At 52.9% G+C, this 280,565-nt stretch overlaps 9 protein-coding genes and 1 long non-coding RNA gene across 17 annotated transcripts; 4 read left to right on the top strand and 6 right to left on the bottom strand.

Moving 5' to 3' along the window:
* Positions 1 to 50,551: 50,551 nt before the first annotated feature.
* SRL (sarcalumenin) lies at positions 50,552 to 58,371 on the bottom strand. The gene is given in 6 exon segments (XM_060078973.1): positions 50,552 to 50,625; positions 50,628 to 51,416; positions 53,300 to 53,533; positions 54,523 to 54,639; positions 57,060 to 57,155; positions 58,275 to 58,371. Coding segments are annotated over 6 exon segments (1,347 nt in total). The 5' UTR covers positions 58,312 to 58,371.
* Positions 58,372 to 93,380: 35,009 nt separating this feature from the next.
* Positions 93,381 to 127,417, bottom strand: TFAP4 (transcription factor AP-4). Of its 2 annotated transcripts, none has more exons than XM_060120619.1 (7): positions 127,329 to 127,417; positions 97,567 to 97,732; positions 97,358 to 97,456; positions 96,791 to 96,961; positions 96,047 to 96,187; positions 95,257 to 95,412; positions 93,381 to 94,440 (listed from the first exon to the last, which is right to left on the bottom strand). In XM_060120619.1, exons 2-7 carry the CDS (start codon positions 97,639 to 97,641, stop codon positions 94,246 to 94,248), a joined length of 837 nt encoding a protein of 278 aa, XP_059976602.1. In that variant the 5' UTR covers positions 97,642 to 97,732; positions 127,329 to 127,417; the 3' UTR covers positions 93,381 to 94,245. The 2 variants fall into 2 exon arrangements, with proteins under 2 accessions (XP_059976602.1, XP_059976601.1); XM_060120618.1 differs by lacking the exon at positions 127,329 to 127,417 and adding an exon at positions 105,261 to 105,422.
* A 5,932-nt stretch (positions 127,418 to 133,349) lies between these two features.
* GLIS2 (GLIS family zinc finger 2) lies at positions 133,350 to 154,373 on the top strand. The gene is made up of 7 exons (XM_060119842.1): positions 133,350 to 133,570; positions 147,718 to 147,960; positions 148,834 to 149,006; positions 149,549 to 149,725; positions 149,809 to 149,942; positions 150,027 to 150,145; positions 151,418 to 154,373. Exons 2-7 carry the CDS (start codon positions 147,789 to 147,791, stop codon positions 152,215 to 152,217), a joined length of 1,575 nt encoding a protein of 524 aa, XP_059975825.1. The 5' UTR covers positions 133,350 to 133,570; positions 147,718 to 147,788; the 3' UTR covers positions 152,218 to 154,373.
* Positions 154,374 to 155,102: 729 nt separating this feature from the next.
* Positions 155,103 to 162,657, bottom strand: PAM16 (presequence translocase associated motor 16). Its single transcript, XM_060119850.1, has 5 exons — positions 162,572 to 162,657; positions 157,088 to 157,172; positions 156,126 to 156,262; positions 155,704 to 155,769; positions 155,103 to 155,279 (listed from the first exon to the last, which is right to left on the bottom strand). The coding sequence occupies exons 1-5, from the start codon at positions 162,572 to 162,574 to the stop codon at positions 155,193 to 155,195; spliced, it is 378 nt and encodes a 125-aa protein (XP_059975833.1). The 5' UTR covers positions 162,575 to 162,657; the 3' UTR covers positions 155,103 to 155,192.
* Positions 162,658 to 164,483: 1,826 nt separating this feature from the next.
* On the bottom strand, positions 164,484 to 222,465 carry CORO7 (coronin 7). 2 transcript variants are annotated; one of them, XM_060119837.1, is made up of 28 exons: positions 222,322 to 222,465; positions 219,862 to 219,958; positions 218,993 to 219,067; positions 214,692 to 214,762; positions 214,133 to 214,316; positions 211,303 to 211,379; positions 199,677 to 199,727; positions 193,874 to 193,960; positions 193,354 to 193,436; positions 173,106 to 173,160; positions 172,534 to 172,591; positions 172,312 to 172,457; positions 172,132 to 172,224; positions 171,846 to 171,977; positions 170,926 to 171,052; positions 170,372 to 170,547; positions 169,798 to 169,906; positions 169,607 to 169,693; positions 169,384 to 169,526; positions 169,206 to 169,310; positions 169,043 to 169,128; positions 168,121 to 168,262; positions 167,934 to 168,023; positions 166,890 to 167,006; positions 166,487 to 166,622; positions 165,999 to 166,090; positions 165,408 to 165,474; positions 164,484 to 165,265 (listed from the first exon to the last, which is right to left on the bottom strand). In XM_060119837.1, the coding sequence occupies exons 1-28, from the start codon at positions 222,379 to 222,381 to the stop codon at positions 165,093 to 165,095; spliced, it is 2,919 nt and encodes a 972-aa protein (XP_059975820.1). In that variant the 5' UTR covers positions 222,382 to 222,465; the 3' UTR covers positions 164,484 to 165,092. The 2 variants fall into 2 exon arrangements, with proteins under 2 accessions (XP_059975820.1, XP_059975821.1); XM_060119838.1 differs by having other exon boundaries at positions 165,177 to 165,265; positions 165,388 to 165,474.
* On the top strand, positions 178,122 to 189,075 carry VASN (vasorin). The gene is made up of 2 exons (XM_060119839.1): positions 178,122 to 178,265; positions 186,402 to 189,075. Exon 2 carries the CDS (start codon positions 186,412 to 186,414, stop codon positions 188,440 to 188,442), a length of 2,031 nt encoding a protein of 676 aa, XP_059975822.1. The 5' UTR covers positions 178,122 to 178,265; positions 186,402 to 186,411; the 3' UTR covers positions 188,443 to 189,075.
* A 2,299-nt stretch (positions 222,466 to 224,764) lies between the features above and the next one.
* On the top strand, positions 224,765 to 225,499 carry LOC132476785 (small ribosomal subunit protein eS19-like). Its single transcript, XM_060078947.1, has 2 exons — positions 224,765 to 224,890; positions 225,097 to 225,499. Exons 1-2 carry the CDS (start codon positions 224,792 to 224,794, stop codon positions 225,451 to 225,453), a joined length of 456 nt encoding a protein of 151 aa, XP_059934930.1. The 5' UTR covers positions 224,765 to 224,791; the 3' UTR covers positions 225,454 to 225,499.
* A 6,021-nt stretch (positions 225,500 to 231,520) lies between these two features.
* On the bottom strand, positions 231,521 to 234,617 carry LOC132503446 (uncharacterized). The gene is made up of 3 exons (XR_009534614.1): positions 234,550 to 234,617; positions 233,394 to 233,508; positions 231,521 to 231,678 (listed from the first exon to the last, which is right to left on the bottom strand). It is a non-coding gene; the product is annotated as an uncharacterized LOC132503446 (long non-coding RNA).
* Positions 234,618 to 234,782: 165 nt separating this feature from the next.
* DNAJA3 (DnaJ heat shock protein family (Hsp40) member A3) lies at positions 234,783 to 265,604 on the top strand. 2 transcript variants are annotated; one of them, XM_060078209.1, is made up of 12 exons: positions 234,783 to 234,997; positions 240,620 to 240,753; positions 246,713 to 246,796; positions 247,599 to 247,799; positions 248,791 to 248,943; positions 254,489 to 254,636; positions 255,676 to 255,740; positions 257,460 to 257,588; positions 258,100 to 258,215; positions 258,974 to 259,071; positions 264,514 to 264,630; positions 265,238 to 265,604. In XM_060078209.1, exons 1-11 carry the CDS (start codon positions 234,787 to 234,789, stop codon positions 264,615 to 264,617), a joined length of 1,443 nt encoding a protein of 480 aa, XP_059934192.1. In that variant the 5' UTR covers positions 234,783 to 234,786; the 3' UTR covers positions 264,618 to 264,630; positions 265,238 to 265,604. The 2 variants fall into 2 exon arrangements, with proteins under 2 accessions (XP_059934192.1, XP_059934194.1); XM_060078211.1 differs by lacking the exon at positions 264,514 to 264,630.
* Positions 265,605 to 268,980: 3,376 nt separating this feature from the next.
* On the bottom strand, positions 268,981 to 279,178 carry NMRAL1 (NmrA like redox sensor 1). Of its 5 annotated transcripts, none has more exons than XM_060077801.1 (6): positions 279,101 to 279,178; positions 278,588 to 278,661; positions 274,902 to 275,140; positions 271,766 to 272,015; positions 270,304 to 270,494; positions 268,981 to 269,251 (listed from the first exon to the last, which is right to left on the bottom strand). In XM_060077801.1, exons 2-6 carry the CDS (start codon positions 278,625 to 278,627, stop codon positions 269,072 to 269,074), a joined length of 900 nt encoding a protein of 299 aa, XP_059933784.1. In that variant the 5' UTR covers positions 278,628 to 278,661; positions 279,101 to 279,178; the 3' UTR covers positions 268,981 to 269,071. The 5 variants fall into 5 exon arrangements, 4 of the variants coding, with proteins under 4 accessions (XP_059933784.1, XP_059933783.1, XP_059933785.1 ...); XM_060077800.1 differs by lacking the exon at positions 279,101 to 279,178 and adding an exon at positions 278,866 to 279,094; XM_060077802.1 differs by lacking the exon at positions 279,101 to 279,178 and adding an exon at positions 278,829 to 278,988.
* Positions 279,179 to 280,565: the final 1,387 nt, after the last annotated feature.

Below are 280,565 nucleotides of genomic sequence, written 5' to 3'. Positions count from 1 at the left end.
CCAGGGCACAGGTCGGCTGAACAGACCTCACGGCCAGTTCATGAGAGAAAATAGCCCGGTGGCAAAGTGGAGTCATTCAGTTCCAGAGACTTCTCTCTTCTTCTTTTTTTTTTTTTTTTTTTGTGGTACATAGTCCTCTCACTGTTGTGGCCTCTCCCGTTGCGGAGCACAGGCTCCGGACGCACAGGCTCAGCAGCCATGGCTCACGGGCCCAGCCGCTCCACGGCATGTGGGATTCTCCTGGACCGGGGCACGAACCCGTGTCCCCTGCATCGGCAGGCGGACTCTCAACCACTGTGCCACCAGGGAAGCCCATTCTCTCTTCTTTATTAACAGGCTTCCCACTGGGAATGGATGCTATGCTTGCCTTTCCTAATGGCTGACTGCTATAATATCATACATTTGCACCCATTCTTTCTTCCAACTGTATAAATGCCAAGATAGAACAAGGACAGAGAGGAAGTCACAAAGCTCAAGTCTAGAACATCAGGGCCAGCGTTCCATTTCTACATGGAGGCCTAGTTATACTGCAAAAAATCCTCATGTTCCGAAACACCTAAAAAGAAATATATATTTTTTTATTCCGGTAACAGAAACATAAAATTTACCATTTTAACCACTTTTAAGTGTACCGTTCGGTGACATTAAGCACATTCATATTATTGTGCAACCATCACCTCCATCCGTCTCCAGAACTTGCTCATCTTCCCAGACTGAAACTCTGTCCCCATTAAACACTAAGTCTCAATTTCCTCCCTGTTCCCAGGCCTTGGTAACCTCTATTCTACTTTCTGTCTCAATGAGTGTGACTATTCTAGGAACCTCATCTAAGAAAAATCATACAATATTTTTCCCTTTGTGTCTGACTTATTTTACTTAGTATAATGTCTTCAAGGTATATCCATGTTGTAGTGTGTGTCAGAATTTCATTCCTGGGGACTTCCCTGGTGGTCCAGTGGGTAAGACTCCGTGCTCCCAATGCAGGTGGGCCAGGGTTCAATCCCTGGTCGGGGAACTAGATCCCGCATGTATGCCGCAACTAAGAGCAGGTGCAGCCAAAATAGATTAAAAGAATTTCATTCCTTTTTAGGGCTGAATAACATTCCATTGTATGCATGTAGCACATTAATTCAATGTACATTTGGACTGTTTTCACCTTTTCACTACCTCGGATAATGCTGCTATGAATGCTGGTGTACAAGTATCTATTTCGAGTCTGCTTTTTCTTGACTTAGTGATTTTTTTTCTGAGTGTGAAAATTATTGATATTAAGTTTTTCATTATTATTTATCTTATTATCTTTATAATCTCTGTTGCATTTATGGTTATGTCCCCTTTCTAAATCTTTACACTATGTAATTGAGACTTCTTTTTTTCTGGATCATCTTGTCAGAGATTTACCAACTGCATTACTCTTTCAAATAGCTAATCATATTAGTTAGAACTGGATTTGGCTCTGGGTTACAGAAAACCTCCAAAGAGCAGTGACTTAACATGTTGTCACTGTGAAATGTAACCAGGCTCCCCCGATCTGTTGCTCTTTCATTTCCAAGGAAGGAAAAGTCGCTGCCCAATATCCAAAGGTCACACTGTTGTCCAAGACAGTTTCTGGAGCTCCAGGCAGGAAGAAGGAGAAGGGAGAGAAGAAAGGCACGCCTTCTTTCTTCCATCTCCTAAGAACTGCACACACCACCTCTGCTCACATTTCATTGGCCAGAACACAGTCATATGGCCAATCAACTTGCAAAAAAGTCAAAGAAACGTTTTGTTGTTTTCTCCTCTCCATATTTTGCTTTCAACAGTCAAGTATCTTTCAAAGAAATTTTTTTAATGAGAAAAACTCTTCTATTTCCCCCCTCCAGTGGTCTGTGTTCCTATGTGTACATCTAAGTTTCCATCTGCTTTCATTTCTTTCTACCTGAAGAATACTCTCTAATATTTCTTACAGTGCCTATCTGCAGGGAACAGATTCTCTCACCTTTTGTGTATTTGAAAATGTTTTCTCAAAGACTATTTTCACTAGATATAGATTTCTAGATTGATAGGTTTTTTTTCTTTTAGTGCTTTAAAGATGTTGTTCCAGTGTCTTCTGGCTTGCACTGTTTCTGACAAGAAAACTGCAGTAAAATTCTAACCTTTGTTCTTTTTTTTTTTTTGGTCACGCTGTGCAGCTTGTGGGATCTTAGTTCCCAACCAGGGATCGAACCCGGGCCCTTGGCGGTGAAAGCATGGAGTCCTAACCACTGGACCACCAGGGAATTCCCTTTGTTCTTCTATTTTTAATGTATCTTTTTTTTCTTTCAAATTTTAAAAGCTTTTTCTCATTATCACTGTTTTCAGCAATTTGATTATGATGTGTCTTGGTTTGGTTTCATTTTTATTCTTCTTGGGATCTTTGAGTGCCTTGGATCTGTGGATTTATAATTTTCATCACATATGAAAAACTCTGGCCATTTTCTCTTCAAATACATTTCTTTCCTGACCTTCCTTTTTCTGGGACTTTAATTACATACAAGCACACATACACATACTGCTTCATATTGTCCCACAGGTCAGAGAGGATCTGGTGGAGTTTTTTTCCTTTTTCTTTCTGTGCTTTACTGTGGATTGTATCCATTACTATGTTAAAAAGTTCACTGATCTGTTCTTCTGTAGAGTCATATCTGCTATTAATTCCATCTGGTGAAATTTATGTTTCACATGCTGAATTTTTCAGCTCTATAAGATCTATTTAGTTATATTTTTATATCTTACACTTCTCTCGTAATTTCCTTTAAGTCCTTGAGCATATTTACAGTAGGTGCTTTAAAGGTCTTGTCTTTTAAGCATATCATCTCTGTCATTTCTGTTTCTATTGACTGATTTTGCTCTAGATTATGGGTCACATTTTACACCACCACCCCCACCGCCCCATTTTCATGTCCATGTCCATGTCATCAGATGCTGGACATTGTAAATTCTACATCACTGAGTGTTAGGTTTTGTTCTAACAGGTAGTTGGGTTACTTGCAGATTAAGTTAGTTCTCTCAAGGTATGTTTTTAAGCTTTGTTTGGACAAGTCTTTAATATCCTTTACTCTAGAAATAGTTTAGCTCAATTAGACCCTTCTAGAATCTCTATGAATGTCCTGTGTATTCAGTGAGGACTCTCCACCCTAGCTGGTTGAAACTCGAATATTATGCAGACCTATGGGAACTCCAGGAATTGTTGACTTTACAGTTCTCCAGTTGTCCTTTTTTTTTTTTTTTTTAATTTTACAAATTTAATCAGTTATACATATACATTTGTTCCCATATCCCCTCCCTTTTGCGTCTCCCTCCCACCCTCCCTATCCCACCCCTCCAGGCGGTCACAAAGAACCGAGCTGATCTCCCTGTGCTATGCGGCTGCTTCCCACTAGCTATCTACCTTACGTTTGGTAGTGTATATATGTCCATGCCGCTCTTTCACTTTGTCACAGCTTACCCTTCCCCCTCCCCATATCCTCAAGTCCATGCTCTAGTAGGTCTGTGTCTTTATCCCTGTCTTACCCCTATGTTCTTGATGACATTTTTTTCTTAAATTCCATATATATGTGTCAGCATACAGTATTTGTCTTTCTCTTTCTGACTTACTTCACTCTGTATGACAGACTCTAGGTCCATCCACCTCATTACAAATAGCTCAATTTCATTTCTTTTTATGGCTGAGTAATATTCCATTGTATATATGTGCCACATCTTCTTTATCCATTCATCCGATGATGGACACTTAGGTTGTTTCCATCTCCGGGCTATTGTAAATAGGGTTGCTATGAACATTTTGGTACATGTCTCTTTCTGAATTATGGTTTTCTCAGGGTATATGCCCAGTAGTGGGATTGCTGGGTCATATGGTAGTTCTATTTGTAGTTTTTTAAGGAACCTCCATACCGTTCTCCATAGTGGCTGTACCAATTCACATTCCCACCAGCAGTGCAAGAGTGTTCCCTTTTTTCCACACCCTCTCCAGCATTTATTGTTTCTAGATTTTTTGATGATGGCCATTCTGACTGGTGTGAGATGATATCTCATTGTAGTTTTGATTTGCATTTCTCTAATGAGTAAAGATGTTGAGCATCCTTTCATGTGTTTGTTGGCTGTCTGTATATCTTCTGTGGAGAAATGTCTATTTAGGTCTTCTGCCCATTTTTGGATTGGGTTGTTTGTTTTTTTGCTATTGAGCTGCATGAGCTGCTTATAAATTTTGGAGATTAATCCTTTGTCAGTTGCTTCATTTGCAAATATTTTCTCCCATTCTGAGGGTTGTCTTTTCGTCTTGTTTATGGTTTCCTTTGCTGTGCAAAAGCTTTGAAGTTTCATTAGGTCCCATGTGTTTATTTTTGTTTTTATTTCCATTTCTCTAGGAGGTGGGTCAAAAAGGATCTTGCTGTGATTTATGTCATAGAGTGTTCTGCCTATGTTTTCCGCTAGGAGTTTGATAGTGTCTGGCCTTACATTTAGGTCTTTTTTTTTTTTTTTTTTTTTTTTGTGGTATGCGGGCCTCTCACTGTTGTGGCCTCCCCCGTTGCGGAGCACAGGCTCCGGACGCGCAGGCTCCGGACGCGCAGGCTCAGCGGCCATGGCTCACGGGCCCAGCCGCTCCGTGGCATATGGGATCCTCCCAGACCGGGGCACGAACCCGTATCCCCTGCATCGGCAGGCAGACTCTCAACCACTTGCGCCACCAGGGAGGCCCTACATTTAGGTCTTTAATCCATTTTGAGCTAATTTTTGTGTATGGTGTTAGGGAGTGATCTAATCTCATACTTTTACATGTCCCTGTCCAGTTTTCCCAGCACCACTTATTGAAGAGACTGTCCTTTCTCTACTGTACATTCCTGCCTCCTTTATCAAAGATAAGGTGACCATATGTCCATGGGTTTATCTCTGGGCTTTCTATCCTGTTCCATTGATCTATCTTTCTGTTTTTGTGCCAGTACCATACTGTCTTGATTACTGTAGCTTTGTAGTATAGTCTGAAGTCAGGGAGCCTGATTCCTCCAGCTCCGTTTTTCGTTCTCAAGATTGCTTTGGCTATTCGGGGTCTTTTGTGTTTCCATACAAATTGTGAAATTTTTTGTTCTAGTTCTGTGAAAAATGCCATTGGTAGTTTGATAGGGATTGCATTGAATCTGTAGATTGCTTTGGGTAGTAGAGTCATTTTCACAATGTTGATTCTTCCAATCCAAGAACATGGTACATCTCTCCATCTATTTGTATCATCTTTAATTTCTTTCCTCAGTGTCTTATAATTTTCTGCATACAGGTCTTTTGTCTCCTTAGGTAGGTTTATTCCTAGATATTTTATTCTTTTTGTTGCAATGGTAAATGGGAGTGTTTCCTTGATTTCACTTTCAGATTTTTCATCATTAGTATATAGGAATGCCAGAGATTTCTGTGCATTAATTTTGTATCCTGCAACTTTACCAAATTCATTGATTAACTCTAGTAGTTTTCTGGTAGCATCTTTAGGATTCTCTATGTATAGTATCATGTCATCTGCAAACAGTGACAGCTTTACTTCTTCTTTTCCCATTTGGATTCCTTTTATTTCCTTTTCTTCTCTGATTGCTGTGGCTAAAACTTCCAAAACTATGTTGAATAAGAGTGGTGAGAGTGGGCAACCTTGTCTTGTTCCTGATCTTAGTGGAAATGGTTTCAATTTTTCACCATTGAGGACGATGCTGGCTGTGGGTTTGTCATATATGGCCTTTATTATGTTGAGGAAAGTTCCCTCTATGCCTACTTTCTGCAGGGTTTTTATCATAAATGGGTGTTGAATTTTGTCAAAAGCTTTCTCTGCATCTATTGAGATGATCATATGGTTTTTCTCCTTCAGTTTGTTAATATGGTGTATCACGTTGATTGATTTGCATATATTGAAGAATCCTTGCATTCCTGGAATAAACCCCACTTGATCATGGTGTATGATCCTTTTAATGTGCTGTTGGATTCTGTTTGCTAGTATTTTGTTAAGGATTTTTGCATCTATGTTCATCAGTGATATTGGCCTGTAGTTTTCTTTCTTTGTGACATCCTTGCCTGGTTTTGGTATCAAGGTGATGGTGGCCTCGTAGAATGAGTTTGGGAGTGTTCCTCCCTCTGCTATATTTTGGAAGAGTTTGAGAAGGATAGGTGTTAGCTCTTCTCTAAATGCTTGATAGAATTCGCCTGTGAAGCCATCTGGTCCTGGGCTTTTGTTTGTTGGAAGATTTTTAATCACAGTTTCAATTTCAGTGCTTGTGATTGGTCTGTTCATATTTTCTATTTCTTCCTGATTCAGTCTTGGCAGGTTGTGCATTTCTAAGAATTTGTCCATTTCTTCCAGGTTGTCCATTTTATTGGCATAGAGTTGCTTATAGTAATCTCTCATGATCTTTTGTATTTCTGCAGTGTCAGTTGTTACTTCTCCTTTTTCATTTCTAATTCTATTGATTTGAGTCTCCTCCCTTTTTTTCTTGATGAGTCTGGCTAATGGTTTATCAATTTTGTTTATCTTCTCAAAGAACCAGCTTTTAGTTTTATTGATCTTTGCTATCGTTTCCTTCATTTCTTTTTCATTTATTTCTGATCTGATTTTTATGATTTCTTTCCTTCTGCTAACTTTGGGATGTTTTTGTTCTTCTTTCTCTAATTGCTTTAGGTGCAAGGTTAGGTTGTTTATTCGAGATATTTCCTGTTTCTTAAGGTGGGATTGTATTGCCATAAACTTCCCTCTTAGAACTGCTTTTGCTGCATCCCATAGGTTTTGGGTCGTCGTGTCTCCATTGTCATTTGTTTCTAGGTATTTTTTAATTTCCTCTTTGATTTCTTCAGTGATCACTTCGTTATTAAGTAGTGTATTGTTTAGCCTCCATGTGTTTGTATGTTTTACAGCTCTTTTCCTGTAATTGATATCTAGTCTCATAGCATTGTGGTCGGAAAAGATACTTGATATAATTTCAATTTTCTTAAATTTACCAAGGCTTGATTTGTGACCCAAGGTATGATCTATCCTGGAGAATGTTCCATGAGCACTTGAGAAAAATGTGTATTCTGTTGTTTTTGGATGGAATGTCCTATAAATATCAATTAAGTCCATCTTGTTTAATGTATCATTTAAAGCTTGTGTTTCCTTATTTATTTTCATTTTGGATGACCTGTCCATTGGTGAAAGTGGGGTGTTAAAGTCCCCTACTATGATTGTGTTACTGTCGATTTCTCCTTTTATGGCTGTTAATATTTCCCTTATGTATTGAGGTGCTCCTATGTTTGGTGCATAAATATTTACAATTGTTATATCTTCTTCTTGGATTGATCCCTTGATCATTATGTAGTGTCCTTCTTTGTCTCTTCTAGTAGTCTTTATTTTAAAGTCTATTTTGTCTGATATGAGAATTGCTACTCCAGCTTTCTTTTGGTTTCCATTTGCATGGAATATCTTTTTCCATCCCCTTACTTTCAGTCTGTATGTGTCTCTAGGTCTGAAGTGGGTCTCTTGTAGACAGCATATATATGGGTCTTGTTTTTGTATCCATTCAGCCAGTCTGTGTCTTTTGGTGGGAGCATTTAGTCCATTTACATTTAAGGTAATTATTGATATGTATGTTCCTATTCCCATTTTCTTAATTGTTTTGGGTTCGTTATTGTAGTTCTTTTCCTTCTGTTGTGTTTCTTGCCTAGAGAAGTTCCTTTAGCATTTGTTGTAAAGCTGGTTTGGTGGTGCTGAACTCTCTCAGCTTTTGCTTGTCTGTAAAGGTTTTAATTTCTCCATCAAATCTGAATGAGATCCTTGCTGGGTAGAGTAATCTTGGTTGCAGGTTTTTCTCCTTCATCACTTTAAGTATGTCCTGCCACTCCCTTCTGGCTTGTAGAGTTTCTGCTGAGAGATCAGCTGTTATCCTGATGGGGATTCCCTTGTGTGTTATTTGTTGTTTTTGCCTTGCTGCTTTTAATATGATTTCTTTGTGTTTAATTTTTGACAGTTTGATTAATATGTGTCTTGGTGTATTTCTCCTTGGATTTATTCTGTATGGGACTCTCTGTGCCTCCTGGACTTGATTAACTATTTCCTTTCCCATATTAGGGAAGTTTTCAACTATAATCTCTTCAAATATTTTCTCAGTCCCTTTCTTTTTCTCTTCTTCTTCTGGAACCCCTATAATTAGAATGTTGGTGCGTTTAATGTTGTCCCAGAGGTCTCTGAGACTGTCCTCTGTTCTTTTCATTCTTTTTTATTTTGCTGTGCAGCAGTTATTTCCACTATTTTATCTTCCACCTCACTTATCCGTTCTTCTGCCTCAGTTATTCTGCTATTGATCCCATCTAGAGTATTTTTTATTTCATTTATTGTGTTTTTAATCGATGCTTGATTCGTCTTTAGTTCTTCTAGGTCCTTGTTAACTGTTTCTTGCATTTTGTCTATTCTATTTCCAAGATTTTGGATCATCTTTACCATCATTATTCTGAATTCTTTTTCAGATAGACTGCCTATTACCTCTTCATTTGTTAGGTCTGGTGGGTTTTTATCTTGCTCCTTCTCCTGCTGTGTGTTTTTCTGTCTTCTCATTTTGCTTATGTTACTGTGTTTGGGGTCTCCTTTTTGCAGGCTGCAGGTTCGTAGTTCCCGTTGTTTTTGGTGTCTGTCCCCAGTGGCTAGGGTTGGTTTAGTGGGTTGTGTAGGCTTCTTGGTGGAGGGGACTACTGCCTGTGTTCTGGTGGATGAGGCTGGATCTTGTCTTTCTGGTGGGCAGGTCCACGTCTGGTGGTGTGTTTTGGGGTGTTTGCGGACTTTTTATGATTTGAGGCAGCCTCTCTGCTAATGGGTGGCGTTGTGTTCCTGTCTTGCTAGTTGTTTGGCTTAGGGTGTCCAGCACTGTAGCTTGCTGGTCGTTGAGTGAAGCTGGGTGCTGGTGTTGAGATGGAGATCTCTGGAAGATTTTCGCCGTTTGATGTTATGTGGAGCTGGGAGGTCTCTTGTGGACCAGTGTCCTGAAGTTGGCTCTCCCACCTCAGAGGCACAGGACTGACTCCGGGCTCCTCAATTTGGGATGATGTGTTGTCTATTCATGTATTCCACAGATGCAGGGTACATGAAGTTGATTGTGGAGCTTTAATCCGCTGCTTCTGAGGCTGCTGGGAGAGGTTTCCCTTTCTCTTCTTTGTTCTCACAGCTCCCGGGTCTCAGCTTTGGATTTGGCCCCGCCTCTGCGTGTAGGTCGCCGGAGGGCGTCTGTTCTTCGCTCAGACAGGACAGGGTTAAAGGAGCAGCCTCTTCAGGGACTCTGGCTCACTCAGGCCGGGCGGGAAGGAGGGGCATGGAGTGCGGGGCGAGCCTGCGGCGGCAGAGGTCGGCGTGACGTTGCACCAGCCCGAGGCGCGCCGTGCGTTCTCCCAGGGAAGCCGCCCCTGGATCCCGGGACCCCGGCAGTGGCAGGCTGCACAGGCTCCCGGAAGGGCGGTGTGGACAGTGACCTGCGCTCGCACACAGGCTTCTTGGCGGCGGCAGCAGCAGCTCCAGCGTCCCACGCCCGTCTCTGGGCTCCGCGCTTTCAGCCGCGACTCGCGCCCGTCTCTGGAGGTCCTTTACGTGGCGCTCTTAATCCCCTCTCCTCGCGCACCAGGAAACCAAGAGGGAAGAAAAAGTCTCCTGCCTCTTCGGCAGCTCCAGAGTTTTCCCGGACTCCCTCCCGGCTAGCTGTGGCACATTAGCCCCCTTCAGGCTGAGTTCTCGCCGCCAGCCCCAGTCCTCTCCCTGCGCTCTGACCGAAGCCCGAGCCTCAGCTCCAGCGCCGCCCGCCCCGGCGGGGGAGCAGACAAGCCTCTCGGGCTGGTGAGTGCCGCTCGGCACCGCTCCTCTGTGCGGGAATCTCTCTGCTTTGCCCTACCCAGGTATGTGGGGAGTTTCTTGCCTTAGGGGAGGTCTGGGGTCTTCTGCCAGCGTTCAGTAGGTGTTCTGTAGGAGTTGTTCCACGTGTAGCTGTATTTCTGGTGTATCTGTGGGGAGGAAGGTGATCTCCGCATCTTACTCTTCCGCCATCTTACCCGGAAGTCTCTCCAGTTGTCCTTTGACCAGCCTCATGTAGTTTTACCCTATGTATATGTAGAGATTACAGGATTGATGCAATTTTTAAATAGGGTGATTGGGTAGGTCTCATTGAGAAAGGAACGTTTGGGCAAAGATTTGAAGGATGTGACGGAGTGAATCATGTGGCTATCGGGGAGCAATGTCCCAGGCAGAGGGAAGAATCAGGGTGGTAGGAATGGCTTGCAGATGGGAACCCACCTGGTGGGTTCCAGGAACAGAAAGGAGGCCAGTGTGGCCCCAGTGGAGTAAGCCAGGAGGAGAGTCACAGGATGTGAACTCACAAAGGTCATGGGGATTATAAGCCACCATAAGGACTTGAGGTTGTACTCCAAGCAGGATGGGGATCTGGAGAATTTTGAAAAGAACTGAGGGACTTCCCTGGTGGTACAGTGGGGTGTTGGGGTCATACAGCCAATGCAGGGGACACGGGTTTGAGCCCTGGTCCAGGAAGACCCCACATGCCACGGAGCAACTAAGCCTGTGTGCCACAACTACTGAAGCTGGTGTGCCTAGAGCCCATGCTCTGCAACAAGAGAAGCCATCGCAATACAAGCCCACACACTGCAACAAAGAGTAGCCCCCTCTCGCCGCAACTAGAGGAAGCCCACGCACAGCAACAAAGACCCAATGCAGCCAAAAATAAATTTATTTATTTTAAAAACAGAAAAGAAAAACATTGAGAGGAGTTATGTGATCTGTCCTACATTTTTAAAAAAGAATCCCTCGGGCTTCCCTGGTGGCACAGTGGTTAAGAATCCGCCTGCCAATGCAGGGGACAAGGGTTCAAGCACTGGTCCAGGAAGATCCCACGTGCTGCGGAGCAACTAAGCCCGTGCACCACGGCTGCTGAGCCTGCGCTCTAGAGCCCATGAGCCATGGCTACTGAAGCCTGTGCACCTAGAGCCTGTGCTCTGTAACGAGAGAAGCCCACGCACCGCAGCTAAGAGTAGCCCCAACTCACACAACTAGAGAAAACCCGCACGCAGCAACAAAGACCCAACTGAGCCTAAAATAAAATAAAATAATTTTTTAAAAAAAGAATCCCTTTACTCATAGTACCAGTGGATGGAGTTAAAAGTGGTTAGATTCTACATATATTCTCAAAGTAGAGCCAACAGGATGTGCTCATGGATCTGACAAGGAATGTGAAAGAAAGAGGAGTCAAGATGACTCCAAGGTTATCAGCCTGAGCAAGTGACGGGAGGATAGAGAAGACATTCCTGCAAAGGGGGCTCAACCCTGGTTGCTCCCGCTGTTCTCATGAAAGTGAGTGGCTACGAACACTGAAAAACTCTCCATCTCAATTCACACCCAGTGGTGATCTGCCAGCCACACCCCATCACACATCCATGTAACAAACTCCCCAGGCAGCCCCTTGATTTGCGTTGATCAGAAGCTGACTTGCACCCAGCAGGCAGCCTGCTTGCTTATGTCGGCAGCAAACGCCATTCACATGTCAGACCACTAGTAAGAGTGGAAAAGAAGTGATTACCACATGAGGTTTCCTTGGGGAAAGCAGATGTAAATTTGGGCTTTCCTCCCCTCATCTGCAACACTACTTTGACAGTGGTTTATTTTGAAAGATCATTTTGAGTCGTGGAATAAGCACGGAATACCCAGGACACCTTTAAATCCTTTGTCCTATTGTGGTGTCAAAAGTCCAGTGAGCAACTCATCAGGTCAGCTTGACTCCCAGAGTTTTTCAGGGAAGGTTTTATTGAGCACCTACTATGTGCCTCAATATTTTGAACTGAGTTAAGGTGGGTGATGGAGAATTCATCATGATACCAATCCACTCACTGTGTGATTATCAACATTTTCTTAACACACAGTCAAAATATCATACTTTTATATTTAAATGATTATGTTTATATCCAAACATTGCTGTCCATCGTGCTCATCTACTTGCTGTGGCTGGAGCCTTCATGTCTGCTGTGCTATACATCGCTTAGGGATTTTTCTCAAAGACTCATGATCCAGGCACTGAGGTTGCAGCTCAGAGCCACATTCGTCATGATACACACAGACTGTTAGAAAATGAATGAGCTAGGATTGTTTGTTTAACTTATTTATTTATTTATTTATTTATGGCTGCGTTGGGTCGTTGCTGCGAGCAGGCTTTCTCTAGTTGCAGCGAGCAGGGGCTATTCTTTGTTGCGGTGTGCGGGCTTCTCTTTGTGGTGGCTTCTCGTTGCAGAGCACGGGCTCTAGGTGCGTGGGCTTCAGTAGTTGTGGCACGCGGGCTCAGTAGTTGTGGCTCACGGGCTCTAGAGCGCAGGCTCAGTAGCTGTGGCACACGGGCTTAGCTGCACCGCGGCATGTGGGATCTTCCTGGACCAGGGCTTGAACCCGTGTCCCCTGCACTGTCAGGTGGATTCTTAACTACTGCACCACCAGGGAAGTCCCTGTTTGTTTTAAACTATATGTAATTCTGTCAAGGCCAACAGAAAAGTCACTCAGACTTGGATTCTCTCCGCTTTTACCAGGTAATCAGTCTGGGTTGTCAAAAAAAGCATCCACCCCTGTTGCCTGTGTTCAAGGAGAGGAAGTCTGACTTTTCGGTCTAGAAAACTCCCGTTCAGGCAGCTGGCACCTGTCTGGAATCGAGGCTAGAAGACACACACACAAAAGCAGTGAAACTAGTTGGTACAGAAAAGCCAGGCAGTCCACCTCCATGTGCGCAGTTTATTGCAAGACAAAGTGTTGGCTCATCGCCTGGGAGCCCCAGACACACCCTCCCAGCCCTGTGAGGGAGACAGCAGGAGGACCCCCCAAAGCTGGGCCTCTGCAAAACTGAAGCACATGAAGTCAGTCTGTACCTTTTCTTTCTGTGTTTCTGTCTCCCTCAGCCTTGACCACACCCAGCCAGTGGGCTCCACCAGACCTGAGATGAAACCCCAGCTCTGAAAGCTGCCGAGTGGGCCCTTGAGCAAGTCATTATTTACATCTCTGAATCTCAAATTCCTCTTCTGTAAAATAAGGATAACCCCCACCTTGCCCATCTCACAGAGTTTTGTGAGATCCAAAAGGAAAAAATGAATGAGAAAATGCTTTGCATGCAATGATGAAAATAGGCTGGGAAAATGCACTATGTTATTCTTGTTAGTCTCAGCTCTGGCCCTGACAGTGTGACCATGGGCAAGTTAAATAAGTTCTTTTTTTTAAAATAAATTTTATTGATTGATTGATTGGCTGTGTTGGGTCTTCGTTGCTGCCTGCCAGCTTTCTTTGGTTGCAGCCAGCAGGGGCTACTCTTCATTGCGGTACGCAGGCTTCTCATTGCGGTGGCTTTTCTTGTTGCGGAGCACGTGCTCTAGGTGCGTGGGCTTCAGTAGTTGTGGCACGCGGGCTTCAGTAGTTGTGGCACGCAGGCTCTAGAGCGCAGGCTCAGTAGTTGTGGCTCAGGGGCTTGGATGCTCCACAGCATGTGGGATCTTCCTGGACCAGGGCTCGAACCCGTGTCCCCTGCATTGGCAGGCAGATTCTTAACCACTGCACCACCAGAGAAGCCCTGAGTTACACAAGTCCTTTAAGTCTAAGTCTCCTCATCTTTTAGGCAGAGAAAAGATTACCTACCGCAAACGATTAAAATAGGGATTAAATAAGATAGTTATATAAAGTAAACACTGTTGGTTGGCTTTCCCAAGCGCTGGGGAGGGCTTCTCCTCTTAAATAAGAATGTAAGAATTTGCTAAGGGAAAGCTCTTTAGCCTTTCACTCTTCCTCCCTTCTTCTTCCTGCCTGGAATGTATGTGTGAGGCCCAGACTTGCAGCAGCCATCTTGCAACCATGAGACAAGAGGCTTGAAAATGAAGGTCTATGCCGGGGATAGAGGAACAGAAAAATGGAAAGAACCTGGGTTCCTGATGATCATTGATACCAGCCCTGGAGTGTCTCCCTACGAACTTTTTGCTTCATAGGAAAAAACAGTTCTTTTTTGGCATCAGAATCTGAAGTAGCATTTTCTGCTGCTTGCATCCATATGAATTCCAAAGTAATACACTGTCTTAACTGTCTCCTAGAGCACACAGCTCTGAGGTATGGTGGGCAAGCGGTTTTACTGTGTTGGACAAGATCGCTGAAGTGAAATTAAAGTTTGAGAATTGGATGAAAATGTTAATCATGGGAACTATGATTAATTTGAGAATCCTCATACTTTCATAAGTGAGGAAAATTATAGTGTTATTGTTATAAAACAACGGAGGTTATCAAATCGTTTGTCACTGGAAAAGATCCTTTGGCAAATGCTTCCCTTGAAAGTAAATGAATATAACAAAAGAAGTACAAAGCTTGTAACATGAAAATTATTAAATATTATAAACCAGAAAGTAGATTAGTGGAAAAGAATCTGAAAAGGAATATATGTATATATACACAACACATATATATTATATATAAAACAGAATCACTGCTGTATACCTGAAACTAACACAATATTGTAAATCAACTATACATCAATTTAAAAATTAAAAAAAAAAAAAAAAAGTAGATTAGTGGTTGCCAGGCCGGGGATTGGGATGGGGTGGGGAGTTAATGCTAAGGTGTATTTGGAGTGATGAAAATGTTCTGGAATTAGGTAGTGGAGATGGTTTTACAATTTTGTGAATGTACCAATGAATTATACACTTTACAAGGGTGAATTTCACAGAATGTGAATTATATCTCAATCACCAAAGAGTGAATGAAGAGAAAAAAAGTAAAATAAACCAGAAAGTAAGTGGACTGACTAGTTAATCAAAGCCTTTTTCGAACTTCCGTATAAGTCCAATAAATTGACCTCTTAGCCCAAAGACACACCCATGGAAATTTCCACCGAAGATAACTTGAGAATTGTCATAGCGCCTCCTCTTTGGCAGCATTCTATAATAATACTATAGCCTGCTGTCTATACTCATAATTGAAGGAAATATTACATATGCATTAGGAGTTAATAAAAATAGAGAGGTAGGGCCTCCCTGGTGGCGCAAGTGGTTGAGAGTCCGCCTGCCGATGCAGGGGATACGGGTTCGTGCCCCGGTCTGGGAGGATCCCATATGCCGCGGAGCGGCTGGGCCCGTGAGCCATGGCCACTGAGCCTGCGCGTCCGGAGCCTGCGCGTCCGGAGCCTGTGCTCCGCAACGGGGGAGGCCACAACAGTGAGAGGCCCGCATACCGCAAAAAAAAAAAAAAAAAATAGAGAGGTAATTTTTTCCCATCGGAAACAAAGCCCATAAAGATGGACATAAAATACTTTGTGCAGTTCTTGGCATACAGTAGATGCTCAATAAAGGTTAGCTATTATAATTATTAGCGGACTGCCAGTGAATGTGGATAGAATTCAAAAGCTCTCCATTACTCCTTCTATGTGGACTTCCTCTCCCTCCTTCCAAGGTCCCCACATTTGGCTACCCCTACTCAGCCTTCCCACAGTCCTGACAGACGACTATGCAAGATCTGAGAGGTGGACTCAAGCTGAGTTGTAAATGACTGATGGAGCCCCCTCATGCCCCTTCCTTTCCCTTCTCTTCCCTCCACTGTCTGTTCTCAGGCTCTATCACATCTAAGTCATCCATACTTGCCACCCATGTGGGTGTGCAATACATCTTTCATTGACAAAAATGACCCTATTGCCTCCCAAACTATTTCTCCAGGAAGTAGGAGGGATGGGTCTAGGTTAACACAGTGTGGTCTCCATGGCAACAGAGCTCACCCCAAGGAACTGGACTTCTGACACAGGAAGCAACGAAAGAGTCAGCCTTAGGCTCTCACAGCCTCAGCACCCACTCTCGCCGCAGGCTCCACCCAGATCCTCTACCCTGGGTCCCACACTCCCAGCCATACTCTGACAAAGAGGCTGGGCTGGGGAGACCTAGGGCGCCAGACACACACCCAGGATGTGCTCACCACTCCCCAGAGCCAAAACGCCCTGGCTGAAAAACAGAGGAGTGAAACCTATAAAGAATCAGGGCTTGTTTCCAGGCCTCCAAGTTCTCCCACTCTGACCCATCCATTGCGTATGTGTGTAGACAGAGATGACAGAGACCTGTAGATGACAGAGACACAGATGACACAGGGAGAGCTCAGTTACACATTCGACACACACTCTCTCATTTGATCCTGTCGACCTGGGCAGAAGTATTTTATTGATGAGAAAACTGAGCTTAACAGAGGCCTTTTCAACTTAGCTGAGGTCACCAGCTGACAGGAGACTGAGGAGAGGCTGGCACCAAAGTTGAGGACTTACTGGGCACTGACAGCCCCACCTGAGCTTCCCGGCATCTCCCAGATTCACCAGACAACGTGAGGACCCTGCGTCTGTGTCCAGGGCTGGCCTCCACCAGCACAGCACCCCTGCCCTCCTGAGAGCCTCCTTACTCAACAGGCTCCAGCCAGACCACTGCCTCTAACGCTGGGGGGAACAGGTCAGTTCTTCCTCAGTCTCCTCCACCAGAGCACAAGCTTCACTCATGGAATCAGGGGTTCATGGGCTGGATCTTCACCCTCAGAATCTGGGTCTGGAAGAGTACACCTGGGACTGAACTTTTGACTCCTCAAGCTTAGGTTGGGGGCCTCAGGTAGAGCCGACAGCTGAGGGAGTATTGGTTGAATAAGCGAGCAAATTCCAGGAATATTTTCATCTCCCAAATGTTAATTCACAGTATTAATGATTACACCACAATTTTAAAATTTTAGAACACTAAGTAGATTACGCACACAGATAAAATTTTTATTGTGCTAAAATAAACATAACATGATGTACCATTTTAATTATTTTTAAGTGTACAGCTCAGTGGCATTAAGAACATTCACACTGTTGTGCAACCGTAACCACCATCCATCTCCTCAACATTTTCATCTTCCCCAACTGAAACTGTATTCATTAAACAACTCCCTATATCCCCTCTCCCCAGACCCTGGCAACCACCATTCTACCTTCTGACTCTATAAATTTGACTATTATAGGTACCTCATATAAGTAGAATCATACAATATTTGTCTTTTTGTGCCTGGCTTATTTTACTTAGCATCACCTCAAGGTTCATCCATGTTGTAGCACATGTCAGAATCATATAATGTTTAAAAGACACTCACTGGATCATCAAAACATGTTGATGACCTCTTGTTGCAGTCAGGGCCCATTCTCAATGCTCCAGATCAAAAAAGGTAAATGACAGAGTCTCTCCTCCAAGATGTCAGACAATGAAACTCATGTTTAAAGGGTCCAATGTGCTACTGGAGGAGGGACAGCCAACATACCTGGCCTTCCTCTCCACCTTTGAAAATGGCTTTCTGGGACTTCCCTGGTGGCACAGTGGATAAGAATATGCCTGCCAATGCAGGGGACACGAGTTCCAGCCCTGGTCTGGGAAGATCTCACATGCCGTGGAGCAACTAAACCCGTGAGCCAAAACTACTAAGCCTACGCTCTAGAGCCCGCGAGCCACAACTACTGAAGCCTGCGTGCCTAGAGCCTGTGCTCTGCAACAAGAGAAGCTACTGCAGTGAGAAGCCCTTGCACCGCAAGGAAGAGTAGCCCCTGCTAGCCACAACCAGAGAAAGCTCATGCACAGCAATGGAAGACCCAACGCAGCCAATAAATAACTATAAATAAATAAATAAAATATATTTAAAGGAAAAAAAAAGTGGGCCAGAATAACTGTCTACCCAAAAGGGAAAAAAGAAACGAACCACAACTTATTACATTACACAAAAAAATTACGTTGAAATAAATCCTAGACCTAAATGAAAAACTAAAGCCATACAGCATCTAAGAGAAAACATAAGGAGAATATCTTCATGACCTTGAAGTAGGCAAATATTTCTTAGGCAAAACACAAAAAGCACTAGCCACAAAAAAATTAGTAAACTGGAATTCATAAAAATGTTAAATTTCCAACACACCAACCCAAATTGCTACAATTAAACAGACTGACAGCACCAAATATTAGTGAGGATATGGAGCAACCAAAACTCTAAAATGTTGTTGATGGGAGTGTAAAACGGTAAAACCACTTTGGAAAAAAGTCTTCCAGTTTCTTATAAAATGAAAAATAAAACCATAGACTCAGCAACTCCATTTCTAGGTATTTACCTAAGAAAGAGGTAAACACGTGTCCATGAGAAGACTTTTACAAGAATATCCATAGCAGTTTTATCCATAATGTCCAAACTTGGAAATGTCCCAGATGTCCATCTATAAGAAACTATGGGGACTTCCCTGGTGGTGCAGTGGTTAAGAATCTGCCTGCCAATGCACGGGACACAGGTTCAAGCCCTGATCCAGGAAGATCCCACATGCCACGGAGCAACTAAGCCCATATGCCACAACTACTGAGCCTGTGCTCTAGAGCCCGTGCGCCACAACTACTGAGCCTGAGTGCCACAACTACTAAAGGCCGCGTGCCTAGAGGCCGTGCTCCACAAGAGAAGCCACTGCAATGAGAAGCCTGCACACCACAATGAAGAGTAACCCCCGCTCACCGCAACTAGAGAAAGCCCAGACGCAGCAACGAAGACCCAACACAGCCAAAAATAAATACATAAATATATTTTAAAACAGAAAAGAAAAAAGAAACTATGGTAAAGTTGCACTACTCAGGAAAAAAAAAAGGCATAATGCATAGTCACAACAATATGGGCAAATCTCAGAAACATTATGCTGAGTGAAAGAAATGAGTACCTAATATATGATTCCAACTATATGAAGTTCTAGAACAGACACAATTAATCTATGTTAGAGAAAAACACAACTGTGGTTGCTTCTGGGGGCTAATGTAGGAATTGACCAGGAAGTGGTATGAAGGTACTTTCTGAGGTGATGGGAATGTTCCATATCTTTTTTTTAAATAACAGCTTTATTGAGATATATTTCATATGCTATATAGCTTACCTTTTTAAAGTGTACAATGCTTCAGTATATTCACAGAGTTATGCAACTGTCACTACTAACTCCAGAAGAAATCTGATATCCATTAGCACCCCTCCACCCCTAGCCCACCCCTGAACAATGCATCTACTTTCTGTCTCCATGATTTACCTATTCTAGACATTTCGTATAAATGGAATCATACAATACGTGACCTTTTGATCTTCCTTCCTTCACTCAGCATTACATTTTTAAAGTTCATCCATGTTGCAGCATGAATCAGAATGTCCTTCCTTTTCATGGCTGAGTAATATTCTGTTGTGTGGATGGGCAACATTGTGTTTATCCACTCCTTTATCGTTTCAGGTGATGGACATTTGGGGAAGAGCTTGACTGGAAAAGGCACAAGGGAACTTTCCAGGGTGACATAGTACTTACCTGAGTATATATATTTGTCAAAATTTATTGAACTGCGCACTTAAAATATGTGCATTTTATTGTAAATAAACTATAATTCAAAGAAGAAGGCCCCAGAGAGAAAAGAATAAATAAAGACAGAAAGAAAGAAAACTGGGAAGGAAGGAGGCAGGAAGAGAGGGAGGAAGAAAGGAAAAAGAAAATATATTCTGGGAGGTAATTCCTCCTTGTTTTAGCCACGACCCTCATGGGTTATTTGAAGGGTGGGAAATCACTGACGTCAACCCCCAACCCCTGCCAGCTTCCCTGGTGGGCTGTAGCAAACTGCGTTCAGTGGAGATCAAGCTGTGCTTGGGATCCCCCCAACGACCCTGTGATTATCTGAGCATGCTCACCAATCAACTCTTGTTGCCTTCACGGGGCACATTCTACTGCAGAGAAAACCCGCCTTTTCTGCACCCAATTTGCAGAGTCTGCTTTAGGCTGGCCCACCCCCGCACAGGCCCCCACGCCCCCTCAATCCCTTTTGAGATCATCTGAGTTCTCTGCTCACCGGGCAACTTTGTGAAGCCAAGTCGTCCTCCCAGGGAGATTTTCCTGCTGCAACGGGGAGATGTAACTGGTTAGCCCAGCAGTTCTAGCTCTAATGTAAGTCAATAAATTGACATGAATTTGACATTTTTTAAATATTTTTTTTACACCTGAAAGAAGGCCTGGCAGGCAGGGAAGGTGCCTGAGAACTTAGTCACAAATTGCATCAGGACACCCCGGGCAATGAATACTTTGTCTCCTCGTCAAAGGACACTTAGGATTCCGCAGGTTAAAAACGGTCAAGCAGTGGCATTTTCTTTAGCTCAACCTGTAGAGCATCTAGTGATTGCAATGAGACAGGCTGGGACCTGGGACCCTTTGCTGCAGTGCTTGCACCTGGACAAACATCTCCTGGAGCAACAAAATACAAAGAAACCATAAGACTAAAAATAACTGCGTGCTTGGCAGTTAGGGCAAATTATGGACAAAAAGATACACAGAGAAAAAGCCCAACTGCCACTTCTGAAGAGCCAGGAGCAAAAGCAGGGGGTTGGGAGAAAAAGCAGGGTCCTGCGCATGCCCCCTGCACACATCACCAAAGAGGTGGGCAAATCACCTAGGCCTCCTCTCCAGCGGGACCCCTGGACACACCCCACCTTCACTCCATATAAGGAACCAGCTCACGCCACCTCAGGGAGGGAGGGAGCAAGGAAACCTGTTGTTTGTTCTTGCTCCCCCGCACGCCCCTCCCCAGCCCCCTGCAGCAGGGATCCCAATAAAGCTTTGCCTGAATTTCTTGTCTGGCCTCTGATCAACTTCTGTTGATTAAGGAGCCAAGAACCCTGGTCAGTAATAGCAAGACTCTGCCTGCAGGGCTGGACACCTCTGTTCTAATTGTGTTTGGGGGTGCAGGGGTGGGCAGCAGTGTATATGCAGGAAAAAACAACTAGTAAGATGATGCCAAGTGCTGTACCAGTGCAGCGCCGTGAAGTTCAAGTAGCGGAGAGGCCACTTCACACTGTTCTGTCCACACGTGCCATGCACCCAGGCTTGGGATGCGATGGCTAATCAGTGTAGCCCCACCTCCAAGATACTCCCTCCCGTGTTGTCGAGGGGCGTAGACCGCCTGGCAAACAAAGAGTTGGGATGCTCTGTGGGAGTTGTTACAACAGAGTTATACAATGGAGTTCATCTAGGGCTTCTGCCTGAGGGGGGGTGTACATTAACGGAAGACAGGCTGGGTCCACGGAGGACGTTCCAGAGAAGCAAGGCTCTTGGAGTAAAGGCGCAGAGGTGGAAACACACACAGACTGCAGGATGCATTGCTTCCCCTGCATCAAGAGGCCACAAAATCTCCCCAGGGCTTACCTCCAGGAGTGAAACAGAAAGGAAGAGATTCCCGCCCTGGAAACAGCCTGGCTTCTCACACTGGTTTCTGGCCTGAGCCATTCCCCGATGGTTGGTATCACAAACGACAATGAATGAGCCAACCACACTATCACATCCATATGCAAAAACAGCCACAGCACTGAGACAGCACTACACACCAGTAGTAACTGGATGACGTTTGGTCCCAAGGGTGAGAAAGTCTGGAGATGAAACGACGATGAAGAAGAGAGACAGGGAAGGCGAGAGGGATGAAGGAGGAAAGAGAGGGGAAAGGGAGACAGAGCTGGAGCAGAGGAGGAACGGGCATCCCCCGTTTGCCCAAGGAGTGCAGGCCAGACTTTCCAAGACACGGAGAGCTTCCTAGGACTCCTGACCCTGGAGAACACGATCTGGGCCATGGCAGTGGCACAGGCTGTGAGGGCTAGGGGATGGAATAGCCCTTCCTGGCCTGGGTATCTAACCCCTTTAAGCCACAGACCTTATCCTGGAAACATATCAGAGCAGGAGAGCATGAGGAACTATAATAAACACCAAGGGGAAGATTCTGCAAAGAATTGTTTTCAATTGTCACTACTTAAGGGCTAAGACTCTGAAGTGTGAGAAGCAACATTTTATTCTCCCTAAGCAATCAGAAACAAATAAGAGGAGAACTCTCTGTACTTGGTAAATCCGCGTTGGTGTGGGCCCACAGGCAGCAGAACATGGCAGAGGGGGTGGGCAAAGGTGCGGGGATCCTCATCAGAGCTGCGATTCCAGATGGTCCAGGTGTGGGGACTGAGGGGGCTGCAGCAGAGAGGCAGAAGGCAAACCACGAGAAGATCCCGCTCCAAAGAAAGCCACCGGGGCCACACATGGGAAGGGGCGCACATATGCAGCCCAGGTGGACAGAGGCCCCTGGGAGAGGCTCCTCCTTAGCAATGAACACCCCGGCTGTTGGCTAGGCTACATCAGCCATGTGGCGTGTGAGTGGACTGCACAGGCTGGGGGGCTGGGGGCTCTGGCTCTGCTATGAACTGGCCAGGCAACCCTGGGCCAGGTATTTCCTCTCTCAGGACCTGGTTCCTCATTCTGAACAGAATGGCAGGTGGAGGGGTGACAGGCTTTTCTGCTGATGTCTAAGACCTAGAGAAGCATCACTGTAGGAAGAGAGAGGCTCGACAGCCCTCTACCCCAAACTCTACCAAAATATGTGTCTAGCACTTCCCTCCTTCAACTATTTGCCATTCTCCTCCAGCTTTCTTAGTCCCTTCTCTTTCTTCCTGGGCAAGAAAGTAAGCTTGCAAGGGGGCACCCTCCACATTTACCAGGGAAGACCTGTGGAGTTGGATACATGCAGAGCCATGCCTGGAAAGCTCCTTGTACACATGCAGGTCTGTGACTCATGCCCAAAGGCACTCAGCCTGAGAAAGCCAGGGTCTTGGTGGGCTTTGCTGGCTGCCTAGGGGCCAGCCTCATGCCACGGTGACATGCTCAGGGCTGCCCACCACTTCGGGTGTCTTCTCCTCCAAGGCACCTAAACCTTGACTCTTACCCTCAAAGCCTTGCTCCAGTTAGACTTGCAGGACAAATAGGACGAACCAATGGTGTGACTTCAGGCCTCTGAAGACATGTGGGAATCAGGAAGGTACTTTTCCAGGCCCTGTGTAACACAGCTGAGGCCTCTGCCTACCCCATTCCTAAAGAGACTGTCCCCCCTCAAACCAGGACATTCTCCCGGTGGGGGGGGTGGTGAGACCCAGAGATACCCCAGGCTGGTTGACTCTTCCCTAACTTTCTATTTCTGCCAAACGTGCAGGCCTACTTGCCCCTCCAGATGAAATGAAGACGTTTCCCAGGTCGTTGGGTCTTCCCTGGCGGTCCAGTGGTTAAGACTCTGTGCTTGTACTGCAGGGGGCACAAGTTCGATCCCTGGTTAGGGAACTAAGATCCTGTACCGCGTGGTGCAGCCAAAAAAAAAAAAAAAGGAAGTTTCCTGGGTTAGAAAAACCTAAGGAAGACTCATAAGACAGAATCAGAAGGAAGGAAGAGGAATTGATTTGGGAAAGTGGAGGGAGGGAGAGGGTGACTGAAATTCTGGGTAGGAATGTAAATTCACCCAAAATTTGTAACATTCACTCTCACTCAGTAGAGTGATGAAGTAGTGACATTTGTTATTATCACTATTACTGCTTTTTTTCCTTTTATTAATTGAAGTATAGTTGATTTACAACATTGTGTTAATTTCTGCTGTACAGCAAAGTGATTCAGTTATACATACATTTTTTATATTCTTTTCTATTACGGTTTATCACAGGATATTGAATATAGTTCCCTGTGCTATAGAGTAGGAGCTTGTTGTTTACCCATCCTATATATAATAGTTTGCATCTGCTAACCCCAAACTCCCACTCCATCCCTCCCCCACACACTCCCCTCACTGTTACTGCCTTAGTTCTACTTTCAAAAGGCAACATTTTAAAAACAGCTTTATTGAGATATACTAGTATGCACAAGATTCACCCATTTAAATTGCACAATTCCATGGTTTTTAGTAGGGTCACAGAGTTGTGAAACCATCACCACTATCTAATTTTAGAATATTTCATCACCCCAAAAAGAAAGCCCATACCCATCAGCAGTCACTCCCCATTCTGCCCCTCCCCGCTTCCTAGGCACAGGCAACCACTAATCTACTTTCTGTCTCTGTAGATTTAAAAGATTGCATTTTGCCCCCTTAGGTATTTTTCCTACAGTCAGGATATGGCATACAACAGATGGCAGTGATGTCTTAATCAAGATCTCATGACTCAAAAATGGCCAACAAAGAAAAGATGCTTAAAATCACTGATCATTAGGGAAATGCAAATCAAAACCAGGATGAGATATTACCTCACACCCATTAGGATGGCTACTACCAAAAAACAGAAAATAACAAATGTTGATGAGAATGTGGAAAAATTGGAACTCTTGTGCATTGCTGGTGGGAATGTAAAATGGGGAAGCCACTATGAAAAACAGTATGGCAGTTCCTCAAAAACTTAAAAATAGAATTACCATATTATCCAGAAATTTCACTTCTGGATATATACTCAAAAAACTGAAAGTAGGGTCTTGGAGAGATAACTGCACACCCATGTTCCTAGCAGCATTATTCACAACAGCCAAGAGGTGGAGGCCAACCAAGTGTCCATTGACAGATGAATGGATAAGCAAAGTGTGGTATATACATACAATGGAATATTAGTCAGCCTTAAAAAGGAAGGAAATTTTGACATACACTACAACATGGATGAACCTTGAGGACACAATGCTCAGTGAAATAAGCCACTCACAAAAAGACAAATATATTGTATGATTCCACTTATATGACCTACCTAAAGGAGTCAAATTCATAGAGACAGAAAGAAGAAGGGTGGTTGCCAGGGGCGGAGAGGGGGAATGGGAGTTAATATTTAATGGGGACAGAGTTTCAGTTTGGGAGGATGAAATCATTCTGGGGACGGACAGTGGTGGTGGTTGCACAACAGTATGAATGTACTTGTTAACACTGAACTATATACTTAAAAATGGTTAAGATGGTAAATTTTATGTCATATATATTTTACAATTAAAAACAAAAAGATCTTATGACTATATTACTCAGCCATAAAAAAGAATGAAATAATGCCATTTGCAGCAACATGGATTCACCTAGAGATGAACATAGTAAGTAAGTCAGACAGAAAAAGACAAATACCATATATCACTTATACGTGGGATCTAAAATATGACACAAATGAACTTATTTACAAAACAGAAATAGACTCACAGGGCTTCCCTGGTGACGCAGTGGTTAGGAATCCGCCTGCCAATGCAGGGGACACGGGTTCCAGCCCTGGTCTGGGAAGATCCCACATGCCGCGGAGCAACTAAGCCCATGCGCCCCAACTACTGAGCCTGTGCTCTAGAGCCTGTGGGGCACAACTACTGAGCCCACAGGACACAACTACTGAAGCCCATGCGCCTAGAGCCCATGCTCCACAACAAGAGAGGCCACTGCAATGAGAAGCCCGCACACTGCAACTAGAGAGAGCCCACGTGCAGCAAGAAGACCCAAAACGCAGCCAAAAATAAATAAAACAACAACAAAAAAAAACTCAATACAAAAAAAAAAATAGACTCACAGACAGCGAAAACAAACTTATGGTTACCAAAGGGGAAAGGTTGGGGGAGGGATAAATTGGGAATTTGGGATTAACAGACACACTACTATATATAACATAGATAAACAACAGGGACCTACTGGATAGCACAGGGAACTATATTCAATATCCTGTAACAACCTATAATGGAAAAGAATCTGAAAAAGAATATATATGTATGTATATGTATATATATGTATGCATGTATATAACTGGATCACTTTGCTGTACACTTGAAACATTGTAAATCAATTATACTTCAACAAAAGAAATAAAATTTTAAATAAAATCTCATGACTGATACCAAAAGGCTTAGGCCAGGGATGCCTTTCTTGTGACACTCAAAAGCCTACTTTTCTTCCTTTTAAAAATAAAATATAACGTTTTATTACACCGCTAAACATAGGCAACGTTAGCAAATATTTTTAAAATGTTATTCACAGAGTGTGCTTTTTAAACAACAAACACTCAAGCACAATTTGTTCCTTTCTCATTAATCCTTAACTATTAGCACAGGCTTAATCAATAATTTTGCAAGATTGCATTGACTGAATCCTTATAGACAAAGAAGGATGACGAGCACACACCACGCGTTAACTCATGCACGCTTCCGATACTAAGCAGATCCGACTACTGATCCCATTTCACAGTAGCAAAACTGAGGCTCAGAGATACTAAAGAACTTGCCCAGAGACCCAATCGAGTCTTCTGTATCCAAGACGAGTACTAAGTGTTATTTCTATTAAAGGACAATCGTTCTCAAGAAGCATGAAAACATCTACTCTCATCAGTTAGGAGCCTGTTTAAACAAATCCACCCCAAAAACCTTTTTCTTAGCAATTCTCTACCAATAGCTTACCAATTACCTTCCAAGAATAATTTTTTAAAAGCCTGCGTCCCTTACAATAAAAACCTTCAGCGACTTCCGGGTAAGATGGCGGAAGAGTAAGACGCGGAGATCACCTTCCTCCCCACAGATACACCAGAAATACAGCTACACGTGCAACAACTCCTACAGAACAACTACTGAACGCTGGCAGAAGACCCCAGACCTCCCAAAAGGCAAGAAACTCCCCACATACCTGGGTAGGGCAAAGCAGAGAGATTCCCGCAGAGAGGAGCGGTGCCGAGTGGCACTCACCAGCCCGAGAGGCTTGTCTGCTCCCCCGCCAGGGCGGGCGGCGCTGGAGCTGAGGCTCGGGCTTCGGTCAGAGCGCAGGGAGAGGACTGGGACTGGCGGCGAGAACTCAGCCTGAAGGGGGCTAATGTGCCACAGCTAGCCGGGAGGGAGTCCGGGAAAACTCTGGAGCTGCCGAAGAGGCAGGAGACTTTTTCTTCCCTCTTGGTTTCCTGGTGCGCGAGGAGAGGGGATTAAGAGCGCCGCGTAAAGGAGCTCCAGAGACGGGCGCGAGTCGCGGCTGAAAGCGCGGAGCCCAGAGACGGGCGTGGGACGCTGGGGCTGCTGCTGCCGCCGCCAAGAAGCCTGTGTGCGAGCGCAGGACACTGTCCACACCGCCCTTCCGGGAGCCTGTGCAGCCTGCCACTGCCGGGGTCCCGGGATCCAGGGGCGGCTTCCCTGGGAGAACGCACGGCGCGCCCCGGGCTGGTGCAACATCACGCCGACCTCTGCCGCTGCAGGCACGCCCCGCACTCCGTGCCCCTCCCTCCCGCCCGGCCTGAGTGAGCCAGAGTCCCCGAAGAGGATGCTCCTTTAACCCTGTCCTGTCTGAGCGAAGAACAGACGCCCTCCGGCGACCTACACGCAGAGGCGGGGCCAAATCCAAAGCTGAGACCCAGGAGCTGTGAGAACAAAGAAGAGAAAGGGAAACCTCTCCCAGCAGCCTCAGAAGCAGCGGATTAAAGCTCCACAATCAACTTCATGTACCCTGCATCTGTGGAATACATGAATAGACAACAAATCATCCCAAATTGAGGAGCCAGGAGTCAGTGCTGTGCCTCTGAGGTGGGAGAGCGAACTTCAGGACACTGGTCCACAAGAGACCTCCCAGCTCCACATAATATCAAACGGCGAAAATCTTCCAGAGATCTCCATCTCAACACCAGCACCCAACTTCACTCAACGACCAGCAAGCTACAGTGCTGGACACCCTATGCCAAACAACTAGCAAGACAGGAACACAACACCACCCATTAGCAGAGAGGCTGCCTCAAATCATAAAAAGTCCGCAAACACCCCAAAACACACCACCAGACGTGGACCTGCCCACCAGAAAGACAAGATCCAGCCTCATCCACCAGAACACAGGCAGTAGTCCCCTCCACCAAGAAGCCTACACAACCCACTAAACCAACCTTAGCCACTGGGGACAGACACCAAAAACAACGGGAACTACGAACCTGCAGCCTGCAAAAAGGAGACCCCAAACACAGTAACATAAGCAAAATGAGAAGACAGAAAAACACACAGCAGGAGAAGGAGCAAGATAAAAACCCACCAGACCTAACAAATGAAGAGGTAATAGGCAGTCTATCTGAAAAAGAATTCAGAATAATGATGGTAAAGATGATCCAAAATCTTGGAAATAGAATAGACAAAATGCAAGAAACAGTAAACAAGGACCTAGAAGAACTAAAGACGAATCAAGCATCGATTAAAAACACAATAAATGAAATAAAAAATACTCTAGATGGGATCAATAGCAGAATAACTGAGGCAGAAGAACGGATAAGTGAGGTGGAAGATAAAATAGTGGAAATAACTGCTGCACAGCAAAATAAAGAAAAAAGAATGAAAAGAACAGAGGACAGTCTCAGAGACCTCTGGGACAACATTAAACGCACCAACATTCGAATTATAGGGGTTCCAGAAGAAGAAGAGAAAAAGAAAGGGACTGAGAAAATATTTGAAGAGATTATAGTTGAAAACTTCCCTAATATGGGAAAGGAAATAGTTAATCAAGTCCAGGAGGCACAGAGAGTCCCATACAGAATAAATCCAAGGAGAAATACACCAAGACACATATTAATCAAACTGTCAAAAATTAAACACAAAGAAATCATATTAAAAGCAGCAAGGCAAAAACAACAAATAACACACAAGGGAATCCCCATCAGGATAACAGCTGATCTCTCAGCAGAAACTCTACAAGCCAGAAGGGAGTGGCAGGACATACTTAAAGTGATGAAGGAGAAAAACCTGCAACCAAGATTACTCTACCCAGCAAGGATCTCATTCAGATTTGATGGAGAAATTAAAACCTTTACAGACAAGCAAAAGCTGAGAGAGTTCAGCACCACCAAACCAGCTTTACAACAAATGCTAAAGGAACTTCTCTAGGCAAGAAACACAACAGAAGGAAAAGAACTACAATAACGAACCCAAAACAATTAAGAAAATGGGAATAGGAACATACATATCAATAATTACCTTAGGGCCTCCCTGGTGGCGCAAGTGGTTGAGAGTCCGCCTGCCGATGCAGGGGATACGGGTTCGTGCCCCGGTCTGGGAGGATCCCATATGCCGCGGAGCGGCTGGGCCCGTGAGCCATGGCCGCTGAGCCTGCGCGTCCGGAGCCTGCGCGTCCGGAGCCTGTGCTCCGCAACGGGGGAGGCCACAACAGTGAGAGGCCCGCATACCGCAAAAAAAAAAAAAAAAAAAAAAAATAATAATAATAATTATTATCTTAAATGTAAATGGACTAAATGCTCCCACCAAAAGACACAGACTGGCTGAATGGATACAAAAACAAGACCCATATATATGCTGTCTACAAGAGACCCACTTCAGACCTAGAGATACATACAGACTGAAAGTAAGGGGATGGAAAAAGATATTCCATGCAAATGGAAACCAAAAGAAAGCTGGAGTAGCAATTCTCATATCAGACAAAATAGACTTTAAAATAAAGACTACTAGAAGAGACAAAGAAGGACACTACATAATGATCAAGGGATCAATCCAAGAAGAAGATATAACAATTGTAAATATTTATGCACCAAACATAGGAGCACCTCAATACATAAGGGAAATATTAACAGCCATAAAAGGAGAAATCGACAGTAACACAATCATAGTAGGGGACTTTAACACCCCACTTTCACCAATGGACAGGTCATCCAAAATGAAAATAAATAAGGAAACACAAGCTTTAAATGATACATTAAACAAGATGGACTTAATTGATATTTATAGGACATTCCATCCAAAAACAACAGAATACACATTTTTCTCAAGTGCTCATGGAACATTCTCCAGGATAGATCATATCTTGGGTCACAAATCAAGCCTTGGTAAATTTAAGAAAATTGAAATTGTATCAAGTATCTTTTCCGACCACAATGCTATGAGACTAGATATCAATTACAGGAAAAAAGCTGTAAAACATACAAACACATGGAGGCTAAACAATACACTACTTAATAACGAAGTGATCACTGAAGAAATCAAAGAGGAAATTAAAAAATACCTAGAAACAAATGACAATGGAGACACGACGACCCAAAACCTATGGGATGCAGCAAAAGCAGTTCTAAGAGGGAAGTTTATGGCAATACAATCCCACCTTAAGAAACAGGAAATATCTCGAATAAACAACCTAACCTTGCACCTAAAGCAATTAGAGAAAGAAGAACAAAAACATCCCAAAGTTAGCAGAAGGAAAGAAATCATAAAAATCAGATCAGAAATAAATGAAAAAGAAATGAAGGAAACGATAGCAAAGATCAATAAAACTAAAAGCTGGTTCTTTGAGAAGATAAACAAAATTGATAAACCATTAGCCAGACTCATCAAGAAAAAAAGGGAGAAGACTCAAATCAATAGAATTAGAAATGAAAAAGGAGAAGTAACAACTGACACTGCAGAAATACAAAAGATCATGAGAGATTACTATAAGCAACTCTATGCCAATAAAATGGACAACCTGGAAGAAATGGACAAATTCTTAGAAATGCACAACCTGCCAAGACTGAATCAGGAAGAAATAGAAAATATGAATAGACCAATCACAAGCACTGAAATTGAAACTGTGATTAAAAATCTTCCAACAAACAAAAGCCCAGGACCAGATGGCTTCACAGGCGAATTCTATCAAGCATTTAGAGAAGAGCTAACACCTATCCTTCTCAAACTCTTCCAAAATATAGCAGAGGGAGGAACACTCCCAAACTCATTCTACGAGGCCACCATCACCTTGATACCAAAACCAGACAAGGATGTCACAAAGAAAGAAAACTACAGGCCAATATCACTGATGAACATAGATGCAAAAATCCTCAACAAAATACTAGCAAACAGAATCCAACAGCACATTAAAAGGATCATACACCATGATCAAGTGGGGTTTATTCCAGGAATGCAAGGATTCTTCAATATACGCAAATCAATCAATGTGATACACCATATTAACAAGTTGAAGGAGAAAAACCATATGATCATCTCAATAGATGCAGAGAAAGCTTTTGACAAAATTCAACACCCATTTATGATAAAAACCCTGCAGAAAGTAGGCATAGAGGGAACTTTCCTCAACATAATAAAGGCCATATATGACAAACCCACAGCCAGCATCGTCCTCAATGGTGAAAAACTGAAACCATTTCCACTAAGATCAGGAACAAGACAAGGTTGCCCACTCTCACCACTCTTATTCAACATAGTTTTGGAAGTTTTAGCCACAGCAATCAGAGAAAAAAAGGAAATAAAAGGAATCCAAATCGGAAAAGAAGAAGTAAAGCTGTCACTGTTTGCAGATGACATGATACTATACATAGAGAATCCTAAAGATGCTACCAGAAAACTACTAGAGCTAATCAATGAATTTGGTAAAGTTGCAGGATACAAAATTAATGCACAGAAATCTCTGGCATTCCTATATACTAATGATGAAAAATCTGAAAGTGAAATCAAGGAAACATTCCCATTTACCATTGCAACAAAAAGAATAAAATATCTAGGAATAAACCTACCTAAGGAGACAAAAGACCTGTATGCAGAAAATTATAAGACACTGATGAAAGAAATTAAAGATGATACAAATAGATGGAGAGATGTACCATGTTCTTGGATTGGAAGAATCAACATTGTGAAAATGACTCTACTACCCAAAGCAATCTACAGATTCAATGCAATCCCTATCAAACTACCAATGGCATTTTTCACAGAACTAGAACAAAAAATTTCACAATTTGTATGGAAACACAAAAGACCCCGAATAGCCAAAGCAATCTTGAGAACGAAAAATGGAGCTGGAGGAATCAGGCTCCCTGACTTCAGACTATACTACAAAGCTACAGTAATCAAGACAGTATGGTACTGGCACAAAAACAGAAAGATAGATCAATGGAACAGGATAGAAAGCCCAGAGATAAACCCACGGACATATGGTCACCTTATCTTTGATAAAGGAGGCAGGAATGTACAGTGGAGAAAGGACAGTCTCTTCAATAAGTGGTGCTGGGAAAACTGGACAGGGACATGTAAAAGTATGAGATTAGATCACTCCCTAACACCATACACAAAAATTAGCTCAAAATGGATTAAAGACCTAAATGTAAGGCCAGACACTATCAAACTCCTAGAGGAAAACATAGGCAGAACACTCTATGACATAAATCACAGCAAGATCCTTTTTGACCCATCTCCTAGAGAAATGGAAATAAAGACAAAAATAAACACATGGGACCTAATGAAACTTCAAAGCTTTTGCACAGCAAAGGAAACCATAAACAAGACCAAAAGACAACCCTCAGAATGGGAGAAAATATTTGCAAATGAAGCAACTGACAAAGGATTAATCTCCAAAATTTATAAGCAGCTCATGCAGCTCAATAGCAAAAAAACAAACAACCCAATCCAAAAATGGGCAGAAGACCTAAATAGACATTTCTCCACAGAAGATATACAGACAGCCAACAAACACATGAAAGGATGCTCAACATCTTTACTCATTAGAGAAATGCAAATCAAAACTACAATGAGATATCATCTCACACCAGTCAGAATGGCCATCATCAAAAAATCTAGAAACAATAAATGCTGGAGAGGGTGTGGAAAAAAGGGAACACTCTTGCACTGCTGGTGGGAATGTGAATTGGTACAGCCACTATGGAGAACAGTATGGAGGTTCCTTAAAAAACTACAAATAGAACTACCATATGACCCAGCAATCCCACTACTGGGCATATACCCTGAGAAAACCATAATTCAAAAAGAGACATGTACCAAAATGTTCATAGCAGCCCTATTTACAATAGCCCGGAGATGGAAACAACCTAAGTGTCCATCATCGGATGAATGGATAAAGAAGATGTGGCACATATATACAATGGAATATTACTCAGCCATAAAAAGAAATGAAATTGAGCTATTTGTAATGAGGTGGATGGACCTAGAGTCTGTCATACAGAGTGAAGTAAGTCAGAAAGAGAAAGACAAATACTGTATGCTGACACATATATATGGAATTTAAAAAAAAAATGTCATCAAGAACATAGGGGTAAGACAGGAATAAAGACACAGACCTACTAGAGCATGGACTTGAGGATATGGGGAGGGGGAAGGGTAAGCTGTGACAAAGTGAAAGAGCGGCATGGACATATATACACTACCAAACGTAAGGTAGATAGCTAGTGGGAAGCAGCCGCATAGCACAGGGAGATCAGCTCGGTTCTTTGTGACCGCCTGGAGGGGTGGGATAGGGAGGGTGGGAGGGAGACGCAAAAGGGAGGGGATATGGGAACATATGTATATGTATAACTGATTAAATTTGTAAAATATAAAAAATAAAAAAAATAGTAAAAAAAAAAAAAAAAAAAAAAAAAAAAACCTTCAAAACATTCAGTCAAGCGTTCTTTTTTTTTTTTTTTTTTTAATGGAATGAGGTTTGGGATCAAATGCATATGATGATGTCTTAGCTAAGTCCCACATCTTTCAAGTCCTCTACTGGAAAGTTGGCAGCCCATGAAGAGCTGAGGACCGAAAACAAGCCAGATTCAGGTCTTTTATGTAGTTCCTTCCGTCACTCAATCTCCATCACCTCCACCGTCTCTACACAATGTCTCTAGTTCATTGTGAAACATGAAAAGCATTCCGGTAACAACGAGATGTTGACCATCTGTCTGGTTTGGCAGGAGAGACATTCGGAGGAAGCCCCTTTTGATGAAGCTGGCCCCTTCCATAGGCCAGGCTTCCAACATCCGGGGTTTGTGTTCTGTGAACCCAACTGGTCCCTGTTGTTTGGCCTAAGGGCGGTTCTCCAGAACGTATGTGGAATCAGGAGTAACAGATCCTCATTGAGTCTTGGCCGGCCTCGTGAGTGGAGGGAACTGTATTTGAACAGATCGGGATGGCCCTTTTCTGCCTCACTCATGGGTTGGAGGCAGGGACAGCCAACCTGCCACCTTGCACACCGAGATGCTGCCTCGCTTCTTGGTGGCCAGCCAGCCCCTGGGTCAAGTCCCTTCCTGAGACCCAGTCTGCTCCTGTCCTTCAATCTCATGTTATATCTCTGAATCTTTCAAAGAAATTCTACTCTTTGCTGTAAACTAAGTCCAGCTGATTTCCGTGCATGTGATAACAGAAACCTAATACGATAGTAGACTCATTTCCTCACAATTTGTATCATCACTGGGCTTATTTTTTCCTACATTGTCAGATTCAAAGAAGAGAAAGGCATCTCCAGCCCTGAGTTACTTACCTGCCTGAAGAGGAAAGCTCTGCACACCATGAGAACCAAAAACAGGCCCCCATCTTTTTGTTCAACATCAGGTTTATTTTGGATGCTCACCATGTCTGGGTAAAACAGTGCACCTCGGATTGGGACTTGAATCCACGTGCCAGCACTCGAACCCAGCCAAAATCCTGATTGGGACTTGAACCCACGGTCTTTTAATTAGAATCACTCACTTGGTATCTGGACTTACTGAGGCTCAGGTTCTTTGTGTCTCAGCACAGAGGGAATTCAGCAGAGGCAAAGTGATAGGCAAGAAGTAGATCTATTGATATAGAACGTTTGTAAGAGATGCAAGTGGGGAGGTGAGGGAGCTCTGCCCTGAGGATTAAGTGGGCTACAATTTTATAGTCAAGGGAAAGAGGGTGGGGAAAAGACCGCCTTCCTTCAGGTAGACATGAGGCTTACATCACTAGTTCCTCCTCTGTATCAGGCAGGAGGGTGTCTGACCCTATAAGGTCAAACTAGGATTATCATAGCACTTATTCAAATCAGTAGAAGGGTGGTGACATTTTTCTTCCACTTAATGGCCTAGGACATATCTCATGCTTTTATTTATGGCTTTATAGTTAAGCAAGCCTGCCTGTTCCACGATGTTCCAATAGCTTTCTTGAGTGATCATTAACTTACAGTGGTCTTCCAAAGTTTCCTAGGTTTCCCTCTCTATCTATAGTCCCCTACTGGGACTTCTACCTGTAAACTATGCTATTCTATCCTTATCATGGGCACCAAGCTAAGAAACACCCTGGAGACAGAGAACCAAATCAGAGTGGCCCCAACTTGAACTTGAATCCAAGTCTCCCCTGAACACAGTGGTCACAGCAGAGTCTTTGACAGTTTGGAAACCAGGAAACTGAATTTCTTCACGTCATTAAAACGAGTGGCAGCAGACTCAGGTCTTCTCCAGGCAGGCAGTGGGTGGGGTCCCTGCTGCGTTCTACCCCCACCTGTGACTCTGGGCCCGCCTTCTCTGCCCCACCCTGGACTCCAATCACAGGCCAGTATGATGTCACTGTCTAAACTTACAACTGTCTTGGCAAATTTTATCTAGGGCCCTCAAGCACAGATTAAAAAGTAAATCCACAGCACCTGAACAGACCTTTACAGTTTACAAGGCACTGTCATGTTCACTGTCTCATTTGACCCTCCCAGGAGCCCTAGAAAGTGGGTGGGGTAAAGATTATTATCTCCAATTTACAGGTGAGGAAACTGAGGCTCAGAGAGTTGAAGTGATTTACCCAAGGTCACCTGGCTTAGAAGACAAAAAAACATGTTCTTCCCTCTCTACCACCTTGGATCTAGTCCTTGGGCCTAAATAGGAACTCAAAGGGAGACTACCTAAGCTCTTCCCAGCTGGCCTTAGCGGCTGCTGATTTGAGAATTTTGTTACCCAAAGAATGAAAGAGAAGTAAGGGTCAGGAGTAAGAGGAGAATACAAGGATGCCTGATATTCCAGTAACACTTTATATTTTTCAAAGAACTCACATATTTCTTACCTCATTTGGGTCAAAGAAAAATCCCATAAAGGTTAATAAAGCAAGTATATTGTCACCAGAGATTGGCTCAACTAATCCCTAACACTTCTGATTCCAAGGCTCTTTCCATAACCTAAGGGAGGGCATTCTTGACACTCATACCCTGCTTTTGTCCCTTTGGTCCTGAGGGTCAAGACTGAGAGACAATTGGACACCCTTCTCTTGTGTATCCACACAAGTCCAACCTATAATGACCTTTCTTTCTTTCTTTCTCTCTCCTTTTTTTTTTTTGGCCATGCCCGCGTATTTTGTGGGATCTTAGTTCTCTGACCAGTGATCAAAGCCAGGCCCCCTGCAGTGGAGGCATGGAGTCCTAACCACTGGGAATTCCCTATAATGACCTTTCATCTCGCTGTCCCTCTGCCAGAAGTTGTCCCCGTAAAGCAGGCACCTCCCCATTCTGGTTTAGGATTACTTTTACACAACTGATTTTATATAACTGATACACCAGGGAGAACGTTACCTGTCAAACTGCTGTCCATTCATTGAACAGATGTTTTTGAGCAGGGCACCACTCTGGTCTAGTCCCTGGGAGTTAGAGAAATGAACCAGACATGTTCCCTGCTAATGAGAAGCTCACAATCTAGTGGAAGTGAAGAAAACACAAATATGTGACCAGATACGTGACATTCACGAACATATAAAAAGACGAAGTAAATGTCACAACAGAATTATCAGCAAAGGGCTGTGGAGGATCAGTGACAATTCCAACTGTTAAGAAGGAAAGTGTCTTGGGACTTCCCTGGTGGCACAGTGGATAAGACTCCACGCTCCCAACGCAGGGGGCCCGGGTTCGATCCCTGGGCAGAGAACTAGATCCTACATGCATGCCACAACTAAGAGTTCACATGCTGCCACTAAGGAGCCCAGCTGCTGCAACTAAGGAGCCCGCCTGCTGCAATTAAGACCCGGTGCAACCAAATAAATATTTTTTTTTTTTAAAAAAGGAGAGTGTCGGGCTTCCCTGGTGGCACAGTGGTTGAGAATCTGCCTGCTAATGCAGGGGACATGGGTTCGAGTCCTGGTCTGGGAGGATCCCACATGCCACAGAACAACTAGGCCCGTGAGCCACAACTACTGAGCCTGTGTGTCTGGAGCCTGCGCTCCACAACAAGAGAGGCCGCGATAGTGAGATGCCCGTGCACCGCGATGAAGAGTGGCCCCCGCTCGCTGCAACTAGAGAAAGCCCTTGCACAGAAGCAAAGACCCAACACAGCAAAAATAAATTAATAAACTCCTACCCCCAACATCTTCTTTAAAAAAAAAAAAATCAATACATTCTTATAAAAAAAAAAAAAAAGGAAAGTGTCTTCCTGAAAAAGAAAAAACAAACAGCATTTGGGCTGGGCCTTGAAGGGTCAATGGAGAATGTGGAGAAGCAGACAGGTGCAGACTACAGAAACATTGTAAACATTTGGGAAACAGGGACGATGCCCGTGTAAGAGCACCTTGAAGTCTGCTCGGCCCCCAATCTTACCCTGAGGCTGGTTAGGCCTTCAGCTAGATCTAGGCTGGATCTTGCCCCCAACTTGAGGGAACCCAAGAGACCCAGACCATCCGCTTCTTACTTTCTCAGGTTCTATGGTACCTGCAGCACGTCCCACCCAATCTTAACTGCCCTCTTAACCACTCACCTTTTCTGTTCTCTGTGTCTGTTTTGCTTTCCCAACTAGACTAAAACACCAGATTCCTTGGGAACACAGTCAGGGGGCGTCTGTATCCTATCCCAGCCAGCGTGAGGCTGGGCACACAGTAAGTACCAAAAACCTCTTTGTTGACTGGTTGCTGAAGTCTATAGGCCCAAGAATCATGAGATGACAGTTTCACAGACAAGGCGAACAAGAAAGGGTAGCAATGTGTAACCCTCACCTGGGATAACAGTGAAGCGATTAGGAGAAGACATGTACCTCTGGTTTTAGGGTTACCTTTTATAGAACTGAGCTGAATTTAAATCAAGGGGTTCAGACTTGCTGGGTCCTTCTGTGGGACTGCCCTGCATTTCCTGTATTTCACTTCTGCTGTCTGACCAAGTCCCAAGGTTCCTTTAATCTGTTTTTCTAGTTCCTGCTTGTCAACATCTTCCAATGAGACATGGTGTCTCATCCTTCCTCTTGGAAAGAATAATGGGAAGGACAGCAGAGCTGTCACTGCCAGTCTGGAGACCCACGGTCCAAGGCCGGAGGAGAGAGCACAGTCAGGGCCGGATGGAGGTGGGAGTGGAAAGGACCCCAAGACAGAGTACAGCTTTCTACTGGGTGGACAAAACTGACAGACAGGCACATTGGATAGGATCAAAATCCAAACAGGTCCCCATGGGGGAATGGGGCAGCTCATGCTCCATCTCCCTGGGAGATGGTCCATCAGGGTAACCAAGTAGGAACAGGGTGGGAGGGGCAGGTGCAAAAAGGACCAAAGGCCCAGGTGGTGAGTTTAGGGATTATCTAGTCCAACCCTCTTCTCTAATCCCACAGCTGAGGTCCTCAAACACTCCCTCCTGTGACAGTCTAACCCATTTCCACCCAGTGCCTTTCTTCATCATTGATGCTTCCAATCCATCCTCCAGGCTGCTGCCAGAGTGGTCTTTCTGCAACACAGTCAGTTCAAGTTGTCCCTCTACCTTCAGGATAAGGTCCAAAGTCCGTACGGCCTAAGAAAGCCCTTCTCTGCTAAACACAGATAGACCTTCACGTATAATCTCCTGTCTTTACCCTACTCCTCTCCACCTTCCACTGAGCTCATTCCACTGACAAAATACTGCACGACATTCCCCAAAGATGCAGTAGACTTACTCCCATCTGCCAGGAGAATTCCAATTTCAAGGTCCAGCTCAAGTGTCACCTCTTCAGTTAAATCTCCCTTCATGTCCCCTAGGAAGGATGAGTGAGTTTCTCTTCTGTGCTCCCAAAACACCTCTGTATAGCATTTATTACCGTGATTTGTACTGATTTACAGAGACTGAGAGACCATCCAGGTAGGGATGGGTTTTGACTTCTCACAGCCCTCCTTGCCCTTAGTTAGCATGATGGGAGCAGGTGGTCAAAAAAATGTTGACTTATAAAGAATGAACCCCTAGGGCCTCCCTGGTGGCGCAAGTGGTTGAGAGTCCGCCTGCCGATGCAGGGGATACGGGTTCGTGCCCCGGTCTGGGAGGATCCCATATGCCGCGGAGCGGCTGGGCCCGTGAGCCATGGCCGCTGAGCCTGCGCGTCCGGAGCCTGCGCGTCCGGAGCCTGTGCTCCGCAACGGGGGAGGCCACAACAGTGAGAGGCCCGCATACCGCAAAAAAAAAAAAAAAAAAAAAAAAAAAAAAAGAATGAACCCCTTTCCTTTATAAACACACAGTGAGCTCCTGGCAGAGCCCAATTAAAATCTAGGTTGTTGATGCCCAGATCAGGCCTCTCCTTCCTAGGTGGCCTCTTCTACCTGTTTTCCATGCCTATCCCATTGGATGCTCCTCACTGACCTGGACTCTGAAGCACTGGGGCAGTGACAGACATTGGCAGAAGCAGGAACCCAAGCTGTCATCTGTAAGGAGAGCCTTCTGTGCTCCTCCTAGGGAACAGTTTTGATGCCGAGGGGCTTTGAACCAAGCTGTAGGCGGTGACAGAGAAGGTTAGTCATCCCAGCCCACGCACGTTCTCTGCTCAAAAGGGCCCCAGCACCTGTCACCTGTCTGTCTTGGGTGATACGGGAAATGGTGCTCTGAGCCAACTCTGGTCCCAGGGAGGGAGGGCTGTCACTGTGGCCAAGGTCCCCCCCACCCCTGGTGGTGAAAGCGGGAGTGATGGCCTCTACCTATCGGAGCAAACATAAAGGGACTCAGGGAGTATAGGGAATGGCCTCAGAAAAGCTGCAACCCGTGATAAAGGTCAAGGGACTCAGCTCACCACTCTTTGGGCCCCATCTGGAGAGACAGATGTGTAGGGCTTTCCACCTAAGCAGCTTGTTCTCCACTGCCTGCCCTCATTGGTGTGTCTTCATTTCCCCAAATTCAAGGCTCCCCGAGGAAAACACAAGGCATCCTCCACCACCCATCCCCCAGACTCAACCAGGACATTTATTTTATAGCTGAATCTTGTTTCAAGCAAACTTAGCATGTAAAGTAGTGGGACAAACCTTCACTTAACTCTTTTCACCACAAAAAGCTCCTCAGATGCATTCATTCGCTGGTGGCTTACTGCGTATAAGGATAATCCCTGCCCCCAGCAAAGAAAATAAGTTGCATATCCAAATTAGGGCACATACAGGAGACAATACGATAAATCCTCTAGGGGAGGCTTACCAAGGTGAGTTTGGGAATCTGGAGGTGAATGAGTTTGAAGGAAGTGGCATATGAGCTGGGCTTTAGAGAACAGGTTGGATGTGCCATTCAGAAATAGGTAGAACGGCCCTCCAGACGGAGGAGGCATCATCAGCAAAGGACTGGAGGAGGATCCACGGACTATGGATGGAATCAAATGTGAGGAAGATCCACGCGGAAACCCACAAGGGTGGGCTGAAACAGTGCATTCAACATGCCCAAGCCCCAGGGTCGCAGGCTATGGCACCCAGAGAAGGCTCTGGACAGCCAAGGTGCAAGAGGAACGCAAATACTGCAGCAGCAGGGTTTATCCTGGGTGAGGAGTGGGCCAGGATGAGCCTGGGAATTAGACCACAGTTCAAATGCCAGCTCTACCCTTAAGAGCTGTGTGTTCTTGGACACGTTGCCTCACCAAAGTCTTGCTTTTGTGCAAGGTCCCTCCCTAATACTTCCTATCGAGTAGATCACGATGAAACGAAATGAGATCATGGCTAGGAAGCACCTGGCAGCGTCAGGCACACAGCAGGTGCTCAATATAGGTCAGGTTCCGTCTCCACGCTTGAGGTGTTGGGACGATGAACAGCAAATGAAAGACTCTGGGGGACCCTTGAGGAAGGAAGAGGCCAATAAAAGAGGATTCTGAAGGAAGGGGGTGCTGAAGGAAGAGGAAGCAGGGAGGAAAGAGCCCAGTGCCTCTGAGCTGAGGTTTCTGCTCCATAGCAGGCCACTTTAGGGGTGCTGGTAAAATGCTCCCGGCCACACTGGTCTTTGGTTCATCCCCGAAGAACCCTGTGTTCCAGGAACAGCACAGCGATGCAGTGAGCAGAACGGAACTTGTGGGTGGAGCACAGGAGTTGAGCAGGGAAGAGAGGCAGCACCTGGGCCCCTGCCCAGATGGTGGGGGGACCAGAAATCAGGAGGTGGGGAAGGCTGGCTGCAGAAAGAGAAATGTGTTTAACTCCAAAGATATCCTCTACTAGGAAAGGCAAAATGTCCAAGGTTTTGGGGTTTTTTGTTTTGTTTTGTTTTGTTTTCAGATCTGTATACCTACTCTTTTAACCTGAATAACCTGGCTTGTCACAAAGCGGCAGGAGAGACACCAACAGGCTCGGGACTCACCTCTGCAGACAGCCTCCAGTCCCTCCAGCTGCGCCCCAGCCCCAGAGAGAAGAGGCACAGCTAAGGATCTTCAGGGCGATTCTCCATCGAATCCAGCCTCTATGTGCTCCTCTTTCATTTATTCATCCCACCAACATCCACAGAGGAACTACTATACACAAGATAAGATCCTGGAGAGGCAGATGTCAGCTTAGTTGTCCACACCTCCATCCCTCAAGTTGTTTCTCTAGTCAGTTTCTTTATCTGTCAAATGGAGAAAATGGGTTTATGGCAAGATGCAATGAGATAATGAACATACCTGGCATAGAGTAAGTGCTCAAGAAATGTAAACTATTGTTATACTGGTAGAAGCAAGATTGCATGTTATACTGGTTATCTTTCATTTGTTTCCCCCCACCCCACCCCCGTACATTCTACATCTTTTTCCACCCTGTGCAGTGCCCTAGGATTGCTCTGTATGGACTAATCAAGACTCCCTTGCCCCTGACTTCCCACTGCGTTTGGTGCATGGGGAGCCAGATTAGGGGGAGGGAGAAATTGAAGACAAGGCTTTTATTCCCCCAACTCCCTTCCTGAGCCCCTTGACCCAAAGTCCCAGCTCTAGGAAAATGACCTTCCACACAGCCTCCCTGCCTCCAGGCATACAGGTGGTAAGATCCCACTGTGACTAGCCCCAGAATATTTCACTCTCCATAGTTGTTTCCCTACACTCTGCCTCAAATTACACAATTGAAATATTCTGTCTGTTTTCTACTGGCCCCTGACATACAGGGTGAAGGAGTGTGGGAAAAGGCCTGGGGATCAGGAGACCTGGATTTGAGTCCCATCTCTCCTCCTCACTGGCTCTGTGACCCTAAGCCAGTTTCTCCTTCCCTAGGCCTCAGCTTCCTCATTTGTAAAAAGAATAGCTCTTTTGTCCTACAGTTCCCCGCCACCACTGGGCATTTTGTGAAGTTAAATCCAGGAAAGGGATGCATATAAGGAAGTAGAGCTGCCTTGAGCAGAGGGCAGGTGAGGCAGCTAAGCCACACACCAACGCATTCTTCCCCAGGAATCACCTAACCCCTTTCCAAGGACTTTCCTTTTCCTCTCAGGCCACCAGGGTACCAGATACCCAGATGATCTCCACTCCAAAGCAACAGCCAAGAAAACTCAGGGAATTAAAAGAAATTCCCTTTACTTTCAGTAAGCAGCTGGCCAACCCTGGTTTAGCCACAGAGGTCCCTTCCCAATTTCTAGTGTGCACAGGGGTCCAAGCACAGAAGCCAGTAAACACTTGATGCCTACAGGGCTGCAAAAGAAGGGGCATCTGAGGCAGAGGGACCTAAACCAGCATCCTGTCTGAAGACCCTGGATAGAGATCCCTGTCGCTGGGTATGCATCAAGTAAAGGCTAACGACCACTTTATGAGATATTACAGAATCTCTGAAGTCCTTTTTATCTCCTGAAATTAGTGACTCAGGAAAACCCAGGAGCCACAAGAAAGACAGTCTAATAATATCACCCTCCATGGCCCCCTTATCTGAAGTTTCATTTGCCCTAAGTGCTTTCCCACCTGCGGTCACCCAGAAATACAAGAAAGTGAGCAAGGTAAGGCTAGGTTTCTGTCCTAAAGGACAGGAAGAGAGGGCAATGTGGATTCTAGCTTTACCAGCTTCTCTGAATTTCTGGCGGGGGGAGGGAAGTGGAATAACCTCCTAAAATTATCAGTTCCTGTTTTACCTGAGGTTTGACCGCAGGTGAAAACCACAACATAGTAACTGCCAGCACCAATTTGCCTTTGACGTTCTTCACGTCCCCCAAATGCCTCAGGAAATCTGTGGCTTCACCCCACAACTCTGAGCAAGTTCAAGGCCTTTCCCGACCCCAAATGAAAACTTCCGAGCCCCTCCGGGCTTCCACCGGTCGAACCGCGCACAGAGCCGGCTGGGTGGACGAGCCTGTACCGCAGCCAGGCCCAAGGTCAGCCTCCGTTCAAAAGGCAGTAAAGGCCGACAGAGCGAAGCTCCTGCGCCCCGCGGGGAGGGGACCCCGCTGCCCACCCCGCCCTGCCCCCGGCGCTGAGTCACCGCCCGCCTCAGCTCAGCCGAGCCCGCGTTCCCAGGAAGCGCCGCCAAGCGCCTGCGCATGCGTGATCCCGGGAGCGTTGTCGGGAGCTCGCAGCCCTGGAGGAGGCGGGGCCCGGCCGCGGGCACGAGCGGAGGCGCGTACGCGGAGCGCGCTCCCGCGAGCGAGGGTCAGCCGGAGCGAGGCTCAGCCGGAACCTGGCCCCGTGGCCGGGGCCGGTACCTCCGCAGGGTCGCGGTGAGGAGCCTCTCGGGGATAACAATTTGCGAGTCAAGAGCCGGGCTTGAGGAGGCGAGACCAAGTTCCGGCGCCGGGAACCGGATTCCCCCACCCTCACGACCCTGGTCCAGAAATGCCCTGCTCCGGGCCTCGGTTTCCCCTGGAAGGCGGGGGTGGGGGGTAGGGGTCGTGCACCGACGAAGGTTGAGGCCCTACGGCCGCGGCATTGACCTCGGACTGGACCTGGCCGCGGTGAGGATTCGGACCACAGCGCCCGAGGCCCCCAAACGCGGAGGTCGCTGGTCGGGGAGACCCGTCCCCGCGCAGGAAGCCGCCCCCGACCCCCTCAGGAGCTCGTCTCGCTGGATGATCTGAGACCCGAGGCCGCGGGCCAGGAGCACCCGTGTCCTCGTCTGGCCCGGGTCACACAGACCTGCGTGTCCTCTTGTCTGCTGGCCCTGGTCACCTGGGCTGGAGTGACCGAAACGTCACAGGGGTCCAGAGAAGGAACACAGATTTGCTTCTGCCCCGGGGCTGGTAGGGGCCCAGGGCCCAACAGGGGCTCCTAAGTAGGGCCAGAATGAAGGGGTGGGCTTCTTCCCGCCGCCTCCTTACCAGGCTCCAGCTCCTAGTTCCCAGATCCTAGGAGTGGGTCAGCGTCGAGGGAGGACAGAAACCTGGTGCCCCCCCATCCGTCAGGCCATGGATCGCTGTCAGAGGAGCATTGCCCGTGGACACTATCTGGGTAGCTGAAACAGGCTCCTTGGTGCTAAGCTCTCACCTCTCCAGTCAGCCCCAGTGCGGCTGCCTGCAGAGACTTCCCTGCTTCTTTTGGCCCTCTCTGTTCAGAAATGGAGTGGCCTCGAACCCAGGTTCCTTGGGCTTCCATTTAAGTGCTAGTTTTCCCTAATTCACTTCATCTCACCTTGATTCCTCACTGGCCACACAGATGTCTTCCTTTTTGTGGGTTTGGGCCCTTGATGTTCCCCCAGAATTCACCCCCCTGGCCTCTGACCTTCCAAACCCACCCATCCCTCAAAGTGTAGCTAGAATTCCCATCCGTCAAAGTGTAACTAGCGTTCCACTCCCTTCCCAAGCTCCATAACTCCCTGGCTGTCTCAGTATTCTCAGGAGACGAATTCTCAACAAAGGAAATCTATTAAATGCTTAAGTAAATTACACAGTCTATATGCATTGGTCAGACTTTTCAAATAATTACATTTGCAAATGAGAAAAAAATCCTCTGCCAGACCATGTATGATTTAGAAAGTGTGGTCGCTTCATCCCAGAGGGCTTCCCTGGTCACTCGGGTTCCATGACTGTATCCCTAACTGGATTGTTAGCTCCCCAGGGCAGAGACTATGCCTGAATAAATATGTAAGAATTCCTAGGCTTTTGAAGTTGCGGTGGAAAAAAATCCAGAAGCCTGGAGAAAATGGAAGTAGAACAAACAAATACTTTTTGCACTCCTCACAAAGACAAAATCACTCTTTTTAGCGTGTCAAAAAAACGTACTATCATAACTTGGCCTATGCTCCAGATTAGCACAAGTCAATGTGATAGAATATAGTAGAAAGAATAATGGGATGGACAGAAAACTGGCCTTTTAGTTTGGTTTGTCATGTTTTAACAGGGTGAACTTGGACTTAACTTCTCTGGATATGCAGTTTCCCCATGCTGGATTTGGATTTAAGGATAAAAAATATACCTGCCCCATCTACTTTACAAGATGATGATGGTAGAGATCAAATTGAAATGGAATTAAGGGTTTGGTTTTTTTCTTTTAATATTTTTTTGTTGTTGCTCAGGAAATAATCCTCAATAATCTTTTTAATGCAAATTACTTTTAAATGATAATTTTTTGTTATTAACAAGTTTCAAGGTACTGACCAAACATTAAAAAAAAAAAGCAGACAATGCTCAGTTTTTGCCAGTTTGTAAAGAGGAGGGAAAGGGATCAGAAAGAACAGTGTCACCAAATGTGACCCTGGGCAAGTAACCTAACATGACCTGTAGGGTAAGTCAGACTTCAGATAGAATTCTGGCCCTCCCAAATACACAGGCCATCATCCCAACCGCTCTGACCATCAGTCTCCTCATTAGTAAAGTATGATTAATAATAGTAATAACATTTATGAATGCTTTCTGTGGGCTCTGTACTATTTCAAGCATGTTGCATTAAGTCATTTAATCCCCTCAACAACCCCATGAGAGAGGGACTTTTTTTTTTTTTTTTGCTGTGTTGGGTCTTCGTCTCTATGCGAGGGCTTTCCCCAGTTGCGGGGAGCGGGGGCCACTCTTCATCGCGGTGCGCGGTCCAGAGAGGGACTATTAATATCTCCATTTTGTGGGTGAGGAAACTGAAGCACAGAGAAGTTAAGTCATTTGCCTAGGGCTGCCCAGCTAGTAAGTGGTGGAGCCCAAGACGAATCCCAAGCACTCTGACTCCAGAGCCTGTGCTCATGTCTGTGCTGGATGGCTCCTTCCCTGTGGGGTTATTTTGAGGATTAAATGAAATAAGGCAGGGAGTTCCCTGGCAGTCCAGTGGTTAGGACTCGGCACTGTCACTGCTGTGGCCTAGGTTGGGGAACTAAGATCCCACAAGCCGAGCAGCTGGCCAAAAAAAAAAAAAAGAAAAGAAAAAAAGTACATAAAGCACTCAGTGTGGCCTGGCACACAGCTGTTAGAATTACTGCATTATCTTGAGGTATAAGAGTGGTAATGTCTATAGGTCTATAGACCAGTTCCTGGTGCAAAGGAGTGCTCTAGAAGTTGTTTCCCTTCCCCACTGACTTTATGGGAAAACAGAGAACGGGTTCCAAAGTGCAAGCACACACAGAATATGCTCATTTATGCATGTCATTTTTGTATGCTTTGGATAAGAGGTTGGCGCAGGGGGTACCTCAGAACCTGTTGAATCCACCTTTGCTGCATTGCTCTACTCTCATTTTTTTGTCTTTCTTATGCTTCTTTTTTATTGCCTTTATGGTCTTCTAAGGAAAAATTCAAGCTTCCCTGGATTGGGAAAAGCTTGAGCCGAATGTCACAGAAAGTGGAATTGGCTTGTAATGTTGTCTGAAGGCTCAGACTCTGGGGGACACATGAAAAGCCCAGGGACCATTGGGATGTCCTCCTCGGGTGGAATCTTCCTGGGTCTCCACCCTGGGTTGGGCACCCCCTACACACATCTGCCTGCACACATGCTCCCATGATCTGAAATCCACACACTGTTCATACAGTTACTTCACAGCCACGCCCACCTCCCCACCTCAGACATCCCCATTGCCCATGGACCTTCTGCACACAACACACAATGAACACCCTCTCGACATCTGCATCTGCTGCCCGACACACACCCACACACAGACTTTACACGCATGCATTTGCATGCTCCTTATAGATGCCCCTGTAACCCCCAGATCTTCAAGGGACACATACACATCGCTGTAGACTCTCCATCCACAACATCCCTCATATCATCAGGCTGTTTAGAATGGTCTTTGATTTTGCTTTCTGCATTTTGCCCTTCTGTTTCCCTATCATCCTAACGGCAGTCTTAACCTAAATGTAGTAGGATGAGGCTTGTGAAACAGCACAATTTTGAACATGCCAGCAGGGTCTGATGTGTTTTATTTATCTTCAGAACAGACCTCACCTACCTTGCCTATTCCTGGGAAAAGCTCCATGTTCTTCCATTCGTGGGAAAACGATAGTTGCAGTTACGGGCAGGGCCAGTGACTTTGTGGGGTGGGTGGCAGCAGCCGCCTTAGTTAGAGCAGTTTGCTCAGCTGATCAGTCTGTGGGGTGTGGGCCCCCTAAGCGGGAGGAGGCCAAGGGGAGGAGGGCATTGCCTTAAGATCAGCCCCCATCTCAGGAGAAGCCAGAGCAGACGGCCTCGCGCTGAATTCGCTGAGTCCAGCATCCTCTCCAGTGTGAGCCCATCAGTGCTGGTGTGGGTTAGCTCTCACACTCCCCTTTTGCTTATCCCCAACCTCCCACCAACACCCCAGGGCCCGGTTCTTTTCCTTTTGGGAACGTGCTCACGCCAGGGCAGTAAGGTGTGGCGGGAAGGGCACAGGCTCGGGGAGGCAGGTACCGGCTTGGGTTTCCGTGAAGTCGGGTACCAGCAGGAGTGTGACACGCCGTGGGGGCACCACTCTCTGCAGAAGCCAAGGGGAGGCACCATCCTTACGTTCAGGCCTGACCTCTAGCATCTCCACCTGAGCCTCAGGTGCCAGGTGGGCAGCCGCGTGGTTGAGGGCATGGACCAAATGCTGTGACCGCCTGAGCCAGCTCTGTGGGACAGAAGCTTCAATAACTCCTATTAACGGGCTACTGCCGCAGAGGCCAGGGAAAATGACAAATTCAAGGTGATGAGGAGAGAGTATTACTTCAAGTTTCCAATTGTACAACAGCCTTAGTTTCAGAGCCGGCTGAAGGAACAAGTCACCTTTGACACCGGGAGGCCAGAAGCAGGAGGGAGTTCTAGGGCAGTGAAACTACTCCGTATGATGCTACAGAGATGGACACATATTGTACATTTGTCCAAACCCATAGAAGGCACAACACCAAGAGGGACCCTAATGTCAACTCTGGACTCGGGGTCACTATGATGTGTCAATGTAGGTTCATCAGTTGTAACAAATGTACCGTCTGGTGGGGCGTTGATATTGGGGGAGGCTGTGTGGGGAGGGGGTATGTAGGAAATCTCTGCCTTCCTCTCAATTTTGCCATGAATCTAAAACTGCTCTTCAAAAAACTTAAAGTCAATAAAAATCAGTACACTCCACTAGATAAAAGGAAGAAAAAGAGATTACACTGGTTGGAGGCAACGAGAAAGCACGAGGCGTTAAAGAGAGATTGGAACTTTATTACTGAGACTTTCTCCCTGATGAACTCAGAATGGAAAGAGCACTGGAAAGGTTCTGCTTCGGAGAGAAACAGCAACTGTTCAGGCACAAACGTTCACAGATACTCCTCCTGGGGGAATCTCTGCTTCCGATCCCCCCCAGTTCCCCACTACCCCCCACCCTCACCCAAAGAGTCAGAATTCTGCTCGAAATCCACCTCCACAGAGCGGGGCACAAAACAGCACTTAAAGCCCCAGCTGGTTGACAAGCCTGCGGGAAGTTAGAAAGAAGGGAAGTCAAGGGGTGAACAGAGGAACAGAAGGAGTAAGAAAAGTTGGCTGGATGGAGAAAAGAAAAGGGGGGAAAGATCACTGATGATGTCGCCCCCCCAGAAAATATAAATATTGTATGAATGTGTTCTTCTCATTTCAGCTGCTTCCCCCAAAGCAGTGGTGACCTCTTCTTCACTGGGAAAAACATATGCCAAGAGTAGCTGAGGGCAAGAAGGGGCATTAAGGAGCAAAGTGGGAGGGCAGCCCCTTGAGAGTGCAAAGGATGGGAGATGAAGCCAGGGCTGTCTTTTAATGAGAAGGAAGCAGCTCCCCAGGTGCTGGTCACAAGGCTCCTTGGATGCCCCTGGCAGACTTTGCTTCTCTGGTTGGCTCTATCCTTAGAAACAACGTCCTGGTGGCGGTGGGGCCTCTGGTCTTCTTGTGGGAGGTCCCGGGTCCTCCAAAAAGCCAAAAGAGGCAGCCTCTGATGCAGCACTCGCTGGAGTGCTAATCATTCTGAGAAACAGGAATTCCGGGATTGCAGTTCTCCATGAGGGCCTAATCTGATCACCAATTTGCCAATTTGCCTCCACTGCCTAATCCTCAGGGCACCTCTCCCTCTGCTTCGTCTTCACTGTCCTTCTGGTCCTGGTGACCCCCTGGTGCTGGTGGGTCCTCCTGGTGAAGTCCCCCAAGACAGGTCACTCCCAGGAGGGGCCAGCTCAGTTGTCACTCGGCAGGAGGAGGCCCTCGGGGCAGCCGGGCCAGGCCCGGGTCTCCTGGACTTAGACTCTTCACCCACCCATTTGCCATCAAGAGGCTTGTCCCCTCCAGGCTCTTCCTTCCGTCCCCCATCCCCATTGCCCTCTGCCAGGCAGGCATGACTCTCATAGCTAGCTCCTCCTCTGTGCCCTCAGGCATCTGTTATCTCCCTAATCTCTCTTGGACAATGTAATACACACACATTCACACTCATTGGTATTTGAAGGCCAGGCTCCCCTACCATGTGCGCTCGGTGGGTATAGGCATCAAGTTCAGGTGGGAAACTGAAGGTCAGGCCTAGGTTGCTACCAGCACCAAGTGGCTGGTGCTGGTTCTGACTCCTGGGAAATTGCTCCGAGTTTCGAGTGTCAGCGCATCAGGGAATGGAGAAGAAGGGAAAGGAAAAGCCGCGTGATGAAAACCAGGAAGGAACGAATCTTCTGCCAACTGTCTCCAGGGAGAAGCTGTGGCAACAGCAAGAAGCTCTCCACTGTCCTCTCTGAAACCCAAAGCCTTTGGGGTCTGAGTTTTCCAAGACATGCAATAGACAAAGACACACTGCAAACCAATTAACCCTCTGAGCCCTGCCGGGACTTCCACTGAAGTCACTTCCAACAAGTAAATTACCTGAATGCATGGAACAGTCACCCTCCTCTTGGGGCCAAGGAAGGGACTGAGCTTCCTGGCTGGCTTAGAAAACAATGCCAGAGAAATGGCCTGGGGGAGGCAGATCCTTCTAGCCGGGGACTCTTGTTCTCTCTTAGCATTCTGGTATCCTGAATCGTTCCGCACCCCTTGGGGGAACAGGGGAGAGGCCTGGGGGTAGGCTCAACACCCAGGTTGATTCTGACCCTGAGAGACTGGCTCCTGTTGAAGCCAACCCAAGCTCAAGAGGCAGCCGAGGGCTGGGGACAAACAGAAGACTGTGCGTGGAAGGCAGCCACGTGGACAGAGCAGACAGCCCTACGGAACTCAAATCTCCTCTAGTTTCCCAGCTTACCGGGGAAAAAGGAATTTCAGCTGCTTTTAGCTCATGTGATGCTCGTTAATCCAGTTTACACTAGAATTGGGCTGCTCTCTGTCCCTCCAAGAGGGGATCCAGGAAAAGCAGGTGTGGCCTGACGTGCCTCAGTCAGGTCCCTAATTGAAGCAACAAGACAAGCATGCCACAATTCACAGTTTCCACTCTCCCCCCTCGACCCACCCCTCACCCCACCAACTGGCCTCAATTAACTCCCAAATCTCCAATGCGTAACGGTTCCTGCCAGTGTGGCTCAAAGGGTTAATAAACCAGGACTTCTCAGACAGTTAGGACACAAGCTCATTCACCAACAGGAGCCCGAGAATGGCAACACAGCAACCTAGGGTTTCCTATAGCGATTCTTTGGGGTTTCGCCACACCCTGTTTTGTCACAGTTGAGAGCACCTGGATTCTTCCCCAGCCCAAGGCTTCCCAGGAGGCTGGGGAGCTCCTGGGTGATGGCCCGCTCAATCTTATCCAGAAAGCAACCTCCCATGTAGGAACACTGCTGGGACAGGAGCTTGAAACTGGAGATAGGGTTGATGCCAAAGAAGTCCTTATAGGCCTCGCGGTTGGGAAGGTCAAATTTGCTGACGTTGGTCTTTGCCAGGATGGTCTTGAAGATGTAGAATTTATCAGGGTCTTCCACGATGTCCTTAAAGACCAGTTCCCCATCACTGAAGAAGGTCATTTTGTCCTTGTACGTCTGCAGGTAGCGGTCGACCAGGAGGGCGTGAATGCGGACCCGGACAGCATGCTGGCGGATGAAGGCAATCTTGTTCTCCAGCCTGTTCTCAATCACCTGATTCAGGTCTTCCAGGAGGGAGATCTCTTCCCTGAGAAACAGGTCCCAGTGGGTGTCGGGCTTGTAGACATGTGGCCAGAAGGAGCTGACGTACACCCTTGGGGGCTCCGTGACGTTGATGAGCGGGGCCAAGCTCCAGAAGAGGGCCCCATAGACCCTCATGAGCATCTGCATGGCCAGGTTATCGGCTTTGTTCAGGATGATCCTTATTTGGGACTCACGCCCCTTCAGCTGGCGGAAGAGCATCTCCAGCTCCAGACCCACGTCCAGCTTGGTTGGGTCAAAGACAACAAAGATGAGGTCTGCTCTGTCGATGAACCACTGGCACACATCGTTGAACGGGTAACCTTGGGGAAAGGGAGCGAGAAGTCAGGCTGGGCAGGCGCCACCTCAAGCCCCTCGCCCCTCTTTCCAGAACCAGACCACTCCGTGGCTCGAAGGGAGTAACGGCATCAGGGAGTTTCTGGGTTTGTAAAGACTTTTAAAGAATTAATTACATATCTCCTGTCCCTTGTCAACCCTCAATCAAGAATGGCCTGGTGGGGGGACTTCCCTGGTGGCGCAGTGGTTAAGAATCTGCCTGCCAATGCAGAGGACACGGGTTTGAGCCCTGGTCTAGGAAGATCCCACATGCCACGGAGCAACAAAGCCTGTGCGCCACAACTACTGAGCCTGTGCTCTAGAGCCCACGTGCCACAACTACTGAGCCCACGTGCCACAACTACTGAAGCCCGTGCGCCTAGAGCCTGTGCTCCGCAACAAAAAGAAGCCAACGCAATGAGAAGCCAGTGCACCACAAGGAAGAGTAGCCCCCGCTCACTGCAATTGGAGAAAGCCTGCTGGCAGCAACGAAGACCCAATGCAGCCAAAAATACATAAATAGATACATAAATTTAATTTTATAAAAAAAAAAGGATGGCCTGGGGAATTCACTGGCAGTCCAGTGGTTAGTACTCCGTGCTTTCACTGCTGAGGCTGAAGGTTCAATCCCTGGATGGGGAAATAAGATCCCACAAGCCGCATGGCAAGGCCAGGGGAAAAAAAAAAAACAGCCTGATCCTTGTTTTAATCCACAATGGAATCCAAGGCTCCAGGAAAGCAAAACACTTTTTCCAAATGGAGATTTTCCCACTGTCTGCAAAGATCTGGGCAGTGGCAAAGATGTTGAAGGAAAAATGTCAGGGAATTAGAAGGAATAAAAGAGAAGGTGCCTTACTTAGGGGAAAGAAACATGGACCTGCCATCAAGACCTGGACTAGAACTTGGGCTCTGCCACTGGCCAGCTGAATATTAAATGCTTCTAAGCCTAGCATTTTAGCTGCAAAATGACAAGAAGAACAATAACACCTAAGATGATATAAAGATTACGATGTTGCTATAAATTTAGGAAAGCACCAAACTAAAACTGCCAGCCTGTCACACAGCCAGCTTGATACATTCTAATTCCTTTAATTTATTTCCAAAATGAGAGGACTAGGAATACCTGTCTTGAAATGTTTCTACAGTGATCAATCAGTAATGCATAAAATTATCCTATGCATTATAGGAGTGCAATAAAGATTAATTTATTATTATATTTATTAGTGATAATATTATTACTAGCTATAAAACAGGGTTCTGGTTATAACCATAAACTGAGATCCACCATCTGGTCATATATTCCTACAAATGCCCCATTATGACTCATCTCTGCAGACGGCCCTGCATCGTAGTGACACCAAGTGGCACTCCCCTGCCACCTGAAGGCAAGCAGAGCTCTGGAAAGTCTGAGACAGGCTTCTCTTGAAGCAGGCCTGGTAAAGCAGATACTGGGACTAGGAAAAGTTGAAGGTCAGGTTTAACCCAGATCCAAGTTAGCCAGAGGTCAAGTGCATGTGGACTGGGATCCAATGAGTCCAGGCTCTTGATCACCCGGACACCATGGGCCTCCCAAAGACAGCTAAGCCCCAGCACAGACCTCAGGGAGCTCCTGACAGAGAAGACCAGGCTTCCCCTTGGGAAAATGCTGATGGCCTCCAAACCTGATCAGTCCTTGAGAAGGGAAAAGGATGAGGTACCCCACACCCAAGAGGCACCACAGCGACAACAAGAAGGGGCTGGAAGCAAAGAATGCATCCCCTGGTCTTGGACAACACTAGCCTCTCCCACGTCCGCCTACCATCCACTGTCTAAAATATTAACAGTTTTCTAAGACAGCGCTCATGCTGCTCAGAAACGATTGTTAAATTACCTCTTTCTTGTTGCTTGCGGTTCTCGATGATGCCTGGCGTATCCACAAATGTGACCCGCTCCAAAAGTTTGTGGGGAACCTCAATGCCGATCAGCTTCTCCAGGAAATTCTGGCCAAACTTCTCAAGGGGCGAGAATGACCGGGCACTGTCAGCAGCCATGACGATACCCTCGATGGTCTTCAGCTTGGGCCCGTGCATGAGGACCGTGAACTCGGAGGTGGTGGGCTCGGCGCCTGCACACACAGGCATGGGGTTAAAGGGAACACAGTCATCTCTGGGGAAGCAATCCACCACCAAGGACATGGACAAGCAAGATGTTTCATGGAGGCCTTGCCACAGGCGTTGGATACTATGTTTGCTAACCTAGTGGCTTGTTTTATTTCAATTGTGATAAAATATACATAACAAAGTGTACCATTTTAACCATTTTTAAGTATACAGTTCCGTGGGATTAAGAACATTCACACTGTTGTGTAACCATCACCACCATCCATCTCCAGAATATTTTCATCTTGCCAAACTGAAACTCTGTCCCCATCAAACACTAACTCCCATTCCCCCACCCCCCGCCCCTAGAATCTCTTCTGCACTTTCTGTCTCTATGAATTTGACTACTCTGGGACCTCATATAAGTGAACTCATACAATATTTGTCCTTTTGTGTCTAGCTTATTTCACTTAGCATAATGTCTTCAAGGTTTATCCATGCTGTGGCATGTATTAGAAATTCATTCCTTTTCAAGGCTGAATAATATTCCACTGCATGGATGGAACACATGTTTTTTATCCGTCATCCATGGATGGACGTTTGGGTTGTTTATAGCTCTTGGCCATTGTGAATAATGCTCTGTGAACATGGGCGTAACTGCTGGTTTCTTGCATGTAATCTTCATTATTATATTGAAGATATGTATGAGTATTTTAATTTTTCTTTTTTCTTTTTTTAATCTGTCATATTTTATTTTTTTAATTGAAGCATAATTGACTTACAATATTATGTTAGATTCAGGTGTATGACAGAATGATTCAATAGTTTCATACATTACGAAATTATCTACACAATAAGTATCATTACCATCAGTCACCACACAAAGTTATTACACTGTTGTTGCCTATATTCCCTGTACTGTACATTACATCCCCTGAATGTTTTCATTCTTCAAAATGCTTTTTACATATGACACTAAAATACCAACAATCACACAAGAAAGTCTCACTGTTACCTGTATAGAGCTGGTAGCGAGTGTTTTCCAGCCCAAGGAGATAGTTTATCATGGTGGATTTGCCAACACTCCACGGTCCCAGGAACAGCACCATTGGCTTGGATGCGATTTCCCCATCTGTGGGCAGCAGGGATGAGACATGGAGGTGAACTCACAAAGCTCCTTACTGCGGAGGGACAGGGTTCTTCACTCTGCGTCCCAGACAGTCCATCTTGAGTTGTGGGATTCTACCCTGGACCAGAGAGCGTGTCACCATCAGGGGCACATCTCATGCTATGTTAGTGCAATGACCCAGTTAGAGAACATGGGAAGACAGCATTTGGGCCATGCACAGATCTGCAGCACACCGGCCCCAGAGTGGGAGGGATCAATTGAAGTCAACTCCTCCTGGTTCAGATCTGGAGGCGAAGGGTTCATAAAAGGGGCAGGAGAGAGCAGCCATGCGGGAAGAGGCTGAAATGCCGCTATCTGAATTGGTAACCAAACAAAGGATACAGAAGAGGCTTAATACACCCTTGGATGGTCTGGACTCGGGCGCTGCCTGTCCCCTGCTTGCCTCCCCTTAACTGCAACCCCTGACACCCCTCAGGCTCAGCCCAAGCCAGGCTCCAGGGCCAGTCTCAAATATTAGTCTCCAAAGTCCACGGCACATTTGCTAGTGTCTGAGACCAAGCGTTGACTCGGCAGTTCTCTGGTTCTTGTCCCATGTTGGGGAGGACACCCTGCCTGGGCTTCCCCAGTTGGGGTCCCTGAGCAGGAAAAGCAGAATTCTCCAGGGCTCAGGGAAGGGGCAGTGAGAGGCTCCTTCCCGCTGACTTACAGCCCCTCCTTGAGCCCTGAGACCAAGATGGTGTCTTGTGAGGGGAGAGCATATATTTATTACCTGAAATTGGTACCAGGCCATGCCCCTTCCTCCCTGCTGGTAAAGACACTCAGTGAGTCCTTCGCACTGCTGGGTTCTCAACCCCTGGCTCGGGGACAGGAAGGGACTGGTGGGCTGGGGGTTGGGGGTGGCAGGAGTCCCCAGTTACAGCCACAGAGATCCTACAAGAAGCCTTTTTCCCCAGGCCCAGGCCATGCCAAGGGGAACTGGGCCTTCCAGCTCTCCCGTGAGACCACCCCAGCGGGCTTTGCCAGCTGCTGTTCCCGCTCTCTGCGGCAGGGGGCGGCACTGGCACACGCAGGAGGCTGCAAGTGAGGGACCCAGCAGGGAGGTCACACAGGAGGCTGCCCAGGGGCACAGAGGAGCCCTGGCACTGGTGAGAGATGAGGGGCGAGGAGGGAGACTGGGAAGTGAGATCACGACACTGGGATGCTCTCCCCACAGAGAAACCATCCCCCTGGGCCGCCTGCCGAAGAAGATTGCAAGGGAAGAAGGAAGAAAAAAGGAAGAAGGAGAAAGTTACCGCTCCTAATTCCAGCTGTGTGGGCTGAGTAGCCCAGCATCTCTCAGGGCCTCCGGTCCACCTTCTGTAAAGCAGGAATAACGTAGGCCCTACAACACCCCATCCGCTGTAGAGCCATTGGGAACATCGCGGAGATGATACAGAAACAGCCAACTAACATAGGAAGAGACGTGCAAACCACTAGCCATTAAATGGCAATTAGATGCCATTGTTAACAGGTTTCCAAGACAAGCAGCACTTAAAAATGGCCTTGCTGTGGGGCAACAAGAACACTATCCTGTTGTTGTGGGTACACAGAGGACAACCTAAGGCAACTGAGCAACAACTATCAAAATATTGAATTCCAGCATTTCTTTAAAAAATGTATCCTACAAATATACTTCCATGAAATACATAACACTTATAGCAGTGTTTGTAACGCTTTAAAAACAGAACATGGCAAACACCCCGTGGTCCCTCAGCAGGGTATGTTATTTAGGGTGGTGGGTTCACAAGGACCAGAAAGAGCATCTGTGTGGTGTGATCCCATCTTTGTAAAACAAACGAAAAGACACCCTTGGATATGCTCATGTAAGCAGAGCAATATCTGGAAGTATTCATGAGAAGCCATAGCAGCAGCTGTCTCTGGGAGTGGAATTAGAGAGGCTGGAAATCAAGAAAGAGATTTTTATTTTTCAATCTATACTATTTTGCACAGAACTTTTTTGGCAACAAGTGTATCTTATTTTTATGATTTTGAAAATCAATTTTTGAAAGAATCCAGACCCAAGGGAAGTTGAGTTGAGAAGCCATTAGGAGGAGGGAAGGATTCTAGGCCAATCAGGGGACTGAAGACATGACCTGTATGTGAATGGGGAGCCCTTCGTGGCTCTTGAGCACAGGAGGGATGGAAGTTGGCATCTCCATCCTTGGAAACCAAAACTGCCTGCATGAACATTCACAGATGAAACACTTGTTCTCCCATAAAGCCCTGTGCAAATTAAGGGGCACACCTGCTGGGAAAGGATGGTTCGTGTCACTGAGGTCTCTGCCCCTCCCTGATAACTCAGGAGAACTCCCCTTGAGGGCTCAGGGAAGTGTGGACAGTCAGAGGTATAGGCCCGACCTCCGACCTCCGGACACTAGAGGTACCTGTGATCTCGTGCTGCCGAAGCTCATTGTATTTGTAAGACTGCTCCAGGGGCTTGATGGATGAGTGGTAGATCTTTCGAAGCCGCTGCAGCACCACTGGGGGCAGAGAAGGGCAAGGGTCAGGCAGGGGCTTCACCGGGTGGTTTCACCGCTGTGGATCCGTCTCACTCCCCAGGGCGGCTCTGGCCCCGCCTGGTGGGGAGCAGGGGCCGTGCAGTACATCAGTGTTCCTGGGGGGAGCTGGTGCACATCTCAACCCTCAGAAATCTTTAAACTGAAAGGCATCCTCCCAACCCCTGAAAGCCTCCAGAGCTTTTTTTTTAACCTAACCCTGTTCTCCTTCCCCTCAACAGTGTGTCCAGAAGCACCGCCTCAGCCTGCAGCTACCTGAAGGCCTTTCTATGGCAGATGGCAACCCCATCTCCTTCTCTCTTCCCCCCCAAACTGTACTCATGCTTGCCTTAGGTTTAGAGGGCAAGGAGGCATGGCCGCCCCAGCCCTGCACCCTTCACCGCATCCTTGGTGCCCCTGGGAGGAATCAAACATCCCAAGTATCTTCCTGAGAAGAGCGTGGCTCCAGGGAGAAGGGGCTCATGGGGTGAGGCACAGGGAGGGAAGAACATGGGGCCACCGAGGGTCAGTCTTTCCAAACCCTGCCCGTGAGCTGCCCGTCTCCAGCTGTGTGCCAGAGCAAAGCCCTGCCCTGCTCTGAGCTTTCACCAGCTCATCGATTAAGAGGAGACAGTAAGCCCAGCTGAAAGCCTTGAGTTATTACAAGAATGAAATGAAATACTGGACATCAGAGGGCTTTATCAACTGAAAAAATCAAAGCCAAAGTGATGAACAACCCTCCCTGGCCATGACTTGGAGGCTACACCGTCCCCAGGCAGCAGCACTGGGATTTGCCTTTCACCCTTTCGCTGGCCCCTCTGCTTGGATCGCCTTTCCTCCTTCCCGCCAACCCAGAGCCCCCCAGCCTTGGATGCTGCTCACGGAGCCTTCTCCATGAAGCCCCCCATCTCCAGGGCGCTCCTCCTGCCTGGGGTGCCTGCTGGCCTCAGAGCTGCAGCCATGCCCCACCAGGTGCTGCGTGGCCTCTGGCCACAGGGCTCTCCCAGCCCAGCCCAGGTCCTCACGAACACACCACACAGCCCACCCCCCGCCCCACCCCTACCACCCCAGCCCCTCCACCTCCCAGCTCCTGCCCCTGATTACCAGAGAAATCATCAGTTGGCTTGTCCTCATTCAGCATCAGAGTTTTCTCAATGTGGGAGCGGTCCCTCAGTGGGGCTTCCTCAGTCACATCTTCCGCCTCTTCTGGGAAGAGAAGCAGAGAGCAGGGTTAGGGCAGAACTAGGAGCCAGTGGCTCTAGGTTCCCTCCAGTCGGGCAAGGGCGGGGTTGTGAGCAAGTGCTGACCAAGGCTTACCAGGTTCAACTGCAAGGAGCCCTGTTTCTAGGAGGGAGTTTTAAAATTCAAACTCAACTTGTTAAGCTCCTCAATCCATTTTAGGTATTCAACAACTGCTGATTGAGCACCTACTATATACACCAAGCACGGAGCACGGCGTTGTGAATTCCATGGTGCCCAAAACCGACCCAGCTCTGCCCTTGTGGAGTTTTCTACAGTCTGGTGGAGAGAGGGGGTGAAATAACCTGGAAAGTAATATAATTACAGACAGTGATGTGGGTACGGAAGGAAAGATTCCAGAAGCTAGGAGGGCCTAAGAAGTGTGCCTACGAAGTCTTAGCAGGGGGAGTTAGAAAACTTCCTGAGAGGAGCGGTTTATAGGAGTCTACATTTTGGGTTCTAAGAGAACCACTGGCCTGATCAAGTGAGCATTTTATCAGGAAGAGCTGCTACAGGGAGTCTTGGGGAGCGGGGTGGGGAGGGAGAGGCGGGAGCACTGCTGCTTCTGACCCAGCAGGAGATGTCCCTGACTACCTGAGGCTCCAGGGAGGGGTGCTCACATTCCTGGGCCTCTAACATCACAGCTGTCTCTACGGGGGCTGATGGCACAAAGGATTTTAGGTGATAGAAGGAGGATAGACTTGGCCTGTGGGGCAGAGGGAGACCAGTTCCAGGAGGGAAGGGAGAAGAGAAGAAGCAATGTGCCTCATGCAGCACCTCAAGAGAGTGATTCTTTCTGAGATCAGATCCAGAGCTGGGAGGCCAGGGAAAGGGGAGGGGCTTGCTCCCCCAGTGCGTGTACCTGCCAGGTGTGGAAGCTAAGCTCTGCCAGGAAACCTGTGTTGGAAAGTGAAGATTGACCCCAGTGCCTCCATCCTACAAGCCAGTTCTTGGTCCAGGTCAGTGTACTCGGTGGATGAGGCCACACCTCCCTAGGATGCTACAGCCTCCAATGTTGCCCAGCAGCTTTGGCCCTGCCCACCCCACCCCCTGTTCCCCGGCCCTGAGAGCAAGCAAGGCTGCTGCTGCTCCAGGTGGACGGACATCTGTGGGACATTAGTGTCACAGACAGCCTGAGGTTTCTTATCACCATCCTGACATGGCCTAGTCTTCAAGGGGAGACCCCAGGAGCTAGCCCACCAACATGGTCCCGCAGTGCCCCCTCACACCCACCAGCCTGCCTCTGGGCCTCAAATCCTGCCACTATGCCCCCCACCCCCACCCCGTCTTTTGGGTTAAGGCACTGGTCTGTGTTAAAGTGCACTGAGAGACCTTAACCGGTAAGTTTCTGATGGCCTATAACGAGATCAGGTTCCTCTGGGCTCTCCAGGGTCCCTCCGAAGTGGGTATAAGTGGCTAATGAACAGCCCGAAGGCACCCCGAGGGCCGGGCAACCCCCATGGGGCCTCCACCCCACGAACCCGGGGCTGGCTGGGGGCTCTCCCGCCCTGTGGGTCCTTGCCTGCCCCTACACACAAGACCTCCGGGAAGACCGCAGCCGCCCCAATTCCCCGAGCAGCCGCCACGCCCCCGCCACGCCGCCTCCCCGCGGAGGTGCCCGGAGCAGCCCTGGGATCCCCTACCCTGAGGCCCCTCCTCCTTGGGCTCCTGCGCCTCGGCCCCCTCGGGCCCCGCGTGCGACTCCTCAGCGCTTGGTCGGGCCCCCTCCTCCCCGCTGCTCTTGCTTCCCGCCGCTTCCTGGGCTCCTTCCCTGTCTTCCTCCCCGGCTTCTTCCTCTTCCGAGGAGCCCCCTGCTTCTTCCGAACTAGCCCCGTCGCCGCTGTCCTCTTCAGATTCTTCGCCCCCCTCTTCTTCGTAGGAGGCCGCGTCCTCGTGGTCCTCGGGCATCCCCTCTGCGGGGCGGTCCTCCTGCGCGCCCCCCACCTCTGCGCGCGCGTCCGACGCTGGGCTGGGGCTGGGCTCCCCCTGGTCCTCCGCCCCCTCCGCGGCTTCTGCGTCCAAGTCCGCGATTCCATCTGGCAATTCTGGCTCCTGACCGGGTCCTGGGCTGCCCTTCCCTCCTGTCTCGACCTCCTTGCTGGGAGAGTCCCCTGAGTCTTCAGGCTCTGGGGGCCCTGCTGCTGCTCCCTGCGCGGGGTCGTCCCCTAGCGCCTCCGCGGCTTCCTCGGGGACCTCGCCACTCCCAGCTTGTCCTTCCGTCTCCAGTCCTGGGCCCTCTCCTGAGCTGAGCTCGGGCGCCCCCTCCTCCCCGGGCGCCCCCTCCCCTCCTGGGGGAAGGGCGTTTGCTCCAGGTTGGCCCGTATCTTCCTCCCCAGACCCCGCAGGTTCCCCGGGGGGAGCTGACTCGGAGGCTGAGGCTTTGGAGAGGCTGGCTTCGGGATCAGAGCCCAGGCCGTTGGTGGCGGGGGCCCCGGCGGCTGTCTTCTCCGAGCCCCCAGCCTCCCTGCCATCTGTGGGGTGAAGGAGCAGGTTCGTCTCTCCAGGGGCCGCTTCTGCCTGAAGCGCCCTTTCCTTCTCCTCTAGACTTGCGTCTCCAGCACAGAAATGATTCTCCAACAAACTGCCAACATCTTCTGTGCCACCCGAGGCGGAAACTTGCAGTTCTAGATGATTAGAACACGATTGGTAAATGTCAAGGGGTTGGCACTCGCTTTGCTTCTCAAAAGTCTAACTCAGCCTAGCTCCTGTCTCCAGGAGAGCGGTGTGGACCAGCGGGACTGTGGGGCTCCTCCCTCCCTGGTCTTCATAACCGCCCTGCGTGGCCGGCAGAGCCTCCCTCTTGATGGGAGCCGTGGCTCAGAGCGAGCAGCTGACCCACCCCGAGCCCCGCCCCTGACCCTGCCTCTCCAGCCTCCCCGTGGGGATGGAAGTTGGGCGAGCCCTTCCAGCCCTTCCTCAGCCTTGCGGGCAGGCACGTGCAGCCTGGCTTACCCGGAGATCTTTCCAGGATAGGACAGATGCATGTCCACCCCACCCCTCATCAGTTCCTAGAGTCATTAACCAGCGTGCTTTTTATATTGCTACCAACAAAGTAGTGAAAACAGGTGTGTGCTGGCCAGATCCTCTTAGCTTAAGGGGCGGAGCACTTAGGGGATTACTTGTGGCTCTCAACCTTAAGTCACACATCCAATTCTGTCCCCTTAAGGGCAGGCATTTGCTGGCCTCTCTACCTAAGATTAGTGGGGACATGGCCTGAGGAGGAAGAGATACACAAAACGGGCAGGCCTGGGCTTCCTGGTGGCCTTAGCGAACCCCTCCTGAGGGGATCCCCTTCGAAGGGCCCAGAGCTTTACTGGGAGAGCCAAGGGCACTGGGAGAGCAAAGCAGAGGGCAGGAAGGGGCCCAGTCTGTGTCAGATGCCTCTGTCAAGGGACAAGTGTGATTTATTTGAACAATGGGGTCAAAAGGGAGGGTGGGGCCTAACCCTTCTGCCCCCTCCCACCCAGGTTGGGACCTATTTAAGGAGGAGACCCACAGAGGGGGAACATCGCTGACACATGGGGATGAGGGGACGGGACCGTGGGTGCCCTGCCTCAGGGTAGCTGAGCCATCCCCAGGTCTCCCTTGATTCACAGGACTCTTTCTGAGGAAGCAGCATCCCTCCTCCCTGCTGGGTACAGTGCCTCCTCTCTCAGGCCCAGCTCGGCCTCCCATAAAGAAAAGCCACTTCTTGGGGGTACCTACCCCTTCTACCTCGGGGTACCCACTCCCTTGTTCCCTGAAAGCTGGGGAAGCCTCCAGGGGCCAGGAACAAATATTTTCTCATTAACCCTCACAGATACAACCTGCTATCAAATTCAGAAGGATGGGAAGTTTGGGTGCCTTTTATTATAAAGGAGCCCACATGTTGATATAACACTTCCCCCAACAACCTTCACATTTGTGACCACAGTCACCTCCCTTATTACTGTCAGCCAGGTTTCAGAGGTGAAGGTCTAGAGAAAGTCTTTGATTTGCCCAAGACACCAGGCGGCTAGAGGGCAAGTGGAACCCAGAACTGCCTGCTCCTTGTCCAGGCCTTCCATGCTACGCTGTGTTGAGGGGAGCATAGAGGAACCCCTTCCCGCTGGTACCTCGCCCCTCCCTGCATGCGCCCTCTCTGACTCCTGGATTGCAGGAACCAAGGCTTAATCCTCCCTCTGTTCCCAGAGCTGGGACCCTGCCTGACCCCCAGAAAGTGCTATGAAGAGGTCCATGGGGAGATTTGGGTACCATAGGAATTCCTGGTCCCTTAGTGGGGGACCTGGAGGTTACTCATTAAAATTTTCTTTCATTACCACTGAATACCTGTAAGTCCTGATTCCTTTGCTTGCATCTCTATCTCCCCCCCCCACCCCCGACAACCTCTGGAAAAAAATCTTATGGCAGGAATTTGGTATAACCCAAGGGATTGACAGGCCTCTGAGCAGCAAGATATATGTGAGATACATTTGTACAATTATTCAGTGTGCCAGGCAATGCTTGAGCACTTTATGTATAAAACATGAACTTACTTGATCTTACTCAACTTGCTTACTTCTGTAAAACAAGTCTTACTCATCCCCATTTTACAGATGAGAGGACTGGAATTAGAGGCACTGAATGCCTTGCCCAACATCACACAGCTAGCAACTGGCTGAGGCCATTTAACTCCAGAGCTGCCGAGGAGATTGCCTGACCCTACAGAAGTGTTCTACCCTGCCCCCTACCCCATCCTACTCCCCCCACTCCCCCGTGCTACTCAGCGTGTGGTCCAGGGGCCTGGGAGCCTGGTAGAGATGCAGACTCTCAGGCCCCAGCCTAGAACCACTGAATCAGAATCTGCATTTGAACAATTCATTTGTTGCATATTACAGTTTGAGAAGCACAGTCTACATGAGCTCAGAAAACTGCCTCTGAACCAGTGGTTCTTGACACTGACTGTGTATTGGGATCACCTGGTTCTTGATCCCACTCCTCTCCCCCTCCTCAGAGGTTCTGATTGAATTAGTCCAGGGTGTAGCCCCAGCATCAGAACTTTACCCCCCACAAAAAAAATTGGGGAGCAATTCTAACATGCAGCCAAAGCTGCAAACCTCTGCTCAGCCAAATTATCCTGACCCCAAGGTTTCTGCTCTTGGCCCCTCCCCACTCACGTGCCCACTGGAGGCTCCCAAATTGGATGGGTCAACAGGCTTTTGCATTTGACCTTGAAATAGCAGTGGTCAAGGATTCTCCTCTAGGGAATCCAGCCCTTTCCAACAGGCCCTGTCACCCTCTACTATTAATGTTGTTGATGATGATGGTGATGATGATGGTGATGATGATGGTGGTGATAGTGATTTTGATGGTGTTGATTATGGTGATGATGGTGGTGATGATGATAATGGTGATAGTGATTTTGATGGTGTTGTTGCTGGTGGTGATACCGGGCTGAACAGACTGTGGGTCTGACTGCCTGTGGTATTTCTAATATTGTCAAATACCATCTGTCCTGGTGGGGGTGAGAGAGCTGCATCCATCTCTGAAGGGAGGTAAGGACCCCAGACTTTGGATGTATACGTGACCTTCTCACTGTTGTGTATTTCCACGCCTGGGCCCTGGACAGCAAGTCAAGTGGGTACATGTGTGTATACACATTTACATCCATTACTCTTCCCTGGTTTTTATGACTTAGTGCCAAGCTGCCCTTGCCCTTCATCTAAGCAATTTGGAGTGAAATAAAAACCCAGGGTGATGGTTTCATGCCCTGTGACCTTCCTTCCCAGGCTAAAAATAACTTCTCTGACAGAAAGTCTCTCAATGGAACAAGCCATGCCATTGGGTCCCCAGAGTTCAATCCCCAGGAAGCAGCTGTGCCATTGGGCCCAATCTCTCCTCCAGGAGGCAGTCAGAGGCTTCAAGAGCCTCCAGTTAAACTCAGTTCAATTCTGTGAAATCAAACCCAGTGTCTTACCACCCACTCTGGCCTCCCTAGGGTCTTGCTGAAGCCCCCTAGCGGCCCTGGAGGAGGGGTGGGGGACGCAGAGGACCCAGGACATGCTGGCCAGTGTGAGAGCCTGGTAAGATGAACCTCAGTCTACCCCAGGACACGTAGTACTGCACTGTATGTGCTAATGTCAAGGCAGCCGCCCAGGCCCTGGACAGGGTACGTGAATAGCAAGTCCCCAGCTCAGCCTCGGCGATCATGGGAAGGCCCCTGAGCCTGACAGGCTGGTGCCCCAGGCAAAGCACGGCATACACTGGCTCTGCTTTCTCTCCTGATGCCCCCTCTGCCATCAGCCTTTCTCTGGGGGGTGGGGGGTCAACCATTCAGCTGCTCCCCCACCCTCCCACAGCCTTAGCGGAAACCTCAAGCTCAGTTCCTCTCTCCTCTCTCCACCACCAAACACTGGACTTTTTTCCAGCTCCTAACTCTTCCCAAACACTTTTGTACAGACTCAGGTTACTGCGGAGTTGCCAGGGGACTTGGTGAGTCCACTGCAGAGGAGGAAGCTCTGGCTGGGGAGCTTTAAAGACTTGCCCAAGATCAGGGGTAGAGGTGGGACAGAGCCCAAGTTCATGGCCCTCAGTCTAGAGTTCCTTCTGCTCCCACATGGTTTGCAAACCATGTCCCATGAGATGCTAGGGTTCCATGGAAGGGCCTAGTGGGTGAGGGGAGATGAAGGAGCTGGGTGGGGTTCAGCCACTGCCTTGGTACTTCCTGCCCAGCAGCTCTCCTTGGGTCTGTCTGTCCCACTGCCTAAGTCGGGTGGGGGTGGGGTGGTTGACAACCACTCTCCTGCCTCCCCTGCCTTTTCCCTAAAAATTCCTCCTCTTGATCATTTTCTCCAGAAGCCCAAGAAGCCCCCCATCACAGCATCTTTTCACTTTGCTGATAAACATGCACCTGGCACAGAGCTAGATGACATCTGACCTTCACACAGAACTTCATACTTCCCCAAGTAACTTCATGTTCTTCATCCCCCCCAGCAGTCCTCTGAAGCAGGGAAAGCAAGGATTATCAACTTCTCTTGAAATGAGGAAGCAGACTCAGCAAAGTCAAGCGTTGGCTCAACAGGCCATCCAGGGCTGGGCTAGCACTCAGGCCAAGAAACAAAGCTGAGCTCTCTGGACCACAGCGAGTGGCATCCGAGCCCTGCAGGGCTTTCCCGGCACAGATGCACCATCTCCAGGGTTGGGTCAGTGTGAATCTGGGTGTTTCACAAGGTGATTCTAATGAACACCAAAGTTTGAGAATCCCTGCTCTGGGTCACCCTCAGTACCAAGTGTCAGGGAGTCTGTCTCGAGTTTGGAACTGGACCTCAGGAGAAGAGAGGTCAACACCCAAGATCTTTTGTTTGGTTGACCTGCTTTGGCCGACCTCTTCACGGACCAGAATGTAGACTCAGTTCCAACCTTCCAAGTCTCCTTAGCGCATGTTTCCAAGCATCTGTCGACGTGACTTCTCATCCGTTTGAACTGAAACCATTGAGTCCAAAGTCACACACAGGTAGAATACACCATTACTCATACATGATGATGCAGATGCGTCATCAGTAAAAAAAAAAAAAAAAAGAATCCTGGTGGTACAATCACTTTCCACTTCTACCTCTGGACACATCTGTCCCTGGGAGTCAGGAATAGTGGTCTGGTCGTCCAGGGAGTCCCCCGTCTTTCACCAGGCTGTCCTCTGCCCAGACACTTGGACGTCTCACCTGCGGTGCCTGAGGTGCAGCGGAGGGCACTTCAGAATCAAAGTTCATGAGGCCAGAGCGGCAGCCCAACCCCTCCGTGTTCTAGATCCTGTCCCGGAGCGCTCCTGGACTGAGCCAATGGCAGCGACCCCTCTGGCATCACATTCTTTCTTGGCCTTATTTATAGAGTAAATGTTCACTGCTCAGAGCCCCTTGTTTCTTCACCTCTTGGATGAGTCTTCAGATGGCTTTACAGACACTGATGCTGAAAAGGAACTTAGGAGGGAAGTGCCTACCCCCTTCTGGGACCCTGAGACCCTCTCCCTCACCGTTCTGTGGGCCCCTCTCTCCTCCCCCCAGACAAGGAGACCAGGCAGCCATTCGCAGAAGGTTCTTTGGCTTCCTGGCCAAGCTCCTAAAGTCAAGGCTAATCCCACCAAGACAGCTTGTCCCGGGCTGGACTCTAGCCCCAGAATAATTCACCCAGGGGATAGGACACAATGATGTGGCAGAAGTCAGTGGGAACCATGGGATGGGGGTCAAAAAGGACCTCCTCACAGACGAACTGGTTTAATTTCACTGATCAGGATCCTAAAACTCTGATAAGTGATTATCCCAAGACCACAGGGCTAGTTAGGCTAGTCAGCAGTGGGCTGGTTCTGGAACCCAGCTCTCCACCAGTTCCGGGTCTCTTGAGCTGTCCCAGCATCTGGCCACTCCCCCGCCCACCCCAAAATGAGAGGGGGTGAGTCAGCCTCAGACGGACAGCGGCTTCTCTGCCTACCCTCTTCTTCCTCCCTTTGAAAAGGATGTTCAAGACTTCAAGACAACTGTTTTTAACCCATAAAGTCCAGAGATTGACAGAATAACTCCATCCCCCTTCCCCACCCCTAATTCCTGGGAATTCTTGGTTTGGGAGGTACACAGAGAAGTCGCCCGGGATCCCACAGCCATGGTGTACACACATGCTCAGCACTGACGCCCGGAGGATCCATGAATATGGGTGAGTACTCACTTTCAAAAGGCAAGTACCTTTGGAAGAAGCAAAACATTAAGCCCTAAGCCCTGGGTGTGACTCGATCATTAAAGGGATGCTCAGCTTTCCCTGCCTGAAGTGAGCACAGATCCTTGCAGGAGTCTTTGGCAATACTTCCTCCATTCAGAGGGGCCGAGGTGGGTGGTAAGGAAAAGGAAGGAGGGAGGGATGCAAGTTGGATTCTGAGACAGGCTGAGGCAGGCGGGTGGTTTCCCCCACCTCCACCTCCTCACCCGAAGAAACAACTTCCCTGGGAGCTCGAGGACCACCTCTGGGAGGGCTGATGGTCTAACTTTGGGGTACCAGGCAGGGAGCAACCCACTGGGGGCTAAAGGAGTGTGGCTCCCCAAGGTCGCGGTCAGACAAACGCCTTGGGTTCAGGTCAGAGCCATCATGGGCTTGGCAGGTGTGGGGGAGCAATGACACAGACCCACCTCCTCCCCGAGCCAGGGAAGTGGCAGGAAGCTGGCTTGGTTCTCGAGCTCAGGAACCAGATCTGACACCTTCCTGGGCCAGGCCCACATCTCAGGGCTTCCCTTTGCCGCGAGACCCAGAGCCAGACTGGTCTCTCTGGACACCGTCAGAAGCCAGGAGAGCTGGGCTCTGCTCCTTGGAGCCTTCCTCACTGCCATGCAGGTTAGTATATGAGGGCTGCCCCTCACTCCCCACACCCAGCTCCATTCACCCATAAAACGCAGAGAATGATACCTGCTTTGCCAACGCCTTCGGAGTATTTTAAACATCAGACGATGTTTAAAAACATTCTACGGGGAATTTCCCAGTGGTCCAGTGGTTAGGACTCAGCACTTTCAGTGCCGGGACCTGGGTTCAATCCCTGGTCGGGGAACTAAGATTCTGCAAGTCACATGGCCAAAAAAAAAAAAAAGCGTTCTACGAATGTCAGGTATGATAATAATAATTTCCTAGAAGAGCAAAGATGCCAGGCCAAAAACAGAATGAGATTTGGACAGGAACCAAGCTGGCTCACCTGCACCCTTCTCCCCTCAACCCCCTGTTTCTGGGGGTCAGTCAGTGGGCCAGGCGAGGTCTTTCTGCCCGGGGTCCTTCTCCCTTTCTTCCAGCTGGAAGCAGCTCAGACAAGGAGCTGTGGGCGCCTGGGGGTGGCCCAGCTCTCCATGGTTCCCGCCGGCCTGGGTCAGGACACAGACCTGAGCTACCAACACTCCCGGGCCCAGACCTCGGCCTCCTCAGCCCCAGGCTGACTCCTGCGGCCACTGACTCCCACTTCCAGGCAGCCCTGACTCACCCAGAAACTTCCGCGGCCACACTCGCCTCCCCCTCTGTCTTCTGCCTCCTGGGCCCCTCCCATCCAGCTATTAAAGTGAGGTGACCCTGCACTTCACCCCAATAAAAAGGCATATCAGGGGCCACATCTGTGTGAGAACAGGTGAGGGCCCTTCCCCGCTCTGGGAACAGGCAGCACGATGGGAGACAGGCCACTCGAGTTGCCCATGTGGCCTCACCACCGTCCTTAAGACCAGTGAGCGCAAGGAGCAAAACAGTCCGCCTTTCAGGAGCGACTCAGGCCTTGAGGACGCTGCTGTGGCCGTCCCAGAGACAAGGGAGAGCAGCTCCAGCTCCCCCTCAGCCGCACTTTGCTTGTCCAGCAATCAGAGCTAATGTTTCCACGGCTTGGAAGGGCCTCGCACACCGGCCAGCATGCCCCGACTACCGCAGCCCCTTCACCTTGGCACCGCCAGCAGCTCTGCCCACCTCCACAGCTCTCCCCTCACGATGCCAGCTCAGGGGTGAGGCGTCATCCTTAGCAGATCTCACCCCCAGGAGCCCCCGCCACCAGGTCTTCTCAGAGGGGTTTAGGGAGGAAGGTCAAGCCAAGGGGAGAGGGTAGGGCAGCAGTAACACATGAATATTCCGCCCTGTGTGCCTGGCCCATGGACCCTTCCAGAAAAACTGCCACCCAGACGCCAAGATGCCGGATCTTTCCACCTTCTCTCACAAAGGGCTTCCCCAAATTTGAGACAGACGGGCTCCCCAAACCTCATCTTTTTTTTTTTTTTTAATTGTATTTATTTATTTATTTATTTGGCTGCGTTGGGTCTTCATTGGTGTGGGCAGGCTTTCTCTAGTTGTGGCGAGCGGGGGCTACTCTTCATTGTGGTGCACGGGTTTCTCATTGCAGTGGCTTCTCTTGTTGTGCAGCACGGGCTCTAGGCGCGCAGGCTCAGTAGTTGTGGCTCACGGGCTCTAGAGAGCAGGCTCAGTAGTTGTGGCGCACGGGCTTAGTTGCTCCGCGGCATGTGGGATCTTCCCAGACCAGGGCTCGAACCCGTGTCCCCTGCATTGGCAGGCAGATTCTTAACCACTGCGCCACCAGGGAAGTCCTCATCTTTTTTTTATGCTTTTTTTAAAATATAAATTTATTTATTTTATTTATTTTTGGCAGCATTGGGTCTTTGTTGCTGCACGCGGGTTTTCTCTAGTTGCAGCGAGCAGGGGCTACTCTTCGTTGTGGTGCACGAGCTTCTCGTTGCAGTGGCTTCTCTTGTTGTGAAGCTGCGTGAGACCAGCTCTTAGTTCTCTGAGTTCAGGACAGCAGAGGTCATAAGACAGGACCAGAGGAGTCTTCCAGCGTCCAGGTCACAGAGAAAGGGCAGAAGACCACCTCCCACATGCTGCTCCTTGAACAGTACAAACTTCCAAAGCCTCTGGAGCAAATCCATCCATTACCCTCAGTTATGGCTCCAGAGCTTGGACACCACAGACAAAGACGCTAGAACACCCAGGCTGCTCTCTGGTGGAATGTCCTAGAGATCTCACATCTCCTCTGGAAGCAGACTGGTTTCCGGTTTGTATCCCCAAGACACCTGAACCCCAGACATGTGGGCCCCACTTTCCTGGGGAGCCCGGGCTCCATCCCTCCCGCAGGCCAGGCCTCTCAGCCCTCCAGGGGGGCTCCCTCTCGGGACATCTCATCCTGGGGAGGAATCATTAAAGCAGTTAAACCCGAGAGCAGCTTCCTTCTCGGGTGGGCTCAGCGTCACCGAGGCCCTGGGTTCTCCATCTGGTCTCTTCAAATACTGAAACCAGACAAGGCTCTCACCATGCATGAGCCTTCTCTTCCTCCAGCACCTGGTGGCCATGCAGACGGGCCATCTACTCCTTAGTTCTTGTGGCTCCTCTGGAGAGAGGAAGGTTAAAGCCAAGGGCAGGATGGAGAGCGGGGCAAGAGCGAGTGGACATTCCGCACATGCTGTCCCCAGGGTGACCCTTCCTGGTCATTACCATGGGCCCCACGCAGGCTGTGCCAGGCCGCACCTGAGGATGCAGCAGGCTGCCTGCCCAAAGGGCCTCCCACCCTTGCCGGATAGGAGTCCCAAATCCCTGCACTGAAGCCTGAGACTGGTCTTGTATTCCTTTCCCAAAGCTGCTATAACAAAGCGCCACAACCTGGTGGCTTAAAGCAATAGAAATGTATTTTCTCCTGGTTCTGGGGCCAGAAGTCCAATATCAAGGTGTCACAGGGTGCTGTTTCCCCCAAAGGCTCTAGGGGAGGTGCCTTCCTGTCTCCTCCAGCTCCGGTGGCTCCCAGCAACCCTTGGCTTGTTAACGGGTGTCTCCAGTCTCTGCCTCCGTCACATGTGGCCTTCTCCCTGTGCCTCTATTCTGTGTCTCTTCTCCTTTTCCTCTAAGGACACCAGTCAGACTAACTACATCTGCAACAACCCTATTTCCAAAGCAGGTCGCAGCATATCTTCTCGGGAGACACAATCCAACCTGTAACAGGTCTGCTGACGGCCACATCACCACATGCCTGGGTCGCCCTCTGCTTCCTGCGGATCCAGCCGCACCCGGTCCCTCAAACCAGCTATGTCCCACATCCCCACGACACCTCCTGGGCCTCACTACCCCAGGCTACACGGGTCCCCCTGACCTCAGCTGACTCAGTGTCCACGACTATCCACACTGAGCCAGGCGATGCAGCCCCTGCCCTGTGTGGCTGTGACCTGTGTGTGCTGGCGGGGCAGAGGAGGGTGTCCTTCCTTCCCTTCTAGGTTGTCACCCCCTCCAGGGCAGGAGGTAGGCCCATTATCTCTTTACACCCCACAGAAGAGCCTGAGAAAGCTCTGAGCACCAAGACTCACACAGTAGACGCCTGCGGCATTCTTTAAGAAATCATGCTCAGGACTTCCCTGGTGGCGTAGTGGAGCCTCCCTGCAGGAGGCTGTAGCACGCTTGCCCCTGGCTCCCCATCCCAGGCAACGGCCCATCTCCAAGGCCACAGGCGGCCAGCAGGGCTGATGCCCATGAGCTCCAAGAACATCGTGGGTCTGGGGTCTAACTGGCCTTGCTACCCTTCCAGGGGATATTTCTGGAAGGAGAGCACAAAAGTGTGGGAAGTCCTTACCCCTGGGATGGAACCCCAGTGGCCAGGCAGAGCTGCAGGTTCGGGGGGAAGCCCTGGAAACTCTGTGACTCTGGGGAGGAAGAAGAAAAGAGAAGGACAGAGTCAGGACCCGAATTTGCTCCCCTAATCAGCAGGTGGGCCTCGAACAAGTATTTTAGCTTTCTGTCCCTGTTTCATCAGTAATAAGACAGAAGAGAAAAATATGCAGCCTCCCCACCTCCAGATTCGTTCTGCCTTCATTCCACTGCTACTGATGGAGCACCTATTGCATGTCAGAGGGTGGGAGGCTTAAATGACATGTGATGGAATTCTGAAAGCTGGATACTACTAGAAAAGTATACAGAACTTCTACTGGTAGGGTAAACTCTCACCAAAACACATCTCCACACAAGAACATATACGCCGATGTTCACAGCAGCATTATTCACAATAACCAAAAAGTGGAAACAACCCAAATGTTCATCAATGGATGAATGGATAAACAAAATGTGGTCCATCCATACAGTGGAATATTATCAGCCATAAAAAGAAATGAAGGGGGCCTCCCTGGTGGCGCAGTGGTTGAGAGTCCGCCTGCCGATGCAGGGGATACGGGTTCGTGCCCCGGTCTGGGAGGATCCCATATGCCGCGGAGCGGCTGGGCCCGTGAGCCATGGCCGCTGGGCCTGCGCGTCCGGAGCCTGTGCTCCGCAACGGGAGAGGCCACAACAGTGAGAGGCCCACATAACGCAAAAAGGAAAAAAAAAAAAAAAAGAAATGAAGGGGCTTCCCTGGTGGCGCAGTGGTTGAGAGTCCGCCTGCCGATGCAGGGGACACAGGTTCGTGCCCCAGTCCGGGAGGATCCCACATGCCGCGGAGCGGCTGGGCCCATGAGCCATGGCTACTGAGACTGCACGTCCGGAGCCTGTGCTCCGCAACGGGAGAGGCCACAACAGTGAGAGGCTCACATACCGCAAAAAAAAAAAAAAAAGAAAAAAGAAAGAAATGAAGCACTGACACAGGCTACATGGTGGATGAAGCTTGAAGACATGATGCTCAGTGGATGAAGCCAGACACAAAACACCATATATTACATGATTCCATTTACATGAAATGTCCAGAACAGGGAAACCCACAGAGGCAGAAAGCAGATCAGTGGCAGCCAGGGGATGGGAGGCTGGGCAGGGGAGAACAGGGCAGGGGGTGGGGTGACTGCTGATGGACACGGGGGTTTCTCTTTGAGGTGAAGAAAAATATTCTAAAATTGACTGTGCTGATAGTTACATATTTCTGTGAATATACTAAAAACTATTGAATTGTACACTTTAAATGGGCAAATTGTAGAGTATATTAATTATATCTCAATAAAGTTGTTCCAAAAATACGGCTTCCCTGGTGGCACAGTGGTTAAGAATCCACCTGCAAATGCAGGGGACATGGGTTCGAGCCCTGGTCCAGGAAGACCCCACATGCCGCGGAGCAACTAAACCTGTGTGCCACAACTACTGTGCCTCGCTTTAAAGCCCGCAAGCCACAACTACTGAGCCCATGTGCTGCATATACTGAAGCCCTCACTCTCTAGAGTCCGTGCTCCGCAACAAGAGAGGTCACCGCAATAAGCCCGTGCACCGAAACGAAGAGTAGCCCCCGCTCACTGCAACTAGAGAAAGCCCACATGCAGCAATGAAGACCCAACACAGCCAAAAATAATAAATTAATAAAAATAAATAAATTTTTTTAAAAAAGATAAAACATTAGGACATCCCTGGAGGTCCAGTGGTTAAGATGTGGCACTTTCACTGTGGGAAACTAAGATCCCAGGGCTCAGCCAAAAAAAAAAAAGCACATAAAGTATCTACAATTCTTTTCTTTCTCCAAAACCTTAGTTGAACCTGTTGTCTACCTTCAAAATCTATCCTCAATTTAACTGTTTCTCCCCCACCCCACCCCCCGCCCCCACCAGTCCTGGTCCCAGGTGCTGTTGTCTCTCACCTGGACTGTGGAACAGCCCCTTCCTGAGCCCCTTGCCCCCCTCTGCACACACCCTCCAACGCTGCCCACCCCCACCAGTCTCTGTCTCTTTGCTTTGCTCTTCCGGGGAGCGTCAGGCCCCCCTTCCTCCCTGTGCTGTGCTTTCTGCTGGGAATGCTCCCCACATAACTGCCTAGCTCTCTCCCCTCCTCCCCTGAGTCTTGGCTTCTGGTCACCTTCTCTGCCAGGCCTCCCAGCCACCCTGGTGAGGCTACCTCCCAACGCACCTTCCCCTCTTTCCATCCTAGTCTCTTTGTCAGCTGCACCTATAAATGTCTAATGAACTATATAACTTACTTATCTGGTTTCCTGTCTATCAGAGATTTTTGTATCCCAGCATCTGAACAGCCATTGGATGGATGGATGGATGGTGGCAAAACATGAGGCCTTCCCTTAACTCAGAAAGTTCAAAGTTCCAGAAGACAGGAGATTCAGGACCAGGATTCAGAACCAGAAAAGTACCCATGGGCGGGGTCACTTTACCTGCCCAGTCCTATTATTTTGTGATCAAAGGGTCCTAGGAGTATTTGCCTTACCAGCTCAGGAGGTTGCTGTGATAACCACGATCTGGATTCCTAAATATAAAGATCCTCCCCTTAAAGAAATAGCAGCTAATTGGAGGGGCGGCGGGCAGGCAGGAAGAGAGAACTCGCTTCCTGGTGGCAGAGTTTCAGTGCCAGGCAGGGATGTGGACCCCGGGGGCTCATCGTAGGAGCTCCTGGGGTGGGGGGGGGTAGGGCATTTTGGGTGCAAACTGGATTCACTGGTGAGCATTTCTGGAAAGACAAGGGGCCCCTGGAGACCTGCCCCCACCCCTGCACTCCTCCAGAGCCAGGACAAACCACAGAGAGCGCCTCAGAGCCACAGTCACCAGCTCCCAGAGCTTGACGACACCCCAGTCTCTGGGTTGGGGACCCCTAACTCCGCTGTGAGGAGACCCAGACACCTTCCAGCTAGGGGCTCCTGCCGGCAAGGAGAGCGTAGGAAGGCAGAAGCCGAGAGATGGACCCTTTGTGGATGGCGGCAGAGGGTCAACAGGAAGTTCTTTCTCCAAGTGGCGTCTGCAGAGTAGTAGGAGGGGCCTGCATCCTGCTCCTCCCCTGCCGAGCACGTAGGAGACAGTGTGGGGCTGGGTGCTGGCGCTCACTCCCCAGGAGAGTTTCTGGGTTCTCAGCTCACCACTCTCCCCATCACACGACCAGCCAGAAACCAGACCCCCTGCCCTCAGCACATGCTTATTCCTGGAAAATTCTCCCCAGTACCACCGCTAGGCTAGGTGCTGCTCCTGGAATCCCCTGCCCCTGGCCAGCTGTCCATCCATTCATTCAACACACTTGTCCAGGGAGTGTCAGCAGAGCTCCAGATTAGCCCCTGGTGCAATCGCATAGGCAGTGGGGCCCGAGAGAGGACCAAGGAAACAGGTGCGACCACCTGGGAGAGAGACAAGAACAATCTGTTCATAGCCAGCAACTGCTCAGCAGCCTGGGTCCAGGGCTAAGGAACCGTAGTGGTTGAAGAGCGTCCCATCTGGAACCTCAGGATGTGATATGATTTGGAAATAGGGTCTGTGCGGAGGTAATTAGTCAGGATGAGGTCATACTGGATTAGGGTGGGCGCTGAATCCAATGACTGGTGCTCTTATAAGAGGAGGAGACGGCTTCCCTGGTGGCACAGTGGTTAACAATCCACCTGCCAATGCAGGGGACATGGGTTTGAGCCCTGGTCTGGGAAGATCCCACATGCTGTGAAGCAACTGAGCCCATGTGCCACAACTACTGAAGCCTGCACTCCTAGAGCCCGTGCTTCGCAACAAGAGAAGCCACCGCAACGAGAAGCCCGCGCACCTCAACGAAGAGTAGCCCCCGCTTGCTGCAACTAGAGAAAGCCAGTGTGCAACAACAAAGACCCAACGCAGCCAAAAATAAATAAATAAATAAATAAATATATATATATATATATATATATATATATATATTAAAAAAAAAAAAAAGAGGAGGAGACACACAGAGAAGAGGCCATGTGAGGACAGAGGCACAGATTGGAGAGATGCACCCACCAGCCAAGGAAGGCCTAGGCCTGAGGACCCACCAGAAGCTGGCAGGAAGGATCCTCCCCAGGAGCCTCCAGAGGGAGCGCGGCCCTGCCCACACCTTGATTTCAGTCTTCTGGCCTCCAGACTGGGAGAGAATACATTTCTGTTGTTTGAAGCCACCCAGTTTGGAGTCATTTGTTATGGCAGCCCCAGGAAAATAATATAGGAACCAACACCTAACTCAGCCCTACAAGAGCTTCCCGGCCCCTCTCTTGCTAACTTGGTCATGCTCACCAGCCCCAGGGCCCCAGCCCCGTCCCCTGCTCCCCCTCCCCTGGCAAGGTCTGACTACTTATTTTTAGCCCCTGATTACATCTGCCTTATATGGTTCCCTACTCCTATCATGAGCGGGGACAGCCTCCCCTCCTGGTTTGTAAGCTTTCTGAGGACAGAGAATCCCGAGGATATTAACAGTGCTGAGAAGGGGCAGAAGTGTTGATGGATTCCCCAAGTTGTCCAAGTTTCATGATATTTGAGGAAACCAGAGGCAGATGTCAATCTACAGGAATACTGTCCGCAGCAAGACCCTGTACTCATTGTCACAGTCCTTTTACCCTTAAGAAGCGTCTGAGATCGAAAAACATCCTAAGCATCCAATAACCATCTTATTTTAGTCATATAACAACCCCATGCTGTAAATAGGGCAAGTATTATTATCCTGTTTTACGGGCAAGGAAACAGGTGCAGAGATGGTAAGGGGCTTGGTGGCGAATTGTGACAATGCCAGGGCTTGCTCTGTCCTCAAGTCCTCAAGTGCATGCCACCCCCACCCCAGGCACACGTGTGGGCAGCCTCGGGGAAGGGGGGTCTGGATGGAGAGGCCACTGGCCTTAACTATCCACTCAAAAACAAAACTGAGGCAGGAAAAGACAGGAGAAGGAGGTGGATTTGCCACAGGACTTCTGTTCCTGTCACAGCTGGGACCCAGGCTCTTTCTGCTGGGAGCCTGAGGCCAGGATGGGCTCCCCCAGGCCACGGCAAGGGCTGTGACCCCTCACCAGTTTGTCCAGACCCCTTCCCAGGTTCCAGGGAGATTCCTGGTGTCTTCACCTCCTGGGATGAGCTAGAGAAATAAGCGATCTTCTATTACCTGATCCTTGGAACAAAGGGCAGAAGGAAATTCAGGAAAAACCAAGTAACCAGCAGTGGCTGAAAGCCTCTCTGGTGAGTGCACGTGTACAGGGCAGGCAGCTATGGAATCAGATGCACTTCAGAGACCTAATGATCAAGGCGATGGCTTTGTCCTCACCTATTGCCATCTAGGGAAAATTCTATGGGAGGCAGATGAATGGCCACTTGGAGGAGAACCAGGAGCCGCAGTTTTGGCAGCGACCCGGTGGGGGAGGGAGGGTTTGCTCCCAAACCCCAGGGCTCTCCCCTGGCCTGGTTGTGGGCTGATCTCCCAGTGCAACCCAATTCCTGCGGGCCCAGAACTCCAGGCCAGACTTTGCCTGCACCTGTTTGAGCTCAAAATACAGTCCCCACTCTAGAAGTATCCAAAAATATCTGAGAGGGAGGGGAAGGGGAGGGACTCACTGGAAGGGGAGCAGGCTAGAGTATGCTGAGGGCTAGGGAGACAGCCACTTGGCTTGGCATTCAAGGCCCTTCCAAATGGGCTCCAACCCATCAGGGTGGTCTGATCTCCCCAAACAGGAGCCCCACAATCTAGCCAGAGCCAGTGTCAGCCTGTTCCTGCCAGCGCAATGCTCCGAGCTCCCCCACTCCTGGCTTTGGTCGCATCTTCAGATACTCCACTGTCTCTGCCTCCTCATTCATCAGACATTGTCAAGTGCCTCCAGTGAGCCCAGTGCTGTGCTAAGTGTTGGTAATGGAGTGGTGAGCAAATTAAACAAATGCACAGCCCTGTCCTCTTGCAGCTCACGGTCCAGCAATGGTCCCCTTCCTCCCAGTGTAGCCGAAACCCTGCCCCTCCATGAGGCCAACCTTCCAGCCCTCCTCTGAACTCCAACCAGAGCTGCCGGGGGTGTTAGTTACATTTTTTTTCAGTGCAGTGTCATCTCCCTAAATAGAATGTGGCTCCTGGGGGCAGGGCCATAGCCCATTCCTGCCTGCACAACATGGCCAGCTGGGACCTCACAATGGGCACAGCCTGGCCTTGGGGCTGGAGAGCTGGGCCTTTCAGAGAAGGGCCCCCATCCGCCTCATCTTTCCGGCCTCTCCCATCAAGTGCCCACCTTTTGTGATTAACCAGCCCCACCCTTCCTCCCCTCTGTTCCTGCTGCGTCCAAATCCACATTGCACCCTCATGCCTCTTGCTGATCACGTACTGCCTGTCACCCCAAATCACAAGTCCATCCTGGTTCCTGACCCAGGGTGGGCTCCCCAGGGATGGCCACATCACCCATTTCTTCAGGACCCTCTGCTTCTGAGGAGCCCTCCTCTCCCCAGGACTGGCCACACAGCCTGTGCTCATTCTGTGCCCTTGAGCACTCTCTCTGAGTTGACAGAGAGCTAGCAGTCAAGTGCTCTCCAGGTTGCAAAAGACAAGGACCCCTGGGGGAGGGCCCACCCAAGGGCCAGAGGAGAAAAGCCTCTTCTGATCACTTAACAGCCTTGCAATGAACCTGGGGAGCCTGCCCCAGCTGGGCCAACCTCCCACCCGAAATCCTTCTGGGTCCCAGACTGAGAGCTGGACAGAGCAACAGCGACTGTGCCTTCCTGTGGTCCTGATGACACAGTCCCAGGAAAGACAGGCTCCTGGGATGGGGCCAGGCAGCGGCTGCCAGCCAGCCAGCCCCATGGTCTCCTGGTCTTCAGAAGCAGACCTCTGGGCACACCCACAACCAGGCTCCCCTCCACACCAGCCCAGCCGGGGAAGAGCTGGAGGGTAGAGAGGTAGCTACCGTAGGCCCTGCCTGGGGCTGTGAACAGCTGACCTAACAGCTCAGGCATTTTAAAAGCAGATTCCCCGCCCAAGCCCCTCATGCTGAGGATAGGCAGCTCAGGACAGGCTGATCTGGAGCTCTCTGAGAGGGAGGACAAGGAAGCGAAAAATGCAGGCTTGTCCCCAGGGCAGAGGGGTACCTGGGACCTTGACTCTGAACAAATCCTCCTTTGGGGCTAGAGAGGGATGAGGCTGAAACCAAATGGAACAGGATGTCCCTGAACCCAGAGAAAGACACAGCACAGGTGACACAGACCAGGAAATGGATGTCTCCAGAAACTCACCTAAAACTGACCCATCCCATTTGCCAAATTACGCTACCCGCTTCGCCTCCAGCTGAGGTCACAAAGGCTGAGGGTGAGCAGAGAGGATGGGGCCTCCTGAGGACTGAGCAAGTTCTGCAGCTGTGGCCACCGTGGCTCCAGTCCACTCCCTGCCTCCCTCCTTCAGGGTCCAGTAGAGAAAGCCCCGCTCTACAGCTCACCCCTTGGCACTCAGAATCGATGGACTATCTATTGCCTCAATGCTGTGATTAGGGACTTTGGGTAAGACCTTGCCCACCAGAGCAATGAGAAATTCCATGTTAGAGATGCATTCCTTAAGGTAAAATCTTCTGACTCTTTTGAAACAAGTGGTTTGGGAAAGTGACAGTCTAAGTGTTGAGCCATTGGCCCTTGTTGGAACAAGTTTCAGGGCATGTCTTATGGGGGGACAGAGCAGGGCCAGTGTTGGGGAAGAGAAGAGAACCACCAAGAGGGAGAAAAGGAACCCGACAGGGCAGAGGTAGGAGTCTGAAGCCAGACTTCTAGCTCCCGAGTCCAGATGGCCCCTGAGAAGGCAGGTGAGGCAGGTGAGTGGTCTTAGAGGGGCCTGGCCTCCCAGAGTAGATCGTGGGTCCCCTCAGCCCAAAATGAGTCCCGCCGATGGGCCAGGGAGCCACAGAGGGAGGCCTTGCAGCCACCAGGAAAACACCCTGGAGGAAACCTGAGCCCAGCTGCCTCTGGGCTGCGTGCCCCCCAGCGGCTTCCACTGAGGTAATCTAACCGGAGTCTGAACACAGCGCTTTCGGGTGCAGGCCCAGTGCACATCTGCGGAATGAACACCTCGGGTGTGGAGCCTGGGGTCGGATTTTGGGGCTGGTAAACCAACAGCAAGAGACCAACATCCACTGTGACTAAAATGCTGATTCACTGGCTGTCTCCTGGCCTCATCTCGGACGGGACTGGAGACCAGGCTCCGGTCTGGGCCCTGCTGTGCGAGTCCACACATCTTGGGACAACCAGCCTCCCTTTCCACCCCACAGGGCTCTTGGGCAGATCAGCTGGTTCCTTCCCCTCCATGGCCCTCCCCGCTCCATAGCAATCCCCAGTATAGACCAGGATCCCCACTTCCTAGTGCAGCTCCCTGACGTGTACTAGGGCTGCTGAGTGGACCTCGAGTGTATGGTGTCCCTCTGAGGTTTCCACGACATGTCCCCTCAGACCCACCTAGGACCTGTGCATCCCACTCAAGCTCTGACGTCCAGGCCACTCCGTCCACTGTGTTCATCAGCCTTTCCTGCTCTTCTGCACCCTCCCATCAGCCCCTAAACACACAGCTTCCTCTGGCAAACCCACCCACCGCCACCTCCTCTTAGGGTCATTTATCCTTCACAGACTTAATGTTAAAAGTCTCACTGGGTGAATGTGTTGCCTCCCTGTCCTCACTGAATAACATGAGCTGTTCGTTGACAGTTCTCGGTTTCCTGGTGTCCAAGCTAACGCCTCACCTTCCACGGCTTCTCTGTGAGACTCACTGCCTCTCCAGGAAGCATCCTTCCGCTCGCTGTCAGGTCACACCTCTGCCTGGATCTCATCCCATCTTCCTGAAATCCATTTATCTTCTTCCTCTTCCCACTCCCCAGGGACTGGTCTTTGCATCTCTTTCTCTGCAAGAGCTTCCTTGGCAATCTCACAGCCTCGCCCTCATCTTTTTTTTTTTTTTTGCGGTACGCGGGCCTCTCCCGTTGTGGAGCACAGGCTCATGGGCCCAGCCGCTCCGCGGCATGTGGGATCTTCCCAGACCGGGGCACGAACCCATGTCCCCTGCATCGGCAGGCGGACTCTCAACCACTGCGCCACCAGGGAAGCCCCTAGCCCTCATCTTTACTCAAACAAATCTCATCTCTGGATCCCCAGACCTGACTTTCCTCCTAAGCTAACTATCTCCATCCAGATGTCCCCCAGAACCCAAAATTCATAAGGATCCCAGATGAACTTTTAAAATTGGTTCTTTTATGATCCTGGTCTTTTTTTTTTTTCTGGCAAGGTCATGCCAGCCGTGACCTACACTATCCTCGAGCAATATTTAAATGTAAGGGGTTGTGAGTCCAGCTTTAGATTGGATTTGGAGTAGGGGAGGGGCATCCCACAGCGGCAGACCCCACCCGTTCCTCCTCCCCCAGCCACCACCCTTGCTCCAGGCCAGAAGGCATCATATCTATGCCCTGTACTGGCCCCTCAGACCAGGTCGAAGGAGGACCAGCCATCTTTCTCCTGTGTCCATAGGGATTAGGCTCCTTCCCAGCCCACCACACCTAAGCGAGCACCAAAGGGCCAGGTGGATGCAACCGGCCTCGTCGGGACCTCCTTCTGGTCCAGCATTCCAGCTCTGGCCCTTGAACTAGCTGTCTGAGCTTCACTGTCACACCCAGATGGGAGGCAAAGCCAGCATTTCCCAAACTGTGGTTCCACAGGCCACCAGGCAAGGTGCCCACATCTGAGGGCTGCATCCATTGAGCAAATCCAGACTAGTGCCTCACACAGTGGACCACGTGCTCCCTATGGCTCGTCCAGCTGCACTGAGCCAGGAGTCGGGGACCTTGCTGGGGACACAACTTGCAGGAGGGCTGGAGAGGCTTCTGGGGTCTGCTATCTCCCCAGGACCCCTGAGCACATGACCTTCTCTCAGAGCCCTCCCCATGGTGGATCGTAGTATCTGGGCTGCCATGCTGAGGGTATATGAAAACCGCCTCCTAGCGGGTGGGTGAGGAAGGGTCATGAAGGAGTTCCTGAGAGACCCCCATCACTCATGGAGGGACCGGGGAGCCCCAGTGTGAACCAACCTCTCGTCATTGGATGTCAGGGTGGGACCAGGGCAGGTGGGCAAGTCTGCAAACCAGGGCTGGGCTGGAGGAAACAGGTGAGCAGACTCAGAACACCTGCCATCCCCACATCTCTGCCTCAAGCAGGTAATGGGAAGCAAGGATGTCCCAAATTCGGCCTAACAAACGCCAGCAGCTTAAGCCCAAAGCAATGTTTTCTCAGCCCTTCTCCCATCGCACCCCACATGCTCTCTGAGGAGTCCAAGTTCAAAGGCATCAGTCTTGCCCTGTATCCCGAGGGAAGCTAGCCTCCAGTGGCCTCACGCCCACAGGCAGAGGGACTGGGGCGTCCAAGGAGGCGTGTCAGAGAGAGAGCAGCTGAGGGAGGACAGAAACTCCCAGGTGGGCTAAGCCTAGCCCTGGCTGGGTGTGCCTGCCACTCAATTGCTGTCTGACCTTGAACATGGCTCTCTTTCCTCTGGCTTTCGCTCCCTTACCTGGACAAGGAGCAGACTGAGTAAACCCTCTTGGGGCTGTTCTCCTCTGTCCTTGAGCAGGCTTGTCCCCAAGCCAGGTCCCTGAGACAAAGAGGAGGACCCCAAGACAAAGGACTGGGGTGGATCAGGGTTCAGGGGGGAGGCTGTGGAGCCCATCACCCCAGATCAGAGGGCCACGGGAGCAACATGGCCACAAAAGAAGGAAGGGCAGCTCTGTATGGTCCCCCCAGGAAGCAGGAAGGGGAGTTAGAGAGAAGTCTGCCTGCCACCAGTGAGAGGCGAGTGACACGGGAATGGAAATGAGGATTCAGCAGTGGGGTGGGAAGTTCAGGACCAAAGCTGCTGCCTGTGGGCACGGTGGCATTTACCGGGTGGCATATTTTAGGGGAAAGTCAACCAGTAGGAAGGACTGTCATTATGGGGGTGGGGGGAAGCCACTCTTATGGCTGAAATCTCCCCCAGGTATTGCAGGAGGAAGCAGTCTTTGGGGTGTGCAATATGCAACTGTAGGGGTGAGAAAGCCCACCGCCAGGAAGAACGCACAGCCCGAGTCCTGAGCTGGGGTGAGGAGGGCGGGAACCTCGCACACTGGTGGACAACCCTTTCCCGGAAGCCAGGTCAGGGTCACACCGCAAAGTTTGGGAAGGAAAGGGCCTGCAAAGAGAGGATTTTTGCACAGAGCACCCACCCGCCTCCTTTCCCAACAACAAGATCCCCCAATGAGGCCTGTGGAACATTCCAGATGTCCAGTTCCCTTCGTGGAAGGAAAGATAAAGGATGTCCCTAAAAGGCTAAAAGTTCCTGGGGCAGCGGCGTGGAAGCAGAGCGAGGTGGCAGCTGGGGCCAGGCGGAGCTGGGGAGAGGGTGGCAGTGGATCCCGGGCTCAGGATCAAATGACACGGCTGTTTCCATACTTAGCCGCCTGACAGCCGCTTGGAATCCTTGCCACCCCAGCCACTGCAGCCTCACGGAGCCCAAATTAACTCAAGGGCAGACAAGGGCAGGGCCCAGTGGCACATGCGAGGCCAGAGCCCCCCACCTTGGTCTCTAAACCCCAGGGAATGGCTGCTTCTCCTGCCTGCCGCGGGCTCTCCTGCCTGGGTCTGGGACCTCAAGAAACGGAAGCTCCCAGGCCCCACGATCCCCAGTGCAGATGAAGCCAGCCGTCGTGAAAAGGCAAAGCAGGAGTTCCGGGATCCTGGGGGATCCCCAGAGCACCCCTGGAGCATTCCTGAGAGGAACTCAGCCCCAGGAGTCTTGGGAACAGAGGTGGCAAAATGCTCGGGTACCCCTTCCACGCCTATAAATAACCCCCATGCCGTAACCAGAGCCACCGCCTCTGCCACACAAAGTGCTGAGATGTCAAAGGAAAACCACGGCACGCAGGCCCCAGCTCCCTTCCGATGAAGCCCCCAGCCTAGCCCAGCTTCACTCGAGTGGGTCCCATTCCTCCTCTGAACTGTGTCCAATTTGGTTTCCAGCCTGATCCCCAACTTTTATCTCCAATCCCGTCCCAAACTGACCCCCACTCTGTCCCATTGTTTCCAAGCTGTGCCCCCCCTACCCTGCCCTCACTCATGCAAAGCCAGGCCCCTGCGATCTCCACCAGGTGGGAGGGTCAACTCAACGACCTCCAGGGGCCCTCCACCTCCAAAATCGGGGTCTTCTGTCCATCTAGGAGGCTCTAGTCTTGACTTTTGGGGTTCTCTTCCACAACATCTACTGGCCAGCCCTTGTCTCTGGCCCTGGTCCCCTGCTCCAGGCCTTGCACCTGCCTGCACCTCTCGGGTCACGGCTTCCGCTCCCTCTGGCCTCCCCACGAGCCCCAAGTGCTCTCAGGTCTCTGCACCCTGTGCCTTCTCGGTGAGACCGGCTGGGAGAAAAGGTCTGCCATCAGCTCCAGGAATCACGGAGGCCTCATCCTCCATCTCCCGCCCGAGCCTCCCACCCCATGGTAAATATAAAACCTCGGGGGCTCGCGGGGGTCGCAGTCTGGCCTGGCCGACAGGGCAGGGGTCATACCTGCTTGTCCTGGGAGCAGGAGCGAGGCCACGAAGCAGCAGAGCAGGACCAGCGCCTTCATCGTGACTGCCAAGAGAGCCCAGCTGCTCCTCGCCTCTATTTATAGGGTGGGTGGCAGCGCGGGGCGGGGGAGAAGGGTCACACAGTCACTAGGGCAGCTGGACGGACATGATGGGCAAGCAGCTCAGACCCCAGAGGCTGCAAGGAGGCTGCTCAGGCCCCAAAGGCTGCCCCTGCGGCGCCAGCTGCCGACCCCGGAAGGCAGGGCCCGGTCTGGATTCTCTCCCCTAGCTGCCTGGGGTCACGTGACAGGGGTCACGGGGCAGGGTAGCAGAGAAAACGTGGGGCGTCCTTTGGGTCAGGTCTGGGACTCAGGAACCGAGTCTTCCCAGCATCTGCAGTAACTTGAGCTGAAGTCTGGGCAATCAGTGACCTTCACACGCTTCAGTTTTGTGAACGAAGGGCCTATTCGACAGCCACTGACACAGGTTTTAGCCCCTCCCCGAAGGTCAGGAGGGGAGAGCCTCGATGGTAAGTTAAGGAAACCCCGCAACCTGACCTTTGAGGTCGATGGTGAGGAGCTTCACCTTCCCAGGCCTCTGGAAGAGACAGAATTGTGACAGGAGGGAAAAAAGGGGTGCGAGGAGGCACGTTGGATGCTCTGAGTGTGGTGGGTCAGACAGTGGAGGGACGGATCCCTTTCCAGCGGTGCCTCTGCTATGTGCTACTTAATGCTCTTTTCCTGAGGGCACGTGATGGCCCCTGAAAGCCAGTTCTAGGAGGGGTAGCACTGGCTGGTCCTGCTGGGGAGGAGGGGTCCCTGTGGGGGTGACAGTCGGCCGTGGAGGAAAGGGCGAAAGTCAGTTTGGCATCTTTCATGTGCTTCACATTTAAAATGGCTTTATTGAGGTACAACGGCCACACAGCAAACAGGGTATTAAAAGTGTAGAATTCGATACATTTTGACACACGTACATAACCACCATCAAAATAACAAAGATTCCTCACTCGCGAATTTTCCTCATGTCCCTCCCTCCTACCCCTTCCCAGGCAACCACTGATCTGCTTCCTGTCACTACACATTTGTTTGCATTTCCTAGATTTTGATATAAATGGAATCTCCCCATATGTGCTCTTTTTATCTGGCTTCTTTCACGTAGCATAATTACGCTGAGATTTCTTCAAATTGCAGCGTGTATGGATAGTTCACTCCTTTTGATCCTGATTCCATGGCCTGGATGGACTACAGTTTGTTAGCCATCATCTATTGAGAGACTTTTGGGTGGTTTCCAAGTTTTGGCTATTACCAATAAAGCTGCTATGAACGTTCGTGTACAATTCATTATGACATACGCTTTCATTTCTCTTGGGTAAATACCTAGGAGTGGAATGGCTGGTAGGTGTCTGTTTAAATTTTTTCTTTTATTAATTAATTTTTTAAAATTTTTATTGAAGTATAGTTGATTTACAATATTGTGTTTCAGGTGTACAGCAAAGTGATTCAGTTACATATATATATATATATTCTTTTTAATATTCTTTTCCATTCTAGGTTATTACAAGGTATTGAGTATAGTTCCTTGTGCTATACAGCAAGTCCTTGTTGTTTATCTATTTTATATATAGTAATGTGTATATGTTGATCCCAAACTCCTAATTTATCCCTTGCCCCCTTATTTTTCTAAGATGACTGTACCGTCTTACGTTCCCACCACCACTTCCTCCACATCCTTGCCAGCACTTGGTCAGTCTTTCAAATTTTAGTCATCCTTACAGGTGTGTAGTGATATTGCATTGTAGGTTTAATTTGCATTTTCCTAACGACTAATGATATTAAGCATCTTCCCATGTGTATATCTGTCATCCACTTCTCTTTTGGTTTTTTTTTTTGGCCGCACCATGTGGCTTGTGGGTTCCCCAACCAGGGACTGAACCCGGGCTCCCGGCAGTGGAAGCATGGAGTCCTAATCACTGGACCAGCAGGGAATTCCCTGTCATCCACTTCTTCAGTGCATCTTCGATGAAGTGCCTGTTCAAATCTTTTGCCCATTTTTTACCGGTTGTTTTCTTTTATTGAGTTTTAAGAGTTCTTTACATACGCTGGAGACAAGCTGTTTATCAGAAACATCATTCATAAATAGTTTCTCCAAGTCTGTGGCTTAACTTTTCATTCACATGTGTCTTTCAAATGGCAGAAGTTCTTAATTTTTATCAAGTACAATTGATCAATTTGTTATTTTATGAATTATGGCTTTGGTGTCATACTGAAGAACTCTTTGCCTAACCCAAGGTCACAAAGATTTTTTTCCTGTTTTCTTCTAGAAATGTAATCGTTTCAGGTTTTACATTTAGACCTATAATCAACTTTCTGCTATTTTTTTAATATGTTGCAAGATGTAGAGCAAAATTTAGATTTTTACAGATCGATGTCCAGTTGTTCCAGCACAACTGGCCATTTGTTAAAATGGCCACTGAATTGCCTTTGCATCTTTTTTTGAAAATCAATTGACCATATATGTGTGAATCTATTTCTGGACTACATTCTGTTCCAATGATCTATGTGTCTATCCCCTCACTAATACCTATCTTGATCACCATGGCTTCCTAATAAATCTTGAAAACAGGTAGTGTGAAGCCTCCAACTTTGATCTTCTTTTTTAAAGTTGTTTTGACTGTTCTCGTCCCTTTCATGCACTTCCACTTGAATTTTGGAATCAGCCTGTCAATTGTTTTTTTAAAAGACTTCTTGGAGTTTAATTGGATTAGGATGAATCTATAGATCAGTTTGAAGAGAACTGATGAGTTATTGATTGCAATGGTTAATGTTATGTGTCAACCTGACAAGGCCATGTCGCCCAGCTGTGTGGTCAAACATCAGTCTTGGTGCTGCTGTGAGGGTGTTTTTCAGACGTGCTTAACATTTAAATCCACAGCCTCTGCCTCAAGCAGACCACCTTCCCTAATGTGGGTGGGCCGCACCCAATCAGTTGAAGGCCTTAAGAGAAAAGACTGAGGTCCGCCAAGGGGGAAGGAGTTCTGCGTTCAGACTAGACAGCAACTTGGACTCGTGGACTCGCCTGACTCTCCAGCTGCCGCTTCCCCCGTGCATTTCTGACTTTCCGGTCCCCCCAACCTCCCTCTGTAAACACATATCCCCTTGGCTGTTTCTCGGGAGACCCTGACCGACACACCAACACTGAGTCTTCCAACCCCTGTTCACGGCTGGGGGGCTGGGGGGGCTCCCCGTGAGGGAGGAGGCAGCGCTCGGTTACAGGAGAGAAAAGGACGTCCAAGCCAAGGAGGCGCCCGCCCCACCAGGGGATTCAAAGGACGAGAGGCAGACGTCACCACCTCACAGTGGAGCCCGAGGCTCAGGGCTGAAGGGACTTGTTCAACGTCACCAACTCAGAATGGAGCTGCTGGGCCTGAACCCGGATCTGCCCGACTCACAAACCCGGGGCTTCTCCCATCAATCAAGTGAATGTCATCCATGGGGCGGGGGGAGGAGAGGAATTAGCAGGGCAGGGAAGAGGGTGGAGGGCTATGACAGGGGGCGGGGGGTGCAGGACAGAGAGAGGGTCGGAGAAACCACAGGAACCCAAGCTAGGCAGACGGGGAGGGTGAGCCCAGCACTGCTTAAAGGGTTGACTGCATTTGATTTAAACATGCCCTGTTTGGGCTCAAACATATCCTTGTACAGCCAGCAATGACTCACAACAGCCAAAAGGTGAAAAAAAGCCCACGTGTCCATCAGCAGATGAATGGATAAACAGAATGTGGTCCATCCATACAATGGGATATTATTCAGCTATTAAAAAAAATACTAATACATGCTACAACATAGATAAACCTTGAAAATGCTATGCTAAGTGAAACAAAAGTCACAAAAGGACAGTATATTAGTTTGCTAGGGTTGCCATAACAAAATACCACAGACTGGGGACTTAACAGAAATTTATTTTCTCATAGTTCTGGAGGCTGTTTAAGTCCAAAATCAAGGTGTCAGCAGATTTCATTTCTTCTGAAGTAGCCCTCACTGAGAGAACCTTCCCATTTACCTAAGGCTGTCTACCTTAGAAGGACCCAAATTCATACCCAGTGCAGGAATCCCCCCCACAATAGCTCTGACGGAGACCTCTGTTTGAATACCTCCAGTGACAGGGAACTCACTACCACAGAGCACTAACTCTGCTGTTTTGAATACAAGGTGAGGCCCACAACCAGCCACAATGCTCCAGATCTCCTCCTCACCTGCCACCACACCTTCCTGCAGGAAGCCAGGGACACGCACCACAAGAGTCCCCTAGAGAATGGAGACCGCCTCTCCCCTGATCTCAAACATGCAGCCCCCCACTAACCCTCTGTGCCTGTCCACCCCAGACAATTCCTCCCTACAAGGGAACAGATTTTCGTCAATTCTCTTTCCGAATTTTCAGAGCATCCTCTCTATCTCCCACAGGAGGGGAGGCAACGTGATGCAGACAACGAATCTCTGGAATGTGTACAGCATCGCAGCCTTCTCCAATCACTTTGCCATTTCCTCTTGAACTTGATCCTGAGGCTGCCACGGAGACAGGCCGTACCAGCAGGAACCTGTGACCTAGGCCCCCTAATTCAGGAAACTCTGCAGCTGTCACTCCTAGCTCCTTTTCAACACCAGGGGTGTGGTGGGGGAAGAGCCGGTTTGGGGAGCTCATTCCTTCCTACAGCTGCCGGATTCAGGGCCCGACCTGCCCCCCAGCCCCCAGTCCTACCCCTCCTCTCAGCCAGCACACGCTCACATCAATCAACACCAGAAGCTGCAACTCAGCAGGGCAAGAGGAGAGAGGGGACCAAGGCAGGGGATGGCACTAACCTCACCCCTAGCGCAGGACTTGCAGGGCAAGGGAGGCACACAGAACTCCAGAGAGAGGGAAAAAGACAAATGCCACAAGGATGGTAGCATCCAGGAAAGCACAGAGAGGCAGCCAGATAAAGAAGGGCCCGTGGGATGGGCTCGGGTGGGATAGGGGAGAGCCAGAGACTACAAAGTCTCAGGCTAAGGACAGAGTGGCCAGCCAGCTCCAAGAGGCGGCTGGAGGATTTGCATGTGCTTTATGTACTGGTCTGAGGCCAGTTAACCAACCGCTAAGGCGGCTAAGGTCACAGGAATCCCCCTCCCCCCACACCCCTTTCCACTAGACAACCCTTCAAACATCTCACAGAGCTGGTGCGAATGCCCTGCTGACAGGGATGCCCCGAAATCAGGGCAACAAGCAGCATTTATTTATCATAACCCACCCTGTGCCAGGAAAGCATAAAGATGGCTCCCAAATATCCATAAAGTACACCAAGAAAGCACGAATTGGATGTAACAGGAGATGAAAACCACACAAAGGCAGGCACACAAAATGGAGCCATTTGTAAGGCTGATACAAAAGCAAACGGCACTACATACGTAAGTCTTCCCATGTGTGTAACTTGATCACTTGCCAATTCACAGTGTCCTTAAAATAAGAACAAGCCAACTGTTCGGGAGAAGTGAAATTATTTCTGCTGCTGAGACTCAACAGGAATTTCTTCTGAAGATCTTCACAAAGAGGACATGGTGTAATGTAATGACCCTTGAGATCAGAGCAGACATACATTTCCCATGAGATTTAATCCCTAACAAAGACCTTAAAATAGGGTAGGGGAGGCCACCAGGAACCAAGAATGCCTAGCTCCCTCCCGAAGAAACCATCACCAAAGAGAGTCACATGCTTAGAATGTCCCTCCACAGCCACACTGGTGGCAGAATCAATAGCCTAGCACAATCTATTTGGGGGACAGCATCTACTAAAATATATTCATAATAGCCGTTAAGTTGGAAGCAACCTAAATGCCCATTGTTAGGTGACTGGCTAAACAAATTTGTGGTACGTTAATACAATGCAATATTCTTCGCAATAAAAATGAACTAACTGCTAATATACACAAAACCATACATGAATCTCAAAAAATTATATTAAGAGAAGCCAGACAAAAAGAGTATATATACTGTATGATTTGTATGAAGATCTAAAATAAACAAAACTAGGGCGTTCCCTGGTGGTCTAGTGGTTATTAGGATTCAGCACTTTCACCGCTGTGTCCGGGAGTTCAGTCTTTGGTCAGGGAACTGAGATCCTGCAAGCTGTGTGGCACGACCAAAATTTTAAAATAAATAAATTAATTAAATAGACAAAACTGATCTATAGTGATAGAAATTAAAACTGTGGGGAATTCCCTGATGATCCAGTGGTTAGCACTCTGTGCTTTCACTGCGGAGGGTGCAGGTTTCATCCCATCGGGAAACTAAGATCCCGCATGCCAGGCTGTGTGGACATAAATAAATAAATAAATAAAACTGTGATGAGATTCCACTCTACACCTACCAAATTTGCTGAAAAAAAAAAAAAAACCTGAAAAATATAATGATCCGACAATATCAAGTGCTGATGAGGTTGCACAGCAACTCCAATTCTCAAACACTGCTGCTGCAAAATGGTACACAGCAACTGTACACACACATACATAAGTGAGAGCATGTAAAACTGTAAAATCTGAATAAGCCCTGTGGTGGGCACTGACAGCGATCACCTGGTTTCCATACCATACATTAGGCAAACAAGACGCTAGCACTGGGAGAGACGGGGTGAAGGGTGCAGGGGGCCTCCCCGTACATTTCTATACTTCCAAAAATTAAGTTTTAAGAAGCAAACCACTTGAGGGCTTGGTGGAGTGCCGGCTACACGGGTGTATATTCGTTTGTGAAAATTCACGGAGCTAAACACTTCAGTTATGAGCCCTCTTCTGAGTGTACTTTATACGGTACTTCAATAAAAAGGTTTTTAAGACAGGTTTTGTTGAACTTTGCATTGATCGTGTCTCTCCTAAACCCCTTCCCATCACAAAAAATAAAATTCAAGCTTCTTAGTGTGGCTTGGAAGTCCTCTACGATCTGGTCCCTCCACTTCTTCCTCCTCCCAGGCCAGTGTCCGCACTGCCCGCAGGATACCGTGCCCTTTCCGACCCCCTGGCCTGGCTCCCACGTGCCCCCGACGCCCCCCGACCCGCGGCCGTACCCACGGAGGTGTAGTCAGGGCAAGATACACACAGGGCTCCCAGACTCGGCAGGAAGAAAAGAATGAGATACTTCGTGGGTAGTTTCTTGCATTCATCACCTGTGAGGAAATGGCAACGTTTCAGACACTGTGGGTTAAAAGGAAACGTGCTATTAAAATTAATGTCTCTTGCTCCTTTCTGACCATGGCCTCTAGACCGTCGTAAGTCACGTGTGCAGCGTACCGGACTTCCGCCGGGCAGCGCAGGTACCACCACCCGTGGCCGCGTCCTTCGAGCCCGCGGATGCAAGGGAAAGCCGGCGAGCGCCTCCACGCGGAGGACACGCAGGAACCGCGGGCTCGCGGCGTTTGCGTGCGGAGCGTGCGTGAGAGCGCGCGGGGCGGGGCCGAGCTTGGGCCAGAGGAGCTTGCACTCGGGAGCGCGCGAGATGGCCTGAGGCACCAAGTAGCATGCGCACCGAGGGGCGGGGCGGAGCGAGTCCGGGAAGAGGCGGGACGGAGGCCGCGCCCCTGATTCCCGCCGCCTGCTGGTAAGACCGCCTACGGCCGCTGGGCGCGCCACGACAGGTCTGGGCTTGGGGTATTCCCCTGGCCCCGCCCCTGAGCCGCGCCTCTGGCCTATAGGAACTGCGTAGTTCCACAGACACCGGAAGGAGGCGGAGCCTCCGCCTTGCTGGGCCAGAAGTCCTGGTTCCATAGCGCCCTCTATTGACCCTCTCAGGAGCTGCCTGGAACCCGTCGGACGCGCCTTGCACCTGGCCAAAAGGGGTCGCTCTGCTGGCCTTGGGAAGGGGCGTCCCCGCCCATATCCTAGTGAAGACGGCTCCCTCAAACACGCATTTAATTTATGTAAATATATCTAAATATATCCCAAAAGAGAAAACTACAGTAATAATGCTAAGTGAAAGAAGCCAGACTCAAGCTAAATATGTAATGTCATATACTGTAAATGAATATATTTATAGTATATGACATTTTGAAAAAGGCAAAATTATAGGAACCATAGGAATAGATTGGTCGGTGGTTGCCAGGGGCTGGGTGGACCACAAAGGGACATAGGGGAACACAAGGATGAAGAAACTATATCTTGATTATGGTGATGGTTACACATTTGTCAAAACTCCCACAAGCAAAAACTAAATTTTTACCGAAGTTAAATTACACTTTAATTTCTTTAAACACTAAAAAACAAAAAGCACATTGGTGGTTATCAGGGGCTCAGAGAAGGGAGGAATGGGGAGAGACTGATTAATGGGTAAGGGGTTCATTTTGGAGTGAGAAATGTTTTGGAACTAGATAGAGGTGATGGTTGCACAGCATAGTAATGTAGTAAATGCCACTGAACTGTTCCTTTCTAAATGCTTAATTTTAAGTTATGTGAATTTCACTAAAAAAAAAGTATTAAAAGTTCTAAAAAAGAAAAAAAATGCAGGCTCCTGCCTGCCTTTCTATTCAACAAATTCCTGTCTGGAGGCATTCATTGTGGGGTGAGATGTGAATCAACTATTCTTCCTCTCTGGCCTCAGTCCCCACGTACCTGTCATGTACCTGAGGAAAAGCAGGTCAAGAGGGACACATTATATAGCAATCTCTGGTCATGGAGGATTAAGGAATTTAAAGGACCACCCCCTTACCAGTTAAGATGTAATGTCCTTGTGCCATTATGATTCTCAACTTTCAGAAGAGAAAACTGAGTCTCAAAGATCAAGTGGTTTGCCCAAGGTGGATCTGATCACCAGCAGACCAACCCCAAGACCTGAGCTCTTAAACACCACAACATAAGGGAGTGCTCACTTCTCTTCTGTAGATGAGGATACTGAAGTTCCAAGAGGTTACACAAGCCGAGGAAGTTGCAAAGCCTGGGGATCAATCAGGACCACTGAGCATCTTGTGTCCTTTCTCTAGGAGACAGGAACCTATGGCTTCGTTGTTCATTCTCTCCTTGCCTCCCACCAAGGAGGAGTTGGGAGCCACTCACCTCGGCCCCAACACCATCTCCCAACTTTGCAGAATCCCCAGAGTAAACCCAGGGAGTCTAAGGATGCCAATTTCTCATCATAACACCACACATAAGTTGGGGGAGTCATCACGCTCACCCACACCCAATCCCCTCCAGTGGGCCCAGAGAACACCCCCTACACTACCCCAGGAAGCCTTCGCCAGCTCCTCATGACAGCACACATCCAGGAGACACAGAAGCTAAAAAACAAAGTACAAACTTTATTTTGTTTCTTTATAAAGGCACAGTGGCCTCTTGGTTTTTCCCCCCCACTTTCTTAACAAAATATAATAGCTTCTCCTTGAACACAAAGACCTCAAAATTGTAAAAAAAAAAACAAAAACAAAAAAAACAAAACAAACAAACCAAAAAAAAAAAAACTAAACTAAAACCAAAAAAGAACCAACAACAAACAAAACAAAAAGAGAAAGACGAAGACTTTTTTGGGGTGGAAGATGGGAAACCTGGAGGGAGAGGTGGGGGCCGGACAGTGGTGGAGAGTGGCGATTCCTAGTGCTGAGACAGGGAGGGGAGGGAAGAAGGGCAGCAGCAAACCCCAACCGAGAAGCAATGGAGACTCCCGGACCCCGAGAGCCCCGACCCAGCCAGACCCCCAACCCATGTAAGTGCTTAAAGGAGAAAGAACACCAAAAAGAGGAGGGAAGGGGTAATTAAAAACTGACGGTCATAGAGCTGGCTCTGGGGAGGGCAGAAATACCTTGGGGTTTTGTTTGATTTTCCCTGTTCTTAAAAACATGTTTCAATGAAAAAATGGTTTTTGGCGGAGAGAGGCCAGGCACCTCCGTGTCCGCTTCCCCAGCCTCCGGGGCCGAGGCCCAGCCCCAGGTGTCCCGGTGCTGCCACGCGCTCCTGCCGCTCCAGCCCCGGACCTCGGGTTGGGTGGCTTCACTCAAAGGTCGATTTACAGTATTGAAAAATAGGTCATAAAAGAGACCCAAATGATGCCGTAATTTTGTAAAAATTCCTCACTCGTTCACCCTCATCTCTCCCAGTTGCTGCCCCGCCCCCTCCAGCCCCCAGAAGGGAGAGGAGGGCTGGGGGGTGGTCAGGGAAGCCCCCCGTTCCCCACTGGCTCCTCCCGGCTCTGGTCCATGGCGTCGCTGTCCGAGGCCTCCGAATCGGAGGCGGTGTCGGAGGCGTGGGCCTCGGGGCAGCTGCGGACCGGCTTCACGATGACGGCTCGACGCTGCTCCTCCTCCTGCTCCTGCCTTTCCTGGGTGCCCTCGATGTGCTGGATCGCCTGGGGGAGAGGCTGCCATGAGGATGGTGGGGCCATGTGGACAGCCACCATCTCCCCCACCACCCACACCCCCCCCAGAAAGGTCCAAAAGTAAGCCTGGCAAAGCAGGGGCAGCCTGCCAGAGTCAGGAGGAGCAAACTTCAGAAGCCCTCTGCTGAGCTGAAAAAGACTTGGAGGGGAGACAGTGCCCAGCTGCATGAAGTCACAAGCCTCTTACGCTCATTTATGTATTTCAAAGCCTGCCTGTTGGCTTATGGAAGGTCTCTGTTATAAATTTTATTATTCGATTTGTCGGGTTTATGTGCAACTCAAGTTCTGGGGGTTGATGGCCTTTTTTCTGTTTGGGCGTTTTGGGTTAATTGTTTCTTTCTTTGCAATGTTGTTGGGCCTCCCAAGAGGTCTCTGCCCCAGGCTGGGCACAATAGTGACTTCAGGTTTGACCTTCAGAGCTGACAGTGAAGCCAGGCTTCACTGTCACCCAACCGGTCACTGCCACCTCCACCCCCATCCCAGGTCCTGGACCAATCCAAGAGCTGGATGCAGGAACTCTGAAAGCAGGGGCTCCGGGAACAAAGGACCCCCCTCAGCAAATGCCACGTGGAGAGAAGGAATGGGGTCTTCCGGGCCATCCAGTCCCCACCCCTGCCCCTCACCCCAGATGCAGAGATGGAGACCCATCTGGCTTCCAGACTTCCTCCCCACAAAGCTCAAGCTCTGTCTCAATCCCCTCCAGTCGCCCACTTTCTTGTCTCCCCACAAAGGGCCCATTCTCAGAGGACGACCCCCCATGCGTTGCGCCCTCCCCAAGCCAGGTACCTGCACAATGGTGTCCAGATTTTGCCGGGATGTTGAAACAGAGTTGATGACCGAGGAGGGGCCCATGGTGACGACATTGATGTGGTGGGAGGGAGGGGGTGCTGGCGCCGGCACGATCACCGTGGGGTGGTGGGTAGGGGCTGGAGTGGGCAGGAGCTGCAAGACAGAGGCCCTCAGTCTTTCTACGAAGGTTCTGGGAGTTGCCCCTTCCCTTCTGTCCGCCACAGAGGGTGTGGGACGGCCCTCCAAAACCATCTCCCTCTGCCCGCTGCCTGGAGAGCCTCCACCGATCACCACAGCCCATCGGCCTCCTTCACTTGCTGGGGGCTGTCCTGTTTGTGACCCCTCCCACCCCTCTTATTTTAAGAATGAAGAAAAGGTGGCCTGGAGAGGGGCTTTAGGCTGTCTAAGACTGCATGGCCCTTCCCTCTCCAGAGTCAAGCCAGCACTGCACATCTAACAAATACAGTGGTGGTTGGGAGTTCAGACTGAATTTATATGGCCAGGGTTCAAATCCTTGCGCCAAACTGCTGAGGATATTGGGTGTGTTACTGAACTTTTCTGTGCCTCCAGTTCCTTATCAGTAAACAGGAGTAATAACAGCTCAGGCCTCAAAGGGCTACAAGAAGGATTCAATGGAATAATGTATGCAAGACACCTGGAAGCCAGGAACATCTGCATTACCGATTTAGGCCCGGGGTCCACCCTGCTAGACACCCAGAGGCACCAACATCGAGTCTGAGAGCCCCGGCCCAGGCCCAAACTGCCCCTCCAGGCATCTCCCGCTCACCTGTGTCCGCAGGTGCTGCTGTTCCCGCTCCAGCTTCTCCTGGTGCAGCAGCCGCACCTGTTCCTGCTGCTGTTGCAGCTGCACCTGCTGTGCGATCACCTTGAGCTTTTCCGGGTACATGTGGGCCTCCAGCGAGCGCACCTGGGGGTGGAACGGCAGGCTCAGGGGTAGGACCCGGGCCACACCCTGGCGCCTCCCCCAGCTCAGGGCCCACAGACTGCTGAGGTCGGCCTCCCTGCCACCCTCGGGGTGGAGACCGAAGTCCTGACCGTAGCCAGCCAGGCCCGCCCTGACTCTGCTCCCCTCCCATGCAGCCCCCCTCAGGCCATGCTCCCTCCCTTCCTGCCTCCAGCCCCAGGCCTTTGCCCATGCTGTTCTCTCTGCCTGGAGCACCCTTCTCCCCTCTCTGCCTGGTCAGTGGTGAGACTTGCCCTCCCACCCTCGGCTCAGGTCACTTCCACAGAGAAGCTATGGGGCGTCCCATCTGGAACCAGCCCAGGTCCCCCTCCTGATGCCCACCCATCCGGTGTGGCCTTTATCACAGCTGCATGATTACGATGTGAGAGCCTTTGACTCATCTCTCCCCAGGCAGACGGTGACCCCCAAGGACTGGGACCTGTGTGGTTTGCTCCCCACTGGACACCCCTTTCCTAGGCCTGGCACAAAGCAGGAGCTCCCGTAAATAACAGGAGGAAAGGAAGAGAGCTGGACAGCATCCCCCACCTGCCCGCCCACCTGCCTCACCTGCTCCTCCAGCATCATGCGCACCGAGCGCTCCTTGTCCAGCTGCTGCCGCAGCTCAATCATCTCCCGCCGCAGGTCCTCCGCCTTCTCGTCCTCCCAGATGTCTGGCGAGCCGATGCCCTCGTCCTTGTCCTCTGCCCGCCGCCGCTTGGGGGATGAGCCACTCAGCTCCTGAGGACCCCAAGGGGTCGGTGAGTGTGCTGTGACACTACATACACCACCACCACCAGGAGTGGGGGTGGGGAGCTCCATCGCAGCCCCCCAAAGCTGTCAAACCCAGGTGCACCGGCACTGGGGAGCCCCAGTGTGCAAATCCACCAGACAGCCAAGGCTGGGAAAGGAGGCAGAATGGACTTGCTTCCCAAAAGTCACCCAGTTCCTTCCAGAGCCCACTGCACTGCACTTGACCCTGGCTAAATCAGGGCCTGGGCAGGAAGGCAAGTGCCAGAAGTAGGCAGGTCAGTGGGGAAGAAGGGACCCACAGCCACATCACAGTCCCAAGCCAGTGGTTGGGCCCGGACACGCCCATGTCAGTGAGAGGGAGCCAGGAGGAGGGCAGGGCGCTACCTGGATAAAGCGCTTGAGCTGTGTGTTCTGCTGCAGTAGCCTGGTCTTCTCCTGTTCCAGGGAGAAGATGTATTCTGCCGTTTGCTGGAGAATGGCTGCCTGAGAGCAGGAGGGACAGACAAATCAGGGACCCTGGCTGACAGTGTTTTCCGAATCTCCCTGCTCCAGCCCACCACCTCCTCCAGGAAGTCCTCCTGGCGCTTGCCCACCTTGCTGAGCTTCTCTCCATCTGTGTGGGGGATGAGGGTCTTGAGGGACTGGAAGCCCGCGTTGATGCTCTGCATGCGCCTCCGCTCGTTGCTGTTAGCAATCTCCCGCCGAATCCGCCGCTCCTGGTCCCGCTGAGTCTCAGGGGTCAATGGAATGTTGGCAAGGCTGTGGGGAAGACAGGGACAGGCTCAGGCTGGGCGCCCTCCATGCCCTGCCCCCAGTGGCCCCTGTCTTTACAATTCATCTCCAGAGGGGCCTAAGTGTAACAGGCATCCCTCCCACTACAGAAGATACCAGCTCTGTCTGATGCTTACACCCCCAGTAGATCAGGGGGCTGATGGAGTAGCGTGCTCTGGGATGGCTGGGTGTCAAAATAAGCGTGCAGACCCCAGGTCCCGATCCCAGTGTCTGGCCAGCAGGTTTGAGTGGGGCCCAGAAACCCACATGGCTAAGAATCCCTGTGATTCTGATGCAGGTGGCCTCAGGTGATAATCAGAGACACCTGCTCTTGGGACACCTCTGAGCTCCTTGCTATGCACCTGGACCCCCTCCAAGGTCGCAGGCTTGAGGACTGAGGGAGATGTCCCTCCTCCCTTCCCATCCCCACAGCCACAAGCTACTACATAAGCCCCCAGCCCGGCCCCAGACCCTGAGCTAAGACAAGACAGGTACCACTCACTCCAGGAAGAGGACCCGGCCAACCTCCCCTGGGGACAGTTCTCCCTGAAGCCCACCCATCCCAAAAGGCAAGCCCACCCTGTGCCAGAGAATCGAGGCTCCCAGCACGCAGTAGGCGATGTTATTGCATGTTATGTGATTGCATCTTGCAGGAGCGGCAGCCAGTGGGGTGAGAGAGAAGGCGGCAAGCGGTAGGGGGCAAGGCTGCCGGCCGAGAGGCATTGGCAAGAGGCAGAGACTGCAGCGGGGCCTGTGGGCCCAACGCCACTGCTCCCGAGAGGTGGGCCTGTGTGTGGCCTGGAGGAGGCATGCTCCCCTTCCAGGCCCTCTCCTGAAACTCCCCCGCCCCTGGACTGATGGCTTCCAGATGCTGGGCTCCCAGAAGAGGCCACCGGACCCACCCAAAGCCACAGCCCTGGCTTCTTCCTGAGGGGCCCTCCTGGGGTGACCTGGTCCAGGCCTGGGCCAAGAGAGCTCACACCTCTGGGTCTAGGAGAATGGGGAAAGGATTCTGGGCAGCCTTGTTCCATTGGTGGGGGAGCCTGGGCTCAAAGAGGTAGGTGCCCAGGCTCCCATGCCCATCCCTAGGCAAAAAGGAGTTTGCTTGGAAACCTAGGAGAGGAGCACATCTGCAACAGCTAGATACAACCGAGGCCTTGCTGGCCCCCCGGCCTGCCCCACCTGTCCCCCCGCAGCTCCCTGAGGGACCCTAAACTCGCTCTTGCCCTCTCCTGGGTCTCTGCCTCCTCTCCCCACAGAGAGGGTCGTCAGCTGGGGGTGGGCTGGGAGCAGGCTCCACATCAGCCGCTGCTGGGGGTCTGAAGCCCTGTCCTACACCAGCACCCCCAGCGTCTCCCTGGGACCCTCCCCAAGATACAGTTCCCTCACAGCACTGGAAAGGGGGCCCACGACCTCCATTTACAAATGAGACTTAGGGCTCAGAGTGGGAGGGACACAATTTTAGGGTCAGACAGCCGGGCATCTGCCTCCCCCACTTCTGGGCCAGGGGCACCTCCCTTCTATCAGTTTCCCTGCCCTACAGTGGGGGTGATGGTGAAAAGGGGAGGATGCAGGTCAGAGACCTGATACGCAGTGGCTTGCCTACCCCTTTGCAGGCAGGGTGGGGTGGGGGTGGGGGGCTTGGGGGGTGGATCAGAACTGAGTCCAGGCTCCTGGGTCTGGCAGTGCCCTCCAGACCCTCTGCGGCAGGTGGATTAAAGACATGGGGAGCGGGGACTTCCCTCGTGGTCCAGTGGTTGAGACTCTGCACTTCCACTGCATGGGGCACGGGTTTGATCCCTGGTCGGGGAACTAGGATCCCACATGCCACACAGGGCAGCCAAAAAAAAAAAAAAAAAAAACACGTAAAGACACGGGGAGAAATATCCCTAGGAAGCCAAGCCACTGAGTGACTGAGATCTATCTGGGAGCTTCCCAATCCCTGCCCCGGAGAGATACAGGGAGAGACCGCCCCCCGCCCCGACTCACCCCACCCCTGGGTACTCCCTGGTGATGCCCACAGGTCAGAGCTGACCAGAGTGGTAAGGGGTCAAAAAGGAGACCCATGTCCAGCCCTGGGTCACCCTGAGTGCTGGCCCTTTCAGAAGGCCCACCTGGAGACCCTAGCAACAGAGTTACTGTTTTAACCTGGCAGTCTCGTGGTTAGGACTTGGCACTTTCACTTCGTGGGCTGGGGTTCAATCCCTGGTTGGGGAACTAAGATCCTACAAGCTGAGGGACATGGCCAAAAAAATAAAATAAAATAAAATATAAAAAAGTCTTGAGTTCTTAATGTAATGTGCTAAGGACTCACTTTGCTGGAATTTTCTCATTGAACCATCTCAATCTTCCTCTGAGTTAAGCGGCCTTATGGCATGAGGACACTGACGCTTGGGAAGGGAACAGCTACAGTAAGCGCTGGGGCTGGGACTTGAACCCTGATCCCAGAGCCTTGCTCTTACCCACAGGGCAGAGTGGGCTCTGCACCATCCCTCAGAGCTGGACACCCTGACAGACAGGTGACAGTCTCCCCTGTAGAAAGGATTGAGCATGGGTGTGCACTGCCATCAGGTTAACTCTTACTATCACTCGCAGAACTTTTTATATATTTTTCCCTGTCTGACTACCATGGACACCCAGTTGGGTGGCTGCGTTGCAATGAGGAATCTGGGGTTCTGGGAGGGGAAGTGACATGTCCAAGGTCAGGCAGCCACACCAGGGCACCACAGGCACCTGCAGGAGACAAAATGAATGCTCTCCTCCCCCACCCAGGGGTGGCACCCTCTACTGAGGGCTCACACATAGCCCTGCTTACCAGAGCCCTGTGTGGGGCCTCAAGAGGCAGCGCCCTGGCCCTCCTGACAAATGGTGGGACAGGACAAGGCCCAGAAGTGAAGTGACTTGGCCAAGATCACACCATGACAGCGGGCATAGCAGGGTACAGCTGCAACGCACCTCCTGCACTTCCCAGCCCCCAAGTCCCACCAACTCCCCAGGCTGAAGCCAGAACTCAACACCCACTGCCCCCCACCACTGCCGCAGCCCCACCAGCCAGCTCATCTGCCCATGAAACCTCAGCCCAGGGAAGCCAACGTTCAGCCCCTCCCTTCTCCCCAGGATGCCCACGAGCTGGGGAGACACCAAAGGAGACCACAGGACCCCAGGCCTGAAGGCCCCAGCCTAGAAGTTCCCAGAAGGAAGGGGCCTGGCGTCCAGGCAGGGAGAAAGGGCCTGCTCATCCTGGCTCTTCCGAATGTTCTGTCCTGTCCCTTTTACCACCAAGTCCATCAGCCCAGCCTCCTGGTTCAGGAACCAGCTTCTGGTTAACCTAGTACAGACTTAAGTCCCAGAAAACAGACTTCACCCCAAAGCCACAGTTCCTCATAGGGACTTAGGCCGCCACCAAGACCAACTCACCTAAATAGCCCTGGAAGTTTCTTTAATAGAATGCAGACTAACCAGGGGTTCTGATGAGTGGAATCATGGCTATCCAGGGGTTCCTATACAGGATGGCTAATTAGCATTTCCAGCTGCTACTCTACTAGATAAAGTGGATATTTCTGCAAACGCCTGAAAGTTTCTTACATTTCTTTCTGAGTTTTGCAGAAGTAAACATGATTTACAGTAATTGTAAGGTCCTCCATCTCCTTCACATCAACTTCAGACCCACTCAGGTGAGCAGTGAGGCCTGGTCCACAGATGTTCTCTCTTACTTGTCTCCCTCCCTGAGAGCCTCAGCCAGCCAGTCTCCTGGGGCTGGGCAGCCAATGGCCAAGGAACTGTTTGCATACCAGCCTCCAGTGCCATGACCGGAGCTGCCACCCCCCTCTACCAGGGTGCCCCCAAGACAGCCGCCCCCCCCCCCGGAATAATGCCCACATCCCAACCAGAGGCTCAAGGGCAGGAAGCCAGCTCTTCAATTCTAGATCCGGAACTGTACCTGTTCCTCCTGCCTAGCCCAAGGGCAAACTGGTATCCCCTAATCCCCACACACCCCTGCCCGGCTCCAGTCTCAAATTAGCCACTGAGAACTCTCATTTCACACCGCCCGAAGTCACTCACACACCCACCACTCAATGTCTACACAGTAAGAGGTGGGAAAGCCCACGCAGGGTTTCTCCCATACCCCAAAAGGAGGACAGGAGGAAAACGACCCTCTCATCAAGGATGCCCAAGGCCCCTATCCTTCTCTCTGCAGCAGGTACTGAAGCAGCCTGGGGCCCTCGCCCATCCCCGCTGCTTCTATCCATACGCCCTGCCCTTAGTCCCAGAACAAACCACGTCCAGGTTGTTCCCATCAGAAACACCCCCTCCCCACAGCTTCTCCAGCCCCTCAGAGGGAGCCCTGCACTGGGTTCAAGTGGAAATTCCAGCCCTGCCACTTACTAGCTATGGAACCCCAAGCTTAGCCACTTAGTCTCTCAAAGCCTCAGTTTCCCCATCTATAAAACAGGGGAATACTGCCTCACTTCATAGGGTCGTGGTGAAGTTTAAAAAAGATGGGAGAGGGCTTCCCTGGTGGCACAGTGGTTGAGAGTCCGCCTGCCGATGCAGGGGACACAGGTTCGTGCCCCGGTCCGGGAGGATCCCACGTGCTGCGGAGCGGCTGGGCCCGTGAGCCATGGCCGCTGAGCCTGCGCGTCCAGAGCCTGTGCTCCACAATGGGAAAGGCCACAACAGTGAGAGGCCCACGTACCGCAAACAAACAAACAAACAAACAAAAGATGGAGGAAAAAAATAAGGGAGACAGATTGAGGATAACAGGATGCCTTGTTCTTTCAGAGTTTGTACCCAGGATCCCAGGAGAACCCATGGCTCTACGGAAACTGACTTGTCCTGTAGCACCATGAGACTTCCAGCTCTTAGAACAGGAGCAAGTTTCCGTTCATTGTGGTGTCCTCAATCCCAGCACGAAGTAGGTGCCTCGTAAATACCAGATCAGGGACCCAACACACTCCAAAGTCCCTAATTGTTCTCTAACTCCTTCTGAGGGGAGCTGGTCCCTTTCCCCCCTATGGCAGGCAGTAGGTAAACTCTTTAAGACCACCATGCTCCTGCTTCTAAGAATCTGAGCCCCACTTAATAGCTACCAGGCACTTTCCACACACATGGCCAACCTTCACAGGTGCTCCATTTTACAGAGGCTGAGAGCAGTTAGGCAACATGTCCAAAACCACACAGCTTATGTGCTGCCGCTGTCGGGTATGGCCCCCCGCTGTACAGTACCGTCCCCTCTGGGAGACTGAGGAGAGAAGCAGGGAGCCCTGCTAGTCACTGAGGGATGAAGCAAAGTCCACCAGCCTGAGAAGCGAGTATATCAGGCCAGAAGGCCCCGCCCAACCCACACTCAATCCTACCTCACCAGGCAGCTCCTCCTGAAAATGAAAAAACCCAGAGGCCCCAAATCCACACCCAGTGCATGGGCTGACAACTGTCTCACAGCTGGACAAGCTGAGTAGTCCCCGTGCCCAACCCTGGGGCACTTGGTCCCTAAGGGACTTCTGGACTCCTCTGAAGGGGGGCTTGGAAGAGAAACAGGTCAAGCTGGAGTCCTAGGGGGCCCAGAGAGGACGCGGCCAAGGCCCAGGCCTGGCAACCAGAGGGTCCTATGGTACCAAGCCTGCCTGGGATCAGGCCCAGAATGTCCACTCCAGCATCTGGGGCAGCTCAACCCACATCCTCACTGCCCAGGCCCCCTCTGAGCAATCAGCAGCTCAGGGTAAGAGCAGGGCTCTGGGATCAGAGTTCAAGTCCCAGCCCCACCACTTGCCCTACCTGTTCCTTCCCAAACCTATCCTCCGCCCACACAGAAATCATAAAGCCACTTTACTCAGAGGAAGATTGTGACAATTCAGTGAGAAAAATCTCGCAAAACGAATCCTTACAATGCATTATGTGCTCCAGAATTTTTTTTTTTCTTTCCACTTATTACAGCTAAGCCCTCCAGGTGGTCCTTAGGGAAGGGCCAACACTCAGGGTGGTGCTGCTGACTGCCCACCACCTTGAACTTAAGAGTAGTTAAGGTGGGAGCCCTGGTGTGTGCGGAGGGTGGGGGGGTGTAGGGGGTGTATACGTGTGCAGCAACCTTCCCCCAACCTGGTTTCTGCAGCCCCTGGTGTCGACCAGCCTGGGCCACACCGCCTGCGGCTCCTCCTCCCTCAATCCCCGCCTTGCCTGCCCAGGACCGCAGAGCACGTGGCCCCAGCCCTGGGGAGCCATTTCGCTCCTAAAGTAGCAAGGCAGGAAAGGGGCCACAGGTCCCATACTTGGACCCGTAGAGAACAACCCACGCAGTATCGCCGTCCCGCAGGTCGTGTTCAACATGCAGATGCCCAGGCCCTTCTCCTAGCGATCGGAATTGCGGGCGTGTGCATTTTAACAACTGTCCAGGGCGATTCCGCTAACCCATAACTCTTCGGTAAAGGGTAGATCTGGAGCAACCCGGGCCAAACTAAGAAAGTGCCTCCTGGAGAAGGCTAGGGATCTCGGACCACCCATCCACCCACCCACCCAGCCTGCTGGGCAACCGGACGCTTTCGGTTTACGGCTGGGGGGAGGGGCACGAGACCGGAAAGTTTGCAGCGGAGACCCACGTGCGGCGGGCAGCAGCCTGGTGAGGCTAGGGGCGACCTCTGATGCCCCCTCCCCCAAAAGCCCCGAACCCGGCCTGCCTCGCCCATCCCGCCCGCGGGGTCAGAGCTTTGTGCGGGTAAAGCGTGGCCCAGGCGCGCCTACAACTCCCACAATGCCGCACCGACGCGGCGCGGAGAACTACTGCTCCCGCGAGGCGGCGCGCTGAGGTCCGCCTACTCCAAGAGGGCTGCAGAGTCACGTCCAGGCCTCGCTAGTAAACAGCGCCCGGGCGCGGGCGGTGAGCTAGCGAGTGGCCGCCAACATGCCCGGGTCCACGGCGCTCCCGGCGGGCCGCGCCGGCCCCTCGGGTCCCGCCCACTCCCGCACCCCGACTCCAGCACGCCCCCCCGACCCCGCTGCAGCCGCTCCCTTCAAACACTCACACCACCCGGCTCCCCGCCCCCCCCCCCGCGCTCGGAGCCGTGGCTTAGCTTGTAGCCGTCCGCGCCGCGGCCCCACGCGCGCCCCGGGTCCCCCAGACCCCCTTGCAGGGGGCGCCCAGAGAAAGCGATGAACGAGGGAGAGGAAGGAAGCCGCCGCGGGAGTGGGGAGGAGGAAGCGAGGGGGGGGAAAGCCACCAGCACCAAGCATGGCCGGGACTGCTGCAGAACCACGTGGGTCTGTTTGCAATTTACAAACGTCGCGACTCGCCCGCCTGCAGCGGACAAAAGTGACCGGGGCCGCTCGGGGCCCCCACGTTCCGAGGGAGGAGGGTCCCCGAGCGGCCCGAGCCTGGCGCGCAGGGCTGCAGCCACCCCGGCGGCTAAGAAAGGCGAGAGGGTCCGCGGCGCGGGCCATGCGTGCGCACACGCGCGCCCGCCGGGGCGGACTAGCCAGGGGCTGCAATCGTGGGAAGGGGGTGAGGGGGAGGAGGAGTACACACCTACAGAGCCCTCCTATCACTTCTTTCTCTGTTTTCCTGAAATGTTGCAAAGAGGGCACCTTCTGAGTGGGCACCATGAAATACTCCATAGCGATCGGCCCCCCTCCTCTGCACGAGCCAGGTCCCGCGGTCCGCCGGAGAATACAAGATGGAAATCCGAATCAAAGGGCAGCGCCGGACGGAGGTGCAGAATCGGCCGGTCCCAGATGCTGGCTGCGGCGGCGGCGAGGGGAGGGAGGCGGGCGGGAGGGGCGGGAGGGAGGTCTCTCCGGCCTGCCTCCCCGGGCGTGTGTATATGTGTGTGTGTGTGTGTGTGTGTGTGTTTGCAGCTGATCAGATGTCTGTTTCAAGGCGGGAAACAGCTGGTGAAAACTCAGCACTCCCCCGGCCTCCTTCCGCGGAGTAAGGAATTGCATGTAAACAAAGGACTATTTGCAGCGCCCCCCAGGGCGGCGCGAGGCCCGGGCGAGAGGGGCGCTGGCCCCCAGGGGCGAGTGGTGGCCAGGGTCTGCGCGCCTCCCCACGAGCTCCGGGTGCGGGGGCCGCGGGCGGGCTTGAAGGGCGCGGCGTGAATGGAGCGAGCTGCGGCCGAGCTACATGCGCCACTATGGGTGATGAGGTCCATCAGCTGACAGGTTGGCAAGCGTAGCAAAAAAAAAAAAAAGCCAGCCACAGCGAGGAAACCCAGCCCGCGCGCCCGGGGTCCGGCGGGGACTGATCCGTGCAGGGTCTGCGCGCTTGGCGGCCGTCGCGGGGCGGGGGTGTGCAGCTGGGCCCGGCGAAGGCGAAGGCGGCCTGAGGTGCTGCTCCGGGCTTTTTTCTTCTTCGGTTGCAACTGCACAGAGAGGAGCTGCTCTGGCGCGCTCCCTCCGAGCCCAGGGCCCCCTGGAAACTTGCGTCATAGCCACCGCTTCCCACATGTAACTTGGGGCCGACTTCAGAGGCCGGCCAGCCCCCTCCCTCACTCGCTCCCTGCCTAGCTGCCCGCCACTGCCCGCCCGGCCTGGGCTCCGGAGCCTGGGAATCCCGGAGCCGGGGAGGGGAGGGCAAATGGGGGCGCGCCGGGCGCCTCAGATCCTGGGGCTGCCTTAGGAAGCAGGGGCCCCGGCGGGGAGGGAAGGGTGGAGGCGGGCCAGGACAGCAGCGGCCCCGGAGGCGGGCTGCCAGCGCGGCTGGGAGGTTTGGTGGATGCTGCCGGGTCGCCTCCTATGCCCCCTCGCTTTACCCCTCCGCTGGGAGGCTGGACAGCAGGAGGCACGCCCTAGCTTGGCCTGGGCAGGCGAAGGCTGCATCTTCCCATTCAGGGCGAAGCCAGTGCGAGACTTGCTCTCCCGCCAGGGTGCGCTCTCTACTAGGGGTGAAGGCCTGGAGCGGGTGAGGGAGGGACGCCTTGGCGGCGAGCTTCCGTCCGTCCTTCCCGCGTCCCCTCCCCTGGCTCCTGGAGGTTGGCCCCTGGCTCAGGAAGACCGCGCTTGCCTTGGAATGTCCTCCCTCCTGCCCACCGCCTTTCCCAATCCCATCCGCCTTCCAGGTTCCGCCCAAATCGCGCCTCCTAATTGAAATACTGCTACTTATAACAAGGATTACTGTTATTATTAGGAAATGTTACTGTTATTAGATATTCGGAGCACCTTGTAGATGCCTGGCAGTTTTGCGTGAATATTTTCCAATCCTTAAAGTAAGCTGTCAGGCTGTTTCTGTAAGTACAGATCCCGGACCGTGTAACATCACAGTCCCTGGGAGGCTTCACTGTGGGGACAGGAAGGATGACATCTGGGGACAACATAGGATACAGGGCCACATAACTGTGTACACTGAGCAGCGTCCACAGTGGCTGGGTGAATGAATGAACGAGAGCTGGGAGAAGTGTGTCCACCCCTTGCTCTGTCTTCTACAGAAATGCCTTGACCCAGCCTGAGCCCGGTTCCTGCGAGCACACTGTCATTCAGACTGGCCTCCCCATTTCTGCCAAAGGCGTCTTCTCATCTACAGCCCTCTGCTGTCTCAGATGCACAAACCCACACCCCCCTGGCTCAGCTGCTCCTGCCCCAAGGCCTGAAACGTCATCACTGCCCCCACTGCTCCCACTGCCCCACTCCAACACTCCCATCACTAACCCACTTCACGGCAGTAGCACCAGAAGTCCCCAGACTCCAGGCCGTTTTCCATTCCCAGGAGGCTCTGTACACCCCTTAGTCTGATCCCTTCCCAACTCCTAATTCAGTCCACTGTGCCCTCTGGAGCCCTCAAAGGGTGTTCAGCAAAAGCCCCTTTATCCTTAGTACCTGACTTTACCCCTCACCTTCTTGCTCTAAGTTAGGTGTCAGCAAACTTTTTCTATAAAGGGCGTGTAAAAGTTATTTGCATGTGGAATCTAAAATATGACACAAGTGACCATATCTAAGAAACAGAAACACACTCACAGACATAGAGAACAGACTTGTGGTTGCCAATGGAGTGGGGGGTGGGGAGGGAAGGACTGAGAGTTTGGGATTAGGAGATGCAGACTATTATATATAGGATGGATAAACGACAAGGTCCTACTGTATAGCACAGGGAACTATATTCAATATCCTGTGATAAACCATAATGAAAAAGAATATGAAATATATATATATAACTGAATCACTTCGCTGTACAGCAAAAATTAACTCATTGTAAATCAACTGTACTTCAATAAAATTTTTTTTTAAATATTTGTTTTAGCTTCCTATTGCTACTGTAACAAATTACCACAAACTTAGTGACTTAAAACAACACAAGGGAATTCCCTGGCTGTCCAGTGGTTAGGACTCGGTGCTTTCACTGCCATGGGCCAGGGTTCAATCCCTGGTCAGGGAACTAAGATCCCGAAAGCTGCACAGTGCAGCCAATTTAAAAAAAAAAATTATTCTCTGGAGGTCAGAAGTCCAAATGGGTTGTATTTGTCTGAAATCAAGGTGTCAGCAGGGCTGCACTCCTTCTGAAGGCTCTAGGGGAGAATCCATTTCCTCACCTTTTCCAACTTCTAGAGCCTGCCCACATTTCTTGGCTCCTGGCCCCTTCCTTCATCTTCAGAGTGCATCACTCCAACTTCTTCGGTCATCACATCTCCTTCTCTGACTCTGACCCCCCACCCACCCTTATATGATGACCTTGGGCCCAAGCAGATAATCTGGAATAATTTCCCCATCTCAAGATCCTTAATTATATCTTCAAAGCCCCTTTTGCTATGTAAGGTAACTTATTCACAGGTTCCAGAGATTAGGACATGAACATCTTGGGGAGGTCATTTTTCTGTCTACCATACCATTCTCAGTTCATGAGCCATACAAAACCTGGCAGAGGTTACAATATGTTCCATCTATTCCACTCCTAGGTACACATCCAAAAGAATGAAAACAAGGACTCAAACAGATGATCATATACCAGTATTCACATCAGCATGATTCACAATAGCCAAGGGTGAAAACAACCCAGGGTCCATCATCAATGGATAAATGGATAAACAAAATGTGGTCTGTTCAAACAAGGGAGTATTATTCAGCCTTAAAAAGGAATGAAGTTCTGGGACTTCCTTGGTGGCGCAGTGGTTAAGATTCCGCACTCCCAATGCAGGGGTCCCGGGTTCCTTCTCTGGTCAGGGAACTATATCCCACATGTGTGCCGCAACTAAGATTTCCCTGCCACAACTAAGGAGCCTGCCACAACTAAGACCCAGCACAACCAAATAAATAAATAATAAAAATTTTTAAAAAGGAATGAAGTTCTGATATATACTATAGCATGGCTGAACCTTGAAAACACAATGCTAAGTGAAAAAAGCCAGATACAAAAAGTCACATGTTGTATGATTCCACTTACATGAAATATCTAGTAGGCAAATTCATTGAGACAGAAAGTAGATTAGAGGTTACCAAGGGCTGGGGGGAGGGGAGATGGAGAGTTATTGCTTAATGGGTATGGAGTTTCTGTTTCGGGTGATGGAAACTTTTGGAAATAGTGGTGATGTTTGCACAACACTGTGAATGTAATTAATGTAACTGAATTGTGCACTTTAAAATGGCAAATTTTATATGTTTTTGACCACAATAAAAAAAGTTTTAAAAAAATGGTCAGTGGGGGACGTTCCTGGTGGTCCAGTGGCTAAGCCTCTGCACTCCCAATGCAGGGGGCCCAGGTATGATCCCTGGTCAGGGAATTAGATTCCATATGCCTCAACTAAGAGCTCCCATGCCGCAACTAAAAGATCTCACATGCCACAACTAAAAAGATCCCGCGTGCCGCAACTAAGACCCGGTGCAGCCAAATAAATAAATAAATTTTCTTTTTTTTTTTAAGTATAAAAAAAAAAGGTCAGTGGGCTGGATTTGAGCCGTGGGCTGTAGTTTGCCTGACCCCATTGATCCGGGGGGTGCTGCAAGCCCCTTCTCACTTTGCTCCTTTGCCAGCTTAGATTTCACAGCCCACCAATATAATCATCTTGCGTGCATGCTCCTTTGTGAGTCTAACCCCCACCTGCCTTGCCCCAGCCCTGCTCCCTGGAGCTGAACAGCGCTGGGAAAAGGAAATCCCACCAACTCACTTTTAAATGCCAGAACAAGATCCTCATTTGTGCAGCTGGAGATCCCTTCGTGTTGCCCTGGTCCATCTCCCTCCCTCCCAAAGGCTCCCGTCACCGCCTCTGCCTCCCTCCTTGTACCTGAAATCTGCCTCCTAACCTGTGTCTGGATGCGTGTCCGCGCTCTGTCCGTGCACGGAGAAACCTTCCATGTGAATTCTTCAAAGATGTCTCTCCAGCAGCTGTCCCGCCCCTCAGCCCCCGCATCCTTACCTCGTGCCCTCTACTGGGTCGTTCCCACACCGAGAACAAGCTGTCTTTATTCCCATTTAAAAACAACAACAAAAGGGAATTCCCTGGCGGTCCAGTGTTTGAGACGACACACTTTCACTGACGAGGGCGCAGGTTCGATCCTGGTCTGGGAACTAAGATCCCGCAAGCCCCTCGGCACGGTCAAAAAAAAAAAAAAAAAAAAAAGCACAATCATACATCCCGTTCCAGCTACCACCCTTACGCTGCTCTCCTTGACTGCAAAATTCCCTGTCCCAGAAGTGGGCACTTATGCTCACTCTCCCATCCTGCTCACGCCATCCGGAGCCAGTACTCCATGAAAACTGCTCTCAGTGGTGACTCCAAGAAGCTCTGTTTTCTGCCTTCACTGTATCTGATCTTTTTTTTTTTTTTTAAGTTCCCCAAGCAGGGATTAAACCTGGGCCCCTAGCAGTGGAAGCTCAGAATCCTAACCACTGGACCACCACAGAGTTCCCTACCTGAACTTCTTGAAGTTCTTTTCTGCTTGGCATCCAAGATATCCCAGGGCCACAGTCCTCAGACCTCTCTGTCTACACACACTCCCTGCTCTTCGGACAACAGACTTCCAGAAAGGATTTGAGGCCATGCAGTGTGATTCAGAATCTAGGTTCTGCCCGAACCCCAGCTCCAGGTGTTAACAGGGTGACTGCAGGCGAGTTCCTTATCCTGACTCAGCTTCCCGGTCTGTAAAACAGAGGCCGTATAGCACCTAGCTTGCAGGCTGTCACGTGAAGTCGCCGACACGCCTGGCATATCGTAGCATTAATAAGTGGTATTTCTTATTATCACTGGTACTGAGTTGCCACGGGCGGCAGTGGCCAGAGACACCTGAGTGGGCCCAGGGACAATGACAGGGTTTGGTGATGTGCAGGGGAGGGACACAGGAGAAGCCAAGCTTTCCCCCTTCCCTGCTCAAACTTGTCACAGTGATGGGACTTCCCTGGCGGCCCAGTGGTTAAGAATCCACCTTCCAATGCAGGGGGCATGGGCTCGATCCCTGGTCAGGGAACTAAGGTTGCATATGCTGTGTGGCGCAGCCAAAAATTTTTTTTTTTTAAAGACAAAGGAACCAAAAACTTGTCACAGTGAAAGGAAGCAGGCGTGTTGTAAGGTTCTTTTCTGTTGAATGTGGGGCTCCTCTCCTTTACAGTAAAGACACTCCCAAGTAGGATCCGATGGTGTGAAAATCAGCCTGCAGATAGTTTGCCCTTTAAAAGGGGAGGTTCTGTGAAGACTGTCATCAAATAACTGCCCATGGATGATCGGTGTTAGAAATGCAGATTATCATGTACTGAGTTGGCAGAGAGCCAGCCCACCTGCAGCAGGACTCTGGGGCTGGAGACCCTGATCAGACACTGCTTTGGAAAGCGGGTGTGGAGAAGGGGCTGGCTCGGCCTGGGGGAAAGAGCCAGGGACAGCAGTGTGGCCTGGGACACCTGAAAACCCGGCTTTCCTTCCTCTATGTTGTCAAACCCAAGCCCAATCAGTCCCCCTCCCCCAAATTCCCCATTGCTCCCCTTCCCCCACCCCCACCCCCAAATTCCAGGTGGGAGGAGTGAATGAGAGTCAGCAGTAGGCTTTATTGATGACTGGTCTATCAAAAAACCACGGTCGAAAAAAAAAAAAAACAAACATGGTCTATCCATCCAAGGAGTATTACTTAGCATAAAAACAGATGAAGTACGAATACATGACACAATGTGGATGAACCTTGACAACACGATGCTCAGTGAAAGAAGCCAAACACAGAAGGCTACATATTGTATGATTCCGTTTCTATAAAATGTCCAGAATAGGCAAATCCACCGAGGTAGAAAGTAGATTAGTGGTTGCCAAGGAATGAGGGGTAGTCAGAGGGAAATGGGGAGTGGGTGCTAGTGGGTATGGGGTTTCTTTTGGGGGGTGATAAAAATGTTCTCAAATTGATTGTGGTGATGGTTACAAAGTTGATTGTACAAAAAAACCCCACTTAATTTTACACTTTAGATGGGTGAATTATATGGTATGTGAATTATATCTAATAAAGCTGTTGAGTTCTTTTGTTTGTTTTTTGTTTTTGTTTTTGGCTGCGCTAGGTCTTCGTTGCTGAGCGCGGGCTTTCTCTAGTTGCAGCGAGCAGGGGCTACTCTTCGTTGCGGTGCGCGGGCTTCTCATTGTGTTGGCTTCTCTTGTTGCGGAGCACGGGCTCTAGGCTCACGGGGCTTCCGTAGTTGTGGCTCGTGGGCTCTAGGGCGCAGGCTCAGTAGTTGTGGTGCCTGGGCTTAGTTGCTCTGTGGCATGTGGGATCTTTCCGGACCAGGGTTGGGACCCACGTCCTCTGCATTGGCAGGCAGATTCTTAACTACTGTGCCACCAGGGAAGCCCAAATAAAGCTGTTAGGTTAAAAACAGCTTTATTGACCCTAAAGATGTCCAGAAGTCCTGGGAGCCCCAGAAATCACAGGGATCCCGTACAGCAGAGGGTTCCAGAGCTTCTTTCTTCAGCCAAAGTGGGATCTGGCTGCCCTGATGGTGTGATCAGCACTGCCCTTCTCAGAACACACCTGCCTTCCTCTGAGGCTGCTTGGAGGTTCAGGTGAGAGATGGGAACCCTGAGAATGTGGATTTAAACTGCAGCCAGGAAGACTGTCAGCACAGAGGCAGAGGCAGGTTTCCACTCTACATAGCACCCATTGGGAGGGGGGATGCATTTTTCTCAGTTTTAAACTTTTATCCTACATGTGTGTCAAGAATACTGTTCTTCTCCTTGGATAGATGATGTCTTCATTTCCTGCTTCTGTGTAACAAATTTCCATAAATTTATTGGCTTGAAACAGCACAGTTTATCATCGCCAGGCATGGCATGGCTGGGCTCTCGGCTCAGAGTCCTGCTGGGTGAAATCGAGGTGTCAGCGGGGCTGCAATCTCATCAGGGGCTAGGATGCCCTTCCAAAGTCACTGTTTGTTGGCAGGATTCAGTTCCTTGAAGCTGTAGGACTGACGTCCTGTTGTCTTGTGGATTGTCAGCTCCTGGAGACCATCCTTAGGACCTTGTCCCGTGGCCCCACCATCTGAGGAACAGAGAGGGTCCCACACATTGATTCCCTCTCTCGCTTTGAATCTCTCTAATTTCCTTTTCCACAAGCAGCTGGAGAAAACTCTGCTTTTAAAGGTCTTGTGTGCTTAGGTCAGGCCCACCTGGATAATTTACCTCAAGGGCAACTGTGCCATATAACATAACCTAATCACAGGAGTGATGCCATAGTCACAGGTTCGGCCCACACTCAAGGGGAAGGAGTATAGGAGGGCAAAGGTCATTGGGGGTCATTGGAGAATTCTGCTACCACCGAGGGGGGACCATGAAGGAGAAGCACAGAAAGTTAAGGAACGTCCCTCAGGATGTACAGAGAATTGGAGATGGAGCCTGAAAAAGAATCTAGGGCCCCAACACTACTTTGAGGCTTTACCTCTACACAAATATGCCAGGAGTGGTGGATAGAAGGACCAGATGGCCTTTAGGGCCCCCGTTGACCTCTAAGGCTCCAGCATACTCGTGCATATGGGGAACCCCAGCCTGCTTGAGGTGGGGCAGGGTGGTGGAGGGTTGTGGATACCAGCCATTGGAGCAGGGATGAGGCCCCATGGAAGCAAAAAGCCCCTGCCTGGGAGAGGATCCTGAATGCTCCCAGGAAGGCAGAATGGGGGTCAGACGCTTCTGCTGTGGATTGGAGCAAACCCCAATATCCCCCAATGCCCTGGTCCCCTTTCTTACCCTAGTCACAGGGAGACCTCTGGGCCGACAAGGCTGGGGTCCCCCAACCACTAGGGGGAGCCTGGCACACACGATGCTTTTGTGCAAGCTGAGCCTGAGCACATTGGGGGAACCCAAGGCAGGTACTGGGGTGGAAGGACTGACCGCCCAGCTCCCCACACCCACAAGGCCCTTCAGATCCTGGGGCACCAGTCTTGTCAAGGTGCCAAAGGCCCTGACCTCTGGATGCCTGCTTTGTTCTAACAGCCCGATCTGGTTCACTTTGCTCATAAGCGAGCTCTTGGAAAGGGGACTGGAGTCCACCTGTGGCGTGTTCCCCGTTCCCCCCTTTAGTCCTGCCCCCCATGTTTCCAGACCTGACACTGCAGCCCATGGCGGGGGAGCTCCTGCCTTCTCCTCTCCTCTTCCTCCACCAGCTCGCCCTGTCTTGGGTCCCTCCAGGGAAATGCCCCTCTGATTTTCAACACATGGACAAGGAGGAACCAGGCCATCTGCTTCGATTGGGTGCATCCCACTGAGTTTTATAAAAACTCAGTGAGGGAATTCCCCAGCAGTCCAGTGGTTAGGACTCGGCACTCCCACTGCCGTGGCCAGGTTCAATCCCTGGTTGGGGAACTAAGATCCCACAAGCCACTGGGTGTGGCAAAAAACCCAAAAAACAAAAACAACAACTCAGCGAATGGCCACCCTGGCTGGACTTTCAGTTTTAGACAGAAATGGCTGAGTGACCACTTCCTCAGTTGCTTGTAAGCTGACAAGGCGGTTATAACAATCCCACCAGGCAGCCCAGTAGCCTGGGGCACAGCATAGCAGTAAAGGGGGACCTAATGATGCCCAGCCTGGGCCCTTTAACCAGGGGTGCAGGGGGAAGGGGAGGACAGAGCCTCTGGTCGACATAAAAAGAGAGTAAGTCAGCCAAGGCACCAAGGGGGTGTGGCTGGATAGGACGAAGGGTCAGCAGAGGCACCACGAGAAACCGGGAGGGAGCATTTGGGGTTCAGCAGAAAGGCAGGAAGGAGAGGAATTGGGATGAAGACAGCTGGGGAGCTGCCGAGCTCGAGAGGTTGTCCAGTGTGCCTCTGGGCAGCGGGCTCTCCTCCCACTGGAGGAGTGGACGGGGGAGGGGTGACAAGGCGGGACGCCTAGTCCCATTTGAGGATGGAAAAGGGTAGGCTGGGACCAGCCAGGCCAGGGGAGGGACACAGGCCTTCTCTGATGAGAAAGCAGACCTGGGTGGGCTGTGACGGGGGAGGCTGCCAGGAAATGGGAGTAGCTCTCCCTGAGGAAGGGAGCTCAGAACCCTAGCGTGTCAGGAGGCACGAGAGGTCTGGGCCACTGTGTGCCAGATGCTGCTCTGGCGGCTTTACCTGCATTCCCCGTTTTATCCTCACTACAGGCCCCTAAGTCCTGTTATACCCTGGGGACTTGTCAAGGTCACCTGACCAGTCTGTGTCAGCACCTGGCTCCTTCAACAGCCTGTGCTGCTGCCCCTAGAATAGCCTCCAGGCTGAGAGCTCCCCTGGTCCCGGTGGCCTGGCCCTGCCCAGGTATGGCCAGGTGCAAGAGGGGAGCTGAGGGATGTGGAGGGAGAAAACCCTGTCTGCTGAAATGACAAGGTCAAGTTCACGGTGATATGGAACCCATGTTCTGTGGTTGACTGTCAGTGCCCAGCCAGCCAAGGGAAGGAACAACTCCTAGGAGTCAGGGAAGGCTTTGGATTCAAGTTTGGGTGGACAGGGAGGAAGGAGGTGAGAGAAGCTCTCCACAGGGCAACCTGACTGCTGCAAAGGACAGTTTCAGGACGGCTTTCTCCTCCCTCGACACCTCCAGACCTTGCACCCATTTGTGGCTGTGCTGCTCCCACCAGCACACTGGGGGTTAACATCTGTCTGGTGTAGTGACCACAGCAGCAGTGGCAGCAGGCTGTGATGCCAGTAACTCAGAAGCTGAAACGTGAGAAGCAGGAGGAGAGAGGCAGGGCTGGGAAAGGCTGAGCCACCGCGGCAGCAGCAAGGAGAAAGGGTTTCCCTGGCAGGAGCCTGCAGCTCGGCTCCAGCGGCCAGAAGAGGCCCTCCCATCCTCGGCCCACGTCCCCTCCACATCACTGCCTCAGGCCATGGGCTGTGGCACCCACTCAAGATGGTCCATGGTCACGGTCACGACCAGTGTCTGAGCCCTTGGGCCATGGAGCAGCAAGTCGGGGCTGCAGATCTGGGGAAGGGATGGAGGGCGTGCCCAGGCGACCAGCAGAGAATGTATGTGTGGGGCCCTGCCCAGCACTGCCGGAAGCACTGGGTGGGGAGACAGGCAGAGGGCAGAGTGGGGAGGAGGATGGGAGGTCCCTCGGGCCCCCGTCCTCAGAGGTCTGGCCTTGACTTCCCCCTCCTCGGGCAGAACTGAGTCATGGGAGCCTCCCACTGCTCCAAAGGCAGGGAGACACACAAATCTCCCTGCTCTCTCCCTGGGCCCGCTGCCAGCCTGCCTCTGCCGTGAGGACCAACCTCAACTTCCCAAGTGTGTGCGAGGTGCTGGGCACCGCGGGAGACCCTCATCTCCCTGCCTTTAGTCAGACCCACACCCGCTGTATCAAGAGTTTTGGCGGGTGTGTGTGTGTGACCCGCCCCCCCCCAATACAGATGAGCAAACAGAAGCTCAGAGAAGTTCAGAAATTTGCCCAAAGCCACACAGCCAGAGTGAACCTGGGCTTGTCTGACAGCAATTACCCACCATGCCATGCTCCCAGGAAGGCAAAAGGAACAAAGTCCACTGGCAGGTGACCCGGGGCTGTGCACCAAATCCAAGAAGGCAAGAGATGAAAGGCAGCCTAGGAACCTCAGGAAAGAGGCTGCAGATGAACAAAAGGGGCAGTAATGTTTGGGGCTTGGTACCCCGTGAGGTGGTGAGAACGGCATCCAGAGGGAGCAGGGGAAAGGCCTGGTCCTGCCTGGATCTGTGGATGATGATTCTATGGTGGTAGAGACCTCCTGTAACCCCTGAGATGCACCCCCTGGAGCCACAGGATCACCACTGAGCAGGTGACCACTCACCTTGACAGAACACAGAGCACTTCTGGGGCTTGAGGTTTGCATGGCCCTTGTTTGAAGAGTTAGCAACATTTACTGTGGGAGGGACTTCCCTGGTGGTCCAGTGGCTGGGGCTCCACGCTCCAGGTTCGATCCCTGGTTGGGGAACTGGATCCCACATGCCGCAACTAAGAGCCCTCATGATGCAACTAAAGTTCCCACATGCCGCAAGGAAGATTGAAGATCCTGCGTGCCGCAACTAAGAGCGGTGGGCAAGGGTCTGCTAAAAATGTACAGAAGCACCGTAGTAGGCCCCACTGGGGCCTGTTGGCCAGGAGGCAGGAAGGTCCCAGCTCCACAGCTTCCAGCTGTGACCTTGTGTGACCCTGACTCACTTCTCTGAGCCTTGCTTTCCTCACCTGCAGAAGGGGGATCATGCCAGCACCAACACGGAGGGCTGCTGTGAGGATTAAATGGGTCATTTGTCAAAAAGCACTTAGATTGAAAAACTTCACCTTCACAAAAACTTGTACATGCATGTTCATAGCAGCATTATTCACGAAAAGTAGAAACAACCCAAATGTCCTCTGATGGATGGATGGATAAACAAATGCTGATCCATCCATACAGTGGAATATTATTCACCCATAAAAAGGAATGAAGCACTGACACAGGCTACAACATGGATGAACCTTGAAAACATGATGCTCAGTGAAAGAAGCCAGACACAAAGGACCACATATTGTGGGACTCTATTTATTGGGGTGGCCAAAAAGTTCGTTTGGTTAATGAATTCGCTGTTCAATAAAGTTCTTAGTGGAAATGAAAAATGTCTTTTATTTCTACTTAAAATCAAATGAACTTTTTAGCCAACCCAATATATGAAATGTCCGGAACAGGCAAATCTGTAGTGTCAGAAAGCAGACGGGTGATTGCCAGTGGCTGTGGTGGGGAGGGGAGGAATGGGGAGTGATTACTAATGGGTTCAGGGTTCTTTTTTGTTTTGTTTCTAAATCAATTTTTTTTTTTTTTTTGGCCGCACTGCACGGCTTTTGAGAGCTTAGTTCCCCGACCAGGGATTGAACCCAGGCCCTTGGCAGTGAAAGCGCGGAGTCTCAACCACTGGACCGCCAGGGAATTCCCAAAATCGATTTTATTTTTTAAGGCAGTTTTAAGTTCAGTAGGTTTTTTTTTTGTTGTTTTTTGGCCGCACCTCTTAGTTCCTTGACCAGGGATCGATCCTGCGCCGCCTGCAGTGGAAGCACGGAGTCTTAACCACTGGACCGCCAGGGAATTCCCTAAGTTCAGTAGTTTTAAGTTTTTAAGCAATACTGAGCAAAGGTTCAGAGATTTTCCATACACCCCCTGCCCCCACTATCAAATCCCCCATGTAAATGGTACATTTCTTTTTTTTTTTTTTTTTTTAATTTTTTTTAATTAATTAATTCACTCATTTATGGCTGTGTTGGGTCTTCGCCCCTGCGCGAGGGCCCTCTCCAGTCGCGGCAAGCGGGGGCCACTCCCCATCGCAGTGCGCGCGCGGGCCTCTCACTATCGCGGCCTCTCCCGCCGCGGAGCACAGGCTCCAGACGCGCAGGCTCAGTAATGGCACTCACGGGCCCAGTTGCTCCGCGGCACGCGGGACCCTCCCAGACCAGGGCTCGAACCCGTGTCCCCTGCACTGGCAGGCAGACTCTCAACCACCGCGCCACCAGGGAAGCCCAATGGTACATTTCTTACAATTGATGAATCTCCTGGGGTTCCTTTTGGGGGATGATGAAAATGTTCTGGAATTAGATGGTGGAGATGGATGCACAACTCTGTGGATATACTAAAACCCACTGAATTGTATTAGTTTAAAGGGGTGAATTTTACGGGATGTGAATTCTACCTCAATTTTTAAAAAGCACGTAGTAAGAGCACAGAAAACGTAGCTCTCGTTACTGTTACTATGTCCTTCAACTTCAGAGAGTCTGTCATTTAATGGAAGAGACCAGGTGAATACATCAAAAAATGTTTGACACCCAGAAGAGAGCCGGGCAGCCTGGTCCCAGCAGCCTGGGACAACTGTCGTAGAGTCACGATCAGGGCGTGCAGGACGTGAACGAGTGACCGATGCAGGAGCCCCCACTCGCCACGCTGGCTGATGTGGAGATAAGCTCCGCACAGAGGTACCGACCCCACCACGTCCAGAGGAGAATAACCGTGAGTGCGGGAGTCTTGTCAGGAATCCAAGGAGGTGGCATTTGGGCTACGAGTCAGAGGATGTGGGTGGTTTGGTGGGGATGAGCAGGCACCCACAGATGTGTGGCATCCCAGAGGGATGCTGGCAGGCAGGGCTGGCAGGAGTGGAGGGTGTTGAGCCCTGGGGGAAGACGGGGGACACTCCTTGGAGCACTCCCTGTGCCCAGAGCAGATTCTGAGAGGGGCTTTACTTCAGTTCACAAATGGTTGCAAAAAGCTTACAGGAGGCTGGCCCTCCACCCTCCCAGAAGCTCTAGGTTTCCGGGAGGTGTCCAGGAGGTTCGGACCACTCTGGGCACCGAGTTTCCTCTTCTGAGCCACCCCCCAGGTTCCAGGGTTCCAAGAGAGAGAATATAGGAGATGGGCAAGCCTGGGTCAGGCCCTTCACCACCTAACCACCCCCCCACACACCCCCATGTCAAACGACCAGGCTTATGCTGTGGCACGGGAGGGAAAGAGGCAGCCGCTCCCAGGAGTAGAGGCTGGGCCCCTCCTCCAGCCCCAGGTGGAGCTGAGGGCACATGGAGGCGACTCCCAGAGGCAGGCCTGAGCCTGCAGGCTCACAGGTGAGGCCCACCCGCTGCTCCCTCTACCCCTTTCCCGTCCCTCCTGCCTCCATCCTCTGTCCCAAGTAGTCCCTAACTCTCTCCTGGGAGAAGCTCCTTGGAGGAGAGAAAGGGGCGTGCACACACGCACGCATACACACACACACACACACACACACACGCACCCATCATCCTTTCAGCCCACAGGGCATATCACACAGCACCTAGATACAGGGAAGAGAAAGGGACCTAGGCTAGTTAGCATAGCACCTTCTCCAGGCCAGGCAGGTGCCAAGGGATTTGCAAGCATTGTCTCAGTCAATCCCAAAAAGAATCCTATGAGATTTCATAGATGAAGAAAATGAGCTTCTGAGAGCTTAAGGAATTTAGCCAGTGGGACACCCCAGTAGGTAAGAGCCATAAAGCCAAGCACAGTGCCTGGCACAAGCCCCAGGAGGCAGTTCTGTGGGAGCTCAGCAGAGTGCTGTTTCTGCCCACCCCCTGGCACTGGCTCTTTTGGGGGACCCCTCCCACTCCCACTTTCTCCGTGTGGCTCCTGGGGCATCAGCCCTGCACTGCAGCGAGCTCCTGACCCAGACCCGTCCCATCAGTGTCCAGGATGAGCTGGGCCCCAACTGGGCCAACAAGAGGCAAGCCTAGGGTCTCGCTGGAGCCCCAGGGAGAGGCAGGCTAGGAGTTCGCAGGCCTTGGGGAGCGAAGGCCCGAGAGTAAACCCACACAGAGGACACTGGGCCAGGAGATGCAAGCCAGTGTCCCAGGGCCATTGCTGAGCACTGGACCAGCTAGGCCCTCGGCCTTTGCAGTTATATGAGCTCCCTGAAGGAAGGTCTGACTGCAGAGCTCACACTGTTTCCCTGCCCCACGCTGTCCCCTTCGGGGCTCTGGTAGCTTAGGAGCTGGGACAAGGCTGGGGATGGGGCCTCACCTCTCTCCAAGAATCCTGGGGTGGGGGGGCGGGGAGTGTGGGACCCTCTCATCCTCCTCCTCCCTGGCTCATCGCTCAGTTTGACCTTCAAAGTTGACATCTGCTTCCAAGACTCGGTCTCTCCTCCTGGAATTTAGCCTCCAGATGTCGGATCCGAGGCGGCAGTGGTGGCTGCCTGGCTCCCCCCAGAGTGAATCAGCCACATTCCAAAGGTGCAAACACAGACACCGCGCCCTGGGCAGCCTGGGGCTGCAGACTTCCTCCCCAGGCCCGCCCGGCCCCAGCTCCCGCTCCGCTCCCCTCCCCAATCGCCTCTTCCCAGCCAGACCAAGCTTTGGGCTTCCTTTCCAGAGACATTCTGGAAAAAGAATGCCGCTGGGGCCGGGAGACACCCTGATCCGCCCTGCTGGCTCTGTCCCCTGCAGCGAGCACGAGCACGGACCCCAGCCTGGGCGCCCCCAGCTGTTATCAGTATATGCGGCTCATTCACACAGCAGGAATTTACTGAGCACCTACTATGCAGCAAGCAAGATAGAGACAAGTCCCTGACCTCACGGACCTCAGCCCAGCAAGAGAGTCAGACAGAATCAGGTCCACAGAGAGAAAATAATTCCAAGTGCAGGCACAGCTCTAAAGGAAAGAAAGAAGGGACTGAGACAGATGACAAGGGACAAAGGGAGGGTTGTGGGGGCCTCTCTCAGGAGTCACATGGAAGCTGAGGCCTAAAGGATGAACGGAAGCCTTATCTACAGGGTCACTTCTCGGTGATCTTGTCACGAGAACCACAGCATAGCAACCCCAAATAATGTCCCCCGATCACTCAGCAAGTTTTTGAGTCCTTGTGCTCGCGCCTTCTGTCAGCATTAATGCAGGGGTGTCTGGCTAATATTATTTTTAATAAAAGCTTTATTGAGATATAATTCACATAGTATACAATTTACCATTTTAACGTATACAATTCAATGGTTTTCAGTATTTCAATGTAGTGCAACCCTCACCACAATCAATTTTAGAATATTTTTACTACCCTCAAAGAAACCCTGCACTGCTTACCAGTTACATCCACACCCCTCTGCCCCCAGCCCCTGGCAACCACACATCTACTTTCTGTCTAGGGAGTGGCCTATTCTGAACATTTCCTAGAAATGGAACCATACAATATGTGGCCTTTTGTGTCTGACTTCTTTCACTGAGCATCACATTTGCGAAGTTCATCCACGTGGTAGCCTGTGTCAGTACTTCATTCCTTTTCATGCCTGAGTAATATTCCATTGTGTGGACAGACCACAATTTGTTTATCCATTCATCCGTTGATGGACCTTTGGGTTGTTTCCACCTTTTGGCTGTTGTGAATAATGCTGCTGTGAACATCCGCGTACGAGTTTTTGCATGGACATGTGTTTTCATTTCTCTGGGGTGCACACCTGGGAGTGGAATCGCCAGGTCAAATGGTGACTATGCTGAAGAACTGCCAGCGCCTGCACCACCTGACATGCCCACCGGCAGTGGGAGAGGGTTCCAATTCCTCCCTCTTCTCCTCAACACTTGTTATTGCCCCTCCTTTTTTGTCACTGCCATCTGCTGGGTTGAAGTGGTATCTCACGGGGTACCCAACTGCACCCTCATTCCTTTCATGCCTGCACTGCCCCCACCCCCTGGAGATTCTAAGGCTTACAAGCCCTACAGCAGGTCCTGCTATGATCCACCTCCTCCTTCACAAGGGTCAAACGCAAATCCAGTCCAATGCCTGCAGGACTTTAGGTACAAGGAGCAGTGGGGAGGCGAGATGGGGGATGGGGTGTCCTGGTCTGTGACCCCAGGGCAGAGTGAGGAAGAGGGGCCTTGGCCAATTTCCTACAGGAGCTCCCATGCATCTCAGCCTATCTGCACCTTCACAGACAGGGCAGGGCTTCTTCTGTTCCTTCACTGCCCTAGATAGTAGGCACACATTCATTCACTCATTCAGCATAAATAATTGCCAAGGGCTTCCCTGGTGGCACAGTTGTTAAGAATCTGCCTGCCAATGCAGGGGACACGGGTTCGAGCCTTGGTCTGGGAAGATCCCACATGCCGAGGAGCAACTAAGCCCACGCACCACAACTACTGAGTCTGCGTTCTAGAGCCCGCGAGCCACAACTACTGAAGCCCGCATGCCTAGAGCCTGTGCTCCACGACAAGAGAAGCCACCGCAATGAGAAGCCCGTGCACCACAACGAAGAGTAGCCCCCGCTCGCCGCAACTAGAGAAAAGCCCGCGCACAGCAATGAAGACCCAACGCAGCCAAAAAAAAAAAAAGAACTTAAAAAAAAAAATTTGCCGAATGAGTGAATGAATAAACAGAAGATGAAGAAAGAGAACCCAAAGAGGGGATTAGCGGTTAGAAGCTCAGGCTCTTGGGTGAACTGGTTTGCACTTGAATCCCACTTCTGCTACTTTGTAGCTGTGTGTCCTTGGGCCAATCACTTGGCTTCTCTGAGCCTCCCCCGCCTCATCTACAAAATGGGCCTGACAGTGACTTCCTACCTGACAGCATGGTTTTGAGGATTAAACGTGGTGATAAAGATCAAGCAGTATTCCATGCCAAGGACTTCTAGAGACGAGGTCATGTAAGGTCAATCCTCACAAGAACCTTGTGAGATAGGACTATTATTACCAGCTTTGACATTATAGACAGGAAACAGGAACTCTGGGGGCTCAAGGAATCTGTCCAGTTAGAATGCTGGGAATGGCAAAACCAGGATCTGGGGAATCCCCTGGCGGACCAGTGGTTGGGGCTCCACGCTTCAACTGCAGGGGCCTGGGTTCCGTCCCTGGCTGGGGAACTAAGATCCCAAAAGCCAGGCAGTGTGTCCAAAAAACAAAAAAACAGGATCTGAACCAAGACCCCTGACTCCAGGGGGGGACACTGACCCAACGCCACATGGCCCCTGACACAGATGGAGGGAAGCCGGGCAGCCTCCAAGCAGGTGACAGATGGGCTGGTCTGGAGGCGGACATGCCTGTTCAACTGACGACCCTGGGCTCAGAGTCTGGTTCTCAGAAAGTGGGCAGGCCGCTGGGGAGCTCAGAGGCCCCTAACAGCGGGTGGACGGATGGAGGGACGCCAGAGATGCTGCCAAAGCAGAAGTTGACCATGCCTTGCGGGGGGCGGGGGGAGAAGAAAAGGTGCAGAGACCTCGAGGCTGCAAGCCTGGGGCACTAGGACAGACACCAATGAGGGGAGTCAGGATGATGAGGCGGTACTACGAGTTTTATCAGGGAAAGCAAAAAGAAGTCAGAAGTGTCCAGAAGGGAAGCCCGGCTACTGAGAGGGACACTCTTTCCTCTACCAGCGTGTGCGGCATAGGAGCCTGGCAGAACCCACAGCGGCTGGACCACTCTAGGGTGACAGGTGTGGCCAGACTCCCCTCAAGTCAAAGAGCCTACGTCGAAGTCAAAGAGCTCCAGGGGGCTAACTGAGGGGAGATATCAAGCTATCCCCTAAAAATGTAGGCCTGGTGCACCCCGAAGGCTGGATGTAAGTTTGGGGCACTCTCCTGAATAGAGATGGGGTTCCCCTCACTTTTGCCTCTGCAACTGAGAAAAGCAACAAGCCGAGAAGGCCCAAGGATGGAACCCTAGGGAATACCTGGTTTTAGGGGACCACAGGCAAGAGAGGCAGTGCAGACCCCAGAGAGCTTCAGGTGAGCAGGAGCACAGGCTGTTGCGGAGAGGCGGCTGGGAGGAGGTCTCCACAGGAAGTGCTGTCGAGGGGACAGCTCGGGACAGTTCAGCACTGAGCAGATTATGGGGTGGCCTGCTCTCTGGGGAAACTTGGCTGGGGAGGGATGGAGGCAGGGCCATCGCTTGAGAGTCCATCATTTATTTTCTTATTTTATTTTATTTTTTTGCGGTACGCGGGCCTCTCACTGCTGTGGCCTCTCCCATTGCGGAGCACAGGCTCCGGACGCGCAGGCTCAGCGGCCATGGCTCACGGGCCCAGCCACTCCGCGGCATGTGGGATCTTCCCGGACCGGGGCACGAACCCGTGTCCCCTGCCTCGGCAGGCGGACTCTCAACCACTGCGCCACCAGGGAAGCCCCCCATCATTTATTTTCAACATGGGAGAAGCTCAGATGATGACAGCACCCCAACGGACAGTGGAATGCATTTAAATTCAGTCGTGGAAAGCATTTACACACACCAGGCTCCAGATTTGCTAGAAGGGGTTTCTCACAGCTGCCTGGCTGGGAAGTCCAGGACAGTGGTTTTCCAGGTTTAGTCAGAGGCCCACATGCATCTGGAGCTTGTTAAAAATGCAGATCCCCAGGCCCCACCCTGGACTTACCGGTTCAGTAAGTCTCTCAGTTTGAGAATCCACTGGCGCTGTAAGGCTCAGAATATCACCAGCTCAGTAGGCGACAATGCACAGAGACTCACCTGAGGGGACCAGCCCTCACCTCTTTCCGGCATTCTATCCACATTTATCCACATGAGTCTCAGGACTCACATGTGCCGCCTCAGACCTCTAGACCTCCACCCAGACACTCCCACACTCTTGGCCCACCTGGTCAGTGACCAGAACTCCAGCTGCCCCCTTAGTTAAAGGCCAGGGTGTACAGGAGGTCCTAGGCGCCCAGGTAGAGTGAGAGTCATTCACCTGACCACCAAACTTCATGAGGAGGAAGCCCTCTGCCGGCGCCCCCCAAGGTGCCTCTGGCCCCACCTGCACCAGTCCCACCGTGAGAAAGGACTGACCTATTTGACCCAGACACAAAGGCCTGGTGACAAGGTCTGGGGATGGCGTGGCTGAGAAGAAAAGCAGAAAGTGTCTCCATCCCCTTCAGTCATCATCCCGTCTGCCACCCCTACAACCCCACAGAGTATGTGTGTGTGTGTGTGTGGGGGGGGGTCTCCAGGCCAAACATGAAATGTATCCCCTCTACAGGGGTGAATCAGCTCCCAGAGGGGCAGGGCTTGGGCTCTGCAGTCAAATGGTTTGGACTAGGATCCCATCTCTGCTCTTTTACAGCTGTGCATGCTCAGGCAAACCACTTAACCTTTCTGAGCATCTACCAAACAGGCCTGACGGTAAGTTCTGCTGTGGTCCTGTACCACCAGGACCTCTGACTGACCGGAGACTCCAACACAGGGGGCTGGGTCGCACCCCTAACCCTCCCAGGGCCACATTTCACACCACAGCCCAAAGGCCAAGGCTGGAGGCTGTGCCAGGCTGCAGAAGGGACAAATTGCAGAAGACTCGCCATCCTTTGCCCCATTAGAAACCCACAGCCCTTCTCGGGATCAGAGGCACAAGCAGATCTTCACAGGAGCTCGAAAACATTTTCCCCCCTTCCCAAAGCAGAGAACCGGTCAGCATGGCCAGCAGAGCCAGATCGGTAGCCCTGAGGCTCTTACCCTCTGGTCTGCGTAGCGGTCAGAGAATGTGCTGCAGGTGAAGACACGGGCGGGTTTCATGTGTTTTTTGTGTGTGCGTGTGCGTGTGCGTGTGAACCTCTCCAGACTTATAGGGATGTTTGGGGGATTCTGCTTGTTCTGCACTTGCTGGCCGGCACACAGCCTGCCTGGCTGACTCCACCTTTTTTACTGCTCTGGAGCACTCAGCCGCACCGGACTCCCCCCAACCACCCCCAGAAGCAGCCTCTTCCAGGCTCTGGGCCTTCTGCCCTCTCTCCCCAAAGCCACTTGTACCTGCACCAGAGCCGAAAGAGGGACAAGTGCTTCCCAGACAACAAAAGCCTCTCCCAAGAGAACAGACATCCTCGAAGGCTCCTGCTATGCCCTTGTTCTGTGCACTGATTTCAGGCTCGGTTTCAGGTCCCCATTTACTGGGTATGAATTACAGCCAGCTGGCTTTTGGGCAGATGGTCAGCAAAAGGACCCTGCCCACCCATCTTTCACTTCAGGTCAGTCACACCCTCTCCCTCTAGCACTCTGGGAGGAAACTGAGGCGCGGCACAGAGGACCTGACTTGGTCAAGGTCACCCTACCCTGGGCCTCCTGGGTGTTTCAGCAATGACGCCAGTCTCCTTGGGCTCCAATGCTGTGTGACCTTGGGCAAGTTATTTAGCCTGCCTGAGCCTGATTTCCTCTCACACAATGGTAGCGCCCACGTCTGGGCTGTCCTGAGGCTTAAAGGAAATAATATGCATACAGCACCTAACACTTTGCCGGGCACCTGCTCAACACTAAGCCATTACTGCATGATTCCGTCCTTTCTTTCTGCCCCTCTCTCCACTCCAGCCACACCGGCCTCAATGCCGGGCTGCCCCCAACACCCCCAGGCACTGGTTGTTCCCTCGCTTCCTCCGGGACTTCGCTCAAAAGTCACCTACTCAAGGACTCTCCTAGCCGCCTGGTGGATGTCCGTCCCCCGCTTTTGTCCTCACCCTGACACTCATCCGACAGAGTGGACATTCTACTGATTAACCCGCCGGCTTCTCGCCCTGGAGCACAAGCCCTGTGAGGGAAGGGCTTTTGCAGCCCTCTCCACCCCGGGTGCCCGCGCTGGAGTGAACGAAGGGTTGCTATCTCGTCTACCCGGCTGCGGGAGCACCTGGGAGCCTGGTTCAGGGGCCAAATTTCGCCCTGGGGGCCGCCAGGCCGGGCCGGAGCAAGAGGAGCAGCGCGCGCTGGGGCAGCGGGCCGGGGTTGGTGGCGGGAACCGGGACTCCGGGGGGCGGCGCCGGGGACAAAGGGCGGCCCTACCTGCGAGAGGAGTGCGGGTACCTCCCCCAGGGCGGCTCCGGCGCGTGCCCGCGAGGTCACGTCCGGGGCGCGCCGGCCGGAAGGAGGCCCCTCGCGGGGTGTGAGGGGCAGGGCGTCTGCGGCCTGGCCACGCCCCCGGTCGCGGGCCCGAGGCGGGGGCGGAGCCAGCCGGGTCGGGACCGCCTCGCACTTCTGCTCTCCCCCGCCGGCTCATTCATATTCATGAGGCTGTGAGGGGCGGGGACCGGGTCCCCCTGCCCCCCCCGCCCCCCCCAAGCTGCGGATCCCGCCTCTGCGGAGGCTCCGGCCCCAGTGGGGCGCCCCCGGCTTCCGCCTTGGGGAGGGAGTTTCCACTTGGTCACGACTCAAAAATGTGTCGCTCCCGCTCCTCCGCCCCCTCGTCCCTGCCTGGGATGGGGGGGGGTCTCCTCCCTCGGAAGACAGCGGGGCGGGGTCAGGGGAGGGGCGGCTCCTCCTTCCTGGGGCAGGTCCGTAGGGATGGGGCTAACCCTTCCCTCCAAGTTAGCGCCTGTAATAATCTTCATTTTTAAAACATAATAATAGTTCTAATTTATTGAGCGCTTACTCTGTGCCAGGCACTGTGCATGTTATGTGAACTACCTATTTTAACCCTCCCAACAGTCCAACTCAGCTAAGTACAGTATTGTCAGAACCAGAAGGTCAGAAAGTTGAGTGACTTACCCACCACCACACAGCCGGCCTTGGGCTTTTTCCGGAAAGGTAGGTACCAATAGGTTGGAGGGGCAGGTGCTTGCCCCCCACCCCTTGCAGGAAATGGGCTTACTTAAGGCACTCCTGGCTGGCTGGGCGTGGCTGAGGGGTGGGTCTGAACGCCTCATTCAAGGGAAAAGCTACAGACTGGGGGAAACCAAAGCATGAGGGCAGGACAGGCTGCACAATTTGCCGGACCCAGTGCAAAATGAAAATGCACTGGTTCAGTTTTGAACAGTGTGTTCAAAAATGATTAAGAATCTCAAGATAGTAACGGCAGAACATTCAGCGAAGCATGGGCCCTGCTAAATGTCAGGCTCGTGCGACTGCACAGGTGAACGTCCATGAAGCTGGCCCTGATGAAGGAGCCAGGGGCTCTGCTAGGGGCTGAGAAGACAGCACAGACACCCCCACCTCCAATATCTCCCCCTCCCTCACCCCCTCAACCCAGGAGACTCACTCCAGGCTGGCATCCAGAGTTCAGCCTCCAGAACTCCAAAAGCTGAGCACTTCAGGCCCTCTAGGTATCAGGTGAGTCCCCACGGGAGAGTGTGTCTCAAACCCAAATGACCCTGCTGGCCCCTGGGCATTCTCAGCCAGGGGCCCTGCTGGCAGGTGGGCTGGGTCATACATGCTGGGCCCAGCAGGGCCCTCAGTTCTGACTCAAAGCCCTTCTTTCTCACTGGAGCAGGGAGTGAGGAACAGTCAGGGCTGATTCCCAGAATAAACACTCCACCCATAGTCAGCCCCAGCCCTCAGCCACAGCAAGCCAGCACCAACAGGGAGAGATCTCCCCAGGCTGCCTGCTCAAGGTTAATGTCACCCTGATCTCACTCCTGCCATTGCTCCATCCTTATGCCTGGGCCCCCACTCACAGTGGGTTGCAGGCTTCATTACTAACAATAATAGCTACCATTTGCTGCAGTCTTTTTCTCCCCTCCCGGCATTGGTGGGAGCCCTTTGTGTGCCCTCTCAGTAGAGTCTCACATAGCTCCATAACAGGCATGAGGATCACCATTTCACAGATAGTGAAACTAAGAGAGATGCGATGCTTGGCTAAGGTCAAGGGCTAGAGTTTGGGATTTGCTGTCATTCATCTGTCCCGGTTCCTATCATCTCTCCTACATCTGTAACATAGGTCTTTAGGCTCACTTCTCTGTGTTGTCTTGTATTATTCACTTCCTGCCCCTAGAATAGATTAAAGGCTCTGGAAAGACAGGAACCGAACCGTACTTATACAGCTGAGTTTCTGCTGGACCTTGCATCGTGTGTTAATTGAAAAGCTACTTACTAAGCATCATGTTGTGCAGGAAACCCTCCTTGCAGTGGGCAGGTATGTGTGTGTGAATGAGTAAGCCATGTCCCCTCTGGGTACTGATGTAAGGAGTCCCCACTAGACTGAGAGATCTCCTTGGAGACCTGGCTGGGTTTGCTAGCCCAGCACACAGTAGGCCCTCAATAAATGTTGTTGAATGACCACATGATAACAATTTAATAAGCATCTGTTGAATGAATGGGAACCTAGGAGATGTTCAATAAATGCTTACTGGGAATTCCCTGGCAGTCCAGTGGTTAGGACTCGGCGCTTTCACTGCTGGGGCCCAGGTTCAATCCCTGGTTGGGGAACTAAGATCCCACAAGCTGCACAGAGTGACCAAAAAAAAAAAAAATGTTTATTGATGAAAGATTAGGGGACCAGATTCAGCCCCCAAATATATTAGCAATTACCCTAGCTCAGGCTCCTATAACAAAATACCACAAACTGGGTAGCTTAAACAACATGTTATTCCTCACAGTTCTAAAGGCTGGAAGTCCAAGATCAAAGTGCTTACAGATTCAGTTCCTGGTGAGGATTCTCTTCCTTGCTTGCAGACAGCCACCTTCTTGCTGTGTCCTCACATGGGAGGGAGAGGGGGAGGGAGAGAGAGAGTGAGAAAGAGATCCAATCTTTCTTCCTTTTCTTGTAAGGGCACTGAACCCATCATGGGGACCCCACCCTCATGACCTTATTTAAACCTAATTACCTCCCAAAGGCCCCATGTGCAAATATTATCACACTTGGGTGTGTGTGTGTGTGTAGAGCTTCAACATATGAATTTGGGGGAGGACACAAACATTCAGTCTATAACAGCAATATTTATGAAGCATTTATGAAGAGGACATCCCTCTTCACCCACCTTTCACTAAGAAGGAGGAAGCCACGCCTGGCCTAACTACTATAGCAGGTGCTGCCTCCCAGAAAAGCATACCGTGAAAAACCCTCTCAGAGACTGGCCCTCTGAAATGTCCCGTACCCCTATCCTGCCACTTATCTGATGTCCCAGGGAGGTACTGGGTTATAACACAAGCTTTGGAATCAGATTGACTGAGACTGCAATCTGTTCTATGCCTCCTACTAGCTTCTAAGACCTTAGCCAAATTACTTAATCTCTGCCTCAGTTTCTTTCTCTGCAAAATGGGAATAATAATAGGACCCACCCTCAGGGTTGTTGTGAATATAATGAAAGTAAAGCATCTCATACAGAGGAAGGACTAGTCTGGCTGGGAATCAGGGGTTTCTGGTTGGGTCAACTCCACCAAGCTAATATATATAGAGTTCCTCATTCGTGTTGGATTTGCAGGTGCCAAATTTAGGGGTTTATTTGCAGCTAAGGGGACCCCAGCTGGGTCCTGGAATTGAAAAGTGTTGGGTCAGGCTTGAAACCTGGTAGTGACTACTAATGTGTATTGAGAATGTACCTCATTTAATCTTCACATCAACCTCAGAAAGAAGATACTATTATTCACTATCCAAACATGGGAATCCCAAGTCAGAGTTCTCACTGGGAGCAACATGCTTGTCCATGAAAACAAACGGGAGTAGAAAAACAAATAAGAAAGGCCCTCCGACCTTTGGAGTTCACTTGAATCCGTTCCCGCTGAACTGTGAGACCCAGGAGGGCAAGGATGGCTGGGGTTGTTCACTCTCTGTCCCTACTGTCGCAAGTGCCTGGCATCCCGTAAGCATTCCATAAGCTTTTTTTTTTTTTTTTTTTTCGGTACGCGGGCCTCTCACTGTTGTGGCCTCTCCTGCCGCTGAGCACAGGCTCCGGACGCGCAGGCCCAGCGGCCATGGCTCACGGGCCCAGCCGCTCCGCGGCATGTGGGATCCTCCCGGACCGGGGCACGAACCCGTGTCCCATGCATCGGCAGGCGGACTCCCAACCACTGCGCCACCAGGGAAGCCCACATAAGCATTTTTAACAAATATAAAACTAGCCCCTTGTGTACCTCTTTTCCATACACCTGCATTCCCTCGGGGCTGGAGCCCGGCGCCAACGGGGGACGAAGTGAGGCCCCAGGCTTCACGGCCGCGCTGCGGGCTAAATCGCTGCTATCCGGGATGCCGGAAGAGGGCGCTCTGTGGCCTTGGGTCTCCGCCCCTCTCCACCCACTGGTGGGTCGGCGGACCCAGACAGTCGGCCCTTAACAGCCCCTTCCAGAAGGCGCTAGGTCCCGAAGCTGGCCTTCCCCAGGGATCATCCGCCAGCTAATGTTTAACCCGGCCTCACTCCACATTATCCACACGAGGGAAACTGGGGTGGGGTGGGGGCAGGGGAGGTTACCCCCAAATTGCTGCCTTCCAGGCCTACTGGCCTTTCATGTATCACCCAACAGTTCACGAGCGCCTACTCTGTCTATTCACGCAACAGTCGTTAGTACCTATTACGTGTCCATTCATGCAACCTACTATGTATCCATTTGCCCGAAATATAATGAGCATCTACTATGTGTCCACATAACAGCTCACAGCACCTATTATGTGTCCATTCATGCAAAAGGCATGAGCACTACCATATGTACATTCGGTTAAGATGGAATGAGCACCTACGCTGTGTCCATACGAACAACATGTTCTGAGCAACTACTATGTTCCAAGCACTGTGCCACACACTGAGGATGCTGCGTGATGAAGACGCACTCGTCCCAGGCTCTGGCGGGGCACTGCAGCATCAACTACACGAATGAAGGCAAAATTACGCCCAGAGTCAGATGCCTCACCTATGGAGGATGCTTTTCCTCTCCTGGACCCCTCAAGGCCAACTGGCAGGGCTGGCCAACAGCAGGAGGGTTGTTTTTGAACCAAGATTTGCCACCAGACAGCAAGAAGATAATTGGGGGGGGGGGCTCTGGGTTGGCCCAAACAAAACACACTTAAGAATGCGAGTCTGGGGTTAAATCTCAGGAGGTAGAAATCAACTTAGCCGTGTGCGGGTGCGGGGCTTTCTCATTCGCGTGTACCCACTCCTTTCACTTCCTAACCGCTGGCACCGCGCTGGGAGCTGAGGGTGCAGGCGCGACCAAGGACCCCAGCGGCGCTCGGCCTGACAATGCAGGTTGTCCCAACTGCTGAGACCAAGACCGCGGTGGGGCCTCCTCCTTATTCCACGGGAAACTGAGGCCGAGGGCAGGGCGAGGACCCGCCCGACGTCCGACGGGAAGGAGGGGCTGAGGCCCACCTCGAACCCTGGCTTGCGCCGCCCCGAATCCGGAGCCAGGGCCTCTGCCCGCCGGGCGCTGCCCGCGCCTTCCTGGAACTGAGCTGGGCGGAGAAATCAGGGCCTGCGAAGAAGCATTCCTGCCGCCCTCTCCGCCGCCCGGGGCCGCAGGGGGGCAGGCCAAGGTGACCCCGCGAGAGGGAGGCGAGGGGCCCCCACCCCCTCGGCCGCCGCGACCTCCTCCATCTTCCCGGTCTTGGGGCTTTTCCTCTGGGCCCGCACGCTCTCTCTCCGGTCCTCCTCCGCGCGCCTCCCCCTCTCCGGGCTTCCCCGAGGGCGGGACGTCCCTTCCCACCCCGCCACCCCCAGGCCACCTCCTGGGCCGTGTCCTAGAGCTGCCCTCGGGCCGGGGGCGGGGCCTCGGGGGGGTACCCGAGGATGGGGCCGCGGAGGCCGCGCGCGGCTCGGCCGCGGCCCGGCGCCCCCTCCCTCCCGGTGCCCGCTCCCCCGGCCGCGCCGCCCTCCCTTCCTCCCCTCCCCCGGCCCAGCGCCGGCTCCCGGCCGCCTCCTCCCCACGACGCGCACGCCCCGCCTGGCAGCTGGCGCCCCGGACCTGGGGCCGCGGCGGCGAGAGGGGTTTGCTGGGAGGGCGGGAGTGAGGGAAGCAGCGGGGGAGGGAGGAGGGAGGGAGGAGGGAGGGAGGGAGGCCGCCCCCCGCGCCCCTCCTCCTACCCCTCCTCCGCGGCCCGCCTGTCCCTCCTCCCGCCGCCTCCCTCCTCCCTCCTCCCTCCTCCCTCCTCCCTCCCTCTCTAAGACATCCCCGCACGGCCCGGCCGCCGCGGCCACCTTCCCTGCCGGAGCTGCAGATGTGGCGGAGCGGCCGGGCGCCGGGCGGCCGTGCCAGGGGAGCCTGCGCCCCGTGAGCCTCGGGCCCTGGCCCCCGCCCGCCCGGCCCCCTCCCCCGCTCGCTCTCCCACCGCCCCCAGACCGCCGGAGCCCGCAGCCGGGAGCCCGACCTCCCCCGCCGCCGAGGTAGGAAGCCCCCAGGCATCGCGCCGTGGGGACGGGGACCGGCGCGGGGGGCTGGCCTGTCGCGCGGGGGCTGCGGGACCCGAGGGTCGCCTACTCCTCCCTCGTCCGCGCCTCGCCCCGGGCCATTGTGAGCCCTCGCCGGGGCCCCCGCGCTTGCTCCCTCGCTCGCTGGCTCGCGCGCTCCCTCCCTCGCCGGCTCCCCGGCCCCGTCCCTCCGTCTCTCTGTCTTTCTCCTCCCTCCTTACCTCCCTCTGTCCGGAGGCCGGGCCGAGCTGCGGCCGAGCCCCGGGCGGGAGCAAACTTCGGCGGGGAAGTTGGGCGGCCGCGGTGGGGGCGTGCTGCGGGGTGAGAGAGGCCCCCACCCCTACCCCCGAGCGCGAGCACGAACTTGTCTGGGGCAGCCGGGCAGCCGCCCTTTCACACGGCGGGGCTGTTTATAGGATGGGGGCTGAAAGGTGTCTCCTCCCTGGTCCAGGAAAGTCTCCCCCTGCTGCCCCTGGCTAGCCCCGACCTTCCTCGGGCCAGGGGAGGGAGGCGTCCCCAGGGGTCAGGACTGGGAGCTGGCGTCCTGTCCAACACTTGTTCCTCCCCTGCTGTCTGGGTGCAAGCAGAAGGGTCTGGCAGAGTGGGGAGGGCAGGGGTTTCCAACCTGCCTGAGGGAGGGTCTGGATGGGGGCGGAAGGAGGGGGGCAAGGCAGGTGCATCCCGAAGGAGGGAGATGCCTGCGCCCTGCTTCCCCGAAGGCCCCCTGGGATGGGGCTGGAATCCAGGCTGGCACCTGGAGGCCTTGGCACACTGCCCTGCCCAGCCGGGTACTCAGGCCACAGCAGGGCAGCATGCGGCCTGTCCGCCTCTCCAGGAGGGCCCGCCTGGCCGGCCACCCTGGGCAGTGATGGTTGCAGGGAGCTGCCCAGCCCTGCCCTGGGGCCTGGGAAGCGGGAAGGGATCCTGGGAGGAGCCCTGGGCCCCCAGCCATCACAGCCCAGGATCTTGGCTCTGAAGGGAACGCTTGACACTGAGGGGGCAGCCAGGCCAGCTGGGGACCTGGCCAAGGCCTGGGCTCCCATGGTTCTTGGTCTGGGCCAGGGACAGGGCCTGAGCTGTGGTCCTTGGAGGCAGCCATCTGAAGGTCCTAGACATGCCTTGTCTTGACATCCTGGAGGGAAGGTGGGGCTTAACCAGCAGCTACGGAAGACAGGCCCAGGGAAGGGGAAACTGGCCCCTTCAGTGTGCCCACCCGCCCAGCCCTCCCCAATCCCCACACCAGTGCCACGGTGCCACAGCTGTTCCAGCCCAGCTCACACAACCCTCTCCACGACCTCCTGGGCACCTCCCCTCTGCTCCTCCTTCTCCCCTCTGGGCCCAGGCTGGGCCTCCCAGCTGGCCCTGGCCGGCACTGGGGGAGGGGCTGCACCTGGGGGCCCCTCCCAGGACACCCCTTTCTGAGCTCCAGCCCAGCTCATTTCACAGCCCAGCCCAGCTTGGCTTGGCCCTGTCTGCAGTCAGCCAAGCAGGAGGCAGTGCCAGGGGCTTGGGCACCATTTATGGGGGTTGAAGACCCGTTGAAAGCGGCCCGTTTTCCTTAGCCCCTTCCCCTCCCCCTCCTTTCCGGAGCTGCCATTAGCGCTGACCCTCTGACCCCTATGCCTGCCCGCCCTTCCCTGTCTGTGACCTTTGACCTTTGATGTTAAATCCCTCCAGCTGGGGCTCTTCGGCCCCTGAGTGACCCTGATGCAGGACCCCTGGGGGCCTCTCCTTGCTCCTGGCTCTCTACACAGGGACACCTGCCAGTCCTTCCCTCACTGATGGGGAGGAGGTGCCCCAGGAAGCCAGACAGTGAGTCACCCCACTTCCAGGCACCACTGCTTTTGGGGTCAGTGGCTTTGGGGGATTCGCTGGAGCTGGGCCACAGCCTGGAGGGTGAAGGGAAAAGCCCCTAGCCTGGGAGTCTAATGTCCTGGATTCGACATTTGGCGGTGCCACCAACTCCCGAGGGTCCTTGGGCCAGGCTCTTCCCCCTTCTGGGTCTCAGTTTCCTCTTCTGTAAAACCAAGGGGGTCAGACAAGGTGAGCTTCCTGACCTGCAGAGTCCATGAGAAGACCTGGGGGTGGGGGGTGCCGAGAGGGGGCTAAGGCCAACAAAAGCCAACTCTCAATTATCCGTGGGTGGAGCCACTATGAATAACTGAATGCCACAGACATCCAGAAACCTCATTTTTAAACAATCCTGTGAACTGAGTCCCCCCCAAAGCTTTTGTTGTTTCTGAAAAGCCCAGCTGCAGATGGGTAGCCACAGCGATGTCTTCTCCTGCCTGGGCTCCCCTCCTTGCTGGGAGTGCCGGGCAAAAGGGCAAACTGGTCTGGGGACAGAGCTCTGCCAGGGCCTCTCCCTGGAGCTTGTCAGAGGGCCTGGATCCCTCTCAGCTCCATCATGTGGACCCCTCTCCCTTCTCCTCTCCTTTCCTGGCCTTGGCCCAGGCTGTGGGAGTGTCATCTGCCACCTAATCCTCCGGGGTCTGAGCTGCCTTATAGAAGGAAGAATGTGTTTTCCTGACATTTTCCTATGTGCATTTCCATCTACCCCAACTCGACTTGCCTGGAATCCGAATTTCCCACTTGGGCGAGGGGGCGGGGACGGGCGCCAGGCAGAGTTTGGGGCAATCCCAGGATGAGGGAGGGTGGCGACAGCTGTGGCTGGGGGACCAGATGTGGGGCTGGGGCGTGCAGCTGAGCTCTCTGGGAGGCGTTTGGGGTGGGGCCCCTGGCGCTGAGAGGCACACCAGGGGTTGGGGCGAGGGCTGCTGCTGGCTCTCTCCCGCGCAGGAGGCCTCCCCAGGTTCCCGTGTTCCAGGCAGGGCTGAAGAGGCCCCTCACCCAAGTGGGAAATTCGGATTGCAGTGGGGAGGCCCTGAGCCGAGTGGAATGGGGCGGTGGGGTGTGGGTCTGCCTTTTTCGAGGCTTTGAGAAGCCCTCCTCTATTTGGAGTTATTGTCATTTTATATTTCATACAGACGACTGAGGCCAGAGAGCTGACCCCTGGAAGGTGCTGGGTGGTCCTCCCTTCACCTCGATAAGCACCCTTCTCAGAGGTGGGGGTGTCCCTGGCTGGCAAGGGTGTCTTTGGGGCCAGCCAAAAGATGTGGATCTCCCCCCCAACCCAAATTGCCTCTTCTCCCAGGGCCTGTGAAAGAGTCCTAGAGATGGGCCACAGTCCAGACATAAGTCTGGGGGTTCACCTCTCTGAGAATGCCAGGGCCAGGCGGGGATGGGATACCCAGCCTTGCCCCAGCCTGCCTCCAGCCCTGGGTGGAAGACACCACAGCTTTTGCAAGGCCCTTGGGACACATCTGCCCTAGTGGTTTCCAGGGTGGCCGCTTCAGCCCCACCCTGGGGGCAGGGACTCCGCACTTTCACCCAGGACCTCTAGTGCTTCGCTGATGAGCCACGGTTGGGGTGACCCTGACACCTGGACAGGAATGGACTTGCTGAGTGGGTGGGGGGTGTCTTATGCAGGGGCATGGTCTGGAGTAGACCCAGGTTTCTCTCCAGGATCCAACTTAGCCCTATAAGCCCCTGCTGTCTCTCCAACTAATAAAAATATCAGCTCAGGTCCTGGGGGCTGGGGGTGGGTTGGGGAGGTGAAGTGGGCCAGGAGATGGAGCAGCAGGGGAGGAATGCCTCTAACAGCTCCCTGAGAAAATCAAAAGGATGCCTTCCAGTGGCCATCACAGGCACTGACATCTGTCACCTGAAATTGCTACATTAGCCTCGTGAGAGAGACTCATTGATCCCTATTTGACAAACGAGGAAACTGAGGCACAGTATGGAAGAGGGCCGATGGGCATCTGGGCCTGAGTTCCTGGGTCTGCTATGGTTCGGGAGGATGGGGTTGGGGTCTGGTGGCCTGGCACAAGAGAGGAGCCTGCTCTTGAGGGGGGCCCGAGCTGGCCCTAGCAGCTGTGCATACTGGGCCCCGAGCCTCCATCCTTTTCCTGGCACTGATCCTCCTGGCCTCAGCTCCAGACTTCTCCACGGGGGAGACGAGGCCTGGCCCAGGTCTGCAGGGGTTCTTGGTCCTCTTTCCCATTCCAGCTCTGGGGCTGTGGGACCCCTTCCAGGTGCTCTGGGAGCCCCAGAGGTCTGACCTGCCTCCTGCCTGGGACATGTCTCCAAGCTCCCTCAGGCTGGGCAGGGTAAAGGCCCTGCTCTGGGCATCTTGGGGGGCAGGGAGCTCTGGCTCTCCACTCCCCTCCCCCTCTCAGATGGGATGGAGGGTCTGGGTAACTGGAGGGGCCTGGGGGCCACAGAGATGGGAGGTGATTCCAATGGGGGAGGACTTCCCGTCTGCTCCAGTTGCCCCTGGTGGGGGATGGGCAGCGGGGGCTGAGAATCTTCCAGAGCCATAACTGGGGGGTGGCTGGAGCCTCAGGCCCTTTGTCTTCACTGCTAGAGAGGCCAGGTATTACCTCCACAGCGAGGGCCGACGTGAGCATGTGTGACATGCATGTGTACACGTACCCCCGTCATGGCAGATGGCTATCTCCAGAAGGACTCAGACCCGGCCTCTGGCCCCTTCCTCCAGTCATGGCCAAGGGTGGGTGGGAACCTGCTGAGGCCCCAGGAGACTGCTGAGCTGCCTGAGTCAGCCCCCGGGAGCCTCCAGGAAGACAATCCTGCCTGGCTGACCGAGGGTCTTGTTTGCCTGACACACTCACAGGGTAGCTTCCCACTGGGATCCTGGGAGTAAGGAGGCGGGTGGGGAGGAAACTGAGGCTCAGAGACTTGAGGGCTTGGCCCAGGGTCACTTAGGATCAGGGAGGGTCAGAGGGGAACCAGAGCCTAGGATTGTGTGGTCCTGGCCCCTGAAATGTCAGTTCAGCCTGGGAATCCCCCCAGCTTCTCTGCTGCCCCCCATCCTCTGCATGGGCATCATGTGGGACAGCTGTGTCTGGAGGAAGCCTCCCTCCCTCCCCCTCATCGTCCGCCTGGGTCTGCCTGGCAAGTCCCAGCCTGCCTGAGCCATTTCTCCCCAGGGCCACTCCTTCCTGCGTCCAGACCCTCGGCAACCCCCATCACCACACTTCCAGGCTGACTGACCCAGAGCTGTGATGTCCACCTCCCCCCAAGGCTGTGGGGCCCTCCATTGTCCTGCCTGTTGTAAAGTACCCCCCACTCCAGTGCTGCTGGCTGTCTGCCTGCCAGCCCCAACCTCCTCCAGGCCAGGCCCCCAACACCCCCTTCAGGATACCTAGTGGACATCCTGAGTGGTCCCGTGGGCCCTGGGCCCCAAGGGCCTGAAACAGGCCAGGCCTGGCACGGCCCCACCCAGTGGGTGTTTCCTTTGGGTTCATGCCCCTGGCTTCTGGACTTGCTTTGCTACCCAGAGTGGGAGCAGGGGAGGGGCAGGGGTGGCTGGGAAGAGGGCATGGGGGTGGAGTCCAGAGTTTGTGCTGGAGCTCCTGCTGGGCCTGGGCTAGACCAGCTGTTCTGGGGCGGCTCTGTGTCAGGGCTGGGTGGGAGTGGCAGGAGATGAAGCTGCGGGAACTGCGCCCTTCTGGTCATCCCAACCGATCAGGGTGATGCTGACTGCTTTACCCTCACCGCCCAGGTCTGCTCCTGGGTCCCTTGCCCCAGACAGGGAGGAGGAGACATCTGTGTCGGCCCTGCCTCATGGGCAAACCACTTCCCTCTTTGGGCCTTAAGCCCCTCCACACCTCCCCTGCTGGTAGGTACCACCAATGGATTCATTCTCTCATTCATTCAACAAACATTCACTGAGTACCAAGTGTTTGAGAAAAGTGAAGGGCTGGGGACTTCCCTGGCACTCCAGTGGTTAAGACTCTGTGCTTCCACTGCAGGGGGCATGGGTTTGATCCCTGGTTGGGGAACTAAGATCCATGCCTTGCAGCATGGCCAAAAAAGAGAGAGAGAGAGAGAGAGAGAGAGAGAAGGGAAGGGCAGGTGTGATGGTGCCGTTAGGGGAATGGTTTGGATGTTCAAGCTCTGGTCCTACTCTAGGCCAGCCCCCTCCTTTCACCGATGGGGAAACTGAGGCCCAGAGCCTTGCTCACATCAAATCGGAGCAGGCCTGGTTGTCTGGCTCTGAGTCCCCAGCACTTCCCATTGCTGCTCAGTTCACTGTGGTGGAAGGAGTGGCATTAGTGATGCACTTGTGAGGACTTGGACCCAGGGCGAGTGTGGCAGGCAGCAAGGGGCCGCTGCAGGGCTAGGGATGCTGCCCTCAGCGGTGTGGGGACAGAGGCAGGTCCTCTGCTCAGCTCTCAGGCACCTGGAAGGACAGCCATGTATGCCTACAAGAGGCAAAGAGTGAATCAGGGGAGACTCTGGAGGAGGAGATCGGAGGGGAGTGGCAGCTGGAGGAGAATATGGAAGCGCAGAAGGTTGTGAGGCAGGAGCTAGCACCCAAGAGCATCAGGTGAGCAGGAGGCAGGGAGTCCTGAGAAAGGAGGTGCTGAAGGGGAGAGCCTGGGAACAGGAGATTGGGCTGGAAAGGAAGATGGCAGTCTTCTGTGTAGAGCAGTCCATGGCTCCCCAGTACCCTCCAGGTCCTGGCCCAGCCTCTCTCTTGGGCTTCCTCCTCTGCTGAATGACAGGCAGGTTCATTGTGGGTCAGTTGGGGCCACACTCCCAGGCCTCTGCAGTGTTGGGCGCAGAAAGAATGTGGGCTTTGGACCCTGGAGGTGAATCCCAGCCGTGCTATTTATAAGCTCTGTGACTTTGGCAGTTAATTGAACCACTGTGAGCTTCAGTTTCCCCATCTGGAAAGTGGGGAGAATAGCACCTAAGTCACAGGGTCCTGAGGATGAATGGAGATGGCCCATAGCACTAGTTGTGAGGACCCCAACGCTTCGCCCCATGTCCACGTGGCCAACTTGGATCCAACCCCCCCCACCACAGACACACAGGAGCACCCCCCCCCCAACATTGTTCACCTCTGTGAGTCTGGGCGCCCTTCATTCTCATTCATCTGTGGGCCCCCAGGACCGAGTGGAGGGCCTGGTGTTGGAATGCATAACTGAGTGGTTGGTAAATGAAGCGGATGGAAGGGCCAAAGTCCAGAGCCCGCCTGGCCACCTCCTGCCTTCTTGAGTTGGCGGGGGCTGTTCGCAGTGGGCCTGGTCCCTGTCCCGGGGTGGTGGGAGGGTTGGGCCGTGAGGAGGGGCCCCCAGGACTTGGGTGGCACTCCTGGACTCATTCTGCAGCCAGGCTCAGTGTGGGAAGCACAGTGTTTCCTTCTCTGTGGGGACTGGGCTTCATCCCCGCTCCCACCCATAAGCCGAGACTCCTGGGTCCAGGACCCTGACTCTGGTTACCTGCCGTGTCCTGTGTGTGGCGTGTGTATGCACAGGTGTGACACATATGCATGTGCCTATATGTCTGAGGGTGCCATGGGTGCCCATCCATGTCCTGTGGGACACTGGCCAACGCCTCTGCAGGCCCTAGAGAGCACTGGCAGAGTGCCCAGCCCTGTCCCTGCACTCCGGGTGGCAGTGCTGCCTGGCAGGGCCTAGGCTGCTGTGCCTAAGCCTTGTTGGTGTGTGTCCCTGTCTGGCTCCCCTGGTGCTGGCCCCTCCCAGGGATTTGGGTGGCCTGGGGGCCCAGCCCTTCCCTCTCCACCCGCCACCTGGGCGTGGGGGCTGCTTGGCGGGCTTGCCTCTGGCTGAGGCCCAGGTGCAGGCAATGCTCATAGCCCCACGCACCGCCCCCCCCAAGCTGGGCAGACAGGAAAATACCAGACATAGTTGTGCAAAGGTGGCTGCAGGCAGGCAGGCAGCGGGGGGGTGGGGGGGGTGGGGGGGGTGGGGGGTGGGAGGCCGCCTTGATGGGCCTGGAGCCACCAGGCTAGGGGAGGCCTCTGTGCCAGGCTGGCCCTTGCAGCTGGATGGGGGTGTGTGTGTCTGTGTGAGTGTGCATTTGCAGGCCTGGCCCATGTGTGAGCTGCTCCCCCCCACCTCCCCCCCCACCCCCCGAGCTTGAGCCTGTTGTCACCCTGCTGGCATTGGGGAAGGAAATGTAGCTCCTGGGAAGCTGGAGCCGGGGAGGGGCATAGGGGAGCCAGCTGCTTGCCTTCCAGCATCAGTACTGCCTGATCCATCTGGGTGACCTTGGAGGCTGAGTTACTGTGTGGGGCACCCCCAGCCCAGGGCTGGAAACAAGAATCTTCAGGGCTACCAGTTGCTGGCACCTCCTGTGTGCCAGGTGCCTGGCAATCTCGCCCTGTGGGGTGCCCCGTGAGCTGGCACCTTATCCATGGGGCCTGTATTCCTGATGAGGAAACCAAGTCTCAAAGGTGTGACAGGGGACTGGGACCTGGTAGCCTGACTCTGGGTAGGGCTTTCTAAACGTACCCAAGTGGGGGGTTCCCGGCATGCACCCCTGCTCAGGAGGTGCCCAGCTGGGAGCTTTCCCGAGGCCCCCATGGCTAAGCAGAGAGCTCAGCCCTGGCTGTGTCACCTGGAGGCCCTTGAGCTCCCACCTAGGCAGGGTCTGCCCTCCAGGAGACCTGGGGAAGCCCACCACCCTCACCCCCATGCTGGCTGAGTGCCCATCTTGGGGTGGGGGCGGGGTCTGCTTGTCAAGCAAGAGGTTCCTGGGGAAGGCGAACCCCACGCTCTTCCAGGAAGTGCTGCCGGCACTGGCCCCTCTCCTGGGACCTGCTTGGGTCGAAGTCTCAGGATAAGCCCCCTAGGTCCTGGGAGGATACTTCCTTCTTCCAGGGCTGCTCAGAGTCTCTCCAGGACCTCCCAGTGCTCTTTCTTTGATGCAGTCGGGCTCTGGAAGGTGGCTTGGGTTAGCTGTGGCCACTCCACTGGATAGCAGAGACTGTGGCCCTCCGAGGGGCACAAGCTTGTTTAGTTACACCCTCAACTGAAGTACAGGTACTCCCAGCTGAGGGTGAGACTATGTCTGTGATTACAGTGGGAGGGCCCGTTCCCTCTCAGCTGTCCTCACAGGCCCAAACTGGCCAAAGACTGGGGGACTCAGCAGCGCTAGTGACAATTCATTCACAAGTTTGATTAAGCACCTACTATGCGCCCGGCAGTGTTCTAGGTGCTGAACATTACGTACTAACGGGAAACACTAATCATTGTATGTGCACCATTTTATTGATTTCTCCCCAAAATCCAATGAGGGGTATGTCTTTAAATTTATTTATTTATTTATTTATGGCTGCGTTGGGTCTTTGTTGCTGGGTGCAGGCTTTCTCTAGTTGCAGCGAGTGGGGGCTACTCTTTGTTGCAGTGCTAGGGCTTCTCACTGCGGTGGCTTCTTGTTGCGGAGCACAGGCTCTAGGCATGTGGGCTTCAGTAGTTGTGGCTCGCAGGCCCTAGAGCGCAGGCTCAGTAGCTGTGGCGCACGGGCTTAGTTGCTCCGCGGCATGTGGGATCTTCCCGGACCAGGGCTCGAACCCGTGTCCCCTGCACTGGCAGGTGGATTTTTAACCACTGTGGCACCAGGGAAGCCCGAGGGGTATGTCTTATACTATGATTATAGTCCTGTTTTAGACATGACAACAATGAGGCTCAGACTGGGAGGTGACTTGCCCTAAGTCAAATGGGCAGGAAGTGGCAGGGCCAAGTTGGAGACCCAGGTGGTCTGACCCATACTGGAGCCCTGCTCTGTGGCCTGGTCGGAAAGGGGGGCCCTGAGAAGATGAGGCCTGCCCCTGCCCCCCAGCCCCTGCCACTGCGTGGCTGAGGAGGGTGGAGCTCTTGGCCAGAGCAGGGCGCCACAGCAGTTCCCAGGAATGCAGGGCTGTGGGGTCGTTTGCTTTGGTAGCATATCTGCCCTCAGCTCCCCAAGCCTCCCTGTGGGCCCCCCCAATAGTCAGCCCCTCCAGCACCCACTCACAGCCTGCTGTCCCTCCTGGGCTCTGCACCTAGCTCCCACAAACCCCTGGGCAGGGAGGGGGTGGGAAGCCAGACCCCCTTTGCCTGCCCCTTCCCATGTCCATGGGCCCAGGAGGGGCTAATGGTGAACACAGCTTCTGGGTTCACATGGGCTTGAAACCCAGCTCTGCCACAGACAAGCTGTGTGAACCTGGACAGATCACTTAATCTCCCTGAGCTTCAGTTTTTGCATCTGCAAATGGGGATGAAACAACACCTGCCTTAAACAGTGGGCATGCCACCCACTCATGCAACCTGGGCCAGAGGTCTCCCCTCCCAGCCCTCAGCTTCCGCCTCTGTAAGACCCACGTGCTGACAATGATGGTCCCTGTACCAGATGCAGGGGCACCCTTCCAGATGCAGGGAAGCCAGGGACTTGCTTCTGCTTTCCATTCCATAGCAAGAAAGTCACGTGGGCTTTTGAGAGGTACCTCCTGGGTCCTGATCCCCAAGTCCTAGGCTGGACGGGTCACAGCTGCTCAAAGGGCAGTTTCAGGACAACCCCTGGGAATAAGGGTTGTGCCTCTCATTGCCCTGACAACACTGCTACCCTGGCGCTCGCTCACCTGGTCCCACGCTGCTGTGGGGTGGGCAGGGAGGCCCCTCTTACAGGGGCCCTGTCCTCTGTTTCTGCCAAGGAGACCCTGAGCGCTTCTCAGGGGTCGTGCCAAGCCTGCCGCCTCCGTCCACACAGGCCCCTTTCCCGGCTCAGGCCCAGCCAGCGGCCCTCTCCCAAGCAGGGACGAGGGGCTTTCTCCAGAGCAGATTCCTGCCGGGCGGCTCCCATTAGCCTGGTGACCTTGAGCCTCAGTTTCCTTATCTGTGCCACAGGGAAACCAACGGCGTCACTCACCAGAGCGACTTTAGAGGGTTCAGAGAATTCGTGCACACACGGCTCCTGGCACATGGTAGGTGCTTAATGGATGCTGACCCCCACTTGCGGGTGTGAGTTCCACCCCACGCCGCAGGACCCTGGTGGAGGCGGTGACTTGTCCCGGCCTTAGTTTCCCCGAGGGGCCGGCCCCGCCCCCCGCTGGGGTGGGCCGGGCTGCCAGGTAGGGCCGGGAGGGCGCTGCGGGCGCTGCAGCTGGGGGCCGTCTGAGCGCGGCCGGAGGGCGCACAATAGCGGCCATTGTCTGCGCTCGGCCAGCAGGCGGGCGCGGCGGGGCGGGGTCCGGGCCCCCGAGGCCCACCGCGGCCCACCCTCGGGGTGACCCCGCCCCGCCCCCGCCGCCCCGGTGGTCCCCGCGCCACCCCCGCGCGCTCCCACCCGCGCCGCTTCCTCCCGCTCCCTCCGCCCTAATTAGTTCCTTTCGCAGCTGGAGCAGCGGCGCCCGGCTGCGCGGCCACCTCGGCGCCGCCTCCCCGCCCAACCCCCGCGCTCGGGGACCGCATGACCCCGCTAGCGCGGGGCGCTTGTCGCGTCACCTCGCGATCAGCGGGAAACTGAGGCCAGGGTTCCGCAGCCAGGCTCCACGCTACCTGAGACTCGCCTCTACTCTCGGCGAGACGGGTCACTCTTCGGAGCGTCCCTCTCCTTCTCCGGGAAACAGACACCGAGTGTCCACCTCCCCACCCCCAAATCGATCGGGTGATGGCTGGCTGCCGGCCTCCGGAGGTGGTCACAGCGCCAGTCCCGGGGTTCCAGGCCCAGCTGCATACCCACTCCGGGCTTCTAAGGCCCAGGAGAATGTGACCCTGGCTCTGGACTGCCCCCATCACCCAGCCCGGGAACAAAGAGCAGAGCCCAGAGCCCAGAACTGGCCACTGCTGGCTGGGGGTGGGGGGGTGGAAGGGGACACTTTGAGGTTGGCCAAGGTCAGAGCAGGAGTGGGGGGTCACAGGCGTCTCCCCTTGGGTGGGGCAGCCTAGGGTGGGGAGCTGTGGGCTTTTGGGGGTGGCTCCTTCCTCCTTTCCCAGGAGTGGGAAGGCTGGGCCTCCTGGCTGGGCTCTGGCTTTCATCAGAATGAACCCCTGTTCCCAGGGCAGGACCCAGTGGCAGGAAGTGGGGGGGGTGTGTCTCTGGGGACTGGGTCTGCTGATTAAGGGGGGTGCTGTAGTCCCAGCCTCACCCTGGGAGACAAGATCCTTTCGGGGTCCTCCCTAGTTCTGGGCTGAGGCAGTGTCTCCTACAAGTCTTCAAAACGAGGTGACCCACGGCTCCTCCCTGGCTCCCCTCTGGCCTTAGGAGAGGGCATCGGGCAGGTGCCAAAGGATGTTACTTGGAGAGTGTTGCCAATGAGAGTGTCAGTCTGAATTCCCAGTTCCCAATCCTGCCCTCGTGGTCCCCTTCTCCAGAAGGTCGGGTAGGGGGGTGGGGGACAGAGGCTGTGGGGAGGCCTGTGGCTCTAGGCCAGCTGAAGGACCAGGCCACCAGCCCTTCCTGGCTCCTGAATTCTTAATCAGCATAAATATTTACTTCCTTCCTCCCCTTCCAGGCTCCCAGCACAGAGGAGCTTCAGGGAGGTTGGACTGGGCCTGTGTCTAAAAATAAACAGGTGGAGGGACAGGCAGACACACAGACAGACAGACATAACTGGGGGGGTGGGTCAGGCAGAGGGCAGCTCCCTGCCCAGCCAGAGGAAGAGTGGAGGGGGCCCAGGTCCATCCATCACTGTCACCTGCCCACCTGGGTCTGGAGCTCCTAAGGGGCCAGGGTGGCAGTCTGGTCCCAGCCTCCCCCCCCCAGCCTCCGGCATCACTGGGAGCCCCTGGCCCATGCATGGCCTGCGGGTTAATCCAAACAGATCTGCCAGCTCCCACCTGATGGAGTTTAACAGGGAAAAGTCAAGTCACAGACCCCGGTCCCACAGCCAAGTGTGGCCACCCATTCTCTGATAATGCTGCCCCCTCCCCAGGCTCAGAGACTCCAATGTTAGCCAAGTGCTTGGCTCTTGGGATGTGTCCCCAGAAGCAGAGGGTCCTAAGTGAGGGAGGGGACCACTGTTACTTGTGTGTGTGTAGGGTCTTGGCAGAAGTGGAGCTTGTTGGGGAGACGGATGAGCCCGGGCTTGGAGCTGGGGCAAGCTCCAAGTTGCTGAGGGGCTTGGTCTGGAGAAGATGGGTGAGGACATGGGCTCCCCGTCCTGCTCCGTGGAGAGAGCTCCAGGCAGCTCTGCAAACATACACACTGGTGAAATACATGAAGTCTTTTACCATGTGGTGGTCTTGGGGATGTTCCCTATTAAATTGTGAAGAGCTAGATTCCGTGAACGACAGAGAGTATCTTGTTTGGCAGACAGATTTTCAGGGTGTGATCATCTCAATTAACAAACACAAGGAAACACCATTTCCCAGCATGTGAAAAGATTGCTGCTGTAAAAAATGATGTTTGAATTTGGAGTAAAGGACCCTTGCTCTTGGGTCACTTATATGTGAAGAAAATTACACCACTGAGAAATTCAAAGTGGTGAAAATTCACCACTCAAAATAAAAGAATATCATCACCATTAAAAAAAAAATATGTATGTATGTGTTTTACTAACCACTAGATAGCCGATCACTTCCCCCTACCCTGCCCCTGGATGGCCTGGCTGGGCCACAGTCCCCAGCTGCCCCCTGGTGGTGGCCCAGAGCCCTCGGGCTCCCCACGCCTGTGGGACCCTCTCCTTGGACTGCCCCTGGGAGGCAAGGCCACCTGTCTGTCTGCCCAACCCTTGGGGCCAGGCCAGGCTTTGAACAGCTTGGCTGGGACAAGCTCTCAGCCTCATTCCCTTGGAGGTGACCACAACTGCCTAGGTGCTAGCAGTCAGTAACTAGCACCTCTGAGGGCCACCTGGGAGGACACTCATCACCCTCCTGGCCTGGTTCTGGGTCTCCCAGCTCATACCAGGCGTATGTCCCAGGCGTGACTTCCCACTCAGTCAGAAATGACCTTTGGGACTTGCCTGGCCAGTTCCAGGGAGAAGATGTGGCCTTGAATCTGATGGTTCTGCCACTTCCTAGCTCTGCAACCTGAGACAGTGTCGCTAAAACTCCATTCATGGCAGAATGGACCCTGTGAGCTTTGCTTCCCAGAAAAGTCTCGTGAGAAGTGGAGGAGTTAGCTGTGGGTTGGTGGTTGGCTCACCATGATACCTGCTATCCAGAGCCACTCAGAGGGTCTCTCTACCCGGGGAGACAGCCTTCACACTGCCCAACACCCACTGCCTCTCCGCTTCTGTGGGCTTTAATGGGCTCAGCCCGAGGAGGAGTCTGGGGTCACAGTGTCACAACACAGCTCCTGTCCTCTTCCAGGTTCCTGCCTGAATACCAACTTGGGAGCCCCTCGCTGCCTGCTGCCACCCGCACCCCCAGCCCCCATCACCATGCACTCCTTGGACGAGCCGCTCGACCTGAAGCTGAGCATCACGAAGCTCCGGGCGGCGAGAGAGAAGCGGGAGAGGACACTGAGTGCAGTCCGGCACCGAGCTCTGCACAGGGAGCTCGGCCTGGTGGATGACAGCCCCACCCCAGGCTCCCCGGGCTCCCCGCCCTCAGGTACTGTGCCCGGGGAGGGCAGCAGTCTCAGCCCTGGTGGAGCCCTAGCGATGGGAAAATTGTCCCAGGTGTATCCACCAGGACATACAGCCCCTCACAGCCTCACTTAGAGCGTGCTCCACACTGTCCATCCATCCTCCCAGCAGTTTATCTTTGGAGGCGACACTGTCCCTGGGAGGAGGGAACTAACTTGCCCAGCTCCTGAAGCTGGCACAGCAGAGCCAGAATTCAGACTGAGGCCTCTGGGAGAATTTGGAGGAGCTGATAAAGGGCACGGGGGATTCATGGGTAGTAACAAAAGGCCCCGTGGCCCAGTGTCTGGGCTCTGAGGCAGAGTGGTCGGTCAGCCAGACCAATTGAGACTGGGGACCGAGCCCAGCAAGTGCTTCTTAGGGGGTGCTTTGGGCTCAGGTCTTCTGCTCCGTCTCCGGTGGACCCTGAAAACCAGATCTACCACGTCCAAGCTGGAAGGCTCTGGAAGCAGCCCAGCCCAAACCTTTCATGTTACAGAAGGAGGCAGAAAGGGACCGGAGAGAAGTGAGAAAGGTCCCTACCTGACATTGTGATGGGGAATCAGTGGCCCTGGGTTCCAGTCCCTATTCAGTTACTTACCCTGTGTGCCAGCCCATTCCCATCTGTAAAATGGGTACTTCCCATCTTAACCAGTGGCTGACCTCTCACCACGGCAGAGGTCACATTTGTCAGCTGTACAGGCTGCTACTCAGATTCCGGGGTCCCAGGGTGGTGCGGGGGGGCGGGGGCAGGGCGTGGCTGGTGTCTGCTTCCAGAGTCACAGTGGAGGAGTCGTGGGCAGGAGGGCCTGGCCCGTCAGAACTCCTGGCTCCAGTATCCCTGAATCATGCCTTCCCTTAGGCTTCCTGCTGAACCCCAAGTTCCCCGAGAAGGTAGAGGGACGCTTTTCGGCAGCCCCCCTGGTGGATCTCAGCTTGTCGCCGCCGTCCGGGCTGGACTCGCCCAATGGCAGCAGCTCGCTGTCCCCTGAGCGCCAGGGCAATGGGGACCTGCCTGCAGTGCCCACCGGCCCGGTAAGGAGGGGATGTGTGTTCTAGAGAAGGTGTGTTCCTGGGGCTGCTGTAACAAAGGACCACAAACTGAGTAGCTTAAAACAGAAATGTATTATTGTGGAAGCTAAAGTCCAAAATCAAGGTGTTGACAGGGCCATGCTCTCTCCAAAGGCTCTAGGGGGAGTCCTCCCTTGCCTTTCTCAGCTTCTGGTGGCTCCAGGTGCTCCTTGCCTTCTAGCCATGTCACTCCACTCTCTGCCTCTGTCATCACACGGCCTCCCCCCACCTCGGTGTGTGTGTCCAAATCTCCCTTTCTCTTTTGGAGACATTGGTCACTGGGTTTAGGGCCCCTGTCCAGTCTGACCTCTTAACTTAAATCTGCAAAGACCCTATTTCTATACAAGGTCATGCACACAGGTACCAGGGGTTGGGGCTGTGACATGTCCTCATGTGGAACACAGCTCAACCCCCAGACAGAGGGAGACCGGGGGTGTGGGGGTGGGGTTTGGGCCCACTGGCCCGTGGGCAGGTGCTGACCAGCTCTGCTCCCTGCCCTCCCCCAGGACCTCCAGCCACTGCGCTATCTGGACAGCGTCCCCAGCTCCTTCCAGTTCTTCCTGCCCCTAGGCTCCGGGGGGGCCCTGCACCTGCCTGCTTCCTCATTCCTCACCCCCCCCAAGGACAAGTGCCTCTCGCCAGAGCTGCCCCTGCCCAAGCAGCTGGTGTGTCGCTGGGCCAAGGTGAGTGGGGGTTGGGAAGAGTGGGGCAGGGTCCAGGGCAGGTGGCGGCCCCACTCGGGCTCAGCACACTCTTGGCCCTGCAGTGTAACCAGCCCTTTGAGCTCCTACAAGACCTGGTGGACCACGTCAACGACTACCACGTCAAGCCCGAAAAGGACGCAGGCTACTGCTGCCACTGGGAGGGCTGTGCCCGCCATGGGCGCGGCTTCAACGCCAGGTGAGGGAGGGCGAGGTGGGTGGGAAGGGGGGCCTGGGTGTCCAGCGGCTGAGCTGTCCTCCTCCTGTGCCCTCCCTGGAGCAGATACAAGATGCTCATCCACATCCGCACACACACCAACGAGAAGCCGCACCGCTGCCCCACCTGCAGCAAGAGCTTCTCCCGCCTGGAGAACCTGAAGATCCACAACCGGTCACACACAGGTAAGGGCGGGGCTGGAGTGCGGGCGCCGGGCCATCCGCACAGCCAAGAGACAGGCGCGTACCCCAACTGTTTGGCGGTCCCTTTCCGAGTGCCACTTGCTGGGGAAGCCTCTCCCGTGGGTCAGACCCTCGCCACGCGCTATCGGGACACAGACTCGTCTTCCTGTGTCACACTCGGCATTGTGTTCGTATGATCGTCGACTCATGCCACCTGTGACTGCAGTGTGTCTGCTCGCTTCTCACGGACCCCAGCACACAACAGGGCCAGCACTGGCCAGCAGAGCCACACACTTAATTTAATTTATTTATTTTATAAATATTTATTTATTTGGCTGCGCCGGGTCTTAGCTGCAGCGCGCGAACTCTTAGTTGTATGTAGCATGTGGGATCTAGTTCCCTGACCAGAGATCAAACCCGAGGCCCCTGCATTGGAGTGTGGAGTCTTAGCCACTGGATCGTCAGGGAAGCCCCTTAATTTTAAATTTCCTAATCGTCCCCATTGAAAAAAGTACAAAGAAATACACGGTGAGGTGAATTACAATGATACATTTTCTTGAACTCAGTATATTCAAAATGTTGTCACTTCAATATTAAAACATCAGGGAGGGACTTCCCTGGCAGTCCAGTGGTTAAGACTGTGCTTCCAATGCAGGGGGTGCAGGTTCAATCCCTGGTCAGGGGACTAAGATCCTGAATGCCTGCGCTGCGTGGCCAAAAAACAAACAAACAAAAAAAACCCACACACATCAAGGAGACACTGAAATTCTTCATTTCCTACAAAGTCTGTGGACTCCGGTGTATATTTTACACTAGAGGCACATCTCAAAGGCTCACAGCTTCACGGGGCTTCGGCCGGCCCTGGTCAGCGGGAGCAGCCCTTTCGTAAATCTGGAGAAACTGTGTTGAGTCAGGGCCAAGGGCATCCACGCAGAGCTCACTGTGAGCCAGGCCCCAGCAGGGTCTTTAAGCAATTACCTGTGGAAGTGGTCGCTGTCATCAAAGTCTGAAGCACAGGCCTGAGGCCAAGGGCACACACAGCCAGGCCACAGGCTGGCTTCTTAGCGGCCACGACCTGCCGTCCCCACTGGAGTCAGAGCTCCTGCCGGTGCTGAGGACACCACCCCCCAAATCAGACAGCCCCTGCTCTCAGGGAGGTCTCGGTCTGGGGTGAGGGGCCTGGGGACTGTCGAGTGGGGGGTAGGGGGTGGGAAACTGGGCTGGGATGGCCTGGGCGGCGGGAGCCCCTCACACCGGCACCGGCGCCGCCCACAGGCGAGAAGCCCTACGTGTGCCCCTACGAGGGCTGCAACAAGCGCTACTCCAACTCCAGTGACCGCTTCAAGCACACGCGTACCCACTACGTGGACAAGCCCTACTACTGCAAGATGCCTGGCTGCCACAAGCGCTACACGGACCCCAGCTCGCTGCGCAAACATATCAAGGCCCACGGCCACTTTGTGTCGCACGAGCAGCAAGAGCTGCTGCAACTTCGCCCACCCCCCAAACCACCACTGCCCGCCCCTGACGGCAGCCCCTACGTCAGCGGGGCCCAGATCATCATCCCCAACCCGGCTGCCCTCTTCGGAGGCCCCGGCCTGCCCGGCCTGCCTCTGCCCCTGGCCCCCGGCCCCCTTGACCTCAGCACCCTAGCCTGTGGCAATGGCGGGAGCGGTGGGGGTGCAGGGGGCATGGGCCCTGGGCTGCCCGGCCCCGTCCTGCCCCTCAATCTGGCCAAGAACCCGCTGCTGCCCTCGCCCTTTGGGGCTGGCGGACTGGGCCTGCCCGTGGTCTCCCTCCTCGCTGGCTCCGCTGGCGGCAAGGCCGAGGGGGAGAAGGGGCGTGGGGCGGTGCCGGCCAGGGCCCTGGGCACAGAGGGCCGCAAGACCCCCCTGGAGAGGACTGAGAGCAGCCGCTCCCGGCCAAGTCCCGACGGCCTCCCCCTGCTGCCGGGCACCGTGCTGGACCTGTCCACAGGCGTCAACTCGGCGGCCAGCAGCCCAGAGGCGCTCACTCCTGGCTGGGTGGTCATCCCGCCGGGCTCCGTGCTGCTCAAACCGGCCGTGGTGAACTGAACCCACTCAGTGGACGCCAACCACCTGTAGCCCAGCCGGCGGCTCCCAGCCCTGCCCCCTGACGAACGGAAACTCTTCTGCGAAATAGCAATAATGTTCTCCTGCCTCAGGGCCCAGTTGGCTGTGTCCCTGGGCAGACCTAGCCCCAGATAAGCTGGGCAGCAAGGATGGTGCTAGAAGGGCATTGCTGGCACCCCAGGCTCCCAAGGGAGGAACTGGGTCTGCCAGCTAGGGAGAGCTGTGCTCCTGGGTGCTGAGGCCTGGCTCACCTCTGCCCCACCCCGCCCCATCCTCCACCTAGCCCTCAGTCCCCCCATCCCCCAACTCTAGTGCCACGCTCATCCAGTGGCCAGCCGGGCAGGTCACCCTCCCTCCCTTGCCCACCTGCCAGCCCTGTCCCAGCAGTGGGGATGGTGGGGTGGCATCTGCCCTCCTGACTAGCGCCAGGCTCCCTCCCCATCCCCTTTGATGGTGAGCTGTGAGGACCCCCTGGGATCGAGGCCCCACCCCATCCTGCCTAGCCTCACTGGGCCCCTGCTCTGGGGGCTCCTGACCCCTTTCCCTCTGGTCTACCCTCCAGAGGGAGAGCAAGACAGACGCAGGCCCTGGCAAAGCCACAGGAAGAAGCCACCTTACCTTATGACAAGGCGCCTCCCAGCTTGGAGAGGGAGGCCCGCTCTGCCAGCTGCCCTTCACTGCCCGCCATCTGCAGCCGCCGGCTCGCTGCCCGAGGGTCAGTCCCTCCTCTGGATTGGCTGACGCTCCAGATTGAGGGGGCTGGCTGAATACTCACCTGCCCCTTCACCACTGGGCCTCCCTCTACTTTCAGGGAGCCCTGAGCAGGGAGAGGTGCCAGGACCTGGGACTGGCCCAGCTCAGGGAATAGGTGGGGCTGAGCCGGGCCTGGCCTGGGGCGGTGCCACCCTGCACAAGGGGCTGTGGAGGCCTGCAGGGTGTTGTTAGGAGGGGAGGCTGGCTAGGCACAACCCCAGGCTGGGATACGGCTCCTGTCCTGGGGGCACCAAGTCATGGCCAACACAGGCGAGGGAGGGCTCCAGGCTGGTGCTGGGCACAGGAGCTTCCAGAGGCCATGGACAGAAGGACCTGGGCTTGAGGAGGGGAAGAGGAGCCACAAAGCAGCCAAGGATGCCCTTGGGAGGGCCCCGCCCCTCTGCCTGGGAAGGGGAAGCCAGACGAAGGAGCCTGGACTTGGCGACCTGGCTGCTTCCTTTGGCTTTTCTGAGCTGAGCTCCTGCCCTGTGTCCCTGCTCTGCTCCCCCATGGAGGGGCCAGAATAAGCTAAGGATGCTGGGGCTCCACGTGCCCCAGAGCCCACACTGCTGCCCAAGCCCAGGGAGCTGGGCTCTCCCACAGGCCCTGGCGGTGCAGCACATGTCTCATTCCCCGCCCTGAGCCCTCACGTTCCCTCCCCGTAGGGGGCCTGGTTCGGTCTGGGAGGTGCTGGCCCAGCAGTCAGGAGCTCTGTCTGGCTCCTAGGGCTGCCCTGCCCTTGGCCACAGTGACCAAGCCCTCCGTGTCGCCGGCTGCAGAACAAGGGAGCTATGGGACTGCAGGGGGGTCCTTAGCAGTCCTGCAATTTCCCTCCTCTGAGCAGCTCTGCTGACCCTGCCCTTTCCTGGACTGCCCTTCTGTCCCAGAGGGGTCACCCTGAACCGGCCCACTGACAGGGCCCGGCAGCACTGGCTTTGCCCCTTGAAGGGGCTGTGAGCAAAGCAGGAGGGAGCTGGTCTCCTTCCCTCGCGCCCCACCCAGGACCCAGGCACCCCCACCCCCACTAAGGGCCCCAGGCCTCAAGTCCCCATTGGGGTGAGGGGTTTGAGACTCAAGCCCCGGGAGCGGAGGAACAGGGCACTGGAAGGTGACATTAGCTCAGCATGTGACTCGGTGATAGACCAGGCCCGAAGGGGCCGGTGTACGTGTCGTTGTTGTCGGTTTGTTGTTGCACATTCCAGGATATCAGTATTCTAACAGGTTCTAAGTGCCTTTCTATCGTAGCTTATGTTTTTCCTCCTCTTGGCTCCATTGCTGTTAGCATAGAGTTTTAAAAAAAGAAAAGAGATAAGCTAATGACTATAACAATATATTCCTCCATGTGAGAGGAAGTTTATAAAGAAACAATAAAAGTGAGTTACAAACACGGTTTGTCTTGGATGTGCCAGGAGCTGGGCCATGGACAGGAGACCACCTCTGACTGCCCATGCCTGGCTCTGGGGTCCCCCACCCAGACTGCAGTGCTGAGACCCTGTTCTGGGGTTTTCTCCCAACCCTGTGGGGGCCACAACCTCTCTATCTGCTGCTGGGAGCCAGAAGGGAAGGGCAGCAGGGGGAGGTGCTGAGACGGAAGGTTCTGGACAACACATCGCAGGTTCAGGTCCTCATCTGCCACTGCCTGCCATGACTTTGTTGAGTGCCTTAGCTCTGGGGAAGCCCGGCTCCCTGGCCTCGGTGCAATGAGAGGCTGGCAAAAGCTCCTCTTTCCCGGCCGCACCCTGGAGCTTTCCCCCCAGATTACTGAGGTGTTAGAGCCCAACCCAGGTCAGGGAGAGGCGGCCTGTGACAGAGCCCCGGGGCCTGAGCTCCATCCACCAGCAGAGTGGGCGGGGCAGACCTGAGGGCCGTGATGCCGAGGGAGGGCCTGGCATTGGGACTTCGACAGCAGGAGTGGCTGTGTCCGGTACTTGATAGAACGCGACCAGCTTCCTTAGACGAGCAGGGCCAGGCTGGCTGGCTTCTAGCCAACCTTGCCCACACTGGCCCCGCTGGGTGTCAAAGGCCCAATAACGGGCAGGCAGATGCCACTGCTCCCCCTCCCCTGCACGCACAGCCCCACGGCTGGTGGGAAGAGCAGCCTGCCTTCTGGAATCTGGACGTGCGCACTCAAGAAATGCGGAAAAGACATTTATTACCGAGCTATAAATTAGAGGTGGGCGGGCGGGGCGTGAGGCACCGAGTGGTCACGTTTTGGGCGGCTGCTCTCGCTCTCTGTCCTCCTGGGCCTGGATTCTGAGTTCCTCCTCAAGGCGCTCCTTCGCTCGCACCACCTGGGGAGGGAGTCACAAAAAGTTAGGCAGGATGGCCCCTTCCCTCCTCGGGTCCAGCTCCAGCTTCCTGGAGAGCAGTGGGCAGGTCAGAGGTAACAGCCTGAGCGGAATATAAACAGAGGGGCCTGGGGACGCACTGACTGAGTCTGAGAGCTGAGAGCTGATTCCAGCACTCCACCAGCTAGCAGTCCTGGCCCTTCAAAGCCTTGGCTGCTGGGGGCACCACTGTCCAGGGTGACACAGGGCCCAGGCCAACACAGTCCCACTGGCTGGGCCACATGGAGCTGGCAGCACTGAGGGGCTGGCAGTTCAGGGGGCTCCCTGCGCCCCAGGGACCTTTCTCCTGCCAAGCTCTGAACTGCCTGGAAATGAGGGAGACCCAGTGAGAAGCGGCCCCGCGGCCTGCCCTCCTCCCAGCACTCACCTTTGACTGCAGGTAGAAGGAGCCACCCACGGATTTGTCGTTCACCTTGAATAGGTGTTCGTAGTTCTGCAGAGGAGGGGAGACGGTGAGGGTCCCTGGGTTACAGAGGCAGGGGAAGCTAGGAAATGACAAAAAGGAAAGCGAAAGGGCTCGCCCCCTCCGCCGCGCTATGGCACCCGGAGCCGTTGAGGGGCAGAGAAGCGGACAGGTGCCCACTGAGGGAGGCCCACGCCTCTGCCACTGCTGCCTGTGGCCTAAACACTGACAAGTGACAGTGGGATTCTTTGAATCCCAGCTGGCCGCAGCCAGAGCCCCCACTCCTGCCCATTTCTGCTGCCCCCGTCCCCCCTCCCAACGCTGGTGGCCTGCCGCCCATCCCCACTTCTGGTCTGCTTGTCTCGGAGCTGGCCTGGTGGCCTCACCTTCTGGATCTCCTCAGGGCTCAGCTTAGAGACGTTGAGAATCTGCTGTGCCTCCTGGAGGCTGAGGCCGGAGAGGTTGGAGGCGGCTGCAGACTGGTGTCCCGCGCGCCCCCGGGCGTCAGCTGCTGCCCGGCTGGCTGTGGGGACACACGGGTGAGCACTTGGCCCTCAGCAGCCGGGAGCTCCCCCGGGCCTTCCACGTGGGCAGCTCACCGCTGCCAGGTGGCGTGGGGGAGGAGACAAGCCGGGCCAGAGGGCATCTCTTCTCCAGGAGTGGATTTTTTTGGGGTGGGGGTTAGTAAAGTGAGGACAGGGGCAGGGGCTGGTCAAACCTCGCATCAGGTCCCCAACCTAGACCATGAGATGACCCTGTCCCTCTTTTCTCCCCTGGCCTCTACCTCCTGGGTGCATCGCAAGTTGGGGAGTTTAGGTTACTATGGGGAACAGAGTGAAGCTGCAAGCAGGGGCAGGCAGCATGGCTCTGCCCTACGGTTACCTAGGCCACCAAAGCAGGCTGCCTCGGGTGACTTCTTCCCTTTCAACGCCTCTAGATTCAGGAGCCAGTACACTTTTTCTTAAAGGGTCAGAGAATAAGTATTTTAGGTTCTGCAGGCCAATTAGTCTGTGTTGCAATTACTGGACTCTGCCTCGAAAACAGCCAGAGGTATGGCTGTTCCAATAAAACTTTATTTACAAAAACAGGCGGCCAGGAGGGCCAGTGTGCCCATTTCTGGCCGGATGCTCACGCCCATCAGGTCTCCCTTTTATAGGATTGTCCCAAGATCTAGTAGCTCTGCCCGCCAAAGGGAAGTGCCCCAGGCTACCTGAGCTGCCAGAACCCCACCCCACAGAGGGCCCTTGCATTCACAATTGGCCCAGTGCGAGGGAGGGGCCCAGAACTACGGGAAAAATCTGAGCCAGGCAGGATCGCCCAGCCCAAGGAGACAGAGGCCCAAGCTTACCTGCAAACTCCTGCTGCAGGGCCCGGGCAAAGGCCCTGCCCACCACCTGCACACCCATCACAATGATCTGGGCCAGGTACTTGGCCTGTGAGCAAAGCAGGCACCTATTAGCAGGCTGCATTCTCAGAGCCCCCAGTGATGGACCCTGGAAGTGGTGGCTGTGCGACAAGACTTCTGGATTGCTGAGGTAAGGAAGCTCAGAGCAGCAGCCACAGACCACTTCCTCCAAAGCACCCTGATAAAAAGCTTCTGCTTTGGGTGGCTTCGGGTGCTCATGGGACAGCAGGCCCGGGGGAGTGGGGGGAACCCAAGAGAGTCCCCAGAGGCAGATGGGACTCTCCCTCGTCCTTTGGAAGAGGCGGACAGGAGCCAAGGCAAAGTGGCCTGGGAACCAGAACTCAGGGCCGGTCCCAGACCCTCCATTCACTCTGCCACGACAGGCTGCTTCTTGTACTTGGCTGATCCAACCTTTACGGGTGGGGAAATGCAGTGCCATTCTAATTGTCCCCATACTATTCAAGTCAGTTCCAATCAACACAACAGAAGACCAAAATAACCTCCACTTTCAAGGAGCAAAGCCCACTAAGTGGGCATTTAGACAAACACAGCAGGGACCAAGTGGTGAGGGAGAGCAGGCCAACCCCTGTTCCTCCACCGGCTCACTCCTTCACTCAAACCCTGCCTGAGTCACCACCGGGACCACAAAGATACCCAGGACCCGGCCCTGTGGGAAACCCTCCACTGCAGCGCAGTGCGAGCGTCTTCTACCCCAAGACCAGGTGGGCCAATGCACCACGGAGACAAGTGGGGCCTCTCATCAAGCATGACCAGAGGCGTGGAAAGGCACCGGAGGGACACCTCAGGAAGGACAGGGAGACTCTGGGAGGCAACGGCACTTCTGGCAAGTAGAATCTCGATGGGAAAATGGGGGCTTTCTAGGCAGGGGGACCAGGGTGAGCCCAACTGGGAGAAAGTATAGGGGATGCCTGGGAGCAGCCAAGAGCCCAGAGGTCTTGTAAAATAGTAGGAGGTAAGATGAGGCAGGCGGGTGAGCTGGGAAACGTACAGATCTTACTGTGACCAAGGATTACAAGCAGACAGCATGTGTGTGTGTGAGATGGTACAAACGTGGGTGCGTGGAGGACACCCGGGGAATGCTCGCGGCAGGTCACCACTGCTCACGTGGCACATCCAAGTGGTTTCCAACAACCAAGAATGGACTTAGCCAGGGTGCTGAGCACTGTGACAAACACATTCTATCTGTTGTGCCGTCTAATCCCAACAACTCAAGACGTTGAAACACAGAGGGGTTTAGGGACCAACATGAGGACACACAACTAATACCTGGGGGAAGATGGGCAGAAAACCCATAGCCAGTGCTATCAGCTATCCCCAGGCTGCCCACCTCACACACAATCCCGGGGTCTGCAGGGAGGGCGACTGAACAACATGACAAGGATCAGGACCCAACCCAGAGGCCGAAGAGGGGCTTGTTAGATTCCAGTGGAACCCCCGACTCCAGAACTGGCCTTGCTGGCCTCCCTAATGGGTGGGGTGGGATGCGGTTCCGGGCCATTAGCGGGGATTGATAAATGGGAAGTGGGTTTGGATTTCACAAGTGGGTGGAAATTTCATAAGCCCCGTATTTCACACCATGAAGACTCCAGTGATCAGAGGGAGGGGCGGGGCTGCAGGCGCTGCACTGTGGTGAATAGACTAAGGAGGATCTGCTTCAGATGGGAAAGTCTCACCTGGCTTCTCCCCCAACCCCCGCTTGCCTAAAGCCTCTCCCAAGTCGGGCAGGAGGCTCTGAGATGGACAGCTGGTCCTGTCTGAGGGACTGAGAGGCTGACAGGCCAGCAGGTGATTCCGAGTGTTCCCTTGGCCAGGAATTCCCACCAGGCCTCCGACCACACCTCCTTCTGCTGCCACACCTGACAGCAGCCCCACCCCACTGCCTGCACTGTCTCGTACTCAGGTGTTTACTTCTCTGCCCAGGTGGTGACTGTTGCTAAATAATGAACATTAAGAGCTGAGGCTCTAACTGGGCAGCTCCCCCACCACCCCCTGCCCATGGTTCCTGCTGCCAGAGCTCCATAGCTGCAGGGCAGGCTGGGCTTCCTGCAAAGTTTCAGAGGCTACCCCAGTCATCCAAGGGAGCTGTCTGGTCCACCCACCACAGCTACCAAGGTTCCTGCGGGAGGCATCTCCCGGCGGAGGCAGTGATGTGGAGGTTACACAGACAAGCTCTGGGATCACCTGTGTGCAAATGACAGCTGGGTGCCCTGGATAAGTTCCCAGTCTCCCTGAGCCTCAGCTTCCTCTCCTATTGTGGCCAACAACAGGGCTGTCATGGGGATTAAATGAGATAATGCTTATAAAGTGCCTGGCTCAGACCCTGATAATATAGTAGGTGCTCAATAAATGTTGATTTTCATTTATTACTACTCTTTGTTTCCCAAAACCTGACACTGGCCAGGCACTGGAGAGTAACAAAACTCCGCCCAACACAGCAGCTCATTTGATGGATCCTCTGATTCCTCAGGGGAAAAAGCTGCAAAATGTTGGGTTACATTCCCAGGGAGCTGGAAGCAGCGTGGAAGAGAAGTGAGAAAGCTGCTTTAGTCAGGCTGACATAACCTGGGTCCCCGCTTTGCTTCTTGCCACCTGTGTGGCCCTGGCAATCACTCAACCTCTCTGAACCTCAGTTTTCTTATCTGCAAAATGGGGAGAATAATACCCCCCTTATAGGAGGGCTATGGCCTTCAGAAGGCAAGGCATGTAAAAAGTGGACACCTGACAGAGGCAGGTCCAGAGTAGCTCAACAGCTGCCTCTGCTTCCAGACCAGATCCTGCTTGGTGCTGAATGATCTAGAGATCAGAGGTGCAGCCAAGCTTCTCAGCTACCTACTCAATACCCAGACACCTACCAAGTGCCAGGTGGGTCAGCTGTGCTCACAGCTGAGGATTCATGGGGAGCACAGCTGTGCCAGCTGCAGCTACCACAGGGGATGAAGACAGTTACTGGCTGAGGCCTCTCCCAGAAAGCCCTAAAACACCCCATAATCCACTGACTGATGCTCAGGCCTGAAGACCCAGGGCAAGAGCAACTGGCCAACACAGCATCCAACTCAGGCCAAGCTGATGGTCAAGGAGCAGAGGTCAGAGCCATGAGACTCCATGCCTGGGACACTGCAGATGGCACATATGCTTTCCTGCCTGGAGAGCAACATGGCACAATGTGGGACCAAAGCCCTGCAGCTGGGGCAAAGGACCACAGGCAGCGTGGGGGGTTGGGAAGCCCTAAGGAATGTGGTTTGTCCTGTGTGAACTGCATCAAGAAGGCAACCTGGCTTTGGACAGACGGATGTGCAAAGTTCCCTTCAAGGCACAGTTCCTTGGGCTGGTGGGTAGAGACAGCCACTGACTCACCCTCTTCTCAAGGACGCATGGAGATAGAAAGGGGGCTCTCTTCACCCAGGGCCCCTGCAAACGGCTGCTGGCATCACAACCAGGCAGGAGGGAGGTCAGGACCACAACTGTCACATCTGCCATGATATGTCCAGGGCCTGGGCTGTGGCTAGCACAGCAGGTGCCCGATACATATTTGAATGAATGTGACACTTGACAGGGCTTCCAAATGCCTCCCACTCCCTCTGCTGAAGGAGGGTTCTGGCCATCCTCCCAAATCACGCACACAATACCCTACCTCTGCTGCCACTGCCAGCCAATTCAGTCTACCCCCAGCCTGGCATCCCCAGCTCTGGCTACAAATGACTTCTCTAGTTTTCTCTCCCCTCATCACTCTCCACATCACGTACTGCAGCCACACCATCTACTCCAGGATCGGCTCCCCTCCTTCTTTACTCTGAATTCATACACCACACAGGTCACTCTTTTCACGTGCACAATTCAGCACTTTTTAGGATATTCATAGAGCTGTATAACATTTTCATTATCCATCCCCCCAAACTCCATACCCATTAACCCATTGAACATCCTCTCTCCTACTCCAATACAGTCTAATCCCAACATCCTTCACGACTTAGCTCATGTCAGGCTTCCCTAGTGGCGCAGTGGTTAAGAATCCACCTGCCAATGCAGGGGACACGCGTTCAAGCCCTGGTCCTGGAAGATCCCACATATCCCACATGCCGCGGAGCAGCTAAGCCCGTGCACCACAACTGCTGAGCCTGTGCTCTAGAGTCCGCGAGCCACAACTACTGAGCCTTTGTGCCACAATTACTGAAGCCCGCGCACCTAGAGCCTGTGCTCCGCAACAAGGGAAGCCACTGCAATGAGAAGTCCGCGCACCGCAGCAAAGAGTAGCCCCTGCTCTCTGCAACTAGAGAAAGCCCCGAGCAGCAACGAAGACCCAACGCAGCCAAAAATAAATAAAATAAACAAATTTATATATATATATATATATATATAAGACTTAGCTCATGTCACCCCCATTCCCCTGGGTGAAATCTTTCCAGGCTCCTCCCATTTCTACCCTCCCATATCACTGTCTTTCTTTTCCTATTAATATTGTCCTATTTTACGGACTCGCCTGCTCTCTCCTTTAAGGTACCAACTCCTCCAGAGCCACATGCAGGAATGTGTGTGAAGGACTCAGCTGGGGTGGGGGGCGGGGTCCTCAGAAAATGGCAGTGACTATTTACAAGGCAGGACCAATGTGGTGCTAAGTGTGTAGTCTTAGGACACAGAGGAGCTGGGCTCAAAACTGGGATGAGTGACCCTGGAAGAGTCAGACGCCCTGAGTTTCAGATTCTTTATCTGTAAAATGGGGACAATGAGAGCACCGACTTCTTTAGAATTAAATGGTAATCTACATAAGCCTCAGCTCAGGGCCTGGCGCTTCTCAGCTCTTACCTTATCCTTAACACTATCAGTTAAGAAGTGGTTCCCCAAACTCACTGCCTCAATCACTCAACAATCCTCTATCCGGGGATAGAGCTCAGGACCCTGTACTTTTAAAGGTCTCCAGGTGACCTGACGTAGCCAGTGTGGCCCAGATCTGTGGGCTGGCTCTGGGTGCCAATGGTACCGCAGAAACGCTCAGTTTTCGGTGTTGCAGGGTCTGGTTCAAGTCCCAGTTCTGCCACTTCCTCGGAGCCCGTTTCACCAGCTTTCAAATGGGGACGATAATAGGGCGACACCATCAACTAGCTCGGGGACCGAGCAGAGGCTCGCGGGCCGGACTTACCTCCACCTTGGGCTGCCGGCACGTGGCTGGCGCACACGGCGATCGCATCTGCTCGCTATTTCCCGGCACGCCAGACCCGCCCTGCCTTCCAGCCAGAAGGCTCTCCCTGGCCCCGAGGTCAACAGCGCCCGCCTCAGTAACCCCCGGCTGCGACACCCCAGTCCCCGCTCCCCGCCGGGAACGCAGGTGGCGCGCGGCGCCCGCAGTCCAGCCGGAGCTCCCAGCCCCGGCCCCGAAACTGCCTCCCTTCCCCTCCCCTCCTCATGCCTCACCATGGCGGCCACTGTGCTTCTGGGGCACGGGCTCCGGCTTCCCGGCCCCTCGGCCCCGGCTCAAGGGTGGCCGGCGGGTCAAAGGTCAAGGGAAGCTGCGAAGAGCGCGTGCGCTAGGCATGCGCGTTGCTTCTGAAAGGGCGGGCGTGGGCGGAGACCTATGGCCCGTGGGCGGAGTCGGGGCGGGGCCTGCCCCAGCCTCCGGCGTTCCGGCGACCACCGGAGGCTACTGATGGGCGGTTTCAGGACCCTCTGGCCCTCCTGCTTATCCTGGGGCGCTAGGAGCAACAGAACACCACCGGTCAAACGGGGTGTGTGTGTGTGTGCTATTTCTTCCCTCCATTTTGCCAAAATATTTGGGACTAAAAGACATGCAATAAACATACAACACCTCATAAACAATGAGTAAGACGTCAAATTCTCACAAATATTTAGGAAAACAGGAAACTTCAAAGTAGGTTTCATTCCAGGTTCCCTGTCTGGAAAGGAGGGCTCGTCTCCCTCCTCCTGCAAGTCTTTGTTCCAATGTCACCTTCTCAGTGAGGCCACCTTGATGCCCTACCATCGCTGCAACTTGTCCTCCATTCCTTTGCTTTTCTAATACAGGCTTTATTGAGAGAGAATTCATACACCACACAATTCTGAAATGCACAATTCAGTTCTTTTTAGTATATTCACAGAATTGCGCAACCATCACCATTAGTTCCAAAACATTTTCAGCCCAGCCTTAGCAACTCCATACCCATGAGCAGTCACTGACAATTTCCCCCTCCCCCAGCCCCTCGTGACCACTAATCTGCCTCCTCTTCTATGGATGTCTCTTCTGGATGTTTTGTAGAAATGGAATCATACTACATGCGGCCTTTTGTGTCCCCCCCCTTTTTTTTTTTTGGGCTACGTTGGGCCTTCGTTGCTGGGCACGGGCTTTCTCTAGTTGCGATGAGCAGGGGCTATTCTTTGTTGCGGTGCACAGGCTTCTCTCTGCGGTGGCTTCTCTTGTTGCAGAGCATGGGCTCCAGAGCACAGGCTCAGCAGTTGTGGCACATGAGCTTTGTTGCTCCACACATGTGAGATCTTCCCAGACCAGGGCTCGAATCCATGTCCCCTGCATTGGCAGGCAGATTCTTAACCACTGCGCCACCAGGGAAGGCCCTTGTATTTGGTTTAAACCTTTTTTTTTTTTTTTTTTTTTGTCCACGTCATGTGACATGCAGGATCTTATTTTCCCCACCAGGGGTCAAACCAGTGCCCCCTGCAGTGGAAGCCTGGAGTCAACCACTGGACCACCAGGGAAGACCCATAAACCTCTATTCTTGATCCCTATTTTTTTCTGAAGTTCTTACCACATTCTATCAAATTATACCATTCATTCATCTTTATGTTTATTATCTGTTCCCTCCCACTAGAATGTGGATTCCTGGAGGGCAGGACTTTGATCTCTTTCCTCCACTCTTGGGCATCAGCACCTGGAAGAGTGGCTGGCACATGGAAGACACTCAACAAACGTTTGTTGAGTCAATGAGAGTCGGGCTGCCTCCTACTATGTTCTGGACCACTACCCTACTTTCCTTTCCTCCAACTCTCCAAATTCTTTATTCTCTCAGCACCCTGGCTGCCCTTCCTTTTGTCTGAAACGTTCTTCCCAGGGCTCTCTCCATGCCTTTGTGGCCTTCAGGTCTTAGCTCTCAGCTTAAACGTCGCTTCTCAGACCCTGACCACAGTCTCCCCGTGGCTCCCTTTCACGTAGTTTATCTACTTCACAGCCCTCCTTGCACTGTCTATTTGTGAACTTGCACATGGTCCGGCTCACCCCGGCCTACTAAGACTATACTAAGTGCCTTGAGAAGCCATGTCTCTCCCGTTCATCACAGGAGCTGCCATCCAGAGCCCTGCCAGATACTAGCGTGTTGGATGAATCAATGAATTCCCAGCAGGAGCAGAGTCAGGCCTGGGACAAGTGGGAGCCCAAGGCCAACCTGACCTCACCCATACTCCTGTCCCCTTCCCCTTCTAGCCAGCCAGAGACTACAGCGGCACAAGAGGTGGCCAGCTTAGAAAAGTTTAATTGCTAAAAACATCCAGGGTACGTGTAGGCTAGTCCCTGCGGGGCTCACACCCCCTTCATTGGGCTATCAGCTCAGTGATGCCCATTCCTCCTGGCTTCAAGTTTGGGGAGCAAGGCTACTGGTCCCAGGCCCCTGAGGCTGGTGCTGCTCCAAACGGCCTGGTGGGGGGCCAGCCCCCTAGGCCCTTGACCAGAACTGGAGCAGCAGGCAAGATAGGATGGCATGTGATAATTGAAGGTGCTGGGCGAAGCCAGCCCAAGCTGGGACCAGCCCAGGTCAGAGTAGAGGGGACAGGGAGCCCAGCGGCTGCCCAGGGACATGCCACTGAGCCCTCACGCCCACCCCACCCCCATGCCCCTGGCTCCACATGCTAGCAGGCAGCTGAGGAGAAGCAGCTGGTCCCAGAAAATGCAGAGATGCGAACAATCCATGGGGGTTGCAGCAGGACCCAGAGGCTACGGAAATGCCCAAGATCCAAAGGAAGCCAGGCCTTCTGGGGTGAGGTGTGCCCCGGCCAAGAGGTGGCTTCCAGTTTGAGGGTGAGACGTGAGGTGTGCAGGGGCACCAGCTGGTTCAAGGAGGCGGCAGTGGCAGGTGAGGCTAGAGGTGGCTGGTGGGCAGGCTAGTCCTGGGGAGATAAACCAAGAAGTGGGAGGGAGTTGAGAGGGCCTGGGGGAGGGGGGTGGCGCATGCGGCAGGCGTGAGTCGGGGAGAGATGGGACAGGCAGCAGGGCCCACTCGTCCACTCACCCACTCGTCCTCATCCACACCTTCGAAGGAGTCCTGTGGGAGCGGGTCCACCCGGTTCCCCAGCTTTGCCACCATGGCACTCAGCAGCTGGGAGAGGGGACGGGAGAAGAGGTGGGAAGGGAACAGGGCTTCTGACCCCAAGAATGTCAGATCCCAAGGCTGGAACCCCAAGGTTCAAGGTTGTGGGAGAATCATTTTCATTAGAGCCCTGACAAAGTTGATGGTTTTCATTGAAAAAGATACCTTGACAGAGATGGGGGAGCCAGAGACAGACAGACTGTAACACGGAACGTAAGAGTCACAGGGCAGCTGTCTCCACATATAGCCTCAGACGCTCAAATATGCACCAGGGTCCCCAGCACACTTGGGTCTGGTTGGGTTGGGCCAGGCTAGAGTGGGGCCTCTTTCCACCCTTCCCTGGCTTCCTGAGCCCTGTGCCCTGGGGGCGGCAGCAGTCAGCTTCAGGGCTTTGGAAGGTCTTCCCTGTCCAACTGACAAGTGGGTGACACTCGCTCCTCGCCCAACCTGGGTTGGACTAGAGAACTGAAGGGCAGTCACCAGGAGCAGCCAGGACCCTGTGACCCCAGCGGCCAGCCCTCTTCCATGCCTACCTCTTCCTTCTTCTGCTGATCCGACTTCTCTTCCAGGTAGAGTGCTGAGGATGGGGCCCGCCGGGCAAGGCCTTCACGGGGGGCCTGGCTCACTGGGGTGGGACAGCAACAAGCATCAGGCAGCAGAGAGCCCCTTTGGTGGGGCCTCCTGGCCTAACTGCTTGGTACCAGCCCCTAGGGGATTCCATGGCAGAGAGTCCAGAGGTGGCGCTTCGTTTCACAAGGCCTGCCCTCGGCACCAGGCTGTGTGCACGTGCGCATGTGTGTTGGGGGTGGAGGGCTTGTGATGGAAACACAGACACTGGGCCCTGCCCTCCAGGGGCTCAGAGACCAAGTCCGAAGAGCAACCACCCCATCCCTGGGAGCACTAGAGGTTTCTGATTGCCAGCAGGGATGGCGGTTCGGACTTGAGCCTTCTGCCCCTTTCTCCAACCCCCACCCACTCTCCTGCTTCCTACCTGCCCCCCCAGCCCAGTCCCTCATCCTACCTGGGGTCATGTCAGGGGGCTGCAGGCTAAGAAGCCGGGGCTGCCCGTTAGCGCCTCCCAGCCAGGCCTCAGCGCTGAGCACTGGCTCCCAGCTCACAGCCGTGTCTGGGAACACGTCATCCTGGAAGAATTCTTTCTGCAGGGAGGGAGGAAGGGGCTGCCCTGAGGTACTGACCAGAGGCCTAGGGCACACAGGCATCCATTGGGAGGGGGGCATGGCAAGACCCAGGACCCCAATCTGAGGTTTCTGCAAGTTTCAGAACATCAGCAGAGTAAGGGGAACAGGTGCCCCAAAGAGCAGTGAGTGGGGCAGTTTGGTGACAAGACCAGTCAGGCCCCAAAGCCTCTGACAGGGGCCAGGCAGGGGGTGCTGGGCATTGGCATGCTGGGCCCCCAACCTCACCCTGACTCGGGGCAGCCGGAAGGTGACAGGCTCCAGGGAGGTCTGGCGAAGTCGCAGGCATCGGGCAAACTCCACCTCCCGCACGTCACACTCGGTCTTGGGCAGGAGAATGAAGCCCTGGGGCGGCAGGGGAGTTGAGCTGGTGCTGGAGTCCAGAGCTCACACTGAGCACCTGGGCCCCCTCACTTAGGACCATCAGGACCAAGGCCTATCCCTGGAGAGTGGTGTGATATTTAACAACTAGCTCTCTGGAGGGAAAATGCCCGGGTTTGTAGCATTTGCCTATTTCCATGGTGTGAAAACTCCCACCATATCAATTTCACACTACTAACATGACCTGGTGAATGCAGATTTGGGAAGGGATGTGCAGTAGCAGCCCATGATACAGTATTTCTGCCGGACAGGGCCCACAGATGTAAATAACCTCAACAGTACAAATAATAGTGAAGTCAAGTAAAATAATTAGGAAGTGATAAATTAAGTATCTATTGCCTTGGTCTTTACTGTAACTTATTTGTGGGTTCATAAAACTTAAACTTACATATTTTAATTTTTAACAATGGTTGAGTTTAAAAACCAGTTCCCGGGCTTCCCTGGTGGCGCAGTGGTTGAGAATCTGCCTGCCAATGCAGGGGACACAGGCTCGAGCCCTGGTCTGGGAAGATCCCACATGCCACGGAGCAACTAGGCCCGTGTGCCACAACTACTGAGCCTGCGCGTCTGGAGCTTGTGCTCCGCAACAAGAGAGGCCGCGACAGTGAGAGCCCCGCGCTCCACGATGAAGAGTGGCCTCCGCTTGCCGCAACTAGAGAAAGCCCACGCACAGAAACGAAGACCCAACACAGCCAAAAATAAATAAGTTTAAAAAAAAAAACAAAAAAAACAAACCAGTTCCCGAGGCTGCTGGGCACACCCCGCCCGGCCCGGTGACTCAAGGGCCCCACAGGCCCCTGCAGTCCTGCACATGGCCACGAGAGGGCGGGTAGCCCATGGTCCCACCTACGGAAGGAGGACCAGGGAGTGTGTGCGTGTGCGAGGGCTCACCTTGTGGGGGTCAGGTGATGTGAAGCTGTTGCACTCCAGGAAGAAGGGGGCCTCGGGGAGCAGCTCATACAGGAACACACGGGTGTCGCCCTGGGGGGATGGCAACAGTGAGGTGGCCAGCATTAGCTGCCTTTCCCCCCACCTCCTCTCACCTGCCCAAAGCCCCCGCCTGTGCACCCCAGCCCACCTTGCCCGTGAGCAACACCAGGCGGGTATCTGGGTCATAGCTGGGCAGCAGGGTCGAGGGAGCCACATCCAGCCCCAGCACTGCCAAGGGGCCACTGGCCAGGGCCTCAGCCGAGTACAGGAGTAGCTGGCGCTCACTTCGGCTGCAGGGGGGCAGAATCAGGTCCTCAGAGCTGGAGGGGCCTGGGGCATGGCAAGGACTCCAGCAAGGCCCCCGATCTTGTGGGGCTGGAGGTCTGAGGGCCTCGGGGTGGGAGGAGAGGCCTCTGCCCATCCTCCTTCCTAATCCAGCCTCAGAACCACTGGCCTGGCCTAATACAATAGCTTTCTAACCTGCCGCCCCGCCTCCTCCCGGACCTCTGCCCCCTCTGCCCCTCCTCAGCACACTCCTGTCCCATGGCCACTGTGGCTACTAAGTCTGGACTTTTCTCCCCACATTCTGTTCCAGGCCCTTTGCTCCAGCCAGGCTGGTCACCTTCTGGGCCACTCCACCCAGAGATGAATGCCCTCTCCTCCGGGTCTGTGTTTACCAGCCCCTTTGTGACCCAGTTCAGATGATACTTCTCTTAGGAGGCCCTCCCTGATCCTTCCTCCAGAGCACCAAATGCCCATCCCTTGGACCTCTCCAGGAGGCTTGGTTCTGTGTTTTGTGTGCTTTGTCTGATCCCCACAAGATATGGGCTCTGCAGCAGGGATGGCTTTCAGCCCTCTGGGCCCCTAGTTGATTCATTCCTCCCCATCTCCTTCCCTCCCATCAATCCACCCATGCACCCATCCATCTATCCATCCATCCATCCATCTGTCCAATAAATGAGAGTTGGGGACAGCTTCTGCATGCCTGACAGGTGTATGTGTATCTGGGGGAGGGGGCACAGGTGGCTGCTGAAGTCTGGGGATGGGAACAGTGGTCCCAGAGTTCTCACCTGTCAAAGCCAGACACCAGGAGACAGTGACCATCACACACCCAGACAATGCGGGCTCCACGGGCCCCCTCAGGCCCTGGGCCTTCCTGTTGGGATATAGTACATGAGGCCCAGCTGGGACCCCCGCCAGGTCTGAGGGCCGCCCCCAGCCCCTCCTGCTCACCTGCAGGGGCTCAGGGCTACCCCGGGGCTCGTAGATCCGCAAGTGCCCATCCTTGCAGACAGTGGCCAGCTGCCGCCCATCAGGACTCCAGGCCAGGCCAAAGATCTGGGGGCAGGTGGGGATGTGAGAAGCAGCCTCTTGCCCTGTGGCTGGGCGCCTGCCCCCAAAGCTGTCCTACCTGATCCCGGTGGCCCTGCAGCCTCAGCCGCTCTGCTCCAGCCTTAAGGTCCCAGATCCGAATGGTAAGGTCGTAGGAAGAGGAGGCCAGCGTGTCAGCTGCCAGCGGGTGGAAGCGCAGAGAATAGATCTTCTCCGTGTGGCCTGGAGGCGAGGCATGGGGTGACGCTGAGCCCCTCAGGAGCCACCGCCCACCCCCCTGCCCCCACCCAGGCCCCCCTGACCTGTGAGCACGGCCTCGGGCATGGTGAGCACCTCCTCAAGGCCTTCTGGGGGCACCCGCCACAGCCGGATCCTGGCATCCTCCCCAGCTGTGGAGAGCACAGGCTCATCACTGCTGACCCAAGGCCCCCCTTCTCTGTTCCCATTGAGGACCCTGGGATCCTCCCTCAAGCCCAGTGCCCAGCCTCCTTACCCACAGCGAGGTGGTGGGGATCAAAGGGGTCCCAGGCCAGATCGGTCACAGCTGCCCCATTCTGCAGCGTGGGCAGTGCTGTGTCGGGCAGACGGCCGGGCTTCCGCAGCTGTGGGAGGTGCCCCCATCCCGAGGCCCATCAGTAATATGCAGGAGAGTCCGGTCCCCAGGGCTGCAGGGCAAGCAGCATGCCTGGGCCCACACCCTCTGCAGCTGATGATGCACCACCAGGTGGCCCAAGCTCTCTACCTCAGCCACCTTGCACTCTGAGCCCCAAGTGCCAACCATGAGGCCCCCAGAAAGTGAGGGAGGCAGCATGGAGTGGCGGAAAGAGCTCAGGCTTGGGGCTCAGGTGGCCTGGGTTCAATTCCCAGCTCCACCACTTACACAGCGTGTGACCAGGCATCTCTGTGCTTCACTGCTTTCATCTGTAAAATGGGGATAAGAGTAGCACCCCCCACACACCGCATGGGATGCTGGGCACTTGGTTTGTGCTTAGAGAATGTGAGCTGGTGTGGGCACCTCAGCATCCTGCAGGGACATGGGGACAGCGCAGCAGGGTGGGGCCCCTCACCTCGAGCACGGCCACCTGCCCACCACTGCTGAGCAGGGGCATGGCCACACGCTGCCGGTTGGCACAGAAGCCGTCGCTCTCGCCAGGCGTGGTGAGGTTGAGCCCCTTGAGGTTGGTGATGTGGCTGTCTCGGTGCAGGACGGTGCCCTGAGCGTGCCGGAACTTGGAACTGGGGCCTGGCGGGCAGCAGGGACACGGAGCCACGTGAGGTGAGGGTGCCCTGCCTGCCCCACACTGTCCCGCAGGAGGACCCAGGCCAGTCCGGAGTCCGGGCTGCCTGCTCCCCTCAACATAGGACCGTGCAGGCTGTGTGCCCAGGTCTCTGCCAGTCCAGCCAACACAACTCGCCCAGAACGAGACTCGAGGGATCTCAGAACGTTTAGGCCACCCTCTTACAGGTGAGACTCTCTTCATCCCGCAAAGAAGTGACTCCTCCAGGAGGGGAGGCGGGACTGTGGGGGGAGGCAGGACCGGGGTGCAGAGGAGGGTGGCTGGGGTGGGGGTGGACAGGGCTCCCGTGGTAGGGCGTTAGCCCCCCGCGCTGAGGCACTTACCCAGCAGGCTTTGCAGGGACCTCTGGCTGGGACTGGTGCTGATGCCGCTGGTGCTGGAGAGCGAGGGCCCCAGGCTGGAGGGCGTGGAGGGCGAGGTCAGCAAGCTGGGAGGGGAGGAGAAGCCCTCCTGGGGGAGAAGCTCCGGTCAGCCAGCAGCCCCGTCAGGCGGGTGGTCAGCCAAAGAGAGAGGGGATGCCGGGGTCATCACTTTGGGACACTGGGGTAGGCAGGAAGCCCCACCGTGGGATGTGGGGTGGGGACGCAATCACTGATGGGCAGGAGGTAACATGGGGTGAGCTGAGCGTTAGCACATGGGACAGCAGGTAGCAGCTGTTGCTCCTGGGAAGGTGGGCCCAGAATGGTCAAGATCTTTCAAGAGGGGCTTCCCTGGTGGCACAGTGGTTAAGAATCCGCCTGCCAATGCAGGGGACACGGGTTCGAGCCCCTGGTCTGGGAAGATCCCACATGCCGCGGAGCAACTAAGCCCGTGCGCCACAACTACTGAGCCTGCGCTCTAGAGCCCGCGAGCCACAACTACTGAAGCCCAGGTGCCTAGAGCCTGTGCTCCGCAACAAGAGAAGCCACTGCAATGAGAAGCCCTTGTACCACAACGAAGAGTAGCCCCCGCTTGCTGCAACTAGAGAAAGCCTGCGCACAGCAACGGAAGACTCAACGTAGCCAAAAAATAAAAAAATAATAAAATTTAAAAAAAAAGATCTTTCAAGAGAAGCTAGAAATCCAGATTTTATATGAAAGTCTCACTTTCTAAGTGTTTGCTCAATTTTGAGAACACAGAGGTTCTTCATTTATGCTTCTTGCATTTCTGAGACCATCGGGCAGGCCACACACTCCTGCCCTGACCTGGGGCCCCTGTTGCAGCATTGCAACGGGGAAGCCACGTGGGCTATGCTGATACTCACGCTGGGGTCCGCATCACCCACAGGTGTCTCTGCAGGCTGGGCCTCTTCCGGGGTGGGCTCTGCAGGGGGCACCAGATGGGAAGTGAAGCTGGGGTGGGGTCGGCAGGCTGGGTGGAGGCTGACCCTCTGCACCTGTGGGTAGAGGCCGGCAGGTGAGGCAGGAGGGCTTGGGGTGGGGATAGCGAACACCAGGCAGCTGAGTTAGTGCACAGGTGGACCATGTGCCACGGACGCGGCTGCTGCTGGTGGTGCAGGCCAGGAGCAGTCAGCCAGGCCTTGGCCCTACCTGCTGGTTGCTACCAGCCCACCAGGCATGGGGGTCGGAGGCGGGCACACAGCCTGCAGTGTCCGGGAACAGGTCCTCGTGGAACTCCACAGCCTGGTGGCACACAAGCACACGGGCAGTGAGGTCAAGTCCCCCAGGCTCCCCCAGGCCCTCCCAGTCCCTCACGCAGGACCCCCTCACCTTGCGGGGCACGTGGTAGCTGATGGGCACGATGGCTGTGTTGCTCAGCTGCAGGACGCGAAGCACCTCGCAGCCCATGACGGCCAGTGCTCGCCGGGGCACGAGGGCCACCCCCTGCAGCACGCTCTCCAGGAGGCACTGGGTCACTATCAGGGACACCGTGGAGGACAGTCAGAGTGGGTCAGGGAGGGGAGGGGGCACAGGGCAGGGAGCAGGGCTTACCTGGGCTCAGTGCCGGCTGCTCGGGGGCCACCTCATAGCAGTACAGCTGACTCTCGCCCTGAAACGATCCCCACCCGAGCGCTGCTCGCTGACTGTGCTGGTGGCCTGGGCTGCCTGGCTCTAGCTCCAGCCGCCCCGTCCCTCCCCAGGGACGGAGTCACAGAGCCACGGCCAATGTCTACAGGGCGCTGATGTGCTCTGGGCTGAGCCCTTGGTAGACTGCCTCGCCTGTTCATCATCACGGAGCACGGAGTGAGCACCAGGGGTATACGTTCAGTAGGACAAAGTGCCTGCTGTGTGCTGACTCTGCTCTATTCTCAGCCTTGTCTTCACGAAGCTGACGTTCTAGGGAGTGACCCCAACTGCATGGAATGGAGACTTGGAGCCCTGTGTGCCTGGAGCCCCTGACAGGGGTGGAGTCTGGGCAGCACTGTTCTAGCTCCTCCTTTCCGGGGTGAATAGCATCCTGCACTCCCCACTCTCCCAGTTGGCTGGCCAGGTCAAAGGTTGGGGCCAGGTCTGGTGAATGAGGGCACCAGCCAACATGGGTGGGGGCTTGAGCTTCTCCTCACCTTTCCCGCCAGGACCAGGAGCCTGGAGTCTGGATCCAGCAGGGGCATCAGAGACCTGGGGGAGAGACGGCCTGTCGTAGGGATACGGCCAGTCATTGTGGCCAAGGGGCAGGGGAAGGGCTGAGAGCATCGTGACTCTAGATCGGGGCTTAGGCCAAGCACAACAGTGGCCAGGAGTGATGCAGCCCCTCCAGTTGCATCCAGTCTGGTCCCCAGGGACCCTCCACCTCCTCTCCCTGTTCTCCCGACATGCTGAGCACATCCCCACGTCCCAGCCTTTCTTTTCCAGGTCCTCTGTCTGCCCAGCTGCTTCACCCCAGGACTGTGCTGGGCCTGGGCACAGGGGAGCTGTCCCCTCTTTCTGCACCTCAGTCCTGATCTCTTCCCACGCTCAGCAGCTCCAGGAAGCCCCCCGACATACATTCTGTCCCTGGTCTCACCTCCACCAGCCTAAACACCAGGCCCGGGAAGGTGAGAGGGGTGCTGGAGCTGGGGACCCCCTCCATCTCCACCCGGCACAGTCGGCCTGGGTGCTCCAGGACCCAGGCTTAGGGGCCCTCTCCTCAGTCACCCCTGCTCCTGGGCCTTGATGCTGTCCTAGAGACTCAGAACTCCCCTAGGCACCATCTCTGAGCCCCAGTGCCCAAGCCTGAGCCAGGGGCCAGGAGCAGGGGCTCCTTCCTGCCGTGCTTCCCTGGCCTCCCTCTTCTCTGTCCCCCAGGTGGGGCCCTGGGTGGGGGGCAGAGGCTGGAAGCCCCCAGAGCCCCTGCTGCTCTGTGTTGCCTGTCTCGGCCAACAGCCTGTTGCTCTCCAGAGATTTACCACTCCTCTTCCCCTCCCAGGCCCTGCAGGGCCCCTTTGCAGCCCCCAGCCCTGACTGCTGTTTTCCAGGCCCAGAGTCTCCTGGATGTGGGGCACCCAGGAGAACTCAGACTGGTGTCTTCATCTGTTTCTGCTTCCTGCTCCTGGTTTTCTGGTCCTGCTCTCACATCCCTGGGGACCCATGGGCCTGGACCCCCACCTCAACGCAGACACTCATCCTCAAATGGAACCCTGTCCTCCTCACTGTGGTCCCAGCAGTCAGAGGTCGCCCAGCTGTGGCAGCTGCCTCCATCCCTCACCCAGGCAACAAACGGTCCAGCCCACCCCCTCCCCTGCCCGGCCAGCTGCCCACCACCCCTCCCCACCCTGCTGGAAGGGAGCCACAGAGTGGACTGGGAAGCTGGGTGGGTCCCTGGGTGGCTCCATAGCTTCCTGGAGTGCCTTGGGCTGGTCACCTGTGAGTAACACAGCCTCTAATTACCTTGGGCTCAGCAGGGTGAGCTGGGCTCAGAACTGCCCTCTTGACCTGGTCTGATCACTGCCTGCTGTGGGGGGAGAGGGGGGCAGGGGGACAACGTGGTCGTGTGACCTTGGGTGTCCCCCACACTGACGCTGGATCCAGTAGGGCCAGACGTAAGTCCCTTCCGGAGTTCTAACAGGACTTTCACTCACCCACTAGTTCATCCACAATCATTCCCTTGGTGAGCTGGTCTGCGCCCGGCCCTCAGCTGGGCCGGCAGGTGTGACCAAAGGTGGGTGCAGCAGACCCCACCTCTGTCCTCAAAAGCTCAAGGCCTGGGTGAGAGGCAGACATAATTCCACAGACAAACACATGAAGGAAAAGTTCTCTGAGGACACACAGCAGAGAGCAGAAGGGCCTGACTCTGGCTGGCCACAGGTGAGTGGGCATTCTCTATGACCCAAAGGTTAAAGAGAAATCAACCACGTCAAGGGGAGAGAATTCCAGGCAGAAAGGGCAGCATATGCAAAGGCCCTGTGGCAGGCAGGTGCACAGCCTGTTTGCGGAACAGGGAGTAGAACGACATGGCTGGTGGTCTGGGCAGTAAGGGTGAAGGGCTGAGGCTCAGGATGGGGTGGGTAGAGGCCACACAGAGCAGGGCCTAGTACATCAGGAGGAGGGTTCTGCCTCCCTCCATCGGATAAGCAATAAAGAAGCAAATGACAGGATGAGATTTGTGCTGAGCAGAGGTCACCGTGTGGAGACAGGCAGGAGGAAGGAAAACAAGAGTCTAAGAGCAAGTATGCTGGGCGGGGACTCTCATCACCCTGCTGTTGCTTTGACAAGAAATGGGGAATCGGCCTGCAGTTTCCACCCTGGTATCAGTGGCTCACCTATACTCTAAACCAACCTCTTTAAGAGGCTTGACCTGGCACCCCTGTGTCCCTGCCCCATCAGCCCCAGCTGGCTGGCCCAATGACTCAGGTGCTAGGACAGGGGCAGGGGCGGGGGCGGGGGGCAGGAAGTCAAGGAGGGCAGGGCTGGCTTCTCTGACAGGTCAGGCCAGTCTTCTTCGCCTCAGGCAGAGCTACCTGAGAAGCTCCGGCAGGCAGGAGCATCCTGCCCACCACAGCGCAGGCCAGGAAATGGGGTCATGGCACCCAGCCCCAAGAGTTGGCCAACAGCTGGCACGGGCCTGACCCCAGGCCTTGTAAAGAGAGCCAAGCTAGGTCTGGGTCTGGAATGCAGAACCAAGCTCCAGCCTGGCATAGGGCCAGAGGGGGTGAAAGCTGGCATGGGCACCTCTCCTGCTGCCATGGCAATGGGGGAGGGCTGGCATCTGGGCCTGCCACTGGGAAAGGCTTTGACCCAGATCTAGGGGTCTGCTCCAGACTCAAAGCCACAGAAGGTCTAGAGCCCAGACCTGCCACCTACCCCTGAGCCCAAGTCCCAGAAGCTGCAGAACCATGGTGGTATCAAGTGGATCACGTGGGGGAGGGGTTACCCCCTGATACTCCCATCAGCTTTCCCAATATTGCTGCAAATAACACAGGAAGTACCACGGTGAGCCTGCCAGGAAATGCAGTTTCAAGAGCCCTCCTCTGATTCTCCCTGCCAGCCCATCTCTCCCACTCAGACCCACCACCTAAACATCCTGGCACTGGCACTGGTCCAAAGCAGAACAGGTCCCCTGTTCTTGTCACCCAGGCTGGGCAGTGGGGACCCCCTTGAACCAAACCCTGCCCCCCACTCCCTTGCTCCCTTAGAACCAGGTTCTAAGGCAGGTGGTGCCTTGAAGCCAAATGAGGACAGGATGGACGGACATACTGGGGAGGGGGCCTCCTGGAAGCTGTCCTTGAACCTCCAGGTGGATGGGAGCATGGCCTGTGTGAGTCCAGACTTAGGATTGGGGCTGGGGATGGATCCTTTAGGCAGGTGGGATCTCACTATCAGCAAGAAATGGCCACAGAGGCGAGAAGATTCAGGATCTGTCAGGAAGTCCTGTTCCTGGAGGAGAGTCAGGCTGGGGTCTCCTGAGGGCCTTAGGGGACACAGGGCCCAAGGGCAGAGGCATAGGGACAGTCTGAGCTGACTGCAAACTCAAATGGTTCAGGAAACTGAAGGAGTGCAGCAGCCTGGTGTGAGACAACTAGGCTTGGTGGGGACTGGGGCCACCTGTGAGTCTGGGCCTTGGTCACAGGGGGCAGCTGCTGCTCAGCCTTGACCGAGAGTTCCCACTCAAGGCAAGCTGGGAAGTCCCATTTTAATGTGAAACTACTGGATTTTTCAATGTTGGCAATGGCTTCAAAGTTTTAAAAAGTCCCACAGGAGCCAAATGAAACACACCTGAGGGCCTGCACTGGCCTAGGAACGGACGTTTAGAGATGTGCAAAGCACACTCCACATCCACATATAACAACAAAAGCATGGGGTGCAGACCTCTGCTCATCCTGAAAGGGGGCCGTGTTGGGGAGAGGTCCTGCGGAGGCGAAAAGCTGAGAAGGAAAGTCTGGGAGGTAACCGTTGCACCTGGACCCTGCTTAGCCCTGTTAGAGACTGGACACAGAGGCTATCCTGCCTTCTGGAGGTGATCCAGTCCTTCAAACACCATGCAACCCCCCCACCCCTGCAAGTTGGTGTGGCCCAGCCTGCTGGGATAAGCCTTCAGGCCCCCCGAGATTTGAGCTGGCCCAGCCAAGCCCTGACTGTGGGCTGGGCTGGACGGGGTGGCGGGTGTCCTGGAGCCGGCTGAAAGTTAGGAGCTGAGCTGGGTCCCCAAAGGCTCTGAGGCATGACTCTGACCACAAGTGCAGAGGGGGAGGAGGGCAGAGTGTTTTCCTGGAATCCGCCAAGACAGGGGATTTTTCTGGACTAGCCCAGCCCTTGGCACCCGCCCCTTCTGCCCCATTAAGGGCCACTGTCAGCAGCACCCAGGCCCCACCTACTGACAGTGAGGCCCAACCTCACATTTCAGCCCAGCACCCCCCAGCACATTCTGGCCTTGAAGCTGCCAGTAACTGTGGGTAGTCTATCATGTCCCCTTCCTGGGTGTCGCTCCCCTCATCTAAGACATGGGGAAAGTGGTCCAGAGGTGCTCACAGCAAAACGACCCCAGGACTCAGATTTGGCATTAGAGGTTGTACTTATGAGGTTCTCAGAAGGGATCTGTGTGTGTGGCCTACCCAGGAGTTTCTGAAGTTGGGATTAGCTACCAACAACAACATGGAGAGATTTCACATAAAAAATCCAGATTTCCAGTGTCTTCTGAAAAACCTGAAGCTCTGGCAGACTGGGACAGGTCATAGCGGCTGAGTCTCCCCTCCCCAGGTCTCCACAGGCTCTGGGGTCTGTTCCTCGAGTTTTTATCACCCGCCTGGTATGTCACAGGCATCCAGGTTTGGGATGCTTGGTCTCACTCATTATTCGCTTGCTTTTTCACAGGGAAAAAGGGATCTGCCAGGGTCATATTACAAACTAGTGGCAGACCAGACTGGATCGCGGGACTCCTGACTCCCAACAGAACCAAGCAAGGTCTCTCTTGCCCGCCTGGTCGGGAGTTGGCGGGGTGAGGACCAGGCTGCTTGGCCGAATGACCCTTTCAGCAGAGAGGGGAGGCGGGTCTCCGCCGGCCCCGCCTCGGCCAATAGGGAACAGCCACGCCCCCCGCCCATGGCGGCCCCACCCCCAGCCTCTTAAGACGGAACCCGCCTCCCGCGAGCCGACTCCGCAGCCCGAGCCCTGGGGCGGGGAGACACGGACGCGGCTGCCTCGGCACCTTAAGACCTCAGGACCCAGGACCCCTCCGGCCTCCGGGCCAGGAAGCACTGAGGCCGCGGCCCGTCCCGCCCGGCCCCCGCCGCCGCCGCCGCTGCCGCCCGGTGAGTGTCTACCGGGCTGGGGGTCTGCGGGCGGGAACAGGGGACGGGCTGTGCACACGCGCCGATCACGCGCGCGGACCCCCCCCCCGACCTCCGCCGCGCGCACACGCACTCAGGGCGGGCACGCGGCCCCCAGTCCTGCACGATCACCTGGATCAACTTGGGGACGGAGGCGGGCGGGCACCGTGCGCCCCCGGCCCGCCCCCTTATCTGGCAGTCATCGGGCTCCGACAGCTCCACGGCCGGGGTGCGCGCACGCGCGAGTACGCGGCTCACCGGCCCGCGGGGCTGCAAGCAGACAAAATAAACACCCCTCCCTCCTCCCACGGCTGGGCCCTCCGGCATGACCAGTTTTATGAAACAAACCCCTTTGAGGGGATGGCCAAGCCACAGCCTTCGGTTACTTTTACCTCCTGGAGTGACACTGGTTCTGGGCATGAATACCCCTAACCCCTGTCCCCCTGTGCAGATCGACGGCCTGGGGTCCGTCCTGAGGGCTCTGTCACTCAGGGCAGAGCAAGGGGCCCACAGGCATGCAGCCCTTGAAATGGGGTACGGACCTTGGCTGACTGGGTTGTACTCCAGGTATCAGGGTGCCCCATCTCTGCCCCTGCCAGGGAAGGGGCTTTGCTCAGGCTGTGAACCCAATGGCCTGGAGCCAGCCTAGTCTTTTGTGTCCCTGGGCTGGCAGCACTGCAGCCTGAGGGCTGCCGAGGTCCCCTGTGGTCACTGGCAGGCCAGCTGATTGGTGCCAGCCATTCTGCCTCACCCCCATTTGTTAACGATTACCACACCAGGGTAGCTGACTACCTCTCCCGCTGGGGCCAAGGGCTGGAGTGTGAAAGGTGGGAAGGAGGAAGTGGCCCTGAGGGTCCCTCTGCTTGCCTCTGCACCAAGGGCAGGTGAGGCTCTGGAGCGTGGCACCAGGACCCAGAGCCGCCTCCCCAGACCAAGAGCTTCTAGGGCTGGGGAACTGAACTAAGTCTCAAGGTCCTTTCCCACTAGGCTGGACTTTGGGCATTGGGGGCAAAGAGGGGTGGCTGGGCAGGTGACCTCCAAGTGGGGTCAGCAGGCCCAGTGGGCCATGACATCCAGTATGGGCCCAGCTGTTGGCAAGACCCAATAGGGCTAAGGCAGGCAGTGTGGGGGATGGGAGAGTAGTCCCCTGAGTTTGCTGTCTTCTCCCAGGGGAATCAGCCCCTGGAGCTTCTGTAAACAGAGTGTCAGAGGCAGGAAGAGGGCTCTGGTAATGAGCAGCCCAGCTGGATTCCCTCCAGACCATTATCTGGCCTCTCCCGGGCCCAGGGAGGGAGGATGAGCACACGCGTGCCAGGCTGGGGGCCCGGGCACTGCCTGTCTCCACCTCCCCTGGCCTCATGTTTCAGTGAAACAACTACCTGGGACCAGTGGGCAGGCGGGGGCTGATGTCCCAGGGCATTTGCTGGAATGGCACCAGACCCTGGACATGGAGGAGGAGGGGTTCAACATGAGAAGCCCCTCAAAGTACCCAGACCAGTGCTCTCCCCAGGCAGCCCCCTCTGGCAAATGCCCCCAGGGAGATACCCTGGGCAGGGGATGCGTCCAGCTCCTGGCTCCCATTCCTGACACCTCCACTACAGTCCTGGGTAAGCTAGGACAAGTCCCAGGTAAAGAGAGTTGAATCCTTGTGGGGGCTTTTAAGTGGGTAGCAGCTCCTGGGATCAGGACAGCAGGGTCTCAGCTGGGCCCTGGAGGCAGCTCCCACCTCAGTAGGCCAGCCAGCCAGTTCCCCTGGTGGCTAGAGAGAAGGCTGGGTGAGCCTCTGCCCACAGAAGCATCCCTGACCACTGGCAGGCTCTGAGCTCATGGGAAGGACAGCAATACCACTTAACAGGGTTAGTGATCCCTCCCGGAGCCCCCCTCAGAGTCCCCTCCCTGGGCCAGGGAGCCCAAGGCTCCGCACTGCCAAGAAAACCAGCTCCCCTCACTGCTGTGGAATTTGAGAGTTCTTGGCGAAGGGGGAGGGCGTGTGTGTGCGTGTGTGTCTCAAAGCACAGCCCAGTGGGCGTGTGTCTGGCGTGGGCATGTGTCTGCGCGCGCGTGACCAGAGCAGGGCTGTGTTTGGGGCGGGCAGGGGTGTGCTGAGGGTGGGCGGGGGCTCAGCCTTCTCCCTTTTATCAGTTTCCACATTCCAGAGTCAGCCGGATTGCTTTCCCTCAGCTGGCTGGGCCGCCTGGCCGGCCAGACCCGCCGGCCTCCCCCGCTTTTCCTCATTCCACCCTCCCTGGGTATGAGGAGGCTGGAGCAGACTCCCTTGGGCCACCTTAGGATTGGGGGGTGGGAACAGGCGAGGGGCCAGTTCTTCTCCAAGGTGGGGAAGGGCCCCCACCCGTCTCCTCCCGGGGAACGCAATAAGGCTCTCACATTCCTCGGAGGCTGCCTGAGAGATTTAATTAAGGAGGAAGGAGAGAGCTAGCCTGCACTGAGAAGAGGCTGAGGCTGGGGTGGCCACTGGGGCCCCCCTGGCCCTGGGCCTGGGTGGGCAGCAGTGAGAGGTGAGAGGCAGGCTTGTGGCTCCCCTAATCAACCCCACCTGCCCACTGATGAGCTCACAGGCCCCAGGAAGGGCCTCCTTCGCTGCAGGGTAACCGAGAACCCTGGGCATGATGGAATGAGAAGGGCAAGACCCCTCTGGGGCTACCTCCTTCTCAGACCCTGTCTAGGCCCCAGACAGCCTGGGCCCAGCCGGCTTGGGGCTGGTGGCCTCCCTTGGTGACTAAGGTTTTCCTCTGGCGAATTCAGGGTTAATTGCAGAGTTAGGGCCTTAGTTGATGGGTGCTTGGCCCTGGGTGGGGACAGGGCGGTGAGCAAGCCCCATGTCTGAGCCCAGCCCCAGTGGCATCACAACTGCACGTGCTGACGGCGGCATCTGGACCAGCCCATTTCAAGTTGGGCCGCAGCCACCACATAGCTCCTGGGGCAGCAGGTGTCCTCTTCCAGCAGAGTGGCACCTCTGCTGACTGAGAAGGCATGTCCTGCCACCCTGAGGGCTCATTTGAGCCAGGGACTGGCCTTAGTCACTGGTCTCCCTGCCCTGGGCTGACAGGTCTAGCAGCTGTCAAGTCACCCACAGTGCCACAGAAGACACCCACCTGGGGCCAGGCAGCTCCTGCCACGGAGTGGGGAAGCGGGAGGAGGTCCAGCTCCTGCTCTTCTGGTGCTGCCAGCTGGCCATACCTGCTCAAGGATCTAGACTCTTCCCTGGACAGGGAGACGGGCTGATGTACAGACTATCCCCCTTTGCAATATTCTGCCCCAGGATCTGAGGCCTGGCTATACAGGAGACCCACCCAAGGAGCTTCTCTAAAACACAACTCTGCCTGGGTCTCACCCCAGAAATTCTTATTTAATTGGCCGGGGGAGGGTGCGGCGTGAGCATTAGGAACTTTCTAAAGCTTCTTGGTGATTTTGATGTGCAGCTGGGGTCGAGAAGCCCTATAGGTGGGAAATGGAAGGGAAGCCCGGATGAGGTCGTGGTGTGGAGTGTCGGGACTTATCCATAGCGTGAGTAGAACCCGCTGGGGGTGGTGATGGAGTAAGTAAAGCAGAGATGCCAAGACTGGTGGGTACCCCCACCACCAGTCAAAGGGCAGGGCTTAATCAAAGGGCAGGGCTAGGACCACGCCCCAAGAGGGCTATCTCCGAGGAACCTGAGGCTCAGCCCCCTCGGCCCCTTGCATGAGGGCCCAGGATAGAGACCCCAACCTGCTGGGCCAAGGGCTGCTTCTCCCCAGGGATGGGGAGACTGGTGGACCCAGCCCGGGCCTGGAGCCTCCTCAGACACGTCAGCGAAACTGGAGCCAACTATCCTGGCTGCCGGCATGGTCCCGCCTGCCTGGGGGGTTGGCAGACTCCTGGGCTGGGCTGTTGCCAGGCCTGGCCGGCAATGCTTCACCCTGGCGGGCCGGCACTGGGAGCCAGAGGCCCAGAGCCATGGGGTCAGATCTGCAGCCCCAGACCCCTGTACCCACTCCGCAGCATCGGGTATGGAAAGGGACGTGTGCCTGCTTCTGTCTGCCCATTCCTGTTCCCCACTGGCCAGGCACAGGAGATGCTCCCGCCTGAGGTCTCAAGTGGTCAACCGAAGGCCCAGGTTCCACTCACTCGCCAGTCCCTGCCTGACCCAGGGCCTATGAGTGGGTGCCTCCAGGTGTCCCACACTTGGGGGTGGGTGGGGACACTCTGGGTCCCCCTGAGAGCTGAAATGATGATGTCCTTACTCACAGAGCCCCTCCTTCTGCTCCCCCTCCTCCCCCGTCACATGCTGAACTGCCGGCCAAAGGACAGCTCACTTCCCCCCACCCCCTTCTAGAACTAAAGGCACCTTCCTCCCACCCCCAGGCTGCTCTCTCTAGCTTCTCCTGTTCTTCCACGCCTGAGGATGGAGGGCAGCCTTTGCATAGAGGCCTCACCCTGGGCCCAGGGGGCATCCTGTCTGTGCCTACATCTGCGTGAAGCCCCTCTCACACCATGGCATCCTCACCCCATGCATGCAGAGGGCAAGACTCAGGTTTTATGGGTGACACCCTCAGTAGGTAGTGTTTACTGACCACCTAGAATGTCCTCCAAATACAAACTAAACAAGCCCTGAGACTCAGGCGCTGTACGCAGCCTCCCCCACTTCACAGATGGGAACTGAGGCGAAGGGCTGTGGCCAGGCTGTCATGCAGCCAGGCTGCGAATGCAGGCAGTCAGACCCCAAAGCCCCATCCCAGCACTGTCCCCTGGAGGGCCCTTGTGGTGGGGCCAGGCCAAGGCGAGTCCAAGTGGAGGGGAGGCCCTGGACACTCTGCCCTCCTGCCTCCACTCCACCACCCCCCCTCAAATCCCAGGGCTACCTCCAGAACTCTCCCCACATCCTTTGCAGAGGGAAAGGGCCCACCTCCCTGCCTCGAGTCAGCAGATCAGATATCAAAGCCCAGGCCCCTGGTCCTTCAGGGCTGCTGAAATTGCAAGGGCCAGGGCAGCCATGACCCCAACGAGACACTCCCACCCCCAATGCACACACACACCAGCACGCACCCAGACAGGCGGAATCGCTCCCAGAACTTGTTAAAAGAACTTCCCCATTTAAAACAAACAGAACAACACAGAACCACAACACTGGGTGCTCAGAACAACTCCAGAAGGTGAATCAGGGCTGCTAAGAACAAAAGCCCACAGGTGAGAAGGGATCTGGGAACCTATTTAGGGGCAGAGCTGGTCTCCTGCTGCCCTGTCACCGGCCCCCTCCAGTCAGTCATTGCCCTCTGGGTCCCCTCTGGGGGCTCTCTGATCTGTTCTTGGTGGCAGAGCCCCCCGGAGCTGACAGCCCACAGCTTGCCATTTTCCCAAGCCCCAGTGCCAGCTCCTTGCTGGACGGGTGGAACGGGGCTCAAGCAGAGGCACTCATCCCTGCATCCTGTGGACTGCTTCCACAGGATGGTAGCTGATGCCTACTAGGGTCTCCCCAGCCCAGAATGCCAGCTGCTCTTGTTCTGACCCAACCCCCACTCTCCATCAGTTTACCCACATTGCCTCTGCGGCCAGACAGACCCCCGGTGTTCCTGCCTCCCTCCCCCATGATGACTTTACTGATTAAAGGGCCAGCAGACTACAGGTGAAGCTCAGAGCCCATGCTGGTCCCCTCCTCAATGCAGAATGGGAAACACCCCCCAGTATGCATCCCAGGCCCCTAAAGACCACATGCCTGGCTCCTCGGAGCTAAGTGCTCCCAATCCTGGGAGGTGTCCATTCTGGAATGCCCAGGTGGACAGATGAGGAAACTGAGAGAAAGCTGCTCTCTGTGGCCTCACAGTTCAGGTGCCCCTGGCCCAGGGCTGCCTGACTGGAGTGTAAGCTTTTAACTGTGATCTTTTATAAGGCCCAGGGGAGCTGAAGCTGTAGGGGTGGCCAGGCTGGCCAAGTATAAGGTCCCCTCCCACCCCAGAGCCTGGCTGCGCCCTTCCTGACCCTGCCCGCCACCCCCACCAGGAGGGCTAACTCAGGGGGAGGCAGCTCACGCCCCAGGTGCATGAGGGGGTGGGGGTCGCTCACAGCCCACATCTGGAGGCCAGGCCATACCCACCGCCTTCTGAGTCAGGGAGGGTGGAGCAGGTCCCCACAGTGGAGGAGGCCAGGTACGGCATACACAGCCCCCTGGGAACGGCGCCGGCAGGGCTGGGGGCACACGAGGCCTCCCGGGTTCTGGCTGAGGTTCATCTGAGGCTGAGTGCAAGATGCTCCTCCGCCATTCACTCAGCAAAGATGGGCTCTGGGATACAGGGAGCAAAAACGGGGCCTCCCCTCAGGGAGGGGACAGCAGAATCTAGAGAGCAGAGGAGGTGGCACTGGCTGGGGTCAGGGAAGGCCTCCCTAGCTGGCCTCTGAAGGGCAGTCACCAATGTTAACTAGTGAAGGGCAGAGGCGACCCTGCAGGTGGGCCGGGCCTAGGCAGGCCCAACCTGGTGACGGGCTTTTACTCAGAGCTGGCCCAACACCATAGTGGCCTCCTGGGGACCACCTGCCCCTCCTCCGCCTCCCGTTCCAGGAGCCCACATCCCTGGGGAGGGGCAGCCCGATGGACGGCATTGGGCAGAACATGGGCTGCGTAGGGGGCCATGCTACCTGTGTGGCTGGATGGCTGGCCAGCATGGGGGAAGGGGAGGCTGAGCCCCAGCACAAAAGGCCCTTGTGTGAGTAGGAGGCACCTGGAGGGGAGGCATGCCAGCCTCTCAGGGACTTTAGGGAACCAGAGTGTGGGGACCGCTGCTGGGGTGGCCCCCGGACTCCCCTCAGGAGCCTGAGTGAAGGGGGGCCCATGCTGTGGCCCTATCCTGTCTCGGGCAGTTCCAGCTACGAGTGGGAGCCTGGAGCGGCTGGGGGAGCCACCCCGACCTGGGCAGGACTGGGCCCCACATCAGGAGGGCAGGCCCAGCCACACCTGGACGTGGTTAAGGACCTGGGCTCTGGCTCAGATTTCCCGGCAGTGCAAAGGCAGCAAGTCACTGCACCTCCAGGAGCCTCTTCTCCTGTCATCTGGGAGTGAGAACAGCTTCCACCTGGAGTGGCTGCTGGGGGACTAAACGAGGAGACCGTAGACGCTCAGTGCCACGGGCACGTGGGAAGGGCTGCTGCTCCTCTTGCTCAAGGCTTGGCCTAGAGTGGATTCCCAAGAAATGATAGAGGATCCCATCTGCGGAGCGTTTCCAGGCTTGACACTGCCTCCAGGGCCACCACACAACCAACGTCCCCCAACCTGAGACCTGGGTCAGCCCAGGGAGGCTGGGGGCCCCTCACCTCTAGTTCTTTCATCGTGGCTTAGAGATGGGGGATCTGAAGACCAAGGTTCCCTGCCTCCCCCCTTCCCACAGTGGGGACACCTACCAAGGGCTCCAGCCCTCCTCTGCTTCCCCAGAGAACTCTCCTGCTGGCCATGTCCTAGGCAGGTCTGACTTCACAAGTGGAAAAACACCAATCCCAGAGTTTCCCCGTGAAGTCTTCCCGCTGTGGTCTCTCCTCACTCGGAGGACTCAAGAGTGCGGCGGCAGCGGCCGGTGGCCCAGGGCAGGCAGCTTCTCTATTTACGTGCTCGGCGGCCTGCCTGCCTGGTCTCTCCCAGATGCTGTGGGAGGGGCTGCCGCTCCAGAACCCACCATTCTCCCTCCTTCCCTGTCCACCTCAGCAGAGATTTTTGGGGTGGTTAGGGGGAGGGCACAGAGTCTGATGTTTTTTGACCATGTGTTCTCTCTGAGCCACAGAGAGGCCAAAGGGCTGGAGTTAAGGAGAAGGGGGTTATTTGTGGTCACTGAGTGTTGGGGGGCCAGGCCCCTCTCTGTGTGCATCAGCCCACCGAACCCTGGTGTCAGCGCAGGAAGTAGCAACTGATATCATAACAAGGTCATGTGATTGCTCAAAGTCACATAGCGAAGAAGTGACGGGGCAGGGACAGGAACCCAGCCAGGGCACTGGGGACCTGACTCATAACTACTGTATGCTGTTGGGTTTGGGGGCGGGGAGTGGAGAAGGGGGCTGGGAATTCCCTTCCCGGTCCTTCCTGGAGTGGCTGTCCCCTGGGGCCCCTGACTCACGGTCTCCCGCTTTCCTCTCTGCTCCCAGGGGCCAGAAGATGCGCTCCAAGACACCCCTGCCCCTGTTCCTGCCGCTGCTGCTGCTGCTGCCGGCCCTGGAGCCCAGGGTGCAGGGCTGCCCATCCGGCTGCCAGTGCAACCAGCCACAGACAGTCTTCTGCACCGCCCGCCAGGGGACCACCGTGCCTCTCGACGTGCCGCCCGACACAGTGGGCCTGTACGTCTTTGAGAACGGCATCACCACACTCGACGCGGGCAGCTTTGCCGGCTTGCCGGGCCTGCAGCTCCTGGACCTGTCACAGAACCAGATTGCCAGCCTGCCCGGTGGGGTCTTCCAGCCATTGGTCAACCTCAGCAACCTGGACCTGACTGCCAATAGGCTTCGGGAAATCACCAACGAGACCTTCCGTGGCCTGCGGCGCCTGGAGCGCCTCTACCTGGGCAAGAACCGCATCCGCCACATCCAGCCTGGTGCCTTCGATGCGCTCGACCACCTACTGGAGCTCAAGCTGCAGGACAACGAGCTGCGGGCGCTGCCCCCGCTGCACCTGCCGCGCCTGCTGCTGCTCGACCTCAGCCACAACAGCCTCCCAGCCCTGGAGCCCGGCATCCTGGACACCGCCAATGTGGAGGCGCTGCGGCTGGCCGGCCTGGGGCTGCAGCAGCTGGACGAGGGGCTCTTTGGCCGCCTGCGCAACCTCCACGACCTGGACGTGGCCGACAACCAACTGGAGCTCGCGCCGCCCGCCATCCGGGGCCTGCGGGGCTTGACGCGCCTGCGGCTGGCGGGCAACACCCGCATCGCCCAGCTGCGGCCCGAGGACCTGGCTGGCCTGGCAGCCCTGCAGGAGCTGGACCTGAGTAACCTGAGCCTGCAGGCCCTGCCGCACGAGCTCTCGGTCCTTTTCCCCCGCCTGCGGCTCCTGGCGGCTGCCCGCAACCCCTTCAACTGCGTGTGCCCCCTGAGCTGGTTCGGCCCCTGGGTGCGGGAGAGCCGTGTGGCGCTGGCCAGCTCCGAGGAGACACGCTGCCACTTTCCACCCAAGAACGCTGGCCGGCTGCTCCTGGACCTTGACTACGCCGACTTTGGCTGCCCGGCCACCACCACCACGGCCACGGTGCCCACCATGAGGCCCACGGTGTGGGCGCCCACAGCCCCACCTTCCAGCATGGCTCCCACCTGGCTCAGCCCCACGGAGCCAACCACTGAGGCCCTGAGCCGACCGCCCCCCGCCCCACCCACCATGGGTCCTGCCCCCCAGCCCCGGGACTGCCCGGCATCCATCTGCCTCAGTGGGGGCACCTGCCACCTGGGGGCGCGGGGCCACCTGGAATGCCTGTGTCCTGAGGGCTTCACGGGCCTGTACTGTGAGAGCCGGGTGAGGCCAGGGCCGAGGCCCAGCCCTGCCCCGGCCACCATGCGGCCACCCCAGCCCCTGCCCCTTGGCATTGAGCCCGCCAGCCCCACCTCCCTGCGGGTGGGACTGCAGCGCTACCTGCAGGGCAGCACCGTGCAGCTCAGGAGCCTCCGCCTCACCTACCGCAACCTGTCGGGTCCCGACAAACGGCCGGTGACACTGCGGCTGCCGGCCTCACTCGCAGAGTACACGGTCACCCAGCTGCGGCCCAACGCCACCTACTCCATCTGCGTCCGGCCCCTGGGGGCCGGGAGGGTGCCTGAGAGCGAGGAGGCCTGTGGGGAGGCCCGCACGCCCCCGGCAGTCCGCTCCAACCACGCCCCAGTCACCCAGGCCCGAGAGGGCAACCTGCCACTCCTGATTGCGCCCGCCCTGGCTGCCGTGCTCCTGGCCGTGCTGGCTGCTGTGGGGGCGGCCTTCTGTGTGCGGCGGGGGCGGGCCGCAGCAGCTGTGGCTCAGGGCAAAGGGCAAGTGGGGCCAGGGGCCGGGCCCCTGGAGCTGGAGGGGGTGAAGGCCCCCTTGGAGCCAGGCCCAAAGGCGACTGAGGGTGGTGGGGAGGCCCCGCCTGGCGGGCCTGAGTGTGAGGTGCCGCTCATGGGCTACTCGGGGCCCAGCCCCCAGGGGCCCCTCCCAGCTAAGCCCTACATCTAAGCCTGGGAGTGATGGATGGCCGGGGCCAGGCTCTTGGCCCCACTGGGACTGGCCAGGGCCCTCCTGCTGCCAGATCAAGGAAGTTCTCAGATCTGTACGATGAGGACACGTCAGGACCGGGGCTGTGTGACCACAGCAAGTCCCTGCCCCTCTCTGGACCTTGGTCTCCTCATCTGTAAGAAGCTCGGACCCAGGTGATAACCTCTAAGGTCCCCCCGCCGCCCGAGTGCCTAGAGGATGGCGTCGGCCCCGTCTTCTGCAACATGCAACCTCTGGGGTGGGGCGGGCCCTGCCGTGTGCTGGTAACACAGGCCCGGGGCTGCCAAGCTCCCCACCCCAAGGAGACTCTGGGGGCCAGTGAAGGAAGCCCCCAGAAAAGAGAGCAGAGGGAGAGGGACTGGGGATGGGGTGGGTGACACTGCCTCAGCCCCAGAAAGTGAAGGAACAAAAGAAACTGGAAAGAAAGATGCTTTAGGAACAAGTTTTGCTTTTGTTTTTTAAAATATATTTATAAAAGATCCTTTCCCATTTATTCTGGGAAAATGTTTTTCAAACTCAGAGACAAGGACTTTGGTTTTTGTAAGACAAATGATGATATGAAAGCCTTTTGTAAGAAAAATAAAAGATGAAAAGAAACAAGCATGTTTCTCAGGCATGGCCCCAGTGTACCTGGGCTGGACAGAGGGAGGGTGGGGGCTCGCAGGGTCGGCCTAAAGGGACAGCCCTCTCTGTGGGGAAGCTGGGGGCAGGGACCCCTCTCCCCAGTGGGCACCAGGCCCTAGTCAGCATGCCCTAGGCTGTCCTGCCCTGGGTTGTGTCTGCTCGACTAAGGTGCCCGGACCAGCCTCCCAGTGAGACTGGGAACCAGGAGGGAGCAGGGATAGGAAAGGGGCCACTTCAACCTCCGGGCAGAGGAACGGTTAGGGCAGCCTTACCCTTCCCAGGCCCAGTCTTCTGCCAGCAGGAGCTGCAGGGCTCCTGGGAGAGGCTGGGGAGATGCTCGTGGCAGACGCAGGCCAAGATGACCCCCAAGGGTCCCTCCTCAGAGATGGGTCTGATGAGTTCACCGCCTGCCTTCCTCTGTGGAGGAGGTGTCTTGAGCCATGCCCTGCCAGGCCCTCATGGATGGTCCTAACCAGATGGCACATATGGCCCAGCCCTTCCTGCAGTCCTGTTGCCCCTCTGCATGGGCTCAGGCTGGGAGACCTTGCTCCCAGCCTCCTGCTCTAGCTACAGAGAAGGGGCAGCACAGATCCTGAATGACAGGAACTCTTTGCTGGGTGAGGAGGCAGGGACCGAGCCAGGGCTGTTAGGGGCAGGTGGCCCTGTGATGCCCCTTTACTCTCTGCACTTGAGTAAAGTACCCAGGCTTTCCAGAAACCCCGGAAGTGGGAGTGTTCTCCAGGAAGCCACAGGCCGAGGTGGTGGCAGGGCCCCCAGGGATGCTTTGCACAGCCCTGGCCTGGACCAGGTGCTGGGAGCTTAGGAACAGTGAGATACACGCGCCCAGCACCTTTTCCTATTACCCTCTGGCAGGAACGGAGGTGCCCCTGGGGCCAGAGAGGCCCTGCAAAGGCTAGAGCGAGCCTCCCTGCGGCCCCATGCCCATCTCCCTGCATGGGTCACGGCCCCTGGCCCCCAGCCTCACCCTGGTGGGAAGGAGGCAGCCCAGCCAGGCCTGGGGAGCAGGCCCTGCGGTGCTGGGCGTTGATGTCAGTGCAGAGTCAGGCCCGGCCACACGAGGCTCTGGATTCAATTATCGGCTGCTGAGGGTTCTGGCACGAGAAGGGAGGAGGTGGGTTGTGGTGGGCAGAGAGTGGTGGCAGCGGGCCTGGGTGGGGCCCCTTCTTCCTGAGGCGGCGGAGGCAGCAGCCCAGGTGGATTTCCTGTGGGCCTGGGTCCCATTAGGGGAATGGCTCTGGCGAGGCCTGCCCTCCCCTTCGGCGGCCCCGTCAAAGGGGCCATTGTGGGTCTATGGGCTGGTGCTAAACACAGTGGCTGCTGAATGAATGTTTTCGCTGCAAAGCTAAACCTGGCTAGTGGGGCCGCAGGGGCGGGGTGAGTGGTGGGGCCCACAGAAAGGGGCCTGAGCACTCACGCCAGCCCTCCCAGAAAAGGTCTTCGGGCATCCCATCAGATGAGGGGCCGGGGGATGAAGAGAGGGCCAGGGAACGAGTGGGGGACCAAGCCAAGATAGAGCCACTACCCAGGGTGATCCTGCTGTGGGGAAACACCAGCCCCCAACTGCTGGGTCCTCGCTGCCACAGGCCCTGCGCCACACGGGCTACACATGCTCCCATTTCACGTCCAGCAATCCCTCTACAGAAGAGAATCACAGGCAGGGAACAGTGAGACAGCGGCTTGCTCAGCGCAGGCAGGGACGGATCCCAACACCTGCTCCCTGGCCCAGGAGGTGGGGGTACCAGCCTTGTGGGGAGGGCTTGGCCCTCCAGGAGAGGGGAGGGGCTACTGAGAGCCGCAGAAGGCAGGCAGGGAGGGGGTTCCCAACCTCCAGGGAACTCGCTGGGATGCAGGGCCGGTGCCTCTGGCCAGAGGTGGACACCTCAGTGTGAAGAAGCAGAGCAGACTCCCAGCCTCCACCCTGTGAGGCTTGCTGCCAGGGCGACCTCAAGAGAAGATCGATTTCTCCGGCTTCAGCTTTTATTCTTTGGTAACATGTGGAGAAAAATCTCCATCTGCCTTCAGCTCAGGGCTGATGCTGTTGACCATTCACCCAGCCCAGGAGCAGGGCACCCGAGACAGGTGGTGGTGTTTCTGCGTCTCCCAGACCGGAGCATGAGCTGCTCCATTAGCCCAGGCCCTGCCGGTAACCCCCCAGCTCCACCCAGCACAGGAAGCACGGGGTGGCCATCTGTGGACCTGCTGCCTGAGCCCAGCTTTACAGATAGGACCTGCTGCCCTGCGCGTCCCATGTGGGGAGGTACGCTCCACAAACAACACAGATGAGCAGGGGAAGGGCACAGATGGGAGCAGAGACAGAGGCCCCTGGGAGGGTGGGGCCCTGGGTCCTCCCTGGGAGAGGATGGGGAGGGGCATGTGCCTGACCCCTGGCTCCCTATAGCTCTTATAAGAGCTCATACTGTTCTGCCCAAATGGAGATGGAACATCTGTAAAACAGAAAAGAAACTGAGCGGGTGCGGTGGAGACCCATGCCGTGCCCGAAGCTGACACCCTGCACACTTCCTACCTTCAGTCCAGTTCACTTAGCAGCCCCCAACACCCCAGGGGGCTCCTGAGGGGTTCTGGCTTCTGGGGAGCCTGGGGTAGGGGACCCACCACCTCTCAGGCCAGCCTGGAGGCTGGCACGCATCCCTGGCGTCCACCAGCTTTGTAGAGGGCTGGAGAGTCCCAGCTCCTTTGCCAAGGGCGTGGGCCCAGTGGGGCAGTGGCCAGGACTGGGGGATGAAGGGGGCGGGACACTGGCCTGGCCGCCCATCTGGGAGTGATTTGAGAAATTCCAGGCCTCGCTGGCCCTGCGAGGCTATTCTTAACTGCTATAATTACAGGGTCAGCCTTGGCCAGTGGCACCATGGGGTCTGGGCATCGTTAACTCCCCCAGGGGCCACACTGGGGCTGGGCGGGGGCTGCTCCTCGGGGTGGGGTGGGGGCCGGCACAGACGGGGCGGAGCCTGGCAGGCAGGAAGTCGGGGGGAGAGGAGCACTTGATGGTAGTGCTGGCTCCCTGTTCCAGGCTGGGCCCGTTCCCTCCCTCTGCTGGGGGGCCCCATAGGGAAGGGGCTGTCTGGCCTGGGTAGGCGTGGAGGACAAGATATCAGTGCAGCATGAGGGCTGGGGGAGGGGTTGCTGGACACGAAGCCAGAAGGCCTGGGGGCCCTGATTCCTCCAGCGCAGGGGGGCCCTGGTAACATCCCGCTGTATCCCCAGGGCCAAGAGCAGACAGAGGCCTCACACCTACTGGTATGGGATCTCACTCAGCCTTGCCTCCCTCATCTGCAAATTGGGCCTTTCCAGCACCCCAGCCTTTCCCTGGGTTGTGAGACAGGATGGGAGTGCCACCCTGACGGTTTCCCCTTCTCTGGGGGCTCTCAGTGGGGTCGCCCTGGCAGGAGCTCTTATGGCACTCAGCCCTGTGTGCCCCAGGCACGGCCCTCACTGCTCCCAGAGCCTAGACAGGTCACCACGCCCTCTATGACTCAGTTTCCCTAGTTGTAAAACGGAAGAGGAAGGGGCTGAATGGATATCCAAGGACCAAGGCCCCATCCTGGCTCGGACCTCCCAGGTCCCTGCCTGGGTTGGGGGTTCAGCAAGCCGCCCCAAGAGTCACAGCTGAACAGGGACCAGGTCCCACCGCCTCCTGCACCAGCCGGGCTGGTCCTCCAGCCTCCTGTACCTCATCTCCTCAACGGGCCTTCTGGTGCGTGGGTTGTCCCTGCACAGAGCTGGCTGGGCCAGGACCCCGTGGGGCACCACCATAAACCCTCTTGCACACGCTTCCAGGAGGGTGGAAGGACGAGGTGCACTTGTACCTCCAGGCTGCCTGCACCCCCCAACCCACCCAGGACCACCAGTGACAAGCATGTGGCCAGGGCTGAGGTCTCACAGAAACTGCAGGTCCGAGGCCTGCCTCCGTCCTGCACTGGAGCCTCCAGACCTGCTAGCCCACCTGACCCCACGTCACCCCGCGGCCACCTCATGATCGTAGCCTCAGTTTCTTCAGTCTTCGGCTCCACCAGAACACTCACAGCAAAATCAAGCACATCCCCAGGCCCCCTGTCCCCGCACCACCGAGTCACAGTCCCCTCCCCAAATGCCAAAACACACCAGCACGAGCCCCCGGGCAGAAGCCTGCCCCACAATCAGCAGTGTGCACTTACAGACATCACTGGGTCCTCAATGCCCCAGCCATCCCAACACGTCAGCCACTCCTACCTGGGAGAGGTGTCCAGGGTGAGGGAGGTGCAGGCGCTGGAGAAGAGCCGGGTGTCCCAGAGCTTCACTTCACGCTCACGCATCTGCAGGGAGGGGGCAGAGAAGGGCTCAGAGGGACCCAGCCCGGAACCCAGGGACTAAGGACACAGGCTGGCACGGGAGCACTTGCTCCAGAGCAGAGCATTCGGGGGTGGGGGGGTGAGTCATGCCAGGGAGGGAGAGTTTGGGTGTTCATGTCCTGCCCCTTTAAGAACCCTTAGGTGACAAGGGACAAGGGGTGGTTCCCTCTGTGGACTCTGGTCCCTGGGGGGGCCCACCGCAGTTCCCAGGGTCAGGCTTAGCTATTGCAGATGGAATCTGCCAGTTTTCAGCAGCCGTTGGTCCCCTGGGGCTCTGAGACCCGGCTGCACACAGGGCCGTATATGGACGGGTCTGGAGCTGGCCCCAGCCCCCCGCTCCCAGTGGGCCTCGTCCCCGCCCTCTTGGTGTGGATGCCCTACTCCTCCGGGAGGAGCCCTACCTTGTTGAAACCGGTGGACACAAGGTGCTCCTGGGTGCCTGTCCACACCAGCCGGCCATCCCTGCTGTTCTCATGGGCCCACGTGCTCTGGAGGAGGAAAAAGATGGCACTGAGTTGAGCCTTGGGGGCCTCCTGTGGGGGGAGGCACCCACCTGAGAGCCTTCCAGAGGGCAGGAGGGGTCAGCTGGGGACAGCTCTGCACCCAGAGGGCCTACTTGGCCACTAAGCTTGGGCTCAGTCTCCCTCCTTGTAAGGGGCCTGTCCGGCTGCTCTGCTCATGGCCAGGCCCCTCTTGCCGCGGTGATGGGGCTCAGGACGGCGGCACATCCTTGCCTCTGCAGGTGTCCGGAGGGAGGCACTTGGCTGCCGGTCACCATCCTCAGGCTCTGAGGACCCCAGCGCCCTCTTGGAACTTCGTTTTCCTTGCTCGTGGCCTGGGCTGCCTACTTCCCAGGACTGTCGCGAGGATCAACTGAGACCACGTGTGACGGGAACAGGCCGGCCGCAAAGCGCCGTGCAAATCGAGGGATTACGAGTGGTACTGCTGCCTCTGGACGCTGCCGGGGGCCGAGGAGAGGGCCTGGTGCCAAGCATGGGGAACAGTGCCTGGAGAGGGCAGAACAGTGCCCCTCTTGGCCCTCCCGTGGTGCTGGAGCTGCCAGCAGGAAGGTTTGCTGGGCCCCAGGGAGGAGAGACGAGTTCAAACCGTAGGCGGCCCTGTCCCCCGGGCCCAAGCAGGGGGGAGCTGAGGGGGCCAGAGGAAATGCAAACAGCTCCCTCCCAGTCACCCTGGCCCCTGGAGCCTGAGACCAAAGACCCTGTTACCAAAATTAGCTCACCCCAAACTGTGGCCAGCTTCCTCCCAGCTTCCCACGATCTCCTTGGGAATGAATGAGGGAGGCAGGCGGCTGTGAGGAGCTGGCCCCGCGCCCCCTCCCCAGCCCGCGGAAGCCGACCCCAGCGTGGGAGACCATCGGAAACGGCTCCGTGTCGTTCAAGGGGCTTTTCTCACTGCTTCCTTCCCACCCGGCTGTAGTCGGCACAGGAAGTCAAGGCTAGAGCCTGAGAACTAGGGCCCAACATCCCTCTCTTTACGCAAGAGGGGCTGTGGGGTCAGGGCAAGGGTCAGCTCCACCACCGACACCCCAGGGTCAATCAGAATTGTCACGTGGGCTCTCGCCCTCTCATCGGTGTGCAAACATCCCACGTAAGGAGCACCAGACGGCTCGCACTACGTTAGCACACCATTCATTCATTCAACAGCCGTGCAGGCCTCCTCCTGGCCAGGTACTGTGCTGGGAGCTGGCAGTGGGGCCGGACACATCTCAGATGGACGGTCACGTCCTGGGTGAAGCAGGGCTGCTCACTCACTTGTTCTTTCATAATATGAATATTCGAGCTGCACGTGACACTAGGCACTGGGGACATGGTCAACAAAACAGAACGGGTCCGCAAACTCATAGAACGTGCAGGTTGAAAGGCAGACGTGAACCAAACAGAAATAACTATGTCAGCGAGTTGCTGTAAGTGGGGGGTTAGGGGCGCGAGCTTTGGAGTCAGACTGGCTGGGTGAAAGCCAAGCCGCCAACAGCCTCGTCCCAGGATGTGCCTCAGTGTCCTGACCCACACAAAGAGCACCATGATGGACCCACTGTGGAGGGCGAAGCGCTCAGGGCTGTGTCCGGCACACATCAATGTGCATTGTTTAGAAGCATGGTAACAGGGTACAATAGAGTATAATTGAGGGCAGTGGATTTAAGGTAACACTTAAGACGTGAAGGATTGGCAGGCGTGAGCCAGCAGGGGGGACCAGCATCTGTGAAGAGTCGGGGTCTCGGAGAGCGAAGAGGCCGGCACAGCTGGCAGTGGGGTCGGGGGAGAGGAGGAGGCGGTGCAGGGTCTATAGGGCCTGTTGTCAGCGAGGGCGTGTTTTTCATCCAGAGGCACAGGTTTGGGTGGAACATTCCCTGGCCCGTGTCTCCACCTTCCTATTTCACACACAGAGAAACCAGAGGCCCAGAGAGAGGAAGCCATCTGCCCCAAGTCACCCAGCAGGACAGCCACCCGCACCAACCGTTACTGTTCTCTGTGTGCACAAGAGGAGCTGATGGAGGACAGGCCAGGAGACAGGCCCAGTCAGAAGGCAGCAGAGCCCAGACCAGGAGGAGCCCAGGATGCTGGCTGCCCACAGGCACCTCGGGTCTCCAGCAATCCTCCCTGGATGAGTTCACACTGGGGGAACCAGGCAGTGATGGGCAGGGCATTGTGGGCTGGCGGGTCCTGCTCGCCCCACAGCTCTCCACTCTCGCCTCGGGTCTCAGAGGACACGGCACCCAGGAAGTGGAGACGAGGTCAGAGCTTAGGCTGAGCCCAGTGCACCCACCATGGGCACACCCAGCTCAGTCTGTCCCGGGGGCCAGAGGAAGCCCCAGCAACTTGGAGGGGAGGCCAAGGACCCCCTCCCCAATCCCCTATCCCCAGATCACTAGAGTGACTTTCAGTTTCAAAAATGGCAAGTTCTGGGCTTCCCTGGTGGCGCAGTGGTTGAGAGTCCGCCTGCTGATGCAGGGGACACGGGTTCATGCCCCGGTCTGGGAAGATCCCACATGCCGCGGAGCGTGTGGGCCCATGAGCCATGGCCGCTGAGCCTGCCCGTCCGGAACCTGTGCTCCGCAACGGGAGAGGCCACAACAGTGAGAGGCCTGTGTACCGCAAAAGAAAAAAAAAGAAACAAAAGGCAAGTTCTTTGCTGACCACAGTGGGACTCGGGGAGGAGGAGCCCTCCCTCCAAATCCCCGGATTCTCATTTTCCTGGGGTAGAGGGGAGGCTGCAGTTGGGACCCAGGCACCCTGCCACCCGAACCTGAGCCCTGTCATAGGAAGCTGCTGATGGTGATCCCGAGCCTGCAGGCCAGGCCTTGGGGTTTCCCTCTTACAGGCAGCTAGGTGTCCTGCTCGTGGAGAAGCCCCTCGGTACCCCATGTCTCCCCCACACCTGGCCCCAAGGAGAGAATAGGAGGGGCTGAGGCCAGGCCGCGCCTGCCCAGTACAGGGGCGCCAGGAGCAGGCGCATACCCAGCATTCCAGCTGCAGCGAAGCCAAATCCCCCCCTCTGTCGCCACAGCAACGCTTCCTGTGTGGGGCAGGGCGACTGGAAGAGCGGCCCTGGGCTCCTTCCTAGGGTGAGGGGACCTTCTCCGGTGGTAAGACCCCCATCACTCACCCACACCCCTCCTCAGCCAGGCTCAGTCCTGGGTTGCAGATGCTGGCCCCCCAGGCCTGCCTGACACGGGGTGGTCAGAAGGAGTTCTGCCTGTCCACGCCAGAGGTCCTCTGGCCCCCTCCTGCCCTGGACCAGCCTGTCGAAGCTCACCATCCCTGGGTACCCCCTCAGCTGTGGCTTCTACTTCCCTGGCACGGCCATGGCTTCAGGGCCTTGGCCACCCCCACTGGGGCTCTGGCACAGTGAAGGGGCAGGAGAGGCCTGGGGCTCCGGAGTCAGATGGACCGAACCTGCCTCTGCCACTCAGCTGTATAACCCTAGGGAAAAAATGACCAAAGGACTGACTTTACAGGACGGTCAGGAGAGTGGAAGGAGGTTGTGTGTGCCAAGAGCCTGGGACATAATAACCCGTCATAAATGCAACCTAAAAACAAAGCAGAGGGTGTGAACAGGAGGGAGCCGCCCAAGCATCCCCTGCTCCAAGCTCCAGTCTCCAGAGGCAGGCCCCAAAAAAGACAGTGGAGGGAGGACTCCCCAGGCCTCCCTGCCCAGCCTCCAGGCCATGGGGACAGCCAGTGGGGCAGGGAGGGCAGAAGCTGGAGGGAGGGCAGTGCCTTCTTCCCCAACCCCCACCAGTACCCCCTCCAGTGGGGAAGGAGGATCTCGGGAGAAGGCACTCCCAGAAGGCCTCTCCCCCGAGCTGGCCTCTCGGCTCACACCGACCCTGGCTGCCAGCAGCAGTTTTCTTAATAGAAGCCAGGTGTGGGCCAGATGCCCTGGCGGAAGTGGGGGGCAGGGCCAGGCAGAGGGCAGCATTCCAGGTCCTGCTGCCCCCGCACAAGCGGCCAAGCACAGGCAGCGTCCCAGGAGCTAGGAGGGGGTGGGAGCCACCCACGCTCTTCCCGGGTCTCCTCGGCCCAGAAACCCCCTTCAGGGGGGCTCCCTCCCTCTCCTCTGAACTTGGAGCCCTTGGACAGCAGCCACTGCATCTCTACCTCAGCACCACGACTGCCCCCCGTTGCTGGAGGAGGAGGAGAGAAAGGAGGAAAGGGTTCAGCTAGATGAGGTGGCCAGAGGCACTGCCCAGCTGGGGCAGGAATGGAGGCGCCAGGCGCTGTGGCCTGGACCCTGGGGAGGAGAGGGTGACCTGAGAAAGCTGCGGGGAGAGGGCCTCAGTCTCCCTCCTCGAGCTGAGCCTGGGGCCCCTTTCCAGGCAAAGACTGAAGGTTATTTAGCACAGAAAGCTACAGTGAGGCCCACTGTCACGTTGCCCTGAGGCGCACACAGCTCCATCACAGCCAAGGGGCGACGAGACCAAGGAACCAAGACCCAGCCTCCAGGAAGCAAGGCCAGGGTGGAGCTAAAGCCACTTCTGCTGGGCTTGGTTCACCTGCCAGGATGGGGCCTCCTCTTGGTCTTTGGCCAGTCAGAGGTGGAGCTGACTGCACTGCCCTGGGAAAGAGCTGCAGTTGGCTGTATGAAGGGGGGAGAGGGGGAGAGAGGGGGAGAGAGGGGGAGAGAGAGAGAGAGAGAGGGAGAGAGAGAGAGAGAGTGTGTGTGTGTGCGCGCTACTACTGCTTGGGTTTAGACTGGTGGATTACCCTTGACCCCGGGTGGGGAACAAGTCCTAGAAATGGAGATGAGGCATCTCTGCTGGGCCTGGGGTCTTGCTGGGGAGCTCTGCCCACGAGCTGGCAGCAGAACCCTGAACTGCACCTTCCTTAGGAAAGAAGGCTCCTCAGCTTCTAGAATTTTAAAAAATGTAAATCTGCTCATTTCATTGTTGGCTTATAACCCTAATGGCTCCCAAAGCACAGGTGACAAGCCCCTGACTCAGGCTCCTAGGACAAGCTTAGCACGCCCCAGGCCGTCTACAGCAGCACTCAGGCCTCAGCCCCAAGCCAGCTCCTCAGAGAAGCACTAAATCACTCCAGCAAGAGGAGCCCCCCAGCAACTGCCCCGTGTCTGTCTCATTCACCACAGAACATTCTGTGCCTGGCACCAAGTTGTTCTCAAACGAATGAACGAGTCCCCAGTGGCTCAATGCCTGCAGCATGAACCCATCGCCTGGACTCCTCGTTTGGAACACGAAGGGCCACATGAACCCATGCACAGCCAGACACAAACCAAACCCGCTCGGCGCCCGGGGCCCACAGATCAGGCAGGCTCCCCAGCACCAGGGCCTGGAGGGGTGTAGAGGGTGGGGGCTGGGTCTTCTTGGCTCCTCTGCGGCTGGTCTCCGCTGACCGTACCAGGAAAGGTGGGTAGGGTTGAGGGTTTCAAAGGAGAGGAAGTTGGAATCTCAAATTAGCTTCCTGAAGCCACAGGATGCTTCCACCGAAGGCCTGTGGGCAGCCTGGCTGCCCCCACCCTGTGATCAAAGCTGGATCCTCCCAACACCCAGAACATGCTTCCCAGAAAGAGCCTCGAGCCACCTCCCAGGTGACCCCCACGTACCCACCAGGCCTCGGCCAGGGGCACGGGGCATGGCAGAATCTGTGTCAGAGGCTGAGCTGCCCTTGCCCGTGCCTGCTGGAGCTGCTAGGGCCTCAATCCAGCTCCGCTGCCCACGCAACTCACCTGGGAGGCCTCAGGCTTGGTTCTGGGGTCGAAGATGCGCAACTGCTTGTCCTGGAAAAGCAGAGAGGAGAAAACAGCACAATTAGGCCGGGGAGGTCCTCTGGGAGGAGGCCTATCTCCCCAACCCCTAGGCTCTGATGGTCCCACACCCAGTACACAGGTTGAGCATCAGGCACCAGGCGACCCCTCCCCAGCCCAGTTCCTCCTTCTCACAGCAGAGGGCAGGCCCCCTTTCCAGCCCCAGTCACCCACAACAAAGACTGTGACAAGAGTTCACATTTCCTGAGCACCTACTATGTGACACGCATGATCTCACCCTATCTTTCCAACCACCTTATGAAGCCGTGCTATCACCATGACCCCTTCACAGATGGAGAAACTGAGGACCAGAACCAAACTCTAGGTTACCAGCCACTACACATGTGTCCGGCCCTGTGCTCAGCCCAGCCTAGAGGGGCTCACAGGACAACATAAATTCTACACTTGGCGTCTAACCAGGACGGCAAGCTTGCACATCCATCCATCACTCAGCACGCAGTTACTGGTTCAGAATACCTGACTGAGGGTGGGGATGGGAACAGACGAAAAAAGAAAAAAACATACCAAAACAAAATGTCCATACCTTATATAAACAGCTTTCTTCCTGTGGAATAATTTCTCTGCGTGTGTGAGTGTGAAAGTGTACACAAATGTACATGCATAAAGAATGGGGGAAGAGGAGGTGGAATCTGTATCCGTTGACTATTTACAGGCTTGGCCATGATAAATTGTTAACTGCAAAAAGGAAGATGCAGAGTTACGCGGTGTGGTGTGATTCTACTGTGGTAAAAGTAAACAACTCCATTTGTATGACCACGTTCCTGTATGTTTTGCAAGTCTGCTGAGTAAGGAGAAAGGTCTTGACAGGCACGGGCCGTGTTTTAATGCTGGCACCAGGGGTGAGGCAGGTGAGGGGTGATCAGCTTTTCCTTTTTATATCTTAGCACGGCTCCACTTTCTTCTGATCAGCACAGATTCATATTTTCTTATTTCAAAAAACAATCAACCAGCAATGAACAATTGGAATTTGAAATTAAAAACACAATACCATTTACATCAGCACCCCCCAAAACTGAAATACTTAGCTAGAAATCTAACAAAATGGGACTTCCCTGGTGGTCCAGTGGTTAAGACTCCATGCTTCCACTGCAGGGGATGCAGGTTCAATCCCTGGTCGGGGAACTAAGACCCCGCAAGCCACGTGGCACAGCCCAAAAAAAAAAAAAAAAACCTAACAAAATACGTATAAGATCTACATGAGGAATACTACAAAACCGCTGAAAGAAATCACAGAACTAAACAAATGGAGAGATATTCCATGTTCACAGTTAGGAATACTCAATATTGTCAAGATATCAGCTCTTCCCAACTTGACTTATAGATTCAATACAATCCCAATGAACATCCCAACAAGTTTTGTGAATATCGACAAACTGATTATGAAGCTTATGTGGAGAGGCAAAAGACTCAGAATGGTCAACACAAAATAAAGGAGAAGAACAAAGGTGGAGGACTGCTGCTTCCTGGCTATATTCTAAAGCTACAGTAATCAGGTCGGTGTGGATCTGCACAAGGATAGACAAATAGATCAATGGAACAGAACAGAGAGCCCCGAGAAAGACCCCCTTAACTACAGCCAGCTGATCTTCGACCAGGGAGCAAAGGCAATACAATGGAGCAAAGACAGTCTTTTCAACAAATGGTGCTAGAACAACTGGGCATCCACATGCAAAGAAATGAATCTAGACATAGACTTTACATCTTTCACAAAAATCAACTAAAAATGGATCATAGTCTTAAACATAAAAACACAAACCTTTATTATAAAACTTCTAGAATATAGCATATGAGAAAACCTAGGTGACCTTGGGTTTGGCAATGACCTATTTGATACAATACCAAAAGTGTAACCTATGAAAGAAAAAACTGATAAATTGGGCTTCATTAAAATTATAAACTACTGGTCTGCAAAAGACACTGTTAAGAAAATAAAAAGACATGCCACAGACTGGGAGAAAACATTTGCAAAGCACATATCTGAGAAAGGACTTACATCCAAAAAACACAAAGAACACTTAAAACTAAAAAAAAAACAAATGAGAAAATAGGCAAGAGACCAGAATGGACACCTCACCAAAAAAGATACACAGATGAAAAATGAAAACATGAAAAGATGCTTTAACACTGTATCTCATTAAGGAACTGTAAATTAAAACAACAATAAGCTACCACTACAAACCTACTAGAATGGCTAAATTTCAAAAACTGACAACACCAAATACTGGTGAGGATGTGGAGCAACAGGAACTCTCATTCACACTTCTGGTGGGAATGCAAAATGATTAGGGCCACTTTAGAAGACAGTTTGGCAGTTTCTTACAAAGCTTTAAAAAAAAAAAAAAAAAAAAAAACCTCTTACTACATGATCCAGCAACTGTATTTACCTAATATCCTAAGTATTCACTCAAACAAGTTAAAAACTTATATCCACATAAATGTTTATAGCAGTTGCAAAAAACTGGAAGCAGCCAAGAAGTTCCTCAATAAGTGAATGAATAAATTAACTGTGGGACATTCATACAATGGAATATTGTTCAGTGATAAAAAAAATAAATAGCTCAGACAGACCCCAAACCATAAAACTCCAAGAAGAAAACATAGGGGAAAAACTTCATGACACTGAATTTGGTAATGATTTCTTTCTTTTTTAATTAATTAATTAATTGATTTTATTTATTTATTTTTGGCTGTGTTGGGTCTTTGTTGCTGTGCACAGGCATTCTCTAGTTGTGGTGCGCGGGTTTCTCATTGTGGTGGCTTCTCTTGTTGCAGAGCACGGGCTCTAGGTGCCCAGGCTTCAGGAGTTGTGGCTCACAGGCTCTGGAGCACAGGCTCAGTAGTTGTGGTGCACGGGTTTAGCTGCTCCGTGGCATGTGGGATCTTCCCGGACCAGTGCTCGAACCCATGTCCCCTGCATTGGCAAGCAGATTCTTAACCACTGTGCCACCAGGGAAGCCCGGTAATGATTTCTTAAATACGATAGCAAAGCACAGAGAAAAGCAAAAATAGACAAATGAGACTATGTAAAACTTAACTTTTGTTTATCAAAGGACACAACAGAGTAAAAAGACAACCTACAGAATGGGAGAAAATATTTTCACATCATCTATCTTATAAGGAATAAATATCCAGAGCATATAAAGAACTCATATTACTCAAAAACGAAAAATCAAATAAACCAACTAAAAATGAGCAAAGAACTTGAATAGACATTTTCCCATAGATACACAAATGGCCAAAAAGCAAGTGAAAAGATGTTTAACATCACTAATCCTCAGAGAAATGCAAATGAAAATTATAGTAAGATATCACCTCACACCCGACAGAATGGCTACTGTCAAAAAATCTAGACTATAACAAGTGTTGGTGAGGATGTGGAAAGTTGGAATCCTTGTGCATGGTGGTGGGAACATAAAATGGTACAGATGCTATGGAAAACAGTCTAGCAGTTCCTCAAAAAATTAAAAATAGAATTATCATATGATCCAGCAATTCTGGGTATAAACCCAGAAGAACTGAAAACAGGGTCACAAAGAAATATTTGCACACCCATGTTTGCAGCAGCATTATTCACGATAGCCAAGACACAGAGGCAACCCAAGTGTCCACTGACAGATGAATGGATAAACAAAACATGGGACTTCCCTGGTGGTACAGTGGTTAAGAATCCGCCTGCCAATGCAGGGGACATGGGTTCAATCCCTGGTCCAGGAAGATCCCACATGCAACGGAGCAACTAAGCCCGTGCACCACAACTACTGAGCCTGCACTCTAGAGCCCGAGAGCCACAACTACTGAGCCCACACGTCACAACTACTGAAGCCTGCGCACCCTAGAGCCCATGCACCACAACTACTGAAGCTCACACACTCTAGGGCCCGTGTGCTACAACTACTGAGCCTGCGTGCTGCAACTACTGAAGTCTGTGCTCCGCAACACGAAAAGCCACCGCAATGAGAAGCCCATGCACCGCATCAAAGAGTAGCCCCCGCTCGCTACAACTAGAGAAAGCCAGCGCACAGCAACAAAGACCCAACACAGCCAAAAAACAAAACAAAACATGGTATACACATTCAATGAAATATTTTCCAGTCTGAAAAAGGAAACCCTGTCACATGCTACACTATGAATGAACCTTAAGGACACTATGCTAAATGAAATAAACCATTTACAGAAGAACAAATAATGTATGATTCCATTTATATGAGGTATTTAAAGTAGTCAAATTCATAGATATGGAAAGTAAAATGATTACAGGAGGCTGGGGGAGGGGCCAAAGAGAAGTTGTTCAGTGGGTGTAGAGTTTCAGTTCTGGAGATCTGTTTCACAACAATGTAAATATACTTAATATTAGAACTGTATATTTAAAATGGTTAAGATGGCAAATTTTATATGTGTTTTTTATACCGAAATTAAAAGAAAATAGCTATCAGTCCACAAAAAGATATGGAAGACCTATAAATGCATATTACTAAGTGAAAGAAGCCAATCTGGAAAGGCTACATATTCTTTGATTCCAACTATGACACTCGACATCCAGGAGAAGGCAAATCTTACAGAGACAACAAAAAGATCAGTGGTTGCCAGGGGTTTGGGAAGAGGAAGGCAGGGATGAACGGGTGAAGCACAGGGCACTTTTTTAAGGCAGTGAAACTATCCTGTGTGATGCTGTAATGATGGATACATGACGTCATGCATTTGTGGGAACCCACAGAAAGCACATCAAGAGTGAACCCTGGGGACTTCCCTGGTGGTCCAGTGGCTTAAGACTCCATGCTCCCAACGCAGGGGGCCCAGGTTCGATCCTCGTTGGGGAACTAGATCCCACATGCCGCAACTAAGAGTTCGCATGCCACAACTAAAGATCCTGCATGCCGCAACAAAGATCCTGCAAGCGGCAGCGAAGATCCCACGTGCCACAACCAAGACCCAGCACAGCCAAATAAATAAATAAATATTTTTGAAAAAAAAAAAAAGAAGAAAGACCAAGATTGTTTAAAAAAAAAAAAATGGAACAGTGAACCCTAATGTAGATTGTGGGCTTTAGTTACTGTAGCAACATTGGTTTAACTATAACAAACGCACCTCACCAATGCAAGATGGAGTGGGGAGGGGAATATGGGGAATCCTGGCCCTGTCTGCCTGGCCCTGCCTAGGTGCTTGGGATTCAGACAGAGCAGACAGTCCCTGCCGAGTGCTGGTGTCTGCAACCCAGAGGTGGTCACAGGTAACTCTGGGGAGGAACCTGGACCTGACTTGAGCCCAGAGGACAAGTGGAGCTTGTACTGGGAAGGGAAAGGCATTCGAGGGAGGAGGAAGAGAACGAGCAAAGATGTGGAGACAAGGGTTCGCTGGCATGAGACATGGAGGGAAGACGAGGTCATACAGGGAGAGTGAATGGCAGGAGTGGGGGGCAGCAGGCAAGCACACAGCTGGACAAGGGAGGGGTCAGCCTGCAGAGGCCTCGAAAGCCAGGCCTCCCTTCACGGGCCTTCACGGGCAGGGTCCCAGGGTTCTCCTTCCAGCTGCAGTTTACTGAGCACTTGCTACGTGCCAGGTGGGCACCAGGCACAGTCCAGTGGTTAGTTCTGAGGCACCGTCCACTCCACAGCCTCAGTCGGGAGGAGTTTGCTTAGAGACAGACAGCGATCAGACAGACAAGGACAGTGAGGGACACAGGATGGAGACAGGCAGAAAGAACAGTGAGAGACAGAGAGAGGATGGGGAAAGATAGAGGGTCCAAGAAGAACAGAGACACAGAAAGACAGAGAGAAAGACAGAGAATAGAGACAACTATAGACACAGAAAAGACAGCAAGGGACAGTGAAAGAACCAGAGATTGAGAGCAGAAACAGGGCAGCACGAGACAGACAGAGGATGGGTCAAGCAGTGAGCAACATTGGATCTCGACAGATGACAGGCAAGAGAGAAGGCCTCCTGGCAGCAAGGGCCACTCCCACCCCTGTGGAGACCTGACAGGCAGGACTGGGACGCCAAATCCACCACTGATGTGCTCTGTGACCTGGGCAAACCCCCGAGCCCAGGGTGGGGTGAGGGTGATGGCAGCACTTCTCACAGGTCAGAGGCACAGTCTTGGGACCTGGGCACCTCCCTAAAGGCAGCTGGGCCAGCGAGTGCAGAATTCCAACAGGAGGTCCAGACCAGGCTTCAGACTGGGCACTGGGGGCTGGACTGGCACTGGTAGGGCCTGCAGGGCCGGGCAGCGGGGGTGGCACTGGGCTGCCGAGGCGCTGGGCTCACAGGCACACTCCTGGTGGAGTGGAGCCCAGCTGGCCAAGCCCAGCCATCTGTGGAGCCAGCGCGCCCCCTAGCGGCCACCTGATCCTCCCCTCGGCCGCAGGAGCTGGGAGGGGGGCCAGAAGGGGCTTCACTGGGCTGGGCCAGCCCCTCGCCCTGCAGGGGGCACCAGGAGGCCTGCAGGTAGAACTGCTCCAAGGCAGGACGGGAGTCATAACCAGGTGGCCAGGGAGGTTTTCCCAGTGGGGTTGGCGGGGAGCACAGTGTGGAGACCAGGGAGGCTCTGATGAGAAGAATGCTGCCGACCACTGGTCAAGAGGGGCTCAGGCTCCCTCCTGCTGAGGGTGGGCCCCTCACGGGCTCCCCCCGTACTCTGAGAACAAACTCATGGGCACCTCCACCTGGACTGCGGTCACAGGGGCAGCCCCCCTCCTGCACCACTCCCCAAGGGCTTGCAGCTTTTGACGAACCCGTTCAGGATCCTGAGGCTCCCTTTACGGCAAAGGGGCAGTGGACACAGGACTGTGGTGATGCCTGGCACTCGCTGACATGTGACACCCTTCAAGGACAGCGTCCTCCCCCAGGATGCCGCACCCACATCAAGAGTATCGCGAGGCCCTGTGTCCCCACAGGTAACCAGGTCTAGGAACTGGGGTGGGAGCTGGGGGGCATCCCCTGGGCACCACTCCAGGCAACCCACTTGGGAAATCTATGCTTCTCATCCCTGCGCCTTTGGGCTCTGGGTGGAGAAGGCACAGAGGTCCACCAGACTCAGAGATGGTCTGCTCCAGTAATCCCTCCCCCCAAGACATCAGCAGGCGAGGAGTTGAGTCGCCGTCCCAGGACACAGTGGGGACAGGGTGCTCTGTGACTGGGTAGCTCTTCCTTCTCCACCCGCCCCGCTCCGGGCCCAATCTTGATGGTAAGTGGGGCTCAGACCCCTGGGGACGTGGGGCTGGACCCCCACAACAGAGAAGCCCCCTGTAACCAGCAGGGGGGCAGTCCAGAGTTCAGGAGCCCAGCCTGGGTGGTGGGGAGGGAGAGGATGAGACCAGCGGCCCAGGGTTCCTCTTGCAAGGTTGCAGCCAGATCCTGGGAAAGCTGTCCCCAGGGATGGCACCCTGGGGACTGCCGTGGCTGCAGGGTTTGTGGTGAGGCCCTCCGTCCCTGGGTGCTGAGGGCTCGCAGCTGTCACCCCTCCTGGCACTGCTGCCCATGGCCATTCGCATGTCCAGTGACTGGTCAGCATGGGGACAGGGCCCAGCCCCCTTGCCTCAACAGGGACAGCTCCCGCGTAGTTCCACAAGGCATCTGCAAGCAGTCCCTGGACCCAACGCCCTTGGCCCCCTCCTAGGTACCCCCAGCCCCATGCTCCACCAGGCCTTCCCCCCGGGAGTCACTTCTCCCTGCGCTGGCCCCCCTCCTGGAAGCTGACATGCTCCTTGCCATCACCCCACCCCCACACCGTGTCCTCCACCACAGTGACCGCTGCCCTCAGAACAAAGCCCTCGTGTGGCCTCAGACCTGGCCTCAGCTGGCCCCACTCTGCCCCTGGCCATACCCCTCACCTGGCTGCCTCTGAACACAGCAGGACCCCCGGGAGACAGGACCCCCGGGAGAGTGCCTGCCTCCTAATTGATCCCTCCGAAGCCTCATCAAAGCCAGACTCAACCACACTGGGGGTTCCGACCACTCTGGGGGGTCCGGTTCATATCAGGCCCAGCTGGGCCGGGAGCTCTGGGGAGCACCGGCACCTCTGGCTGCTCCACAGGAAACGACCCAAGTCCAGCCCCCAGACACCTGCTCCCCAGACACCCTGCCTGGGGCTGGGCTGGGGGCCTGGAGCCGAGTGGATGCAGGGCGGAGGCCACAGGCTAGACTGGCCTCGTGGGTTGCAGCTTTTGAGTGAAGGGCCGTCCAGGCCACAGTACCTGCGGGCAGAGTGGGGTGCTGGAGGGCGGCCCGGGCGAGCTCTACAGAAGCTGCCTTCCTCCCAGTCCAGGGCCGTGGCCCAGGCAGGCTGATGTGTGGGCCGTCGCTGAGGCCAGTCCCTGCTCAGAACGTTCACAGGGTGTGGAGACGGCACCTGTCTGCCCAGGGCTGCTCCATCACCATGAAAACCAAGGCCCCTTCCTGCTGCCCTCCTGTCAAGCTGCCTGCAGCTCTGACCCCCTCAGGCACCCACTGGAGCTGTGAGGCGGAGGAAGAGCAGGACCCTCCCTCAGGGGCTGGGGCTTTCCGAGCACTTCCTCGCGGACTCACATGTGGGACGGGCAGCCCTGCTCTGTTCAACCTCCAGGCTCAGAGGGCTGACTGCGCACCCACGGACACATGTCTCCCCCCAAACCCAAGCTGGAGCCCAAGGTGTTCACAGAACACCCCCAGGGCAGCCTCCTCTGGAAAGCCGCTGGCTAAAATGTATCAACCACCTTAAGAATCTTCACAGCCTGCAGTCAGCAACACCCCTCATAGGAATCTAGGTGGGGGTGGGCAAGCTCTAAGGCCCACGGGCCACATCCAGCCTGAGACCTGGCTCTACCAATGCAGTTTTACTGGGACACAGCTACGCCCCTCATGTATGTACTGCCCATGGCTGCTGCTCTGCTACAAGGTGCAATGACAGAGACAGCCTGGCCTGCAAAACCCAAAGCATCTACTATCTGGCCCTTCACAGAAAAAGTCTGCCCCTGCTCTAGGCTAAGAAACTCACAGAGAAGGCAGAGAAAAACCATATATACAAACACATTCAAACGTTACAGCTTATAACACAGTGACATAAACTGGAAGTTAATCCACGCTTCTGAGAGTAGGAGCTCCACTGAGAAAACTGTGAATCTACATGATTAAATATTTCCCATGACATTTATTAAATTTTTGATGAATTAGAGAAAATGTTTATTATGTGGAACAAAAAAAGTGCAGGATAAACTAACATGGAGAGTATGATTCCTACACGTACAGAAAAAGCACAGAGAGAAAGATGTCAAAATGGTGATAGGCCCTGTCCCTGGGTGGAAGGGTTACAGGTGACTTTTTTTTTTTTTTTTTTTTGCTTCTTCACTTTTACACTGCTCTCCGAAATTTGTACAATAAGCATAAACTACTATACTTGGGTGATCAAAAGAAAACACCTCCCATGACAATTCCCTTCCAGCTTCCTCCTCGCTCCCATCCTGTCTCATTCTCTCTCTCATTCTCTCTCTCTCTCACACACTCACACACACACACACACACACACTCACACACACACACACACACGCACGCTGTGGAGACAGCACAGAGGGGGTTTCTCAGTGGAGGGGGAGGTCACAGCTCAAACACAGGACTCTGTCCAGGCTGGTCCCTCTGCCTGGGACACCTGTCCCCTCCTCAGTAAGGGTAGCCCCGACCTCACTATCCCTGGGAAGCTGTGTCACCATCGTTTTGCCCGAGCAAGGGAACCATGTGACTGCCTTGCCCTCGAGCACGGCTCCTTAGGGACCTAAGAGGACAGGAGCCCCGTCTGATTTACCTCTCGACCCCCAGAGCTCAGGCCAATGTCTGGAGCCTACTGTTTAATAAGCCAAACAGGGGGAAAAGTGGATGAAGACCAGGAAATGGGGCTTCCAAGAAGGCAGAGAGAAGAGAAGGTGGGAAATAGGATCCTCCCGTGTATGCAGGCTCCACATTTTCTCTTCAGAGGCGTCACCCCAGCCAGCTCTGGTCCCCACCCCCCCACTCTTCCTGGAAGAGCCCTTGCAGGCTCCTTCCTCGCCTCCCACCTTCCTTCACGTGTGGCTTCAGGCAGCAGACACCCTGCAAGCTCCTGAAGGTCTCAAGACCCAAATCCACAGGTATGTCTCAGCTGCATCTTCTCAGACCCTTCCCGTGTTCCCTGGACGCCCTCTAGCCTGGGTCTCAGGGCTTCCTTCCTCCCACCAGGCGCTCCCCCGTCTCCTCGCAGGTTCTGGTCCTTCCTCAGGCTCCCTCTGCCTCTGCTCTCAACCCTTCTCTCCCACTCAGGGCACTCTCATCCCTCTGCAGGTGCCATATAAACACAGACGCGGGGCCTCCCTGGTGGCGCAGTGGTTGAGAGTCCGCCTGCCGATGCAGGGGATGCGGGTTCGTGCCCCGGTCTGGGAGGATCCCATATGCCGCAGAGCGGCTGGGCCCGTGAGCCGTGGCCGCTGGGCCTGCGCGTCCGGAGCCTGTGCTCCGCAACGGGAGAGGCCACAACAGTGAGAGGCCCGCATACCGCAAAAAAAGAAAAAGAAAAAAAAAAAAAAAAAAACAACACAGACGCCACCCAGGCCTCCACCTTCCGCTCAGACCACTGCCCAGAGCCAAGTGCATGGACTCAACTGACACCTCCGCCCAGACCTCCCGGCACCTCCAACCTGGGGAGTGCCCAGTCTCGGTGGCAGGCCTCCTCCAGCCTGTAAACCAGGAGCTGGCCTCGGGACCCGCCCCCCTCACACACAGCCCACCACCAACCCTGCAGCTCTCTCCTCCCCAGCTCCCTCGACCCCACCTGCAATTCTCTGTCCACAATGCAGCAGGGGAGCCTCAAAATGCAGATCTGCTCGCCTCACGCCTCAACCACCCACCTCTGGCTTTAAAAACACTCCAGTGCTTTCCCGTTGCTTCTGTAGTAACAAGCGCGACCCTGTGTACGCAGCTCTGCTCTCTGCCCCCAGCACACTCCCCCTGTCCCGCACCATGAACCCTTCCCTCGTAGCCCTTGCCAGAGGCCAAGCCTCCCCTGGCCTCTCCAACCACTCAAAGCACCTCATGTCCCTCTTTCACAGCCTGGGTCACAATTATCCTTTTATCTGTACGACCCCTGGACCCACATCGGCCACCCCCACTAGCACAGGACTCAGTGGGCACAGGACCTGGCATCACCGAGGACCCTGAGGCCTTCTGACTGGCTGGAGGGCCAGCACAGTGCCCAGCTTGTGGATGCTGCCTAACACAACCCTCACGGAGAGGCAGGCAGTTTGGACAAAGCAGCGAGGCAGCCAGGTGAGGCTGGCTGAGAGTGGTGTTGGGAGCCCCAGAGGTCCAGTGTGGGGCTTTCTTTAGTGGGGTGGGGGCTTCAAGAGACAGGTATGAGCCAGAGGAAGGTGAACACCTATCCTGGCCTCAGTTTGCTGCTGCCCCACAAGTACTGCCGAGTGTGACAGGTACAGCCCAGGACACGGGCTCTGCGACACGACGGCCCTGGCAGAGCTGGGCATGCCTCAGGCCCCCCACAGGCACTTACTCGAGTCTCACCGCCCACCCTTACCTTACATGTCGTGCCCACCAGGGCTCCGTCCCGGCTCCAGGTGGCACCCTGCACCAGGTCCCCGTGGGCCGCCAGCTCTGCAGAGAAGCGGCCAAGGTCAGGAGGGGTCCAGGGTCCCCCCAGCCCTGCCCCATGCAATGAGGGCATCAGGGAAGCGGGCGCAGGCAGGCCTGGCTTGGGGGTAATTCCGGGAAAGGGGCAGCAGCAGCGAGGGTGCTTCAGGCAGAGGAGCAAGGGCAGCAGCTCCTCCCAGATTGGGGGGGGGTGCTTCCTTCAGCCCTGCCCTCCTCAGGCCATGCTCCCACTCCCTTCCCAGGCTCCCTGCTCCTGGGCCACCCCACTCTGCTCAGTCACCAACATCCCCCCAACCCCCGCAGACCACGGACGTGTCACACACACACCCACCCTGGGCCCCTACTCGGGCCATCCCCATTCCCTCCCCCCACAGCGTGACAGTTTTAAAATGTGTCCACAAATTCTTTGACACTCCTCCTGTTATAGACCGAATTGTGTCCCCCACAAAAAGATGCTGAAGTCCTAACCCTCAGCACCTGTGAAGGTGGCTTTATTTGGAAATAGGGTCTTTGCAGATGACCCACTGGGGAGAGCTGAGATGATGATCAAGTTAAGCGGGTATTGCTAGAATGGACCCTAATCCAGTACGAACGGAGTCCTTGTGAAAAGGGAAATCAGAGAGAAGATGACGTGAACAGAGGGAAGACGGCCATCGACATGCCCCAAGAAACACCTGAAGCCACAGACGCTGAGAATGGGACCTGGAACAGATTCTCCCTCGCAGCTCAAAAGGAACCAACCCTGCCAACATTTTAATTTTGGACTTCTGGTCCCCACAATTGTGAGACAATAAATTTGCTGTGGTACTCTGTTACAACAGCCCTAGAAAACTAACACCTCCTTTCAAAATGTGGGGCCCGATTCCCTTCTTCTTGAGTGTGAGCAGGACTCAGAGACTCGCTTCTAACGGAGAGCATGTGCCTTCCAAAGCTGGGGCGTAAATGGCACCGTGGCCTCCTCCTTGATGCCTCTCTTGGACTGTCCACCAGGGGAAGTAGCTGCCATGTACTGAGGGCGCTCAAGCAGCCCACAGAGAGGCCCATGGGGGAGAACCGAGGCCTCCTTACCACAGCCAGCACTGTGTGAGTGAGCCACTTAGGAAGCGGATCCCTCCACCCCAGTCCAGCCTTCAGGTGATGGCAGCCCCAGCTGGCAGCTCAACCCCAACCTCATGAGGAGCCCTGAGCCAGAACCACCTAGCTAAGCTGCTCCCAAATCCCTGACGTTCAGAAACTGTGAGATGATAAACGTTACCGGCTGTTATAAGCCTCCAGGTTTCGGGGTAATTCTTTCTGCAGCAATAGGAAACTACTATGACAAGGTCTGCTCCCCCGAGGTTAATTCCAGCCCTGTCACCTGCTTGCACTGTGGCCTTGGTCAAGTTATTTAACCTCACCTGTAGCACGGGAACGGCAACACCCCCCCACCACGTGAAGCCCTCAGCACAGCACTGGGCACACGAGAAGGGCCTGAGAGATGCTAGTTACAGCTGGGGTGACTCTGATGACACACTGCTGGGTGGCCTGCACCAGGTTAGGGTGGTCTCCTCCACTGCACCAGCAGCACTTTGGGGGCAAGTGGCACAAGACGGCTCCAGGATGGGTGCTGGCTGACTCTTCAGTCAGGAGGGAGTCCCTCAGACACCCCGTTACACTGTCGGCCCTTGGTGCCAGCCCCAGAAGCGGGGGTATCACCAAGGTGAGCCTGACCCACCCTGGACACTCTGCACAGCACTGTGGGGCAAGTCCATCCTTCAGTTCTCTGAGCCTCATGTCTTTCTTTACCTTGAACCTGTCAAGGAGGACTCCGCAGAAAGGATTTGGTGGTGCTGCCACAGAAAACACCTGGGTTCCGCCGTGGGTCACACTGCAGGGTCATAACCATTCAAATACTGAGGAATCTGACCCAAAGTTGTCACCATCTACAAGTGGTCTGAGTGTGTGCCCCCCAAATTCACATGTTGAAACCTAACTCCCACTGGGATGGAATCCAGAGGCAGGGCCTCTGGGAGGTGATTAGGTCATGAGGTGGAGCCCTCATGAATGGGATTAGTGTTGTTATGAAAGAGGCCCCAGAGAGCTCCCTCACCCCTGCTGCCACGTGAGGACACAGCCAGAGGACGGCCATCTGTGAATCAGGAAGCAGGTCCTCACCAGACACTGAATCTGTTGGTGCCTTGATCTTAGACTTCCAGCCTCCAGAACTGTGAGAAATAAATGCCTGTTGTTTATAACCCACCCAGTCTGTGGGATTTTGTTATAGCAGCCCAAATGGACCAGGACAATATATACTAGGAAAATAAGAGAAGCAGCACCGGTGGGGAGGGGATGTAGAAACAGCAAAATTCTCATCCCCTAGAGGAGAAATCAGTAGTTTGTTTTCAAAACTGAAATGTCACACAATTCAAGAAATAACAGTATAAGGAAGTTACTTAGACATATGGAGGAAAAAGCAGAAAAAACAGCTAAGTGAGATGAAAACACATGCCTATGGGATTTAGGGAGGGATGGGGTGTTTGTAACAAGCCTTGTAAAATTATATGTAATATATACACACACGTATACAAACATACACATACACACACCCATATATATACATAAATACATATATATGTATATATATATATGTATACATATCATATACATGGGAAACTTTGTTACGTGTCTTAAAAGTCATGTTACCAAAATCATAAACAAAGAAACAAAGTGCTGCCAGACGGGGCTGCCCAGGGAGGGACAGTGAGTGTGGCCCATACCTGTGAGGGGCTGCTGCTTGGCGGCATCCCAGACCTTCACGGTCCTGCCCGCCGCGCTCACCAGGACGCCATCTGCGGTGGGGTGGAACTGCAGTACCTCCACCTGGACGTCCTCAGGGCCCAGCACCAGCCCAGGCTCTGAGGGCAGCGCCCCGCCAGGGGCAGGCAGTCGCCAGAGTTTCACCTGCAGGAAAGAGCGAGTCCGTGAGCCCAGGACTGGGAGGGGCCTCGCTGCCTCCAGCCAGCCTTGCCCCAGCTGCCCCCTACCCCAGGGGAAGGGAGGGGACGGGCTCAGGGTCACAAGGCGTGGTTAGAGGCCGAGGGGAAGATGTGGGAGTGGGGAGAGCCAAGCGCACTGCTCCCCCAGCACCACAGGCCTGCTGTCCTCAGGCAGCCAAGCAGCAGAACGCAGGTCATGGCCACAGCTCAGGGTAAGCGCACGGGAGCACACGGGAGCTGGCGTGGGTTGAGGAACTTAGCAGGAGGGGCTGGACTGCAAACCAGCAGGGCCCTGGTGGCTCATAAGGCCTGGAATAGCTCTTCCAGCCGCTCCACTCACCGTCCTGTCGGCTGAGGCCGTGGCCAGGAGGAAGTCATCAAAGGGAGAGAAGTCCAAGTCCGTGACCAGGTCTGAGGGAGAGAAACAGCTGACACAGGCCAGACATGGGCCAGATGTGGGCCCGCCGGAATGTCCTGTTCCAGCCCACCGTGCCCTCTCCCAAGGCCGGGACCACGGCCCAGGCATCTGAGCTGACCCCTCTGCCTACACGGCAGCAGGCTGAAAGTCCTCGAGGGGAGGGCACCTCTGGAGACCACAGGCCAATGCCACAGGCCCCCGCCTGCAACACACATCCCCAAGAGCCCTGCATCCCAGGGTGGTCAAGGGCCCATCACTGGGAGGTTGGCAGGATGATGGGCAGGAAGCTCCTTGGATCACCAGGTACCTGCATTCGCCCAAAATCCAGAACCCAGCTCAGGTGAATGGATACAAGCGCCGGCCCCCATGGGATTCACATATAGGACAGACTAGAGGCCACCTAGCCCTAACAGACCCTCATCACATCCACAGGGAGACACACACTTCTCTGCAAATGCAGCAAGAGGCGGGCTGTGAACTCAGGGGGAACCCCAAGGTCAGGGGTCAGAGGAGGCTTCCTGCAGCGGGCACAGTGGGCCCTGGAGAATATGGAGGGTGGCACAGGTTAGGACATCGGGTAGGCAGGGGGCTGGAGTGACATGCCTGACCTAGGAGATCTCTGCCCCTTGACAAGCCAGGGCTGGCCCACCTACAGGAGTGCACCTGACCCAAGCCCAGGCAGCCAGCTTCTCTCTGAAGGGAGTTAAACCAGGAATGGGAAGCCTAGCGACAGGGTGCCTTAGGGACTGGCCTGGGTGGAGAGCAACCAGCTGGGAGGGAGCTGTCAACTCTCAAACCAGAACCCTCCTAAGGCCTGTGCGTCCAGCTGCTCCTTCAGTTCTGGAAGCTCCCCAAGAGTCTCCCAAATCCCTTTCTGGCTTAAGCAAGCTGGAGTTAGTCTCAGTTCTTTGCAACCAAAGAACCTGAACTGCTCATCTCCGGGGGGCCGGGAGGGGAGGTGGGGCACACGGAGTGAGCCAGAGCCCAGAGGGGAAGTGAGACTGGGGGTTTCAGGGGGACAGAGACAAGGCCAGGGCTCAGGTGTGGGGGCAGTGGAGATATGAGCAGGACGGCCAGCCCCAAGGAACCAGAGCAAGGAGCACAGTGACCATCCCTACTGCCAGCCTCCCCAGGGGGGCCGAGCAGGTACACTTTCCTCCCAGGCCAGAGCCTGACCCTGGGCATCCTGCCAGAGGAGACGAGGAAGAGAAGGGGCGGGGACTTCCCTGGTGGCACAGTGGTTAAGAATCCACCTGCCAATGCAGGGGACACAGGTTCGATCCCTGGTCTGGGAAGATCCCACACGCCGCGGAGCAACTAAGCCCGTGCGGCACAACTACTGAAGCCCACGTGCCTAGAGCCCGTGCTCCGCAACAAGAGAAGCCCCCACTCACAACTAGAGAAAAGCCTGCGTGCAGCAATGAAGACCCAATGCAGCCAAAAAATAAATAAATAAAATTTTAAAAATTAAAAAAAAAAAAAGGGAAGAGAAGGGGCGGATGGGAAGAGGCACACCTTGGGACAGCCCTAACCTGGACTCCTGGCCACGGAAGCCCTGCCACCCGACCCTGCGGGCTCCTTAAGGGACAGGGCAGGGCCCAGGCTGGGTGCAGACGCTGGCACCCCCAAGGGAATGAGCAGTGGTGATGTGGCCGATCTGAGTGCTCAGTTGTGCCGGCAGGCTTGTGGCCTTCATGTGTGTTTATCTCACCAAATCCTCACAACGACCCATCAGGATGGCACTGTGGTGTCATCCCCAACTGGAGGAAGAGGACATGAGGACAGAGAGATTAAGTAACCTGCCCATAGCTGCACAGCTAAGAAGGGGCAAGGCTGAGGGTCAGGCAGGCAGTCCAACTTCAGAACCTACATCTTCACCGCAACACATGGTGTTTCCCAACTCAGAGCAGGCCCCCAGCCATCACTCCACAGCCCAGTCATGCAGCAACGCTCTCTAGATGCTTCCCAGCCTTCTGCTCCCCTGGACCAAAGGACCACTTGGCCCTGAGCCAAAAGGCAGAAGGTGCCCCTGAAGGCAGGGTGCCCTGAAGTCAGGGCAGCAGCCAGAACCCAGGCCACCACAGTCCCCCCCGCCACCAGCACCTAAGAGGGCAGACCAGTGCCTGGTGCCCAGACAGCAGGTTCTGAGGAGCTGGAGCTCAGCTACCCCCAGAGCAGCTTTCTGGCAAGGCTGCTCCTGCAGGGAGAGGCTCTGGATAGCTGGAGCCACAGTGAGGCTACGATCTGCCAACACAAGCCTGGTTCCCCAGTAACAGGGGGCCCACCACCTTTCAGACAACACCAACTTGAGGCCACTTCCCCATGAGGAAAAAGCATCAAGAAGCAAACAGCATGGTGTCTAAAAACACCTGGGTTCCGATTCTGGCTCTGCCAGCAGCAATGCCAACACTGCTAAATTCTTCAACTCTTTGAGCCTCAGTTTTCTTAGCTGAAAAACTGGTTATTTAAAAACCTACTTCGGGGCTTCCCTGGTGGCGCAGTGGTTAAGAATCCACCTGCCAATGCAGGGGACACAGGTTCAAGCCCTGGTCCGGGAAGATCTCACATGCCGCGGAGCAACTAAGCCCCTGCACCACAACTACTGAGCCTGAGCTCTAGAGCCTGTGAGCCACAATCACTGAGCCCGCGTGCCACAACTCCTGAAGCCCACGTGCCTAGAGCCTGTGCTCTGCAACAAGAGAAGCCACCACAATGAGAAGCCCGCACACCACAACGAAGAGTAGCTCCCACTCACCACAACTAGAGAAAGCCCATGTGCAGCAACGAAGACCCAACGCACCCAAAAAAAAAAGAGGTATGAGAATGGATGAGAAAGCAGACTTCATCTATGCGCTACAACATTAGATGGATCGCAAAAACATCATTCCAAATGTAACAGACCAGATTCGAAAGACTAGGTATAGTGTGAATCCATTTATGTGAAACGTCCAGAAAAGGCCAGTCGGTAGAGCAGAAACCAGCAAAGGTTTTCTGTGAAGGCTGGGATAGGAAACGTTTTAGGCTTCAAGGGACATACAGTCTCTGTCTCCTTAACTCTGCAGTTGTTGGAAAAAGCAGCCACAGACGGTAAGTCAATGAAGAGGCGTGGCTGTGTTCCAATAAAACTATTTACAAAGACAGGCAGCAGGCCAGATCTGGCCACACAGTAGCTTGCAACCCCTGCAGCAGAGGCAGAAAGATCAACGGATGCCTGAGGCTGCAGCGCCCAAGGTAGAAACACATTAACTGCCAAGGGGCACAAGGGGTCTTTCTGGAATAGTGGAAATGTTCTAAGACTGGATGGTGGGATATGCAACCCTGTAACTTTAATAAAAGTCATCGAATCCTTCACTTAAAACAAGTAATGTTTATAGTATGTAAATGATACCTCGATAAAGTTGTTTCAAATTTTAAAAAAGAATTAGGTGAGAAAACGCAGATACACGCTTAGCACCCGGGGAGCTCTCTATCAGTCTTCACTCCTGTCATTTTATTAACCACCATCATCTTCATCAGGACCACTACACTGAGCTGCACACCCAGACCAGGGACGAAGGATCAGCCCCCTTCCCTCACCCAAGGCTGCCCAACAGGCAGCCAGGAGCGCGGTCCAGAAGGTCTGGGCCCATGGCCACTGCAGCTGGACAGGGAAATGGGAGGCAGCTGGGCCAGCACTGCTGTAGCCCAAGGAGAGCAAACTGTTCCCTCAAAGCAGGCAGGCTGCCAGACGGACTGCTGGGCGCCCCCAGAAGCAGCTGTAGTGGTGGACAAAAGCTCTCTTTGTGAGGGCCCATCTCCGGCCCTGCAGCCCAACCAGCCCCCTCCTTGGAGTGCCCTGAGCAGCCTGGCTGGAAAGAATGCCTGGTGGTGAGAGGTGATCTGCTGGGCTCCAGGTGAGCACACAGGGCTACGAACCACATAGGGTTGAGTCTTCTGCAGTGATGGGGAGCCAGCATCAGCCTGGAGCCTGGCACTGGCCGGTGCATATCCCCCTCCTTCCAGCCTGACCACCTGGAGCACCCAGCTTCCCTCCTGTCTGCCCAGGCCACAATTCTCAACCAGGAACCAGCCTTCCAATCTGGACCCCGTCTGTCAGAAGGCACAGAGAGGAGAACAGGAAGGACCCAGCCAGCCACAGGGCTGTGGGACCAGGTGAGTATGAATCCTTGGCCCCAGGGAGGGAGGGGCAAGTTCCAGGCTTCCTGGGTCCAGTCTCCACTCACCTGAATGGCAGCCCAGGTGGGTCACATGTCTCTTGTCCTCTCCCTGGCCTTCCAGGGGCACGATGCCCAGCACGCCTGTCAAACAAACACGGGGACTCTGACTTCAGGCCTAATAGGGATCTGTTACCCAGGACTCCCAGAGCACACAAGACCCAAAAGCTCAGCCTTGGACCTTCCCAGAGCCTCCACCAACTGTAAGGCCACACCCTTTGGGACAGAGTGATTGGCAGAGGTTTCGGTTCCTGCCCCACACAAGAGCCTTCCGTGACGTCGACTGTGCAAAGACACTAGGGTAAAAGGATGTCTCTTTAAGGCACTGTGGGTCATAAGCAGTCAGCATGGGGCTACCAGTTGCCACCTTCCCAGCTTTACCTGAGAAATAAGCCCTCACCAAAGGGCAGCAGAGCTGAGGAACAGGGAGAGAGGTCAGGATACAGTGAGATACAGCTCTGCCTAAAGCCTCTGGAATTCTTAGTTCTATAAACCAAAAAGGTATCCATTTCTTGCTTAAGTCAATTTGAGGTCTGAGTTATCACTGACAACCAAAGAGTCTCAACCAACACAGGGAGCTTTTGCGTTCGTATTGACCCCAGCTGCTCCCAGATGAGGAGTGGATTGCATATGAGGATAGCTGGAAACAAAGGCGACAACCCCCTCCCCACCCTCCAGGCCAAGCCAACATGTTTTTACAAACTTCGGGCAATGCCCGAAGCAAAGTCAATCTGCCTACTGTACATTGACCAGTTTGCAGGGGTCTAAGGCCTTCATGGTGCTGACCTCTGAGCCCTGAGAGGCCTCTCCAAGCCTCTGGCCCCACCCTACCTAGGGTGACAATGTCTGAATCCCCACAACCATGTTCACCTCCCTACCTGGACGGTCAGAGTTGAATGCAATTAAGCTGCAGCTGGCTTTGATATGGTTCCCACATGAGGGGACAGTTCCTGCTCGAATGTCACTGATCCAGGTCTGAAAATAAAGAACAAAAACGTGTTGGCCAGGGCTCTGCCTAAAGCAAGGGGTAGGGCATATGGCATAATCCAGGGAACTCTACCTTAAAGCTGCACCATTAGAGATGCATTCCTTAGGATCAAACCCTGTCCCCACTCACACAGTCCCTTAGAAAACGCAAAATGTCCTTGAAACGATAACCTGTCATTAAGGGGTTGATTTTGCTTATTAAATAAGTTCTCTAATAAGGGGGAGGAAGCTGTCAGAAGGAAGCTTAGGCTGAACAAAGTCAAGAGGCTAACTGGGCAGTGTGTGTGTTGGTGGGGGGTGGAGGGGTTTGATTCTGTTGAAAGGGAGAGAAGCAGAGAAAGGAGAAGTATGCACCTAAGGTAGAAGACAGACTTGACTTCCTCAGCTGCATTGCTGAAGGCCTCCACTAAGTACAGGGTCTCTTCCAAGCCCCAGAAGAAAACACTCAAGCTCAGAGAGGGGAAAATAAAGGCCTTTCCACGAAGTCCCATAGTCAGGTGAACGATGCACCCCCATAAAAAGGCAGTAAGGTTAACACCCACATACGCAGAGGAACACTTTTTCTAAAACGGAGGTTGGCGAGGTCCCAGTGTTTCCTGTTGGTTTCAGCACCTCGCAGCATCCCTGCCGCCCGACGATCGAGCACCCACATTTCCCAGCCCACCCACTCACAGTGTCCTGGAAACCACCCCCACCATCCAAGTTTCTAGTTCATTGTTCACCTGCCACGGGTAGAACGTTATCATCTTGCATTATTCTCCCCTCCTGATTCATGTTTCCTGTACAAATACAGTGACAGGAAATATCTTTGAAAAGAACCCATCACCTGTTCTCCCATCTCCCTAACATATAAACCATTTTAAGCTCTCCCTGTAATCCCTAATTCTATGACTGTCTGTTTACCTTGTTGGACTGAGGTCCACCCAGAAACAAGCCCCAGAGCTCCTCAAGTACACTCCAGACCCCTCCAAGCATTATTGCACTCAGAGCAACGGTCTTAATGCAAATGTGAGAACCTCTCCACCACCAGCCCCCCACACCCGTTTCAACCTTTCGATGGCTCCCCACTGCACTCAGAGTAAAACCCAACTTCTTCCTGTGGCCCTCAGGCTCTGCAGGCCCACTCTGGACTCATCTGACACCATGCTTCCCTGTCACTGCCCTCCATCCACCCTGGCCCACTTTCCTTCTTCCACCAGGCTCTTTCTCACCCCATTCCTCCTATGGCTGGCTTTTTCTCACCCTTCCTGACTTAGCTTAAATGTCACCTCCTCCCAGCAGCCTTCCCAGACTACCCTACTGAGGTTAACCCCACCTCTAAGTCCATCTCCATCTTCATCTTCATCCCGGCCCCTCATGTGTGTTCTTCAGTGCATTTATTAAAACCTGCATTGCCCTTGCATGCCTGTCTGCTTTCTGGCTGTCTCCCTCAAGAGACTAAGCACCAGAGAGGAAGGAAAATGCTGTCGTGTTCACTGCTGTGGTTCCAGCAGCTGGACACAGCACATGGGACGTGCCCAGGAAATATGGTCCAGCGGATAAAAACCGGGTTTTTGCTCCAGGCTGCCCTCATGTGAGATGGTCCCTGATGGGGTCACCAGAGGTCAGTTTCTAGGCTTCATTATTGGAAGACTCTCACAGGCCTTCCAAATAATGTTTCGCTGTAGACCAAGGATGGCATCATCTCTGAAGCACACCCCTCATCAGGCCTGCTGCCCTTCCAGAGGACCGAGGTGCCCTCCCACCACCTGGTTCAGCTCTTCCTCTGGGCTCCACCTGCTCGGGCTTCCCAGGCCCCACCCAGTCTTTGGTAGCATCACCCCGAAGAGGGGAAGAGCTCACGGCAGCCGCGAGAGGAAGCGCCAGCGGAAACCCGAGGGAGGGGCGCGCTTCTGGCCGAGGAGCTCCCCCTCTCCAGCTGACACACCCGGACTCGCCAAGACCAGGACAGAGAGGGGCATGTCTCTCACACCCCAGCCCCGGGCAGGGGCGATCGGGGCGGCAGGGAGGAGGAGCCGCCCGGCTCGGGGCGAGGTCGACCGGAAGCCGGGAAGGCAGGCAGTCTTGCAGGCTTCAGGCCTTGGCCCCACTGGGCTGGCTGCGCCGCCTCGGTGGTCCCGGTGCGAGGCGGCCGGGCTAGCGGAACGCAGGGCTCATCGAGAGGCCAGAGAGTGTCCCGGGAGCGCCAGGCTCCGACCGCCGCGTGGCGACGGACGGCCCGGACGACGGCCCGGGCCTGAAGGGGGAGCGCCTGGGCAGGCGGGCTCGCGGGGGTAGGGAGGGTCCCCGCTCTGGGCCAGAGGAGGGGGAGGGGTGGCCGCTGGGCAAGGGGCGACGGCAGCCGGGCTCACCTCGCGGCGGGGCGGCCGAGCTTCCGTATGCCGGTACTTGGACACCTTGAAGCGGTTCATGGCGGCGGGAACCGCGGCGGTCGCAGCTTCGAGGACCCGGGCGTCGGCTCTCAGGTGCACCGCGATCAGCCGCGACTCCCGCCTCCTCCCGCCCCACCCACGGCCCGCCGCTCTAGGCCACGCCCCTACGCGCCTCAGGCCAATCGCAGCCCGCTCCGGTCCACCGAGCCACTCCTCCAGCCCCTCTCCCTCCGCGCGCACGCCTCGGGCCCCGCCCTCCGGCCAATCGCCGCTCGGCCTCCCCTGGAGGCCACGCCCCGATGCCGAAGGCCAGGCCGCGCGGGTCGGGAGGTCACGTGCGGCGCGCTGTCCTCCCGTGGTCCCGCCGGGTGTGCGGGTCTAGGGGCAACAGCTGCGATTTTTGTGGCCAGGGATTTGCCTCGGGAGGCTTTCCAGTGTGCGGGGCACGCCCTTCCCCGGGAGGAGGGAAAACAGAAGTGAACCAGCTCCACTTAGGAGACTGGGAACACTCTCAGGGAGAAAGGGGCCGCTGGCAGGGGTCACACAGATAGTGGCAGCGGAGGGGATCCCAGATCTGATGCAAATCCCTGTGCGTGGGACCTACTCTATAGGCTCCGCATCCCACCCACCCTACTTAGGTCATGTGGGCTCGGTAGGAGGGGAGTTGAAGACTTCAGCGTCCCTTTATAAGGGCGAGTCAGGCCTTGGGCGCGGTGGGGCAAAACTCCTTGAAGGAAATCAATCAATTGCAGATAAGCTGAAAGGGCAGTAGATAAGGGCCATGGAGAATCTTAAACAGCAAATTTGCCCAACCGGCGCTGCTTGGTTAGTCCCCGGACAAACCTGGGGCGATGCACTCCACAAGCCTTTCTCTTCGCTTTGAAAATTGACTCCGTGATTACAGAATATGCTTTCTGCTTGAGAACAGACATAACACCTGCTCAGGCGTGTCTGGAAAGGGGACTTTGATCTGAGGAATGCGAATGATTGGTCGCAACGTCCGCTACTGTGAAAATTCGCCTTCCGCAGCCTGCTGCAGACAACAGCCTCAACTTAGGCAGGCTGCCCAGAGGGTAACTCTGAAAGCTTAGTCTGGCGATGGGCACGAATGGACTCCAAAATGCAAGTTCTTTTTTTCAGTTCTCACAGGTAAAATGTGACCACTCAGGGGCCCTTACTGAGTTAAGAGCACCTTTGATCTCCATAAACTAAAGATAGACTGTCAGTAGGGTTGACTGAGGCCTGGGCTTTGGAATTCCAAGCAGTCTGGCAGGAGTTCAGCTTTCCCATGGCACATACTCTTCAGACTCTGGAATTCCAGCAGCTTTGGAAAAGGCACCATCAGTACAGTCTTGAGTTCGTGTGGTGTTTAGTTACTGCAGGTGTCGCTTATGCTTTTTTTTTTAATTGTGGCAAAAAACATATAAAATCTAACATTTTTATCTGTACAGTTCAGGAGTGTTAAAGACATTCACAGTGTTGTGCAAGAGATATCCAGAACTTTCTCAAGGAAAGCTGGAACTATAGCCATTAAGCAACAGCTCCCCATTTCCCCTTCTCCCCAACCCATAGTAATCATTATTCTGCTTTCTGTTTCTATGAATTTGACTACTTTAGATACCAAATATAAGTGGAATCATGCACCATTTGTCCTTTTGTGACTGGCTTATTTCATTGTAATGTCATCAAGGCTCATCCCTGCTGTAGCATGTGACAGAATTTCCATCGTTCTTAAGACTGGATAATATTCTGTTGCATGTATTTACCACATTTTGTTTATTCATTTGTCCATCAATGGTTACTTGGGTTCACCCACCTCTTGGCTATTGTGAGTAATGCTTCTAAGAACATGGCTGTGCAAATATCTCTTCGGGACTCTGCTTTCAATACTTTTGGATATATACCCAGAAGTGGGATTGTTGGAGCATATGGTAGTTCTATTTTAAATTTTCTGAGGGATCTCCATACCAGATATTGTTTTTAGAATTACAGTTACTAAAAGTTAGGGTTTTTAAAAATATTTATTTATTTATTTGGGTTGCAGTGGGTCTTAGTTGCGGCACGAGGGATCTTTAGTTGCTGTGTGTGGACTTCTTAGTTGCAGCATTTGTGTGGGATCTAGTTCCCTGACCAAGGATCGAACCCAGGCCCCCTCTGTTGGGAGCACAGAGTCTTACCCACTGGACCACCAGGGAAGCCCTACTCAAAGTTTATTACCAGCCTTTAGTTACTGTTGGTTGTTTGGTTAATTCTACAGTATGCAGTAACCCCTACTTGCATCAACTGTATTTGACTTATAACTTTCCAGTATGGGGACATTCAGACATTATGTATTGTGGTTCAAATATAAATCAACTGTAGACCTAAAACTATAAAATTCTTAGAAGAAAACAAGGGGCAAAAGCTTCACAACAACCTTTCCCCTGGCTGGCAGCTTGGAGGCTGCACGATGCCTGGAGTTACTGTAAAAGACGTGAACCAGCAGGAGTTCGTCAGAGCTCTCGGAGCCTTCCTCAAAAAGTCCGGGAAGGGCTTCCCTGGTGGCGCAGTGGTTGAGAGTCCGCCTGCTGATGCAGGGGACACGGGTTCGTGCCCCGGTCCGGGAAGATCCCACCTGCCGCGGAGCGGCTGGGCCCGTGAGCCATGGCCACTGAGGCTGTGCGTCCGGAGCCTGTGCTCCGCAGCGGGAGAGGCCACAGCAGTGAGAGGCCTGCATACTGCAAAAAAAAAAAAAAAAAAAAAAAGTCCGCGAAGCTTAAAGTCCCTGAATGGGTGGACACTGTCAAGCTAGCCAAGCATAGAGAGCTCGCTCCCTACGATGAGAACTGGTTCTACACACAAGCTGCTTCCACAGCACGGCACCTGTACCTCCAGGGCAGCTCTGGGGTTGGTTCCATGACCAAGAACTATGAGGGGTGTCAGAGACATGGTGTCATGCCCAGCCACTTCAGCAGAGGCTCCAAGAGCGTGGCCCGTCGGGTCCTCCAAGCCCTGGAGGGGCTGAAAATGGTGGAAAAGGACCAAGATGGGGGTTGCAAACTAACACCTCATGGACAGAGAGATCTGGATGGAATCGCTGGACAGGTGGCAGCTGCCAACAAGAAGCATTAGAACAAATTATGCTGGGTTAATAAATTGCCTCATTTGTAAAAAAAAAAAAAAACTTCGCAGCATTGGATTTGGCAATGAATTTTTGGATATGACACCAAAGGTACAGGCAAAAAAGAAAAAATAAACAAACTGGACTTCATAAGAAGTTTTTTAATTTGTGCATCAAAAGACACTGTCGGGGGCTTCCCTGGTGGTGCAGTGGTTAAGAATCCGCCTGCCAATGCAAGGGACACGGTTTTGAGCCCTGGTCTGGGAAGATCCCACATGCTGCAGCTGCAACTAAGCCCGTGCTCCACAACTACTGAGCCTGTGCTCTAGAGCCCGTGAGTCACAACTACTGAAGCCCGCACGCCTAGAGCCCGTGCTCTACAACAAGAAAAGCCACCGCAATGAGAAGCCCGCGCACCGCAATGAAGAGTACTTTCCGCTCACCGCAACTAGAGAAAGCCCAAGCGCAGCAGTGAAGACCCAACGCAGCCAAAAATAAATAAATAAATTTATTTATTTATTTTTTAAAAAAGAGAGAAATACTGTCAGCAGAGTGAAAGGCAACACACAAGGTGGGAGAAAATATCTGCAAATCATAGATCTGATAAGGGATTAATATCCAGAATATATAAAGAACTCCTAAAACTTAACGACAACAAAAAACCTACCTAGGGACTTCCCTGGTGGTCCACTGGTAAAGAACCTGCCTTCCAATTCAGGGGACAAGGGTTTGATCCCTGACTGGGGAACTAAGATCCCACATGCCGCAGGGCAACTAAGCCTGCGTGCCACAACTATTGAGCTCACGCGCCTCAACAAGAGAGCTCGTGTGCCGCAAACTACAGGGCCCGCGCGCCCTGGAGCCATCCCACCACAACTAGAGGAGAAAACCCCGCATACCACAACTAGAGAGAAGCCTGAGCACAGCAGAGACCATGCGCCGTAATGAAAGATCCTGCATACCTCAACGAAGATCCCATGTGCTGCAACTAACACTTGACACAGCCAAAAAAATAAGGAAAATAAATAAATATTTTTAAAAGTTTTAAAGAAAAAACCTACCTCATTTTATTTTTTTTTATAAATTTATTTATTTTATTTTTGGCTGTGTTGAGTCCTCGCTGCTGCACACGGGCTCTCTCTAGTTGCAGACAGCGGGGGCTGTTTGTTGCGGTGCACAGGCTTCTCAGTACGGTGGCCTCTCTTGTTGCGGAGCACGGGCTCTAGGCTCATGGGCTCATGGGCTCATGGGCTCATGGGCTTCAGTAGTTGTGGCACACGGGCTTAGTTGCGCTGCAGCATGTGGGATCTTCCCAGACCAGGGCTCAAACCCGTGTCCCCTGCATTGGCAGGCAGACTCTCAACCACTGAGCCACCAGGGAAGACCCTACCTAATTTTAAAATGAGCAAAGGACTTGATAGATATTGCTCCAAAGAAGATATACACATGGCCAATTAGCACATGAAAAGATGCGCAACATCACTACTCATCAGAGAAATGCAAATCAAGACTACAATAAGTTAACATTTCACACCCAGTAGGATAGCTACTATCAAAAACAAAACAAAATGAAAAACAACCCAGAAAAACAGAAAGTAAGAAGCCTTAAAGAGGATTTAGAGTAATTGGAACCCTTGTACGTGGTTGGTGGGAATGTAAAATGATATAGCCACTGTGGAAAACTTTACGACAGTTCCTTAAAAAATTAAAATAAAACTGCCACATGATCCAAGAATTTCACTTTTGGGTACATACCCAAAAGAATTGAAAACAGAGTCACAAAGAAATATTTGCACACCTATGTTCATAGCAGCATTATTCACAATAGCTAAAACATGGAAGAATCCAAATGTACATTGATGGATGAGTGGATAATCAAAATGTGGTATATACATTCATTGGAATATTGTTAAAGTAATTAGCTTTTAAAAAGAAAGACAATCAGGGGGCTTCCCTGGTGGCACAGTGGTTAAGAATCCTCCTGCCAATGCAGGGAACACAGGTTTGAGCCCTGGTCTGGGAAGATCCCACACGCCTCGAAACAACTAAGCCTGTGCACCACAACTACTGAGCCTGCACTCTAGAGCCCGTAAGCCACAACTACTGAGCCCAAGTGCCACAACTACTGAAGCCCTCGTGCCTAGAGCCTGTGCTCTGCAACAAGAGAAGCCACCGCAATGAGAAGCCTATGCACCACAACGAAGAGTAACCCCCACTCGCCACAACTAGAGAAAGCCCGTGTGCAGCAATGAAGACCCAACGCAGCCAAAAATAAATAAATAAGATAAAAAAAAAAAGACAATCAGGAATTCTGTGGCAGTCCAGTGGCTGGGACTCTTCACTTTCCCTGCTGAGGGCTGGGGTTCAATCCCTGGTCAGGGAACTAAGATCCCACAAGCCTCATGGCGCAGCCAAAAAAAAAAAAAAAGGAAAGAAAATCTGCAAGATGCAGATTTCATCAGGCATAGATGAAACTTGAGAACAAAAAGATAAATACCATGCGATTCCATTTATGAGGTACTTAGAGTACTCAAAATCATAGAGATGGAAAGTAGAATGGTGGTTGCCAGGGGCTGGGGGAGGAGGAAGTGGGGAGTGTAATGGGTATAGAGTTTCAGTTTTACAGGATGAAAAGAGTTTGGAGATGGATGGTGGTGATGGTTGCACAAAATTATACATATATTTAATACCACTGAACTGTGCCCTTAAAATAGTTAAGATGTTAAATTTTATTATGTGCATTTTCCCACAATAAAAAAAAATATAAGTCAACTATACACCTACTGCAAAAGTTCATTGTAAACCTCCCAGATTTGCTTGATGTCACTTCATTATTATCCCTGAATTACTTGTGTTTTTTTTAATGTACCATTATGTCAGATGGGCCTAAATGGGCACAGTCAGAAAGCGAGAAAGCCTTTAACCCCCAGAGGTAACAAATGGATATGCCATGGGCTAAATCTGGTCTACAGATATGTTTTAGTGGTTCATATGGTGTTTTAAAAATTGGGAAGCTTCAAAAAAGTTTGGATTTCAGATCTCTTGAAAAACTGAAAGATCTGGCAACGCTAGGTGCACATCCCTAAGTGGCTAAAATGCGCTGGAGCTGACAGCAACTGCCACTTTTAAAACATGTTTTCCTCACTCATCACAGTCCCACCAGCCCCTGTGGTCTTTTTTTTTTTTTTTTTTAATACTACTGTTGTTTTTGTAAAATATTTTTTATTTATTTGGCTGCATAGGGTCTTAGTTGAGGCACATGGGATCTTCATTGCCGCATGCAAGATTTCCATTTGGCATGTGGGATCTTTAGTTGATTACTTTTGGCTGTGCTGGATCTTCGTTGCTGCCCGCGGGTTTTCTCTAGTTGCAGCAAGCTGGGGCTACTCTCGATTGGGGTGCGCGGGCTTCTCACTGTCGTGGCTTCTCTAGTTGCGGAGCACAGGCTCTAGGCGCCTGGGCTTCAGTAGTTGTGGCTTGCGGGCCCTAGAGCACAGGCTCAGTAGTTGTGGCGCACAGGCTTAGTTGCTCCGCGGCATGTGGGATCTTCCTGAACCAGGGCTCAAACCTGTGTCTCCCGCATTGGCAGGTGGATTCTTAACCACTATGCCACCAGGGAAGTCCCAGCCCCTGTGGTCTTATGCACAGCCACTCCACTCTTGTGCTTTACCTGTCTGGTCCTGGCACCTGGGTTTGTGATCCCCTGACCTTCTCTCCCAGGAGAGAAAGAGACCATGCCCCTGGCTGTGCTGGGTCATGTGACTATTGCCACAAACTGGGGGCTGGTGGAAGCAGAGTAGAAGAATGTCAACTTTTCCATTGCCATAGTGATGAACCTGAGCTCCACAGCAGGGGAGACGGAAGGGCCAGAGGGACATCATCAAGGCCCAGAGAATGACCATCTCACGTGTTCCCAGGTCCATTCTGGCTGAGTGATCACTGGAGAATAATTTTAGTAGAGTTCAGAGCTCTAAGGCTGCTGCAGACTTGAGCAGAATAAATTAGTTCATGGATTGCAAAGTTGAACTGACAGCCTCCAAGATTCCTTCCAGCCCCTCAAGCCTATGAATTGACAGCTTTGTCTCTTTGCACTCCTAGAAACCCCATTTCACTGTCTATAAGGACACAGGAAGACACCTCTCTACCTTAAAAGGCAGCCTATCAAAATGTGGATCAAATTTCAATAGGGCGGATGTCTGGTTAGCTTGGTGCCTGGCAGGATGATTTCAATTTCACAGGTCCTATTTCCAAGAGTAATTAATAATGAACAAGAATTTGGGAGTCCATTGTAGTGAGGTCCTCATTCTAGAAAACTCAAAACACTTCGTGTAACCAAAGGAAGAGACATCAGCAGAAAGAAAAGGGACGAGCAAGAAGAAAGCAAAAAAAAAAAAAAAAAACACAAAAGCATTAAAGAGCCTTAGGATGCATCTTTATTTTCAGCTGTGATGCCAAAGAGAGGAATTTTCTGACATGGTGTTCCCTTAATCTTCTGTAAAGTCAGTTGTTTCCATAAATTAGAATTTTTGCAAGAGAGGGAGGCATGAGGCCAGCTTCAGTGCCAATAACAAATTATTTAGATCTAGTTATCTGCCCCTGAAATGGTTGTCTATTAAAATACACAAAGGCACATGTAGTTATTTCAGCACAGGAAACGAACAATTAAGCAACAAAATACATTTCAAAAATGGAGAAAAACATGACAGTGCACCTTGTATTATTATTTTGTTGTTTATGGAGGTGTACCCATGTAGTCTTGGGGCTCTGAAGTTTTACTACATTTAGTGATTTGTTCTGATTTTTTTTTACAATAACTTGCAAACTATTTATATATATATTTTTGGCCGTGCCTCGTGGCATGCAGGATCTTAGTTCCCCCAACCAGGGATCTAACCCGTGCCCCCTACAATGGAAGCACGGGGTCTTAACCACTGGACTGCCAGGGAAGTCCCCAAAATATTTTAACAGAAACACAAAATTTAACTTTTGTGGTGATAATTCACAACTAAAGGACATTTCCATAGAAAAGACTGTCATTTACTAAGGTGATGTTTTTCACTTTGGAGTCTACTGATCACCAGGATATCCACAGCTTTATTCTCAGCATCTGTGGTTCTTTTTTTTCTTTAGGAGTTCCTTTCATTTCTCAGGTTTGTGAAACATTGTTTAAGTTTAAGCCTAGTTTGGGCAGAAGAGTATTTCGCTGGGAGCTGAAACCACTTGTGTTTTTTTCGTTTTTTTTTTGTTTTGTTTTGTTTTTTTTTTGCGGTACATGGGCCTCTCACTGTTGTGGCCTCTCCCATTGCGGAGTACAGGCTCCAGACGCGCAGGCTCAGCGGCCATGGCTCATGGGCCCAGCCGCTCCGCGGCATGTGGGATCTTCCCGGACCGGGGCACGAACCCGTGTCCCCTGCATCGGCAGGCGGACTCTCAACCACTGCGCCACCAGGGAAGCCCCACTTGTGTTTTTTTTTAAAGGGCCTTTTAGAAATCATTAGCATGAAAGTCCTGTTGGGAATACCCAGGTGAGCCAGGCAAGGATATAGTTCATCTTGTACTGCAGGGAACTGCACCCACTGCAGAGGTCATGCCTGGCAACATCTGGGTCCCACATTCCACACTCCCTCGGAATTGTCCCATACTCTCTTGGGGAGGAAAGGAAATGCTACAACTAGAGAAATTGTGACCCTGCTTGTATTGCCTCTGAAGGCTTAGGCCCTTCTGCCCTCCTGGGAAGGGCTCCTCACTCATATGGAGAAGGAGCAGTGGTCCCATCATGTAGCCGTGGACTTGGGCAGTCCCATAGTACCTCAGAAGCCCAATGTCCACTGGAAATCACAGGGTAGACCCTCTAGTCTCCCTTTGTCTTCAGCCTGGCACACTGGAGGACCACACTTAAATTCCCTGCTAGTGCTCCCAGATCTCCCCACCTCAGGACAGCCAGAAAGGGCGCAGTAGAATAGTAAAATGAGAAGTGCAGACAGGAAGATGCTTGCGAAACTTGTCTGTCTTTTGCAAAACACTTGTTTCTCCTTAAAGCTGAAGTTTTTGGCTTTAGACCAGAGAAGGGGGCGGGGTGGGGGGGGGAGGAAGCAGGGAAGGATACCCAGGACATATTTTGCCTGAAAGTGTGGGTAGGCGTTGCCTGTGCGCTCATCCCAGTTTTTAGCCACAGCCTGGGATGGATCCATTTGTGTTCCGTCACAGCTAAAGTCCTTGGGTGGCGGTGAAATCATCTGTAGGTGAGGGTGGTAATAAATACTTGCCCTGCCTCCCTCCTTTTGTTGTAAAAAGCAAATGAAATTCTGCATGAGAAAGTGCTTTGTAAACTATCCAGGGTTATATGACTGGGATCTACTGATCACAATTTACCAAGGCACACGGTTTAAAGAGAAGAGCTCTAGTTTTGCTGTTAAAAGATCTTAGTCCACCCACTCACCAGCTGTGTGAACTTGGACAAGTCTTTTCACTTTTCAGAGCTTATTTTGGTGTTATTTTGTGGTGAGGGTGAGGAGTCCATTTGTAAAAATGGGAATAGCCTCTGCCCTACTAACCCACAGGGTTGTGATTGTATCAAGATAGAAAACATGAGAAAGTTCTTTGTGATGAGCTGGAGACTGTTCTTAGCACAGCCAAAGTTTTCCGATCTCTCCATAGTCACCAATTGCCTGAAATTGGTCCCATCGATATCTCAGTCGTGTTCAGTCCAAATAATAATAACTCATTATCTTTTTCCCCCCAAAACTGCTTCTTTCCTGGGATTTTTAGATTGGCATGACTGCTGTTTGGAGAACATAAAAAAAGCCTATTCGTTGTCTCCAAACAACCATCGACTCAAGGTGATTCAGGAAGCACAGACCAAGGACCACTGCTGTGGAGATTTCCCAAGCTTTGTAATCTACTCATGTTTAATAATTGTATCATCTCTTGTTTTTCTATGGTGACTAGAAGTGAGAGAAAGCAGGCACAGCCCTAGGCTGCTCTCACCAGGGAGTCTTGCCAGAGGCTTCCATGTTCTCTCCAGGGCCTTTTTCCCCTCTTTTAGTAGTCACCCTCACCTACTCCATTCCCTTGGGGGTCTCTGCTTCATAAGAGAAAATATGGCCTCTCCAACAATCAGCTTTCCTGCTATCCCCTAAAACAAGAACACACACCCACTTTTGGTGTGGAGGATCTTCACTGTTAATCACTGTGGGGAAGTAGATGGGGGGAGGGGCTGGTACTAAAATACAAAAAAATAAGGAAGTTACAAAGCTGACAAAGTTTTCATATTAGTGAGCCCTCCTCTAGTTCCTAACTCGCTCTGAGGTTGTAAATGAAAATCCCTTTGGCTCTTGTTCTCAGCTTTTATTCCTAAAAGCTGTACTTCTCATCCAGCACCCTCCCCCCTCCCCTTAGGTTTTCGGATCCCTTTGGGCAAGTAACTGTCTGCGTTCTCCTTGGTGTTCCAGTGCTTAGCATAGAGACTGGCACATAGGACTGACATATATTGAGCACTTATTATGTGCCAAGTACAGTATGAAGGCTTTACATGGATTATCTCACTCTGTCCTCAGATGATCCTTTGAGGTAGTTACTATTATGCCCCCATTTTAGAGAAAGGGAACTGAGGGACTTCCCTGGTGGTCTGGTCTAATGGTTAAGACTCCACATTTCCACTGCAGCAGGCACAGGTTCGATACCTGGTCAGGGAACTAAGATTTTGTGTGCCGCGTGGCGCAGCCAAAAAAAAAGAGAAAGGAAACTGAGGCACAGAGAGGTAAAGTAAGTTGTCCAAGGACACACAGCTGGTAAATGGCAGAGCTGGGATTCAGTCCCAGGCAGTCTGACTCCACAGCCCATAAGCTTAAGCACTATGCTGGAGACATTTAAATATTAAACAAACTCTTTTCCCCACTTCCCATCCCATGGACAGCCTTTTCCTCGTTTCTCTAGAACGTCCCTTACTCACCTCAGTCCTCTACATTTCCTAGCGCAAACTCTCAACTATTTCTTGCAGTTTACAACAGCCTCATAACTCTTCTTCACTGGACCAGTGGTTTTTAACCTTCTTTCAATTTCAGAGCCTGTGGAAAATTTGATTGATGAAAGCTATGGGTATTTTCCCAGATTTACATCCACATACACAAAAATTTCATCTATAATGGGGGAAGGGGCAAGGAGCACAGACCATCTTAAATTCATCCATCAGCCCTCAGGTTACCTTTCTATTGTTAGGGGTGGTGGCGGTAGGAGTGTGAAAGCAGAAACCCCTCTACAGGACTTACCAGGCCAGGTTTATCTTTCCAGCCTCATCTCCAGTCACACACCCCAAGTTTAGAGCGTACAGGACAAGCACTTTCACGTCTGCTTTTGAAGTTCTTGCTGCTTAGAATACTCTTCCCCTCCACCGCTACCTGACACACTTTTCACCAAAGTCCAACTCGAATGTCACCTCAGATGCCTTCCCTGACACCCCAATGCCCCCGACCTATTTGAGAAACTCCTTCACCTGTGTGCCTGTAACACTGTTTATACCTACGATAGCACTGATCACATTATCTTAGTTGCCAAGGAGCCTGTTTCTCTCGACTCATCGTGAGCTCCTCCAAAGTAGGGATGGTATGTCATTCATCATTGCATCCTCGACATTCTAGAACGCGCGGGACACCTAATACGTGCCCAAAACGTTTATTAAATTAGTTTTCGGGTAGCTCGGCTCACATTCAGCGATCGGCAAGTTCACTACAGGTTTGGAAAAGACAAATACGCTTAGGAGAGAGCTGAGGGATCAAAGTTCTTTTCGTGGGGAATCAGCCAGAGGGAGAGTGAGCTTGAGGCCTGGATCTGGGAGTAGGGCAGAGACCACAGCCGCTTGCGCCGACGCCGAGTGAGTAAGCCTCAAGCAAGGAGACCTAAGACTCAGGGTCAGGAGGAAGGAAGCCGCGCGCTGCATGCTGAGATCTGCGCTACTGACAGCCGCATTGCACGCCGGGGTTTGTAGTCCCGCCCCTTGCCGGGCCCCTCAGAACAGTTACATTCGGCTGCACTCAACCACGCCCTTATACAGATAAGGTACAGTATTGATCGTCCAGCACAGAATGACTAGGCTCTTTAAGGCAACTTACCTATTAGCACTTTTTAGAGCAAACATCATCTCGGCGTCAGCTACGAAGAAAGCGCATTGGGTGCGGATGCGCATGCGCAACGCGCCCGTGAGCCCGGGTGTGTGCGTGTCTCCCTCACTTCCGCCGCGAGTGAACGCAGCGGGCCCCGCCCCCAGAAGTGCCGGCTCTGCGCGCGTGCGTAGTCCGCGTGAGACCGCCTTGAGCCGGGTGGCGCAGGCGCAGTGTCCCCGGGCCAAGATGGCGGCGCGGTGCTCCACACGCTCGTTGCTGGTGGCCGTGGGGACTCCGCGGCTGCCGGCTGCAGCGGGGAGGGGTGCTCGGCCGCCCATGGGGGGCGTGGTGGGGGCGTCGCTGGGCCGAAGTCTGAGCGTCCCCGCCTTTGCGCCTTCCCTGGGGGCTCGCGGTCCCGGGGCGCTGCTGACATTGAGACCTGGTGTCAGCCTCACAGGTGAGTGCAGGCTCCAGCGCCCGAGTGAGGGGCTCCAAGGCCTGGAAAGGAGTGACTCGCTTCGCTCCGACTACGGCGGTAGTGGGGTGGAGCGTGTCTTCTGATCTACATGCAGAATCTCTTGGGGGAGATGGGCCAGCAGGAGGCAGAGAGACCCAAATGGCTACTCAGAGGTGGTAAACGAGGGAGAGCTGCGTGGAGCCTCCGGCGGCGGGGATGAAACGCCCCGCAGCCGTGAACCTTCACCTCTGTAAACATTTCTGGAGGCCTCTTTCCGGCCTGCCGCTGCTCCCCTGCCCAATTCCTTTCCCTTCCCTCTACCTCCTAACCTGTAATGGAAGGGAAAAGGTAACTGCCATTCGGTGAGTACCTGCTCATGGGCTAGCTGGGCACTTTGTGCTGCTTCTTACTTGATGGTAACAACAACCCTGCAAGGTGGGGCTCATCATCCCCATTTTAAAGAGTGGGGAACTGAGGTTCTAGCAGAGGAGTTGACCCGCCCAAGGTCATAAAGTTAGTTAAGGAGAGTTGTCCCAAACCCAGAGCTGTTCTTCCATAGCTTACGCTCTCCACCACATGGTGTAAATCGAAGGACATACTTACTGTTTTTTAGAAGTTCCTTTTTTTTTTTTTTTTTTTTGCGGTACGCGGGCCTCTCACTGTTGTGGCCTCTCTCGTTGCGGAGCACAGGCTCCGGACGCGCAGGCTCAGCGGCCATGGCTCACGGGCCCAGCCGCTCCGCGGCAGGTGGGATCTTCCCGGACCGGGGCACGAACCCATGTCCCCTGCATCGGCAGGCGGACTCTCAACCACTGCGCCACCAGGGTAGCCCTAGAAGTCCCTTTTGATTGACATATATACACTAGTATGTATAAAGTAGATAACTAATAAGAGCCTGCTGTATAAAAAATAAATAAAATTCAAAAAAATGAAAGAAGTTCTTATGTTCGTCATTGATGCAAACTAATATATATTGAGCACTTACTATGCACCAGGCATGGATCATTTCCATGTGATAAACACTGCTATTAATTCTATTTTATAGATTAAAAAATTGAGGCTTACATGTTAACTTGTAGAATGTCACAAAGCTAGAAAGTAGTTGAGCCTTGATTCAAAACCTGCTGCTTTCTTAATTGCTGGAGGTGATGTTGAATTAGTATATGTTAAACCTTTTAAGTGTTTAGCTATGATGGTTTCTTATGCTGTGTGTTGGGTGACTTCCCTTATAGTGAGATAAGGAAGGAAGGAGGAAACAGTGAACAACCAACGATGTGCCTGGATTGTGCTAGATGTTTGTGTTCCCTAGAATTTGTGCAAACGATATTTAAGCTATAAACTTACAAAGATGATTAATTAGAGGGTCCTGGCAAGGTAATTTACACAAGATAATTTCCTATTGAGATCCAATTTTTAATGCTTACATAAAAGCCAGTAATTAAAGTATCAGTAATTGTTATTACCTTGTACAGTGAACACTACTCCAGTAATGTGTGTGCGACCTGGGTGGATTATTTAATCCTTTTGTGCCTCTCATTCCTTAATTGAAAAATTTTTAATTTACAGGTATTTATTGAGGACTTGTCATATGCTAGGTACTGTTCTAGGTACGGGGGGTACAGCAGAGAACAAAGAGATTGGATGTGGTTTTGGTCAGAATGGTCCCATTTTTAAATTCTGTTCCTGCCACCTATATTTCCTCATGGATGGACGGAGCAGTAGTCTGCCCAGGTTTCCTCAGGATATTTGGATCAATGTCATGCTGTATTTCTCAGTATGAGCAAAAGTGGTCATTTTTAGGTTTTGCCAACGTTTTCTAATGTCAAGGTTGTTGTGAATAGAATTTGACTACATCTTTATGCTCAATTATTAATTCCTTAGATACCTATTAAGCTAAATTAGTTCATATCATATTTGTCCAGGTTTGGGAACATTTTTTGATAATTGTGTATGTGTATGTGTGAGAGACAGACAAGCACTAAGTACTGAGCCTGGCATGGGGTGATTACTAAGGAACTGCAGTCAGCTGTCCTTTTCCCCAGGTGAGCCCAGTGCCCACAATGGGCATGTTTTGTAACAGGTGTTGAACACCTGTGAGAGGTGGCATCCTTCAAGGTGCACTGTTACCACATCTAAGGTCATCATCTCAGCTCCCAAACGTTGGTGTGTGATCTCATCTCAAATCCAGCAGTACAGTTAGATGATGTAAAAACAACACTTTATTTTAAAATTTTATTTATGTATTTATTTTTGGCTGCATTGGGTCTTCGTTGCTGTGCGCAGGCTTTCTCTAGTTGCAGCGAGTGGGGGTTACTCTTTGTTATGGTGCGCCGGCTTATCATTGCAGTGGCTTCTCTTGTTGTGGAGCACAGGCTCTAGGCTCATGGGCTTCAGTAGTTGTCTCATGCGGGCTCAGTAGTTGTGGCTCGTGGGCTCTAGAGCGCAGGCTCAGTAGTTGTGGTGCATGGGCTTAGTTGCTCTGCGGCATGTGGGATCTTTCTGGACCAGGGATTGAACCCATGTCCCCTGCATTGGCAGGTGGATTCTTAACCACTGCGCCACCAGGGAGGTCCCTAAAAACAACACTTTAAATCTGACTTTTTCTCCCAGAATGGAAGGTAGTTATTTCACACCTTCTCGCAGAGTGGAAGGTTGGGCATTCTTGGAATGACTTGGAGGCTAATCCTGTTCTGGGTTGTTCTAAAATGGGCAAGACATTTATTGGTCATATCTTGGGGGAAAATGTGTCTATTAAATGAACTCTTTCTAATCATTGCTAATCATTGATGCCTTTGGGATAATGTCAAGTCATCAAACTTGTGCTAGTTAAATGTACTTGTCTTTATATGCAGTTGTGCACGTTACTGTCTCCCGTTCTAACCCAAGCCTGAGTTCTCTTCTCATGATGTAGAAGCTACAGCTTCCAGAACCTTTGCCACTACCAGCCTCTGCCTTCTGGATTGGAAGGGGTGGGGGAAAGAGGCAGGATAGGTCAAGGTAACCCCTCAGTCCTGGAGTGAAGCGGGGGTTGAGTATGGGATCACTGAGAAACTAGCTCTGCTGTTTTTCTCAAATCTGACCAGAGAAAGACGACAGTAGTCTCTCCCTCTCCCATACTGTCTGCTTTTCATATTCCAGGAAATCTAGGGTGCAGCAACAGAAACCAAGTATGGGGGATACTGAAAAGACGGATTTACTTTCTGCTTCTGATTTTATCATTCTGACCATTCCTACTTATTCTCCTGATTATCCTTTTTCTTGCCCCCTTCCTGGATATGCTCCACACCCTGGGTTGTCTTTTGTGCGTACATGAATTTTAAGTTGTCTCCCAATCCTTGTTGTTGTTGTTTGAGAGCTCTTTCTCGTGCAAATCTGATCAGTTCTCTGTTTAATGCTTGCAGTGGCTCCCTATTGCCCTCAGGATAAAATCCAGACTCTTTAGCATACTCAAAGGCCCTTCTGTTTATTCCTAGGCCCTATTAATTACCATCCTCATCAACATCTGTAACCACCCCTCTACCACCCCCCCCACACACACACACACTCTCGAGTCTCTAGTTATATCATAGTACCTGCAGTTACACAAGGACTTTCTCTCTCCAAACCAAAGGTGATCATATGATGTAGTTGCTGAATGGAGCACTTTTGAAAGCAAAAGGGATGCTATTGCAAACAGTGCCAGGACTACAGGCATAAATCTGGATGGATTCCAGCCCTCCTTAGCTGAGCTAATTTCTGCAGCTTAACAGCAGGTGCCTTAGAAGACCTCTGAATTTCTGAGATTGGGTTTACTGGTTCTCAACTGGGGATGATTTTACCCTCAAGGAGACATCTGGCAACATCTGCAGTTTTACTTACCAGTTTGGGGTTGGGGGGTGCTACTGGTAACTAGTTGGCCAGGGATGCTGCTAACACATCCTACAATAAATACATAGGTATGTTAGGCTATAAATAGATAACATAGGGCTGCCATAGCTAAGTAGCACAGACTAAGTGGCTTAAAAAAATAGAAAATTATTTTTTCACGGTTCGGGATCAGTGTTTTGGTAGGGTTGTCTTTAAAGACCCCCATCTCCAAATACACTCATGTTCTGCAGTGCTGGGGGTTAGGACTTCAACATGTGAATTTGGGAGGGAGGACCCAATTCAGCCCCTAACAGCCCCCCCCCCCTTCACGAGGAACCTGATCCCGTTGTCAACAGTGTGGAGGCTGAGAAACTCTGGCTAGGTGACCCTTTTGTGTATTCTCACTCTGTGTCCCTGTGTGCTAATATCACTTCACACACTGCCTCCCACACTCCGCTGCTGGGCGGTAAACTCCTTGAGGGCACTGGCTTAGACTGTTCTATTCAACTCGTGTCCTCAGTGCCTAGTACAGTATTCAGATCGTGAATGAGTGCAAGCTCCCAGAGGGCAGTACCTTTGCATGGTTTGCTGCTGTGTCCCCTGCGAGGAGCCCACTGCTTGGCAGGCATGTTTGCTGTATGAATGAGTGGTGAATCTAGAAGCTTCTCCTTGGCAGGGGAACCTTTGACTTAAAAACCTGGAGCTGCCTCATGATCCTGATTCTCCTTCGTGGCCCTGTCCTCTCTTTTGCAATAACTTGGCCCCTTCTGCTCCCCGCCCTGCCCTCCCCATCTTCAGTTGTCACAGGATGGGTTGGGGGTTAGGAGACAGGTTGTAGAGCAGCTCTCCCTCCTTCATTTGGTGACAGTCCATTTGGCTCTCTGCTCCATACAGAGGGCAGTTGAGTAGATGTGTCTGTCAGCCTTTCCTCCCAGCTGCTGATGCAGGAGGCCTGAAAGGAGGGCAGGGCATGGAGGCGGGGCTACCATGTGCTTTGATCCCTTTTGGGTTGTCTGCTCTGGGGTAAACAGAGTTCTGGCACAGGGCCGTTTAACCTTGTGCGTCTATATATATGTATTGTTTTTAGGGGAGGGGTCAGTGCTTTTATTGGATGCTTTCAAAGAGATCTGTGACTCTAAAGACCAAGAACCATTTATTTAGCACAGTGGTTCTCACATTGAGTGTGCCACAGAATCATCACCTGGACAGCTTGCTGGACCCCACCTCCAGAGTTTTGGATTCAGGTTTGGGTGGGGCCTGAGAATTTACATTTCCAGCAAGCTGATGATGCTGCTGGTCCAGGGACCACACTCTGAAAACCACCCCATAAGCAGATATCCAAGGTTGCATTGTGGAGGGAAAGAACCTGGGGAGTTGTTAAGCTTTAAGTGAGACAAGGCCTATGTGAACACTTGGCATATGGTGGGTGCTCAACCAGCCGTGTAACAGGAGAGCTTAGTTCCTTTTCAGTCATCCCCAGGTGCAGCCCCCATCTGGGGGTGGTTCCTTTAGAGGTATAATGAGGCTACAGCCCTAGTGTAATCCAGCGGAATCAGCCCCACCCAGCACTCTATTTTTTGTAGACTCCGTTTACAGTGGCTTTAGCTGTTTTTGAAGTGCAGTGAGTTTGGTCCCCAGTGGGCTTGGAGGAGAAGAGGCCCTAAAGCTGTGACCTCTTTGCTCCTTCACAGGGATAGCCTGGCTGGTTGTTTGCTCACAATTTCCTTTTGTTGAGTACATTCCCAGAGTGATTTTCTTTCCTTTTTTCTTTTTTAGGAGTAAAAAGTTACCCTTTTCTTTGTACTGCCTCCTTCCACACGAGCGCCCCTTTGGCCAAAGAGGATTATTACCAGATATTAGGAGTGCCCCGAAGTGCCAGCCAGAAGGAGATCAAGAAAGCTTATTACCAGGTCTGTATGGAAGATTTTACAGACGAGACTGCAGAAGGGATGCTGTGGATGTAGTGTGACCCTGACGGGTGCAGTGTGTGTGCCCGTACCTGTCGGTTGTGTGCAGCCAAGAGTGTGCAATGAGATGGTAAAGATGGGCTCTGCTGGACCATGTTCCTCAAGTGCGTGAGGCCGCGCTGGTTAATGCTGCAGAAAAAAGGAGAGTCAGAACCAGAGATTAAAAAAAAAAAAAAAAACTTGGTTTTCCCTGGTGGCGCAGTGGTTGGGGGTCCGCCTGCTGATGCGGGGGATGCGGGTTCGTGTCCCAGTCCGGGGGGATCCCGCATGCTGCAGAGCGGCTGGGCCCGTGAGCCATGGCTGCTGAGCCTGCACGTCCGGAGCCTGTGCTCCGCAACGGGAGAGGCCGCGGTGGTGAGGGGCCCGTGTACCCCCCCCCAAAAAAAATTTTTTTTCCAGGGCTGTTTTTGTACTTAGATCTCTTCTGTATCTTCTTTTTTTTTTTTTTTTTTTTTTTTGCGGTATGCGGGCCTCTCATTGTTGTGGCCTCTCCCGTTGCGGAGCACAGGCTCCGGATGCGCAGGCCCAGCGGCCATGGCTCACGGGCCCAGCCGCTCCGCGGCATATGGGATCCTCCCAGACCGGGGCACGAACCCGTATCCCCTGCATCGGCAGGCGGACTCTCAACCACTGCGCCACCAGGGAGGCCCTCTTCTGTATCTTCTGAATCAGTAGGTGTGCTGCTCTAAGTTTTTTTTTTTTTTTTGCGGTACGCGGGCCTCTCACTGTTGTGGCCTCTCCCGTTGCGGAGCACAGGCTCTGGACGCGCAGGCTCAGCGTCCATGGCTCACAGGCCTAGCCGCTCCGCGGCATGCGGGATCCTCCAGGACCAGGGCACGAACCCGTGTCCCCTGAATCGGCAGGTGGACCCTCAACCACTGCGCCACCAGGGAAGCCCTGCTCTAAGTTTTAGGTACTCATTCTTTGCATTTAGATAAAAGTTTATGGGTTTAGAATTATTTCATTTTTTTAACCCATCGTCCATATCCCAGAATGTATTGGACCGATTGGTAAAGTGGCATGTGAGTTATCTAGACCTGTGGTTTCCAGGCTTTTGCTCTGATGAACACAATCAAAAAAAAAAAAAAATTAAAGACCAAGGGTACCGATATAGGAATGCTAGCTTTTGTATTTTGCCTAATATAGGTGTTAAAAATAATCAAGTACAATCTATTAATGTCATTTGATGAAAGAAAGAGCACTTTAACACCATAAACATCGGAAAGCCATATCAGAATAAAGATTAAAAATTTTTTATAACATCTTTAATGGAGTATAATTGCTTCACAATGGTATGTTAGTTTCTGCTTTATAACAAAGTGAATCAGTTATACATATACATATGTTCCCATATCTCTTCAAGAAGATTAAAATTTAATAAAATTAATAAATTAAATACAATTTAAATTTTAAAAATTACCGGGAATTCCCTGGTGGTCTGGTGGTTAGGATTTGGCACTTTCACTGCCGTGGCCTGGGTTCAGTCCCTGGTTGGGGAACTGAGATCCCTCAAGCTGAGTGGCGTGGCCAAAAAGAAAAAAAACTTTTTTTAAAGCCAAATACTGATTAAGACCAGACCTCACAGCTTGGATAGCTACTCTCTCCTCTTACTTTTTTTTTTTTTTTTAAGGGTGCAATTCAGTGGTTTTTAGTATACTCACAGAGTTGTATAACCATCACTACAATCAATTTTAAAACATTTTCATACCTCAAAAAGAAACCCCACACCATAAGCCCTTATTCCCCATTCTCCTCTGCCCTTGAAATTGCTAACCTACTTTCTGTCTCTATAGATTTACCTATTCTGGACACTTCATAGAAATGAAATCGTGATATGTGGACTTTTGTGACTGGTTTGTTTTACTTTATTTTTTATTTTTCTGACCACACCATGTGGCATGTGGGATCTTAGTTCCCTGATCAGGGATCTAACCTGCACCCCCTGCAGTGGAAGCATGGAGTCTTAACCACTGGACTGCCATGGAAGTCCCATGGTTTCTTTTACTTTAGAATAATGTTTTCCAGGTTCATCCATGTTGTAACATGCAGCAGTACTTCATTCCTTTTAGTGGTCAAGTAATATTCCATTGCATGGATATACTATGTTTTATTTATCTGTTCATCAGTTGATGGATATTTGGATTGTTTCCACCTTTTTGTTATTATGAGTAGTGCTGCTATGAACATTCCTCTGTAAGTTTTGTGTAGACTTATACTTTCATTTCTCTGGGGTATATACATATACCTAGGAGCAGACTTGCTGGGTTAATACATAGCAATTCCGACTGCCATGTTTAACATTTTGAGGAACGGCCAGGCTATTTCTTTTTTTTCTTTTATTGAAATATAGTTGATTTACGCTGTTGTTAGTTTCAGGTGTACAGCAAAGTGATTCAGTTATACATAAATATATATATCTATTCTTTTTCAGATTCTTTTCCCTTACAGATTATTACAAAATATTGAGTATAGTTCCCTGTGCTATACAGTAGGTCCTTATTAGTTATCTATTTTATATATAGTAGTATGTATATGTTAATCCCAAACTCCTAATTTATCCCTCCCTCTCCCCTTTCCCCTTTGGTAACCATAAGTTTGTTTTCTATGTCTGTAAGTCTATTTCTGTTTTGTAAATAAGTTAATTTGCATCTTTTTTTTTAAGATTCCACATATAGGTGATATCATGTGATATTTGTCTTTCTCTGACTTACTTCGCCTAGTATGATAATCTCTAAGTCTATCCATGTTGCTGCAAATGGCATTATTTCATTCTCTTTTTATGACTAATATTCCATTGTATATATATGCCATATCTTCTTTATCCATTCATCTGTTAGTGGACATTTAGGTTGCTTCCATGTCCTGGCTGTTGTAAATAGTGCTGCAGTAGACGTTGGGGTTTATGTATCTTTTTGAATTATAGTTTTCTCTGGATATATGCCTAGGAGTGGGATCCCTCGATCATACGGTAACTCTGTTTTTAGTTTTTTTTGTTTTGTTTTGTTTTGTTTGCGGTATGTGGGCCTCTCACTGTTGTGGCCTCTCCCGTTGGGGAGCACAGGCTCCGGACGCGCAGGCTCAGCGGCCGTGGCTCACAGGCCTAGCTGCTCCGCGGCATGTGGGATCTTCCCGGACTGGGGCACGAACCCGTGTCCCCTGCATTGGCAGGTGGACTCTCAACCACTGCGCCACCAGGGAAGCCCTGTTTTTAGTTTTTTAAGAAACCTCCATACTGTTCTCTGTAGTGGTTGTACCAATTTACATTCCCACTAACTGTGTAGGAGGGTTCCTTTTTCTCCACACCTTCTCTAGCATTTATTTTTTGTAGACTTTTTGATGATGGCTATTCTGACCAGTGTGAGGTGATACCTTATTGTAGTTTTGATTTTCATTTCTCTAATAATTAGCAACGTTGAGCATTTTTTCATGTGCCTGTTGGCCATGTGTATGACTTCTTTGGAGAAATGTTTATTTGGATCTTCTGCCCATTTTTTGATTGGGTTGTTTGTTTTTTTGATATTGAGCTGTATGAGCTGTTTGTATGTTTTGGAAATTAATCCCTTGTTGGTTGCATCGTTTGCAAATATTTTCTCCCATTCTGTAGGTTGTCTTTTCATTTTGTTTAGTTTCCTTTGCTGTGCAAAAGCTTTTAAGTTTAATTATTATTTCCCATTTGTAGATTTTTGTTTTTATTTCCATTACTCTAGGAGACGGTTCCAAAATGATATTGCTGCGATTTATGTCAAAGAGTGTTCTGCCTATGTTTTCCTCTAGGAGTTTTACAGTGTCCGGTCTTACATTTAGGACTTTAATCTATTTTGAGTTTATTTTTGTGTATGGTGTTAAAGAATGTTCTAATTTCATTCTTTTACACGTAGCTGTCCAGTTTTCCCAGCACAACTTACTGAAGAGTCTGTCTTTTCTCCATTGTATATTCTTGCCTCCTTTGTCATAGATTAATTGACCATAGGTGTGTGGGTTTATTTCTGGTGCCAGATTATTTCAAATAGGCTGCACTGTTTTAGATTTTCACCAGTAGTGTGTGAAGGTTCAAATTTCTCCACATCCTCGCAAACACTTGTTATCTGTCTTTTTGATTCAAGCCACCCTAGTGGGTGTGAAGTGGTATCTCACTGTGGTTTTGATTTGCTTTTCCGTGGTGGCTAATGATGTTAAGCACCTTTTCATGTGATTTTTGGCCATTTGCTGTATGTGTATTAGATCCTTTGCCCATTTTTAAATTGAGATATCTTTTTATTACTGGGTTGTTAGGGAATGAGGAAAGACTTGGGGATAGGAAGCAGAGATCCTGTCTTGGGATAGTGAATAGTGTGTCTCTTGAGCTGGAAGGTAAGGTACCTGATACAAGGGTGGGAGAAGATTGGAGAGATGGGGCCTGGGGCCAACTTAAGGGGGCATGTGAGGCCCTTAGCAAGTACTAGAGATTTAAGAGAGAGTAGGGAACCATCCAAATTTTTAGGTGTGGAAGTAAATAGATCAGGTAAAGCTGTATAATTTAAAACCGGAAATTTAGAAAGTAGGCTTTATGGAGCAATAACTGGGGTCAGACCTTGATAAAAGCTTTTCATGTATTACATCATTTAATCCTCATGGCAAAAGACTTGGCGAGGTTATGACATGCAGCTGAAGCCACACAGTCAATAAGTGGCATACATGAGACTAAAACACAGGTCTTTCTGACTGCAAAAGGCCTCTCTTTTCCTTGTGCTGATCTCTTGAGCATATCAGCCTATCTTGCTCTGGCCTGGAACTAGCCTTGTGGCCCACCATGATCTACTGCCCTGCCTTGAGAGCCCCCTTCTGGCTGAGCACTCAGCCTCTGACGTCCTTCCACGTGCTGGTGTGAGGACCAGCATGTCCAGCAGCAGAGTGAGCAGCCAGTTGCCGGCAGTGGTGGAGCCAGACGTCTCCTGAGCCGCTTTCAGCTTTAGGATTCTGTGCCCTCCTCACCCTCTATCAGGGTGACCCAGACTTGGAAGGCATCGGTAGCTGCAGGAAACATAGTGAACACCTACAAAGGTGTCGCACAGCACTGCTCAGCATGGCCAGGAAGAAACCTTCATTTTAGAGCTGCTCAGCTCGCCTGTGTGCTCTGGACAGCCAAGGGAGATCTTGTTTTGTTTTTTAATATTTAAATCTATGTTTTTAGTAGGTAATATATTCCCCTGGTTCAGAAATCAGAAAGTACAAAGGAGTGTACAGTGAGAAGTCTTCCTCCTTCCCATTCATCCACATCCCACCTGGAGCAGTCAGTGTTTTCAGCTTAGTGTATGTTCTAACTAATTTATACAACAGATACAGCTATTTATCTATCCAGTTATTTTTCTCTCTTTTTATATAGATGGTAGTATACCAGATACACTCTTTTGCATCTTTCACAAAGGTGCTCAAGTTCTAAAGAATTAGTTTTTATTTTTGTTAGAGATTTGTTGTGGTTGAAAAATGTGTACACACCTCAGATTTGAAGAGATGGGTTTATTTATTTATTTATTTATTTATTTATTTATTTATCTTTCCCAAAACTCAGTTTATCATTTTGTAATAAACTTTTGATCACATTTGAAAGCTGAACACAATGTGTATGTTCTTAATTCTGGCTGTGTGTGCTTTGCTTTTAGTTTGTTTTTATTGAGGTATAATCAACATTGTTAGTTTTAGGTGTACAACATAATGACTCAACATTTGCATACACTTAAATGATCATCACAATAAGTCTAGTTAGAGATGGTTTATTTTAAAGTCTTAAACCTTGTTTTAAGAATTGCTATTGGTTGTAAAGTCTCAGACAACTGCTACAAAGGAGTTGAGGTGTAACTGGTATCTGGGGTTCAGTTTTAGTAATCATCTTGTGTCCATAGTAATTTACCATTTCCTCCCTTAGCTCGCCAAGAAATATCACCCAGACACGAATAAGGATGATCCCAAAGCCAAGGAGAAGTTCTCCCAGCTGGCAGAGGCCTATGAGGTAATGCAGCCCACCGGTGTGTGCAGTCACTGTCATTCCGCTGTGTGTGTGCATCAGAGCTCGCTGCCCAGGGCGACTGCTGTGTCAGAAGGTCCAGTGGGAAGGCTGTGTTCCCCACCAGATCACCTCGTTGAAGGAAAAAGAAATTCCCAGATCCAAAATTTTCACATTAGATCTAGCCTGGAATCTCAACAAAGAACAGGATCCAATAATCTGTGTTAACAGAGCTCCCTCCACTCGGAATTGTTGCTGGGTCTGGGAACTCCTTGTCAGAGTAAACAGTTTTGCGCCTATTTGATGACCCCTCCCACCCCCAACTTAGGGCATCACTGTCTGGTGGGGATGGTGGGTGTTGTAAAAGTAGACCACCACTGCCCTAGAGGAATGTAGAATGTAATCGGGGGAGGAAGCGGACGTGAAACAGCCACTGAGCATTGCAGAGTTAAGTGAAAGCGGACCTCCTTCCTGGACTTTGGCCGTGCTGAAGGGGATCAGGATATGTAGGGTATCATACGTCTGCTGTGTGTGTGTGTGTGTGTGTGTGCGCGCGTGCATGCGCACGTGTGTGCGCAAGTGTGCGTCCCTCTGGCCATTCGAGAATAAGTCGCAGACGTGTCTCTCTATCCCTAAGTACTTCTGTGTGTATTCGCTAAGAACAAGAACCTTCTTTTCCATAACCTCAGTACAGCTGTCAAGATTAGGAAGTTTTATGTTGATACCGTACCACTGTCTGTGCTTGGTATCTGTGTCCCTGGACCTCGGGAGACTCAGGAGCACCTGACTGCTGTGCCTTTCACGGTAGGTCCTGAGTGATGAGGTGAAGAGGAAGCAGTATGACACCTATGGCTCTGCTGGCTTCGATCCTGGGGCCGGCAGCTCTGGGCAGAGCTACTGGAAAGGCGGCCCCACTGTTGACCCTGAGGAGCTCTTCAGGAAGATCTTTGGGGAGTTCTCATCCTCCTCTTTTGGAGACTTCCAGAGTGTGTTCCATCAGCCCCAGGAGGTAAGCATCTCACTTTGAAGAGTCATTCAAATTTTAGCTGCCAAGTGTGGTGCAAACGGATTTTACCAATTCTTTTTCTCAAAGAAAAAGCTAAAGCAGCTTAAATGGGATGATTGGGAGGCAGCCACCTTGGTAGGAAATGGTTCCAGTATTTGAAAAATCATATAATAATGTGTACATACAGTTTTACTATATTCTTACAATTGCTTAATCAGGCAGCACCTAAGGCTCTCAGAGTCCATAGATAGAGTGTGAATATTTTATCTGGAGCCTCGGAGAGCTCAATCCATAGGGAGGTACTGCCTGTCCTGCCTCTTCCATATTTATGTCTTGTTTCAGACATTATCAGAATTGAAGAGAGAGGGGAGATGTTTTATGATGTGAGTTATGATTGTGGATCGTTTGAGTTGTTAGTAAGGACCATGTACAAATATTTTCTGTGAGCATTTTCAGTTTGTTGAAAAGCACATTTTCACTTAAATATTATCTCTTAAAAATTCTGAGGAGTGGGGCAGAATCAGTTGAGTCCTATCTATTCTTGCTTGATAAAGTACAAGTAAGTTAAAAAGTAAAGTAACTAGGGGAACAGATGAATTGGTGGAGCATAGGATTTTTAGGACAGTGAAAATACTTTGCATGATGCTATGATGAGGATACATGTTATTATACATTTGTTCAGACCCATAGAATATCCACAACCAAGAGTGAACCCTAATGTAAACTGTGGGCTTTGGATGATTATGTTGTGTCAATGTAGGTTTATCCTTGATAAAATAAGTACCATTCTGGTGAGTCATGTTGATAACAGGGGATGCTGTGCATGTGTGGGGGCAAAGGGTATATGGGAAATCTCTGTACCTCCCTCTCAATTTTGTAAACCTAAAACTGCTTTAAAAAATAAAGTCTTTAAAAGAAAAAGTAACTGTAAACTGCTGGCCAGTGCTCTCCCTTACTTTAAGAGAGATAACAGGCGGTCCCTTGATTTCTTTAGTACATCATGGAGTTGACATTCAATCAAGCTGCCAAGGGTGTCAACAAGGAGTTCACCGTGAACATCACTGATACCTGTGAGCGGTGTGATGGCAAAGGGAACGAGCCCGGCACCAAGATGCAGCACTGCCACTACTGCGGCGGCTCCGGCATGGTGAGCGTGAGGCTGAGCCCCTGGCCTCCCACCTCTTGCCCCCTTCCTGCTCCCCTCCACCACTCCTCTCTTCTGTGCTCCAGTGGACCTAGGGCTTTGCGAGCTCATAACTAGGTGGGGCTGTTTTGTCTAGAATCTTCTGCATTTTCCCAGGAGTGCTCTGTCCTAGTCAACAATACGGAAGAAGCAATGAAACTCTGCTGTCTTCTCTGAAAATACATTGTGGGGTATTTTGGTAATTTGAACCTGGGGTAGGGGAGGGGGACTTAAATTTTGCTTGAAGTGTGATCATTTTTTTCTTTTTGGTAAGTTTCAGGTATAACTCAAACTTATAGAAGAGTATGAAGAACCACTCCCTTACTCCTTCTACCCAGCTTCACCAATTGTTAACATTTTGTCCCATTTGCTTTGTCATTTGTGGTGTGTACGTGTGTGTGTGTGTGTGTGTGTGTGTGTGTGTGTGTGTATAATATATATATTTTTTTGGCTGCGTGGGCTCTTCGTTGTGGCACGTGGGCTTCTCTAGTTGCGGCGTTTGGGCTCTAGAGTACACAGGCTCAGTAGTTGCAGCGCACGAACTTAGTTGTGGCTTGTGGGATCTTAGTTCCTCAATCAGGGTTCGAACCTGGGCCCCCTGCATTGGGAGTGTGGCGTCTTAACCAGTGGACCACCAGGGAAGTCCCTATGGTATATATTTTCTAAGAGCAGGAATATTCTTTTACGTAACCACAGTAAGTTGTCAAAATCAGGAAGTTTAATGTTGATACGATACCGTTATCTGTACAATTCAGATTTTTTCAGTTGTCCTTATAATGTTCTTTTTTCCCACAAGCCCAGTATCCAGTCTGTGATCTTGCATAGTATCTGGTTGTCACATCTTTTGTCTCCTTTAATGGGGAATGACTTCTCAGTCTTTCTTTTATGACAACTGACATTTTTTAGGATTACAGACCTGCTTTGTAGGATGTCCCTCATTTGGGTCATCTGATGTTTTCTCCTGATAAAATTCAGATTATGCATTTTTTTCAGAAACACCAGACATGTAGTGCCCTTTTCATGGATCATGTCAGGAGCCATGAGGTGTCAGTTTGTCTCATTAGTGGTGATGTTACATTTGTTCACAATCAGTTAAGGTAGTGTCCACTGGGTTTCTTCATTATAAAGTTATTATTTTTCCCATTGAAATTAACAAGGAAGTTGTGAGGTACCTTGACACTATGTAAATATCCTGTTGTTCATCAAACTTATACCCAGTAGTTACAGCATCCATAGATCAGTCTTACCTAAATCAGGGATTACTGTAACTGTTGCTAAATGGTGATTTTTTTTGTTTTTTACGTTTTTTTTAAAAAAAATTTAATTTAATTTTATTTATTTTTTTATACAGCACATTCTTATTAGTTATCGTTTATTTATTGTTTCTAGTTCTCAGTATGTTTGGGAAATACTCTGCATTTATCGTGGCCTCAGTCTTTTTTTTTTTTTTTTTTTTTTAAATGTTTGTTTATTTGGTTGTGCCGGGTCTTAGTTGTGGCAGGCAAGCTCCTTGGTTGTGGCATGCAAACTCTTAGCTGTGGCCCGCTGGCTCCTTAATTGTGGCATGCAAACTCTTAGTTGCAGCATGCATGTGGGATCTAGTTCCCTGATCAGGGATTGAATTTGGGCCCCCTGCACTGGGAGCATGGAGTCTTATCCACTGCGCCACCAGGGAAGTCCCTGCCTCAGTCTTTTTATGGCCACGGTATTCCTTTATATGGACACATCACCGTTTGTTTAGGCAGGCACATGTTGCTGGATGCCTAGGTGGTTCTTATTTTTTTCATGTTATAGACAACGGATACCTTTGAATAGTGTCATTCCTCATATTCATTTTTTGAATATACAGGTATCTATTATGCGTGAAGTAGAATATCTTTTCTAAGATTTGAGAGCCATTGTTTTTTTGCATGTATTCCATCTTTTGTCCTTTTTTTTTTTTTTTTTTTTTTTGCTGTATGCAGGCCTCTCACTGTTGTGGCCTCTCCCATTGCGGAGCACAGGCTCCGGAAGCACAGGCTCAGCGGCCATGGCTCATGGGCCCAGCCGCTCCACGGCATGTGGGATCCTCCCGGACCGGGGCACGAACCCGTGTCCCCTGCATCGGCAGGCGGACTCTCAACCACTGCGCCACCAGGGAAGCCCTTTTGTCCTTCTTTGTATTGAGTAATTGGTCTTTTTCTTATTCATTTGTAGAAGCCCTTTATAAATTAATTGAATTAGTCCTTTGCCAATGATTTTAGTTGTATTTGTCTTTTGACTTTGAATATATTTTTGCCTATTTGTATATAATTTTCAACAGTTGAGAATCATACATGCAATTTTTCCCTTTTTTCATTTATTATAATGAAAGCATTTTTCCATATCTTTGAGTTTTTTTTTTTTTTTTTTTGCTGTATGTGGGCCTCTCACTGCTGTGGCCTCTCCTGCTGCGGAGCACAGGCTCTGGATGCACAGGCTCAGCGGCCATGGCTCATGGGCCCAGCTGCTCCGCAGCGTGTGGGATCTTCCCAGACCGGGGCACAGACCCGTGTCCCCTGCATCGGCAGGCAGACTCTCAACCACTGCGCCACCAGGGAAGCCCTGAATATTTTAAACATTCTTTTTGATGGCTAAATAATAGTCCACTGATGGGTGTGCCCAGAGTTACCTGTAAGTACTCCTACAGCTTAGTCTGAGAAAGTGAAGTTGTGCTTACATTCCTCTAGAGGGCGCTCTTGGAGTGGATGAGGATTCCTGTGGTTACAGTTTTGTGAGTTGAGTTGCTGCCACTTGTTACAGATACTTTTTATTTTATTTTATTTTTGGCTGCGCCAGGCGGCTTATGGGATCTTAATTCCCCAACCAGGGATTGAACCCGGGCCGTCGGCAGTGAAAGCTCCGTGTCCTAACCACTGGACCACCAGGGAATTCCCTACAGATACTTTTTATTGATCCTAATTCCCTCTCACTTCTAAGGTCCTTTCTCCAAGGCCCTGAATTGCTGTGGCTTTCTTTTTTCACATTTCTTAGGTGAACATTGAGATAAGACAAGCTGAAGTGTATTTCTCTCAAAATGTAATGTTTGAGATTGGGAAAAAAAATTTGTAAGACATAGCTAAAGGATTAGTATTACTAATATGTAAAGGGCTCTTTCAGAATAATGAGAAAAAGACTAACAGCTCATTAGAAAAACAGGTCAAGGTGAGAAGAGGAAATGCAAGTGACCAGCAAATGTTTCTTGCTGGCAATCAGGGAAGTGCAGGTGGAGCCAAGGAGATGCCTGAAGTTCCCCACACATTTCAGAGATGGGTTCAGGCCCTGCTGACAGGCCTGTGGGACGTGGTACTAGTGTACACTGATGGTGGATGTGGAAACCACCCTGGCCACAGCTGCAGTGGCTCTTCACCTGCACATATGCCTCTCTCTGTGGGGATGTAGCCTATAGATCACACCTGGCAAATAGCACATGTACATGGTGTCCCTTGGAGCCTGTGTGTAATAGGAAAGGACTGCACAGCCTCAGTGACCACCAGGTCACTGAAAAATACACTGATGAGGAGTGCTCTCTGAGATTATTAAATTGTTAAAAACAAAATAGCAAAAGCCACAGAACTGTGTGCACAGTATGCTACCTGGGCTTATTGAAAACTTGTAATGCACAGATGGATGGTTTGAAATGTGTGTCTATAAAAGTAGGATACACAAGAATATCACTACAGCTGTGCATCTATGGAAGGTACCTGGAATGGTTAGGGGCCAGGGGTGAGGGGGACATTTAACTTTTCACCATACCTTCATTTTTTACTTTAGAATTTTTTTAAAAATTTATTTATTTATTTTTGTCTGTGTTGGGTCTTCGTTGCCGCACATGGGCTTTCTCTAGTTGCGGCGAGCGGGGGCTACTTCTGTTTGTGGTGCGTGGGCTTCTCATTGCAGTGGCTTCTCTTGTTGCAGAGCACAGGCTCTAGGCACATGGGCTTCAGTAGTTGTGGTGCACGGGCTTAGTTGGTCTGCGGCATGTGGGATATTCCCGGACCAGGGCTTGAACCTGCATTGGCAGGGGGATTCTTAACCCCTACACCACCAGGGAAGTCCCTACTTTAGAATTTTGTACCATACGCACATAGGACCTTTTCAAATAAATATAGCACATAAAATTGTATTTTTTAAAAAATCTTTTTATTTATTTATTTATTTGGCTGCGTCGGGTCTTAGTTGCGGCATGCAGGATTTTTAGTTGCAGTGTGCAAACTCTTAGTTGCGGCGTGCGGGATCTAGTTCCCTGACCAAGGATCGAACCTGGGCCCCCTGCATTGGGAGTCTTAGCCATTGGACCACCAGGGAAGTACCTAGCACATAAAGTTTTAAATTTAATAAATGTTTGTCCTAGCAAGTCCACCTTTGGGAATCTGTCTTAGAAAAAAAAATTAAGACATCAGAACAGAAGGATCTATGTGAAGAGATTTTTTTCTTCACCGAAACAAAAATTAAATATTAAAATGGAAATTGAAATCTATATATATTGGTCTGGAGGAATGTTCATGATGTATCATGAAGATGAAAGGGAAAGCAAGTTGCAGAACAATAGTATAATGTATTGTCATTATAAAATTTTTACTTAAAAAGTTTTTTATGGAGAGAGAGAGAGTGAGCGAGCGAGTTGTGGGAAAGAACACCTCAAACTGAGCTACCAAGAGCTGGTCACCTTGGGAGTCAGTATGAGGGGGGAGATTAATAATTTTTTTATATATGTCTGTATCCTTTGATTTGCTATAACAACAGGTATTTGATAATTTACCAAGAAAAAAACCCCCAAGGATGTTAGGTTAAATAAAAAGGTAGCCGATTTCCAGTGCCCAGTGAGGAGCTGATGGGAGTGGCCACAAATTGTAAGGCCCCACCAGCTGTGCGAGGGGCTGGGAGCCGGGGAGGCTCCTGGAGGACTGGGGTGGGAGGGGCTGGGGGGATAGGGAAGAAGAGACCCCTGGCGGGGGAGCATGAGCAGCACCAGTGCCCGCGAGAGGAGCTGCTTGCCTCCTTGCTCCCAGGGTACCTGTGATGGGGGCTGGGGACAGTGGGGGGCCCTGGGAGACAGAGAGGCCAGTGCTGCCCCTCCCTTGGAGTGGGCAGTGGCAGCTCTGGGTGGGGGTTGCATCCAGCCATCACTTTCCTCTTTCTTTCCCTGCTTTCCCAGCTGTCCCTTTTGTAATGGTGGGGGGGGTACTCTTTTTAAAGCATATTTGCTCAGCTCCCAGGAGTTTCGGGAACTTCTGTAGAGAGGCAGTGTCTCATTTTTCAGCCTCATATAATCAGATTTGTGGTTTGGGATTCAGAAGTCGGTGCGCTCTAGGTCAGATTAACAGTTTGAGCTCCTGCACCTGTGTCTTTAGGCAGTATGTTTTAGTGCATGTGCACGCAACACGTGAATCTTTGGTGAAATGTTTCTCGTGCACATTGTGGTCCCAGGACCTCGCTGTCAGGGTTTACCGGTGTCTAAGGGTCCCGTTTTTCTTCTCCTTTTTATCAGGAAACCATAAATACAGGCCCTTTTGTGATGCGCTCCACATGTCGGAGGTGTGGTGGCCGGGGCTCCATCATCACGTCTCCCTGTGTGGTGTGCAGAGGAGCAGGAGAAGCCAAGCAGAAGAAGAAGGTGGTGATCCCTGTGCCTGCCGGTGGGTCTGGGGCTCCTCCACGCGCAGGGGCTGGGAGCCGGGGCCATCGTGTCCTTGTTTCTGGAGCCCAAACTCGAGGAGGAACCAGGGTCTCCTTGCGTTTTCCTCTGCACCAGTTATCCTTAAAATCTGCACACATGTCACGTGGGGAGATGAAACCCGACGTGGCCACTCTGCTTCTGCGTGAAGGACTCCCCCACCTCCTCCATCTTCTGTCCCAAGGCCAATGTCGTCCCCACTGCCAGCCCAGCGGGCAACACCACCCCCTCCTCCTGCCCCCAGGGCCAGCTTGTGGCTGCTCTCCCTAACTGGCTCCTGTTCCTAGCCAGTTTCCACTGTGCGGTCTGATGATGTCTCTCATCCTGTTGAAGACACCGCAGTGACTCTCAGGGGCCGAGAAATGGCCTCCCCTTCCAGCCCCTGCTGGTCTCAGCCTCCCCTCCTTTTAGTCTCCCCCTCATTACCTGCCCTGCAGCTTCCTGACTTTCACGTAGCCCCTGCCTCCCAGAACAGAGCCTTTGCATACGCCATTCCCAGTGACTGAAGCTCACTGTCCATCTTCTTTTCAGTAGGTTAACTCTGTTCTCCTGGAGCTCCCAGCTCAAGTGTCACTTCCCCAGGGGAGCCTTCTGGAACCCTCCCTGTTCCTTAGATGTTCCTTTGTCTGGAGTTGGGATCTTTTCTTTCTAAGAACATGTCTCTGTTTGTAGTGATACATTTGTTAGTGTTGTTATTTGGCTAATAGCTGTCTTCCCGATTAGACTCTGAACTCACTGAGATACTAGGTGGACCTGGCAGTAAACCGAAGAAATGAATAGAAGGGGCTTTTGTTCAGTTATCAATTATTGTATGTTGCACCTTTGGAAAGTTATTCTTGTTTTAAGTTATACTTGTTGCTATCTTCGGTAGTTGTGTTATTCCTTGTTAACAAGAAACAGAAATGAGTAAGTTGGTGGGTTGTAAATGGATCTAGCATAGAAAATGCCTTGGGAGGTCCCAAAATAATCGTTCTCTTTTGAACTTTTGTTTTTACTTACAGGAGTCGAGGATGGCCAGACTGTGAGGATGCCTGTAGGAAAAAGAGAAATTTTCATCACATTCAGGGTAGGTTCTCTGTTTGCACAGCTTCTGTCAGGCCCTTGCTCTCCTGGAGAGGGTACGGCCCAGGCTTCTCATAGGAGAGGTAGGAGCTTCACAGAGTGTCTGGCCATCTGAGTTTCCAAGGTGAGCAGTGGCCACTTTGGCAGGGTGATTAAACATGTGTTACATCAAGCTTTTGTGCTAAATGTGGAGAGAACAAAGTTTCCTCAAGGTGTTTACAAGTTGGACTCATAAAAATACAGAAAACATCTCCTTGTATTTTTTATTTATGTATCGAATTGTTCATAGGGACAATAAGTGCCAAAGCTACAGTTTTACATACAATGTGCAGGGCAAACCCACTTTTCTGAGGTGAGGGAAACATGAGAGGAGGGGCGCCTTCTGCCAGCGATTCCACCAGACGTGTACCCGAGGAGGTGCAGTTCACAGAGGCAGGGTGTGTGACAGCCTCGTTAACAACAGTGAGACAGTGACGATAGCCTGCTGTCCTTGGAGAGGAGAATGGTGAGTGGTCTGCGCTGTGGGCCCAGGGCACCTCAGAGCAGGAGGCTCGCGCTACACGTGTCAGCATGAGATGTCCTGGGACTTCTCAGTTACAAACAGGGAGAGAGCAGGTTGCAGGACGAGGGAAGGAGGTCATCTGTGTAAAATTTTAAACCATGTGAGGTGGTGTTATGTATTGTTTAGGGACATGTAAACATGTAGGAAAAGTAAACAGATGCTTGTAGGAATGACACCTACTAGATTGGCCTGGTTACTCTGGAGGGGTGAGCTGGAGGTGGGGAGAAGTCACCTGTGTCCTAATGTTCTGTTACCTAAGCTGGGTTGTGGAAACACCGTGTGTTATTTACTTTGCTGGTTTACGTATATGTGAAATATTTTATAATTTAAAACAAAGAAAAAAATAATGTAAAGGGTGAGTCTTCTAGACTGAGAAATCGAAGACAAAGGCAGCGGGCTGGAAGCCAATCTATAAGGAAGGTTTGGTAGAGAATTCAGATTGTTCGCAGCTGATAATAGAGAAGAAAAAAAGAAAGAAGAAATCACTGGAAGGCAAAGAATGTCTTTGACACACAAAAAATAGTGCTTATACAATCAGAATAATTCCAGTGTTGCCAGTCTGACTTGAAGGTAGTTTGTACCAAATGACTCTTTGGAAAGTAAACCGTTTTCGCCTTTGTAGATTGTATCAGTCTGTGTTTCTTTATACTTTCCAATAAAGAAAGTTTTTTTTTTTTTTTTTTTTTTTTTTGCGGTATGCGGGCCTCTCACTGTTGTGGCCTCCCCCGTCGCGGAGCACAGGCTCCGGACGCGCAGGCTCCCGACGCGCAGGCTCAGCGGCCATGGCTCACGGGCCCAGCCGCTCCGCGGCATATGGGATCCTCCCAGACCGGGGCACGAACCCGCATCCCCTGCATCGGCAGGCGGACTCTCAACCACTTGCGCCACCAGGGAGGCCCAGATTTTTATTTTTTTAATGTTCAGAAGCTGATTTTACTTTTTTACTTCCCTGAACAATTGAACAGCTTGATCTGAGATGACACTCTTGCGTTGCAGTGAAGTAGGAACCTCCCCTGTAACTCCCAGAGCCTGGGGGCGTGGTTGCTTTGGTGAAAGTACATTCTCTCCCTGATGCTGTGCTCTGAGCTGCTGAGATATGTCTGTTGCCCGCTCTCCAGAACGACTTCTCTGAGCGTAACCCCCTCTCGTGCTTGGCTGTAGGTGCAGAAAAGCCCTGTGTTCCGGAGGGACGGTGCAGACATCCACTCCGACCTCTTCATTTCCATAGCTCAGGCCATCCTGGGAGGCACCGCCAGAGCTCAGGGCCTGTACGAGACCATCAATGTGATGGTAAGAGGGCAAGCGTGGCCTCACCACCCTTGTATTTCCTTGTTCTTTTTTTCTGAAACGGGAAATGGCTGAGAAGTGGCTGGAACCTGGGAACAGCCAGCCTGTCGGGGATTTGAGGAGACAATCTGGGCGGGGTGGGGGAAGGAGGAGTGTTGGCCGTGCCTTGGGTGTGACTTGGCAGGGAAGGCAGCTCCCGGGCCATGTCCACTGCTGCCGGGCCGGGGAGCGGCCTCAGTGGTGCCCCAGTTGGCTCTGCCACCTCCCAGGTCTCGCTCCCCATGCTCCCTCAGTCTTGCTCTGGGCTCGCCGCCCCAGACTCCCTGCCCTCAAGGCCGTCACAAGCTCTGCTCGGGTTGGACCTGGCTTAGCCAGTTTCCGTGTGGTGTCTGGTGGGTTCGGTCTAGAAACCTGAATGGAGTTCTTTTCGGGAATAAGATGGTCTTCACATAGTGAAATGTTTTCATTTGGGCAACTGGAAACCAAGGAAAACCAGAGATTCCTTTCTTTATAGATTCCCCCTGGGACTCAGTCAGACCAGAAGATTCGCATGAGCGGGAAAGGCATCCCCCGGATTAACAGCTACGGCTATGGAGATCACTACATTCACATCAAGATCAGAGTTCCAAAGTAAGCGCTGCTCAGCTGTGGCGAGGCCCGCCCGATCTCTGCAGCTTTCAGCACTGGGCAGGAGCCGCTTGAGGGCTTCTTACCTGCTGAGTTGGTGCTGAGTGGCATGGTGGTTCAGCACCGAGCCCGACTGCCCGGCCTGTGTGACTCTGCTGCCATAAGCGCTGAGGCTTAGGCGGGTTACTTCTCCCTCTAAGTCAAGTGTGTCCTGCCTGGGCACTCCTGAAAGTAGATGTAATACAAAAGCTCGACCTCGTTGAGTTGCTGGAAGATTAAAGGAATAACCCATAGGGAATGCTTAGCTATTGCTGCTGCTGTTGATTTTGTTATTATTGTTCTCAGGTTGCCTGCCATCTGGTGGGAGAGACCTATAACCAGATAGTGGTGGGTGATGTCTGTGGTGTCTGGGAGAAAAGTCCAATCAGGGAGCCGTGGGCATCCGGAGCAGGGCATGCCAGACTCCGCTTGGGAGGACTGGGTTTCCAGCCCTCTCTTTAATTACATCATTTCCATTTTGTTCCCCCCTGTAAACTATTTAGCATAGCCACAATGGCAGTTGTTTAGAACAAGTTAGGGTAGTTCAGGAGGTTTATTTTACGGAAGCTTTGAGGGCGTGGGCTCTTGGGTTCAGGGTGTGTCCTGTGCCTGGGTTGCGGGTCTCGCATTTCCCACACGCTGCGTGGGGACTGGCCACGTCCACGTCCTTTAAAGAGCTGCCCAGAGGAAGCACTCTGACACTGACTGTGCTCGGTCCACAGGAGACTGACAAGCCGGCAGCAGAGCCTGATTCTGAGCTATGCTGAGGATGAGACCGACGTGGAGGGGACAGTGAACGGCGTCACCAACACAAGCACTGGTAAGGTGGCCCAGCGACCTGTGGGAGCCCCCAGCCCCTCGGAGGGTGGACGGTTCAGAAGCGTGTTGGGGTTTCCACTTGGGCAGAGCAGAGTAGAAAGAGGGGAGCTGAGGGCTAGGAACGGCGGGGGCAGCTGCGCTCCAGAGTAAAGCTGCTCCCCCTTCCTCTGCACCTGTGCTGCTTGCCGAGGTTAGCGAGTTCCACGATGCTTCCTGCCAGGTAGCAGCTGTGTGTCTCAGAGGGCTGCTCTCCTGAGTTCTATCCTTGGTTCTGCCACTTGCCTTGTGACCTTGGGCACATCCCTACCTGAGATCACCTTGTAACCACTAAAGGAGAAGATGGGTTGGGAGGCTTAATGCATTCCTCTCCCAGAAAGCTTCTCCAGGATTTCAGAGTGTCCTGTAAACAACAGCTACTACAGCAATGAAGGACCGTGGTCACATTACCCCAAATCTGCCTGTTCATAGTGGGCCTAAATTCTGAATTCCTAGGGCAATGAAAAACAAAACACCTTATTTACCCTGAGCTTAAACATCATAGGCCCTCTGTAGAGTGGAGTTAAATATTGGTGATTTGATACCAAAATGCCCACAGGCAGAAGCTTTGGCCACGGGAACTTCGGCCACAGCCCTCCTCACATGGGATGGGGGTGCTCTGCTGAGAAAACGCTGTTCTCTATCGGTTGGGCCTCTGCTGGGGCCGGGACAGGCCATGCCAAGGGTGAATTGGCTTCAGCTGCCCAACATGTTGCCTCCTCTTTGCATCATTTTGTTTTTGTCTGGGTCCTGGATCTGCCTCTCACCTTCTCAGAGATTGAATGGCATTAGATCAGTGTATGGTCATTCAGGGCAGGTGATCGGAGCGGGGCGTGGGGGCTTGGTCTTGTAGCCCCTGGGTAGGGGTGGGGGTCCCAGCAGCAATAGCCTTTGCGTGGACTCGGCTGAGCTCCTGTTTTGTTTTTGTTTTTTGTGCTTTTTTGGCTGTGCCACGTGGCATGTGGGTTCTGAGTTACCAGATCAGGGATCGAACCTGCACCCTCTGCATTGGAAGCGTGGAGTCTCAACCCCTGGACTGCCAGGGAGGTCCCCTGAGTTCCTGTTAAGTCTAGGGGACCAAGTCCTCTGTGAAAAAGCAGCTGCCACAAATCCTGTCTGTGGCCAACTAGGCACCAAGTGGGCACTTATTTTAGTGGTTTGGTTCATAGACTTTTTCCATATTTTCTGTTACTATCCCTTGAACTAAAAGGAAGTGGGAATGGTTGTTCCATGTAACTCTACTTATGCACCTCTAGCTTCTTCCTGAGTCCCAAATATTTCCGCAGTCATGGAGCATGTGAGATTTGTTCTGCAGCCAGTTCTCAGCTGTGCCCCCTCCCACATTGGGAACTTGAGGTCCACCTGGGCCTTGTTCACTATATTTGAATGTCAGGTATTAGTCATCACCAGTTGTTGTCTTCAGTCCCTTTCTGAGAGCTTAAATTGGGAGTTGATCATGTAGTCAGCTTATGAGTGTTCTTAGAACCGTCATTACTTTCATGGTTCTTTGTCCTGTTAGCTCATTCCCTGTCCCCTTGTTCAGCCAGGATTTATTGGAACGCTCCTGTGTGCCAGACACTTCGCCAGTTCTTCCTTTAAATGTCTATTGACATAATTTTGCTGAGTATAGGGTAACTTTAACATAGGCATTGGATGCATTTGTGAAAAGTGTTTATAAAGTAAAATGAGTATGCCAAATTATTATTTTTTCCACTTCTGTTGTCATTTCAGAATTGTATTCCAGTGGGAAATTTGGCTGCCAGGCATAATTCTTTAAAAGGCATTTAAGAATCTTAGTAATGGCTTCAAAGAATGCATTGTCAGTCAGTCTGCTACCTGGGTGTGGTTAAGCCTCTTGTTACACTGTGAAGAAAGTTACCTTTGCAGTCCACGTGTGAAAACACACCAGTGTACAAAATTCCCCTCCTGTCAACTTCCTTAAGGTGACTCCTATTTATTTAAGTAGAGCCTGAATCTCTTTTATTAAAGTTTTACTAGAAGCAGTTGCTTGCAGTCATCAGTGGTTCTTGGGCTAAAGTGTCACTTCTTAATAGTCTCTAAGTGAGATAGTCATCGGAGACTGTCACTGCAGATACAAACGGATTGCTGGGTGTCTTTGCTTTCATTACGGGAAGGCATTTGGAATAGTTACAATTATGTAGGAAACTGACCTAAAGTTTTTGGTGGGTTTAGTATCCCTTGTTTACTTTTGTTCCCTAAAGCCCCTGCTGAAAACCTTAATGTCTGACCCTGGCTTCATTCCCAGTCTGTGAAGCAGGAGACCGTAGTGAGCTTGGGACCCTTAGTGCTCTCGGGGGCCTGGGGTGCTCTGAGGTTACCACATGGCCTTTTGGGTTTAGAGACAGTGTGGCTCATTGTTTGTGTTTCTGGATCATCATTAATTCCTGTGACAACCCACATACGTACAGTTAGCTGTCATGTAGGAGCCTGTTCCATAGCTCGTTATTTGGGGATCCCACTGCGTTCTCTTTTCTGACAAGCGGACAGTTGACTGTAGAGCCCCTTTATCTAGGCAGGGTGGAGGCAAGAGGAAGATGAGGGAAAAGACATTTTAGTGGAATGAGGGGTGCTCCACTGGCTCAGTCTGTGTGTGTATAGACAGCTCAGGGAGTCAAGCTGTGAGTGTAGACCTGCACCTCTACCTGTAGGGTGGGTCCAGTTCTCAGAAGTCATCCTGGAGTCCTGTTGGCTTCTGTTTCTTCACACAGATGGTCATTGAGCATTTGCCACGTGATAAGAAGCAATGCCCAGAGAGACAGGGTCCCTGCCCCATCCAGCTTAAAGTGTGAGCGGGGAGGACAGGGCAAGCACTGAACCCCCAAATAAGCGTTAGACCTTGTTTATAACACTAGGGGTTTGTGACTGTGGAGAAAGGTGGTACACATTCCCAGAATGAATGTTATCTGGTTATTCTTCATTTTGTAAAGAGCCATCAAACACTTATGCCTGGGAATCACTGCCTGTAAGCTGGGAGCGTGTCCTCTTTGAATCCCCTGCACGTGCACAGCGCCTGTTAGCTGAGTTTATTTGAATTCATTTTCCTTCTGAGGGATGGAAACGTTAACCCCTGCTCGGGCAAGCTGCGTGTGGTCTGATAGAGGAGTCCTGTGCCTCGGGTCCGACCTCTGCCTGAGGTTGGCTGAGCAGCCCCTCCGCTCTGGTCACCTCCTGAAGGCGCGGACTGGAAACGCTCATGCAGTGCCTGTGCAGCTGGAGGGATCATGGGCATTTCCTGTTTATCCTAAGTGCAGGAATCATGTGCCAGCTTGTATCCTGTAATGAGACCAGAAGGCATCTGAGTGCTCAGGACATCCTGTAAGGACACGTCCCTCCTCCCATGGGCCAGAAAAGCGATGTAGGTATAGACTGCATCATCCGTGTGCAGAGGCTCACAGTTTATCCCTGACTTTCGGTTCAGAATTTTAAATTCAGTGTTTAAATCCTTTGATGTCCCTGTCAGTAAGCCTTATTCCTGAAGGAGCCCACATTTAAAATAGAGATAAGAATGTGTTCTGGTGGCAGGGGGTGAGAATTTCCAGGTGTGTCTGTGTTCTGTTTTATTTTTTGGTTTTGAATCATTAACCCGCTAACTAGGTATTTATTCTGGCTCTCCCAGACTTTGGCCAAACGCTGTGGCCCCGGGGCATGACTGCAGGGATAGCAGAGTGGGGGTGGGGGTGATGGTGGTCACTGAGTGTTTCTGTGCCCCATTGTGACTAATAGTTAAGAGCTTGGGTTCTGCTATCAAATTATTCAAGTCCCAGCTCTGCCATTTTTAGCTATAAAGCCTTAGGCAAATTTCTTCACTTCTGAGCCTCAGTTGCCTCATCTATAAATTGGGGATAATAGTAGCATCTACTTCATAGGGTTCTTCTGTGATTAAATGAGATCATGTGGATAAAGCATTTGGCATGATACCTGGCACATGTTAAAAGCTCCATCAGCAGCAGTAACTCATAGTGTAAGACACACACACGTGCACACACACACAGACTTGCTGTCCCCTCACCAAGGACATAACAAAATTCAGTACTTTTGCCTTGCCTTGCCTTGTCCGAGGAGGCCCAGGAAATTTCTGGTTTGTGGATTCCTTTGTGTTAGGAGAGTCCTTTTTTGTTACTTAAGTCTTTATGTAAGAAAAGGGGGCATGAAGGACTGAAGGAGGGCACACCTGGTCTTGTAACCTGTGGCCGTGGATGCCTCTCCCAGGGGCCTGCCGCCGTGATTGTGCAGTGCCCGGGTCCTCACCTGGGGAGCCCTGGGCATTGGGCTTTTGTGGTTGCTCAGACCTCTGTCAGCACATTCTTGTTTGGGGCCACCGCTGTTTCTCTGAGGACATTCCTGACTTAGGAGAGCACGTCAGGTCCAGAGGATGGCCCGGGGGGCTGTACCCAGGACAACCTGCCCCACCCCTGCTGGGGGCCTGTTGCTCAGAGCTTTAGGCCTCTCACCAACAAAGGCGTCTTAGACTGAGATCTTGGAGACGTGACCATTTTGTACCCTCTACGCGCTGTACTTGATGTACCTCTCCTAACATGTTGAGATGTGCTAATTCTCCTAGCACAATGAAAAATATTGAGTACAGTCCGGCTCATAACAAGTTGGCCCTCTGCCTCGTGGTTGGCAGGTCTTTAAAACGATGTGTTCGTGCAGCAGAATTGCTCTCAGTGGGCCCTGATCAGCTTCCCTTTATCTGGAGCATTTGGAGCCAGATGCTTGCCCAGTGACACACAGGGTCCTCGGCTGCCATTGTCATAGATGAGAAGTGCGCATGTCCTGGGATCCCCAGGTGTCCCAGAGACGGTTTGTGTGCACCGATGGGCTGTGGAAGCTGGTCGGTTGGTCTTGGTGCATGTTCTTCACTTCTCAGAGCTGGTGAGTGAGAGCCTGGACTTTGGCGTCCGACTGCTTGGGTCTCATCTCGGGCCTCCTGCCTGCTTACCGGCTCTGTGACCTTGGGCATGCCACCTAACCCCTTTGTGCCTCTGGTTTTTGGTTTTTTCATCTGTGGAATTTACCTGTAAGGTTAGCCTAAGGATTGAACGAGCTAATGTGGATGCCATGTGGCCTGGCCCAGAAGACATCTGGCACTTGGCTGTATTTCTATTACGGTTGTTAAGGTAGAGACAGCTCCTTTTTGTCCCTTTCTATTTCTTGTCTTCCTCTCGCGGGCCAGTGACTCGAGGAGCAGTTGGGATGCTCCGAAGTGCTGAGTCATCTGACAGGCGGGGCAGCCCTGGCCAACCGGGGTGCAGCCCCCTCTCCTCTCCGGGTGGCACTTGGTGGCTCCTTCAGTGGTGAGCCCTGGGTAGCCAGGCGGGGCCTGCGATGGGACACATGGAGGTGTGCGCCCTTGACCCCAGTTCTCTCTGCTGTTTGTGCCCAGGTGGCAGCACCATGGATAGCTCCGCAGGAGGCAAGGCTAGGCCTGAGGCTGGGGAGGACAAGGAGGGACTCCTTTCCAAACTTAAGAAAATGTTTACCTCCTGATATCCCAGCCGAGGTAGGAAAACCCCTGAGGTTCCTCCCCTTTTCGTTCCCCTCTGTGAACTAATCCGTTTTCTGTCACTTTAACCAGTATCGTCCCCCCACACCCAGAGTTGAAGAGGTTCCAGTCTCAGGCGTGGTGTGTCTGGCTCCCCTCAGAGCCAAGCCTCAGCCCGTGGGGAGTCAGCTGGTAGTGCAGGGCCGAACGGCAGATAGTAGCCGCTTCTGCGGCTCCACTTCCTGGAGAGGTTGCTGCCTCCCAGCCCTCCTTCCACCAGCTCCTGGGGGCTCTGCGTCCTGCCGTGGTGAGGACCAGTTTGCCCACGGTCACAGAGGGCAAGTCATAGCAGAGCCAGGCCTAGAACTCAGATCTCCCCAGTCCCCGCCCTGTCCTGCCTGGGAGGCATGGGGAGGTGTCAACCTTGGTTAGGGCTGGGGTGGGGGGCACTGCCAGGAGTCCTGCTTGCTCACTGTGGTGTCTCGGGACTCACTTTTTACTTGTGCTGGTCCCTGGTGGCTGGGGCTCCTGGTGCAGCTCCTTCCCAGGGATGACAGAAGCTCACCAACAGGGCGTGTTCTTCCTGCGATGCCAGTGAAACGTAACTGTTTGTGTCTTGGCTCAGGAAAACGGTCCACTGGAAACTAGGCCGGGAGCAGCAGCCCCTCCTTGTGGCCAGGGCATCTCAGATGCAGGAGGATACCACACAGCAGCACCGAGCCCCTGCCTGCAGAGGCCCTCTAGACCACCTTGGAAACAGCAAAATCATGTGACAATGCACCTCTCCATGGAAGGGTCATGGTGGACAGCCCCTGGGCAGTAAGGCACGGCAGGTCTAAGGGCTGGTAGTTTCCTATCCATGGGTAGGTAACTTGGCCTCTTCTGGCTCTGGCAGAGTCAGACAGCTGGACATTTCTTGCAGAGCTAAAACTCTGATTTGGAATCGAATGTGGTTAAAGAATTAAAGGCCATGCTTACAGCTTAAAAATGAAGCCTTAAGCTGCACCGAGTTGTGAAGTGATTAATTTCCCTCTCAGCAAACCTCTGGGAGGTTCCAGAATGAGTCTTTCCTGACAGAGTTGTCTTTTCCAGGAACCTGGGGCATGCACGCCCCACTGGTGTCATCCACCCCTCAGCAGGGGCATCCCCTGCCAGAGTTTGTTTTAATTCCAAAAGGTACCAAGCAGCTGGAACATGGGGGCCTTGGGGGCCCGGGGTGACACATATGAAGACAGTCCCTGGAGATGCTACTCTTGATCACATGGGCCATGATCTCTGTCAGGATGGATAGTCCTTCCTCCCACCCCACTTGGGGTGGCCCCTTGTCCCCTGACGGTTGAGTTGTGTTGTTCTAAGCCGGGTGTGAGTGGAGCTCCTGCCCTTCTGCTGGACCACAGCCAGCCGTGGCCTGGGGCCGACTGACGGCCTCTTAACCCGGAGCCCTGCCCTGCTCCCTGCCAGGGCCTTGGTTCTCACCACTCACAGTTGACCTCTGTTTTCAGAAGTGTGTTTAAATTATTCAGTGCTAAGAATAATATCAGTCTTTTTCTGATAAACGTTTGTTCAGAACAGGAGAGCACAGTCTCAGCAGTTGAAGGTTCTCCACCATCCAGCCAGAGCAAAACACTGTTTCCCCAGCCTTGGCTCGTAGGATGTGTGGGTTCCATTGTGTTTCCAGATCCCCCCGCTGTGGTAAGACAGGTTAATGGAGAACACTTCTGATTAGTTCCCTTTTTGTTTTCCTTCATAATTTACTAAAATAAAGCATCTACTAGTGTCTGCTTTAGGAATGTAAAATGATTCTGTATCGATGTAAATAAGATTATCTACTACAAAGAGATATTTAAAACCTAAATTGTCGTCATTTCTTCTTTGAAAGAGTTCAGACAGCTTTCTGCAGGTGGCCCAGCAGGGGGTTACTGGTGGTCACCTGCCAGTCAGACCACCCCACGTCTCTGCTGGCCTTCCTGGGGCGGCTGGAGGTGGCTGTCCTAGTCCTTGGAGTCACGTGCGCCAAGCGACGGGTGGCGCTCTGACAGGCGCTGACCCTCTCCAGCCCAGATCCCAGAGTGGGGAGGGTGCTGATCTGACGAATGTTCTAGGGTTTGGCATGTAGCTTTTTCTTTGGGAGCCTGCGATTTGAGAGATGTACAGTGTGGCCTACTTAGGTCCCTACACGTCACCACCTCCCTCACTAGATTTTTTTTTCCTCCATTATTTTCAGAGGAATATTAAGGTATTTTTTTGTGTTGCAGTGTTAGTCCGGGCTGTCTCACAAAAGCCCAAGTGCTGTCGTGGCTGGAGTGGGCCCCGAGCACATAGCTCTGCCCCGCTCTGGGTTCTGAGCTGAGCAGGTTGAGGTATGAGGGCACTTGCTGGGTTGGGTGAAGAGGCTGGGAATACCTGTTGGGTGAGAAAGGGGCTCAGTGACTTCCTGCCAATTTCCAAATTTGTCCTTCATTGAACAGAAGTTTATCAAGCGCCTGCTGTGGACTCAGTATGGGCCTGGAAGGATCCTAGACCCCGGGGTATGGCGGTGGGGAGCTAGATGGTTTCTCTCATGATAGCTTAGGTTTTCTTCCTGGAGAAGCCAACTGAAGTCCCACTCATGGCCTGTCTTCTGAAAGCAGAAGCCTAGACTTTGAAAGGGAAAAGTGGATTTTCTTTCTAGCGAGACATCTTCATTGCTGTACTGAGGCGTCCTTCCCTCAGATGGTCAGAAGGTGGCGGGGCAACATCTGTAGAATCAAGCCCCACTCAAGGCCTGGACTGGATTTGGTTTATTCCCACAGCTGGATCCTGAGACGTGTCTCCAGACAACTTTGCAGCCCGAGGTGGGGCTGGAGCGTGAGGTGAGGTATTTAAAAATACAAAAGAGTATCTCCAGGTCCCTGAGCCTCTGGGGATCGAGAGGAGGAGAGGTAGATGGTGTGAGCATTTGCTGAAATGTTTGGAGCGTGGACAAGGGAAGGCACTGGAGGCTCACAAGGCCTGACCATATGGGCCCAGGGGAGTCAGACACTGCTTCGCACAAATGCCCTCACGTTGCCTTCACAACAGCCTGGCCAGGGGGCACCGGGTGAGCAAACAGACCCGAGAGGCTCGGCGACGTGTCCATGGCCTGCTGCTTGTGGATGAGGAGCGGCTGGAGCCTGGCATCAGCTCCCTGCAGTTCGCCCTGGACCTGGACCCGGACCTGGCACAGCAGGCTCTCCCCAGGCTTGGTACTGGCCAAGGGCTGCTCCAGGATCTTGGCACGGTGAGTGACAGCCCCAGCAGGTGAGTTTCCCACACAGGGGCCTGGGGGACTTGGGCATCACAGGGCTGGACACAGATGACCTCTCATGTTCTCTTGCTGATACGGGTGGGCTTGGAAGCCCATGTCATCACATCCTTTTCTTCCTAACCTGCCTGGGAGGCTGCTCCCCTCAGACCGCAAGCTGTCCCTGTCCCACTACAGTGGGCCCCTCCTCCAGTGTGCCTCATTCCTCCTGCTCTCTGCAGCCCTATGTCAATCTGCAGTCATTCTGCAGATTTGTATCTGGCTCTCCTGCTAAACCAGGCTCAAGGCAGGGCGCATACTTTTCTGGTGAACATTGTATTTAGGGCCCAGCTTACACTGGTAGGTTGTCAAAGAAGTGCTTTTTCAGTGACTCAGTTAATGAACGGATCGAATGAGTTTGGCTGCCCTGCTCCCCTTTCAATGCCTCTGTGGGTCCTGAGGCTGAGGCGGGGTAGTACAGACACTGGTGGAGGTTTCACAAGTCCACGGAGACACTGGTTAGCCCGCCGGCTGTGTCCTCTGGGCCTTCATTTCTCTTCTCTAAAGCGAGCAGGAGAGGGAAACCGTCCAAATGCCTGGGGAGCTCAACCCGCCAAGCAGGGCTGGGTGGTTATTTCCCTGGTTTCCCTTCCCAGCCTTTGCTGCGGGTGGCGTCACCTTTTCTCAGCAGTGTCCAAGTCTTATATGACCTGGGGTCCACAGAACTGCCACGTTCCTTCAAGGGTTTCTTTCCAGCCTGTTTTGCGATCACCCACATCTTGAGGCCTCTGCACCTGGGGGCCCAGGAGGCAGGAAAAGAGAGGGGGAGAAGGGGCCGGTCTTCCTGCCCTAAAACTCAAAGAAGGAACACGTGGGTGGCTGCACTCACGTTCTGGAGAGGAATGGCGTGTGTGCAGGGGTGTCTAACGTTGCTCCTGGCTGGCGGGGGTGGGAGTGGGGTCCTCAGCCCCCCCACTTGACTGGGTCCCCCACCACTTTATGCTTCCTGTTGGAACTTTCATGTCCTCAGGCAGCTGCCACCCCAACCCCAGTCCCTGAAACAAAGCACTTTTCTTTTGGAAGCCATCTGTGAGAACAATGGCCTTTATTTAAAAAATAAACTTTCTTGTAACACAAAAAAGGATCACTGTGACTGTACCTCCCGTCCCCCCAGATGGGGTTGAGAGGTGGGCAGGGTCACAGTCCTGCAAAGTCCCCTTTGTGCTGCTCTAGCCACTGGTCCAGCGTCCTGGCCTTGGGGTTGAGCCTCAGGCTCAGTTCGATGTTGCGGTCGGGTTTCAGGGCATAGAAACGGAACATGTTGGCCAGGTCCTGGGCGCCGGGGAAGCCAAGCTTCTCGTAGTCCTCGGGGCTTATCTGGAAGCAGAGGGGAGTCTCTTAGGGTCGATCGGCATCTGCAGCACCCTGACCACGCTGTTGACACCTCAGTTCCTACCCTGGTCCCCACTAAGTTCACCTGAAAACCAGTCTGTTATAAAGATGAAACGTCAAAAACCACTGTTCTAGGGCAATTTAAATCCTGTTCTTCCAAGATCACGATATGAAAACTTCTCAGTCCTTTCCAAATCAGAACTAAGCTTACGTCACTTCTTGCTCAAAAAACCAAAGTTGATCCCCTTTCCTGCCCAAACTGAATCTTAACTCCTCAGCTTCCAAATCCTCCATGACTGCCTCAGGCTTTCTTTGTTTAGAGAGTAATACGCAACCATTTAGTGCATGTTTTCTAGTGCAGTCATTGTGCCAAGGGAGCATTTACAGCAATTGTTCCATTCAATCCTCAACAGCAGCCTGAGGAGGGGGATACTCTCAGGGGCTGGGCCTCCAGTCACACACGGGTGGGTGTTAAGGGCTGGGAGCAAGATCTGAGTCCAAGGTCTGACTGGCCTGAAATGCGTCCTGCCATAGCCTCTCCCCCATCGTTGCTCTGCTTGGGTCTGGGGGCGCTCTACAGGTGGTTTTTGTCATTTAATGACTTGGAGTAGCCCAGATTTTCATAATGAGAAACAAGAAACAAGGCACCTGGGGGTCTGGACAGGAAGACAGAGTAAGCAAGGGGAGGAGGGGACTGTGCCAGGCCAAGAAGGGGGGGACCAGGATGGGGCCTACTCCGGCTTCCTTCCCCTCCCCAAGAGGAGCCCAAGACACCCTGCGTTTTCCCTCCTTGCTTTGGCCCCTACTGTCCCCTCTTCCTGGAACCCTTCCTTGCCACTTGATCAACTTGACAAAACCAGAAGTTTCACTCCGCGGCCACACCTGGCTCCTAAGAACAGCACGACATAAACGTTGACAGTGAGAATGAATTTGGCTTTACGTTGCTCAGAGCGCTAGGGCAGCCCTAGATGCCCCTTCCCTTCTACCCGCAAAGCCCCTCTGACCGCGGCTGCCAAGTCCCAGCCTGGGCCCTCCACCTTGGCATCTCGCACAGTCTTCCTGGTATGCCTGGAAAGCAAGGCAGCGTACTCCTCCACCGTGTGCCTGCAGGTGCTGAGCCCGATGTTCCGGCCGATGTAGTCTTCGGGCATCTTCAGCAGGCTGAGCACCATGGGGCCCAGGTCGGACACAGACATGCCGTCCATGGGCACGTCACCCATGGGCAAGCCTGGGAGGGAGAGAGGGACGTGCTGGCATGCGTCTCTGAGGGGTCGGTCCCCACCGGCCAGTCGACTGGATGTGTGCACAGGCCAGCACCTGGCACGAGGCAGACACCCCTGGTGTCAGCAGGAGAAATGAGTCAGGAAATGGGACACGATCGAGCTCTGCCACCCGGCAGGCCATTCAAACCCTGGGAGCCCGGCTGTGCCCTTCCCAAGGCGGGGAGAACCCTGGGCCTGCCGCCCCTCTCAGGCCTGAGACGGGAACAAGAGGAAGGAGAGGAAGGGGCTTTGATAGGCACCTCTGAGAACGGGAGCTCCCAGGGTTCAGGCCCCCGTACACTTCGTCAGACCCAAATCCCTGATAGGGATGCCTGTGGTGGGGGGTGCTCCAAGCACCAGCTCCACCGGCAGGAATGCTCGGTCAGCTGAAGCCAGGGCTGACCCCAGAGCAGCATGACGGGTGCTGATAACCATGTTAAATTAACGAGAGACTCCACCTGCCGAGGTGTGGTCTTGGGGATGGAGAGGCAGAGCTGTGTCCTGATGAGGCACCTGGAGTGCTCGGACCCTGCCCTATAAAATGTCTGTGGCTGCCCATTCAGATGGCCCAGGGAGCCTGCGGGGGTGGAGCCTGTCCCAACTTACAGACGGAACACAGGTGAATCTCTGATTATGGCTTTGCAAATCTCTGATTATGGCTTTGCAAACCGGTGTGCCAACACAAGGATGAGACTGCTCACCAGCAGGCAGGACCCAAGCGAGGGTGAGCAGCGTTCACGCAGAGGTGAGGGGCTGGGAGAGCTCAGACCCCTCCTGCTCCGCCTGCTGAGCCACCTGCATTAACCCACTGCCCCGCCGGCAGGACACAGGTCGTACATGGTTCCCTCCAAGCTGTTTACAGATTTGCAAACAGATGTTGAGAAGAAAGTGCTTTCCTATTTCGGGAAATCTACAATTGGACCTTGCTTTCCAAATCCTCTCCTTATTTATGAAGCAGTAACGATAAGCACACTATCTCCGTAAAGCTCTCCAACAGACAAAGCACTGCATCCCCAGACTCAGCAGATTTTCCCATGGCCCCGGGGAAGTCCGAGTCATGCCCATCTCACGGAACAGGACGCAGAGGCCCAGCATGGTCACACGCGTTGCTCGCAATGACAGCCTAATGTGAGCGAGCCAGAGCTTGGACCCAGAGCCCTCTGAGGACAAGCCCAGTGGGCCACCATGGCTCCACACAGTGAGAGGAGACACCCGAGGAAGTGGGGAGGGCACTCACTCAGCAAGTAACTCTTTCCATCTGGGGCTTTCTGGGGCAGGAAGCAGGAGAGGAGGTTCTCGAAATAGCAGGGCAGCCGCACGCTGGTCATGGGGACACCAATGTCCCGGAAATATTCCTCCACCTCCCCTTTGCCGTCAAAGTGTCCCGCTGCCAGTCTCCCTGCTGTCAGCTTCTTGATGTTCTCCAGGCCACTGTAGACCACGTAGTGCAGGCCCAGGCGCTTGGCCAGATCGGCCAGCAGCTTTCCCTGGTGGGCAGGGAAGGAGAAACCACAAAGCTCGGAGGGAGGATGTGTGTCCCCATCATGGCACTGGCTCTCCCACCCCAGAGGCCACTGTGCCCGGTTCCAAGAGCCCTCTGATAAGGCTCCCTCTTCTGTGTGCGGCTCACATGGCGCCACATGCTCTACCACGGGATTATAAGCTTCCCACCACCCACACAGCCTTAGCGCCCCTTCTCTAGATCATCTGGGTCGTTCCACCTTCCAGTGTGCTGGACCACAGCCCACCATGTGCCACCTGGGAGGGTGCGCACAGAGGCTTCCCGCCTCTGCCTGTTCTCAGAGAGCATCTTGTCCCTGTGCTGGGCCGTCTTCCTGGGAGAGCCCCAACCATCCCCTAGGGAAGTGCTATGGCTCAGCAGTTAAGCACACAACACACACCACCTGGGTTCCGGACCACCTCTGCAGCACACTGGCTGTGCCATCCAGGACAAGGGGTCTAACTGTTTTGGCCTTGTCGGTTAAATGGGGACAGAAACACAACCTCCTGCACAAGGCTGTGTAGGGCGCTGGATGGTGGCCTCCCAAAAGATATGTCCACGTCCCAAACCCCAGAACCTGTGAATGTCACATCATTTGGAAAAAGGTTTCTGCAGATATTTTTGTTAAGGAACTTGAGATGAGATCATCCTGGATTATCCTCGTGGGCCCTCAACCCAAAGACGAGTGTCCTTATGAGAGATGGAAGAGGAGACACAGAGGAGAGGCCTTGTGTAAACAGAGGCAGAGTCCAGAGTGAAGTGGCCTCATGGAGAGCTGGTACCACTGGGCGCCGGAAGAGGCAAGAATTGGAACCTCCCTTGGAGCCTCCAGACAGGGCAGGGCCAACACCTTGCTGTTGGACTCCTGGCCTCCAGAACGGGGAGAGAATAAATTCCTGTTGTTTTAAGCCACCTGGCTTGGGGTCATTTGTTATGGCTCAGGAGGTCTGGTTGACGAGATCTGCGTGAACCAGAAAGGCTGTCTCTGTCCACTCTCTGAGATGGGCTTCCATGTAAGACTGCAACTGAAGAAAGGCTGAGGACTAAAAACAAGTTTGGAGACCAGTGGTCCGGTCCAGTCTCCCTTTATTGTACACAGGAGGAACGACAGACCAGCGCAGGGAAGTCACGTCCACAGCCGCAATGGAAGGGAGATGTGGATGAGGCAGGACTGAAAGCCGACAGGCACGGGTCTCAGCCCAGTGCCTTTGCTGTGGCACCAGTCATACTTCCCACAAATACCTGAGTGCCTGCTATGTGACAGGCCCACCGCAAGTGTCCCCACCTTCCAAGAGACTTTAAAAAGATGCATGTTCGGGGCCTCCCTGGTGGCGCAAGTGGTTGAGAGTCCGCCTGCCGATGCAGGGGATACGGGTTCGTGCCCCGGTCTGGGAGGATCCCATATGCCGCGGAGCGGCTGGGCCCGTGAGCCATGGCCGCTGAGCCTGCGCGTCCGGAGCCTGCGCGTCCGGAGCCTGTGCTCCGCAACGGGGGAGGCCACAACAGTGAGAGGCCCGCATACCGCAAAAAAAAAAAAAAAAAAAAAAAAGATGCATGTTCGTCTCACATCCCTCCCCCCACCACCTGGGCTCAATAACCACCCAACCAGAGAGAAGCTGGGTGGAAAACAGAATAAAGAGAAACAGAAAACATCTGAAAGGGGACATGGAGGACTTTTCGGAATGATGGAGATGTATTCTGTTTTGATTAGAATGGTAGTTACATGGGTATATTTATTTATTTTCAAATTTCATTAAATTGTACAATTTAAAAGTTTACTTTTTATTTATTTATTTTTGGCTGCACTGGGTCTTTGCTGCTGTGTGTGGGCTTTCTCTAGTTGCGGCGAGCGGGGGCTACTCTTCGTTGCGGTGCGCAGTCTTCTCATTGCGGTGGCTCCTCTTGTTGCGGAGCACGGGCTCTAGGCGCACGGGCTTCAGTAATTGTGGCACGCGGGCTCAGTAGTTGTGCTCGTGGGCTCTAGAGCACAGGCTCAGTAGTTGTGGTAGTGCACGGGCTTAGTTGCTCTGTGGCATGTGGGATCTTCCTGGACCAGGGATCAAACCCACGTTCCCTGCATTGGCAGGCAGATTCTTAACCACTGCAACACCAGGGAAGTCCCTACATTTGATTTTAAGAAAATTATGGGTCAATAGAGTTTTTTAGAAAGTATAAAGAGTCACTGGATGACACAAAGTAGATTGTGGTTGCCTGGGGCTGAGGAAGCGGGGAATAGGGAGTGACCACTATTGGGGTGATGAAATGTTCTGGAATTAGGTAGTGATAATGGCTGCACAACTTTGTGAATATGTTAAAAACCACTGAATTGTACACTTTAAAGGGGGGAACAGGGACTTCCCTGGTGATCCAGTGGTTAAGAATGAGCCTTCCAATGCAGGGGACGCGGGTTCGATGCCTGGTTGGGGAACTAAGATCCCACATGTCGCGGGGCAACTAAGCCCGTGCCTCAACTACTGAGCCGGTGAACCAGAACAAGAGAGAAGCCCACGTGCTGCAACAAAAGATGCCACATGCCGCAACTAAGACCTGACTTAGCCAAAAATAAATAAATACTTTAAAAATAGTAATAAAATAAAAGCTTTAAAAAGAAAAGGGTGAACAGTATGGTACATGAATGATGTCTAAAAGAAGTCATCGGATGAGGAAGCGGCCACCTTCTGCCCTCATCAAAGTCTAGGAGGGCTGCATAGAAGAGGAGGGGAAAGGCCTGCACTGTCAGTGGTCAGGCAGGGGTCAGCCCCTCTCTGGCAAGTCGGAGCTGCCCCGCAAGGGCAAGTAGAGACCTGGGAGTGCCTTTGAAGATGGCCTGCTCCTGCCCTGGCTTCCCCCACGCCCTCCCACCTGCCCTTACCTGCTTGACCTCCTGCTCTTGGCTGCAGTTCTCCCAGTAGTTGGTCACGATGAAGGTGGCGTGAGCCCCGATCAGGGCCAGCTCCATGCTGGCCTCATCATCCTGGTCTCCCTGCACTACTTCTGCACCTTGCAGCCTCAGCTCCTTCGCTGCCCTCTGCCTAGGGTCCCGGGTCACCACTCGGACCCTGAATGTCCCATCTTCCAGGAGTGTCCGGGCCACTGAGCCCCCCTGGGCACCTGCAGAGAGTCAGAAAGACCCGCAGGGTGGGACCAGCCTGGGAGCCTGCCAAGGGTGAGGCCCTGCAGGGAATCCTCCACCACAGCAACACACCTGGTACTTTTCACCTGTGATTCCCACTGTTTTGCCTCACACAATCTTTTAACTAACAGCTTCATTGAGATAGAATTCACATACCGTAACATTCATCCTTTTATTTTTATTTTATTTTTTTAAATACAATTTTAAAACAAATTATTTATTTATTTTTGGCTGTGTTGGGTCTTCGTTGCTACACGCAGGCTTTCTCTAGTTGCAGTGAGTGGGGGCTACTCTTTGTTGCGGTGCAAGGGCTTCTCATTGCGGTGGCTTCTCTTGTTGCAGAGCACGGGCTCTAGGCGCGTGGGCTTCAGTAGTTGTGGCACACGGGCTCAGTAGTTGTGGCTCACAGGCTCTAGGGTGCAGGCTCAGTAGTTGTGGCTCACGGGTTTAGTTGCTCCACAGCATGTGGGATTTTCCTGGACCAGAGCTCGAACGCATGTCCCTGCATTGGCAGGCGGATTCTTAACCACTGTGCCACCAGGGAAGCCCACATTCACCCTTTTAAAGTGTACAGTGCAGCAGCTTTTAGTACATTCAGAGTGTGCAACCATCATTGCAGTCAATTTTAGAACATTTTCATTGCCCCAAAAAAGAAAGTCCGTACCCATCAGCAGTCACTCCCCATTTTCCCCTCCCCTTCAGCCCCTGGCAACCACTAATCTACTCTCTGTCTCTACGGATTTGCCTATTTTGGACACTTCACATAAATGGAGTCACACAATATGTGGTGTTTTGTGTCTGGCTTCTCTCACTTATGTTTTCAAGGTTCATCCATGTTTTAGCAGTCATCACACACCTTTTACAAAAATTTTAAAATGTATTATGAAATGTTTTTTTAATATTTATTTATTTATTTTGGCTGCGCCAGGCCTTACTTGCAGCATGCAGGTTCTTTAGTTGCGGCATGCATGTGGGATCTAGTTCCCTGACCAGGGATCAAACCCGGGCCCCCTGCATTGGGAGCATGGAGTCTTAGCCACTGGACCACCAGGGAAGTCCCTATTATGAAATATTTAGCACATACAAAAAAGGGATACTAACACCCATGAGCCCACCGCTTAGCTTAAGAAATAAAGTATCACCTATACCTTAAAAAAAAAAAAGACTGAGGGGAATTCCCTGGCAGTCCAGTGGCTAGGGCTCTGCATTCTCACTGTTGAGGGCCTGGGTTTGATCCCTGGTCAGGGAACTAAGATCCAACAAGCTCTGCGGCACGGCCAAAAAAGAAAAAAAAGAGAAAATTATTAAAATCATCAAAAGGAAGAAAATAAAAATCATCCACAAATATATGTATAAGAACATTGGCTGCAAATAAATAAATAAATTCACTTCTTACCAAAAAAAAAAGAACATTGGCTGCAGTATTATTATCCATAGTGGAAGTTTATAGACAACCTAGATGTCCTTTGGTAAGAACCTGGCTAAATAAGTGATAAATCCATACAAAAGTGATTAAAAAGAATGTGGCAGGGCTTCCCTGGTGGCACAGTGGCTAAGAATCTGCCTGCCAGTGCAGGGAACACGGGTTCGAGCCCTGGTCCGGGAAGATCCCACATGCCGCGGAGCAACTAAACCTGTGCGCCACAACTACTGAGCCTGTGCTCTAGAGCCCGCGATCCACAACTACTGAAGCCTGTGTGCCTAGAGTCCATGCTCCACAACAAGAGAAGCCACCGCAATGAGAAGCCTGCGCACTGCAACGAAGAGTAGCCCCCGCTCGCTGCAACTAGAGAAGGCTCGCACTCAGCAACAAAGACCCAATGCAGCCAAAAATAAATAAAAATAAGTTTACAAAAAAAAAAAAAAAAGAATGTAGCAGATCTGTATGCATGACTTATGTGACCACAACATGGCCTGGAGTGGAAAAGGCAAACTGAAGAACTACAACTACCCTCATACAGTACTGGTGGGAATGTAAAGTGGTACAGTCGCTTTGAAAAAGTCTGGTAGTTCCTCAAAATGCTAAACACGGTCACCATATGATCCAGCAATTCCACTCCTAGGTATAGTCCCAAGAAAATTAAAAACATATGTCCACACAACTTGTATGTGAAGGTTCACAGCAGCATTATTCACAATAACCAAAAGGTGGAAACAAATCAAATGTCCATAATGGATGATGGATAAACACAATGTGGTGTATCCATATAATGGAATATTATTCAGCCATAAAAAGGAATGAAGTACAGATTCATGCTACAGTGTGGATGAACCTGGAAAACGATGCTCAGTGAAAGAAGCCAGACACAAAAGGCCATGTACTGTATGATTTCATTTATATGAAATGTCCAGAATGGGCAAATCTTTAGACAATAGACTGCCAGTTTCCAGGGGCTGGGGAAATGGGGAGTGACGGCTAGTGGGTATGGGTTTTTTGGGGGGGTGATGAAATGTTCTAAAACTGATTGTGGTGAGGGTCACAGAGCTCTGTGAATATACTAGAAACCAGTGAATTTAACACTTTAAACACGTGAAGTGTATGGTATGTGATTTATACCTCAATAAAGCTGTTATATATTTTTAAAATATATACAGTAAAGAAAAAAACAGGTGGGGTAAAAATAAAACACTCCCATTTAATAAACAGTATCTTTTTTTTTTTTTTGCGGTACGTGGGCCTCTCACTGTCGTGGCCCCCGTTGGGGGCGCGCAGGCTCAGCGGCCATGGCTCACGGGCCCAGCCGCTCCGCGGCATGTGGGATCTTCCCAGACCGGGGCACGAACGCGTGTCCCCTGCATCAGCAGGCGGACTCAACCACTGCGCCACCAGGGAAGCCCTACTCAAGAAATTTGACAACAGTGATGGATGGGGTTTCGGGACAGAGGTAGGAGGGAGATTTAATTTTGATATTATGTGCAATCACCTGTTATTCAAAGCTAAGTAATTTGTGTGTGTGTGTGTGTGTGTGTGTGTGTGTGTGTGTGTGTGTGCGGTACGCGGGCCTCTTACTGTTGTGGCCTCTCCCGTTGCGGAGCACAGGCTCCGGACGCCCAGGCTCAGCGGCCATGGCTCACGGGCCCAGCCGTTCCGCGGCATGTGGGATCTTCCCGGACCGGGGCACGAACCCGTGTCCCCTGCATCGGCAGGCGGACTCTCAACCACTGCACCACCAGGGAAGCCCCAAAGCTAAGTAATTTTTTAAAAAAATTCAAAGGGAATCAGCGCCCAGGTCCTGCCCCACGGCCCCACCCTGAGTCAGGGGTCCCAGCCATCTCATCGCTCCCTCCAGGACGCCGGGGACGTCTTCTGGAGCTGAGGGGCGGGCGCCCAGGCTCTGCGGGGTCGGACCGGCCTGACCCCTGCCCTGGGCTGGCCTTGGTGAGGGGTCCTGCGCCTCGGGGCCTCCGTTTGGGGTTTCGCTTACCTGTGGCTCCAAACACGACCACCAGTTTCTTGTCTGCCATGAGGCCGGGAGCCGGAAATGCAGTCCGGAGAGGTCTGAGGGCCATGAGAGGTGCAGAGTCGGTGAAGGGGCCGGGGGTGCCTGCCCGGAACGACCCCGCACGCGCCGGGTAGGACCAAGGGTGCGGTCCGGCCGGGAGAGGTCGGGACCCCGCGACCCCCGCCCCCTCGGGCCTGACCCCCCCCCCCCACCCGGGTCCTACCCGCACCCGCCGCCCGGGTCCCCCAGTTCGGCTGTACCGCCTAGCCGCGGCCTAGGTGGGAAACGGTCCGGGAAATAGGGACCCCCGGTTTTGCAGCCGAGTCCACCGCCGAGGGGAGGGACGGAAGCCTGCGAGAGGCGCCGCCCCCCGCCCCCAGCTCCAGCTGCAACCTGGCAAAGTCACCCCTTCCCGACCACCCTGCGTGAAGGGACCCCAGGCTGGGCTGCTTCCGAATCCCAGCCGTCTGGGCCCTGACTCTGCGCGGAGCTGACCCGCCACCACCCTCCGCGGACACAGATGGTTCGTCCCGGCTCCCGCTAGACTCAGCGGCAGATCAGGACCCGCCAGCCCCAGGCCTGCGTAAACCGAATTTGTGTAAATCGGATCTGACCGCAATGTACACGCCGAGGGCTGCTTAGCCGAATGCTGGGGGTGATGACTGTGCGAAGCAAAAATAAATACATAAACACATAATAAATAAATAAAAATTCATCTTGCATGAGCATCTGAACTTTAATATACGGGTGTCACCCAAAGACAAATAAATCTATATCTGTGAGTCTTAATACCCAAGGCTCTGTTTGAGTTCCTGTATGCCTGACTCACGTTTGAGGTTGCTACTACTTGCCCGTTTTGAATTCTATTTAACAGGAAAGAGATCTCTCTCTCTCTCTCTCTCTCTCTCTCTCTCTTTTTTTTTTTCCTTTTTTTGGCCGCAGGCAACGTCATGTGGGATCCTAGTTCCCCGACCAGGCATTGAACCGTGCCTCTGCAATGGAAGCGGGGACTGCCAGGGAAATCCCCAGAAAAGAGATTTCTTTGTGTTCAACTAAAACTCAAAAATGGCCCTCTCACTCCTCTTCGGAAATTTATTGCTGACTGAATAAAAGCATTCATTTTTTTCCTTTCATTCATTCCAAAATGTGTACTGACTCCTCAGGGAATGTCAGCTTCCTGACAGTAGACACTCGTCTGTGTTCACTGCTGAGTTCCCAGCACTTAAAATAGTACCTGGCACAAAGTAGTCGCTCAATAAATATTTGCTGACCGACTGGCTGTCTAAACATCTACTAGAACTGGAGTCACAGGGAAATCAAAGTAAAACTGGTGCTGTTTTCCCGAATCTAATAGTGGAAATAACCCACCAGGTAATGTGTATTTTATATATGTAAAATATTGGTCTTTATGTGTTGTAAGATGCGTTTATTTATTTTAATAAATACTCATTTATGTTTGTGTTTACAAGTGAAGGTGGTGTCTAAATAGAGTGTTTAAATCTTGCATTGTCGCCACACCCTGTTATGTATGTCTCTGAGCTCAGACTGCAAAGTTTGCCAGGAATACTTCCTCCCACCACCTTAGATAGGGCTGACTCCTACTCATTCCTTCATGCGCCACATAACCACCACTTCCTCCAAGAAGCCATCCCTGACCCCTAGGCTAGGGTAACTACTATTTCACTCCCATCTCTATTCCACTGGCAACATTGTCTCTACCACATTAGACCCAGAGCTTCTTAAGAGCTGGCCCCATGTCTTTTTTGTCTCTGTCTCTCTCCCTCCTGGCACAATGTCCAGCACTTAGTAGGAACTCAATAAATACTCACTAAATGGAACCCAAGTGCATATTATTCTGATAAAAGATGAGTTTTTTCTTTAACTGAATGGGTTAAACCACAAAACTCGATGTTCCGAGGTCTCCACTTTAAGGAAATAAATCCAAACAAGGAGATCCCTA

This window comes from Mesoplodon densirostris, chromosome 16 (assembly GCF_025265405.1).
Source record: "Mesoplodon densirostris isolate mMesDen1 chromosome 16, mMesDen1 primary haplotype, whole genome shotgun sequence".
Classification (NCBI taxonomy): Eukaryota; Metazoa; Chordata; class Mammalia; order Artiodactyla; family Ziphiidae; genus Mesoplodon; species Mesoplodon densirostris.
The sequence above is the reverse complement of the archived record's forward strand: the minus strand, read 5'-3'. Positions and strand labels throughout refer to the sequence as shown.

What these genes read in the sequence shown, in the direction of transcription:
- TFAP4 (XM_060120618.1), bottom strand. Translation starts at nt 105,349, where the DNA reads ATGGAGTATTTCATGGTGCCCACTCAGAAGGTGCCCTCTTTGCAACAT. An exon ending in GTGATAGGAGGGCTCTGTAG is followed by an intron (nt 97,733 to 105,260) that starts GTGTGTACTCCT and finishes TCTTCCCCACAG; the next exon opens with CCTTGCCAACATTCCATTGA. An exon ending in ATGGAGAGAAGCTCAGCAAG is followed by an intron (nt 97,457 to 97,566) that starts GTGGGCAAGCGC and finishes TCCTGCTCTCAG; the next exon opens with GCAGCCATTCTCCAGCAAAC.
- GLIS2 (XM_060119842.1), top strand. Translation starts at nt 147,789, where the DNA reads ATGCACTCCTTGGACGAGCCGCTCGACCTGAAGCTGAGCATCACGAAG. An exon ending in CCCGGGCTCCCCGCCCTCAG is followed by an intron (nt 147,961 to 148,833) that starts GTACTGTGCCCG and finishes GCCTTCCCTTAG; the next exon opens with GCTTCCTGCTGAACCCCAAG. An exon ending in TGGTGTGTCGCTGGGCCAAG is followed by an intron (nt 149,726 to 149,808) that starts GTGAGTGGGGGT and finishes TTGGCCCTGCAG; the next exon opens with TGTAACCAGCCCTTTGAGCT.
- PAM16 (XM_060119850.1), bottom strand. An exon ending in GCCCTGAGGAGATCCAGAAG is followed by an intron (nt 155,770 to 156,125) that starts GTGAGGCCACCA and finishes CCTCCTCTGCAG; the next exon opens with AACTACGAACACCTATTCAA. An exon ending in CCTTCTACCTGCAGTCAAAG is followed by an intron (nt 155,280 to 155,703) that starts GTGAGTGCTGGG and finishes CTCCCTCCCCAG; the next exon opens with GTGGTGCGAGCGAAGGAGCG.
- VASN (XM_060119839.1), top strand. Translation starts at nt 186,412, where the DNA reads ATGCGCTCCAAGACACCCCTGCCCCTGTTCCTGCCGCTGCTGCTGCTG.
- CORO7 (XM_060119837.1), bottom strand. Translation starts at nt 222,381, where the DNA reads ATGAACCGCTTCAAGGTGTCCAAGTACCGGCATACGGAAGCTCGGCCG. An exon ending in TGCAGGGCCACCGGGATCAG is followed by an intron (nt 169,311 to 169,383) that starts GTAGGACAGCTT and finishes ACCTGCCCCCAG; the next exon opens with ATCTTTGGCCTGGCCTGGAG. An exon ending in GCCCCCTGACATGACCCCAG is followed by an intron (nt 166,091 to 166,486) that starts GTAGGATGAGGG and finishes GTCCCACCCCAG; the next exon opens with TGAGCCAGGCCCCCCGTGAA.
- LOC132476785 (XM_060078947.1), top strand. Translation starts at nt 224,792, where the DNA reads ATGCCTGGAGTTACTGTAAAAGACGTGAACCAGCAGGAGTTCGTCAGA. An exon ending in AGGGCTTCCCTGGTGGCGCA is followed by an intron (nt 224,891 to 225,096) that starts GTGGTTGAGAGT and finishes AAGTCCGCGAAG; the next exon opens with CTTAAAGTCCCTGAATGGGT.
- DNAJA3 (XM_060078209.1), top strand. Translation starts at nt 234,787, where the DNA reads ATGGCGGCGCGGTGCTCCACACGCTCGTTGCTGGTGGCCGTGGGGACT. An exon ending in AGCTGGCAGAGGCCTATGAG is followed by an intron (nt 246,797 to 247,598) that starts GTAATGCAGCCC and finishes CTTTCACGGTAG; the next exon opens with GTCCTGAGTGATGAGGTGAA. An exon ending in GGTGATCCCTGTGCCTGCCG is followed by an intron (nt 254,637 to 255,675) that starts GTGGGTCTGGGG and finishes TTTTACTTACAG; the next exon opens with GAGTCGAGGATGGCCAGACT.
- NMRAL1 (XM_060077799.1), bottom strand. Translation starts at nt 278,672, where the DNA reads ATGGCCCTCAGACCTCTCCGGACTGCATTTCCGGCTCCCGGCCTCATG. An exon ending in TGGAAAGAGTTACTTGCTGA is followed by an intron (nt 270,495 to 271,765) that starts GTGAGTGCCCTC and finishes TCTCCCTCCCAG; the next exon opens with GCTTGCCCATGGGTGACGTG. An exon ending in AGACTGTGCGAGATGCCAAG is followed by an intron (nt 269,252 to 270,303) that starts GTGGAGGGCCCA and finishes CTCTGCTTCCAG; the next exon opens with ATAAGCCCCGAGGACTACGA.